The sequence below is a fragment of the Cnephaeus nilssonii genome, assembly GCF_951640355.1.
Source record: "Cnephaeus nilssonii genome assembly, chromosome: 17".
Taxonomy (NCBI): domain Eukaryota; kingdom Metazoa; phylum Chordata; class Mammalia; order Chiroptera; family Vespertilionidae; genus Cnephaeus; species Cnephaeus nilssonii.
Window position 1 is genome coordinate 15,812,498 of NC_137088.1, and position 288,358 is coordinate 16,100,855.

At 39.9% G+C, this 288,358-nt stretch overlaps 3 protein-coding genes across 8 annotated transcripts; 1 reads left to right on the plus strand and 2 right to left on the minus strand.

The window, feature by feature from the left end:
- Positions 1–47,396: 47,396 nt before the first annotated feature.
- Positions 47,397–129,102, minus strand: ZCWPW2 (zinc finger CW-type and PWWP domain containing 2). 3 transcript variants are annotated; one of them, XM_079794913.1, is made up of 11 exons: positions 129,029–129,102; positions 114,729–114,878; positions 113,857–113,914; positions 109,325–109,672; positions 100,993–101,152; positions 86,288–86,405; positions 79,127–79,173; positions 60,495–60,553; positions 59,066–59,133; positions 51,903–52,027; positions 47,397–47,877 (listed from the first exon to the last, which is right to left on the minus strand). In XM_079794913.1, exons 4-11 carry the CDS (start codon positions 109,657–109,659, stop codon positions 47,716–47,718), a joined length of 1,074 nt encoding a protein of 357 aa, XP_079651039.1. In that variant the 5' UTR covers positions 109,660–109,672; positions 113,857–113,914; positions 114,729–114,878; positions 129,029–129,102; the 3' UTR covers positions 47,397–47,715. The 3 variants fall into 3 exon arrangements, with proteins under 3 accessions (XP_079651039.1, XP_079651038.1, XP_079651040.1); XM_079794912.1 differs by lacking the exon at positions 113,857–113,914; XM_079794914.1 differs by lacking the exons at positions 113,857–113,914; positions 129,029–129,102 and adding an exon at positions 115,476–115,606.
- Positions 129,103–129,176: 74 nt separating this feature from the next.
- AZI2 (5-azacytidine induced 2) lies at positions 129,177–154,796 on the plus strand. 3 transcript variants are annotated; one of them, XM_079794908.1, is made up of 8 exons: positions 129,182–129,614; positions 134,964–135,181; positions 137,407–137,532; positions 138,785–138,884; positions 139,962–140,110; positions 144,148–144,206; positions 151,790–151,908; positions 154,114–154,789. In XM_079794908.1, exons 2-8 carry the CDS (start codon positions 134,969–134,971, stop codon positions 154,521–154,523), a joined length of 1,176 nt encoding a protein of 391 aa, XP_079651034.1. In that variant the 5' UTR covers positions 129,182–129,614; positions 134,964–134,968; the 3' UTR covers positions 154,524–154,789. The 3 variants fall into 3 exon arrangements, with proteins under 3 accessions (XP_079651036.1, XP_079651034.1, XP_079651035.1); XM_079794909.1 differs by lacking the exon at positions 129,182–129,614 and adding an exon at positions 129,622–129,957 and having other exon boundaries at positions 154,114–154,796; XM_079794910.1 differs by lacking the exon at positions 151,790–151,908 and having other exon boundaries at positions 129,177–129,614; positions 154,114–154,461.
- A 197-nt stretch (positions 154,797–154,993) lies between these two features.
- Positions 154,994–213,781, minus strand: CMC1 (C-X9-C motif containing 1). 2 transcript variants are annotated; one of them, XM_079794915.1, is made up of 5 exons: positions 213,585–213,781; positions 195,418–195,507; positions 160,884–160,974; positions 158,496–158,612; positions 154,994–155,928 (listed from the first exon to the last, which is right to left on the minus strand). In XM_079794915.1, the coding sequence occupies exons 1-5, from the start codon at positions 213,601–213,603 to the stop codon at positions 155,835–155,837; spliced, it is 411 nt and encodes a 136-aa protein (XP_079651041.1). In that variant the 5' UTR covers positions 213,604–213,781; the 3' UTR covers positions 154,994–155,834. The 2 variants fall into 2 exon arrangements, with proteins under 2 accessions (XP_079651041.1, XP_079651042.1); XM_079794916.1 differs by lacking the exon at positions 154,994–155,928 and having other exon boundaries at positions 158,363–158,612.
- Between the last annotated feature and the right edge of the window lie 74,577 nt (positions 213,782–288,358).

Here is a 288,358-nt window from a genome sequence, read left to right on the forward strand (position 1 = left end):
TCTGACTGTTAATGAAAACCTGCTTCCAAAGCTAAGGCTAACTCGTTGGGAAAGAGTGCTGTGATTAATTAGCGATGTCTGAGTTGGTGGCACATGTGTTGCGATTTCTCAATGCCAATATGGTGAGCAGAACTTCAATTCTGTAGAGAATGTAGAGGAAAGTAGAAGAGGCGATCAGGTTCAAGGCCAAGAGATAGATGGTAATTCAAGAAATAGACTGGATTATGGTTATTTATTTACTGCACTGAATTAATGCTCTCATATAAATATGGCTAGGCAGTGGTTTTAAATGTATGCCTGCAGCCAGACAACCAAGGGGCTACTGATGTCAGATTATTTACTTGGTTGTTTATTTATACGTTGCATTTATTTAGTTGTTTACTTGTTTAGTATGTTTCCCCCACAAGAATGTGAGATATATGTCATGGACCATCCTGGGCCAGAAAGTAGGTACCAGATAAAAGATTGTCAAATGAGTATATTCATACCAAAATTTATTCTCCAGAAATATATTTGAAGGTCTACTACATGTAAAGTACTATGTTAAGGTTGCAAATTAGCCAGGAAAAGGCGGACCCAGTCCCTATCCTCATGGCTTATATTAAATAGCTAATTACACAATTTAGAATGTATGATACGTAGCAGCAAAGACCTAACGTAAGGGCTAGGCAGGGAAAGGCTCAAAGAAAAGCTTCCTTGAGGTGTGGAACTGAATTTTGAAGCTAAGTAGGAATTAACAGAGTAAGATGGAAGCGAAGGGGGAAAGAGGAAGAGCAAAAGAAATGGATTGGGCAAAAGCTCTGGGCAGAGTGAGCTCCAAAAACTTAAAAAAAAAAAAAAAAGACCAGTATCACTGTCATCCAAAGAGCAAGCAAGGCAGAGGGGCTGGAGAACAGGTCATCAGGGTCAGTCAGTGATGTAATGACCACCTTTAAGTCTATTGAGATGCTTGTTTAGCTCGTTTTCTTAAAAAGGATATAGAAAACCATGGGAGAAAACTCATTTATCCAATAAAACCAAAGAAACTTATACACAAACACACACACACACTCAGCCTTTTGTAAGAGTTTACAAAAAGGCTTTGCCCATGTACTACTGAATTTGAACTTCCAGTCTAGACAGTTCTTAGAAAGGTAAAAATATTATCCCCATTTCACAGTTGACAACTCTGAGGCTCAAAGAAAATGTGACTCATCCAAGACTTCAGTTAGACAGGACACAGCCAGGATTCAAAGTCATACCACCCAAGTCCCATTACCTCCTCTACAGTAGCAGTTTCTTCTCAATTGAGGGCCCCACGGGAAATATTGAGTCTGATCAGTAGACCCTACCAACTAGGCAATTTTCAAAAAATTATTTATTGAGGCGATTTTTGTCCTGCAGGTGCAGGCATTCTCCCAAAGCACCTTCCCTTCTCCAGCGAGGGAGGCTCAGCTAGCGGTCTAGAGCACACTTACTTCATGGTTGGAGGCCTTGGGGTGCTACCTTGGAAAGTTCTACAGCCACTTCTTCAGAAAGGTAATGCTATTTGTCCAATTCAACTCCAGGGCTTTGCTCTGAACTACTTTTTAAGTCAATTCGGAGAACCTGGAATCATTCACAGAGCCTCATTAGTTCTGAAATGCTATGAGTCATTTTCAGACTCAGGGATCAAATGCCCCAGAGCACTTTCAACAGTGACAGCTCTCATATCCTGAGAGTCTGTAATGGTCCAGATACTGTCCATGTATCTTGTAATTAGGGTGACCAACTATTCCGGTTCATCTGGGACCCAGGGTTTCCCGGGACTGAAGGAGTTGGTTACCTTACTGATAAGAGAATCCAAATCAGAGTGTTCGCATGGTTTGCCCAAGCTCCTCACAGACAGTCGGAAAAAACTGGAGTTTGCACTCAGATCTTATTCCCAGGGGTTAGCCCTACCCTGGCCCTCTGGGTAACCATAGCACGGCAATTTAGCTGAGAAAGATGGACATCTTGTGTACTGAAATGTAAATGAACACCTCAAACCTTCTACTTCTCTGGAGAATTCTCCCTTTTCTACCTTATAAAGTGGATCGGATTTTTTTCAGGACTGAAATGAAACTGGGAGCACTCTTTTTTTTTTTTTTTCAATTTTTATAGGTATGCATGCTTTATTCTTTTTTTTTTTTTTTAATGGCACATGTCTTTGTTTTAAAATTGAATTTCTTGAGGTGGCATTGCTTAATAAAGCCATACAGGTTTCAAGTGTACAACACTGTAACCCATATCTGCATGCTTCATTGTGTGCTCACCACCCAAAGTCAAGGCTCTCTGCCATCATTTATCACTCTTTTGCCTTAAGCTCAATGTCCTGATTTGCATGTCAATGCCAGCAGTGTTATTTCACCTGAGGGCTGCTTTTTAAACACCCAAAGCAGTGCAAGCAGTTTGGGCTGGGAAACTAAGCAGTGAGCTGTGGAGAACAGGACTTGAGTCACGCCTGAAGAAGTGGAAATAGTAGGAGTAGGGCAGACTTAAGTGGAAATCCTTCCCCTGCCATAGACTAGCTGTGTGATCTCATGGCTAATAACAGTTATTTCGAAGGTTTACTGTGGAGCACAAAATGAGATCACTCAATGTGAACCTACCCGGCTCCATGATTGGCACATGATAAATGCCCAATAAATGTTAGTTCACCAACAGGCCCCCAAAGAAAGGAAACTCGAAATGTTCCTTGCTTCCTAATCTCCTCAAACTCCCACCAGAGTTTCTGAAACCTAAACCTATAATAGATTGCATCATAAGAATACAAACAGCCCGATTTTGTTTAAAATAAGAATGGGTCAAATATTTGAGCGGACATTTCACCAAAGAAACATACAAATGGCAACTAGGCACATGAAAAGGTCTTCAACCTTATGAGTTAATACAGATTAAAGCCACAATGAGATACCATCACACACCTACTAGAATGACGAAAATTAAAAATACTGACAATACCAAGTGTTGACAGTGATGTGGGGCAACTGGAAATTGCATGCACTGACAGTGGGAATGTACCAGTATGACAGGTACATTTTGAACAGCTGCTTTTGAAAGTAAATTGACAGCTTGTTATAAACTTATCATAAAACTCAGCAGTCCCATTCCTAGGAATTCATCTAAGAGAAATGAAATGTATGTCCACACAAAAAAAAGAAAGTTTATAGGAGCTTTATTTATAAAAGCCAAAAACTTGTATATAATCCAAACGTTCATCAACAGGCAAATGAATAGATAATGTGTGATACATCCATACAAAGAGATTCTACTCGGTAAGAAAAAGGAACTACTAAGACCCCAAAATGAGTGAATATTAAATACATGTGTTAAGCAAAAGAAGTCAGATGCAAAAGATACACTTTTTACTCCATTTATATGAAATTTTGGAGCAGGCTGCGGTGGGGTGAGGGGATGGTCTACAGAGACATAAGGAACTCTATGGAAGTGACGGAAACATTCCACTTCCTGTTTGGGGTGTAGTTACACAGGCATACACATTTGTCAAAACTCACTAAACTGTACACTGTAGAAGGATGAATTTTACTGCCAGTAAATTATATGCCTGTAGATCTTCCTTTAAAAAGAAAAATAGGCCCTGACTGCTTTGGCTCAGTGGATGGAGCGTCGGCCTGCGGACTCAAGGGTCCCGGGTTCGATTCCGGTCAAGGGCATGTGCCTTGGGTGCGGGCGCATCCCCGGTGGGGGGTGTGCAGGAGGCAGCTGATTGGTTGTTTCTCTCTCATCGATGTTTCTGACTCTCTATCCCTCTCCCTTCCCCTCTGTAAAAAAAAATCAATAAAATATATTAAAAAAAAGAAAAATAGATTATAATAAATACCATATGACTTCACTTATATGTGGAATCTAAAGAACAAAATAAGCAAACAAAATTGAAATAGACTCATAGATACAAAATCAGACTGATGTTTGCCAGAGTTCAGCGGGGTAGGGAGACTGGGGGAAAAGGTGAAGGGATTAAGAAATACAGATTGGTAGTTACAAAACAGTCAGAGATGTAAAGTACAGGTTAGAGAATACAGTCAATATTGCTTGAAATATAGGGGAAGGGACTACCTTGTAAAGTATACAATTGTCTAACCACTATGCTATACACCTGAAACGAATACAAAATAATACTGAATATAAACTGGAATTGAAAAAAAGGGTTTTTAAAAACTTTACGACATATAAAGTGATGGAATTGTGCCACTGACTTTCAAATCTATGACTGCTATGTAGCAGTTCTTCTGAATATTTTTATAAATGTTACAAACTGTGCATAACTATTGTTTAAATAACTACATGATTTAAAAAAGAAAATAGATGGTAAAATATAGGGAGTCTAGTTTGGGAAGGGGATGCAATTCTGGGAAAGAGATGGAGGTGGAAGCTTGGGAGGGTGGATGGATAGGGCAGATCCCGCCACTAGTCGTAGTGAATGGGACATGACCTGTGCCTTTGGTTATTGGGGGAGCAAACCAAGAAAAAGGGAGACACTCATTGGCCAGTGTCCCCCTGGGTCCCACAGTTATCATTTCACTTGGCTACTTCTAATGCTTGTTAAATAGGTCAACATTTTACCTTTAAAAATGTGTTAAGTGGCCCCACCTATGAATAACATGCTAGCAGAGGCACTACTCCTGCTGCTGCTCCCAGTTACATTTCCGGCTGAGCTTAAGACTGCTTTAAAAAATTTACAAATGAAGACAACAGCCTAGTCTAAGAAAACGGATCTTTCTTCCAACTGATTTCACATCTGCCAAAGCTGCATTCATGAGAACAGGAAGACAATCTCAAAGTTGATGCACAGGGGCCCGCAGCAGTTCCCAGAGCCCAATGCATAAGTACACAGAGGTCCACAGAGACTTGAGGACAACAAAACGATGGGATGGGATGGGATGGGATGGGATGGGATGGGATGGGATGGGATGGGATGGGATGGGATGGGATATACATGACAAGAGTGTGGGGTGTGGAAGGGAGTATTGGGTAAAGGCTGCAACCTATTCTTTCTCAAGAAAGGCTACTTTATTCAGAAAAAAAATATTTATTTATTTGTTTGTTTGTTTGTTTATTCTTTTCTTGTGCTTAAATGGCCACACTTAAGCAGATATCTGACCAATAAGAAGATATCTGATCCAAGCAAGGCCAATTAGATATCCTTTCCATGGACTTTGACACTTGAGCAGAGTGACATGAAGGCAAAAAAATGGTTGGAATTTATTCTTCTGTCAGAGCACTTGAGAGACCATCCATCACTTTCTACTACTTACATCTAGATTCCCTGGCTTCCTTATAACCAGTTGCATCTTTTTTCCTTTGATTCTGAAATTACCTTACTACTTTACAAAATACTTTCTTGCTCAAATTAAAGTCGGTTTCTGTTGCTTGCGATCAAAGAGGCCTGAAGGATACAATTGTCTAGCCGCTATGCTCTACACCTGAAACTAATACAAAATGATATTGAATATAAACTGTAACTGAAAACATGTAGCTCAATCATTTTTTAAGTGTTAAAAGTTGCTTCCCACTCCTCTTGAGAAGCCATAAATGTGATGTGTAAAAAAGGAAGTCAATTCACTGGCTTTAATAATGTCTTGCGTGTACTCCAGGGGCCTAGGCTGGGATCCAGGGGCCTTCCATCCTGGTCCTCTTGGTTTTCCTGATGAGAGAGGAGCAGTCTATTGACAAGTCAGAATAAAGGATAACCCTTTCCTAACCTCCTGTCCACCAGGAAACGACACGGGAACATCTCAAGGCCAGCAGGGCAAAATTGGATCCCTGAACACCAGCGTGGTTTGATTGTAGAACAATGCGTTGGTATCGTTTCCAGCCCCATGACCTACCTGAGCACTGAAAAGTCTAGGTCAGTGGTCGGCCAACTGCGGCTCGCGAGCCACATGCGGCTCTTTGGCCCCTTGAGTGTGGCTCTTCCACAAAATATCACGGCCTGGGTGAGTCTATTTTGAAGAAGTGGCGTTAGAAGAAGTTTAAGTTTAAAAAATTTGGCTCTCAAAAGAAATTTCAATCGTTGTACTGTTGATATTTGGCTCTGTTGACTAATGAGTTTGCCGACCACTGTTCTAGGTGAACTTAGAGCCCCAACTCATTCTCCTTTTCAGGACCCTGGACCACAACAGTAATAACAATGAACACAATTATTATCAACAGCTACTGAGCAGGCAATCACTGTGAAGCACTGAATCAAGAACTTTACATGTTGTATCTCATTCAAGCCATACCTACAACAACCGTAAGTGGTCGGCACCATAATTATTCTTATTTTACAGAAAAAAACAAACTGAGGTTAAAAAAGGTTAGGTCCTTATCTGAGGGTAGCAGCTGGTGAAAGAGCCAAGATCAAATGCAGGTCGTTCTGATTTCACTCTTAATCAGAAAGCCAACACGCTTAATCACAAATGGCATCCTATCTGATGTGGGCAAGTCTCTGCTGCTGTGCTGGAAATCAGAGTTGTCCTGGCTAACACAATGCAAAAACAAAAGGGCTGCCGTTATTTGTCATGCCAGGAACGAACACCCAAGGGGCTGGGCATCAAAGTGAACTGTCTTGATTTTATCAATTGCCTTTTCTCCTCTACTTGCCACATGAGACTTGGCTGTCCTCTGCGTGCTGACAAACCCTATCCTACCTGGAACAGGAAGGTTTCTCAGGATAAAATAAAAAAGAAGACTATCACTCCCCATAAGTTAACAGCACTCAAGAGCATTGCCAAAGTTGTCGCTCTCATAGGGCTCACTGCAGTGCGATGGATGAGGAGCTCCAGGGACCTTAACCTTTGTACTTTGCAAGCTGTGTCTGCCCACCAGGAAAAGTGGAGGGGGGGGGGGGAGTTAACCCAAAGTTAAATTTGGCTCTTAAATATCCTCTCATAGAGTCTTTCAGGTGTGAATAAAGTGTTAAGTCCTAAGAAGATAGAAATGGAAAGCATCAATAGGTTACACATTCACTCAACAAAAACTGACTGGACAAGTTTAGTGATATACGAACAATAATGTCTTCATTGTCATATACATACAATGATTATGTAGGATGTTAACGTTAAGGGAAGTGGGGTAAAGGACCTATGGGGAGTCTCTGTCTTTATCTTGCAACTCTTCTATAAATCTGAAGTTATTTCACAATAAAAGGCTTCTACAGATGTGCTGGACAGGCTGGGTAAGAAATGCCCTGCAGCATCCTCGGTACAACTGACAGGACAGCATCACTGAGGGAATGCAGTTGAGGCGAGAACCTGGAGTCTAGTTCATCAAGGAAGTACCATTGGTAGCAAAGGCACAGGGTCTCTCTCGTCCCAAACCACCAGAATAACACATCTTGCAAACCAAGGCTTAAAAGAGAGCTAAACAAGAAAGAGAGGTTATTCATGACACCTTACATCTGGGCCATAAACACATGCTTAATGCACATAAAAACATCATGGTAAATGGTATGGGAGGGGTGGGCAGTGTGTGTGTGTGTGTGTGTGTGTGTGTGTGTGTGTGTGTGTGCGTGTGTGTGTGAGAAACATACAGACAGACAGAGCGGAAGAAAATGAAAAAATATATGAATGAATGAAGGTAAAGCAGACAAGAAAGGATCATTTATGTCACTCATCTGAGATCCAGGGAGGAACTCACATTTGTATAAGTAACTTGGTAACATAAATGAAGTAGATACTGGGGTGCTGGTCCTCAACACAAGGAACTTTTTTTCAACTTTTCCAAACAAAGTTTCAGAACTACCCACCTAATAATTATTTCCCATAAGCAAAGTATTTCAGAAGGGTTTTAAGTGGCCCAGAAAGAATTAGATGTTTAAGGCCTACAGAAAACTCTGCAAGAAAGTTTTAAGGAAGATCAAATCCAGAGTCCAGAAGACTTCCCAGAATTTGAAGGTCTCTTATTCAGTGGCCATTCAATCTTCACCTGTAAGATTAGAATAAAAGAGTTTGTCCAGTTTAGACAACCTCTTTTCAGATGTGAGGAAGGCGTTCCTGGGGTAATGGGTGAGGAAATATCCCCTGAGGTGCCCCAAGGGGTTACACACTGTCTTTGGATGTCATTGCAAGATCAGGAGACTGCTTTCGTAAGGGTTTAATATAAACCTGCCTTAAAGTGCAGAGGACGAACAAATGATCGATTTCAGATCTTCTCCAGTTCGTGGAATCACAGCATAGTAGGTGTACCAGTTAATAATGCAGATTTTTTTTCAATAGATGGAGTTACACATATACTTATATATATGTGATTTGATATGTATGCTACTTTGTTGTATTGATAACAACCTTCAAAACTTCATATGTCAAATTTTCTGAAGGTGTGTTAACATCATAGATACTTTTACGCTTAAAAATGTCGAATTTGGTGCCAAAAAAAAGAGCAGTTGCGGGAAGTTTTAATTCATTACTTTATTTTGAAGAAAAGTGCTGCTGAAAGTTATCGTATACTTCAGGAAGCTTATGGTGAACATGCTCCATCTCAAGATACTTGTGAACGCTGGTTTAAACGCTTTAAAGGTGATGATTTCGATGTGAAAGACAAAGAACGTCTAGGTCAACCGAAAAAGTTTGAAGACCAACAATTACAAGCATAACTGAATGAAAATGGATGTCAAACTCAAAAACAACTTGCAGAAAGATTAAACGTCGCTTAGCAAACAATTTCCGATCATTGACAAGCAATGGGAAAGATTTTAAAGGAAGGAAAATGGGTGCCACATCAACTGAACGAAAGACAAATGGAAAATCGAAAAGTCATCAGTAAAATGTTGCTTCAACGGCACGAAAGAAAGTCTTTTTTGCATCGAATTGTGACTGGCAATGAAAAGTGGATTTATTTTGAGAATCCCAAGTGCACAAAATCATGGATTGATCCAGGTCAACCATCAACATCGACTGCAAGGCCAAATCGCTTCGGAAAGAAGACAATGCTCTGCGTTTGGTGGGATCAGGAAGGTGTGGTGTATTATGAGCTTCTAAAACCAGGTGAAACAATTAATAGTGATCGCTACAGACAACAAATAATCAATTTGAACCATGCTTTGATTGTGAAACGACCAGAATAGACCAGAAGACACGGCAAAGAAATTTTGCTTCATGATGACGCACCATCACACACTTCAAAACCAGTTAAAGGCACGTTAAAAGATCTTGCCTGGGAAGTACTAACCCACCCACCATATTCACCAGACCTTGCTCCTTCAGATTACCACTTGTTCTGATCCATGGCACATACACTTTCTGAGCAGCACTTCAAAACGTACGAAGAAGTGGAAAATTGAGTCTCTGAATGGTTTGCCTCAAAACAAGAAAAGTTCTATTGGGACGGTATCCACAAATTACCTGAAAGATGGGGGAAACATGTAGCTAGTGATGGACATTACTTTGAATAAAGCACTTTTGATATTTCTCTTGAAATTATCGTGTTTTCTTTGATTACAAAATCCGCATTATTAACCAGTACCGGTTAAAAATTCAGATTGACCCTATACGGGTTAAAAATGTGGATACTGGTTAATAATGCGGATTGACCCTTTACCGGGTCAATGACATATGAAGTTTTGAAGCTTGTTGTCAATACAACAAAATAGCATACATATCAAATCGCATACATATCAACACATGTGTAACCCCATCTATTGAAAAAAATCTGCATTACTACCTGGTACGCCTCGTACATAGCATGTGGCTGCTTTAATGTGTCTCTGAAGAGTACTTGCTAGAGAGGAATCGGGCATCGTCATTCTAGGAACAGAAAGTGCCAGTCACGTCACAAAACTCTGGCGTAAAAAATCCCCTGGCTGATCCAGTTTTCTAACCTTTCTTCCCATTTCAGAGACTTTCTGAAGACGTATGACCGTGAACCTGTGATTCAGGAGACAAGTGGATCGGGCACTAAGCTCTGATTTCTTTTCCAATAAGACAACCGGGATAAATTCATGAGAAAATAAATCATGGCCCCAAACCCGAGTCGGAAAAATTAAATAAATAAATGCCATCACTCCCCTGACACTTGCAGCAGGAAAGGGTATTCATATCCACTGACATCCTATTTACAGTACCCTGCGTGGGGAAGATTTAAGACAAATAATACAGTATTCAAAATTCACGTTATTTTACTCTCATGAGTGAAAAGAACATAATGGTTCAATACATCACATTCATACATTACTGTGTTGAAATCCGACGGTGATAATCTCCCAACCTCACCCCAAACAGCTTGGTAAAAACCACATTTCACTTTACCCCAATTTGTCTCCCATTTATATTTTAGTAGAATAATTTGGTTAGACACCCAAAGGCCTCTCTCGTAATGAAATCAGCAATTGCTAAAGAACATCAGTTTATAACCATCCAAGACTAAAGGAGTTATTAAAATCCGAAACACAGTAACTGCTCTCAAACTCTTAGAAGAACCAGTGGGAGCAAACCAGAGACAAGCAAAGGAAGGGTTAAGCACAGCTGATTTCTGGGTTCAGAGAGGGATGCAAGATCATTTTCTAAGGCAAACACCTGGAGGGGAAAAAGTAGTATTTTTGTTTCCACCTCAAGAAATTGCAGACAAACATAAAGCAAATCACATCAGTGGAATACTCAATTATCTGAACATGCTAATTAACGAACTGTAATCAACCGGCTTTCAGTCCTCCCTTCACCTGCTGTAATATTTGTAGTGCATTGCCTTCCTTATTCCTCACAACCGGTAGAACATTAGACAGTCTGCATGGTGCATCCAAGGGAAACAAATAAGCACAGATTTTTGCTGATGGCAGGAATTTCTCATGCTCAGGGCATATGAACCAATATTACGGAAATGGCAGCGCTGGCTGTATATTTTAATTATTCCCCACACCTACTTTGCAAAGGAGACTTATAGTCCAATTAGGTAATATGATGCTCAGTTATGGTTATTTCCGAAAACTAAGCACAGACAGTCACTTAAAGTAGTAAATATGCAGTCATGACAGAATTAAATATTCATGAAATCAAGAGCGACTGGGAAAGCTGAGGGTATCAGAATATTAAAATTCATCATAGCTTTTACAATGTAAATCTTGTATGCATTTGTAAGGCACCCGGTCAGGTCTAGAATGTGTTGGAATTCCAGTTCCTTGGTGGACTGCCATGAAAATTACAATATTGATTTTGGTAGATAAACAACAATCTCAATCCTGAGCTCAGTTTCAATTCGCAACACAATTTTGAACATTTGCAAACACCAACTTGTTAAGTGAGCCTGTCTCCAAATGCAGAACAACAACATTCGATGTGATTCCAACACGTTTCCGATCTGTGTTTAGTCCACCAGTACCTCTCTTGGAAGAACCAGTAGACCAAGGCAATCGCCTACTAGGGACATCTCCTGGCATGCGGCTCTTTCCCGGGTGGGAGAAGTGGGAGTGTGCTTGTACACTCTCCCCTAAGTGAGCAAAAGGGAGAAAGTCTATTGACCGACCCTTCTTTGGTTCCAACATTCTGATTTGTTGAACCAACTTTTCCCCAACCTGAGCAGCACGTTTCAAAATGCATCAACAAACACGTGTGTCCACTTTATACAGACACAGCTGAACACTAGCTTCCACCCACAAAACTGAACTCGGAGTTTGCATGGAGAAGCAAGACTGTACTTGGACACAAAGCTGTCATAAATACACTCTCATCATATTCCCAAGGCATTCTTTTCCCTGGCATTGCATCTACTTGACAATTTCCTCAAGCGGAGAAGCACCAGCACCAGAGAACAGCACCAGCACCATTTCTTACTGGGATCCAGTGACCCTGGAGAGCTCTCTCTCCACAGGCAGTAGTAGCTGCCCCCTGGTCTACAGTGACACAGCAGGGCTCACCTGCTGCCAGTGCACCGGGTCCCCACCCTCCGAGGTAGGAGGGTGCCGGGTGAGGAGTTTGGAGCTGGGTTCAGCAGTGATCTGCATTCTACAAAGGAGCCAAACTTTGCTCCCATTGTTGTCCCCTTTAGGTGGATGTCACCTGCTTCCGAGGAGTCTCAGAAGCCACTGGGCAACTCCTGAAGACATGTGTCTCCCCCCTGACCTAGATGGTCCACATTAGCTTGGTCTGCTGTGCGGAAGCAAAGGTCTCTGGGCACTGCTCTCCCGAGGTGTGGGCTCTGCCCTGGCACCACATCGCACGAACCAGAAGACTTTTCCCTGCACACACCGCTCAATAGGGAAACCGGGGCAGACTTCGGCTCACGCCTTCCAGTTCAGAAAGTCACTACTGCCCAGCGATTCCCTGAAATCTCACGCCTTCCCCGCCGCTGCAGCCCCCACCACCGCACACACGAGGGGAGGGGGCGGGGGAAGCGGAGGGTTTAAAGTGACAGCCACTGCTAAGAGCTCCTCGGTTTTGTTCAAAAGGTGTCACGGCGCCAGCACTGTGGACCTACCTTGCTCTCTCCTTTCTCGCCGTGGGGTCTCGCCTCGGGATCGTCGCTGTCCTCGGGTCCCGCACTCTCGCCGGGCAGTTCATCCTGAGCCAGCGGCTGCGGCTGGGGCTGGGGCTGGGGCTGGAGCTGGGGCGGCTGTGGCGGCGCCTGGCAGGCTCCGCCAGCCCCCTGGGGCCGGGGGATGGGCTCCGGGCGCGGAGAAACTCCCTCAACATCCATCTCCATCTTCCCATTCACTGGAGGGCAAGACAAAAGCGGAGCGGAGACTTGGCAGCGGCGCGCGGCGGCTCCTCAGCGGCCCGTGGCACGCATGGCTCGCCGAGGAGGGGCCGCCTCCCGCGCGCCCTCCCTCCCGCCGCCCTGCGCCCGCGCTCCCCGCAGCTCCGCTCGCCGGCTCGGCTCCGGCACTGGCGGCGCCGGGGCCGTGGAGCGCGGGCGCGGGCGGCCGCGTGTCCTTGGAGCGGTGGCCTTCAGGCGCCCCCGGCAGTCCCGCTAAGCAGAGCGCATCCGGCGGCGGCGGCGGCGGCAGAGGCGGCGACGCCTCCCAGCCGCGCGCCCAGCCCGGGGGCACTCGGGGACCTGCTCTCCAGCCCGGCCTCCCGATCCTCGTCGCTTTCCAGTCGCTCCCCGGGGGCCCCTTGGCGCTTCCCTTCCCCTCCAACCTTCTGAACAAAGTTACGGGAAGAACAAACCAGATGGCCGGGGTTCGCCAGGCGAGACGGGCAGCGATAGGGAATGTCAGGTGCAAGTGCAATCTACCGTCCCCGCCCGCTGACCACGCGCCAACCCCTCACCTTTGCCCTCTCCCCGACGCGAAGGAGCCGAGGAGAGGAGGGTTCTCCGACCCGTGCTAGGTGGCGGCGGCGAGGATTGGAAGAAGAGCATACGGAGGGCTGGTGGCTGGTGCGCCCACCCCGCGCCGCAGGCGACCCCCACCTCCACTCTGGCCCGGGTCTTCCTCCCTCCCTCCCTCCCGCGGCCGAGCGTGTCTCGGGGTCAGCCCCTCCGGTGCGCGCGTGTGGGAGCCTGAGCTCCGGCTCCTCGGTCTGCTCCGCTGCCGGCCGCGCGCCTCGCAGCCCCGCACCAGAACCGGAGTAAAGAGGGGCGAGCCGTCAGTTCCCGGCAGGAAATCGACCTACCCTCACCTCCGGCCCCGACGCGGGCTGGGGCCGGGAAGGGGTGGGGCCCCGCGTGGATGGCGTGGACGCGAGTCTCGCAGCGCGCCCGAGTTTGGCGTCAAGGTTGGCGGTGGAGGGTCGATGGGGGAGGCGGAGGGAAAAGCGAGAAGTCGGTGCCAGGCATTTACTGCAGTGTCCCCCCGGGGTGGGCGCCAGCGGGGCGCCGCGGCTCCGGAGTGGCCAGCTCCCCGGGGCTGGAAGGGCGTCCTCAGCAGGCCAGCTCTCCAGGAGGTTCCCGAGGTGACCCCAGGCCAGGCGGTGAGCCGCGTCTATAAATACAGATATATGGTGATGACAGAGGGAGACTTGGAAATTCTGAAATCGGGGCTCACCGACAGTCGGGTGACTGGGATGACTTCTAAATTTAACACCACTTGGTCCTGGGAGTCGCTTCCAACTTCACGGGAACTGTTACTGCAACTCTGCCTGTCCTGGGGAAAGCCAGCAGCCACGGAGAGCAAGAGCGAGTTATTGAGAACCTGTTCAGTATTAAATAAAGCCTATTGTTCTGGGCTTTGAGTTCCATAATGCCCCCAAATGGATCAGGAGATAAATGAACAATTCATGCATTTCTTAGCAGAGGGTGGCTGTTTTCCCCCTAGCATACAATGTATCACAGATAACACTTGCCTAATGAAATTAGAAAATTGCATTGTTCATCTCGTGACTGCTTTGCATGAACGTACAACTTTTACACATCAAGAAATACCCCCTTCCCCCCCCCCCCATAAACGCAGTCACACAAGAACACATCATTAGGTCTTGTCCTTCAATGCAATCTCTCACTCTGCCTGTATGACAGAAATTAATTGCCACTTTAATTTAATCAGCATAGACAGCCAATCTGGATAATGCAATGTGAACATGCTTTTAGAAAGAAAAAAGTTTGGGGATGGAATTACTCAGTTGCTTTTTCTTCGGATTTTCTAAAAAAAACTAGACTCCAAGCTCATTGTCAAAGTCTACACTTTTAAAATAATATTATGACCCTTTATGCAGTAAGGTACCAGCCAGAAAACAGAAAATAGAGGTAGGTGCCTTTAAAGAAGTTACTTAATCTCTAGTTCCTCCTCAGTACATTGTACTAAATCAATTCTTATAGTATTTTTATAACGGTAAATTAGATTATCTGTATAAAGGGCTTAGCAAAGTACCCTAGTGCTTAGTGAGTTCTCAACGGTCACTGCCTGCTACGCTGAAAACAGTAAGATAATACAGATTCACATGAGCACTCATCGGAGGACCTGGATTTAGGAAAAAGAAATTGCCAGCTTAATTAATCGTTTTATATAAATTATTCTAAAAGATACTTGGCATCTTCAAAGAATGAAGCTTCTGAAGGCAGAAAGAAAGTCAATAGTGTTTTGCCCAATAAAGTTTTGAATTTGACAGATTTTCTTTCTACAGTGTAGGAATAAAAATTACATGTCAGTTTCCACAGGAGCTGGAACAGCTGACTGGTAAGTTACCATTCTTCCATGCTTCTTACTTCCAAAATAAGCTTAAATGAAGATTAAATCAAAATAAAGATGCAATGCTTCAGCTATATTTGTTCTAAATTTAGGCATATGCTTGTAAAAACTCCCATTGTTAAATGAAAATATTTTTTTCCTTTCTCTGCCCTTCTATTTTTTGGGGACACTGAATTTTTTTTTTGCATCTGCCATAAGTAAATATGGGCTCAGAAAATATATTACATTTCAAAACTGTTGATTGCACCTAATTATGCATGCAAATTGCTACTTCAAGCATGCAGACAGCTTGCAACATTTTCAAAATTTTGCCCCAGTAGTCATTTGAGGTATTTGTGTTACTAGTTTGCTTTTGCCTTAAATCACTTCATTTCCCAATTAGCTTTCAATTAATGACGGGTCTGTGAGTAATTTTGACCTTTTGATGTCCATGGTTTAGGTGATTCCAATGAACAAATCAGCACTTTCAAGAAAATCATCCTTCTTAATTTTTGAGTCATTGAGATGAGTGTTTACACAAAGGTGTCCTGGAGGAGTCATCTAACTCAAAATATGGTCAATGGACCAATAGCATCACAACACTTGTACTGTAGAAATACAGCCTCAGGCCTCACCCCAGACTTCATTCCTCAGAGTCTGCATTTTAACGAGGGCTGCAAGTGCTTTCAATCACATTCGAGCTTGAGAATACTAGTTGGCCTATATTTGGGACTGTACCCCTAAAATAAATACTCAGAGAGACTTACTTGGAAAATACAGTCTAAGAAACTTTGTGTGTGTGTGCGTGTGTGTGCGCGTGTGAAGAAATTAAAGTCCCTCTCCATCACCCCCCGCCTCAGGATCTTAGTGTTGCATAATGAAAACTTACATAAATTAAGAATGCATCTGTGTTGGAATCTCTGTAATGAATGAGAAGCATACAGTTTTCAAAAAATCAAAAGGCATTAACCTAAAAATGGAATAGTGCTTTATCTTGAATAATAAGTTTTATGCTGGGATTTTTGATACCTTCTGTGACAATGCAAGCAGAAACTGCCAAATTTGTGTCTGTGCAATGACAAGTGTAATAAACCTTCAATGATTTGACATAAGTATGGTCTCAATGATATGACCTAATATTTTTAGGAACTAGCAGAACTTATTACTTTTGAAGAATTTCTGGGAAACACACATAAATCAATAAATTATTACTTTAAAGGGCTATCTATCTAGTAGCAGTTCTCACCTTAAATGTATAAGAACTCACCTGGGGAATGTTGAGGAAATGCAGATTGGGCCTGAGTCCCTGCATTTCTAACTAACACACTTCCAGGTGAAGCCAGCGCTTCTGGTCCTCAGATTTCATAAACTTGCTTTATCACCATCTGTGGTTCTCAAGTAGCAATCACTTGGGGAGCTTTTAAAAATCTTTAATGCCCAGACTGCACCTCAGGCAAATTAAATCCAAATCTCTGCAGGGGAGATCCAGGCATCAGTAGTTTTTAAACCTCTCCAGGTGATTACTATGTGGAGCCAAGATTGGGGGATAGTGCTGCACATCATTGATTCCCCAAGTGTGGTCCTCAGAACAGCATCAGCAGCTTCACCTGGGAGCCAGGTATGAATGCTGACTGTCAGGCCCAACCCAGACCTACCGAATCCATATCTGCAGTCTGAGATCTCCAGGTGATATGTATACACATTTAAAGATTGAGAAGCATAGCTCTGGGGTATCCTCATGAGATGGGGAGGTGGCACTCAATCAGCAGCAACCTGGCCCTAACCCCTGCAGCTCTTGGCTTTCTACCCATCTACACCCATTCTGAGAGGTTCTACAAACCCTTGTGGATCAAGTTCCAGTTGGTAAGAGGAATCTACATGCATCCCTAGCTCTATTTTAATACCCACATGGTTAGCAGCACTGTCTGATAGAACTTTCTCCAATGGGAATGTTCTATATCTGAACTCTTCTGTTAGTAGCCACTAGCCACATGTGGCTATTGAACACATGAATCATGGCGAATATGACTGAAAAACTTTTAATTTTCGTTCATTTTAACTGATGTAAATTTAAGTAGCTTCATGTGGTTATTGGTTCCCCTGTTGGACGGAGCAGCTCCAGAGTCATCCTCCTTCCTGTTGCTCAACCCTTGTTCATGTTTCCAGGTTGAACACCTCCCACTCGGTTTCTGTGTGTATTAATCCCCAGTGAGTGCACCGGGACGAAAAACATCTGCCATGCCACTTCATTTACATAAGAAGCAACATTGTGCTTATTATTTTGAATGAGAGGAGTTTCACTTGAATTAAGAACCACCAAGAGTTGTCAAAACCTTTTTCATAGCATTCATGACTATGTAGCTTTAATTTTACAGACTTCTCAGACATCACACACAAGGGGTATGTTTAGAACTGTCTTAAGAAGAGACAAAAGACTACAAATGAATTCTGGGTAGAAGACAAAAAGACAGCTCCTTCCCCAGCATCTTACTGATACACAATGGAAAGTTGAATAAGTTAAGTGTGTATCTATGTGGAAAATAAATATAAAAACTTGAAGATTCCTCTCAAAATGGAAGATGAGATACAAAACAAAGGAGGGATCAAGGAGCTAAGATGCCAGAAGATAGCAAATAAAATAAAAAATAAAAAATGTACTCATTAATTGCCTTGAAAGAAAATATCTGTGGAACCAATGAATGGAATGGGATAGGAAATGTTGGGATGGGATGGGATGGGATGGGATGGGATGGGATGGGATGGGATGGGATGGATGGGATGGGATGGATGAGATGAGGTGAGATGAGTGGGAAAGGAAAGGATGGGAGGGGAGGGGTGGAATGAAACAAAAATACTAATGATATAAAGACAGGCACCAGCCCCCTTGAGTCTTCCGTTCTCTGGGTTGGGAACAACAGCAACCATGATTACAATAGCAGATCCACCATACATTACCTCCTGCATTGCTCCCAACAACCTCGAGGTGTGAATGATCAGGAAAGAGATCATTTGAGGGACATTATTTAACAGATACACTTCAGAATAAAAATAAGCAAATTTCTGCTGGAGAGGGAAGAGGACAGTGTTAAAATAGAATCAGCCATTTTCTTTGATTGAAAGAGATGTGTGTCATTTCTAAGCTGAATTAACCACAACCTGTCTTAGAAAAGGAGGCTACCACCAGGGAACTATTTCTGCAGGGCCGGTGCCTTGCCCAGCTGCTGCTGATCTGCTACTGTGTGATACAAGATTGTGCCCACAAAGAAATGTGTAGCTAAGGGAAACAGCCTCACTTCTGAGGATGGTCACTTCATAGCAACAGAATCCAATAAATAGACTGCCTTTGTTGTCCTCGGGAAAGAAACTCCAAGGGACTTCAGACAATACAATTTCAGGGTTGTGAGCTCAAAGGCCATTCAGAACTCATCCTGACTCTCATGCAGGCGTCTTAAGACTCTCTTACCCATGCTCTCCTTTTCTTCAGAAAGTGAGGGCAAGTTTTTTCACAATCCACGTGAACCCATCTCAGAAGGCAGGGGGCAAAGTGACAGGAAAGAAGAAGAAAAGATTTACTCCCCTGGGGATGGACAGAAAAGGCAAAACCCAGTTCTATCCTATATAATAAAAGGCTAATATGCAAATTGTCCCCTTGGGAGTTCAACAACCAGGAGTTCGACCACTCGCTATGACATGTGCTGACCACTAGAGGGCAGTGTGAAACAAAAGAAGGTCCTGGCCAGCAGCCGGCAGCTGGGGGAAGGAAGGCCCCGATCGGCCCTGATCGCCTAGGGACCTTACTTGTGCACGATTTTCGTGCACTGGGCCTCTAGTGTTTATATAACCTTGCTGATCTCATGCCTAACAACACAGCTTATTAATTAAACCACAAGCCCTAATTGTTGTTCTAGGCAATGTTTGAAGGACCCTCCCACCCTACACTTGTTCAAATATACCCATGATTCGTAGCTAAAGTTATAGGTGTAGTTTACAGACACAGGATTCCCAGGGTTTCTGAACTTTACCTTCTGAGGCACCTGAAAATATTCCAGGACCCTGCAGTTTCACAAGCAGCCCCATTCTGCCCCGACAATATTGGAGCAATTCTACCTAGTGGCTTCCTGAATCTTGTACAGAATGCCAGATTTGCTGAGCTGTTTGTAGACTTGAACAGTGCCAAAACATCACCTTTATTACTGATAAAGTCTAGGTTGTAGGAAGTAGCTTGTATCGGTAGGCAAATGGTCTTCCTATTTTATTTTTTTATTTCAGAGAGAGAGAAAGAAATAGAAGCATCAATGATGAGAATCATTGATCAGCTGCCTCACGCACACCCCACACTGGGAATGGAGCCCACAACCTGGACATGTGCCCTGACCGGGAATCGAACCGTGACCTCCTGGTTCATAGGTAGATACTCAACCACTGAGCCATGCCAACCGGGCTGGTCTTCCTATTTTTGAACACTTGGATCAGGCACACAGATCCACTCAGTCACAGCCCCATGGGGATGCTGCAGCTTTGCCTGCATGCACCCTACAGGCAATTAGCTCCCATAGGGTACAAGCAAAGAGGCCAGGGAGCTCGGTTCATTTTCCCCAAATTCACTAGGCCGGTAAGACACCTCTCCTGGGGAGAGGGAGTGAAAGAGTAGAAAGATGCCAAAAGTGTTATGTTACTTGAACTTGCTACTCATGGAAAGAAACGTTTATCAGACGTTTTGGGGGAAAGTGTTAATCCCCCCAAATGAATTCTGCTTCAACATCAGCAGATCCCATGTCCCTTCTCTCAATGCCCCTCACTCCCTGGCTCCCCTTTGGGAGCATTCCATTTCCTGCCTCTTGTATCTGCTCATTGGTCCTGTGCTGTCACCAGGCCACCATCAACTCTACAGGCCGCACTCCCCTCAATTGTAGAACTAACTTACTGGGTCTTAGACCGGGTTGGTGAATTAACATCCCTCCTACAAAGCTGTCAAGGATTAAACTCCTGACCTGGCTCTCGTTAGCATCATACTTGTATCACCTGAGCCAACCTGAAATTGTAAGGAGGCGTGAGGCTTGCAGAGGGGAAGCCTTTTATCTTACAAATGCCTAATAAATATTGCATTTTCATAATTTGGCTTTTTAAACCAGAAATTACCTTTCATCCCCGCGTATAGTATATTTTAGAAGACCCACCGAATGCAGTGCCTCCCACATGGTGGGAACTAAATAAATGTTTGAGGATGAATATTAAAAACCTTTTATGGGGAGGCTTAGAAATGACTTTGCATCTCATCTTGGAAAGTAAAACAAGAATAGGCTATTTGGGCCATGTCTAAAAGCAGCCATCTTTCTGCAGGATTATGTGGAATTATAGTGTGAGGGGGGGAGAAGCAGAGAAAAGTAAGAAATGTTAAATGCACCTGTTTTGTCCATTCTGGATGAATAGGATTTTCTATCAGATATGAGAAATTGTAGCTCTGATATCTAGCTGCAGCCTCCTTGATCTGCTGATTACATTGTTTTGATTTGCTTTAAAAAATATATACAGACTTTTCCCTTTCTATCTAGCAGTATAGGATAGCTTTGTGCCATGCAGCGTTTGAAGACTGGGTTTTTAAAATTACTAATCTGTGGCTGACTTTATTGTGTCAATTCCTATTTCAATAGCCATTTCTCTTAATTCAGGATATAATTTCTTGTGTACATTTCCACACACCATTTTTTTTTGTGTGTGATATGGGGTGGATGGGGGAAAAACACAGCTTTTTAATTTTTTAAAATAGATCTTCTGCCTGTTCCATTTTGTGCTCTTAACCAATTAAAGAAGCCAATAGCATTTTCAGTTTCTTTTTTTAAAGAATAGACTATTTGGAAACTAGGTTTTCACCATGAATTACGGTGATCACGTTTGTATCAGTTTTACTGAACTGCTGTAAGAAGACAAATAACTGTACCTTTGCACAAGTATGTTTTCTGAGTCTCTGTCTCCTTTTTTATGAATTGAAGAACCTGTAATTCCTTTCAGCTCCAAGACTCTGAGATAACACCATTATAGCTATTTTCTGACCAGTTAAGTGCACGCTGAAAGGATTCAATAATCAAGCGAGGGTAGGAAACTCTGTAGTTTGTAATGGCATGCTTTCATTTTCATCTATTAAACAGCAAATCTCTTCTATTTCTAGATGTGGCCTTTGGTCTCCTGGTCATTGTGTCCTTTACCTGTACACTTTGCTTTCCATTTTGGAACCAGAATCTAAGCGACATGTGCAACTGCAGTAATAATTTGGCAAGACATTTTGGGAAACCAGGAATTTAAATGTAAATATGAAACATACAATCCACAGAGACAGTGATAAACATAATAAATGAGCTCATAGGGAGAACCAGAGCGTGTGGGTGATGAGTGGCAAAATTCACCTGGATATATTTCTAGAGAAAAGAGAGGGACCACTGTAGTGGGGAAAGTGACAATTCAGTGGGTAATACATACCTTTTTAATATACCTTTTCTCTCATGTCGCTTAAGAATATCGTAGATGCTTACAAATGAAGGCACATGTGAATACCAACTGTTGATGTCCCTCAGCATGCGGACTCCCAGCCCTCTGCTCTGTTGAGCCTATTGTGTTATGTGTCACTTGTCACTTCCCCACTGCTGAAGGCAATGCCTTTTTCCACTCTTGATCCCAGCGGGCCTTCCATCCTGTATTTCACTTCAAGCTCCCCAAGAAGCCACTCAGACTTGATTTCCTCCTCATCCTCTGACTAGTCCCTCACCACTGGTTTTGTTGTTTGTTTTCACTCTTCTTTTCTTATCCATCTCCAAGTGACTTGTTGTAGTCTATGTATACTCTTTATTCAAGGAACTCACAAAACTTCCACCTCCTCATCTTGGGAATGGTGCTCACTATCAATCACCAGAGAGATTAAGCATTAGGTATTTACATATAGCATCTCTTTTCATTATCACAATAATTCTCTGCAGTAGCCATTGCTAGCATCATTTTATACACAAGGAAACAAGGTTCTGATTGGCTAGGTGACGTGACTAAGGACACAGAATCAGAGATTTGAACCCAGTCCTTTCTGACTCAATTTGCATCATCCTTTCATCCACCTATGTATATCAATTACTGTGCAACAAACCACCACAGAACTCAAATCCCTAAAAAAATAATAGGCATGTATGTTACTTCAGGTACCTGTGACACAGAGCTTAGTGGATCTGACATGCCTCTGCTCCATGTGGCATCAGCCAGAGCAGCTCAGCTGGGCTGAAGGCTGCACTTGGCAGAGGCTCACCCACAGGGCTGGCGAGCAGGTATTGGCTGTTGGCTGGGAGCTTAGGGGCCTCAGTTCCTCCCTACATGGGCCTCACTAAAGGCTGCATGGGCTTCTTCACAGCATGGTGGCTGGGTTCCAAGAGCAAAGGACCCAATAGATGGAGGGAGAAGTACAAGGTGTTATGACTTAGTCACACGGTGTCATTTCTGCTATATTCTGTTGATCGGGGCAATCAACCAAAGGCCCACCCAGGTTCAAGGGGAGGTGACATAGACTCCACTTCTTCTTTTTTTTTAATATGTTTTTATTGATTTCAGAGAAGGGAGAAGGAGAGATAGAAACATCAATGATGAGAGAGAATCATTGATCTGCTGCCTCCTGCACACCCACACTGGGGATCGAGCCCGCAACCCAGGCATGTGCCCTGACCAGGAATCGTACTGTGACCTCCTGGTTCATAGGTCAGCTCTCAACCACTGAGCCACACTGGCCGGGCTGGACTCCACTTCTTGATGGGAAAGGAGCAAGGTACTAGAGAGCACGTAGGACAGCAGGAAGCACTGTTGCAGCCATCACTGGGAGAAAGAAGCTGCCACATCATTTTCCTCTATAAAGCCCATCTATAAAGATGACTTTTTTTTAAGATGACTTTTAAATCTTTACCTCCACGCCCTGACTTCCCCTCTGAAGCCAGTTCCACAGTTCTGATGGTCTATTGGAATTTTTCAAAATCCGAATTCACCGAGTTCTTTGTCAACATCAAGCCTTCCCTTACTCTTCATTATTTACATTATCAGCAACGTTCTTCCCAATCCCAACACTCGGCAGCTCACATGCAGATCGGCTCCTCTTGTTCCAATCTCTTCACATTCATAAAACCTACTACTTCTACTTCAGCTCATACACATTTAGCATTAAGTACCTACTTTGTAATTGGCCTTATATTGGTTATTGTCAGTTATTAATGATGGCAATACAATAGTATGTTCACACACACAAATATGTATGAAAAAATACATACCTTTGCTCTCAAATAGTTTACAGGCTCATGCAGAAAGAAAAGACAAATCATCTGCAGAAAGAAAAGACAAATCATCAAAAAGTTATTGTTTCAAGTATCATATCCCAAAGAAACCCAGGATGCTGAGGTTGCAAAGAAAAGAGCACTAACCTAGATTTGGGTGAGTGAAGAGAGAAGGAAGTGAACTCTGATCCAAGTTTAAAGGCACAGTAAGAGTTTTATTCCATCAGAGCTCACACATTACAAACAGCAGCCAAGCCCAAATTGAACAGAATCCCATTTAGCTCAGGACGGCTTTTGGTGGGTCGGCCAAGCGATTGTCTCTGAAGCATTGAATGTTACCCAAAGGTACACCTCTGTTCAAACACATTTCTCTATACTCTTTGAATGTGGCCAACATATAGAAGGTTAATTAATCTAATTGAGATTAACCAGTTTTGCTAAGCATGTAATGTTTAAAAATCACCTATATAATTTTATTAAACAATGTCACCCCAACACATTCAATACAATTTTTAAAAAAGAAATGAGCCAGGCACGAAAGGATGAATACATAATTTCATTTAAATGAGGTAGCTAAAATAGGCAAATTCATAAAGACAGAAAAATAGAATGGTGGTTCCCATCAGTTGAGGAGAGGGAGGAATGGGGAGTTAGTGTTCAATGGGTACAGAGTTTCTGTTAGGGAAGAGAAAAAAGTTCTAGAGATGGATGCTGGTGATGGTTATATAACATTATGAATGTACTTCATGTCAGTGAAATGGTAACATTTATGTTAAATATATTTTACCACAGTAAAAGCCAAAAAAAAAAAAGTCAATGTAGAGTACTTTTAAACATTATTTAAAGGAATTTGAGAGAGCTTTTTAACTGACAGGGAAAGAAATTTTACATGGCCCCGTGTGCTGGTGTTTTGCCAGCTTGTGGTCACACGTATGACCATATGTTTGTGGTGTCCTCTGTCCCTTGTTCTGCTCTGCGTCTCTGGACTCTATATTCCTGGGCTCCTCGCACACTTGTCTCTGGCTAGTTGAAGTCCCTGGAAGGCACTGGTGGAAAACAGGAGGGTACAAGGAAGGAAGAAGTGGGGTTACAGTTGCAGCCTTCCCTCTCTTGGCTGCAACTATAACCTACAGCAGCAGCATCCCCTCCTGTCAGGTGCGCCCAGCTGTCCTGTTGGGCAGGGATACACCAGGGATGGGACCAGCCTCCTGCTCTTGTTAACCTCTCGTGGTCTCTTCATCTTCTGGCTACCATCATAGGCATAACCAGTTTGATCACAGCCCTTTCCATTTGAAATATTAGAGTGGTGTCTGTGACTGGACCCTGAATGATACACCTAGCTAACTCATTTTTAAAATTATTTTCAACTGTGGCAAAATACACATAAAATTTATCAACATAATCATATTTAATGTGCAATTAAGAACATTCACATTGTTGTGCAATCTCCACCACCATACATCTCTGGACTGTTCTCATTTGCAAAACTGAAACTCTAAACCCACTAAACAACTCCTCCTTTGCCCCAACCCAAGCCCCTGAAAACTACCATTACATTTTCTGTCTATAAGATTGACTATTCCTCATATTAGGTGGAATCATACATTATTTATTGCTTTTTTTGTAAAAGGTTTATTTCACTTAATGTCCACAAGGTTCATCCATGTTGTAGACATGTCAAATTTCCTTCCTTTCAAATACTAAATATGATCTATTATATCTACACACCAGATTTTGTTTACCCATTAATCTGCTGATGGACCCTTAGCTATTGTGAATAATATTGCTGGGAACACGGGTATACAACCATCTCTTTGAGTTCCTGATTTTGGTTCTTTGTGGCATATACTCAGAAGTTGAATTGCTGGATCACATAGTACTTCTATTTTAAGTTTTTGGAAGAACTACCAGATTATTCTCCTTTGTGACTACACCATTTTACATTCTCACCAATAGCACAGCAGTGTTCTAAACTCTCCACATCTGTGCCAACACTTGTTATTTTCTGTGTTTTTTATGGTGGCCATTATAATGGGTAGGAGGTGATAGCTCATTGTGGTTTTTAGCTCATTTTAATACCAGAGCAGTTGACTTTGAGTGGCAAAAATCATTGACCCAACCTTGTCTTCTAGTCATAAGCAGGGTGTCTGGCATTAAGTTTACTACTTTGTTTCTATGACAAGTTTAAGAGCTTTAACAGTGCCCACCAATGGAGGCCCAAAGAGGATATCAGAGTAAGATGGCTCTTCTTCAAATCCTACCTCAGCCACTCTATGACCTTGGACACCTCAGCCCAACTCTTTCTCTGATCTGAGTTTTTTCATCATTACATTGTGAATAATAATCCATGCTTTATTCAGATAGAATTATATCTCCTCTACATATTTACTTATATTTCAGATTCTTGGTTTTAAATATTTGATGCTTTGTACCTTGCTAGCTTGTTTGCATAGTTAAAACATCAGATGCTTTTGTTGACACCGTATCAATAAAAAGAACTGAAACTGTGCACACGTTGCTTTCCCTGGTGGCGGAGCTTCGCCAAGGTGATTAATTAAGTGTACAACTCCATGTCATCTGACAGCAGGACTTCAAATCCTGACTCCACCACCAGTAAATGTGTGACTTTCAAACTTACCTAAATTATTCAATTTCTCTAAGCCTCAATTTTCCCATCTGTAAAACAGGTATAATAATAGTTCCTCCACCTTTGGGTTGTTGTGGGGACTAGATGATAAAATTACCTCAAGTGCTTGCTTATCACATTTATAAATATACATTATGCATTACTAGACTGCATTTTAATTTAAATGGATCTATTCTTAAAAGATCCTTTGAAATATTTTAATCGCATAGAGGGGACTCTAGTTTGGGTATATTAGGACACATTGAAAAAGAATACTTCTGCCTCAATTTGCAGCCCTCACCTGCCTTTCCCACACTCCAGGGTGCGATGTAACTTTGTATTAAGTTAGGTAACCTGACTGCATAGGGAGGGCAAGTTCTAGGGGCCTGGTCTTCTTTCAACATGCTTGACTAGTGGAACTCCATGGCAATGAGCTTTTTGTGTGGTACAGGAAGTCAGAAGTCTAGATTTTTATTAAAAAAATCAACAGGGCCAACTATGGTCTTCTTACAAGGGTATAATGAGCCTGTTATAATAAACCTGAGTATAATGAGCCTGTGTATAATGAGCCTGACTCATTCACATCTTCCCTAGGAGAAAATAAAGCGTAACATCTACCTCATTCATTCATCCATTCATTTCAGCAACCTTTCTGGAGGACTTGCGCAAGGCCCTAAGAAATACAGAAACATGAGACCCAGCTCTAGCCCTCCAAGATCAGGAGACTGACAACCAGCACACGATGCTGTGGGAACCCATGGGAAATCTATCTCAGTCTGAGAGATCTCGGGGTGACGGGGGGGGGGGGGCGTAATAGAGGGCTAAATCTGGAAGGATGAGGAGATGTTAACAAGGAAGACTAAGAGGGAGGGAGGGTGCTGTTCAAGGTAGAACGAACAACAGGTACAGGGCATGGAGAATGAGAGTAACGTGGCACATTGAGAGAACACGTGTACAAAGAGATGAGAGGTTGATGCAAAGGTTGGCTGGATCCAGATTAGGAAGGAGTTAGATAGTAGACCATGCACACTATGGAGGAATGATGGTGGTATTTTAAGTTGGAAATAAGAAGAGATAGGAGAGTTCTATGACAACTAAGTGGAGAAGAACCAGACTAGAGGGCAAGGAAATGAAGGAGTTCATCATAGCAGTAACCAAAGCAAGAAATAAGATCCCAAGTAAGTCAGTGGCCACAGGAAGGAAGAAAAGCACTGGATTGTAAATTATTAGAATGAGAAGGCATGATCAAGAGGACAGGGTGAGTCATTAGATGTACTTGTTAATTCTAAATTAAAAGTTCCAAGAATATTGAGCAAACTATAAGTATCCTCTGACCATGTATGAGAATACCACGCAAGATTTCAAAAGATGGACAAAATAAGAGAAAAACCTATGTGCAATGTAGTTGTCAGACTTCAACCAAAAGCTGACCTATTTTCCTATCCACTATACACTGGAATATCAAGGGCCAACAAAGTCTATGAAATTATTGTTGAGAGGAAAAAAAGAAACATACCTTCAACATGCTGCAAATGTTTGCTTCTACGTTTACAGTGTTTCTCATTCTGAAGGTCCTCATGAGTCTTTTGTCATAAAACTAAGTATGTACTTCTCTGTGTCGAGCATCAAACATCCAAAGATTATTATTTTGCACTATCTTCACTTAACGATGTCTAACCAATGAGAATCTATTGGTTCTATTTTTGAGGATATCTAAATGAGTATGTTCCCTAACCTCCAGTTCTAAAAACCCTTCCCATGATGAAAACCCTGCTCACTTACTATTGTAACTCTCTCACAGGGCCAGGTAAGTCTCTTTCCTCTCATACTATTTGGATTGCATTGAAGAAGAGCTGTTGTGCCAAAGGCAAAGATCTGCATTTCACTAGATCTTATGAATGGAATTGACTTCTCCCTCAGAGATCAATGCCAGGTGAGCTACACTAAATATAACCTGCTGAAAATTACACTTCCTATGTTCCATAGCTAATCACTCACCATGTATGAATAACTGAATTTGGGTTGCAGTGAGAGTAATAACAACCCTGAACACCACTTTCAGAACTAAGCTTACCTTCAATTTTTTCTTGGCTCAAGATTTGTATATATATTTAAAACAAGGTAACCATTTTGGAGCAAATAACTGAAAGACACTCACTATTACAGGATGTTATTATCATGTTTTGTAGTAACTGCCCATGCCTCAGAAGGTCTTAGTAAGCTGGATCACTGGCTCTTTCTATGGCCAAGTATTGGCCACATTTTGAGAAGATATTGGCAGGCTGGGCCATGGGTTTTAGATGACTAGAATCCAGAGTTGGAACCCAGTGAAACAAAAAGGGGATCAGGAGCAAAAGGGAGGGTCAATGCAAGAATGCACAAGAAAGGAAGTATGAGCTATCTGTTTCAGTGAAGATGTTTTGGGCTACAAGTAACAAAAACAACAACAACAAAACAACCCTAAAACTATTTTAACAACAAAGGGATTTATTGGTTTGTGGAAACAAAATGTCTCGTTTCAGGCACAGATTGAACTGGGCTTTGGCTTTATTTCACTACAGTTCTCTTAGATCTGTCTTTATCATATCATCTATGTCCTCAGGCTGCCTCCACACTTATTAGACTAAATTATTCTACATACCCTCCCATGAAGTAATCACCATGGCCAACAAAATACGATAATCTGATTGATATAAATCAATCCTGTCCTGTCCCTGGATCTGGGTAGGGATGGGGGTGGGGAGTCAATCCCACCAAACCACATGCCTGCTACAACAGAAGAACAGGAGTGGGAGAGATGCTACAGAGTCATAGTGCTCACTGAATCGGTGGTCAATGAGAGCAGGGGGTGAAGGCAGAGAAGAGGGCAGCAAAAGCACTTGAGAGTAGAATAGTCATGGCACCAGCGTCAGACTCAATCCATTAGGCTCAGGACAACCCTGGAGCAAAGCTAGCCTCCTATGTAGGCTGTTCTATTCTTCCTGCTCTCGTGGGTACCTAAGAATAATTCAGGGAGGACTGAAGCCAAGACCTGTATTCATGACGGTCACTTTCTGATTTTAATGATTAAGAAAAGAACAATGATGGTTATAATGCCAGATAGCTCATGGCAGTAAATCGCCACTCTAGAATAAGAAAAAAGAGGTATTCATTCTTTCAAGCAACTAATGGGCTATTTAGTAAATGTCTGCTCTTAAGGACAGAGTAGAACTCTGAAACACTAAGCATTTCATTAAATAAAACAGCTTGTTTCCTAAGAACTGTACAGTGACAGGATGTTCTAGGACTGACTGATTCCTTTGATAGGAACAAGAAGTTTACAAGCTAATATTGAAGAGGGAAGGGGGAAGGGTCACAGCCTCTGGGAAAGGATTTTATAATTAACCAAGATTTGTGTTTAAATACCCCTTGTTTTGTTTTTGTTTATGTCAAGAGAGTCTGTCCAAGGATAAATCAATTAGTAAGTGTATCTTACACATTCCTGGGTAAGTGGTAGGTACCCAACAAATGTTCTCTGAATTTAAGTATTTATTGAGCACTTCATAAGTTTTTTGACAGGCACTGATGGTCCTTTAGCAGACCCTGTACATAATCCTGTGGACTCACCATGGCCTAGTACCTGGGTGGCTTTCTTTCTTTTTTTTTTTTTTTAAATATATTTTATTGATCCTTGACAGAGAGGAAGAGAGAGGGACAGAGAGCTAGAAACATCGATGAGAGAGAAACATCGATCAGCTGCCTCTTGCACACCCCCTACTGGGGATGTGCCCGCAACCAAGGTACATGCCCTTGACTGGAATCGAACCTGCGACCCTTGAGTCCGCAGGCCGACGCTCTATCCACTGAGCCAAACCAGCCCCGGCAGGGTGGCTTTCTTATCTCAAGCACCTGAGGCTCTGCTTAAGGGAGATGCTTTGTTCATCCAGGTAGGCTGGAGGTGGTAGGCAGTTACTGTGCCTGGGAAGAGCTCCCAACTTTTTTGCCTCTCAGGTGGGATAGTTCTGAGGCACGTTCTATGCTGTTTTACAGAGGGCTTGAGTAGGACTGAGCCCCAGTTGCCTGGAGCACTAACCTGCTCATTGACAGACATTGCATTGGCTTCCTTCCATTCCTCTTCTCACTTTTCCATTCTCCTGCTAATGCTTCCTAGGATCACCTCCTAAATAAACCAGTTTGCTTACAACCTTATCTCATGATCAGCTTCTGGAGGAACAATAGCCTAGGACAACAGCCCTCTTAACATCCATTCTCCCTTTCTTCCTTGCTGTCAGATCCCTCCTACCTTGGGGAGAGGCAGTAAACTGAGCTCCAGGAGATGGATTATTATTGGGATATGCCAAACATGACAATCCCATGTTTAGCTACAGATGGTGGCATGATCACTTTAGCCAATGAGATGTAAGCAAACAGATGATGGGAATTTTCTGGAGAAGCTGTTGTTGTCTTGATAAAATGTTATAGATTCTACTTCTGTCTTCCTATTTTGAATGTGATCATGGTGCCACTTGACAGTTGCTGCAGCAAAGAGATCCATAGGAAAGATTTTGTTGGCCCCAACATCATTCACCCACTGAACCAATAAGAGCAATAGCCATCTATAAGACTCCTTGTTATGGGAGAAGATAGAGCCCTATTTGTTTAAGTCAACTTCCAATTTTCTGCAGCCAAAAGCAGTCCTAACCAATATGAACACTTAGCAGTATGTTAAGGGTTAAAAAAGTCCAAGAAGGAACAACTCAGGACTGCTTCACTGTGGAGCGAAAAACTAAGTTATAAGATAATTGGAACCATCTTTATTAACTCTAAGATAATGGGTACGATGTAATCGTTTGTTCAAGCAGAAGTTGAACAACTAGTTGGCCCAGATTTGAGTAATGTAGATTGTTTGCGGCTAGAGAATCCTTCAGGTCCCTTCTAATCTCAAGTTTCTATCACTCTCTTATGGGAGGAAAGGGAAAAGTCATAGTGGTATTTCCAGAAAGGCTCAGAGAAGAAGAGAAGAAAAAGATGAGCCTTGAAAGGTGGATAGGACATGAATAAAGTGAAATAAAGAGCATTGCAATTAAAGCAAAGGGGTGGATATACCTATTGCTGAAATACCACTTACAACTTGGAAATCTCATAGCTGAAAGCCCTAAATTTGGATCACTCCCCCCGCCCCGCCCAAAAAATAACCATAACAGTGAAAGGGGAAATGCAGCCACAGTTGGTGAATTTCAATGCAGATATAAATGTAGACACCAGCCATTTCAGAAGAGCATGTTTCAGCTGAAATATCTGCCATGACTGCATCCAGATGATCTTGCTTTTAAGTCCTCTGAAGAATCTCAAAATCAGCTCAATGGATAATGACAAAAGTGCTAACTTCTGTTACACCACTCTCTGAAGATGAGACTGCATGTCATCAGGTGTGGCATTAAATGCCAAGATGAAAAGGAAGTGGAAGAGACTGATGTGATGGAATTCAATGACACCGGACCCCTGAGAGAAGCCTGTTGTCATTGCTTGACATTTATAGCATCTGTAATTCATTAGCTATTCTTTAGCAGAATCCTGTGAACTAGAAATTTTTTAAATGAAGAAACAGAAAGAGGATCAATGGATAAGTAGCTAAAATATCTTTTCCAGTAGTAATGTAAACACACGTTACCATGAGTCTGAAAGCTAGAGAGTTCTATGTGGGAAGAAATATATGGTCTCTGCTAATTCTAACCAGGATCATTGACTGTGTATTACAATAATAATAAAAACTAATGGTGTCTAAAATTTTACAAAATGTTTCCCTGGCCAGTGTGGCTCAGTTGGTGGGAGCGTCATCCCATACATCAAAGATAATGGGTTCGATTTCGGACAGGGTACATACCTAGGTTGTGGATTCAGTCCCTGGTTGACATGTGTACAAGAGGCAACCAATTGATTTTTCTCCCTCTCTCTCTCTCCCTTCTTCTCACTAAAGTCAATGAACATGTCCTCAGGCAAGGATTAAAAAATAATAATTAAAAATAAATTAAATTAAATTAAAAAAAATAAAATTTACAAGGTGTTAACATAGACACCACAGCATTCAAACTTCATTTTTAAAAAACCCAAGATGTAGATAAGTCAAAAATTAAATCCCTGTTTTATAGAGGAGGAAACAGGCTCATAAAAGTTAAGCAATCAAGGTCACCTAGATGGTAAGGGACTAGAATTCAAGCTTTTGAATGAAAATTCCCACTCTGTTTGTTACTCCACCCTGCCATCTAGCTTTCAGCTATGTGAAACCAGCTTAATGGTCAAATCGGATTAGTCTTAGAGTGTCCAAGGTACGGGCCAACACAGAAATGTAATTTTTTGGAATCTCTATAGATAAAAGAATTGATTCACTTGCTCATTGAACAATTATTAAATGATGCCCATGTGCCAGGCACCATGCTACGTGCTGTGGCTATTTACAGAAGGAATTTCCAAGTCCTTCCAAAGGCCCTAAGCACCTTCGAATTACTCTCCTCAAACTAGAGGCAGAATGCCTTTCCCAGAGACACCCTTTCAGCTGGCTTTGGGGTTGAGGGCAAGACCTGCTATGGTTTGCTGACTAAATCATCAAAAGCAAGGAGGTGAATAGAAGTGAACAAGAGAGAATGGTGAGAGAGGTCTAGGGACCCAGAGAAAAGGATACATATCGGAAGCGATACGATACTCCTGGCTCACGGCTCCTTTGGGTCTATTTCTTACTACTGCTATCTCCCTAATGGTTTTTATTCCTGTGGTTTAAATTTAGTTAGAATCCTTTTATCAAACAACTGAAATTTTAACTGAAAAACAGATATTCACACATTTATATAAGTAGATGGTCATTAATATTTTTCATGAGCATAAAAAGATGTTTCCTATTATGAACAATTAAAACAATAGGAAATTATTACATAAGTTATAGTATAGCCATTAATCTATATTTTTAATGATATGAGGGAAAGTTTATCATGTAATATTAAATGGAAAAACATGTGTCACTGTGTGTGTGAATATACCAATGGCAAAAATTTTATAAAATTGTTCACACAAAAAAAAAATGGTTAAAAGGGGGGTATACCAAAACCCAAGTGTGTGTGTGGAGGGGGATGATTTTTATTTTCTTCTTCCTTTATTTTTTTCTGAGTTATTTCATAGTCTAACTTTAACTTGTTTAGTGTGTGCCATACATTTATATAGTCTTTTTTTGTGGTTGTTTATTTGCTGATGTGTGTATGTGTTCTGTCTTATTACATAAGACATTGACAATTAAAATTTCTGGCCCAAATCCCTATTTTTAAAAATATTAGGTTGACTAACTTATTAAAGAACTAAAGAGGAAAATTTTAAATCTTTGTTCATTGTCTCAAATGAGATGAGGGAGCTTGGAGTTTGGAGGTCACAGCTGATCCCCTGTTCATACCCTCAGTAATGCAACAAAAGGGGCCAGGACAGTTCTGCTCTTAGAGTGGTCAACCATGGTGCTGTTTTAACTTCAGGTAGGAAGCACCAATGCCTTCTATTCCTCTCTCCCCTGCCCTCCCCCCCACCCCAACCCTTGCAGGCAACAACGAGTGAACCAAGACAGTCTTGAGGTTCTGGAACATTCTCACCTTCTATTGGGTGATGTTTGAGTGTGGGTTGGCATTGCTTTTTCAGGGAACAAAGAATGACCAGTCTCTCACCTTCAACTCTGGCTCTATCCTGGTGTCCTAAAATTCCACTTCATTTCACCAAAAGGAATTCATTGGGATTTTCTAAGTCTGATGTCCATTATGTTGGTGGCCGTGATAGAGCAGTTTGATGTGCAGCAGGCAGATATTGTGGAATGACAGCCTAGTTATACAAACTGGGAAGTGCCAATGGGTGGCTCCCACATTGGTTCACTGGGGAGGTGACATGTGGAAGGTGCCTAGGAATGCAGGGAAAAAAAAGCAGAAGACTCAAGCAATCAAGCAGAGAAGTTTTATCAACATTGGTCAAAGCCCTGACTTCCCTTCTTTGCCCACTGATGCATCCATGCTACGTGTGAGGAAGCTGTGTGAAAGTGGTATGTGCTTAGAACTCTTTCCCCGTGTAGTCTGATTCCTACACATTTCATTGACCTGAAGGTTTTAGTTCTCCCTCAATAAGATCCTCATCCAATTTCAGAGTCTCTGCCCAATGCCAGCTCAGTTGCTCACTTGGGCATCTTGGAATAACACACATTTGGCGCAATCGGCTAAATCATTTTCATCTTCTTATCAGCAGGTTCCAATCATGGCAACCTAATCAATCTTCTGGCCATCTACATTAATCCCCAAAATGACCCAGATAATCTGATTGGCTGCAGTGCAGCCCAGTCACAATTTACATCAGACCATCTGGTGACTCTGTCTCCTCCAAGGGTAGCCCAGAAGGACCATCTGCTTCGATGCTCCGTATATCCTGCTGAAGAGGCAAAGGTTGAAACTGACCACACACCAGCAAGCCATTCTCCTCCTGCCTTTGACTGAACCAAAGAAAGCCTGAAATGCCCTGTAATTTAGCTGCTCACATCCTGCAGAGCCTGCTTTGCATTCTCAGTGAACACAATGTAATATTCAGAATGCAAATTAAACTTTATGGGTGCCATAACCTTGGCCATTTATTGCAGCAGATTCGGTAATTGCCTGATGCTGCTAATAAAGCCAAGACTATTTTGGCTTTAAAAAAAAAAAAACTTTTGCAGATAGAACTTCCATGTTAATTAAGCAATCCCGGTGTTTCTTTGCATTATTTCTTAGACTAATGAATTAGTTAAGGTCCTTTTGCATACAAGCACTCAGCTAGAGATGGACAGTAAAACTTAAGATTAAATATATTAGTATGTTCCAATTCTAGTGGTACTTGGAAAATGAGTAGAGTTAACATTGTGAGGAAAAGTAAGTTTGCACCAAAATACAAGGAGCATTAAAAAGAGAAAGAAAAAGGTCACCTGAAGACCAACTGGTGGCTACAAGTTATACTAGAAGGTGAAAGTTGGTTCTTTGCATAATTTTAAAGGCATCTATGGTTTGCATTAACTTGGGAGAAAATTACTCAGCATTAAGATTATCACCGAATAAAAATTAAGAAAGCCAGGGCTACTGTTGACTTATGTTGACACCTGTGTGTTAATTAGAAAACGGTTCCCATTTTTCCCGACAGGTAAATCTGATCCTGACTAGGTATATTCCATTGTTATCTTCTGCTGTGGGGAAGCCACCACCAAAGAAAATGTCTCAGGACAGCAAACGCCCCCCCCCCCCCCCCATATTTTAATGACCTGGCAATATGAGGAGGTGGATATAAAAGACTAATTTAGAAATGAAAGTAGACAGCATTTCTGGAATGTCCTGGGGTATGGGCTTCCATAGGGAAAATAACAGGCAGAAACTTGGGTAGAGTTAAAGGAAGAATTGGGAGATTTGAATAAAAACTGAACTCCAAGCATGTGTTTGGGGATGTCCTGGGTGAAGGAGACCTACTGCTTCTCCCCTGTCGCAGCGGACTGCCATTATAAATACATCGGAGTTGGGTTCATTGGCTTTTGCCTCCTCTATGCAATGTCATTGCCATGGAACTGTTTCTTTAACCAGGTTATAGTAGAGCTTGCTCCTTTGGCCATGCTTATGGGCTTAATTGGGAATGCAGCAATCTCAAATGTGCTTCCTACTGGTTACTTGTGAGGCGAGGAAAAGTAGTAATGCATGGAACAGGTATGGGGGCTAAACAATCAATATAACCCATATTCTGCCACAGCATGGCAGACTGTGAGAGGCCCCAATGCTTTACCTCTCCTGTGTCACATGAACTTGTCATTCCTCTCACTAAAAAGGCAGTCCATTTTCCCACCTTTATATCTGTGCTCAGCCGTGTAACTTGTTTTGGCCAAACAGAATGAGATGGAAACAGAAGTGTGCCTATTCAAAGCCTACACCTGCATGTTTCTGCTTGCTCTCTTGCACTGTGCCATTGCCACGACAAGAACATGCACGAGCTAGTCCTCTGTCCCATGAGTGGATAAGAAACAAGGAGTAGAGTTGTCCCAGCCAAGATCAGAGCCTCCAGCCAACCCCAAGATGCAGGAGTGAGCCTAGTAGAGGTCAAACAACTCATAAATGTGTGCATTATAGGAATAAGTGATGTTTTAAGCGACTGAGTTTACACTATTACAAATGTCCCCACCCTACCCGCCTCTTTTGTCCACCTCCACCCTGCCCTCACACTCCCTTCCCTGTGGCCAACCACACTGTATCTATGGGTTATGCATACATATTATTTGGCTAATCCCTTCACCTTCTTTCACCCAGTCTCCACCTCTCACAGTTGTCAGTCTGTTCCATGTATCCATGCTTCTGTTTCTATTTTGTTCATCAGTTTATTTTATTCATTAGATTCTACATATAAGTGAGATCTATTATAGGGTATTTTTCTCTGACTGATTTATTTCAGTGTAGTAATTTCCAGGCCCATCATGCTGCTGCAAAAGGTAAGAGTTCCTTCTTTTTTATGGCTGTGTAGTATTCCATTGTGTAAATGTACCACAGCTGTTTTACCCACTCACCTACTGATGGGCACTTGGGCTGTTCCCAGATCTTGGCTATTGTAAATAACACTGCTATGAATATAGGGGTACATACGTACTTTTAAATTTGTGTTTTGGGATTCTTAGGATATATTCCCAGAAGTGGGATCACTGGATCAAATGGCAGTTCCACTTTTAATTTTTTGAAGAAACCCCATACTGTTTTCCATAGTGGCTGCACCAGTCTGCATCCCCACCAGCAGTGTACTAGGGCTTCCTTTTCTCCACATCCTCTCCAGCACTTGTTGATTTATTGAGGGCAGCCATTCTGACTGGTATGAGGTGATTATCTCATTGGGGTTTTAATTTGCATCTCTCTGATGACTAATGCCTTTGAGCATTTTTTAGTATGCCTATTGGCCATTTGTATGTCTTCTTTGGAGAAGTGTCTTTTCAGCTCCTTTGCCTATTTTTCAATTGGATTGTTTGTTTTCCTGGTATTGAGTTGTATAAGTTCTTTAAATATGTGTTTTAAAACGTATTTGCCTCCAAATAAAAAAATTATTAAAGCACACACCAAGCAAATTCAAAAAATTCCAACTTACTCCACTTTGTGTATAATTTGAGGCCTTAGATATTTAATGATTTTAGAAATTTTTACTTCTTTTCAATATATTTGGCTCAGAAATGCTGTCACCCAGTGACTATTTCTACCCTTTATTTTAATCTCATTTGAGCAGGAAGAACGGCTTTGACTTTATTTAGGGTCACTTGAACTCTGTGAGCTCCAAACTAACGTTTTCTCCTGCACCCGAGATCCATTTAGTGCCAACAAAATATGATTCCCTAGTTCAAATCAAAATACCTTTGAAAAAGCTTATAAAAAGGTACATAAAATGTGTTGGTATTTGAAATGGCTCTGAGATACATAAGTGAATCAGGCACACAAAGATTAACTTTCCCTTGAAATACAGAATTTCCGAAAGAAAAAAGTCCTTTGGAGGAAACATTTATGAGGACTTACTGTTTTGTTTTGTTTGTTTGTTGTTTTGTTTTGTTTCAACATCAGGATTGTTGAGATTTTCTCTTCAATAAAATTACCCCCTGAATTCTCTTGAAATTAATGTTAATAGATCATTTTTCTGGGGAATGAATATTTTAAGTTCTTGCTACTTAGAGAACAAAAATGTTGAGGTTCTGTCAATTTGGAAAAAGTTGTTTTAATGTCCTTAAATAAAATATCTTTAAGGATTGTGTGATTTAACATGAATGGACTTCAGCATGTGTTTACATTTATGCCAAATTTATAAGGATACCAAGATTACAATTCTGGAAAAATGATTTGAAAATTGTCTACATTTGCAAATTCATTTGCTTGTTTTCCATCAAAGTTTAATTTTTTTTTCTTTTTGGTAAATTCTTATCATATCCAGGAGTCTGTATGTTTTAAATAGTTCATATTAATTAAATATGCACCAAAGTAAGATTTTTTTTAAATGTTTGCCTATGCATGACTAAGCTGATAAATAAAAATTCTGTTCATACTTAAAGAACTAATTGTTTTCCTAACCTATACAATATATATCAAAGGCATTTAGAGCTGAAAAACAAATTATAAATGATACTATACATGGCTGGTCCTTATATATTTTAAACTAGGGGCCCAGTGCACGAATTTATGCACCTTGAAAGGAACTGTGGGCTGCAAGGCTACAGTGGGCACAGGGGCGGGTCTCAGCCCATCCTCTGCACCCCCGCCCGGCCCCTCCTGCCACAGTCCCTAGTCCCCCATCTGCCGGCAGCCCCACTCCCGCCACTGCTGCTCCCATGCACTGATGGTGCCAGCCCCGCTTGCACCTGCTGACGGTGCGGAGCGATTGAGAGTGGCGCCAGCAGCAGGTGCGAGCAGGGACAGCGCCATCAGTGGGTGCGAGTGGCGGCTGCTGCCCCGATCACCCCTCAGGAGCAGGGAGAGGTGGAGAAGCCTGCAGGGGCGATTGGGGCTGGCAGCCACTGCTCGCACCTGCTGACGGTCTGAGTGATTGGGACCGGCGCCAGGCGCTGACAGCAGGTGCAAGCAGGGCTGTTGCCGGCAGCAGGTGCAAATGCCTGGTTGGACTGTGGAGCACAGGAGCAAAGAATTTTCAGTAACTACCAGAGGCTCGCCCTGATGACAGTGACCGGTGCCCAACCTTGGTCTGGTGCCCCCACTCACCTGCTCCACCATCTAGCCGTGGCCGATGCCCACCATGTTCTGCGCTCTACTGCCTGCTGCCAATGCCCACCATGTTCCATGTGCGCCCCTGGTGGTCAGCGCACATCATAGCGACTGGTTGTTCAGTTGTTCCGCAGTTCAGTCTATTTGCATATTAGGGTTTTATATATACATATTAACATGCTTTAATAGAAAGGTACAGTAGTAGGTTTCTAGGTGAATTATTTATTAAGTATATTTCTTTTTAGTTATTTCAAATATTTTGCCTCAATTTAAAATACCTCTTATTTTTATTTAAGAAAAATACATACAATAATTAGTTTTTTAGGACTAATCTTTTTTAAAATAATATATTCTTCTCTCCTATAAACAAATCCTAGTATTTAAATAGTTGTTCTTTTTCCTTTCTGGTTGTATTTCAGTGGTGATCTCTCCACTCTCTTTACTTACACACACACACACACACACACACACACACACACACACTATAGACTTTATCTCTCTTTGCATCTCAATGTCTGTGTCTCTCTCTGATTTTTGCTCTGATTAATTCCAGCTATCCTACTCCCCACTCCCCCCATGTCTCCCTCTTTATGAAATCTACTCCTCAGAATTAAAGCACAAAGAAAACAATTCATTAATTTGCCAAGATTATGTTCATAAAAGGGAGCAAGCAAGCAAGCAAATCACTCAGCTTTATAGAGAACACCAGCTGCTGCCATGGAGAGCCATGCAGGAACCCTTGTGCCACGATAGTTTACAATGTTAAATGTGAGCTTAGGTTCTGTGTTGTGCCTCTCAGAGGGGCTTTTACATATTAAAGTAAGCATAAACTGGTTTATCTGAGGTGAAATGCAAGATTAAAAAATTCAGATGTCTATGAAATTCAAACGCAATCTCACTTATGATCAGCAACATGCTATAATCAAGGCAGAACTCATTTTTCAGTGATCATTCAGTTCATTGTGACATGTGTTTCTTTCAGCAAGAGAGGGAAGAGGTGAAATCCACAGCACGGAATGACAGAACAGTTAGGAAACAGAATTTTATTTGTTCTTCTGTTGGGAGAGCTAATTACTCATCGATTTGAGACCTTATGTCTTGATAAACATATATTGATTGAGCCTGATTATTTCCTGCCATGTCAGAAACATTCAAACATATCTGTGTTAGTCCAAATGCTGTATAATTTATTGGTGGGCACTAATAGCTTCAATGAAGTCAGAGAGCTTCAAGTGGCAAACGTAATGAAAGGAAGATTGCAATCAGTGAATTTTCCAATTCTTCATTCTGGCTACAAATATCAGCCTATTTCGACTCATTAGTCATGTTTATATGTTTATATGATGAATCACATTAACAGGCCTGTTTAAAGTATACCAATATCTGGTGACCTTTCACATTCAGAAAACAAGGGAAAGAGGGATCCAAGTCACCAAGTGAGATTAAAATGTAGAGTTGTGAACCCACTAGTGAAATCTGTGACAAATAGTGAACGCGGCCTTAGCCATACTGACTTTATTGAATGCGCCACACTTTCCCAGTCTCGTGGCTTTGAACTTGCAATTTCCTCTGGCTGGGATGCTCTTTCCCAGATACCTGCACAGATCTCTTCTCAAATGTCTTCTCAGAGAAAGCCTTCCTGACACCCTGCATCAAATACATAAAATAGCATCTCCCATTTTTGTTTTATTTTTCTTCTTAGCCTCATGTCATCATTGACCTGGTTCATATCTGTATTAAAATTACTATGTGTCTTACCAAGTGTTATTGACTTTACTCCTTTTTGTTTACTGCTTTCTTTATCTCCTAGACCTAGAAAAGTACCTGGTGGGTATTAAAGAAATATTTGTTGACTTGAGTAGAAGGCAATTGTGAAGCATTAACAACATTTATTTTGACTAATATTATCTTAATACCATGTAAGTGACTATGAAAGACATGGTTCTTTTCTTCAAGATACTTATAATCTACTAGAGGCCTGGTGCACGAAATTCATGCATAGGTAGGGTCCCTAGGCCTGGCCGGCGATCAGGGCTGATTAGGGCCTTTCAGCTTCTGGCCGGGGGGCCCCCCTTCCTCAGCTGCCAGCTGCTGGCCAGGGACTTCCTTCGATCCGTGCTGTCCCCTGGTGGTCAGCACATATCATAGCAAGCCATCAAACTCCCGGTCTCCCAGTCGAACTCCCGAGGGGACACTTTGCATATTAGCCTTTTATATATATAGATTTGATGAGACAAGTCTGTCACACATTCTATTAGATATCTAATGCTGTGTAACAAATTATCCCAAACATCAGTAGCTTAAAACAATGAACATTTATTATTACATGTGGTTTCTATGGGTCAGGAATCTAGGAGTGGCTTATCTGAGTGGTATTGGCTCAGGGTGTCTTATGAGTTTGTAGTAAAGATACCAACCTGGGTTGTGTTCATCTGAAGGCTTGACTGGTGCTGGAGGATCACTTCCAGAGGAGCTCCCTCACACGGCTGTCAAGTTAGTGCTGGCTATTGGTAGGAGGTTTTAGGTTCTCACCACATAGACCTCTCTGTAGGGTTGTTTGAGCATCCTCATGAGATGCAGCTGATTTCTTCCAGTTGAATAATCCAAAAGAGAGCAACGTGGATGCTGCATAGTCTTTTATGACCTAGCCTTGGACGTCACACTCTGTCTTGTTTACAATACCTTAATGGTTACACAGATGAGCCCTACTTGATATGGAAAGAGACCACACAAGAGTGTGAATACCAGACGATGAGAATCATCTTAGAGATTGGCTACCACACACATGAAAAAGTAACAAAGCATACAGGCCTTTGTGTATAATTAAATATTAAATTTTGAAAACATTCAAGGTTCAATCAGTTTGAGAACTTGGACTCATATCATTAGAATGGCTAAGTTAGATGGCAAATATAATCCTTATTTAAGAAAGGGTGTTTGGTCCAGATATTTTTATAACATAAATTTCATTCATTTGTTCAGCAAATATTTATTAAATCAATATTTATAAACAATATTTATAGGCCCTTGCTTGCTGTGCTAGGTCCTGGGTTTATGAATAAAGCCCAGACTCTGGGAAGGAGGTACTTATTGTGTCTAAGGTCAAAATTTTATAGCAATAATAGTTTTGAATAAATGTAAATACTTTGTGCAAGGGGGGGGGGGGGTGCAGAGGACAAGAACCATCATCAAAGCCAGTTTTCCTCTGGGCACTCACAACAGAAATTACAATATACAAAATAATCACATGTGTGGATGGAAAATAAAATAGTCTTTATGCTCTCCTTATAAGCAACTTCAATTTAAAACAAGAAAGGTGGATTTGGGAAATAATCAGCTTAAGTATTCTAAAATCCAAAAGTTCACTGATCATGAATATAATACATGAAAGAAAGCCACGTGACCACCTTAACAGCAATCAGTAGAAACTGATCTTCTCTAAAGCACCTCTATTTCCCTGTCCAAATTGCAATGTAGCTTCCTAGATTTTTAAATCTGTCCACCAAAACATTTTCCAGCCCAATGACTCTCCACTAGTATTCATCATAACAAAGACTGACCAAAAGGACATTTATTCTATATCAAGTAACCATTGTTTTTTTTTTTAACATTTCTCTTCTCCCTGCCATTACCTGATATATTATTCTTTTAAAAAATATATTTTATTGATTTTTTACAGAGAGGAAGAGGGAAGGACAGAGAGTCAGAAACATCAATGAGAGAGAAACATCGATCAGCTGCCTCCTGCACACTTCCTACTGGGGATGTGCCTGCAACCAAGGTACATGCCCTTGACCGGAATCGAACCTGGGACCCTTCAGTCTGCAGGCCGATGCTCTATCCACTGAGCCAAACCGGTTAGGGCCTGATACATTAATCTTATCTCAGTCACTTTTGGGCCCAAGTCTATGTTAATGCTAATTTTCATCCCCTCTAAGGAATTAAGAAAAAAACTACCATCTTATAGTCGTTTAGTCAATGTTCTTTAAGACAGAGATTAACCCAATGCACTGTAATAAGTAACATGAAATTCAAGTAGAAACCAAACCACAATAGTAGAGAAATAGGTACTCTCATACAGGTCTGGTGGAAGATAATAAATGATAGACATAGAAAGCCTTACTACTGTGTAAGGCTCTTATTTATTAATTTCTAGGAATGTACACAAAGAAGGAAGGAGGAAGATATTCATGGTGAAGTGGTTTATAATTATGAAAACAATCAAGAGAGTATTTCATTGTATAAATGTAAATATAATAAAATACTAATAATTTCTTAAAAATCAGGTTGTAGAACAATATTTCATGGCTTAAAATGTGTTTACAATATATAGTTAAGAGAGAAAAGTAGCCCTAACCGGTTTGGCTCAGTGGATAGAGCGTCGGCCTTGGGACTGAAGGGTCCCGGGTTCGATTCCGGTCAAGGGCATGTACCTTGGTTGCAGGCACATCGATGTTTCTCTCTCATCGATGTTTCTAACTCTCTATCCCTCTCCCTTCCACTCTGTGAAAAAAATCAATAAAATATATTTTAAAAAAAAGAGAGAAAAGTAATGTGATTGATATTACATATGTGCTTTCAAAAGTATATATTTACTACAACCACCACCTTATGTTCAGTTAGCAGTGTTTGCATATATAACTTTTTGGAAAACATTTTTTAATAGGGTAGGTTGGCATAAAATTTAAAATCAATACAAATGCTCTAACCATCAAGTCACTATGCTGTGGTCTGGGTGGAGCACAAAGGGGAGGACATGTGGTCCTTACTTCCTGGAATTCACACTGCAGGAGCGGAAATCCCTTGACACAGATACCTAAGAGAGTTACCAATAACTGAATTAATATGCTACAGCACCTAAGAGCTTTAAATTGCTGGAGCTGGTTAAAAATGCATTAGCTCTTCCCCAACAAGATTCTGAGAGCACAGTAAAATCAAAAAGGCTGCTCTGGCTGCCCGGCGAACTTGAAGTAATGAGGTCTGTGAGTTGACTCGAACAGAAGAAAATGATATTAAGCTTTCATGGAGGACAAATGAAAGTATCTACCTGTAACTTCTCTGACAGCCAGAGATCCTTTGCCATTTAAAACTCTGTGGTTATGGTGCATTATTTCCAGGCAGCAAGAGTTTAATAAGACTTCGCGGAGACACCTAACCTTCCAGTCACTGGCTGCCTGCTGGCAACCCTAAGGCACTCGCTGTGGAAGCTGACAATCTGAGCTAACATCAGGGCATGGTTTTCTCAGACACAGGGGCACAGGTTGGCATAGTAATGTCTGCCCGCTGCCCCACCCTCTGTCTCCAATCATGCACATCGCAGAATAGTCTGATTCCAAACCAATCGCAGCACCCAGCACTCTTGGGCGTTTAAACCAGCAGATTCTGGTGATCACTGTTCTCATGACTGCATAACTTGGTTTCCCTATTGAATGAGGTGCTGCCCCTTTAGGATGATTTAGGAGGATTTCTTTGAGCAGAGCCCAACCTGCTTGGTGCAGCCTTAATCCCTACCCCCTGCACTCCCCATTCCCTGCATTCTAGTTACTGGGATTAGAGGCTGGGTGTTTGTGTTCCTGCTTTTCTCATGTGTTCCTGCTTTTCTCATGCTTTGTTCGGCGTGTGGCTTTCACCCTTTCCAGCAAGTCCACTCTTCTCCCTCCCAATTCTGGCATTACTTCAGAGGTCTCTCTCTTACTAGACTGTAAAAATAGTAATGACAGTTACATAATGTGCCAGGCATTTTGCTAGGTGCCTTGCATGTCGGAACTCATTTTATTCTGTTCAACAACTCTAGGACATTAGTATTGTTAAGACAATTATTACCATGATCATCACCAGCATCCTAATTTTTCAGATAAGGAAAGTGAGACATGGAGAGACTAAAGCAGCTTGACCAAAGTATCACTTCCATGGGGTTGAAGGCATCAAGAGTGGGTTCAGCCCTAAAGAAGTACTTAGAATTCTTTAATTGTGGTGTGCTACAGACTTTTGCAAGTACATAGTGCATTTCCTTCTTCACCTCACTGGTGGCAACAAGAGACTAACCTATCAAAAGTGCACAGGCAGCCTACAATGAAGATAGAGCTAAGCCTTTTACCAATGGAAATCCCTGCATAAATTCAACTTCCAGCAAGGACAAATGGACCAAGACTTCCTGGAATGTAGGACAACAGAGCTGGATCTGATGCTCAACTCTCCAGGATCTACAGATCTAACTGAGGACACAGCTTCTAGTGGACTCAGACCTTCCCTAAGTTCATGGAGAATGTAGACAGATAGGCTTGACCCAACTCGTTCCAAAGAATATCAGTCAGCCACTCCTCAAACCGAAATGCCTGGCCACAAGGCCCTGACATATTGCCTTATACCTCACATACCAAACTTGATATAATAAGTGTACTTAGAATTTAACCTCCCTTGGTGGGCAGATGCAATTTCCTTATGATGTTCTCCTTGGGCCTAGCAAGAGGTTCTAGCTATAAATTGTAAGGTATTGCCTACCACCAGGCCTGACCTACACGTCAGCTAATCACACACAATCCTTGGTCTCAGTCCCCCAAAAGCAGATGTGTTACTTCAGGTTCTGTCCAAAGGAGCATGTTAGTTCAATGGGCACAGAAGAGGCATGGCAGGGGTGGTCAGAAAAGAAATGCTCCGAGCCAACAATAATCATGGTCATAACTTGCATAGTTTTCCACATGTTCTCTGCTTTCTAGATGAAAAGCCAAAAACCTCGGCTCAGAGAAGTTGAGTAACTTGCCTCAAGTCTCCTACTCAGTAGATGGCAGCACCAGGATCTGAAGGCAGGCATTGTTTCCACAGCCCCACTGCTATGCCACCTCAGCATACAGCCTGCCTTGGAACATTGGACATTTACCAGCAGGGAGGGTTTGCCAGCCAGGCAGGATTCTCAGCCCTTACTATCCCTTCATCCCCTTTCCTAGGGAGATTCTATCTGGAAATTTGAAAGCCTTCATTCTCACATAGATCGAAGTTCCTCCAGCCTCTTCTTAGAAGGAGTCTGCGGTTTCCACTGAAGACAGAACCAACCCAAATAATTGTTCTCAGAACTATTTTGAGCTGCTCAAGTACACAATGTCTTCAGTGGAAATTCCAGACTTGTAACACTCAGAACGTGGCAGAAATAAATTCAATCTGGATATTTCAGTATCTGATCTGAGAAATCGGACTCTGATGAGCATTGACTGTTTCACCAGCAGGAATTAGTTGCAAGTGACCTAATTGATCTTCTAGATGGGGGTTTATATCAAACACTTGAATTGCTGGTAAAGTCTTTCAAATACAATTGTAGTCATTTTTATAGTTGATTCTAAGTAGTAACAAAAAATGGGACTAATTACTTTGAGACATCTTGTAGGCTGTGAATATAAAATCATAATGCCAAGAAAAAAAGGAAAAGTTTTTCTAAAATGCTGTGAAGCAAATTCAGCTGGAAGAAAGAAAGGAAGCCTTAATCTTCACTGTTTTATACCACATAGAATTTAAATATGACATGTTGAGACTATTCTAGTCACTCCGTTCTCAGAGTGGTATTGGGATGAAGGATTTGTCAAAGCACGAGTAGCGTAGAATCTCTGCTAAAGTCACACAGTTTGGCCCAAACTTGGTATATGTCCAACATTTCTAATCTGCATGTATTGTGAATAGTAGAAACCTGGAGTCGTCCTTGACTCCCCCGTCTCATCCTTATATCTAGTCCCTAAATCCTAATAATTCATTGGTATAAATACAGCCTGAATCTATCCAATTCTCTCCATCACAGCACCACCATGCTTCACATTTGAGTAACATCTACATTTGAATAAAGGGCTTAAATAACTATTGTAAAGCATGTATTTGTACAGTAGGTTCTCAGAATCTCACAACTGAATACCCAAAGTAGTCTTCTAACTGGTCTGCTGACTCCAGGGTCACTCTCTCTCACTCTAATCTCCACCCTGACGCTCATGAGATCTTTCTGAAGTAGAACAGGGATTTCACTGTTTAAACTCTTCCCTTGGTCCCTACAGTTATAAGCTCCTCCACCTGTCTACACAGCCCTCATCTGTTGTAGCTTACTTTCTTGCTATCACATGTCACTCCAGCTAATTCAACTAACAGCAGGTACCAGATGCTCTCTTGCTTTTCTTTGGAATGTCCTTTTCCCTACCCTTATAATCCGGAAGAGAGGGGGAGCCGGAGCTGGAACTAGAGGTGAATGTGCACAGACACACACCATGATGTGTACAAAACTCTATCTAGACCAATGCCCACTAAGGCAATCCCTAAGGAATGGGTTTCAGGGGAGATGTTGAGAGTGGTATTGCAGGATGTGCTTTGCACTTTTCTATATGGTTTAGATTTGTTTTATAGTGAATGTGTTTAACTTATCTGTCTAGATTTTTAACTACATTTGACCATCCCCATTTCCAGATTTACTGATTCAGCGGAAAAGGGTCCTGGATTCTGATCTTCCGAAGATCCCCAACAGAGTTTAGCCAAATTTGAGCACTGTGGTTGAAATAATTATTTCCAATATAATAAGGCAATTAACATTTTTGCTTTTTAAGAAAAGCTCCAACTCTATTATATAACCATTTTTACATTTTATTTTATTTTGTAGTAGCTTAATTCTACTACAAATACACATTCTCTAAACATATTAGATTTGAATTATCTGTAAGAAATATAATAACTTGTCAGCCACCTTAACATCCACATTTGAATAAAGGACTTAAATAACCATTGTAAAGCATGTATTTTTGCAGTAAGTTTCATAACCCATTTTAAACTTAGGGCAAACAAGAAAAACAAACTACAAACATTAGGGTTTCTTAAATTCTAAAATTGTAACATTAACTTTAATATCATTTGATTGGATCTCAAAACAATGTATAGCCTCAAAATATAAAGTAGAAAGTTATTACAAATATCAACTTTGGTATAATACATACCTATTTCACTAAACATTTTAAGTTTTTGAGTTTGTTTTTATAATTACCTTTTGAAAATATTGATAAGGCCCTATAATTCAGATATCAAAGCATCGATTTCTTTAAACTTGTTAGTTATGTTTTCAATACATTCCCCAGCTTTTAATTTTATCCCGTCAATTATAACATAGTCCTCTTCACAATGGTTTTCAAATGGACTGCTTGCAGGAGCGTCAGGGCCCCACTGAGGCAACTGTAAAAATAACCACACAATTCATCAGTACTACCTCAACTGTATCTGAAGACTAGGTTCAGTTATTTGAACAAAACATAAAGTAATTGATAAGTCTTGAACGACAGCAGTTACACCAGTGATGGCGAACCTATGACACGCGTGTCAGCACTGACATGCGTATCCATTTCTGATGACACGCAGCCACCTGCCGAGGATGAAACATTTGCTGCTCCTGAGGATGAAACATTTGCGACTAGAGTCTTGGAGTTAGTTTTTTCCTCAAAGTGACACACTACCTGAGTTATGCTCAGTTTTTTGGCCAAGTTTGACACACCAAGCTCAAAAGGTTGCCCATCACTGAGTTACACAAAGTTTTCTGTTATGTTGGTGGTCAAAAAATGACTCCTATATATAGTATAATGTATAGTAAATCCTATCTAATAAAGAGGGAATATGCAAATTGACCATCACACCATCACAAATATGGCGGCACCCATAGCCACAAGATGGCAGCGCCCAGTCCTCTCAGCCCCGCCAGAATCCTCCAGTCCTTTCACAGAAAATGGGTTGCCTCAAAAGTTGGTTAAGCTTCTTAGGACAAAAAGCATTCAAAATCTTTGAAAAGGGAATTCCAATATTTATAAAAGTTTAGACTAGACAATTCAAGGTTATTTCCACTATAACCTTCTAAGATTTTGTGATATTAACATTCTGAATTCACACAGTACCAGCTGTATTGTATGTAAGCAGATATTATTTAAAGGAATGGCCATTATTATTAAAACAACTCATAAAACCACACTGTTTGTATGTCAAGGACATTCTGTATGATTTTCCTAATGGTTGCAGTTAATGCCCCTAAACCGGCAGTTGGACATCCCCCAAGGGGTCCCAGATTGGAAAGGGTGCAGGCCAGGCTGAGGGACACCCCTCGTGCACTGGGCCTCTAGTGTTAATATAAAACTTAGGTCTTGTCTGTTCCCCAACACTACACTTTTAGTTTTAATTTTGAAAAAATTGGATCATTTTAATTCTGTGAGTTTTCTATATTTGTTTACTTTTAAAACTACTAATATAGGAAGTACAACTTAAAGCTATTTTAGTCACATTTTCTGTGGTCATCTTCTCACAAGCATCTGCATTCCTCACAAACAGTGATAGTTTTCTTAAGCTTGTTTAGACAGGACACTGGTAAAAACAATGCAAACATACCCACACATAGGAGATTTATAACTTCAAGGTTCATTCGAGTTAACTTCCCAGGAAAATCAAGGAAAAAATGTAAATAAGTATTTTCATATATCAAAAGTATACTATAATATAAATAATTATTAAGTAAATGGTTTTCTTTGTAAATGGATTACCTAATTTGTAAATTACTCAGATGGATTTTATAAAAATCTGAAATGAATCCCCGCCCACTGCTTGCCAAGTTAGGACATGTCGACCCGTTTTAATATCAGCTAAAGAAGAACATAATTATGAAGGTGACTCCTAAATGACAAATAGAAATAAATTCTTATTTTCCATATGTATGACAGCATGTTGCTACTCTCATCCATTAGTATAGACGCTTGCGAGAAATCAACTTGAAAACTCGTGAAGTGAATGATGAAAATATCATCAAATTTATAACTTTGAAAATAGCTCAGACAATATTTGCTTAGAGTATGAACATGCTCAGAACTTTAAAGTTATCAGGTGGTTCGTTTTGGTGGATTAGCTTATAAGAGGCCACTTTTTCCTAAAAACAAAACGCCGCTCACATTTTAAGTGGGAAAGGAAGGGAGGAAGGGAGGGAGGGAGGGAGGGAGGGAGGGAGGAAGGGAGGGAGGAAGAAAAGAAACCCCTGAGATGGTCACTTCTTTGCGTTTAAAGTGGAAATTATTCCAGCTTTGATCATTGGTTTCACTGCTATTCTTCTTGCTTAAAAGTGAACAAGGCCCTAAATATCTTGAGCCTGGTGTGAATGCCAGACGTACAAAGCTCAGTGTGGAGAGTGGCTTATAAACCAGTCGGCAGGAGGCCTTCCCCTGCCTGCCAGCGAGTTAAAATGGTTAATTTTTACAATTCCTAAATGCCTTTTGAAAGCATATAATATTACAAGAATCTAAAAAAGCAAGCTCTTGCCTGGTGATGTATTAAAACTATGTGTTGTACCTGAAGAAATAAAAATCAGAAGTAATTTTCTGTTTTATCAAGTTACTAGTTATAATGGCAAAACAGAAGCCAGTTCTGTGACTGTAAAAGCTCCAGGACATCTCTATAAAAATCAACCTGGCTGTATTTTTGAAAAGACGAACTGCAAAGACTGAAAACACATTGTACAGAACCATATGGTGCTCAAACAAAACACACATTTGCTAGAAAAGAAAAATGTACAGTAATCTATAATAAAAGGGTAATATGCTAATTAGACCGGACGTCCTTCCTGACAAAGCTGGGGCCGGAGGGAAGCCAGCCCGGTCCCTGGTACCCGCAGGCAGCCCGAGGGATGCCAGACTGGGTCCTGGATGCCGGAGGGAAGCTGGTGCCGGCAGCCGGGGGAAGGAAGGCCTACTCTTGCACGAATTTTCATGCATCAGGTCTCTAGTTAAATATAAGATACATCACCAATCTATAGATCTTGTTCTATAAAAAGTGAGATACAGAAAAGAAGATTTTTGAAAAAAAGGAACTCTAAATGGAAAAATAGCATTTTCAACTGATTAATAAAACTATCATGTTTTTCAACTCAGTAAGAGTTTTTAACATTAATTTTACATATTTTCTTTTAACACACTGATCTCCTTAATTGTAAATTCTGTACATTCTCTTGATTTCAAAGTCAATAAAGGAGGTGTTTAAGAATCTTCTTTATTCTTGTTGAAGTTCTGAGTAAAATCATGCAATTGGGCAGCCTTCCAAAGTGTGTACACAGTATTTTCACTTTGGGGGGGATGAGGAGTAGTTACTCAAAGTGAGAATGTGGGGAAAGAGATAAAGACATCTCTGCACTCCTTCTCTCTAGTGACCGCCATTGCCATTTCTCACCTGTAGTAACAACTAACCGTAGGTGTCACTACGCTGAGCACTTTTCCCAGTTTGTCTTATTTAACCCTCCAAACAATCCTCTGAGGCAAGTGATGAGCAACTTTGCCAAATTACACAAGTTGTCAGTGGCAGGACCAGGGCTGGGACGCAGGCTATAGTCTAGAGTCAGAGCTCCTAACCACTGTGCTCTGAACTCCAGACCCACTACCAATCTAAATGATTGAATGAGAGAATGAATAACGCCATAAGGATACCTGACTCCTCGCTGCCACTCTCCTTCCTAACCACTCAGGGAACAGCTATGCTGCCTGTGGAAGTGGCTGCCTTATGACTTATTTTTTTCACACCTACCACATCGCTGCTCTGTATTAATGACCTGGGAGTTAAGTAAGACAAACCATGAAAAGACACATGGAGCTCATGTGCTGAGCAGTTTCTCAACCAATTTAAATTTCTGTTGTCATATATAAGTATTAAATAAAGTTAAGGACACGTGGTCTTTCTCAGCCCAACATGCTGGCCAAAAGGAAAAAAAGGACAAGTCTAGATATGAATGGTGAAATGTATTACAATAAAAGATTCTATCTAGTATTTTAATAATGGAGCCTGTCCCTATAGAAGCTATCTCTATGCATGAAATAGACAGGGCAGATTTCCCCAGCTGCCCTAACCCCAGTGCCCCTCCTGACTGTGGAGACTGGCAGTGCGGAGGAGGCCTCTTTAGTGGCATTCCCTTCGCTACATTAAGCCCCTTCCATCTCTCTTCAATTCCAACCTCAAAGATCTGAAACAAAAAGAGCACCTCTGCTGAGACTCGGGTATTTTTTTCAAAGACTGATAGATCTATTCTGATTTCTCAACAGGCTACTAGTTTATCATTCAGCTCATGATAATCAAGGGCTCAAATTTGAGAATTGAGAAAGGTTTTCCATATACTTAAAATGCCCACCCAGGAACAATCTCTGCCATGTAAAGAATTTGAAATTGTTACTTATAACTATCAATATTACCTTTTCTCCTGTATTTATTTCCTCTCCACGTTCTTCTTCGGGCTCATCGGGTGTTGCTGTGGGTTCTAGAGCTTGCTGTAGCATTTGCTCCAGTTCTTTTAGTAAAACTTCTGTCTCAGAGACAACTAAAGAAACATAATTAATATAGTAAAATATGCTACATCTTAATTCAATCTAATTCATAATCTTAGCCACCACAAAAGAGGAAATCTTCCAAATGTTACAAGAAATAATATTTTGTATAAATTTCACATATGCCCTCTACTTGATACAAAATTATTATAGATTTCAAGGTGAATATTTTACAATTATTCCTTGAAAAATGTAGATGACATTTTTGCTATGTGTTAAGTACCCCAAAACAACAAAAGCTCACTAAAATGTGTGCTTTTTAAAAATCAGGAGCCAAGGACACTAAACTAAATTATGTTACTAATAGACCAGGGGTCAGCAAACTTTTCCTGTGAAAGGCCAGAGAGTATATTTCAGGCTTTGTGGGCCAGATGGTCTCTGCTGCTGTAGTGCAAACCATAGACATGTACACAAACAAATGAGAGGGGCTATGTTCCAATAAAGTTTTATTTATAAAAACAGGCATCCAATGGTAGGACTGAGGGCCACAGTTTACCAATCTCTGCAATAAACCATTAAAATTACTCGTTAAAAGGGAGCCATATGATGAAGTGGCTAGGCTAGACACAGGCTAGTCTATTCCTAATCCAATTATCAACACATCTTAATTGCCTAATCTGATAGTTTTTAAAAACACACTTAAAAGTTTCTTTTGTATGTGCTACTGTGACAGGAATATATTAAATTGGCAAAAAAATCTGATAATTCACTGAACTTGCTGAGATAAAACAATACCCCCCAAAGAAATAAACACCTATTATAACTAAAGACTCAACTACTGATTAACAATACGCAACTGAATTTCTGATTTAAATTAAAAAAAGCATTTTCATTTGCTATAGAGTCTTGTTGAGGTAATGATCAAGGAAAGGAGGCCATGTGGAGCCTGCTGTCCTGCACAAGAGACAGATGGAGCACCTGAGAAGTCCTTCCAAAGGCAACATGATTCAAAGAGAAAGGCCATGAATATACATCCCATCACCTTCCACTCTGGCTACAAAAATCTGACATACCACCTCCTATTATCCACCGTTCATTGGCAGAGCACCACAAATCAGACTACATAGAACAGCTGAAAGTTCATGGAACATGAAAATAGACCCAGCAAGATACACACTACAGAGCTAAAATATTATCATTGAATACAGAAGCAAGGTGTTCTCAGCAACAGCATTAATTTTTAATGTAACTGTTGAATGCATTTAATTTTTTTCTTATTAATACTGTTTAGGAAAAGTGAGATATATATCCACATGAGATTATAGCCACACATGCGCATGCGCGCACACACACACACACTTGTTTTGTTGTAAGGTAAAAAACAAAAATTATAATGTGAAAAGTTTTATGCATTGTTTCCTTTTCTCGATTTCAAAAGAAGCTATACTTTATTATCATCTTTGTTGATAATTTTCTCTTACCTATTATTTGTAAGAAAGAAATTTTAAAATTCTGCTAAAACACTGTTTATTAAATAATGGTGTTAAATAAGGTCATGGGAGATTATTAAATAGATAATATTTATCCTTCCCTGGTTGTCCCTAGAGTACTGAAAAAACAATTTTTAGTTTACATTTTTCACATTCCAATTTTCAATTATTTTATTTTATATTTTAGAGAGGAGGAACAGGAGAGAGAGAGAGAGAGAGAGAGAGAGAGAGAGAGAGAGAGAGAGAGAGAGAGAGAGAGAGAGAAAGAGAGAGAGAAACATCAATGTGAAAGAAAACATCTATCAGCTGCCTTCTCCATGCCCCCTTACCAGGGATTGAGCCCGCAACCTGGGCATATACCCTGACCAGGAATCGAACAGGCTACCTTTCATTGCTTGGGATGACGCTCAACCAACTGAGCTACACCAGCCAAGGCACATTATAATTTTGTCTACAAAAGAAATTTTTCTGTCAATATTTATTGCTTTCCCCAATTTTCTTTATATTAAATCAACAAATATTTATTCTGTGCCTACTAAGGGCCAGGGACTCAAGAGAATAGGTCTAGACCAGGCATCCTCAAACTACAGCCCACCGGCCATATGCGGGTGTTTTTGCCGTTTTGTTTTTTTACTTCAAAATAAGATATGTGCAGTGTGCATAGGAATTTGTTCATAGTTTTTTTTAAACTATAGTCCGGCCCTCCAACGGTCTGAGGGACAGTGAACTGGCCCCCTGTTTAAAAAGTTTGAGGACCCCTGGTCTAGACCAATAAGACTTCCTGGCCCTCATATCTTCACAGCCAATCTTAGGTTTTCTCAAAACAGCTTGAAAACAGCATTCTGATAAGCCATTCCACACTTTAGGACCAGTTCCTATGTTCAAAAATAAAACAAGCAAAAATTATAATTGATATGTTAGTTTCATCCACATAGATCTGTGCTCTATGGTAACTGCTAAAGCCTAAGAACATGAAGTCTGAACTATTACATTCTAGAACGACAGAATTCAAAGTTTGGTGGGCATAAGAATCACCTGGAAAGTTTATCTAAAAATATGAAAGCAACCCTATGTCCAGAATTTTCTAGAGGAATGTACATTTTTGCTGAAGCAATTTTGTTAATGAAATTGACCTCTATATATGACAAACTTTTCACTTAGTAACCTGTTACCTAACAGACCACTACTTGTGGTTACTTTACACTGATTCTCCAGCCCTACTCACAGGTGTTGTGTTTTCCTGCTTTACATTCTGAGTCTATGGCTATTGACACTGACATTTAATGCATGGTTGAGAAGATGGATTTTGAGCTATGCTGTAAAGGAAAAATGGCACAAAAACATCTTTATATTTCTAAAGCTATGCTAAAATACAATCAATTTATGATAATGAACATCAGTGCTGAATGGCATTGTAGGCTCTCTGTTTTCAAGTGATCTGGAAAAATATGTACACTGCTTTTTGAACAAGGGTAGATAAAGTAATGGATGACTTCATAAGTCAACCAGGGTTCGTAATACCAACTTGACGGATGTCAAATCCTGTTTCCAGAGCCACGGGAGCTTTGCTTTTCTAAATAGGTACTCCTATTTTGTGAACTGATAGAGTTCAAAAATAATTCTCAAGAAAGAGCAGTTACTGTAATCTACAAACTAGGTTATCAAAATTGGTCAATGATAGCTTCCAAAGATAGAGACAGAATGAATGCCTTTGCTGATTGTGTGACCAATCATCTTCTATCAATACTGATTATCCTGTAGTTTCCCTGACTTCTTTGAATTTGTTGTTCAGAGTAAAATGATAGCATTACAGCTGCTCCATCACTCAGAGAAAGTGAAAAAGAAATCTCATGCTGAAGTCCGTATCTGGCTTTTAAAAATGAAGTTTTGTAAAATAAATCAAATTGTTTTTCCATTCCCAATGAGAAATGCTGTTTGTCTCAATAAATCAGTCACTATTTTAAAAGCTTTCAAATGCATATTTATGGAGTTTTCTTTCAACTCTACTTCTCTATTAAATGTTTAAAGAAGCTGTTTCCTTCTTATATAAAGAGGCTACTGGTTGGGTCACCCCAAAGCTGGCACTAAAAAATATCATATTAAATAAATTTGCAGGGACGTTTCAATAAGGACGTTTAGAAGGCATTCTTATAGAAAACTTGGTTTTGTTTGGATTTTGAGTAACCACAAACACTCCTTTGTCTGCTTACAATGAATATAGAGATGAGTAAAATACAGGGTGAAATGTAATGGAGAAGACAGCATCATTCCTGAGGACACAAACAGAAATTGGAAGCACAAGGCTTTGTACTAGGGGCATGAAGACCAATCACATCTGACTAAGAGGTAAGATTTGTCTTGAGTAGTAAGATATCACCTCTATCCTTGTCACCCCTTCTACTTCCCAGACCCAAGCTCCAAGCTCTTCATGCTCTTGATAGGACTCACCCCACGATGCAGGCCTTTTCTATATTAACCATCCCCTTCCATGCTTACATGTCCCAAGTCGATTATGAATACATCGTTTGCTAATTTAATAATGAATGCTAATAGATTATTAGTTTGCCCTGGGTAATTATTAATATGTCAATATCTTTTTTAATCAAACTTTTATAGACTGTCTATTCACCCAAAAGAAATGAGCTATTTACCAACAGAAAATAGAGATATAATTTGAAAAATGATAAAAACTCAAAGATTAAAAGAAATAAAAATCAATTCATTAAAGGGGATACTAATGGCAATAATTACATTTTAAAATGCTTAGACCAGTAGTTGTACCAGTGGTGTACATTAAAAAAAAAATAGCTTTAACCCTTTGCACTCGCTTGCTTTTTTCTCGATTCCTTTATTCTAATGCTAACCGTGTCGAGTCACACTCAACATCCAAGTGCAAAAGGTTAAGGTTCCTGGTACTTAAAGCAACCAAAGAAATAGCTGCACACTTTGATTAATTTTAGAAAGAAAAAAATGTGACCTTAGAAAAGTCATATAACCTCTTAAGTGCCTCAGTTTTCTCATCAATAAAATGGGAGATATAATATCTACTTTATCAACCTCATACAGATCTTATAAGGGTTAAACTAATACATAAAATACTGAAAAGAGTGAGGATATATAGAAATTGTTATAAGTATTGGTTTTCATTGCTATTATTATTGCTATTTATATTTCATCATCATAGATGCACTTTCTTATCCCTAAACACTGGGGGAAATGAATTATAGGGATAATACAAATATAGGGTGGGGCAAAAATAGGTTTATAGTTGCTCATATGGAAAAATAATACAATAATTAATAAATAATAATAATACAAGAATAAACTCTGTTTCACATACTCACAATTGCAAACCTACTTTTTGCCCCACCCTGTATAATACATGATATTCCTTGTATCAATTTTCCAAAAAATACAGACATGTTCCACAAATAGTTATATCTTAGATTAAATCTTTACATAGTAGTGGGTATACAGTTTAAATTATTTAATGATTCCTCAACTTTTTCTTCACTATTCTGTCCTTTTGCCTCACAAGAATTAGTTTATTTCCAGAAACAGTCCTCTCCATGTTGGATAAGCTAGCTTTCACTGCATCTCTTGATTACAGATGAAGAAACTGATAGTTGGAGAAGTAAAGTAGCTGCACTTAATTAGTTCTCCTCCTGATCTCTAGGGTGTGTGTGATGGTGACAATTAGTAGAGAATCTATATATATAAAAAGCCAGTGACTGGAACGCTGTATTGACCAGAATGACGGGTCGCTATGACGCCCACTGTGGCTAGCGAACCTGCCCAATGGGGGGGGGGTGGGGCCGCTGCTGGCCAATCTCATGCAGCCCCAGCCAGCCTGGCCCTGATCAGGCCCTGATCAGGGTGGGCCTGCCAGCCAACCTCCCACCGTCTCCTCCTCCAGACAGGCCTGGCCCCGATCCACCCCGATTGGGGCCGGGCCAGCCAGACCCCACCCATGCACAAATTCATGCACTGGGCCTCTAGTAACTTCATAAAGGAACAGCAAATCTGGAGCAGAAGACCAATAGGAAAGCTAGTCCAAAAAGTAGGGCTTGCAGAGATTCCAGAAGAAGATGTTATAATTTTCCTATATTACTTGATCTAGGGTTGATTCTGCCTTAAGAATAAATGTGAGATATTGGAGGCTTGCATTTAGGGATCCATAGAAATATAGGTAGCAGGTAAAATATCTGAAGAGGGTTAGACTACTGTTAAATAACTACTCTCTCAATATGTAGACAGCTCTTGCAAAGAAAACTGTAGGCTAGATGTTTCAGCTCTTCAGATGTTCAAATGAGATGGAGGAGTAAAACACAGATTGGGCTATTTTAACCATTAACATTGAGACTTTTAAAGCCACACAGAATGTGAGACTCCTAAAAAGGCTTCCCTTCCCATGGATAAGTCCTGAGATGAATTCACTCGTTTACACAGAAGAGTCACTTCCTGTCAATGGGCTCCCGACTGCACTGGGTTTCTTGTGCAGCACCCCTTGCAAGTTGGAGGGTAGAAGGATCCCAGCGATGGAGCCCTCAGCTGCAGTGCCAGGGCTTCCTCGTGGGAACTCAGTCAGGGATAAGCTACAGAAATATCTGAACTGATCTTGTGAGGCAAAGGGACCAAACAGCCCAAAAGGGCACCTTAATTAAAAGGAAAGCAGCAGCTAAATAAGAAGAGACAGAAACAATAGAATTTTGTAGTAGTTTAGGAGAAGAATAAAGGATTAAAAGTAATAATAACTATCCCAACCTTTCTCTGCCTGTTTTTCTTTCTTTCAATGAGACTATAAATATGTGACTATTTAGCTAATTGAAACACAGTGCCATAGGAGCTGGGGGTGGCTACAAGTGAAAGGGAGGACGGCATGAATAACTTCTGGGGGGTTACTGCGCTTTGAAACCTCTGTAAGGCTGCCTAAGTTCCATCTTGCAAATAAGCATTTGCCTGCTTTTCAAGACACAGAAATGTACAAAGGGTAAAGCACTTTTGAAATTAAAACCTTCTCCCTGCATTCCACATTCACCTACTGTGTTCTAATACCAGCGGCTATTCAGCTGGGAGCCCCAGGCTGCCACTTTTCTTCCTTCTCTCCCTTTGGCACTCCACTCCATTTGGAATGGAGAGGTCTGGATTGAAATGTATTGTTGCTGATATTTCTTCCCACAACTGCTTGTACTTTATTTTTAAAAAATTTATTTCCAGAAACAGTCCTCTCCATGTTGGATAAGCCAGTTTTCACTGCATCTCTTGATTACAGATGAAGAAACTGATAGTTGGAGAGGTAAAGAAGCTGCACATAATTAGCTCTCCTCCTGATCTCTATGGTGTGTGTGTGTTGGGGGGGGGGGGGGGGTGACAACTGGTAGAGAATAACTTCATAAAGGAACAGCAAATCTGGAGCAGTAGACTAATAGGAATGTAAAGACAATTGAAAAGCCCTAGAATGTAAATCAATACCCAAAATAACCCACTAATGTTTCTCAGATATGTATATATGTACATTATTTTTCTTCAAAGGACTACAACTATATTTGGTAGAATTAAATAGAAGTAAAAGAGCTAAAAGCAGGACAGGCCTTCACATACCCATATTTTCCTTTGATAAGGCATCATCTGAACAAACATTTTCAAAACAGCATTTTAAAATAGCTTTCCTAGAAAAAAATGTGACATAGTTAGTTTCAAATAATCAGTCATGTATACTTAAATCATTCATGGATATTCATTGGTAATAATAAATTATATCTATATATAAAAGCCTAAGCGACCATTACGACTGGATGACCAGCAGTAGCTATGATGTGCACTGACCACCAGGGGGCAGACACTCAATGTAGGAGCTGCCCCTTGGTGGTCAGTGTGCTCCCACAGCCAACCTCCTGCGGTCAGCCAACCTCCTGCGGCCAGCCAACCTCCTGCAGTCCCTCTCCCCTGCCAGCCAGGGCCCCTCCCCCTGGCTGGCCAGCCCCGATTGGCCAGCCCCGATCGCCAGCCAGGCTGAGGGACCCCACCCGTTCACAAATTCGTGCACTGGGCCTCTAGTGAGTATATATTTACCTTAAAATACTCTTTCTTCATTGTTTTATACTGTAAGACAGTATGATACAGTGAAAAATCAAAGGGGAATAGTATTCATTTGGGCTCTCTCTAGGTGAAAAGCACTAATAATCTACCAAGCACCTTACATAGGCTTTTTCATGTAATCCTTCCCCCAGAAACCCACTAAGTAATTGTCACTCCCATTGTGTAAAGAAACTAAGGCTCTGAGAAGTTGAGCAACTTGACAACACAGGTAAGTAGTTGAGCATGACGCACTAAATTCTGTCTGACTGCAAAATCCATGCTATTCCACTACATGGTGTTGCTGATTAAGAGTCAGAAAACATTTGTCCAAACACATTTTCTCTAACCATAAGATCTTGAGAAAGCCATTTAGCTTCTCTAAGCCACAATTTCTTCACCTTTTAAATGGAGATGACTGTGGTACTCCCCCTACCTATTTTGATGGGGTTACTGGGAAATATAAATGAGATAAGACAGTTAAAGTGATTTTTAAAACTTTATTCATTTTCTGAAAAAGGACTATCAGAATTAGTCTTTGAGTAGGACTCTCTTTAACACAGTACTGATTACCATTCATTAAAAATAAACAAACAAACAATGGCTGGTTCAATGATAAACACTAAAATTTGTCATCAGTGCTTATTAGTTCATTATAAATACCTGTTTCTGGTTTCCATTACCTATTTTAAACCGAAAACCTGCTTCTCATCTAGTTGCTCACATGATATTAATCTTTGAAAGTCCTGGTTCAACATATTTGTATAAACACCAAACTTTCTCCATACTTCTAAAACTACTACTTATCATTTTATTAATTCTTTTAGAAAATTTTAAACCCAATTGTCTCCCTAGAGAAACAGAATCAAGAGCCAGGGGGAAATGCCATATAATAAGTAAACCCAATATATATTTCAATTTTATTATAATACTTTTTAATTAAAAAAAAACATACCTCTTCCTTTTTCTGAATTTGGGCTTTTTCGTTTCAGTATTATTTTTGGAAACTGGCAACTGTAAATAACAACAACAAAAAAGATGAGATAATTCATATGGGACTGGATGAGCTCAGTAAAATAGTGGATCCTATATGGGCCCAGTAATTTAGCCCAGAAGAAAAACTCTGGACCAGAGCTCTGAACAACACCCTAGGTCAACTCTAAGTCAACCACTTCACAGTCCCTGCAATTGCACTGATCTGCTCAACTTCCAGGAACAGCAGGCTGATTCAGATGAATACTATCCCCTGCATCCAGGTTTGTCACCTTCACATACACATAAAAATACTAAGTAAAACAACTTTTTAAGTCTTAATTCATATATAACCATTAAAGAAAGGAAAAGAAATATGTATGTGCCAGAAACATGAGGAATGCAACACCATATAGGTGGGAACTAGCATGGTGAAGGCCACAAGGAATTTGCACCAGGATAGGGCACAAAGAACTTGGGACTGGGGTTTTAATGATTCAGCAAAGATACAACGAAGAATGTGGGGAAATTAGAACCTTCAGACATTGCTGAGAATGTGAAATAGTGGAGCCACTTTGGAACACAGTTTGACAGTTCCTCAAATGCTAAATGTAAAGTTACCCTATGATCTAGCAATTCCACTGCGAGGTATACACCCAAGAGAAATAAAAACATATGTCCACACAGAAATTGTACATGAACATTCATAACATCATTATTGATAATAGCCAGAAAGTAGAAACAGCCCAAATGTCCATCAGTAGATAGATAGTATGTGGTATAGCCATACAACGGAATATTATTCAGTCTTTAAAAATAAGTAGTAAAGACACATTCTACAATATGGATGAATCTTGAAAACATTATGCTAAGTGAAAAGTCAGAAATGTCAGAAACAAAAGGCCACATGTCTGTTACATTTATCTGACACATCCAGAAAAGGCATATCCATAAAGACAGAAGTAGATTAGTAGTTGCCAGGGACTCTGGAGAGGAGAGAAATGGGCAGTGACTGCTAATGAGTATGTGGTTTCCTTCTGGGGTAATGAAAATATGTTCTAAAATTAGATAGTGGTATTGGTTGCCCAACTGTATCATACTAAAATTCAATGAATTGTAAGAGTGAATAAATTATATCTCAACAAAGGTATAATTATAAAAAAGTAGTGACAGAAAAATTGAAAAGAGATAGAATATACTATATCAATAACTATTAACAAAAGGAACCCAATGTAGCAATATTGCTGTTAGAAAAAAATCGGATGTTAAGTCAAAAACATAATCAGGGATAAAAGGGTTATTACTCAATGCTAAAAAAATCCACCCAGAAAGTATAATAGTCCTGAACCTGTATGTACCTAAAATCTTATCCTTAAAATATACAAAGCAAAACAAAAGTAGAAACTGATGAATCTACAGTTAAAATATTTTAATTTACTTCTCATAAAAATTATAAAGCAAACACAAATTAGTGAAGAAATAGGAGAATTCAACAAAACAAATAATAAATTTAATCTAATAAACACATATCAAACCTGGCACTGAGTAATTACAGAATACATATTGTTTTCAAGCCTAAGACATTTGCAAATTTGACCACCTATTGAGTCACAAAGGAAGTCTCAAAAATATTAAAATAATTTCTATCTCACAGACCATATTCACGGACTAAAATGCAATAAGATAAGAAAGGAAATAAGAAATCAAAACCCAAAATATAGCTGAATAAATTTGTAATCAAATAATAGCTATAGAAGAACTCACATTCTCCCATGGATCTTCCTGTGATAAAAGTTATGATCTATGTCAGGATATGCTCTCACATTTTAATTATTTGTATACAAGACTTACCTTCTCTCTGGGTAATGCACGTTGTCTCCATGTCGCACCTTGTATACTGTAGGTGCACATGAAGTGTATGTGGAATAAATTAATAATTGTTGGGAGAAAGATAGGATAAAGGCATATCAGCATAAAGAAAAAATGGAGTTGATGTTACTGTCCATTCTGTACTGCCATTGTTGGTGACTTAGGCATTTAACAAATTCATTCCATTTATCCTCAGCTTCTAAGACAGCTCAGTGCAACTTTCACCTCAGTATATTTGTTAGCGCCTTTTGTCTTCATTTCAACTTACTAAAGTGAGAATTTCTTAGCCTGCTTTGTCGAATTCTTTCACAGTTTTACTGATCTTGATTTTACTAATTTTGAATCAAGCATCTAAACTACAAAGGTAAGAATAATTTTTTTAAATTTACTATGTTTAGCAGTTAGCAGAGTGATATTCACATTACACATTCAAAAGCATTAACTATGAAATGAAGACTGAATTTAATAATTCCTCAAAGTATTATTAAACAACTTAAATAACTTAATAATCATTCAAGGGAAGTTTGTATGAAACACTCATGAGGCTGAAAACTAAGTAATTGTTCTTCTTTTTGTGATCTTCAATCTCAAGGAGTAATTCAAATTTTTTTCCAGGACTGAAAATACATACATACATACCTCTTTATCCTATATAATAAAGAGGTAATACGCTAATTTGTCCGTTATGGTATCCAAGTCACGACCAGTCAACAGGTTGCACCTGCAGGGGAGCTGGGGGGCGGGGATGGGGGCGGGGACTTCCGCCCACAGTGGAGGCACGCCCAGGCCTGCCCAGCACTAATGTCCCACCCAGTGCTGAGGTGAAGCTGCCTGCCTGCATCGCTGGCCAGGGATGTGACACTGTCTGCCTGTGTCCCTGACCTGGGACGTGGCACTGCCTGCGTGTGTCCCGCCCCAGCGCAGAGCTGCTTCCGTGTCTCGGTGAATTTTGCAACCGACCCAAGGAGGAAACCGAGAGGGGAGAGGCCGGGAGCTGTGGATTCCCAGTGCTTTAGTCACTTGAAAACAGCCCCACTTGGAATGTGAGGCAGCTGTACGTTCAGCTGAGAAGTGAGGGAGCTGAACACCACAGTCGCTGGGCTCTTGTCGGTCCAAGGCCCAAGCGTCCACCACGAGAAGGAAAAAACGGAGGGAGGGGCCCGAAGGAAGGGAGGACTTTCCCCAGCCCTCTCCCTCTTTCCGCTGCCTACAAAAGCCCCAGGCCCGGCCACAGTTCTGTCTCCTTTTAGTCCCCTGTTCTCCAACCACAGAGGAAAGAAATAAGGGAAGGAGTCTGTGCTGCCTCCAGAAAGTATCTATATACCTGATTGGCCGGTCGCCTCCTGGAGAGGGGAGCGAGCCTAAGCCATCAGTAAAACATCCGGTGAGGGCTCCCGGACTATGAGGAGGGGCATGCTGGGCTGAGGGACTCCCCTCCCTTGTGCACGAATTTTCGTGCACCAGGCCTCTACTATATATATAATGGTGTTTATATCAGATTTATGTAATCTGCATAAACTGACTTGACATTGTCTATTTTCTTAAGTCACTATTCACCAAAATGAAAATATTTTTTATTTTTAAACAAGAAGAAGTTTGTTACTTGTGTTAAATCTGAGGGTATAAAATTCTGATTCAGCATTTTATGCTCATAGAAGACAAATATATTTCGTAACCTTCTTTTGAGAGTAATTGTCAGTCAAATAATCACTACAGAGCTGCCTACTTTTATAAAATTTCTAAAAGTGTATCTGTGCCTTGAATAATGTACACAAACTCTTTGTCAAAAGTTATCATACAAAAGAACAGCCAATGCTCTCATTTTAACTGGAAAATCTGCTGGGAAAATAAGCTTAGCATAAGGATGAAAACTAGTTTCATGGAGCACTGTAAATGATGGTTATTACTTACACTGAGTATCTGGAGAGTACAACAATAAAGTCTTCAGGCCTAGATAATGATTGTTTTTAACACTTCTTTGAAAAAGGGGAAGGTTGAAATGAGCATTTTCTAGCCATATTTTCAACATGATTTCAACAGAGAGAATACAAATCTGCATAAATGTCCATCAGTTACCATATGCTCCAGTCTAGCCAATCTTTGGAAGAGTTCAGTATTCCTGTGAGATTTGAACAATATTACAGATAGTCCCTGGCAATATGACTTATAGATATCCTGCTGTCCCCTGCCCTATTTCTTCAGCCATGTGTAAGTTCACACTAAAGCGCTGTGAATTTCTCTGCTTTGAGGGGCTTACCAGAGAAAACACTGAAGTGTGTATTCAAGCTGTGAGCTGAGACACAGAAAGTATCTTTCCTAAAAATAGAAGTTGGCCACAAGACCACCTTAAACAGAAGGCATGAAAGACCTTCTATTAAACACCTCCCAATCCTGGGTGACAGTAGAAGGAACAGGACACTTCAAGAAGCTCTATGATTATGTACTTCACTTGATAATTTTTAAAGCCTTCGTCTTAATTTCTATACCAGGGCGAGAACACAGAAATTCAGGAGGTTTTTGTTTATTTGTTTTTAAACTGCTCAAATTTCACTCATATCTATAAAGAGCTTAAGGATACTAAGGGTTAATCAAAACAGGGTGTCCTGGGAGGAAAGATGCCCATGAAAAGCAGAACTTATGTCACAGTTGTTTACCTGACTGAATTGAATTAGATTATTTGACCTCTAATTAGAGATGCTCTAAAAATCCGAGTCTATTGAAAATAATTCCTATTTGTGTATAGTTTTATCTAAAGTAACTGGATATTTTAGCAAGATGAATGCTGGAAGAAGATAATGTTTCTAAGGAAGGCTTTCTAGAATATACTTATTTCAATTAAATTTTAAAATCTGAAGCACATAGAACAATGGTTATAGTACCTATATTACCCATATTTTCTGGACAAAAGAATGAATATTGAGAGCTTCGTTACCTGTTTTACCATTTTGTGCTCCATCAACTAGTAAGGATCACCAGTCTGATTCTTTAACCCATGAATTACTGTCAAGTGTTCTCAGAATTTATTGCCAGCAATGTGTAAAAGATTATCTCTCTCCTACAGAGAAATAGACAGACTGTATCTACACAATAGCAACATTTTAAAAGAAAGATTATTCTTTAAAAAAATATTGTCTGGATCCAAGTCTTTACATCAAGTTTCTGATGATTCCAGAGGTTGAAATGGAGGACAGTCTTAAACCCAGGTTCATCTATACCTCTCTTTGTCTAATCTGGATAACCATGGAGTATAGCTGTTTGGTATGTACCTAATATACATATTCCATGGTATAGCAAATAATTTTTGAAACAAAGTGGAAATACGAAATACATAAGCAAAAAGAAAGATAAATAGCACCTCAAAGTCATTATAATTTTAAATCATTAAAAAGTAATAATTTATAGGTCTTCAAAGAAAGTAAATAGGTTTATCTTCTCTAATATACATGAAAAGTTGGAAGACTGGTGGGCAGAAAGCAAATTTGAAGTTATAGGTGAGTTATAAGTTAAAAGGAAATTCTACTAATTTTCACTAACACTGTATTTTTACACTTTCCCTTTGCAAATAGGAAAACAGTAGTAATTACTATTAGGTTTAGAAAGATCATTTAATATCTAATGCAACAGCTATAACTTATAAAAATTCATTATTCAAATTCCAATGGTATGATATATCAATAACCACTCTATTGATGAGTAACATTGTTTTTAGTTTTAATGTAATGAATGAGGAAGATGATGAATGAGAACTATTCTAACCTTTAAAAGAAACCAAGATTCATTTTGTGTATAGCTTGATGTTGGAGACATGACTTAGGTGTCACTGGATCAGAGAGAAAGTATTATGCTTGTAATGAATATAATCAGCAAAATAAATTGAAGAGCCTTTAGTCCCAAATAACAAAGGGCAACACCTAGACATTTCTTTTATGTGATAACTGGGCCTGGAGTTAAAGAAGTTTTTGTTTCTTAACAAAAAAGCGATCATATTTGGTAGAATTCTCTTTATTGCCTTCTGGCTCAAAGTTAAAATATAGAATATAAAATGTGGAAAGTTATAGTTGAAAAGTTTTGAATTTCTGGAATCTGTGACAACCATGTGAAATTTTATAAACTTGAATTCCAAGTGGGTTTGAAAATAAGTATTATGTATCAAGAAACAAAATTAATACAATATTCTATTATTATAAATGGTGACATTCAAAATGGTATGTATTTGTTTTTTAGTAATTAGGATGAAAATAATTCTTAAAAGACAAAAGAAAAAATTGCTGACAACATGAATTTCCATTTACTAAGCACCAGATCAGCATATCTAAAATGAATTTTCTCAGATAAATCTCTGCACTGAGACAAATCACTGATTTAGGAAGGCAGCACTAACATCCCTTCCCTGTTCAAGTCCACTTTCTACAGCACCCCTTAGGGCTGCAACCCCACAAAAACAGGCTGCCCAGCAGCCATGTAGATGAAAAAACTGCCCTCTATCACTACTCCTAGGCAACACATCTCCCACCACAAGCCCTGTGAACTTGGAGAATAGCATGCTCCCCACACTAGGACACTGCTGTTTTATCTCCAGGGATGAAAACCAAAAGAGATTGCACCTCTGCTGCTCTCACTCTGATGCACATTTCTCCTCTATCCCCAGCTCCTCCCAATGCCCTGCCCATCTTAGGAGAACAAGAAGGTCAATCTGGCTGAAGTCAGATCCACTGACTGAAAGTCAAATCAAACAAGGGTTAAACAAGTCCCAAAGTAGACTTTTCTTTTGTTTAAAGAGCAAATACAATCATCCACACCAGAAAACAGTTACTTTGAATCAAAGGATCTTTACTTGCTCTCAGAATTGGTATATTATAAAAGGATATCAGAGATTAATCCATTTTGCCTAATTTTAATATTTTACTATTAACAGTTATCCTGTAGAATTCCTATAGATTGTAATTTAAGATAAATATAGGTAAATTTTACAACCAAATCAAGGTTGTTTAGTTATTAAGTTACTAAAGAGTATTTTGTTAAAAATTATTCTCCTGGAAGGCTATTTCATTACAGTGCTTTCTGGTAGTACAGTTTTCCTCTGAAATTAATATGAAAAGAACTTTCTATTTTAAGGTTTCCACGAATTGATTTAAAGTAATAAATGGACAATGTTCTATATTAATGTGTACATATTTATAACTATTTAAAAATGCACATCAAAAGACAACATTTATATTTTAAAATTTATAATAAGAAAATTTAGGGGGTGATAACAATGGTCTTTATTTTGATCAGGAATGGCAGTTACCTAAGTGCATAACATAGGAAAAAAAAAACCTCATCAAACTCTATGCTTAAGATCTGTGCATTTCACGTGTTTAACTTTGACCTCAATAAAAAATTAAACTAAGGCCCTAGCTGGTTTGGCTCAGTGGATAGAGCGTTGGCCTGCGGACTCAAGGGTTCCGGGTTCGATTCTGGTCAAAGGCATGTACCTTGGTTGCGGGCACATACCCAGTGGGGAGTGTGCAGGAGGCAGCTGATCGATGTTTCTAACCCTCTATCTCTCTCCCTTCCTCTCTGTAAAAAATCAATAAAATATATTTTAAAAAAATTAAACTAAGGAAAAGATAAGTCGAATGAAAGATCACTATAGTAACTATGGCAAAATGGTGATGGAATACCTGAATGATACAAATTTGGAGAATAGTGGTCCAAGGAAAAGTGAATAATGCTCACAAAGTACCAGGAAACTAAATGAGTTTGAAGCCTGTCTGAGACTCTTTCCAAGGGTTTCCTCTGCTTACTATTCTTTCTGATATTTCTCTCTGCCTGGGGCTAGAAGCCAGCAGGAGGGATCTATTATAATATTTATCTTTGTGGAAAGATGAATATAAAGCTAAGTGAATCAAGTGAATTTCAGTATATGAATTCCATATTAGTAAGCAAGCTTATTAATTAACACAAATATCCAGACATCTAGTCATAAAATGTAAGCAATTTATCCTTCCATTGGGCTAATGAAAATGTCCTGCTTATTATGAAGAATTTTTGTAATAATTTCAGGAAAAATATTTTTTCATTGGAAAAAATATAGCCTAAATTCCTCATACACAAATGTATAAATCAAAAGAGTGGTCAGGAGAAGCCAAGATGGCGGCGGAGGTGAACGGCTGATCTGCTGCCTCGCATGGCAGTTTTGGAAAAACAACTAAAAGATGGACTGGTGAGCGCGGCGACTCCTGCTCGCGTCTCCCCAGACCGGGCGGCGGCTCCTCTCAGCCAGCACCGCAGCCGGGGCCATGAGCTCGTGGGCGCCGCGGCAGCTGCTGTGGCGGCGGCCGCGGACTCGGCGCAGCGGCTCTCGGTGAAGGAAGAGACCATCTTTCTGCGAGACGGGCCCACCCGCGTCACCGACCTGGCCCAGCTCCCCACTGAGATCCTCGGGGCCCCGGAGACCGCCAACACCGACTTAGAGGATTCTTAAGACTTCCTGTCTTACACTCAAGTCCTCTAGCCATTTTGAGAGAGGAGGACTAAGAAGGCAGCAAAGTCAAACAAAGGAACTTCGCGCATAGCAATTTCAAAGTTAAACAAAGGAACTTCGCCGCACACAGAGCGTCTGCCACCCAGAACCACAGGAGAGCTGGCTGAATGGTGGATTTACAGCTAAGAGAGAAGAGGAAAGAGCGAACTCTGGAGAAGCTGAGGTGCGGAGGCGCGTGGGTCGGGGGAAGGGACTTGTGACTTTTGTTCCAACCCTAGGGGAGATTAGCTCCCCAGACGCCTGCGGGAAGAGGCTGGACTCTCGGCCTTCCTGTCGGAGAGTGGGAGTGACTTCCTTGTGGAGGTGCGCCCAGCAATCAGTGTTAGCTGCGCTGGAGTGCGGAATGAGGGGGCTTGGAAACGTGGAAAACAGAAAAAGCAGACTTGCAGCCAGTGCGGTTCGCCTCGCCATGGCCTGGTGGCGCCCTGAGGCCCCGCCCCGCCCTGAGACCCGCCCCGCTCGTTTTGCAGGTCCGCCCCGCACGTCTTGCAGGCACACCTGGGCTCCAAGCAACGGCTTTTGCATGTGGGTGGCCTGCCCGATGGCAGCTTGACCAGATAAACTGCGGTTCTAGTCGGACTGCTCTAGGGACGCTCAGACAGGAGGAGGAAACTGCAGTTTTTGCCTTAAGTCCTGCTGAGTGGTCTCAGGTAGTAGCTGACCTACACACCATTGGAGACCCAGAAACGAGGGCATCTAGTGGTCGGTGTGAGATGACACCAGATTTCAACCACTCGCATAAAGGACACATTCCAGAGGCAGAATCAATGAGCGCCAAAGCCTTGCTGCACCAAGACCCGGCCCATAAATCTGTCTCCTACACAGCAACTCTTCCTTTATAGACACAGAGGATCTGCACGGCCAATTGGCCTGGAGGACAATTCCTCACAGCGACACCAACAACAATCAAGACTTAACTATACAAAGGAAGACCAAGATGGAGGCATAGGGCGGAAGCCTGATTGCTGCCTACCACAACAATTTTGAGTATACGACGGGAGAGCGGAGCAGACACCATCCAGAACCACTGGAGGGCTGACTGAGCAGATGCTCTACAACTAGAATAAAAGAGAGGGGTACTCGGGATGATGCTGATGCCGGTGACCCAAAGATCACACTTTAAGAACTACGGCTCAGACGACACAGTGGCGGCCTGGAACGTGCTCGGCGCAGTTCCCCCGGCGGTCTCCGGCTGAGGGGAAGGCCCCACTCGCTGCCGAGCATGGACAGACGAGCCCCTGGGAGACATGGGGTGGGAGACTCCGCGCTTGCTGACCTCCGAGTCCTTCAAGAATCTCAACGCCCCGGAAGCGGCCAGGTGCGCACGCTCGGTGACTGGCCACCGCTGCAGACCCAAGGGCCGACGCAGCCACCCCGGACCAGCCCGCTGCCGCGCACCGGGCACACCGGAGCTTCGCCGAGCCCGCCGCCCAACGAGTTCTGAGGCGGCTGCCCTGGAGCTCTGAGAAAATGGCCGAAGGAATTACTGAGATGGAATTGACCAACAGGAAATGGGATCAAGAAGACGAAACCCCGCTGGGTCCCGGATCCGGGTGAAGCTGCGCGCCCCTGGGTCCGGGTGAGGCTGGGAACTGGGTCAGGGTGAGTCTGGGTCCCGGGTCCGGGTGAGGCCGTGGACCCCTGGATCCAGGTGAGCCTGGCCCCGGGTCCGGGCGAGGCCGCGGGCCCCTGGATCCGGGTGAGCCTGGGCCCCGGGTCCGGGCGAGGCCGCGGGCCCCTGGATCCGGGTGAGCCTGGGCCCCGGGTCCGGGCGAGGCCGCGGGCCCCTGGATCCGGGTGAGCCCTGGGCCCCGGGTCCGGGCGAGGCCGCGGGCCCCTGGATCCGGGTGAGCCTGGGCCCCGGGTCCGGGCAAGGCCGCGGGCCCCTGGATCCGGGTGAGCCTGGGCCCCGGGTCCGGGCGTGGCCGCGGGCCCCTGGATCCGGGTGAGCCTGGGCCCCGGGTCCGGGCGAGGCCGCGGGCCCCTGGATCCGGGTGAGCCTGGGCCCCGGGTCCGGGCGAGGCCGCGGGCCCCTGGATCCGGGTGAGCCTGGGCCCCGGGTCCGGGCGCGGCCGCGGGCCCCTGGATCCGGGTGAGCCTGGGCCCCGGGTCCGGGCGAGGCCGCGGGCCCCTGGATCCGGGTGAGCCTGGGCCCCGGGTCCGGGCGAGGCCGCGGGCCCCTGGATCCGGGTGAGCCTGGGTCCCGGGTCCGGGTGAAGCCATGCCCCCCCTGGGTCCGGCCGAGACCAAACCAGAGGGAGTAGGACCTGCATTATCACCATTTGTCCACCATCCAGAGCTGAGGGGTCAGTGCCGACATGTACTCATAAGGAACTGGTGGACATTGATATTGGGTCTCAAAAGAACTGTTGGTCCAGAAAGAAACTCACTACAGACTGATTTTTTGCCTGTCAGCATAACTATTATTGCCCGTCGCACATTCAATTCTTATAAGTACATCTCTAGTGACACATGATTTCGCTCATCTAGGGGAAATGATGAACAACATGGACTGATGAACAAGAACAGAACCAGAAACAAGGAGGCACCGGACTATCGGGCCTCAGAGGGAGGATAGGGGAGGGTGGGGGGAGAAGGGAGAGATCAACCAAAGGTCTTGTGTGCATGCATAAGAGCCTAACCAATGGTTAAGTTCAACAGGGGGTTGGGGCATCCATGGGGAGGGGTGTGGGATGGGAATGGGGGGATGAGGACAAATATGTGACACCTTAATCAATAAAGAAATTTAAAAAAAAAAAAAAAGAGTGGTCATTAATTTTGCCTTTCAAAGTGTATCTACACTGCCCTAGCTGGTTTGGCTCAGTGGGTAGAGCGTCAGCCTGCGGACTCAAGGGTCCCAGGTTCGATTCCGGTCAAGGGCATGTACCTTGGTTGCGGGCACATACCCAGTAGGGAGTGTGCAGGAGGCAGCCGATTGATGTTTCTCTCTCATGGATGTTTCTAACTTTCTATCCCTCTCCCTTCCTCTCTGTAAAAAAATCAATAAAATATATTTAAAAAAAAACAAACAAAAAAACAAAAACAAAGTGTATCTACACTAATAAAAGAAAAAGATGCAAATTGACCGTACCTTCGCGATGCACACCAGCCAAGCAGGAGTATGCAAATTAACCCAACAAAGATGGTGGGTTAATTTGCATATGCAGGCACGGAGCCGCTGGGGGTGGGATGCTTATGTCATCTCCATGGCGACAACGCAGGAGTTCCGCACTGCCCCAGCCACTCTGGGCCTCTGGGCAGCGTAGGAAGGTGGAAAGGCAGCTCCAGGCCTGAGCCAAGGCAGAAAGGCGGCTCCGGGCCGGAGCGAAGGCTGTGCTGGCAGCCAGGGGAGGAAGGCCCATTCTTGCACGAATGGGAAAATGCCCATACATACGCACATAATTTTTATATATAAGCCAAAAAATTATCAAACAGAATGAAAAAGAGATTTTTTTGCCATTAGTAACACATTCTTGGGGTAGCCTTAATTAGAAATATGTAATATTCTACACTGAAAAAAAAAAAAAAACTGAAGCAAAATGAACAGAGAGAATCCTGGCTCTATCACCTAACTTGTCTCTTTATTCATTTTGCTCTAGTTTTTTCATCGAATTGTTACCAGTAGCAATAGGAGAAAAGTTAAGTGAATTGTAATATATTTTGTTTTAATGAAAGAGCAATCTTTTAAAACATATCACAAAAGCTCTAAAGCCCCAAGAGAAAAGTTTTATTATATGGCTAAAGAATTACATAAATTTTAAAAGAAAAACTGAAAAAATGTTTGCAACATATTGACAAAGTATTAACTTTTAAGGAAAAAAAAGACTGACTGTAAAATGGCTAGAATTGGCAAGCTAAGCCACTCATTCCCTTAAGCTAGTGATGGGACTGTAACTGGTACAATAATGTTGGGGGGATTTTTGGTAAAGGATGTTAGGCAAATTTGCAAAATTTAAAATGTGCTTATTACTAGAAGCCTACTTCTAGTAATCTTTCCTGTAAACATATACAGAGATTTGTGTACAATGATGTTGTTGCTTTCTCATTTGTAATTTTGCAAATCAAAGCAACCTAAATGTCTAGGAGATTGTTCAATAAATTAAGACATTTCCATAAAATAAAATGCTCTGCAATCACTTAAGATTTGGCAGATTTGATTTGAGATGTCAATAAAATATTATTAAGGGAAACAGTAAAGTTTGAATTCATTCCATTTATGTTAAGAAAGTATATATACTTATACATGTTATATTTAGACATGTGTATAAAGAAATAACTGTAAATAAATGCGTTAAATTAATAAAACTTGGTTTAATTAAGTGATGACTCTTAGATGATTTTTAAAATTCTATCCTCTAAATATAATGTTATAACATTACTTTGAAAAAGTAAATCATGATGAAAATGTGGGACTTATTTTTTTAAAAAAAAGACTTCTACATAATCTTAACTATCTAATAGAACTATGATGCTATTACAAGTCTGAGAATTTTAAATGTCCTTAAGTCCTCACTTCCTATCTCTTTTTAAGGAGAAATTAGGGAGAAAAGTGCTAGCATTTATTATACAAGCACCTACTAAAATATATTAACTATATGCTATTATAATTGCTTTTCATATTAACCTTTATAGCAATCATACAAGGTGATTATTATTGTTCCCAATGCAGAGATTAATTCAATGAGGTGCAGAAGTGTTAACTTGCCTAACGTCACACAACTCAGTAGCAGAATTAGCTCTTGAAAGCAGATTTGGCTCATTCATAAATCTGTATTCTTTCCACCATAATTTTCTGTTTCCTAAACACACACACACACTCTCTCCTCTCTCCTCTCTCCTCTCTTCTCTCTCTCTCTCTCTCTCTCTCTCTCTCTCTCTCTCTCTCTCTCTCTCTCTTTCCATAATCTATGGTAGGCTACACCATCAGCTACTCCTGGCATACCACTGCTATTATTCATTTAAAATGATTTTTATTTCTAGGCTAATTGACTCAGATATTTACTCTGGTCTACACCAGCCTTTTGACATTCTGAAAGTACTTATTGAGCTGTTATAAATATTTTATAGTTCATGGAATATTAGAGCAGGAAGGGACTTAGAGCAATCTAGATCTTCCCCTTCTTTTTAAAAATAAAAAAACAATTAAGTGTGACTTATTCTCTTTCATTCAGACTGCTGCCATTGAGCAGAGATGTGGTCAGGTGGGTGCACCTACACAACTCACATCTATCTTAACAGTAGCCACATGGATGAAGAGCTGAAGGATGGGGACTATGAGATGAGCAGAGACTTGCAGACAGAGCTCTGAGTAACTGCATTTCTACCCTTTATGGCTAAATATATAGTTGAAATGTTACAATATGTTGAGTAGAGAATAAGTAAAGTATTCAATGATCTCAAGAACAGTATGTTTATTCCATTTCAACTTCTCTCTCCATAATAAGCCTTATAAATCCCTTGCCTTCTTGTCTAACATGTTACCATATTATTTTGTATTATGTCACTACACAGGTATATCTGAACTTTGTTGAGTCGTCCAGTGGTGTATTCAAAAGTCATGCCAACTGTTGGGCAGTTCTTATTATACAGTTTGTTCCATTCATTGCAAGATATTCAGTGTCCTTAAGATTTGCCCTAAAAATGCCTTGTATTCACCCAAATTACTATATCACAATACATACTTTTCCACAAATTCCTAAAAGAGCCCATAGAACAATGTATTTCAAACTACCTATGGAAAAGGAGCAGTTTTCCATCCAATCTGTTCAAGATCTATACCTTACAAACTTTTTTTCAAATCACCATGGGGAAAAAAGTCACTAGAAAAAAATAAAATAAAAAGTAAATACAAAACACAAGTTCCATTTTATTATTACATTCAACAGATAAAAATTACTGTCAAATTATTATACAAACTTATAAATTCTTACTCTCATCTTTTTGTTCTCATCTCATTACAGACCAAAAGTAAATAGTGCACAGAACAGCTATGGTCTCTTGACCACACTTTGAATAACACTTTACTAAGCACAGTACCACCATCATTGAGAATCACTGGTAAAGGTAAAGCAATATAGCGGGATAAACCAAGATGGCAGCATAGGTAAACACCTGAACTTGCTGCCTCGCACAACCACTTCAAAACTACAACTAAAAGACAAAACCGGTATCATCCAGAACCACGGGAAGGCTGGCTGAGTGGAAATTATACAACTAGAAGGAAAGAGAAAAGCACATTGAAACTTGGAGGAGGTGCAGAGGTGCAGAAGTGAAGTGCAGAGGTACAGAGGCGCGCGCACTTGCGGAAAGGGCTGGCAACTGAGTACGCTGTTGTCTTTTTCAATCAGGAGGGAGATTCAAGCTCCGGACTGCTCTGAACTCCAGTTCCGGGCGAGACTCTGGGGACCCAGACTCATACAGGGAGAAACTGGACTGTCTGGCATCGGGCGGAACTCGAGGGCAGCTTTCTCTCAGAGGTGCTTGCAGCGATCATTGTTCCTGCACAGTGCTGTGGGACACAGAGACCCGGGGACCTCTTCCAGGCAGGGCTGATGGTCAGCCATTGATGTTTGCTCCACCCTGGTGATTCCCTGAGACCCCGCCCCACCCAATTTACAACCCCACTCAAGCTGTGTGCAGAGGCTTTTGCATATGAATGGCTAGGCCCTTTGCAATCTGAAACATAACATACTGCAGCTGGGTCAAAGAGCCCCAGAGCCTCCAAAAGAAGACCTAAGGCCCCACAGCAGCTTGCATTGCTTCACAGCTGGGCCTCATGTGGGCACCTCCAAACCCCAAACAAAAAGAGAAGGAATCTGCAGATCTCTCTGTAGCTCCTGCTGGGTGGCCTCTCTCCTTGGAGTACCAAGAGCCAGTGTACCCAGGGGTCAGAGAGAGACCATCCAGACTACAACTCTTTAGATCCATAAGAGACACACTCAGGGGGCAGACTCAGCGAGCGCCAAAGCCCCACTGAAGCAAGTCTTGCCCCATAAGGGTGTCTCCAGCACAGAAGTTCTCCCATCATAAACACAATTGATCCTCATAGCCAATTGGCCTGGAGGTCAATTCCTCCCAGTGATACCAACAACAATCAAGGCTTAACTACAACAAGACTGTGCACACAGCCCCCAAAGGGGTACACCAAGAGTGTCTACCTCAGGTAATTAGGGAGGCTGAACCACTGGGCCATATAGGACACCTAGCACACAAAGCCACTCTATCAACTCAGGGAAGCAGCCAAAATGCAGAAACAAAGAAACAGGTCACAAATGAAAGAAATGGAGGAAAGCAAACTACTGGATATAGAGTTCAAAACCACGGTTATAAGGTTACTCAAGAATCTTCTAGAAACCGCCGGTAAATTTAGTGAGACCCTCAAGGATATGAAAAAGGACCAAATAGAAATTAAGCATACACTGACTGAAATAAAGAATAATATACAGAGATCCAACAGTAGACTAGAGGATTGCAAGAATCAAGTCAAAGATTTGAAATACAAAGAAGCAAAAAAACACCCAAATGGAAAAGCAAAAAGCAAAAAGAATCCAAAAATATGAAGATAGTGTAAGGAGCCTCTGGGACAACTTCAAGCATACCAACATCAGAATTATAGGGGTGCCAGAAAAAGAGAAAGAGCAAGATATTGAAAACCTATTTGAAGAAATAATGACAGAAAACTTTCCCCTACCTGTTGAAATAAATAGACTTACAAGTCCAGGAAGCGCAGAGAACCCCAAACAAAAAGAATACAAAGAGGACCACACCAAGACACATCATAATTAAAATGCCAAGGGCAAAAGACAAAGAGAGAATATTAAAAGAAGCAAGAGAAAAACAGTGTTACCTACAAGTTAGTTACCATACGACTGTCAGCTGATTTCTCAACAGAAACTATGCAGACCAGAAGGGAGTGGCAAGAAATATTCAAAGTGATGAATAGCAAGAACCTACAACCAAGATTACCCAGCAAAGCTATCATTTAGAATTGAAGGTCAGATAAAGAACTTCACAGATAAGAAAAAGCTAAAGGAATTCATCACCGCCAAACCAGTATTATATGAAATGCTGAAGGGTATTCTTTAAGAAGAGGAAGAAGAAAAGGTAAAGACAAAAATTATGAACAACAAAGTGACAACAAATACATATCTATTAACAAGTGAATCTAAAAATCAAGTGAATAAAAAGTCTGATGAACAGAATAAACTGGTGAATATAATAGGATCAGGGGCATAGAAAGGGAGTGGACTGACAATTCTTGGGGGGAAAGGGGTGTGGGGGGTGTGGGAAGAGACTGGACAAAAATCGTACACCAATGGATGAGGACAGTGGGGGAGTGGTAGGGGCAGGGGGGGAACTGGATGGAGGGGAGCTATAGGGGGGAAAAAGAGGAACAACGGTAATAATCTGAACAATAAATATTTATTAGTAAAAAAAAAAAAGTAAAGCAATATATAATAACTAGAGGCTCGGTGCACGACATTTGTGCACGGGGGAGGGGGCGTGTCCCTCAGCCGAGCCTGCACCCTCTCCAATCTGGGACCCCTCGAGGGATGTCCGACTGCTGGTTTAGGCCCAATCCCACCAGACATCTCTCTCACAATCCAGGACTGTTGGCTCCCAACCACTCGCCTGCCTGCCTGCCTGACTGACCCTAACCACTTCTGCCTGCCAGCCTGATCACCCCCTAACCACTGCCCTGCCAGCCTGATCGACACCTAACTGCTCCCCTGCTGGCCTGATTGCCCCTAACTGACCTCCCCTGCCATCCTGGTCACCCCTAATTGTCCTCCCCTGCAGGCCTGGTCACCCCCAACTGCCCTCCACTGCCAGCCTGGTCACCCCTAACTACCCTCCCCTGCAGGCCTGATCGCCCCCAACTGCCCTCCCCTGCTGGCCTGATCGCCCACAACTGCCCTCCCCTGCTGGCCTGATCGCCCACAACTGCCCTCCCTTGCTGGCCATCTTGTGGTGGCCATCTTTGACCACATGGGAGCGGCCATCTTGTGTGTTGGAGTGATGGTCAATTTGCATATTACCTCTTTATTATATAGGATGCTAGTTATTATTAACCTTGTCATTTTTTATTCTAAGTATCCTTTAGCAGAGACTGCAATAAACAATTCCATCCACATTAACAATCCTGTACTACCTCACATAATCCTGTCCAAATCTTCAGACAGACACACAAGTCCTATTTCTTTTCTTTTTCAAAGGGCAACATTGCCTTCTATGATATTGCATCCCTCTCTGCAAAGGCACATCAATATTACTTAACAAGTAAAAAGTCCAGATTCTTTTTACAAGCCCAAAGCAAAGGAGTAAAATAAAATCTGATTTTAAAAGGACTCATTAAATATACATATTCAGAATACACACCAAAAAATGTTCACCTCATTGCCTGTTCATCTTGGTTCATGCCCAACATCCTTTTCTGTTCCCCCAGGTTACACTCAACCTTCCCTGGATCCACTCTGCACCAACCCCATCACTCAACACAGAAAATATCACAGGTATAGGCTTTCCTTTCAATCACAATTCTTTTTCTTATGACACCAATATATTATTTGTCCAGAAGAATTTAAGCATTGACTCTGCTTTTTTTCAGTGGTATCCTATTAAGAATATTGTCTCTTGAAGACAATGTCAGGGTTAATCCTATCCCTATCATAGTTTTGACAGTAAGTACAGTTAAACATCTCTCTGCACACAATACACTGAATGACGTGTTAAATTTTTCAAATTCTTTAAGAATGCTAGTGACTTTATAAACCGCCCCCCCAAAATTCTAGGTTTAAATTAATTCAAATGGCTGCTGTTCTCACTTAACTTTAAGGTAAATATCACTTAAGCTGTGAATATGAATTGTTTATATTTTCCATGAGATTGCACACATTATAACATGGCATATAAAATATAAAATATTTTAGTATATGAGAGTATACATGTGAACAATAATGTAAATAAAATAAAATTTGTATTTAAATTAAAATTTTCTATTCTAACTTCTGATAATTCTGTAACACTGATATAACCATAAATATTAAATTTCTAGTGTCAATCTAAAAAAGAAAACAGTCATTTCTTCTAAAAATATTTAGAAGAAATATTTGATTATGTTATTTTGTTTTTAAATATTCATTTAATTTTTTAAAAAATTGTATTAATCAAATGGAATTTGAAGTCTGTACACTTTACATCATAAACCATCATCTTACCTTTTTGTTGGCCATGACAGCAACTTTGACATCTGCTTTGGATTTATCTGTAAGATAATAAAATATGGCTGCTTCAAAAAGAGTACCTATGCTCCTGTTCAAATAAATGAAAAATTACACAATCAGAATTTTCCACTTTCTAATACTGTGATGTGTTTTCAGTGGTTCTTTTGATTGGAATGCTAATACACTCAGCTTACCAGATTTGAGTAGAACACAGTAATTCAAAAGTAATAATAATAACATCAGGGATTTGTATACTAATTTAACAAACATGTTTTCTTAAGTCTGACTGGTTGATTGGATATCCTTTATTTAGCATCACATATATCTTATTTCTAGATTCTGGTCAGTTTGTGTGCTCTAGAGCAGCCGTCACCAACCTTTTGGACCTCACGGACCACCAGTGGTCCATGGACCACCCGTTGGTGACCGCTGCTCTAGAGTATATAGGATCTGGAATTAAATCTCAGCTACCTCTACTTGCATATCTACTACATACCAGACACAAGATAAAGACTTTATATAGACACTAGAGGCCCGGTGCACGAAATTCATGCACGGGGGGGTGGGGGCGGGAGAGGGTGTCTCTCAGCCCAGCCTGCACCCTCTCCAATCTGGGACATCCCTCTCACAATCTAGGACTGCTGGCTCCCAACTGCTTGCCTGCCTGCCTTCCTGATTGCCCCTAACCGCTTCTGCCTGCCAACCTGATCACCCCCTAACCACTTCCCTGCCAGCCTGATTGATGCCTAACTGCTCCCATGCCAGCCTGTTTGCCCCTAACTGCCCCCTCCTGCTGGCCTGGTCACCCCTAACTGCTGTCCCCTGCAGGCCTGGTCACCCCCAACTTCCCTCCTCTGCCGGCTTGGTCACCCCCAAATGCCCTCCCTTGCAGGCCTGGTCCCTCCCAACTGCCCTCCCCTGCTGGCCATCTTGTGGTGGCCATCTTGTGTCCACATGGGGGCAGGATCTTTGACCACATGGGGGCAGCCATCTTGTGTGTTGGAGTGATGGTCAATCTGCATATTACTCTTTTATTATATAGGATTACTTTATTTAATCCTCATGATAATCTTGCAAAGTATGTAGCCCATCCCACTTTCACAGTTGAGAACATTGAAGTTAAATACTCTGCCTGAGGTCATGAAGTGGGGCCAGACCCATCTGACTATAAGTCCCCATCTTTCCAAGATTTCTGCCAAAAGTCACACAAGAAGAAACAGCCAATGTTACTTTAAAAATTGAATCAATATAATAACCTTCCAAAATAAAAAGTATCAAGCCCATATGGGTTCACTGGTAAATTCTACCAAACATTTAAGGAGGAAATTATATCAATTCTTTACAAATTAATTTAGAAGACAGAAGCAGAGGAAATACTTGCTAGCTCATTCAATGAGGCCATTATTACTCTAATACCAAAACCAAATAAAGACAAAACAGGAAAACTACAGACTAATATCTCTCATGAACATAGATGCAAAAAATCTCAACAAAATATTAGCAAATCAAATCCAACAATGTATAAAAAGAATTATATACCACAACCAAGTGGAACTTACCCCAGGTGTACAAAGCTGGTTCAACATTCAAAATCGATTAATGTAATCTATGATGTCAACAAGCTATAGAAGGAAAGTTACCTGATCATATTAGATGCAGATAAAGCACACAAAATCCAACATGCATTCAGAATAAAAGCCCTCAGCAAACTAGGAATAGAGTAAAATTTCCTCAAATGGATAAGGAGAATCTACCAAAAAAAACCTATAATTAACATCATATTTAATGGTGAGAAACTCCAAGCTTTTCGACTAAGGTCAGGAATAAATAAAAAATGTTCCCCCTCACTACTCTTTTCAATATTGTACTGGAATTCTTAGCTAATGCAATAAGACAAGAGGAGAAAAGAAAGATTACAGATTGAGAAAAAATAAAAGCGACTTTGTTCACAAATGACATGATAATCTGTGTAGCTTATAGCAAGGTTAATACATAAAGTCCTATTTACCATCAATTTGAAATTAAAAACACATTACCATTTACATGAAATAGTTAGGCATCAATCTAACAAAACATCAACAAGATCTATATGAGAAAAATTAAAACATTCTGATAAACAAAATCAAAGAACAAAATAAATGTAGTATAGTTATAGATATTTGTTGATAGGAGGTCTCCATATTGTCAAGATGTGAGTTCTTCCCAACTTGATCTATGGATTCAATGCAATCTCAATCAAAATCCCAACAAGTTATTTTGTGGAAATCAACAAGTTGATTCTAAAGTTTATATAGAAAGGCAAAGGTCCAAAATAGCTAACACAATAACGAAAAGGACAAAGTCAAAGGACTGACTCTACCTGACTGCAAGACTTATAATCTATGTATATATATAAAAGCCTAAGGGACCGGCCGACCGGCCGACTGGCCAGTAGCTATGACACACACTGACCACCAGGGGGCAAACACTCAATGCAGGAGCGGAAACCATAGGCATGGAAACATGGAACAGATTGATGAATCTCAGAGAGAAGGAGGGAAGAGGGGAGGGTGGAAAGAGATTAACCAAAGATCTTATATGCATACTAGAGGCCCGGTGCATGGATTCATGCACCAGTGGGTCCCTCGGCCTGGCCTGCAGGGATCGGGCTGAAACCAGCTCTCTGACATCTCCTGAAGGGTCCCAGATTGTGAGAGGGCACAGGCCAGGCCAAGGGACCCCACGGGTGCATAGGGGCCTCTAGTAAAACTATAATAATCAAGACAGTGCGTATTGGGAAAGCTAATAAAAAGTTGAACAATGAAATAGATTAGATAACCCAGAAATAAACTTATATAAATACAGCCAACTGATCTTTGACAAAGAAGCAAAGGCAATATAATGGGGAAAAGACAGTATTTTCAACAAATGCTGTTGCAACAACTAGATATCTACATGCCAAAAATTTAATCTAGACACCAACCTTACATCTTTCACACAAAATAACTCAACATGGATAACACATCTAAATTTAAAATGCAAACACTAAAACTCCCAGAAGGTAACATAAAAGAAAATCTAGAAGACCTTGAGTATGCTGATGAATTTTTAGATATAACACCAAAGCAAAGTCCATAAAAAATAAATAATAATCTGGATTCATAAAAATTATGAATCTGCAAATGACATTAAGAGAATGAGATGATAATTCCCAGAGTGGAAGAAAATGTTCACAAAATACATATCTGATAAAGGACTGATAAATAAAGTATTCAAAGAACTCTTAAAATTTAATAAGAAAATTAACAACTGGATTAAATAAAAAACGGGCAAAGAAGATTTACAAATAGCAAACGCATATGAAAAAGGCTGTTCATCAAATATCATTAGAGAGTTTCAAATTAAAACAATGAGATACCACAACACACCTGTTAGAATGGCCAAAATCCAGAACAATGACAACACCAAATGCTGTTGAGGATGTGGAGCAACGGGAACTGTCATTCACTGCTTGGTGGGAATGCAAAATGGCACAGGCACTTTGAAAGATAATTTGCCAGTTTCTTATAGAACTAAACATACTCTTGCCACATGATCCAGCAGTTGTATTCCTTGTTATTTAACAAAGGAACTGAAAATATTTATATCCACCCAAATATCTATACATGGGCGTATACAGCAACTTTATTCATAACTGGCAAATCTTGGAAGCCACCAAAATGTCCTTCAGTAGGTCAATGGATAAACTTCAGTGCTAAAACAAAGAGCTATAAAGACATGGAAGAAACTTAAATGCATATTTCTAAGTGAAAGAACCCAAACTGAAAAGGCTATATCCTATTTGATTCCAACTATATGACATTATGTAAAAGGCAAACCTATGGAAACAGTAAAGAGATCAGTGACTGCCAGTTATTGGTGGAGAGATGGGGAAAGAGGAGGAATGGAACTGAGGGTACTTTTAGGCCAGTGAAATGATTCTGTATGATATAATACAATGGTGAATACATGCCATTATACATCTGCCAAAACCCATAGAATGTACAGCACAGATAACGAACCCTAATGTAAACTATGAACTTTGGGGGATAATGATGTGTCAAAGTTGGTTCATCGATTGTAACAAATCCACTACTCTAATGATGAATGTTGATAGTGATGAGGTAAGGAGTGTATGGAAACTGTACTTCCTGCCTAATTTTGCTGTGACCCTAAAACTGCTCTAAAAAATTAAGTTTATTTTTAAAAAATAATTCTGAAAAAAGGTAGAGATAGGAACATCTACTCTAAAATATAGAGCATGTAAGAAAATATTAATTCTATAATAATACAAAAGGCTCAATTATAAAGAGACCACTCGTTTTAAAAATATAATTATAATGAATGTTCCAATATAAGAAAAAGCTTCCTAATCCCAGAAGAAGAATCACTCATTGGGAGTAATAGTCAATACAACAGATACAGGACAACCAAATCATGTGGACAGAACTTTAAAATTTGTCAAAGTCTGACTGGGTCTATATTTACATGTCATTTACTGACTGTGTAGATGTCAACAAAGAAAGAGCGGCATCAAACATAATCGTGAGCCAATTTCTGCAGGGCAGGAAGAAATGAGGCCCAAAATTTAGTAGTAATTATTTCTGGGTTGGAAGAAGACATTTTGGAGTGAAGATATCCTCAAAGTTGCTGGGATTAAATAAATGGTTTGCAGGTGAGTTACTCACCTTTTGTAAAGTATCTAAATAGTAGCTAATTATCTCTCACACTACTTTTAAACAGAATAAGAAGCTAAATGCATACTAGAATTCACCCTGAAAGCAGAGCAGACATAGGACTAAATTGTCTATTATGGAGATAGTGAAGGGTGAAAGAAAGGGAGGGAGACAGTTATGGCAAAGACTGCACTCATAGTAGTCTGTCCCCGCCCCTCCATTTTTGCTACTTCAGAGAAAATGAAAGGCTTTAGACATAAGGCTCTCAATAATCAGGCTGAATCACATCAGATTCTACATGCAAAAATCATCAGACTTCCAGTAGAAAATGTTCTGTTGCTGCAGACCTGAGAGAAAATAACCTGTCTCTCTGGACAAGCCCAGAGAGGACCCATGCTCAAAGACTCAGACATAAATACCCCGCCATGTACAACAACGGCAAAGACAGTTCCGTAACTTACTTGAAGAGTGGGTCTACTGCTCATGTGAAATGGCTGTAGTATAATTTTTAAAGTAAATGACTATATTACTTCAGGCATTAATGTTTTAAAAAACTAAATTATTCAAATATTATTTTGGTTACATAATAGAAATCTATAGTCCATGCAAAGCATATAATTGTATTTGTGACAACAGAGTGAATTCAACCTTTATTGCTAATAACGGAGACATTATATTTACAGCACAAGGAATAAAATCACATTTATGATTATAAATGTCTCTTTTCCTGGTCTTAAGAGTAAGTCAGAGTAATGTCTTGTTATTCTTTTTCTACTCATTTCTAACCTACATATTTGCTTTAAAATCTAAAGTTAGGGGGCTGGATTGATATTTAAACACTAGAGGCCCGGTGCACAAAATTCATGTACAGAGGGGGGTCCCTCAGCCCTGCCTGTACCCTCTCATAATCCGGGACCTTTTGGGGATGTCCAACTGCCGGTTTAGGCCCGATCCTGCTGAGGATCGGGCCTAAACCGGCAGTTGGACATCTCTCTCTCAATCTGGGACCACTGGCTCCTAACTGCTCGCCTGCCTGCCTGATCACCCCTAACCGCCTCTGCCTGTCTGCCTGATCGCCCCTAAACTGTCGCCCGCCTGTCTGATCACCCCTAACCACTCCTGGGGGGTGGGGACAGGGCCAGCCTGGGCGAGGGGCCGTGGTGTTCTGGTCTCTGGTCATTCTGGTCATTCCACAGTTTTGGTTGCTGGGCTTTTATTATATAGGATTTTCTCAAATAAAATGTTTTTACATGTAAGTTTTAAAATGTATATATTAAACTTTTCCAAAGGAGAAAAAAATTACTGCGATAAAGTGAAAAGGGGCCTTCGTAAGACAGAAAATTATTATGATTACTAAGAAGAAACATTTAAAAACATTTAAGCTTATTGAAAATCAACATTTTATGTGATAATCATAATTTTTTAGAGTTTAAAAATGTTATACCTACTATAATCCTTATGATGAATCCATTTAAAAAGCTATGTATAAATATTTATAATTAAAAAAAATTTCTTAGAAAATATTATATTTTTTCACCTAATTAAAAAGATAATTGAGCCCTAACTGGTTTGGCTCAGTGGATAGAGCATCTGCCTGTGGACTGAAAGGTCCCAGGTTCGATTCCAGTCATGGGCATGTACCTTGGTTGCAGGCACATCCCCAGTAGGGGGTGTGCAAGAGGCAGCTGATCGGTGTTTCTTTCTCATCGATGTTTCTAACTCTCTATCCCTCTCCCTTCCTTTCTGTAAAAAATCAATAAAATATATTTTTTAAAAAAAATAAATAAAAAATAAAAAGATAATTGAGGATTACCTTTTATCTCTGTCTTGAATTTATTTAAAAATACTTTATTCTGAAATACTACAGCACATCCAATGAAAGTTTCACCCCAGGAATATATTTTAAAGCCATAGTTTCCAATTTTGAAATATATGGTTTGAAATATACAAGAGGACCTATATAGTTAATCTAAGAGCAAAGATGACAGACACACCAATTAAAATCCCTGTATTTAAATAGAGTGTATGGCCCTAGCCGGTTTCGCTAGGTGGATAGAGCATCAGCTTGCGGACTGAAGGGTCCCAAGTTCGATTCCGGTCAAGGACACATGCCTGGGTTGCGGGCTCGATCCCCAGTGGGGGGGTGTGCAGGAGGCAGCCAATCAATGATTCTCATCATTGATGTTTCTGTCTCTCTATCCCTTTTCCTTCCTCTCTGAAATCAATAAAAATATATTTAAAAAATAATAAGTAAATAAAAAATAAATAGAGTGTATGTATCGTCATTTGAAAATAGTTTCAGAGAGTAAAATATATACTATTAATCTACACAAAAGTAATTTTTCAGTGGACAAAGATGTATTAGTAAAGAAAAAGATCTTTACATGAGCATACACATTTTGGAAAGCATGGATCTGAGTAAATCTTTATTTGGGGTGGCAAAAAATTAAAAATCATATACCCTGTTTTGATAGGCAGCACATTTCCAATCTTTGCTCAGGAGAATATCCATAAAGATGGTATGCTTCTTGTAGCGCACTTATATACCACTTCTTCTTTTTATTTTCACATTTTCCTGGCTACAGAAACATAGAAAAATATGATTCATTGTAAATATATAATTGTGTTTGCATATACACTTGATTTAGCTGTTGAGCTGGACCCAAATCTAATTAAAGCATTATACAATATATTATTTAGGTTCTGATATCTGATTATTATTGTATTATTATTTTAGAATACAGCAAAGTTGTAGAAATTTTGCATGTTAATAGCCAAAAGGGTCATATTCTTGATTCAAGATATTTGAATATGATTCACATAAAACTTAGAAAGTTATAAAAATTAAGGCTACAAATATAACAAAGTAGTCAATGTTAACACATTTATTAGAATAATGTTGATTCCCTCTTAAGTAATATAGCAATGATGCTGAAGTGGCAAAAATTGAAAAGCTAAGTTTCTTATTGTAAGAAAATTAATTCAATTCACATCTAGTTTTGGTGTTATGGAAGACACTTGACATATTCATACAAGTTCCTTAAACTTTCTGTGCCTCAAATTCTTCATCTATAAAATGTGGATAGCTGTACATACATCAAAAGGTCTCATGAATATTCAATGAAATAATAGATGACAGTTTAGTAGAGTAGGAAGCACTCAATAAATGTTATTCTACTTGAATACAGAACTTTTCTCTAAATGTTTATTTAGTTTTGTCAAAAATGTATTTAGAAAAGAAAAACAACTGAAGACTCTCTAGGTAAAAAATGACTATAAGAATTACTTGGGCTCTTCTCAAATTCCACTTTATTCTTGGAGTCTCCAAATTAATATTTACTATCTAGTTCTCATTACACTTAATATTTTCATTTAATTATTTACTACATTCTGAATCATATTATAGTTAATTTGCATTCAGGACTATCTCCTCCCATAAAATGAAAGATCCTTGAAGACAGAAGCAATACATAATATTTCATTTTTGTATTCTCCACAGTACCCATTTGCCTAATCTCTCTGCATATTATAAAAGCATTCAGAAATTGGTTCTTAAATTGCATGTGGTCCTGGACATTGATTTATTTGGTCTAAAAGCAGCGAAGCAATATAATCAAATAAAAATCTACTTTGTACACAGAATCTTTAAATTTCATTCTTTAAGTTATTTCACATGAAAAATATGAAAAGTAGAGATATACAATTCAATAAACATTAGAAAATTTACACTAAATTAAAGATATCTTAGCTAGTATTTGCCTTAAGACATTTCTGCAACTCAAATGCTGTAAGAATGCTAAGAAGTTATAGAGAAAAATCACCAAAAATCTGATATAGCACTAAACAACTGAAGGTAAAGAAATTTCTTGAGAAAAATCAATGCAATATGTAGTTACAGTGAAGTTTGCTAAGTTTGGGTAACTGAAGAGCTTTTTGGAAAACCTGAGGGTCTTTAAGAATTTATCAGTAAGTATGTGCCACCTAGTGGTAAAACAATTAAACATTTAAACTCAAAAAGTTGACTCAGAATTGCGAATTCCAGAATTAGTCTCAGTTTATGGATTGCATTTTCCACGAGTTTGATTTTTAATTGAAGAAGTGATAGGTGCACATTCTAAACGTATAGAAGGTACCAATTATTTCCAGTTTCTTTCAGTCTTCCAGTGATACTGTAAGCAATGGGCATCACTGGCCAAGCTGTCCTCAGCTTTTGTAGTTTTAAAGATCTATGCCTTTCACTTAGACTTGACCATACCTAATAAATTTAGAACTTCCATCTTATCTCCCACCCCAAAACAAAACACAGACAAGTTTTTAAATACATTCGTTTAATAAGGACATTTTCAAGGTAACTAGCAAATTTTCAAGGAGCTAAAAACTTATGAAGTCAAGAATTAAGATCAATGACTTCAGATGAGACTATAGAAAGGGCTGGGCACCTTCATATTCCAGTTATCAAGTCCTTCATTCTTTTTGCAATCATCAAGGAAAGAGAAGGAAGATAAATAGTCTAAAAATTTGTGTGAATTTATGAAAGTAAATAATACTTGACAGATGTATTCTTAATAGATGAACAGCATGCAAATATTTGGAGTAAGCATGAGGTTGGAGACTAAACAAATGGTTAGACAGGGGAAGATAGTGCTCTATGTCTGAGAAAATTCCTGGCCGTGTCCAAAACTGAAAAGTTTGTAAATTACTGTCCTATATGGTCTTGTTTCAATCAAGTGTTATTGGCTGACAGAAGGCCTTAATATCATTTTTACATTTCCCAGGATTTGAGGAAGAAGCTGAATGACACTTCTCAGTAACTTTCGACTTACTGAATAAGGTTTGTGTTATCACCATACACTAATATGGAGTGTCCAGTTCAAGGAAAAGAATACATATGTGTTTGTCCACCAGTAAAGCCAGTGGAGAGAAATCTGTAATCTGGCAGAAATTCATGTCTTCTGTTGCTTTGTATTTTTTAAATAACTTTTTAATATGTTTTTTACTGATTTTAGAGAGAAGGGAAGGGAGAAATACCAATTGGCTTCATTCTACATACTCCACAATCCAGGCATGTGTCCTGACCAAAAATCGAACTGGCTACCTTTTGGTGCATGGGATGACGCTCATCCAACTGCAACTGAGCCACACTGGCCAGGGCCTGCTGCTTTGTATGTTAAGATTGCTTCTCTACATGAGAATTAATCAAGATATAATAGCCTGACATTATAGCAGGATAAATTTTACTCCGCAAACTTGAATGTGTACGCAATGTCACAATATCTTATTTTTGCTAAGTTGAATGAGAAAGCCCTAATCCAAAAAGGATGATTGATATTAGTCATTTTTGGAGCCATCCCTTACTTTCCCCAGGTTCACATAAATTGGAAAAAAAATGTGGTGAATGAAGAGTGAGGACAGATCATTACTTTGCAACCTACAGTGGTTACATGAATAACATCTTTGTTCAGGTCCCTTGAAGTCAGGCAGTCTAACAGCTTCTGGACAAAAGAATCTTTAAAGAGGCTGGGAACCATGATGGCATGGGTTCAATCTCCCTGAGTGCACCAGACTGCCATCCTTCTCTGAGGTCCTGCTACTACCCAGGGCACTGACAGACTTTTATCCTCTTCCAAGTCTGACAGAATCTCTTCTCTGCTGTGCTGCTCCTGCCTGTCCCTCTCAGAAGCACTGGCCTCTCATTCCCAGTCCACCTTTCCCATCCTCAAGGAACTCAGGTCAAGAATACAGACAAGCTCTGCTTTTGGTCCCCACAACAAAACTCCCAGGAGACATGGGAATACTAGGGGCCTGACCACTTTCTGGAATAAGTGAAAGGGATAAATACAATCAAAACAAATTATTAACCAACCACTGGTATTTGATTGGTAGGGCAGGATTTCCTAGCTAAGGGACTTTGAAGATTAGAATAATAGGCAGGTGGTAGTCTTTCCACCCCTTGGCACCCTACTCCTTTATTCTATCTATTGCTTTTTCTTAATTTTTCCTCATAACACTCAGCAACAACCAGCATACCATAACTTTATTTACTTAGCTTGTTTACTATTTCTCATCCCACCAATTTAAATTTCATAAGGGCATTTAAATTTTGTCTGTTTTGTTCACTTCTGAGCCCAGAAGAGTCACAAATAATAGGAGCTCAGTAAATATTTATTGGGTATTACAAGTAGGCTTTTTTTTCCCCCAGGGTAAAAACCCAGTCAGGAAATTGGTGATGAAAGTGAGTTGTTGCACCCTGGCCAGGTGGCTCAGTTGGTTGGAGTGTCATCCTGTACACCAAAAGGTTGTGGGTTCAGATCCTGGTCAGGGCACATACCTAGATTGAGGTTTGACTCCCAGTCAGGTGCTTATGGGAAGCAACTAATTGGTATTTCTCTCACATTGATGTTTCTCTCTCTCTCAAATCAAAAAACTATATCCTCGAGTGAGGATTAAAAAAAAGGGAAAGGTTGCTACATTTTAATCCTGAATTATGTGAATATGCCTAGGAATCTAAAAGAAAATTTTATTAACATGGTGACTACCTGGCCTTATGAATGATATGACGATACCAGAGGCCCGGTGCAGAAATTCGTGCACCAGCGGGGTCCCTTGGCCTGGCCTGCAGGATCGGACCGAAACCGGCTCTCTGACATCCTCTGAGAGGTCTCGGATTGCGAGAGGGTGCAGGCCAGGCTGAGGGACCCCACCAGTACACAATCGGGGCTGGGGAGGGACGTGGGAGGTGGGCCAGCCAGGGAGGGACCGCAAGAGGGCTCCAGGATGTGTCCGGTCCATCTTGCTCAGTCCCGATCGGCCAGACCCCAGCAGCAAGGTAACCTACCGGTCGGAGCATCTGCCCCCTGGTGGTCAGTGTATATCATAGCAACTGGTAGACCAGTCGACTGTTGCCCCCTGGTGGTCAGTGCACATCATAACGAGCAGTTGAGCAGCCTTAGCATATCATTAGCATATTACGCTTTGGTTGAATGGATGACTAGACACTTAGCATATTAGGCTTTTATTATTAAGGACTAGCGTTCCCGTTGCAGGAAAAATCCTGCAATAGGGTTTCCTGCTGCACTCTACCCCGCCCTACCTGCTCTCCTCCCTTGTCCCCCGCCCCGCGTTCTCCGCCAGCCCCCCTGCTTTTCTAACTTCTCTGCCAGCCCACTCTCCTTCCTTCTCCCCTGGCCCCGCCTCTGCTCCTCCCTTCTCCCCCGGCCCGCCTTCTCTGCCAGCCCGCCTGCTTTTCCCTTCTCCCCCGGCCCCGCCTCCGCTCCTCCCTTCTCCCCCGGCCCGCCTTCTCCGCCAGCCCGCTCTCCTTCCTTCTCCCCCGGCCCCGCCTCCGCTCCTCCCTTCTCCTCTGGCCCCGCCTCCGCCCCTCCCTTCTCCCCCGGCCCCGCCTCTGCTCCTCCCTTCTCCCCTGGCCCCGCCCCTTCTCCCCCGGCCCTGCCTGCTCAACTTCCTTCTCCCCTGGCCCCGCCTCCGCCCCTCCCTTCTCCTCCCCCCGGCTTGCTTGCTTCTCTGCAGCTTTGCTCCCTTCTGCAGCTCTTGGCTTCTTTCTACGCTGTCTTGATATGCAAATTAGCCACCATCTTTGTTGGGATAATTTGCATATTCGTCCTGATTGGCTGGTGGGCGTGGCTTGGCTGATGGGCGTGGCGAAGGTGCGGTCAATTTGCATATTTGTCTATTATTAGATAGGATTACTCCTAAAATAATATAGCCCTTCATTTTGTGTACAGAATTCAGATCTATAAAGTGTTTCATGGACCACTGATTTATTCTATTACATTGGATCATATAAAAAATGTGTATTTAACTTCAAATACTTCAAACAGTATATAAAAAATAGTACCGTATTTTAAAATAAATCAATCAAATGTTTCTTTATCTGCCCTAATTGGGGTATGGCAGAGCCTCACTACAATCCTGTTGGTACAATGATAGGGTCTACAATCCAAAATTTTAATTCGAATTTTTGTTATATCAATATTAAAGTTAACTGCAAAATCAGTACTTACAATTTAGGAAATTTTTCTTTTAGACACAATGTTGAGCATATGATAAAAATCTGGAAAACCAGAATCATAAGCACTTAGCCTGCTTTATTGGCTTCATAAATTCACTGAAATGACTTCAAATATTGACCATTACTTTAAGTTACTTCTTAGATAATATGTCTCTTAAAATATGGAGATATAAGTCACAGATTTCATAATCTAAAGAAGTATAAAATAATTTTCCTTTGGAATGCACCCCCCCTAAATGAGGATGGGCACCACTGCCTTTTATAAAGTGCTCTGCCTGGTGATTTATGTCAATTGCTGCTACTTAGACATTCAAACTTGCAGTGTAGCTCACTGACTAACCATGTATTGCCCTGATGCATCGTTCTATTTACTATCATGCCAAAGCTATCGCTCTTCTCCTCTGTTGAGCAGATCGTTTTCACTTAAAGCAACTCAGTAGAAAGTTAATCACAAGGATATCTTGTCTTCCTTAAATTGGATTTCTGCAACAGCAACTGGTAATCTAGACAGTAAGAGCACTCCTGTTCCTTTGATGCCAACTAGAAGATAGTCACATCACACCTATGTGCACCACACATTCCTTGGCTTCCTAATATCTACCTCCCTCTCATCTGTCACCTTTAACATAAATTCACATAATCTTCAATAATCAACTCTGGAATATTTACACAGCTTACTCAAATTATTGAACACCTGAAGCAAACACTGCTTTCAAAGATGCATTTTTTACCCTGTTTAAGTTTCCTTAGACATAAATAGGAATATTTGCTTACTCTGAGTCAGCAAGATTTTAAGATCAAAATAACTTTTGTGCCCCATCCCACACCACTACAAAGTATGAACAGGTTAACCTGACCCCCCCCCAAAAAAAAAAAAAAAAGAGTACTAGCTCTATTTAGTCTGATCTTTTTAATCAGTCTGAGACATATGCCAAGAATGCAATGAGTGTCAGGGGAGAAATTAGGCAAAAAAGAAAGAATAAAGAAAATTGAAAGTTAAATCTTTACAGTGTGATTCCATTACTTGGCTTAAAATACTGGGATTTTATATTCAAATTCTATACAAAAATTACCAATACAGGAACTGAGTACTCCCCGTAACACTGGATGAGAGGAGAAATAGGAAGTCAAGCCGTTTATGATAAAAATAACCTCAATGGACAAATCAAAAAAAATCACAGTATACACAAAAATAAAGTCAAAATGGATAAAGGACTTAAACGTAAGACTGGAAATCATAAAAATCTTAGAGGAATCCACAGGCAGCAAAATCTCAGACATATGCCGAAGCAATATCTTCACTGATACAGATCCTAGGGCAATGGAAACTAAAGAGAAAATAAACAAATGGGGCTACATCAAATAAAAAGCTTCTGCACAGCAAAAGAAACCATCAACAAAACAACATGAAAGCCCACAGCATAGGAGAACATATTTGCCAATGTTATCTCCGATAAGGGTTTAATCTCCAACATTTACAGGGAACTCATACAACTTAACAAAAGGAATATAAACAACCCAATCAAAAAATGGGCAACGGACCTAAATAGATACTTTTCGAAAGATGACATACAGAAGGCCAAGAGACATATGAAAACATGCTCAAAGTCACTAATCATCCAAGAGATGCAAATCAAAATGACTATGAGGTACCATCTCACCCCTGTCAGAATGACTATCATCAACAAACGACAAGTGCTGGCGAGGATGTGAAATAAAAGGAACCCTCGTGCACTGCTGGTGGGAATGCAGATTGGTGCAGTCACTGTGGAGAACAGTATGGAGTTTCCTCAAAAAACTAAAAATGGAACTCCCATTTGACCCAGTGATCCCATTTCTAGGAATATATCCCAAGAAACTAGAAACACCATCAGAAAGGATATATGCACCCCTATGTTCATAGCAGCACAATTTACCATAGCTAAGATTTGGAAACATCCTAAGTGCCCATCAGCAGATGAGCGGATTAAAAAACGGTGGTACATCTACACAATGGAATACTACGCTGCTGTAAAAAGGAAGGAACTCCTACCATTTGCAACAGCATGGATGGAACTGGAGAGCATTATGCTAAGCAAAATAAGTCACAGAAAGATAAATATCACATGATCTCACTCATTTGTGGAATATAATAAACAACATAAATTGATGAACAAAAACAGATCCAGAGACAGAGAAGCATCCATCAGACTGTCAAACCTCAGACGGAAGGTAGGGGAGAGTGGGGGTAAAGGGGTGAGATTACCCAAAGGACTTGTATGCATGCATATAAGCATAACCAATGGACATAGACACCAGGGGGGTGAGGGCATGAGCGGGGGAGTGGGGAGACATGGGGGGCATAAGGACACATATGTAATACATTAATCAATAAAGAAAAAAATGATTTTTTAAAAATCACAGGCTACATATATTTACTAAATATTTTAAATATCTAAGCTCTTTAAAAAGTCGGAATTGACCTAAAGGATGTTCTTTGATCTAAAGGATTTTAAGCAACAACAAATGAGGATATTAAGACCTGAACCTAAAAGAAAGTTAACATACTTGACTGCTATTTTCTACTCCGCATTTGCTCATTTTTCATGGAATATGAGTTCATGAGAAAACAATGGTTGTATTTATTACAGACAGATGCTCAGATAATGTTTAAAGATAGAAACATGGAGCAGGTGGAAGATCTAGAAGAAAGGGATGGTTAGATATGTGACACAAAATCAGTACATATTCTGTGAGATAAACAAAATGGTAAGTGATTCTGAAATTTAATTTGTTATTTTAATAAAATGTATTTAGGTTTTAGGGATATGGGTTTTGCCTGAGTCATGGACTGGTTTTGACCCTTGGCTAAAAGATACTTAAAAGCAAAGCAAAGCAAAAATGGTGGGGGAATTAAAGAAAATGAAATGAAAAAGAAGTTTATATATCAATTGTGCACTCATCTGATTATGAGTTTTGGACTTCACCATTCCCTAATGGAAGAATGTACCAAAAAGTTACACTACAACTCTTTACTTAAGAACCCCAATATAAAAGGCCCATTACAGACTTACTTATGAGGGGTATGACTCTGAAGGCAATTTAATAAGCCTTGTATTTTGGCTTAAAAACAATGATCTGACTCTGGTTTCTCTAACAGAAAATAAGCACTTCCAGAAAACTGAGAAAGCTACACATTGGAATTTCTTAGAAAAGATGACTGCTATTCCACTGAGGAGTCAATATGAGAAACCTAGTTGATACTTAATTGATTTTTCATGCATTTGGTGATGTGAAAGGTAGCCACCTGTTCCATCCTTTATAAATGGAATAAAGTTGGTAATTTATTTGGATTTGGACTTTTAACTTCAGTAGAAGCTCACAGCTATCTAAATTTATAAGAGATGAAGGTGGGAGATGACAGAGGTGAATTCAAAACTTTACTTGAAACACCAAAGTCAGCATATATAAATGTGAGTGAATCAAAAAGCAGAATAGAGATGGGGGAAAAGTGGTTTCATTCAGTTGCAAAGGACCTGAAAGATAATATTTTCTATTCTCCTTCCAAATTCCATCAAACAAATCCAAAGTATTCTTGGGGCATTGCTGATATTGAGGACTATTCATTCATTCACCAAGAAGTTAGATTCAGAAGGTTCTAAATTATCTCCTGCTTTCAAAAGTTCTTAGCACTTCCATTTACCTTAAACTAGAAAAGCATTACAGCAATGGACTCTTTCTTTCAGCCATGTACTGAAGAATCAAAGGATAAGACAGATGATCAGTCTATTTCGCTCAATTTCTGGGAGCATCATGTTGGTTGGTTTTAAAAATTCCCACTAAAATCATGTCATTTGGACATATGATCTTAATCAAAAGAAAAAATATTACTCTCCACCTTTTCATTCTTGTATATTTTTGGTGGTCCCTTCTACACATACTGGTTTCTAGGGGAAAAAATTAATTATTTAGCTATGTATTTCACCTATATTCCCATTGTAAAATATCAACTAATGTTTATTAAGAGCCTACTAGGTGACAAGCACTGTGCTAAATGTTTTATATATACTATCTCAGTTAACCCCTACAACTTTATGAGACAGGTACTCTTTTTTTTTTAAAATATATTTTATTGATTTTTTTTTTTTTTTTTTTTTTTTTTTTTTTACAGAGAGGAAGAGAAAGGGATAGAGAGTTAGAAACATCGATGAGAGAGAAACATCGATCAGCTGCCTCTTGCACACCCCCTACTGAGGATGTGCCCGCAACCAAGGTACATGCCCTCGACCAGAATCAAACCCGGGACCTTTCAGTCCGCAGGCCGACGCTCTATCCACTGAACCAAACCGGTTTCGGCGACAGGTACTCTTATAACCTCCATTTTAATATGAGGAGTGTGGGATTTGCCAAGTATAAGTGACCTACCTGAGTTCAAACATCTAGTAAATAGTACAGCTAATCTTCAAACCCAAAGAACCTGGCTCTAGAGACTGCCTTTTTAACCTCTTCGACAACTTCATTCTTTTCCTAATATACATTACTACAAACATTTCCTTGGCAGATTAGATTATTCACAAATAGGTCGCAGTTATAGAAACATGTTCTAATTTCCCTAACCTTTCTCCAGGCCAAAAACTAAAGGATGCTTGGAAAACAGAAAGTCTTAAACTAATAGCAAATTATAGAAAATTTTACATCAAATATAGAATTCATATGACAAAAAATTTTGAGAGTTTGGTAGCTCTACAGATTTGGCTGCAAATGTGGTTTTCCACTGAATGAGCTTAATAGATTTGTATCCAGTTTCACTCCATTACTCTAAGAGCAAAATGCTGCCTGATAATCTAGTCTACAAACTAATGGGCTAATCCTTATTACATACTACATTCTTAGTATCTGAATCTTAATGAATATTAGAAGCAAAACACTTGCTTGAATAGATGTTACTCCAGATGCACTTGTGTAATGACTAATACTGCATATATAATTTGAAAAGTCAAGAGTTCTGCTTAAGCAAGTCTACCCAAGACTGTCATTCAACATGAGTATCTACATATATAAAAGGCTAATATTCTAAGCATCTGACCGTCTGACCAGGCACTATGACACGCACTGACCACCAGGGGGCAGACACTTAATGCTGGAGCTGCCCCCTGGTGGTCAGTGTGCTCCCACAGTGGGAGCCCCGCTCAACTGACTGGGATGAGCGACAGCGGCTCCTCCCTGGCTGCCTGCCGCTTCGCACACTACTATCCCTCAGGGGATGTTGGATGCTGGTTTCAGCCCAATCCCCACAGGCCACGCCGATGGACCTCTAGTATAGAGGCCTCTAGTATAGAGATAACTCCAATAAAACTCTGATGCTTCATGATGTGAAAACTTAGTCAGTAGAGTAGTTCTCTCTGTCTCTGGACTGTACATCAGATCTGAGGAACTTAAAAATGCTGAGGCCTGACCCTACTCTAATACATTCTGATTTAATCAATCCAGTAGAGTAGAACCCTGGCATTGCTGTATTTTTGTTGTGTGGTGGCATTGTTACTGTTTTGTAAAGCTCTCTAATGCACATCCAGGCTTAAGAAATGCTAAACTCGTAGTCTATCAAGTAGTAGTCTATCACATGGTAGTCTATCAAGCTAAAAAATAAATTTGCAAATAATGAGTTCTGCAGACATGTACCTACTAAATATAGGAGAAAGATTTGTGCCAATGGGGAAAGAATTTTATTCCATGCATTGACTCTTTTTTAAAAAAAAATCTCTTTTTTTGCATTGACTCTTAAAATATATATATAGCCATCTAGCCCTAGACAGTTTTGTTCAGTGGATAGAGTGTCGGCCCGAGGACTGAAGGGTCTCAGGTTTGATTCCAGTCAAGAGCATGTACCTCAGTTACAGGCTCCAGCCTGGTCGTGGCACATGCCGGGAGGCAACCAATCGATGAGTCTCTCTCTGTCTCTCCCCTTTCCTTCCACTCTCTCTAAAAAATCAATGGAAAAATGTCCTTGGGTGAGGATTAACAACAACAAAAAATAGTCATCTATTACACATTCATGTCCATTTTATCTGAGTAATTATCAGAGTGATATATGTTTTAAATACTAACTTTCAAAAGAATCAAGGTTTCTTTAAAATGGAGGGGGAACTTCAGCTTTTTTTAGAGCTACTGATTTTATGGTAAATGAAAAAATAATGTATGAATAAACCAATATAAATTACAAATATGCAATCTAAATATTGCCTTCAACTTTCTTCTAAAGTACATTGCAGTGTATCTGTAAGTTTTATTTATTGGAGAAAACCCTACCATTTGTATAAATAGACAATAACAGAGTTCTTTTGCACTTTCAACAATAAAATTACTAATTCAGTGGTCCCATAAACATATCTACCAGGGGGAATTACCTATTTAAAAAAAGAATAGACAAACATGAAATAAAAGAGTTAAATTTTTTATAATCTAAAACTAAAAATATTCCATTTTCTTGTAAATACATGGAATGTCTTTCTAGAGGAGCTTATTTCTCTCCCTCCTTAACATACACTGCAAAATTGATATAGTCATATTTAGTGAAAAATTTGAAATATTATTTAATCACTTGTTAAACTAAGCTTATACAAATTAGGAGAAAATGATGTTGAAATAATGTATGAAGTAAGATTTAGACAGCTTAAGCCAGTAAGAGTCATATGTGCCTATCAGACACATATGTATCAGACAATGTGTATCTCTTCTCCACCACTTCTAGAAAAATCTTAAAGAAAGTCTACATTGTCTACTATATATTACTTTTTGTGTAAGTGATCTTTCTTATGGGGGAGGAGGTATGAATTTAATATCTGGATCACTGTGGTAAAGTACAGAGATAGCATCTGAGGATACAGGAGCTCCAGTTCAAAAAGGACAAAAGAAGATTAAACCCCTGGAAGTCTAGGTAATAGAACTACAGTTTGGAGTCAAGACTATCTCCAACTCCAGGGGACAGGGACATAAATCCCAGCTATCTGCAGGTAACACAGTTTGGAATGAATACTTTTCAACCAATTTCTCATACGTATCATTTTTTACCATTTTTCTTCCTTGGTTGTCTGTATTCCCTGAGTCAACCACCTTGCCTTGTGTTTCTTGAGTGGACTGGGGCAAGGAGGCTTCAGTCACGGGTTAATCTCCCCTCCCTGGCATGCTGAGATCTTAGGCAGCCAGGAGTGGGGAATCAGAGCACAGACATACAGTCTGGCATGTGCCAGCTCAACTGAAGTGAAAAGGAACTAAAATTTCAGACTTGAATGAAGAGACCCACAGAAGAAGGCACCCCAATTATACACACTGTAAGGGAACAAGTGAAAAAAAAAGGGGGGGGGCACAGATAAGAAAAAAAGAGTATAGGCCAAGAGCAGAGCCTGCAGGTAGGTACCCTGAATGACAGTAGAGGACAGAGCCTGCCCCAGAGCCTGTGCTCCACCCAGAGCACCTGGCTAGTTGGGAAAGGGGGAAGGAAGAGCAGAAACAAACACTTTACTCTGCTCTCAGCCTTTCATTCATTTAAGCAGCCTTGAATTCCTGATCTTTGCAAGACTTTCTAAGTTTGCTTTAATGCTTTCATTAGGCTAAAAAGTAATGTCTACTGATTCTTGTGTTTGGCTTTGTTTTGCATCAGATTTTTTTCCTTGTCCCAGGGATTAATGGTATGCTCACTGATACTAAACGACTCAAATTAATCATGACAGGAGTCAAATCCTACAAGTACTACTAGTTCTGACAATTTTAAAATACACTTTGATTTTTTTAAACTTATATTTACATATAATTTCTTAAGAGTGTCCCACTCGCCCTAGTCAGTTTGGCTCAATGGATAGAACGTCAGCCTGTGGACTGAAGGGTCCCAGGTTCGATTCCGGTCAGGGGCACATGCCTAGGTTGCAGGCTCAGTCTCCAGTAGGGGATAGTGCAGGAGGCAGCTGATCAATGATTCTCTCTCATCATTGATTTTTTTTAATCTCTCTATCCCTCTCCCTTCCTCTCTAAAATCAATAAAAATGTATATTTTTTAAAAAGTGTCCCACTCTTTAGCATATTATCAAATATCTAAGTTTCTAAGGTCTGCTTCATGAGAAGCGAGGCTTCCCCATCATTCAGAAAAGGGGAGAGGGCAGAGAAGGGAGAACACTCCTTCCTGTTTTCGGTGACTGTCAGTAGAAGTACCCAGGCATACATCCAAGAAGTCAGAGTCCAGAGGTGCTCACATTAAGATGACTGGTTCACAACTACTGTGACATGAATATAAGCGATGTTATTCCACACTGAAATAAAACAGCCTTTCCTTCCGGCTGTTTTCAAGCTGAAATGGGCAAATATACTGCTTATGCCAAAGACAGAGTAAAAGCCCATTTTAAAGTACTTCAAATCTCCACAGATTTACTTATAGTGTGGATTAAAGGGCACGCCTTAAATGTACATACACTCATCTGTATATTTGAATAATAAGCTTCTCATTAAAAAGTAGACACTATCCAAACTGAGGAAAAGAAATCCACATTTCTGACATCTACTATTCCATCAGATTTCTTATGAAAGCATGATTTGCAGATGAAAAGTTTTAATATTAAAATACAGATAGCTGAGCTAATTTATAATAATTACACCAAATCCATGGAAACAGGTCCAGTTTACCTATTCTCATCAACCTGAGAGTCCAGTCTATTCATTAATTGTACTGTGTGATTTAAAGTTTAAAAGGAATCAAAGATATACAGATAGAGTTAGTATAATGAAATATTCCATTTGAAATTTGAAAATCTGGCTGTATTCCATAATTAATTTTCCCTGTTAGCTAAAACTTAGTTTTCTCAAAAGAACTGAAATTTTCCAAATAATCTTAAAATTATTTCAAAACACAATTATGTGAAGTCCTCAGTTAATTTATACTATATTTCTATTAGAAAAATAAAATTTTAAAGTACCCCATAACTATTTTTATATCCATACTTCCTTTGAAAAACTGTTTTAAAAATAAAAATATGAGTTTAAAACAAAGAGTATATACTATTTGTTTATATATATATAAAAGTTAATCATTAAGTATCTTTTAAGATCTGAGACAAAAATGGCAATAATTAAAAACAAGTTCAAGAAGAATAAAGTTTTGATGTTATTCTACTTACCTTTAATGTGATACTATAATGTCCAACAAATGTTGCATTTATCCACGATGTTGAATGGGGATCACCCAGGAATTCTATGTGATACTGTTCAACATTTCCATCCAGGTCATAGGTCACATATTTACCTTTAAAAGGATCAGGGCAAAGTATCCCTGGCCAACTTTCAAAGAAAATTATTTTTAATTATTTTGATGCTTTTAAAAAGGCAGTCATCAATATATCTATCACAGTCGTATATAAAACTTTCTTCTTTGAATTTAATAAATTATTAAATAAACTTTAACATATTCACATTTTAAAAATAGGATATTCATTTCATACAAGTAATCAGTTGTGCCTTTACAGATATAGAAAGCTTTGAAATAGTGACACATTTAAGATATACATGAGATATGAGAAAGAATTATAAGACAAAGGAATGATCTCCAGGGTCTGTAAGAGACACTTAGGTATTGCTAAGAGGAAAAAAGATTAATCAGAAACATGACAGGACTGAATCAACTGTAACCAATCAGAATGACTAAGTACTAAAATGTTAACCCATTGACAGGGCTTCTGAGGGGGTAGGAGCGTTGGCATTTCCTGAGCCAGGGCTGCCAAAAGGGTACTGTTAGCTCAGGCTGTGCTAACTCTGGAGATTGTAACTTCTGTTGGACAAGCAGAAGTAAGTTCAGCAGTCAATATTGTCCCTCTCTCCCCGCCCCCATCTGCTCCATTTACAAGTGACCCCATTGCTAAAAATCCTCAGTGCAACAAATAAAATTTATCCTTTACTAAAAATAAATCTTTAGGGTGTTTTTTTTTTAAATAACATAAACCTCTAGAAATTCCTTGGTATGTTTTATTTTTTCATTTGGCAATTAAGTTGTAACTAGTTTACCAATCTCTCTAGACTCTGACCTAATACTCTTCAGAAAATAAAGCAGGAAAAAAGGTACGAAATAAGGTCAGGAAGCTGTGACTAAATAATGTACAATAGAAATCTGAAGTTTATAGCTCATGATCCAAAATATACATATCTAATATACCCAGACATTCAAAGATCTGTACAACTGTCAAGTTCTATTTCAGTTTGCAGCACTATAGAGTAAAAAGATAACAAGGTTCAAATCAGGAGACCCAGGCTCTAGTTCTGCCTTCTTCCAAACAAGAGGCCTGCAGCAGGTAATGAGGCCTCACTGTAACTCTGTTTCCTCACTGTGCAGTTACAAAATTGAAACAAACATGTGTTTTACACATTTTAGTTTTTAGGCAAATTAAAATATTTTGAAGTATCATCATTATATACTGAATTGTGTACAATTCAATTTATATGTTGAAGTCCTAACCCCCAATACCTCAGAATGAGATTGTGTTTGGAAATAACATCTTTAAGGAAGTAACTAAATTAAAAGGTGGGCCCTAATCCAATATGAGGGAGGACCATGTGAAGCCATAAACCCATCTACAAGCCAAGGAGAGAGCCTCAGAAGAAATTAACCTTGTTGACACCTTGATCTCAGACTTTTAGTCTCCAGAATTGTGAGAGAATAATTTTTTGTTATTTTTAAGCCACCCAGTCTGTAACACTTTGCTATGGGAGCCCTAGGAAACGAATACAACCATATACTGTATAGTTAAGATAACTGGTACCATTGAGAAGTAGAAGGAATAATACAAAAATATTTTTTGCCTCATTTCAATAATTATTTTAAAGCTAAATAAATCAAATAGATCAGTTTAAAATCTAAAGGATGCATACAAATCATGCTGCAAAGAATCTGAAATCACAAAAATACAAAATCCATATATTGTTTGGATTTGGGGACTGTAGATTATTAATGTCCTACTAAATTATCAATTGATATTAAAGTTATGAAGTCATAAATATAGAAATATATCTACCATAGCCAACTATAAAAAAGTTTCACAGATTATAGATTAATGAAAAGAGTTTATGCTTAGTATTATTAAGGTAAAAACACTTGATCCCAGGAAGCTGATACTAGTAAGTCCCGAGAAGAACTGCAAGGAGGTGGTGACTAGGTGGTGACTTAGGTGTACCAGTCATCAGGGATGGTGGAGTGTGAGAATGGAACAGCCAGCCACTGTTCCTGATGCTGAGCAGAGTCCTGTGGCTTTGGGCCTCTCTAAGGGTAAGGGAGGTAGAAGGCTGCCTAGGCCACCTTCCATCATGGAAGAAGCGGGGCTAGAGGATTACAGATTGAGTCACACTATCTGGAACCCAAACAAGCCTCATACTTTGGAAGAAAAGGAAACGATAATGGAAAGCAAATGGAGGTTCAGGACTTAAATGAAGACTGTCTGGTTATTATCAGGTTCACATAACAATATGTGAAAGCTCTTATTGGGCTGTGCTTAAGAGTAAAACTCGAGTTAATCTTTTAAAACTAAGTTGGAAATCCACTTTCTGAAGAAACCCACTCAAAAGAAGACTTCAATGGACAAACGACTAAGGATAAGTGGCAGCTGCAATGGAGACGCCCAACTTTCTGAACACCAAGGAACAAGTAGGTGCTTCAATCTAATTAACAGCTTTTTAAAAGAACCAAACTGATTGTTACATTATATTTGTTTAGACTTTTTGTAAAATATAAAGGGCTCATGTTTAATACTATTGATTTACACCTCACAGCAATTTTAAAAAGGATCATTGCCAAACAATAGCAAATTTATGCATAGCAACTACTCCATTCAGTGTCCGTCTCAGGATTTCTAACACTTAAGATATGAAAGAAAGAAATATTTTGCAATTATGTATAAGATGAGCTGCTATTTTTCTGACACAAATTCTGATAAAACTGTTTTTACATCAAACCTATTGGGCCCAAGAGTCTTCAATCTAAGTCACTACTCTATAAAATATAAATTAAAAAAGATGGCTAAAAATTATTGAAAGCCAACAAAAGAAAAAAAGCTTCTGTTCATTAAAAACATGTTATATTACAGAAAATATTACATGTTGATTCCGAGATGAATTATGTTAAGTACTGTCAAATGTCTAAATAACTCTGGCACTTTTGTATTTCTTCAGGCGGTGCAAAGGAATCATCTGACTCCTAGTCTGTATATCTCGGCTAACTCAGAATGTTCCTAACAGTAGGAAGAGCTGAGCAGAGGCAATAGATGTAGAAAACATGATTACTTCCCTGCAGCTGCTACATCTATCATCTTCTCTGACTTGCTGTGATTGAAAAAAAACTGATGTCCATTTTTGCCCTCACTCTGACTTCAATTTCAGTTCCAAAACTGTCAATGATGACAGCACATTGTGCACGTCTACTTCCCAATTTTTCACTTTCATATTGATGAGAAATTGTGAAGCTTAAAGGTGGAGAGGGAAAGCAAGAGTAGGCAGCCCAATGGAAGTGTATCAGAATTACAAGGGAAGTGTATGATCAATTTTAGAATCTGTGGGTGTAAAATGTACAAACAACAAGGTTAAAAAGGTATCTGGTTTTATAATCCCCTTGGGAGGGAAGGAGAACACTTTGGCAGAACAAGTGGTAAATTCAAGGGGAAGTGCAAATCCTATATAATAAAAGCCTAATATGCAAATTGTCCCCTCAACCGGGAGTTCAACCAGGAGTTTGTCCGCTCACTATGATGTGCACTGACCACCAGGGGGTGCTCGGAACATAGCGGGCGTCGGTGATGTGGTGCTGGCAGCAGGTGGCAGTGGAGGCACTGCCAACCCCAATGGGCTCCAACGAGAGCGGGATTGCGGCCGGATGGTGGAGCACGTAAGCAGGCAGCGCCAGGCTAAGGCGGTGCGAGCGGGGCCTGATCAGCCTGCCGACCACCCTGTAGATGGTGACCAGCAGCGGTGGTGGGGAGCAGGGCCGCCTCCTGGTTCCCAGGCACTGAGGGAGCCAGCGGGGCCTGATCGCCCTGCCGACTGCCCCACAGACAGTGACCAGTGGCGGCAGGGGGCAGGGCTGTGGCCGGGATCCCAGGCACTGAGGGAGCCAGGCAGGGGCCCGATGACTTGGGCGAGGGGAGCACATGAGGGCCCAGAGGTCAGCTGGGACCTGCCCTTCTATGCCAGACGCTCACACTTTGATCACCGACCAGGCCTAGGGACTGCATCCATGCACGAATTTCTGGCACCGGGCCTCTAGTATATTATGAAGAAACTGCTAGCTTACATGTTTCTTATCCAGGAAAGTGATCTTTAATATGATAGCTATTGCCCTCAATAGGAATTGAAGCTTAAGCATGTATTTATTTATTTCCAATGAGAAGAAGTACATGACTTATTTCTACTAGCAACTGTGGTTTGGATGTTTAAGAGGAGAGCAAATTTTACTTGGGCCTCATTCCTAATCCATGAGAAACAGAATAGATGAGCTGGAATCATCACTAACATTATATTTGCCAATAAATTTCTGGGCTGTGCCTAACTGCAGGGGTTGTTGGGGAGAAGAAATTTCCCATCCATACGCACACACGCACACGCGCACACACACACACACACACACTGAGTATATCAATCCATAGGCAAAAAATACAAATTAAGTAATAATTTGTTAATACTGAAAGGATCTAGTAGAAATCTCAATTTATAAATTTATATACTATATCTAAAAAGTGTCACTGGGTTGGTTTGTTAACCTAAAGACATATTTTATTACTAAACTGTTTTACTGCATTACATTAGGATGCAAATATATTTTCTATAAATTAATTTTCAGATTCATGAGAAAGCTTTGTATGTCTGTGTAAATATGCCCAAGGTAGTTATCCTAAACAGAGCCTAGCATCTGTTTGACAATGTGTCCTACTATACTAAATAAGATATGCACTATTCTCTTTTACTTTTAACTTCTATGCTCTTTTTAGCTGAATACAATGATATTTGCAATTTTTAAAAATCAAGGCTGCTTAAGCATTATGGAGATAGTTTTTCTCTTCCTAGTACATGCAGATATCTCCACCTCAAAGCAGAGAGACATAGTCCAAAGGCAAGAGGTTGCATAAGTATTTTTACAAGTACATAAATGTGTGCTAATTCACAATGTGGAGGTAAATATAACTGTTATAATTTGATTTTCCATAGAGTTTGCTGTAGGAAAGAAAGTATTATTTTATTGGCAGGTGCAAGCACCAGGCAGGACCATGGCACACGGGAGCAAAGAATTTTCAGTAACCACCAGAGGCTCGCCCGGATGACAGCAACCAGCACCCTGCCTTGGTCTGGTGCCCACGCTCACCTGTTCCACCATTCCGCTGTGCCGACGCTCACCATGTTCCACGCTCTGCCACCTGCTGCCGACACCCGCCATGTTCCACGTGCCCCCTGGTGGTCAGTGCACATGATAGCAACTGGTTGTTTGGTTGTTCTGCCATTCAGTGTATTTGCATATCAGGATTTTACATATATAGATATACAAATATATATACATATATGTATATATATATATACACACACATAGAATATTTCACATTTGATCCCTAGAAAAGCTCTCAGTAACAAAATGTACAAATCTCAGAGCGATTTCCACATTTGCAAAGATATTAAATGTATTAGTTTGTTATGGCTGCCATAGAAAAATAACACAACCTGAGTGGCTTAAACAATAGAAATTAATTTTCTCACCATTTTGGAGGCTAGAAGTCCAAGACCAATGTGTCAGCAGAGTTGGTTTCTCCTGAAACCTCGCCCTGACTTGTAGATGGCAGCTGCATATGGTATTTGTTCTGTGCATCCTTGGTGTCTCTTTGTGTATATAAATCTCCTCTTCCTATAGGATCACTCAGATTAGATTAGGGCCCACCCTAAGAGCCTATTTTAACTTAATCGCCTTTTTAAAGGCACTAATTCCAAATACAGTTACATTCTGAGGTTAGCGTTTTAACATGTGATTTTGGGGGACATAAATCAACCCAAATCTAGGTATATGACTTGAAGGTCTCTTGTGTGTGTGATAGGTGTATGTTAGAATAAGCTCACCACAGTTTATGAAAGCAAACATATTCTTCATACAAAACAGTTCAATATGAATGCAAACAAGGTAACATGAGCCAGAATATCCCAGCTTTAAGAATGTTAAGTGAGAGAATGTAATATAAAATAGCAAGGGATTCTGGGAAGAAGGCAGCAAGGTGTTATAGTTTTAGAATCTCCTGACTTTCCCATAAATACAGGCAGAACAATTATAACAGAAAGGCAAAAGCTGACACAAAACCTCTATAACAAAACTAACTGATAAGCTATACACATGAACACCAAAATGCAGGTACAAACTATCAACACTCACAAGACCCACATTATTAGCATGTCTATATATGAGAGAGAACAAAGTGGGAGGGGGCAGGCAACCAGAGTTCTGATGTGTTTGTGGCATAAGAACCTTAAAACCATAAGAAGTTCTCTTTGGAAAGTCAAACTGAGTACAGCAGCCAAAATTGTGAGACCAAGATTGAGAGAGTTAGAGCAGCCTGGGCCCTATGAACACTTAAAACTAACGGACAGAGCTCCTTTTCAGAGCAAAAGCTCATGCTGAGGAGAAACTGCTGGGAGTATAATCCAAGTTTAATAGGGCAGGACTATAAGAATAAAGAAAAGAGATGGTACAAATAAAAGTGGGAATACAACACTAAAGGTTGAGTTAATACAAATTAAGAAAATAATGTAGGTTGTGAAAAAATATAAATTAGAATTAGAAAAACTAAAAGAAGTAGGTTTTGAAGAAAAGGAAGATTTGAACAGACAGGTGACAAAACTCATAAAAACATTTTAAAATTTTTCAATAAAGACTACCCTGGAAAAAACACAAAAGACATTAAGTTCAATTGATAATACCTTCAGAAAGATAAAAGATGGAAAATAAAAAATAATTAAAATTTTAAAGATGAAAAGAGTTGAAGAAAAAATACCAACGATAAACAAAGATCTACCATAAGTAATATATATAAGCCCCAAAATAAGAAAATCAAAACAATGTAACAGGATAAATACTTATAATTTTTAAAAAGTAATTGAAAAAAAAAAGACTTGAAACTATATACTGCACGTTACATTCTTGGAAAAAATAAACCCGGAATGGGAAACATTGAAGTAGACAATAGTAAATACACAAAAATCTAAAGAAGAAGAAGACAAAAAAGGAGAAGAGGGGGAGGAGAGGGGAAAAAGGGAGAGGAAGAGGAAGAAGGAACAGGAGGGGGAGGAGGAAGAAAGAGGGGGAGGAGAAAAATCAAATCTAATAATAGAGGAATATGCAAATTTGTCTGTTACAGCATCACATCACCACTGGATCAGCAGGCTGTGTCCCCACCCTCTGCTCAGGCAGCTGCAAGGCCTGGGGCAGGATAGCATACAATAGGAGGGGCTAAGAAAGGAGAGGGAGAGAAGGCAGGACTGCATGCAGACAGGCCGAGAGGAGAAACAGAAATACAGAAAGGGAACAAGAAAAAGATGAGGGAATGGAAAAGGGAAGGAAACTGCACGCAGAAGTGGGTGGCGACTGTGGGAGGTGGGGGGAGGAAGAGGGGTTGGCAGAGCAGGTGTGCCCAGCGAGGGGCAGGGTGCAGGTGGCGCTGAGCAGGGAGCCCCGCCCAGACGCGGGAGGAGGGTGGTGGTGGCTGTTGGCGGTGCCCACGGGTCCAGGACAGAGTGGAGGACGGTCCGAGGCCTTCTGGGCAGAGGTGCTCCTGCTTCAGGGCAGCAGTGCCCGGGCTGCGTGGGCCTCGGCCATCCTTGCTGGGCCAGGTGTCCCAGGCAGGGAATGGGAGTAGGACAGCGGCAGGGAGGCTGAGGAAGCGGGGGGCGGCAAACACTTGGCCAGGGCTGAGCCCTTGGCTGGGGGTTAACGCGCCCCCACCCCAATGGTAGTTTTAGGAAGGGAAGGAGGGAGGGAAGAACTTTATAAAGGAGTCAGTAGAGAGCAGAGTTAAAGAAGGAAAGAGGATGTGTGAGTGAACTGTAGGAGCCATAATGAAAATCAAGTATAGTTGTGTACTAGGGACAGATTTTAAAAGTCGGAGTCAGAAAAGAAAAAAGATAAATGATAGTGCACTGGGGGGGCGGGGGGAGGGAGTGTCCCCTTAGCCCGGCCTGCGCCTTCTCGCAATCTGGGAGCCCTTGGGCTTCAACCGGTAGTGGGACATCCTTAGTGCTCCCGCCATCACCCTGCCTGGCTCAGGGCTTCTCTGGCTGAGCAGTGCTCCCCCTGTGGGAGCGTACTGACCACCAGTGGGCAGCTCCTGTGTTGAGCGTCTGCCCCCTAGTGGTCAGTGCGCATCACAGCGACCGGTTGTTCCGCCATTTGGTCGATTTGCATATTAGCCTTTTATTATATAGGATTATATAAGATAGCAAAAATCTTACCTTGGCCAGTTCTTCAATGTTACCAAAACCAGGCTACCAACAGGTAGCTGTGAATAGACAATCTTAAATCCACTTCGATGAAACTGAGACTCTTCAGGAAAATCTTCTTCAGAAATAGAGCACTTATTATATTTTGAATCAGTGTTCATGTAGCAATACCATGATTCATTGTGATCAACTCTGGCTGCATCCTCACTTGACAACAACCTCCATTTCAAACAACTTTCACATTGAACCCACATTTTGTTTATATATGTATTGTTTTCCACGGAGGAATCCATTGCAGTGTTAAGACAGTCTACTATTATCTTACTGTCAAGTTTTTCTTTTTCCATAAATGAATTTAATCTGGAAAATAAGAGGAAAATAAAAGAATAAAGATTCAAGAATATAAGAAAAGTTCAATCCAAAATCCGAGAAATAGCTCTTTAAATATCATCTTTGCCACCTACTCTCTATCCTATAAAGATTATACATGTTGAGCATGTTGTGTTTTCACTTACCCAGAAACAAAATAGATGCATCAATTCCTTTGGGCACAAAATGCTCCAAAATTAAAAACAAGAACAGTATGATGGAGCAGAAGACTAGAGGTTAATATCTATTAATCTACTATATCACACACATCTGGTAGATATCCAATACTTTTGCCATAAAAAATAGTTAAGCCTTATTGAATGCTATGATCCAGGAATCATTCTAAGTTACTCATGCACACAACTTATATAGTCTTCCCAACAACCTTAGTATAACCATTTTTAAAGAAATAATTTTAAAGAAAAAACTGAAGCAAAGAAAGGTAATTTATTTAAGGTTCCAGAGCTTATATATGGTAGAGTAGAATTAAGATGAAGGCAGTGTGGTTCCAAATTCAGTGATATGACCTACTAAGCAGTACTGCCTCTGGGTATATATTATAGCATGACTTGATAAGCCCATTTTTTTTCTAATTCTGAAGAAAATCAAATGCAGAAAAACATGTCATCATAGAAAATGTGAAATGCTTTAAGAAAATTAAAAAAATTTTGCATGTATAATTTTACCTTTTATTAATGTAAGTGATTTGAAAAAGAACATTTCTCAGAGCTTTCTTATTATAAAAATGTTAAACTTATAAGAAAAGTTAGCATTGTATGATTAAGGTCTCAATTTTTAGCTTCAACAATAATTGTTATGTGCATACTACTAAAATATAGTTAAACTAATAATTACTGTAATTAATAAAATACAAGTAAAATATTAGCATCTTATTTTGCAATGCAGAATCTATTTTTTAAATTAAAAAAACTTAGATATGCTATATTAATGAGTTAGTAGAACACTACTAGCCAAGAATATGCACCATTTAAAAAAGCTCTTAACTCATGATTTAATTATATGTTTTGAAACTCACTTATATGCCTTTCCAGGATAACTACAAATAGCTTTAGAAAAAAACTGCCAATATGTTACAATTGATACAATTCACAATTTTTGACCTACTAATTCTACTCATGTGGATGCATCCAAAGAAAAATTTTCCAGTTTCTCTCCTGTTATTGATTTCTAGTTTAATACCATTGTGGTGATAAAAGATGATTGATATCATTTCAATGTTCTAATATTTGTTAAGGCTGGTTTTTGGCCTAACATATGATCTATCCTGAGGACCATTGCATGTACATCTGAGAATATGTATTCTTCTACTATTGAATGTTCTCTATATGTTAGATTCTTTTCATCTAAAGTGTAGTTTAAGTCAAATGGTCCTGTATTGATTTTGTCTGAGTGATCTACCTATTGTTGATAGGGGTGTATTGAAATCCCCCATTATTATATTGCTATCTATTTCTCCCATTAATATTAGCTTCTTTATTTTGATGCTCCAATACAGGATGATTAAACATTTTCAATCCTATTGCTAAATTAACACCTTTATCATCTATCTATAAATAACATAATACACAAATAGACCGAATGGCAGAACTGAACAACCAGTCACTATGACGTGCGCTGACCACCAGGGGGGGGTGTGCAGAACATGGTGTCAGCAGCAGGCGGCAGAGCGCAGAACATGGTGGGCATTGGCCGTGGTGGGATGGTGGAGGTGAGCGGGGGTGCCAGACCAAGGTGGGGCGCTAGTCGCTGTCATTGGGGCGAGCCTCTGGTGGTTACTGAAAATTCTTTGCTCCTGTGCACCACGGTCATGCCCAGCACTTGCACCTGCTGCTGGTGCTAGCCCCACTTGCACCCATTGCCAGTGCTGGAGCCCAGTGCCGGCACCGAGTAATTGGGGCTGGTTCCAGGCACCGGTAGCAGGTGTAAGCAGTGGATGCTGGCCCCAATTGCCCTTCAGGGCTTCTCCATCTCCTCCTGCTCCCGAGGGCAATTGGGGCAGCATCCGCCGCTTGCACCCGCTACCGGTGCCGACCCTAATCGCTTTGCACCATCAGCAGGTGCGAGTGGGACCAGCATCATCAACATGTGGGAGTGGTGGCGGCGGGAGTGGGGCTGCCAGCAGACTGGGGACCGGGGGGCCATGGCGGGAGGGGCTGGGCGGGGGCGCGGAGGATGGGCCGAGACCTGTCCCTGTGCCCACTGCAGCCTCATGACCCACAGTTTCTTTCAAGGTGCACAAATTTGTGCACTGGGCCCCTAGTTATATAATAACCTTGACTTTTTTTCAAGTTTTTACTTAAATTCTATTTTTTCTGATATTTAGTATAGTAACCTCTGCTCTCTTTTGGTTTCCATTTGCATGGAATATTATTTTTCATCCTTTCACTTTCAGTGTATGATTAGAGAATTAGTCCATTTACATTTAGAGTATCTATACTAATAATAGTGGAATATGCAAATTGTCTAGGACGCCATCACTGTAACAGTAATGACTGAACAGCAGGCTGCGTGGGGCAACAAGGCCGGCATGGGGGTTAGTGAGGGACAACCAAACAACTGAACACCAGGCTGTGTGGGGTGACCAGGCCAGCAGGGGAGTTAGTGAGGGACTACCAAACGACTGAACAGTAGGCTACGTGGGGTGACCAGGCCGGCAGGTGGGCAGTTGGGGGTAACCAGGCCGGCAGGGGGGCAGTTGGGGGTGATCAGGCTGGCGGAGGGGGGGGGCAGTTGGGGGCGACCAGGCCAGCAGTGGGGGGCAGTTAGGAATGATCAGGCAGGCAGGCAGGTGAGCAGTTAGGAGCCAGTGGTCCTGGATTGTGAGAGGGATGTCCGACTGCTGTACATCCCCCAAGGGGTCCCAGATTGGAGAGGGTGCAGGCTGGGCTGAGGGGACCCCCCTCCTATGCATGAATTTCATGCACTGGGCCTCTAGGTTTTTTTAATAAAAAAGGGCTATTAACCTTTTAATTCTTTTCTGGGTGTGTAGATCCTTTGTTCCTTTTTTCTTCTGTTGCTCTCATGCTTTGTGATTTTCTGTAGTGGTATTTTTTGATTCCTTTCTCATTATCTTTTGTATATCCAGTATAAACTTTTGCATTGTAGTGACCATGAAGTTTACATAAAACATTCTATAGTCCATCCTAAGCTGATAACTTCAATGGCATACAAAAGCTCTACACATTTACTTTCCCCCACATTTTGTTTTTGATATCACAATGTACATATTTTTATGTTGTGTATGCATTAAAATGTTTTGTAGCTAGACAAAATACTTGTCTTTTAACATTTATGAGAGTAATATGTTATTTACACATCACCATTACATAATATTCTGAATTTGACCTTTACAAATGAGTTTTATACTTTCATGTTTTCATATTACTGATTAGCATTCTTTCATTTATGCTTGAAGAAAATTTTTAGCATTTCTTGTAAAGATTGTATTATATAAACTATTCCTCATAAAATGGAGCAACTCTATAATGTAGAGGTTAATAGTATGGGTTTTATGCCAGTCAGACCTACATTAAGATCTAAGAATATCTACTGAATAGCTGTGTGGCCTTGGGCAAACCATTTAAGATATTTTTACCCGGAAAGTGGGAATACTACCTCATAGAGTGTTCTGGATGTTCACTAAAATAATGCATGTATGGCATGAACCAAGAAGCAAAGCACATAGTAGGTGCTCATTAAATGGTTGCATTACTTTCTTAAGCTTTCAAACTGCATCAACTTACATTATTTGACATATCCTTAATATATCCAATGTGTTCTGTCTCTACTAGTATGTCTTTGCTCATGTTATACACCTTACTCTATCATAATCTGTAAATTTTCCACTTTTAAAATCTACCTCAAATACCATCTCTTTTAAGAAGTTTTCCTGGATATCCCCAACCAGCTGCAATTTCTCCCTGCTTGACCTTCGTGTCCTCTTAACTTCTGGTATGTATAACATTCTGCTTCATATTATAGTGATGTGTACTGACTACTTCCTATCACTGGACTGTAAGCTATCTGATAGAAGACGTATTATTTGTGTGTTGCCAGCAATGAATGAATTGATGATAGAAAAATTGCCCTTTTTATATTGACTCCAAAATGCCTAAAAAAATGCTTTACATGCAGGGATTTTTCATATCACTTACCTAATTTTGTTCAATTTCTCCTATACTTCTGTGAAGCATCTGGAACTGAATAAATATTCTAACAGATGGGGAAGGGATTAGTGAGCAATTTTTATTTGTAACAATACATTACAATGCATTACTAGTTAAATTGAATTTATTAAAGAAACCACCAAGGTCTGCAGAACTCCATTAAACAGTTCTAGACAACTTAATACAGTATAATCATTATATATAATTTGTAGTATTAAAGTGAAAATCATGAGCTAAAGAAGAAAATAAGAAAATTCCATATAGATTTTACATAAATTCTCCAAAGATTTTTGTATTTCATGAATGTTATTTTAGAATGTTATAGCAGAGCCTGAAAAAAAAATAAGATCAATTTTTCTTGAATAGAAATATTACATAGTTCCATTGTTCAACAGAACAAAGGTCTTTAAGATGGAGTACAGCCAATGTGAATTCTTGTGAAGCATCAGTTTTTATTACAATGTATATACATTTTATGACTGATGCATCCCAGATGGTAAAATTACAACATACCCAAGGAGTTCTGAACAATATCAGAATTTAATGAGACTGTGTGAATAAATACATACAGACGAGGAATGAAGATAAATGGCTACTTATAATAGAAATTGTTTTTATTGTTTGTATGTGAATGAGAAAAATGACTGTTCTTCCAAACAAACAAAATTGTCATTATTCTTTTGCTCTCCAACATTGTTGTTATAGGAAGTAATCCATTTTTAACCACAGGCTATCCCAGACAATACAACTCCTCTAGGTTTGAGAAAGTAATGGTATCTGTATTGTTGTATTCAAAGTTGGAGCATTTCAGCCTTATAATTTCAATTTCAATCACTTCTATTTTCTAGATAATATCTCACCTGTAACCAATGTGTGGCCCAGCAGTTGAGCATCAACCCAGGAATCAAGAGGTCATGAGTTCCATTCCCAGTGGGGGGCATGCAGCAGGCAGCCAATCGATGTTTCTTTCTCGTCGATGGTTCTCTCTATCCCTCTTCCTTTCTCTCTCTCTAAAAATCAATAAGATCATATTTTTAAAATTTTACTAAATTTAAAATTTAAAATTACTAAACCCGCCTACTTTCAAAGAGAACTTGAATTAATTTTAATGTTATAAATTAACATTTTATAATAGTCAAGAGACAGTAGGAAAGGATGAATACTTGGAATAAAAAAATATAGTTTCTAATCTTGGTTATGAAACTTTCCAGCTGTGTAATTTTCAGAAGGCCTCAATGTTCCCGTCTGTAAACTAAGGAGAGTAGAGCTAGATGACCTCTGAAAAGTTGTCCTGCTTTAATGGTTCATGATTGATGCATTCTGGCTATTTTTCTTCAAAAATCTCTTCTCCCTGCACTGGATTATCAGCTCCTCTATGTTCTTTTAGCCACATATCAGAGTTTAAATTTCATCAGCCCCCCTTTCATCACTGTGTTAGTCTTGTTAGCTCTGAAGACTTGCTAAACTTTATTTGCTTTGCAGTAAGTGTTGGTTTTCAGTGTTTATTCTGTCTTTGGTTCAATATGTAATCTCCCTTACGTAGGCAATCATATTAGTCTACAAGGTGTATTTCTTGCCAGTCATTAAAATGAGGCACTCTTCATCACCTTCAATCCCCATCCGGAGCCTTCAGACTGATAGATTCCAGCATCTCTCATGAAAGATGCTTTTATCACAATCTTCAAGACAATTAATGATAGCAGATATAAATTCGAGTCCATATTCTCCCAATTATTGGCTGTATAACTTTGAGAGTCATTTAAAGTCTTGTAATTTTATCTGCAAAATTATTATTTCATAGAGAGGTTGAAAGGATGATTTTTAAAAATAAATAAATATAATAGTGAACAGTAATAGTAATAAAAATGCATCTGTAGCAAGGACAGTCAAGTTTGAAAGTTTTGCTGTACTCCCAGAGGGGGGATTTTAAAAAATTATTCTTAGAAAGATTTTATGAAGGAGAAAAAATACTACAGAGAAGAAAGGTGAGGTCTATAATAGCAAAAGGAGATAGGGGTTCCACTGGGATGGATCTGAAGAAGTCGCATATCAACCTAGCAAAGTTTAAAAATAATATACTTACAATTTTAAAATGATAAAGAATTATTTGACATTCTCTTACACTATTCAACATATGAATTTAGGGGCACATAACAATCAGTAAAACCAAAACCTGGTTCCTTAAAAGAAAAAATTCAGGAATAAGTCATATTAGATATATAACTATAGGACTTTAAAATTTTTAAATTACTAGAGGATACCTTGTATATATTTAACTCAAAAGAAAATTTTAGTTTCCTTTTGAGCATAAGAAAACAAAGACTATGTTAATCTCATTTTAAAAAGTAAACTTTTAAAAACCCTAGCTAAAGCAGATCAGATCTGTGAAATGAATCAGATCTGTTAGAGAAAAATTAATCATGGCCAAATATGCAATGAGAAGTAATTAATGAGTCCAAGACTGGTCCCCTGAAAGATGGCCTCCCAAATGTGACGTCCTACAAAGGTCCATGGAAGTTAACTACGGCCAACAATGTTTGGATCTCAGTGCCACCTCCACCTCCCATTATGCCAGCATGGGGCTGGTGCTAGCCAAATCATGTATACTGATGTGGCTTACTGTGTTGCAATCGCACTACTAATGTGCAACATCTTGAAGCTAACTGTAATCACAAGGCTTAGATTTTAGTTGGGCTGGGACTGCCCATCAACCTCAAATGCCATGCTCTCAGAATTGTGCTGGGATCAAAGTTCTGCCACATTATATTACTACTAGTAGCCCGTTTGCACGAAGATTCGTGCAATAGACCTTCATTCACCTGGCTGCTTGCACCAGTTTTCTGCCGGCACCGGGGACCCAGGCCTTGGCTGTGCCCGCCTTCTGCCTTCTTTCAGGATCGGGGCTTGGCCCCGGGCGGTGGCCTTGGGCTCGGCCACACCCAACATCCCTGCTAAGGATCGCAGGAGCCGACCCCCAGTGGTTTCCTGCGATCCGTGCAGGCTCCCCGCTGGTGCCCAAGGCCGGGAAAGCCTCCGCCCGAGGCTTTCCCGGCCTTGGGCTCGGCCGCACCCAGCGTCCCTGCTACGGATCGTAGGAGCCGACCCCCTGGTCGTTGCCTGCAATCCGTGCAGGCTCCCCGCTTTCCTGGCCTTGGGCTCCGCCACACCCCAACGTCCCTGCAAAGGTTTCCTGGTGGGCATGGTTGGTGGGCGTGGCTTGGGCATAGCGAAGGTGCGGTCAATTTGCATATTTGTCTATTATAAGGTAAGACTAGAGGCCTGGTGCACGAATTCGTGCATGGGTGGGGTCCCTTAGCCTAGCCAGTGATTGGGGCTGTCTTGCCCAGTCCCAGTCCTGATCAGGGCTGGCTGAGGGGGAGGGACTGTGGGAGCTTGGCCGGGTGTGGGAGGTTGGCTGTGGGAGCGCACTGACCACTAGGAGGCAATTCCTGCACTGAGCATCTGCTCCCTGGTGGTCAGTGCACATCATAGCTACTGGCCGGTTGTCCAGCTATCTGATTATAATAGTCACTTAGGCTTTTATATATATACTAGAGGCCCGGTGCACGAAATTCGTGCACAGAGGGGGGTTGTCCCTCAGCCCAGCCTGTACCCTCTCCAATATGGGACCCCTCAAGGGCAGTCGGACATCCCTCTCACAATCCAGGACTGCTGGCTCCCAACTGCTTGCCTGCCTGCCTTCCTGATTGCCCCTAACCACTTCTGCCTGCCAGCCTGATCACCCCCTAACCACTCCGCTGCCAGCCTGTTTGCCCCCAACTTCCCTCCTCTGCCGGCCTGGTCACCCCTAACTGCCCTCTCCTGCAGGGTTGATCACCTCCAATTGCCCTCCCTTGCAGGCCTGGTCCCTCTCAACTACCCTCCCTTGCAGGCCGGGTGCCTCCCAACTGCCCTCTCCTGCTGGCCATCTTGTGGTGGCCATCTTGTGTCCACATGGGGGCAGGATCTTTACCACATAGGGGCAGTTATATTGTGTGTTGCAGTGATGATCAATCTGCATATTACTCTTTTATTAGATAGGATAGAGGCCTGGTGCACGGGTGGGGGCCAGCTGGTTTGCCCTGAAGGGCATTCCGGATCAGGTGGGGGTTCCCTTGGGGCTTGGGGCGGCCTGAGCGAGGGGCCTGTGGTGGTTTGCAGGCTGGCCACGCCCCCTGGCAACCCAAGTGGAGGCCCTGGTATCTGGAATTTATTTTCCTTCTACAATTGAAACTTTGTAGCCTGGAGCGGAGTCAAGCCTGGGGCTCCCTCTGAGGCGGACAGCCATTTGTGTTGGGGTTATAATTGAAACTTTGTTGCCTTAAGCGGGTGGGCCCGGCCAGGGTGTGCGGAAAGCTTTGCTTCCCCTGTTGCCGGCGGCAACCCTGGCCTGCTCTCTCAAGCTCCATCCTGCCACCATTTGTTTGAATTTGTTTACTTTCTATAATTGAAACTTTGTAGCTTGAGTGGAGGCTTAGGCCTGGCCAGGGCAGGCTGAAAGCTTGGCTTCCTCTGTTACCTAGGAAACCTTGCTCTCTGTGGCTGTAGCCATCTTGGTTTGGGTTAATTTGCATACTCGCTCTGATTGGATGGTGGGTGTGGCTCTTGGGTGTGTCGGAGGTATGGTCAATTTGCATATTTGTCTATTATTAGATAGGATACTACAGGCCCAGTGCACAAAATTCATGCACTCGGGGGAGGGGAGCCCTCAGCCTGGGCTGAGCCCTCTCACAGTCTGGGAGCCTCGGGGGATGTCCGAATGATGGCTTAGGCCTGCCCTCCGGGAGCAGGCCTAAGCCATCAGTCGGACATCCTTAGCACTGCCACAGAGGTGGGAGAGGCTCCCGCCACCACCACTGCGCTTGCCAGCCATGAGCCCGGCTTCTGGCTGAGCGGCGCTCCCCATGGGAGCGTACTAACCACCAGGGGGCAGCCTGCATTGAGCATCTGCCCCTGGTGGTCAGTGCATATCATAGTGACTGGTCATTCTGCTATTCAGTTGATTTGCATATTAGCCTTTTATTATATAGGATAGATTGTATTCTGGTCCCTGGTCATGCTAAGGAAGTAGCTGGTATTTCTCTAATATTCATTAAAAGCTCCATAGCTCATGGTCAAAGTCCTTTCACAATGAAGTTTGTCATAGGCCTTATTAAATCTCTATGTTTTGATTCAGGTGGAATGAGGCAAAGGAGATTCATCCACTGAGCTACTGATCCCTGTCTGTGAGCTCTAAGAAATGCTGCTCCAGCAGGGCTGAAAGGTATGCTGCTTGGCCACCTGCACTGTTTGCATGGCATGCCACTTTACAGATTAAAGAAGGAAAACCATTTAATATTAACATTTGCCACCCCAAAAGCATGTGAGAAAATCAATATTCATTCATGATTTTTACAACAAAAAATAAAATCTCAATCTCACACCATTTATATAAAGAAAAACTTCATAGGGACTAAATAATAATGGAAAAATATATAAAATAACATATGTAACACTGAAATAGAAATGTATTTGTATGTAAAACACAAAAGCCATAGAAGATTGATAAACTCGAACATGTTGAGATTCTGTGTAAATAAACTATAAAAACTCCATAAAATAAGTTGAAAGGCAAGAAATATACAAGGATGAAATATTTTCAATATACAGACATATGAATCAATATTCAGAAATACCTTAAAGTATGAAGTGAATGTACTCAGTAGAAGAGCTTCAGGAAAGCAGGGAAGCCTCAAGGTTGCTTTTGTTTACAGTCTTTAAATTTTATAATGAGACTAAATCTATTTAATATCCTAGTAAAAGTCTGATAATCAGAATCTAACAATATAAAAGCATAAAACAGACTTGTGATTTCAAATATATTAATACAAAGTATATGACTACGTAATACATTCCTTGACCAAAGAAAGGGGGGAGGCAGAAAAGACAACTATGAGTGGGTATAGTAAAAAAGAAATACAGACAGAGAGATAATCCATATTGTAGTATATTCTATCATCAATACTAGCCAAAATGTACAAAATAATACTAGATGTACCGGTTAATAAGAGCGGATTTTGTAATCAAAGAAAAATGATAATTTTAAGAAAAACATCAAGTGCTTTATTCGAAGTAGTGTCCATTGCTAGCTACACATTTCCCCATCTTTCAGGTAATTTGTGGATACCATCACAATAGAACTTTTCTTATTTTGAGGCAAACCATTCAGAGACCCAATTTTCCATTTCTTCATACGTTTTGAAGTGCTGCTCAGAAAGTGCGTGTGCCACGATCGGAACAAGTGGTAATCTGAAGGAGCAAGGTCTGGTGAATACAGCGGGTGGGTTAATACTTCCCAGGCAAGATCTTTTAGCGTGTCTTTAACTGGTTTTATAGTGTGTGATGGCGCTATATTTAAAAAATATTTATGATGTCATCATGAAGCAAAATTACTTTGCTGTGTCTTCTGGAATATTCTGGTCATTTCACGATCAAAGTGTGGTTCAAATTGATTATTTGTTGTCAGTAGCAATCAGTATTAATGGTTTCACCTGGTTTTAGTAGCTCATAATACACCACACCTTCCTGATCCCACCAAACTCAGAGTGATTTGGCCTTGCAATCGATGTTGATGGTTCACCTGGGTCAACCCATGATTTTGTGCATTTGGGATTCTCAAAATAAATCCACTTTTCATCGCCAGTCACAATTTGATGCAAAAAAGACTTTCTTTTGTGCTGTTGAAGCAACATTTTACTGATGACTTTTCGGTTTTCCATTTGTCTTTTCGGTCAGTTGATGTGGCACCCATTTTCCTTCCTTTAAAATCTTTCCCATTGCTTGTAAACGATCAAAAATTGTTTGCTGAGCAACGTTTAATCTTTCTGCAAGTTGTTTTTGAGTTTGACACACATCTTCATCCAGTAATGCTTGTAATTATTGGTCTTCAAACTTTTTCAGTTGACCTAGACATTCTTTGTCTTTCACATCAAAATCATCACTTTTAAAGTATTTAGTCCAGGATTCACAAGTATCTTGAGATGGAGCATGTTCACCACAAGCTTCCCGAAGTATTCAGCAGCACTTTTCTTCAAAATTATGAATTATAACTTCCCACAAATGCTCTTTTTTCGAGCTTGAAATTCAACATTTTTAAGGCGTAAAAATATTTATGATGTTAACACCTTCAGAAAATTTGACATATAAAGTTTTGAAGCTTGTCAATACAACAAAATAGCATACATATCAAACCCATATATATCAACATACGTGTAACTCCATCTATTAAAAAAAAATCCGCATTATTAACCTGTACACCTAGTATTCAAATAAGGCTCATGAGAGAGATAATGACTAAGACTCTTATACATATCAAAGTCTAAGGAGAGATCCCACCCAACTCACTATGTAGTTTGTGTATATGGTGGCATGTGGTAAGTAGGTTTTTCCAAAAGTATAGAATTTTAATTTTAGACTAATAAGTATAAAATTACAGGATACCCATAACAATGATTAATTGCTTACTGTTATTTAGACTATCCAATTTTTAGAAGCCAGTTTTAAAAATCAGCATCGAGTCACATTTTAATAAGGTAGGCAAAATGTTTTTTCCTTATTATAAAAACTCTGAACTGGTGATGTTTCGTTCCTGAACTTTTAGAAAAGTGACAATGACAATACATTGGTTTGGGCTCAAATGAGAGAGGCATTTATTTATTTATTAAATATATTTTATTGATTTTTACAGAGAGAAAGGGAGAGGGAGAGAGAGTTAGAAATATTGATGAGAGAGAAACATCAATCAGCTGCCTTCTGCACACCCCCTACTGGGTATGTGCCTGCAACCAAGGTACATGCCCTTGACCGGAATCGAACCTGGGACCCTTGAGTCTGCAGGCTGATGCTCTATCTACTGAGCCAAACTGGTTAGGGCTGAGGGAGGCTTTTAATAAAGGCTTTAGAACTAAAGAGCTTCACACTCAGGATTCACTAATCACTTAATATTGCAATGTTTCAAAAGCCTGACTAAAAGATCCACCCTAAAACCAACCCACTCAGCATTAATACACACCTTTTTCTTCCAGAAATTTTATTTAATATGAAATGAAAAAAAAATCCTAATAGGTTAAAACAAACCAAATGCCCACACTGTATACAGGTAAATACTTCACACAATGGTCAACTGAATCCAGAGCTAAAAGTAAATTGTGCAGGTTTTCAGTGAAATCATCAGTCATATAATATAAACAAAATCCAACTATTTACATATGTGGTAAACCCTCTAAGAAATGTACCCCAAGAAGCATTAACCTTTGTGCTGTGTCATCATGACAACCTACACAATTTATTTTTCATATAGTGTAACATTTTAATAGAGTGTATTAGCTACTGCATGGTAGTACTTTGGTATATTCCTACAAGATCTCTTACCTTGAAAGTTTTCCCAAAGAGGACCTTTGGTTCTGCTTTAGAAGACTCATATAAATTAAACACCTTATCAAATATTAACACACAGGGAGGTAACACAGGATGCAACACAGATAGTCAAGTTACTTCTTTGTATATTTAGGAATTACTTTCTCCTTCAAGGTGTTGACACTAGAAAGCTTAGTCTGTCCTGTATGTTTCAGTAGTAAAGGTTTGAGTGATTAGAACCTTGGCAAAACCGTAATTCAAAATTATTAATACTTCCAGTGACAAGGCTATGTGACCAAGTTACTACAAATTTATATTTATCAGGAAAACAAATATAGGCAATGAGGTACCCCAGTACCTCAGAATTTAACTATATTTGGAGACAGGGTATCTAAAGAGGTAATTAAATTAAAATGAAATCATCAGGGCAGGTTTTAATTCAATATCACTGGTGTCCTTATCAGAGGAGAAAATCTCGACATAGAAACCTGCAGACAGAAGATGATGTGAAGACCCAGGTGCAAGACAACCATCTATAAGCCAAGGAGAGAGGCCTGGAACACATCCTTAACTCAAGGATCTCAGAAAGAGCCAACCCTAAGGACACCTTGCTTTGACTTCTAGCCTCCAAAACTGTGAGAAAATAAATTTCTGTTTAAACCACTTAGTCTGTATTATTTTGTTACTAGAGGCCCGGTGCATGAAAATTCATGCACTGAAGGGGAGAGTCCCTCAGCCTGGCCTGCCCCCTCACAGTCCGGGAGCCCTGAGGGGAGGGAGGCGACCTGGCGATCAGGGGAAGGCAATACCCCCATCACCCATCTGCTGCTGTCACTGCCAGCAGCGCAAGCCTCGGCCGGCCCTGGTTACCTGAGCCACGGGTGGCCCTGGGCGGCTGGGCAGCCGCCATCTGAGTCTTGTCTGCGCCTCGGGCCCGCCCTGGGCAACTGGGCAGCTGCCATCTGAGACTTGCCTGTGCCTTGGGCCGGCCCTGGGCGGCTGGGGGGCTGAGCGCCGCCATCTTGTGGCTATGGGCGCCGCCATCTTTGAGGGTATGACAGTCAATTAGCACATCCCCTCCTTATTGGCTGTGGGCGCCACCACCTTTGTGAGGGTGTGATGGTCAATTAGCATATTCCCTCTTTATTAGATAGGATGGTAGCTTTGGTGAACTAATGCAACCACTTTTCCAAAATTTGGTTCCTCTTCTATATAAACCTCAGGCACTACTCCTCAGTGGAAATGGTTAGAGGCTCTCCCCGCTGTTCCTTCAGCTTCTCAGACACTGCTTTCTTATTGCTGCAGCAAGGTTTAAAAGGATTTCCCCAAATTGCCTTTTAAGATAAACCCACAACATATTTTCTGCCTTTTCCAACATGTGAGGTTAAATGATAAAGACAGGTGTTCTTATTAGAACCGGAAGCCATCTGCATGAGAGCCACCATCTGACTGGTAACTGCAATAGGAGATGGGGCTAGAGAAGTACTTGAGGTGGTACCCTGGGCATCAGAATCGTGAGGCTGAAATTCTTCTCACAGTTCACTGATCTGGTTGCTTCTTTATCCTGTTTCCAGATAAACTTTTCACTTTCTTTGGTGTCAATACAGAGAGTTCAGGCTGGGTCCTGCCCTTGTATCTACCACATGATTCCAGTTTTTGTTTTGATTTTTTTTTATCCTGCCAGCAGCTTTTTCTTTCTTTTCACAAGTAGCACTCAGCCACTGTGAAAGTCTTCTGTAGTCTCACGTAACTGCAAACAGCCCTGAAAGTCATTTCATCATTTACTGTCACTAAACTGAGAATTGGAGAACCTAGCTCTGCAAATACAGCAACCCTCTCTACTTCAGTATGTCTTTGGCTTGTAAAACTAAACATCTTTTCTTCTAGAAATAGTCTTCCAAAGCAGCCATTCCACACTCATCTTCTCTTTTTCCTCTTGTACCCTTAGTGATTATTCGAAACCTTTATAAATCTCAGGCTATCTTCTTCATTCTCAAAAGATAAACTTTCCTCCTACAAGAAAATCTCCATCCCTTTTCACCTCAATACCTAAAAGCTTATCTAAAATTGTTCTCTCATTTATTTGCTGCAGTTTCAGACCATTGTTTCTTTGTTTTGAAATACTTTTTTTTAAAAAAAAGAAAAAAAAAAGGAAGAAATATTTCTTGATTGCCCAGCTGGCATGGTTCAGTGATTGAGGTCACGGTTCCAGTCCTGGTCAGGGCACATGCCCGTAGTTGCCCGCTTGATCCCCAGTGTGGAACGTGCAGGAGGCAGCCAATCAAAGATACCCTCTCATCATTGATGTTTCTGTTTCTCTCACCCTCTTCCTTCCTCTCTGAAATCAATAAAAATATATTTAAAAAAAAAGAAATTCTTGAGGGTTTGATATGATCCAGACAATGCTCAGGCAAAGACAAGATGCCTCTCCTCAAGTAATATTAAGTACTATTATAAGACAACTACAAAATGCTGCGGAAGCACATAAAGCACACCTGAGACTTTCCGATAGGCTAGGGCAGTGGTCGGCAAACTCATTAGTCAACAGAGCCAAATATCTACAGTACAACGATTGAAATTTCTTTTGAGAGCCAAATTTTTAAAACTTAAACTTCTTCTAATGCCACTTCTTCAAAATAGACTCATCCAGGCCGTGGTATTTTGTGGTAGAGCCACACTCAAGGGGCCAAAGAGCTGCATGTGGCTCGAGAGCCACAGTTTGCCAACCACGGGTCTAAGCCAATCTGAAAAATTATTAAGTAGGAGTCAATGCCCCTACTATGTGCCTCTGCAGTCTCTACACCCTCTACATACCACTTATCACATCGTGAAAATCCATTTAGGGAAAGATTAATTTCTATATTGTTAGCATCTAAAACATACTTGCCAAAGAGAGGCATTGAATATTTATAATATTATGAAATAATATGGACCTCAGAGTTAGACGGACCTAACCAGTGTTGATATTCAAAACATGTAGCAATGAGGATGGCTGTATCAATGGAATAACTGTAGTTCTGGATTTAAATTCTGGCTCCATTTCCGATGATATTTTTAAGTGAAGACAAGTCAGTTAAATGATCTGAACATAATTTTATCATGTGTACATGAAGGTAATAATAATTTATAGGATGAAATTTTAATTTTAATGATGAAACAGCATATGAAAAAACCCATTTCAGTGCCTGGTACACTAAAGACCAATAATTTTTTTACTTCGTTGCTAAACTGCTTTAAAGTGAGTTATAGTTGTAGTTACATTAAAAAATTAAAATATGCAGAATCCAATGCAAAATGAAAGCACTCTAATTATTTTGTCTTACCTTCATGATTTTTCACCAGTGCACAACTTAATTATTTGGCTTCTAAGCTTTAAAATGCATTTATCCTTAATCTTTTCTATGATATAAATTTAACATTGACTGTTCATTCATTTATCTAATTAACAGTGCCTTTATGTCAACTGTAGACCATATTTAATGATTCAACAGAAATTTATTAAGAGTCTATTATCAGCGCAAAATCATATTTATCTTTACCATTCAGGGACTAGTTTGTACAGATACTACTGGATAGCTTATAGCTTAATAAATGTTCCAAGATGCTTAATAAATATTTTCTTTTTTTGTTTTAATAATGTATATAATTGATGGTTTTCATCTAATACCAGCAATCAAATCAGAACGAAAAGAAATAATTCATTTTCATACTAAAAGGCTGATATCTTTTGCAGCAACTATATTCTTCTGCTTTACAATTTTTCAAGGGGAATATTAATAATTAGAAACCTGATTAACTGTGCTAAATGCCAACTTCAAAGCTTAGTAATCAATCTATATATTTTAGGTCTATATTAGATGGCTGTGAGTATCCAGCTTATTCAGTATATTGAAAATAACTGATCCAACAAAGATAATTAAAATTAAGCTCTTCAGACTGTCAACCAAATGTAATAGTGCCATAAACGGACTAGAATTATACCTGTAGGTTGAACAAGGAGAGTATTAATTTCAGGCTGACTTAGTTATTTCTCCTTTACATGTGGCCATTCTCAATTGACCTTTATGTAAGCTGTATTAGCTTGGAAGTCACATAGTTCATTTGCTTAAAGATAGAATGTTGTGGAAGAACAGTCTTTACTAAGTTTACCACTTCTAATCATAAGACACAAAATTTCTAATCATAAGACACAAAAATAGAACCTCAAGCCAACCTAATTAGATAATTTCAATTCGTTATTCAAAATGATTTATCTGTTGTCATTTATTTTCCTCATTTTAAAAATGTGTCATAATTCTAATAAGTAAAAAGTGAAAACTTTCTTACTCTGGGTTCTAGTAACTACATAATTATTGTTTCAAGAATCACTACACAAATATTAAGAAAAGAAACCTTTAACTTACGAGTTTTGAAATAAGAATTTGTAAATGGAAGTAGTTTTAAATTGCATAATACAAAACTGAAAGCATGATTCAACATGTCACATCTTAATTTGCAAAGCAAATATGACATATATAGGAGTAAGCTGGAATTATTACTCTGGAAAGAAACAAACGAAAGGTTTTGACCCGTTTGTCCATTTTCTTTTTAATTTCTATAGAGTAGCCTCTCCTCTTTTGGCCTGGGAGGAAACCGTGGACTGCCTGTCTTTCTGCACGATGAGATGGGAAAGACAAGGAGGCACCTTCATTTCATAAAAGATCTCCAACAACCTCATATTCCCCCTCCACCTTCTATTTGCAGTGGTTCTCAACCTTTCTAATGCCGCGACCCTTTAATACAGTTCCTCATGTTGTGGTGACACCCAACCATAAAATTATTTTCGTTGCTACTTCATAACTGTAATTTTGCTCCTGTTAATGAATCGTAATGTAAATAATCTGTTTTCCGATGGGCTTAAGCCTGTGGTCGGCAAACTGCGGCTCGCGAGCCACACGCGGCTCTTTGGCCCCTTGAGTGTGGCTCTTCCATAAAATACCACTGCCTGGGCGAGTCTATTTTGAAGAAGTGGCGTTAGAAGAAGTTTAAAAAATTTGGCTTTCAAAAGAAATTTCAATCGTTGTACTGTTGATATTTGGCTCTGTTGACTAATGAGTTTGCCGACCACTTAGGCTCTACAGCAGCGACCCACAGGTTGAGAACCGCTAGCAGGGTCGCCTAAGACCATGGGAAAACACAGATATTTACATAACGATTCATAACAGTAGCAAAATTACAGATGTTAAGTAGCAACGAAAATAATTTTATGGTTGGGGGTCACCACAACATGAGGAACTATATTAAAGGGTCGCGGCATTAGAAAGGTTGAGAACCAATGAAGAGCCTTCAGAGCCCCCCCAGATGGCTGGGGAAGACTGAGCCTACCGCCATGGTGGACACCTGTCCAGCCTGCTCTGTGCTGAAGCTCCTGGGCTCCCTTAGACAACATGCTCACACCCAGCTCCTCTCAGAGTATTTGCCGAAATCCGTTGTTCACTCATTATTCTCCAACCCTCTCCTTTTCTGTTATGTGCATATTTTCTTTTCTTTACTTTTTAATTGTAGTTTTAATAGAAAAAGATAGAAATAAATGTCTGTCATCTTGAACAGAACTTGACAATCTGCTTTAGCAATATTATAAACATTTCCCCATGTTATTAAATGTCTACACTAAAACTGTAATTTTAGTTTTGAAGCTAAACATATCCTTTACTTACTCCGATTTAGTTTAACATTCTTCAGTATTTTACTAAAACAAACCGCTTGGTTTTTAATTTTTCTCCCCTTCCGCTGCCCTGATTGGCTATGGATGAACTTCAGGAATTAACTATTAAATTAGTACAGCGCACTATGGAAGCAAACAAACAGGATTCTTGTCCACTAAGTTAAAAACACGGGTCTCTTCCATGCCCCAGCAAAGACACACTGAAGCGTATGAACTTTCTAAATGAATACACGAATACCGATTTTTAAATATTTTAAGCACACCGTAACTAAGTAGTGGTCGTTATTCCTAACAGCTGGGAATTTTTCAGAAGCCTAGAGTTGAATCCATGCTTTGATGAGCTGACAGTTGGCCTGATGAGTTACAAGGCGATGCGAAAACATCGCCAACAGCACACACACCTGTACCAATATTTAAGCCCTCGGTGGACAAAACACTAGGTGAGGGAGTGGCGAGGAGCGTCACTGATGCCGGTTGGCGGTTAATAAGGGATATGTGCCTGTCATGACCGTTTCCTTGTTTATTCCTTTAAACCGAAACAGCCCTGGAGCTTGAGGGGCTCCGCTGGCTGCGACCCCCAAATATAACAACTTCGATTACTCCTAACGCCACAGCTCAAGAATGTCATCCAGGAAAAACCAAAGGTGGTAGCAATTCCAGGGCAGCCGGTACAATCCCGAAATCCCAAAGCTTTGTCCTAAATGCAATCAACTTCATCTTTTAAAAGACAGCAGTGTGCGGAATAACTAGGGGACGTTCAGCGATGCGCCGAGTTTGCTTCAAATGATCGCCCAAGGGTTCGAATCAGCGGGGGGGGGGGGGGGGGGGTAAACGGTTCCCCGCGCGCCCCCCGACTCCCCACCCGCCACCCGCACACTCCACGCGCGCGAGGTTACAGGTTTCCCAGCCTCCGCGAGGCGTCAGCTCGGTAAGCTCGTGAGGGCGCTGCCAAGCGGAGCGAACACGCAGCACACACGCTCGGGGACCCTCAACTGGACGCGCTCGACGACAAGGGTGAAAGGCCTCCCGAGCACCCTTCGCAGCGGAGAAAAACGCTCTTACCCAACTCCTCAGCTCCGCCTCCCCTCCTCGCGTCGCCGCGGCCCGCCCAGGCCCGCCGCGGAGGCTCACGGGACACGTAGTACGCCACGCCCACCTCCTCCTCTCCCCACCCCTCCAAGCTCCGGCTCCCTGGGGCCTGACTTCCGGTTTGCTGGCGTGGCCCCGGCGCCGAGAGCGAGGACCGCGGCAGCCCCCTTCCGGCCGGGTGCTGCTCGCCACCAGCCCCTCTCGGCCGCGTTTCCCTGCCGCGGGGCGGCCCGAGTGGGTGCTGAGGGGGCCGGCGCCAGCGGTCCTGGGCCTCGCGCGCGTGTTGCTGGGTAACGGGCCTGCTCCCGGCGGCGCCTCGGCCCCTCCTGCCCCGGCTTGCCACTCCTTCCCGATCCCCGGGCCCCAGCCCCCTGGTCGGCCCTGGTGCAGCGGAGGCCAAAGCAATGGGAACCCCTCCGCGGTGTACCCGGAGCGGCGGCCTTCGCCGGGGAAGCGGCGGTGTCTTCGAGGAAACCGGAAGCCCGTGGTGACCCCTGGCGACCCGTTTCCGAACGCTGGGGAATCGAAACTCCGCGGCCCTACGTAGCCGGCCTTAGGGGTGAGTGAGTGACCGGCTGTGGCCGGGGGAGGGTCGCGGGCAGTGCCGGGACCAACGGCCGCCGCTGTGGCCGCCCCGGAGACAGGTCCTTTTCTGTGGCTGGGGAGCGGCCCACGCCTGGGCATCCCTTCCCCCTGCCGGCCTCGCACCCTCGCTGTTCCAGGCCCATCTTGGTCCTTCGCTTTACTTCTCCTTATTTTCGTTCTGGACTCTCATTTACGGGGGCATCTTCGGTTTTATTTCATTCATTGAGACTGCTTCTATATCTAAAACGTAAGAGGGACGTACTGCCTGGGGCATCCGAGCAGTGGACTTCACCCCCTCCTCATTGTCGAGGCCAACAGTAAGTATCGTTTCGCCAGTGTCACACCTGTGCGTTGTATGGTCTTCGATCTTGTGCTGAGGTAGGCAGACCCCCGTTCCGACAGGTAGGGAACTCAAGAGACTCGCGAAAACTGCAATACGGATGAAAAAAAGATTGCTCCAGGATGTGTTGTTAGAAATATGCTAAGATGATAAAAGACAGTGACGGACGAGGTTTGGAATTGACCCGTGCCTCTTAAATGTGGAAGGCGCTGTTTTATTTTTGTAATTTTAAATTGGATTGAGCAAGATCCCGTGGCATAATTTAAATTCCAGTTCTCTAAACATGCCGTATCTAGTTTCCCAACCTGTTGTGATCACTCACTACAAGCATGTGTAAATCAGGAGTTGTGCATCCCTCACGGGGTTCTTACAAAGTTTTAATGCGCTCTTGTTTCTAAAATCGGAAGTTGTGTACAAATGTAAAGTTTTAAAGAGACAGTCTAGTGCCATGGGAAATGCACTGGAATAAGTCAGAACATTCACTCAGGATCTGAGTGTTGATTTTCCTATTTATGCATTTGACACTGGGTAAGAGGTTAAATCTCTTCGTTTTCTCTGTCTCTCCAATGGTATTAAGGATTACTCTCCAAGGTACCAAAGCAAGGTTTCTAAAAGTTTTGCTGGCTCTGGAGTCAACTGGTTGATTTTCATTTCTGGCTCCCACACTTTCTACTTTTGTCTTTCTCAGTTGCTCCACCTGTGATAAGAGGAATTTCTTGCCCTCCTCAGAGGTCTTAATGTAGATTTAATGAATCGTTAAAAATAAATGAGTTTCCCTCAAAGGCAAAGCATATTGCCTGGCATACTAGAAACACTTGGTAAATATTACCAACACAGAAGCTGTTATGATTAATAAAATGTTGTGACATTTTTCATAATTCATGAAGTAACAGAGCCAATGTGGTATTTATATTCTGGATTATAGTTGTCATATCACTATTAGAGAATACTCATTGCTAATACTAGTAACATTTAGTGTACTACATAGGTGCTCAATTACATTGAGATGTATTATTTTATGAAAGGAATGAAAAGAAGTAGAATGCTCTTTATACCGATGTTAACCCTGAAAAATTCTTATGATTCCTGGTCACACAAATTCATTTCTGGACCGACGCAGTGAGGGTTATAAAAATGAGAATGAAGTTTTTCATACTATATATCTGGTGCTAAGTACATTTGGGGGCACTAAGTTATAGGACAGTTGAGTGCTGTAGTACATGGATAGAATAGTTAGGCCATTCCTGCATTTAATTATTCATTACAATAGAGAAAGGAGCGTTCGTCTTCTATAAGACTTAATTCTTGCTCCATAGTATCTTGACTAACTTTATGAAGGGATATTCTGGCTTTTCCGAGGTAGAATCATGATGGAAATGCTAAGTGAGATAAGCCAGTCAGAGAAAGACAAATGCCATTGATCTCACTAATATGTGGAATCTAATGAACAAGAAAAACAGAACAGAATGACAAAGTGTAGAGGGTGGGAGGGGAACTGGATAAAGGAAGGTGAAGGGATTAGCTAAAGAATATGTATATACATAGCCCATGGGCACAGACAATACCGTGGTGAGGGCAGCAGGTAAAGGGAGGAGGACATCTGCAGTATTGTTAACAATAATATAAAAAAAAAAAAAAAACTTAGGAAAAAAAGAGGTAATGTAGAATAGAAAAAAGAAAGTAACAAATAGGCCTTTATTTAAACCCTGTCACATACTGTCAGTGATTTTAGGCAAATTTACCTCACCTCTGAGCCTCAGTTTTCTCATCTGTGGTAGTCATTCTAGCCAAGTTTGGTGTGGACTAGTATTACATACCTTTTACTCAGTTCCTGGCAAAAATGTGCATTCCCTTATATCTATCTATAGGTTGCCATTCCATGTTCAGATTAAAATTTTGCCTTCACAATTTAGGAAGGTGGCATCTTAATGATGTAGTTCAACCCTATCATTTTATTGGTGGGAAAATTTACATCTGGGGAAATAAAATAATACTCAGGGCATCAGATTGTATACTAGAATCTAGATTTCTGAATCTTGGGCCAGAGTTCTTTCTACCACTGAGATCTGCCTTGTCCAGATTATTTTGGGGAAAATCAGAATCCACGCTATATTGCCTCTAAGAATGTTGTATTAAGAGCATAAATTTGGCCCTAGCTGGCTTGGCTCAGTGGATAGAGTGTCAGTCTGGGGACTGAAGGGTCCCAGGTTCAATTCCAGTCAAGGGGACTGCCCAGGTTGTGGGCTTGATCCCCAGTAGGGAGCATGCGGGAGGCAGCCGATCAATGATTCTCTCTCATTGATGTTTCTATCTCTCTCTCCCTCTCCCTTCCTCTCTGAAATCAATAAAAATATATTTTTTTTTAAAAAGAAAGCATAAATTTGGCCCTGGCTGGGTAGCTTGGTTGGAATGTTGTCCCCATATGCCAGGGTTGGGGATTTGATCCCTAGTCAGAGATAAAGCAGCAGCCAGCCAATGAGTGCATGCAGTGTTCCTTTCTCTCTCTTTCTCTCTCTCAAAAAAAATAAAATAAAATAAAATAAAATAAAATTCAATAAATGAAAAAATTTTAAAAGGAAATAAATTTGGAAGCTTATTTGGGTTCACATCCCAGTTTTGCCACTGATTAGTTATGTATCTGTAACTAAAGTATTTAATGTTTCTAAGACTTTGTTTATAAATTAGAATAATAGTACTAAATAGAAAAAAATGCATGTGGAAGCACCAGTGCCTGACATACAGTAAGGGAGCAATTAATGGTAGATATTATGATGATGAAATATGAGAATATAATCATATTTATTCTAGAAAAAAGACCAGTCTGTCAGAAGGTATTTCTTTGTTTTCTAGTGTCTCGCACCCAGCTCAACTGAGGGTCCTCTCAGTGTTAACTGTAGTGAAGACTGAAATTTAAGATTTTAAAAAATAATTCTGATTATCAATATTTGAATCTATTTTTTTCTTTATGTCTCTCCCCTAGCCTCAGGAACTACTGTTTCCTATCCACCTGATCTGGCAAATTGTGTCCTTTGTTTCTCCATTATTATTGCAATATGTGATTTTATAAGAAATATATATATTTGGTCATTCAAGGTAACCAAAATAATATTTCTTATATATCACAGCTCTCAAAATTCTTGGAATTGACTGAGGGATAAGAGCTATGAGAGCATCTTTTGTCATAATACAGGAGTGGGCAAAAGTAGCTCTACAGTTGTAATACAAATGAATACTACAGTAATTAAAAATAATACAAGAATAAACTATTTCACATACTCATGAATGTAAACCTACTTTTGCCCACCCCTGTATTTGGTCTCATCCTCAATTCCTGAAATCACATCAGAGCCATAAAAGTGAAATGGGTGTCTTGTTATTTACTGGTATAACAAGCCCTTTCCACCAGGACTGGGTTTATGTTAATGAGATGACTTTTGGACAGCACCTCAGGATGGTGGCTGGTTGCCAGGAGAACCACCCATCTGATTAGAGGGTTGGAACGTATAGTCCCACAGATTTCAGGGTAGTGGAGAGGAGCTGGAGTTTGAATCAAATCAATTATGCCTATTATGTAATGAAACCGCCATAAAAACGCAGGCATAGTGAAACATTCTGCACCTGTGTTTACATCCCAGCTCTCCATTTACTATGTTACTATGGAAAATTAAGTTCCTTCTACATCAGTTTCTTCACCTATAATACTTTTAGAACAGTGACTGACACTAGTAAGCAATCAAATGTCATCTCAAGCAAGGACTGGTAAATACAAACATTTTTTCAAGCATCAATTAATTACTAATCTAAGATACATAAAACACCATTGAGAGTCTTCATTTAGAGTGCTGTATTTGGTATCTTATTTTAAAAGATTGTTTAGGTTCTCTTATGGCCTACAGTCCCTGTTACCCCGTCTTTCCCATGAGATCTTAAGAGGTTTCAGCTACTATTTTTCCTTCCATCGTGTTTTTTCAGGAACATAACTCAGGTGGGTAAGTAATGCTGAATGAATCTAACAAAAGTAGTTGTAAAGAGTGAGTATATTTTAACTAATTAAGTAATTGGCTTCTCTTAGGTTTTAGACTCAGAGTTTGATTTGAATCCTACCTCTATCATTCTTCACTCAATAATCAATATTGAGTATCTTCCACACAATGATGAGTTGGGGACACGATGAGCAAAAAACAGACATAACCTCTGCCGTCATAGAGCTAATGTCCTACTAGATTTAATTTTGAGCAAAATTGCTTTACCCTTCAAATTCCAACCAAATGTAGATGATGCCTACTTCATAGAATTGTATGGAAGAATTTAAATAATATTATAAGAATGTAGTACATGGTACTGGGACATAGTGGACACTCAAATGTTAATTCCTTTGTCTTCTACTTTGAATATATAACAAATATAATCAGTTACTGGTATGGAAAGAATATAGTGGAGTATGCATTAAAATATGTAATAATAAGGTAATGAATTATACTAAAAGAGTTTTTGAAAATTTATAATTTGGGAGGCTATAAACTTGCTATTTATATCTAAGAATGGAAATGTTGATGAGGAAGAAATATATGGGTATAAAGAGTTTAAAACTGTTTATTCTTTGACTGAAAATGGTGTTTCAAACTTCTTATAAAACTTACTAATAGCTGAAATTATGGTTTTATATGATTTATAAATATCAACTATTTTAATATTCTTAAAAACTCTATGAAGTAGTTGCTATTATTTCTTAAGGAAACTGAGGCAGAGAGGTTAAGTAACTTGCCCAAAGCTACATAGACACTAAGTAGTAGAGCTTGGATTCAAACCCTTGGCAGTCTGGTTTCGGAGTCTGTGCTGTTAACCATATACTATACTGCCTCTAAAACAAACAGGAATTTTGAAGCATCCCCTCAATATTCACATTATTCTAAATATTCCTTTTTTTTCTGTTCATTTATTCAGTGAGACATTTATATTGTACATATTTACTGTTTTAAATAGCTGTCATGGATACACTGGTAGAAGATGATATCTGCATTCTAAATCATGAAAAAGCCCATAGAAGAGAAACAGTGACTCCGGTCTCAATATATTCAGATGAGTCTGTTGCTTCACATTTTGCCCTTGTCACTGCATATGAAGACATCAAAAAACGACTCAAGGATTCAGAGAAAGAGAACTCTTTCCTAAAGAAAAGAATAAGATTTTTGGAAGAAAAGGTAATTATTTATTATCTTCATTATGTTTTGTGACCCAAAGAACAATTGAAAATATTAAAGTATTAAATATTTTTCTGTCCTGTCTTCCATGGTTGTACTAAATTTCCAAGGATAACTCACTGCTAACTTCAAAACCCTGAGTATTGTACTGATAGCTAGCACTGTTTTACATACGCTGTGCTGGGGGAATATTTATAGAATAGGATTTAACAATTTGGAGGAATATATGCCAGATATTTTTCTTAACCTCTTTTTCAGATTGCCTTACCTTCATAATTGTATGTTTTTTATTCAGGATTTTAAAATCTGTGCAAAAGTTATAGCCAATAAAGGAAATTAAGTGTCAAAGGAGAAAGCGCCTGGAACAGTGTTCTAATATGCTTAATAATATCTTCACCAGGACTTACATCTTCTTTACCTCACCATTCTCTTTTGCTTTTGAACACACATAACAAGAATACTGCTTTTTAACTGATAAATTTCATCTACTTACCTTTCTCCTGAAGAAACCTGACACTTTTAAATGTTGTAAAATATACAGCAAGGTAGATGATTCAATTATGAATCATCAGTTCTACTTGGCTTTGTGTATTAGGAAATTTTCCTCACCCATTTGTTTTTGAGTTTTAAAGTTTTAGCTTAATTTGTTTCTTCAGATCAGTATATTCATATTTCACAAGCAGCAGCTTCAGTGAAGGGGGAAGGAAATGGGTTCCTTAGCAAACAAGGAAATGAATTATCTGCTTGTGAAAACTCAAGGATGGAGCTTGATAAAGTTAAATTCTTTTGGAGGAATAAGAGAAGAGGAGTCTGTTGTAAAAATTATTCACAATTTCTTTGTATTCATATTAATTTACTTTAATGGTGATGAAATGAATTTGTGACATTCTGGGATAAAGTGAGAAAAAGTAACATTTTGGAGCTTACAGTTGTGTGTGTTTTAAAGTTCAGAATAATATTGTGATTTGGTCTAGTTAACACTGGAAATATTTCTGTACTTTGTGATCAATAATCTATTAATTCCCATTTTGGAGTAATATAGGATTTAATGAACTAATCCATCCTTTCCTTGACACCTTTTGTGATAATGGAAAGTAAATACTATGACTTGGAAAACACCTAAAGACTACAAAAAAATGATGTACTGTGTTTTAGTATGATAGATGAATATGCTATAAAACAGATACTGCAAAGTATAAAATATTTTAATAAGTACAGTCAAACCTCAGATCTCAAACATATCCCATCTTGAACAATTCGTTTCTCAATCCGACAACTCTTTCATGCTGATACCTGTATGATCAGTCACTCATCTCTCAGGTGACAAAGGAGAGAATGTGTGGTTATGAGTCAGTTTACCACTAAACCTTACGTTGTAACATCTCAAGAAATGGTACTGTGAATATTGTTTGTTTTTTTTTGCTCTTATAGCTGCTTATTATGATTAACTTTTCATTTTTAGTGTACATTTCATTTCCTTTTTGTTAAATTTTCATGTCCTTTTCCTTTTTAAAGCATTTATTTATAGTATTTATAAAGCAAATAGTACATTAGACATGTAATGTGTATAATAAAGATTAAAACAAAATAGGGAGTCATTTGGGGGTCTGGAAGAGATTCATTCAATTTACATTATTTCTAACTAGGAGCCCAGTGCATGGTTCGAAATTGTGCGGCGCCGCCCACCCTCAAGTCACCGGTCTGGCCCTGCCTTGCTCTCCAGGCCCTGCGGCCACTGCTGGTCCAGCGCTGCCTCCCTCTTTGCCCCTTGAAGCAGCCGTGGCCGCTGCTGATCAGGCCCTCCCCCAGTGCAGGCACGTGGAGGCCCCTGCCGCCCCACCCCCGATGCTGCGCATGTAACCTCCTCCTGTCTGGTCGACCCGTTATGGCATCCTGGTTAATTAGCATATTTCATATATGGAATCATTTTCCATATATATATATGGAAAATGATTCCTTTTTCAATCAGCCTTCCGGAACAAATTGAGTTTGAGAACTGAGGTTCCACTGTAAAAGCATAAAATAGAATACTTTAAAAAATATTCTGTACTTTTTTGCTTTCTTAATCAGTAAAGGTTAATTGTATGGAAGTGAAATGTTCAGATAATTACAGTCCAGGCTTTATCCCTGTATTACAATGATTAAAGTAAGATGTGATACCATGAGAAGACTAATTGTTTTATGTAGAATACCCTTTTAAACTTTCTCTTATTCTGTATCATTAGCTTACAGGAGCTTTATTAGATGAAGAAACAAGTTCTGTGGGACGAGAACAAGTAAATAAGGCCTATCATGCATATCGAGAGGTTTGCATTGATAGAGATAATTTAAAGAGCAAATTGGATAAAATGGTAAGTTGGTTTCAAAAGAATGATACTATATATTGCAAATGAGTTTTCTCATTCAAGATGTTAAAGTTAGATATACGAAATATTAAATAAAAATTAAAAATAAACATGCTCAAGGCAAAAATAAAAAGTATTAATAGCCTTAGCTGGTTTGGTTCAGTGGATAGAGCGTTGACCTGTGGACTGAAGGGGTCCCAGGTTCAATTCTGGTCAAGGGTTGATCCCCAGTGGGGAGCATGCAGGAGGCAGCCAAACAATGGTTCTCTCTCATCATTGATGTTTCTGTCTCTCCTCCCTTCCTCTCTGAAATCAATAAAATATATATTTTTAAGAAAGTATTAACAGTAATGTTTGCAACTTAATTCTATGCAAAATAAATCTCTCTATATAAAAACCCAAAGTGACCCGAATGCCTGAACGACTGCAACAACCGGTCGTTATGACGCCCACTGCAGCCAGCGAACCTGCCAATCAGGGGGTGGGCCAACCAGCCAACCTCCTGCAGCCCCTCACCCCACCCAGCCCCACCCCAGATTGGCCCCCTCACCCTGATCAGGGGCAGGGTTGGCCAACCAACTGCCTGCAGCCCTTCCCCCTGGCCATCCCTGCCCCTGATGGGCCCCCACCACCCCAACCCCCCCACTCCAATCAGGGGCAGGGCCAGCCGGCCAACCACCCATGGCCCCTCCCCCAGGCTGCTGGCCCCCAATCGGTCCCTCCATCCCATTTGGGGGCAGGGCCAGCTTGCCCACCGCCCCTCCCCATGGCCGGCCCCACCCCCGATCAGCCCCCATCACCCCGATTGGCCTGCAGCCCCTCCCCCCAGCCAGCTCCACCCCTGATTGCCCCCCCTAATCGGGGCAGGCTGACTGGCCAACCTCCCGCCGTCTCTTCACAGGCCCAGCCCCTATCTGCCCCATTGGGGCCAGGCTGGTCGGACCCCACCCGTGCACCAATTCGTGCACTGGGCCTCTAATAGTATATATAATGATGTTAGGATTTAAATACATCTAACACCACTCACTTATTTTGAAAAATCAGGACATGGTAGAATTTGTCAGTATTTTTTTTTTAAGGCCAGTGAATAATATGTCCCAAGTTAGAAAAAGAAAAAAAGAGTGAAAAACTGAGTTCATTTTCCCACCTTGCTTTTAAAAGGCTAGAATCAGTTTTTCAACATCTACCTGAAAATTAATATATAATATCACCTGCAGATTTTATTGAATGTAATTTGTCATTTTCCCTACTTAACTAGAATAAAGACAACTCTGAATCTTTGAAAGTATTGAATGAACAGCTGCAGTCTAAAGAAGTAGAACTCCTCCAGCTAAGAACAGAGGTGGAAACTCAGCAGGGTATGCCACTTACTTGTTATAAATATTTTAACGGGATTAGTACATTTTTTCCGTTCATGTGTTATATCCATGATCACTTTACTTTGTCTGTATGCTACAGCTTTAACTTATTTAATTTTTAGGCTTATATTAATTTATTCTGCTTTCAACTCCTTTAACTTTCCTTAGATATAAATTGCACTATTCCTGGGGGAACGGAGAGGGAAGTTTTTAATTCAGGGCTAGTTTGTGATAAAGTAGATGAAGAAAGGAGTAGAACCCCATCCTTGTCAAAACCTCTTGCCCACTGGTATGTTCTGGCTTTTCTTTCCACTAATCTTTTGTCCACTGTTAGACATACTGTCATGGACTGGTTACAATTACTTTTTTTTTTTAATTTCTGAAGGTTATTAAAATGTGCAGATGAGCAATGAGTTGCTAGGGTGAAAAGTTAGGTCTGTGGGATATGAGTATAGCATGTTTGCATGAACATTCTAATGAAACAAGCTGAAAAGTAGGCCTCTGAGAGACCTTTTGGTAGGAGATTGAGGGTAGTTTAGGGGGACTTTTTCTAGGTAGACTAAGGAACAAAGTCAGGATAAGTCAGTATTCAGTTGTATCAAGGGGTCTACAGTGGAAGGTTTATGAATAAAATTGTTTTGACAATGTTCTCAGTTTAAGGGTCAAACTTTATACTCTGAAAGGACTATGTGGAGTGATTAGCAGAGTGAGCCTCAGTTTACTCACTTTATTTAATTTTTGTCACTGTCTTAACCTTGACTTATATACAGATTATTGATCTGTCTATAATTTTAAGCATATGCTTGCCTAGTATATATCTTGAAGTTGCATACTGACCAATTTGTACTTTAACCTAAACAGAAAATCAGAGATAGGGGTGAACAATACATTCTAAAACAAGGCTTGCTAGATTTCTTATTCTAATTAGCACAGATTTTTAAGGTAATTACTGTTTTTAAAAAACTAACTTTCCATATTTTATATTAGTTTTTCTATTATCTGCATTTTACTAGCATAACTTTTTTGAATTATAAGTAGAAGACAGAAAAAAAATTGTGATGTCCCTCTTTTTTCTAGTGATAAGGAATTTAAATCCACCTTCATCAAACTGGGAGGTGGAAAAGTTGAGTTGTGACCTGAAGATCCATGGCTTGGAGCAAGAACTAGAACTGATGAAGAAAGAATGTAACAATCTCAGAATAGAGCTACAAAAAGCCAAACAAACGGTACTGCAGAGTTAAATTGAGAAATTCAGATTCTGTGTGCATTATATGAATGACTTAACTAGGTTTAAAATCACAGAGTTAACAAATTCTAACTACTTAGAGTTACATTCTCTGAAAAATTCACCTTTATCCTCTCGTTTGTGCTAAAATCTGATATACTGTATACTTTTAGCATAATCCCAGAATTATATAATTTTGTTGTATAAAAACTAACTTTTATAAAGCTTATTATTTATCAATTTATTAAAGCTATTCAAACTCCCTTTCCTTCAACTTCCTTAAGTCATTTATTCTCTGGTTTAAAGAGAACTCGGTTTTAAGTTTCCCTTTTATTTTCCTTAATAACTTAATAAATACAGACACCACAAGAGACAACTTGATTTTTAGAATTTTTAAAAAAGACTTTACAGAGGCCACTCATTTTCAGAAGTCTGATACTTTGGGGCAAGTTTAATTTTCAGCAAATAGCTGAGAATTCACGGATTTGGGGCGGGGGCGGGGGAGAGCAAACCCAAAACACCCTGCTTAGCTGCTTAATTGTGGTTAGCTTAAAGTCATCCAATAAAACACAGCTGCCTGTCTGTCGTCACCAAGAGTCTATTTACTAATACTTTACATTGGGTTCTAACAAGTTTGGATACATGTTTTCCAATGTCATGGCAAATAGTGCTGAAGATAAAAAGAAGAGATGATAGAGAAGCAGGGTGGTGTGAGAGCAGTGCAGCAAATGCAAATTTTAAAAGTTATTACGAGAAATTTAAAAACTTAGTAGTCTGGATTCAGATAGCCTTTATATGCATCATATATACAGTCATGTATTTCAAACTAAGGTACCCAGTTGGATAATTATTTCTCAGCTCAACCATTTTGCCCATCTGAGCATTTCAGCACTATTGAGGAGCTGTGTCACCTACCTGAGGTGCCTCTGGGATGTCACTAACTAAAAGAAGACTACTTCCAACACTTCCTGACAGACAGCCAGGATGTGCCTCTGAATCCCAACTGTCCTTATATAGAGCTCATTACTATAGTGCAGTCTTTATCGAAGGTGACCACTGGTTAAGAATGAGCCAGGAATCAAGAGTAATACAGCATCCTGCCTTGGCCTTGACCAAATGAATTCCTGTGAACTGAACAAAGAACTTGTCTTGGAGCCCCCAACCCTGATAAAGGGGAAACAGTACAAAAATTACAGTCAACTCTTGTTACAGCCAAAATGTTTTCTTTTTCCTATTTTCCATCTCAAGTTCATTTTCCCAGCTTTGAACTTGTGACTATGTTCCACAATTCCTTCAAAGGCTTTTAGCTTCCTTTCCCACAAGCCCTGGTGCCAGTAGCCCTGAGAGACTTCTCAAAAAGATGTACTTGCAACTAAAGATCTGCACCTTGAAGCTCTGAATTATAACTGTCAGAAGCTCAGTGTATTATACATTCTACTTCAAATAATTTGATAGCTTTTATACATAATAGATATTTCCTTATAGAGTAGGAAGCAGTACCATGGAATCAAAAAACTTGGCTCCTAACTGTATGTATGTGAGTTATAGTTCAGTTATTACTCTTTTCCACTAGATGGTGCTAGGGGATAAATTTTCTTTTAGTTTAATTCATCTATCATAAATCACAGAAACAGACTTGAAGATAGAAGAAACTTTATCACTTCTTACTACTGATGAAACTGAATCTGAGAGACTAAGAAACTTTAAGAGTCTAAGGTGAGATGGGGTGAATAATTCTTTTTTTAAAAAAGGTCCCTACCTTCATTGGTATTTATTTGGCAGGGAAAGGTGAGATATAAAGTTAAAAATGCTTACAACTAATATAAGAAAATAAACCAGGAAAAGGAAAAGTGGAAATGCTTAATTCATCAAGGGTTCCAGATTGAAATCTTATCTTGACATTGTGGGATGTGTACTTTTTCAAAGGTGGCGTTGGTTAGTCAGCATGAGAATCAAAAAGCAAGCCAAAGAGAAATATATGTTCACATTAATCTTGCTTATATCTACTATAGCCATATTTATAAATATTTTTAAGATAGTACTTTCTGTGAAACATACAACACCTTCTGAAAAGTGATACAGCATCCTACGTGAACATAATAGTGTTTTTTGGTTTGTGTGCTTAAATATTTAGTGAATTCATTTGATTAGTGTTTGGTATTAATGAGGTCAAGGTTCCAGGGTCAGTTCCACTATTGGCCTTTTAGACCAGTGGTACCTTTCGGACCTCACGGACCACCAGTGGTCCGCGGACCTTCGGTTGGTGATCACTGTTTTACACTTTCTGTAGCCCCCAATATTCCAGCCCTTGTTATCCAGTATAGTTGATACTTTGAGAAAAACAGCCACCATTGCCAAAGAAGTATAGGAAACACTGGATCAGTAAAAGGGAGATGGTGTAGATGTCTAAGGTACCTAATAATAGCCCATTTACAATGTACTATAGTGTACTGTAAGGTCTGAGAAGTCCCATCTAGTACAAGAAGCTGTTTAACTTGAGCAATGTTTCCCAAGCCATGGGCCTGGCCCCTTTATGGGAAACTCCCACATCATATGGCACCAGTTAGGGAACAGACCCATACTGCCTTTTAGAAAACTGGCAAACTAATGACTGGCCAGGAACTGGATTTTTTAATATTAGAGACAATTCATTTGTGCTTAATGCTAGTTTACATTAAATTTTTCTGAATTGTTAGGCAATAGCTGAAAAAATATTTTCCAACCCAAACTGTCATATTTTTAAAAATATATCATTAGCTTTAAAAATGAAGGTTTCCAGCCCTGGCCTGTTGTGGCTCACTCAGTTGATTGGGCATGCGCCAGGAGGTTGCTGGTTCGATTCCCAGTCAAGGGCACAGGCCTGGATTGTTGGCTCCATCCCCAATGGCAACCGATGTTACACTCTCACATCAATATTTCTCTTCCTTCCTCTCTCTCTTAAAAAAAAAAAAAAAGTCAAACTATTCTTTAAAAAATGAAGGTTTCAATTCTACATATATGTTTAAGTACACATTAATTTAAATGTATATTTTTAATCAGCGATACAAAGAAACTAAAAGTGACCTGATCTGATTCCTTTATCTCCTATGGAGAACAGGAAAGAAAAATGTCCAAGGTCATATGCTATGGACCTTTTGTGAGTCTTGGGCCAGTTCTCTTTTTCCCTATCATGCTTCCGAAGATAACACCTTAAAAGTATTTTTAGTTGGTATTTTCTGAATAATCAGAGATCCAAAAATGCTTTAACTCCTATAATAGAAAATATTTTAATATTTTACTCTCCCAAATTCACAGTACTCACAAAGTCCTTAATACAGCTTTTTAATGTTCCACGTTAAAACATATTTAGATTATGTAAATAAAAATACTAAAATTAAATTTTGTTCTCTCAGCTTATACTGGCCACTTCTGCCAAGTGAATTAGTACCCATGATAGTGATTTTTATTACAGATCCTTAAATGAGGATGCACTGAAAACAAGTGTGTTACAGAGTTGTCTTGAACATACCTACTTTTTAATATCTGTTATTTTTTTTCTGTCATATCTATAATCTACACCACTAAAACTTAAAATATATAAAGGATTTTATAGACTTATTTATGTAGAACGAGGAAGTTTAGGCTGATATATTTTTAAAATAACCTGTTAAATTTTGGTACTTTTAAAAAATATCAAAAAGTGAAATACAAATAAAACTTCATTTTCTCGTGGAATTCATTCACATGTACCTTGAATGAGCATTACTTTGTTGTTACCCTTTTTAGAATGTAGACTTTAGATTTCAGAAGTACATTTTGTAAGATTCCAAATTCTTTTACATAAGAGCATTTTTTTAAATTAAAGCATTAATGATTAAATAATTAGAATTGATTTTGAAATATTTTGTATAGGTTTGGAGGTATTTTCATAAAATTGAATATCAAATCCAGTTTATGTTGTAGAGTTATAGACATATTCTACCCATCTGAAAGATGTCTCTGGTATTGAGAATAAATAGAATGTAACAACTTTTAAACTTTTTTAAAACAAATTGACAGGATCCATCTCAGGAAGACGATCTGCAGAGCAGAGATCTCCAGAGACTAAGCATTTCAAGGTATGAACATTATTCAGCATTCAAATATAATACATATTTGACTATTTCCATAGACTACTTGGTATATAGGTACTTAGGTTGTTGTTGTTGTTTTTATACTTAGCCTTAAAAACGGATATTATTTGGGTACTGCATGTAATGTCTGATCACAATATATAAAACACATTTAACTGATGCTTAAATATGCTTGAACTTGAATAGTAGAAAGGTGCATAATGTAATGCCTTAAACAAAATTTTTGAACATTCAATAATATTTTAGTTAGGATATTAGAGAGTTAATTGTGTAGAAGTGTTCCGTAATAAATCCTAATTTATACATAAAGAATTATGCATTTCTTACACAGTAGTATCACTTATCTCAAGGATAAACGTGGACAGCCTTAGTGTTTGGTATAACATAAATTCTAAGAGAATTATCCTCCTGGGATAAGAACAAAAGTAGTCTGTTAGGTGTGCAATAAGCATATGTCTAAAAAAAACAAACAACTATGTACATACTTTAAAAAATACGTTATTGCTAAAAAATGCTAACCATCAGAGGTAAATGTATAGTGTCAATTAAGAAAACTGGGCTTTTACACAATTTTACTTTGTAAGCATGACATCTACCCCTTCTTGAGATGTGGATAAAAAGATTTCATTACGGGGAGAAAGATGGCGGCGGAGGTGAACGGCTGATCTGTTGCCTCGCATGGCAGTTCCGAAAAAAAAACTAAAAGATGGACTGGCAAGCGCGGCGACTCCTGCTCGCGTCTCCCCAGGCCGGGCGGCGGCTCCTCTCAGCCAGCACCGCAGCCAGGGCCATGGGCTCGTGGGCGCCGCGGCAACTGCTGTGGCGGCAGCCACGGACTCGGCGCAGCGGCTCTCGGTGAAGGAAGAGACCATCTTTCTGCGAGACGGGCCCACCCGCGTCACCGACCCGACCGAGCTCCCCACTGAGATCCTCGGGGCCCCGGAGACCGCCAACACCGACTTGGAGGATTCTTAGGACTTCCTGTCTTACACTCGGGTCCTCTGGCCATTTTGGGAGAGGAGAACCGGGAGGGCAGCAGAGTCGAGCAAGGGAACTTCGCGCACAACAATTTCAAGGTTAAACAAAGGAACTTCGCGCGCACAGAGCGTCTGCCACCCAGAACCACAGGAGAGCAGGCTGAATGGTGGATTTACAGCTAAGAGAGAAGAGGAAAGAGCGAACTCTGGAGGAGCTGAGGTGCGGAGGCGCGTGGGTCGGGGGAAGGGAATTGTGGCTTTTGTTCCAAACCTAGGGGAGATTAGCGCCCCAGACGCCTGCGGGGAGAGGCGCGACTCTCGGCCTTCGGATCGGAGAGTGGGAGTGACTTCCTTGCGGAGGCGCGCCCAGCAATCAGTGTTTGCTGCATTGGAGTGCGGAGCGAGGGGGCTTGGAAGCGTGGAGGGCAGAAGGAGCGGACTTGCAACCAGTGCGGTTCGCCACGCCATGGTCTGGTGGCGCCCTGAGGCCCCGCCCCGCCCTGAGACTCGCCCCGCCCTGGGACCCGCCCCGCTTGTTTTGCAGCTCCGCCCCGCACGTCTTGCAGGCACACCTGGGCTCCAAGCAACGGCTTTTGCATGTGGGTGGCCTGCCCTGTGGCAGCTTGACCAGATAAACTGCGGTTCTAGTCGGACTGCTCTAGGGACGCTCAGACAGGAGGAGGAAACTGCAGTTTTTGCCGTAAGTCCTGCTGAGTGGTCTCAGGTAGTAGCTGACCTACACACCATTGGAGACCCAGAAACGAGGGCATCTAGTGGTCGGTATGAGATGACACCAGATTTCAACCACTCACATAAAGGACACATTCTAGAGGCAGACTCAGTGAGCGCCAAAGCCTTGCTGCACCAAGCCCCGGCCCATAAATCTGTCTCCTACACAGCAACTCTTCCTTTATAGTCACAGAGGATCCGCACAGCCAATCGGCCTGGAGGACAATTCCTCCCAGCGACACCAACAACAATCAAGACTTAACTATACAAAGGAAGACCAAGATGGAGGCATAGGGCGGAAGCCTGATTGCTGCCTACCACAACAATTTTGAGTCTACGACGGGAGAGCGGAGCAGACACCATCCAGAACCACCGGAGGGCTGACTGAGCAGACGCTCTACAACTAGAATAAAAGAGAGGGGTACTCGGGATGATGCTGATGCCGGCGACCCAAAGATCACACTTTAAGAACTACGGCTCAGACGACACAGTGGCGGCCTGGAACGTGCTCGGCGCAGTTCCCCCAGCGGTCTCCGGCTGAGGGGAAGGCCCCACTCGCTGCCGAGCACGGACAGACGAGCCCCTGGGAGTCATGGGGTGGGAGACTCCGCGCTTGCTGACCTCCGAGTCCTTCAAGACTCTCAACGCCCCGGAAGCGGCCAGGTGCGCACGCTCGGTGACTGGCCACCGCTGCAGACCCAAGGGCTGACGCAGCCACCCCGGACCAGCCCGCTGCCGCGCACCGGGCACACCGGAGCTTCGCCGAGCCCGCCGCCCAACGAGTTCTGCGGCGGCTGCCCTGGAGCTCTAAGAAAATGGCCGAAGGAATTACTGAGATGGAATTGACCAACAGGAAATGGGATCAAGAAGACGAAACCCCGCTGGGTCCTGGATCCGGGTGAAGCCGCGTGCCCCTGGGTCTGGGTGAGGCTGGGAACTGGGTCAGGGTGAGGCTGGGCCCCGGGTCCGGGTGAGGCCACGTGCCCCTGGGTCCGGGCGAGGCCATGCGCCCCTGGGTCCGGGTGAGGCTAAATCCTGGGTCTGGGCGAGACCGTGCGCCCCTGGGTCCGGGTGAGGCCCCGGGTCTGGGCGAGGCCGTGCGCCCCTGGATCCGGGTGAGCCCTGGGCGAGGCCGCGCGCCCCTGGATCCGGGTGAGCCCTGGGCCCCGGGTCCGGGCGAGGCCGCGGGCCCCTGGAGCCGGGTGAGCCCTGGGCCCCGGGTCCGGGCGAGGCCGCGCGCCCCTGGATCCGGGTGAGCCCTGGGCCCCGGGTCCGGGCGAGGCCGCGGGCCCCTGGAGCCGGGTGAGCCCTGGGCCCCGGGTCCGGGCGAGGCCGCGGGCCCCTGGATCCGGGTGAGCCCTGGGCCCCGGGTCCGGGCGAGGCCGCGGGCCCCTGGATCCGGGTGAGAATGGCCCCGGGTCCAGGTGAGGCCGTGGGCCCCTGGATCCGGGTGAAGCAGTGCCCCTGGGTCCAGCCGAGACCAAACCAGAGGGAGTCGGACCTGCATTACCACCATTTGTCCACCATCCAGAGCTGAGGGGTCAGTGCCGACATGTACTCATAGGGAACCGGTGGACATTGATATTGGGTCTCAAAAGAACTGTTGGTCCAGAAAGAAACTCACTACAGACTGATTTATTTGCCTGTCAGCATAACTATTATTGCTCGTCGCACATTCAATTCTTATAAGTATATCTATAGTGACACATGATTTCGCTCATCTAGGGGAAATGATGAACAACATAGACTGATGAACAAGAACAGAACCAGAAACAAGGAGGCATCGATCGGACTATCGGGCCTCAGAGGGAGGATAGGGGAGGGTGGGGGGAGGGGGGAGAGATCAACCAAAGGTCTTGTGTGCATGCATATGAGCCTAACCAATGCTTAAGTTCAACAGAGGGTTGGGGCATCCAAGGGGAGGGGTGTGGGATGGGAATGGGGGGATGAGGACAAATATGTGACACCTTAATCAATAAAGAAATTAAAAAAAAAAAAAAAAGATTTCATTACACTTAAGATTTAGAAGTATGAAATATTATAGTGGGGTTAATAAGGTTGTGTTGACAGTATGCATATGTGGGTGTTTGATAAATGTATGGTGGTGATATGAAAAATATTACCCCCCTAAAGCCAGTCAGTTACTAGACTGGATAACTAAAAGATGCCTTTGAGCAGCAGCATGTTAGAGTGAAGTAAATTCTTCTTGGACCTGTTTCCTCAAGTAAAATTCGGTAACCTAGTTTGCCAAGTTGGCGTGAGAATGTAAATGAAGTGCCCAACACTCAATTTTTTTTTTTTGTTTTATCTATTGTTTTTAGGGTTCTCATTTTGGATGTTTTAGTGTTGCATCTCAGTGTTTGAGTAGTTTTATAAGTTCTTTATAGAAACCATATATTTTACTAGGATTTTGCTTGCATGGCATTTAAAGCAAAACTTAACTTCAATCCCTGTCGGGTGGGCAAAGGGGGTCAGTGTTGCAGTATAATCTCAAAGATGCCTTGATAAGTGAAGATTAGTTGGAACTCTGCTAAAGATTTGTGGGTGACAACTTTCCTTTTCCAATCTCACTTAAGTAATATTTAAACATTTTATTTAAGTAGATTTATTTAAATAGATAAAATTAAAAATAAATATGTAACACCTTGAAGACTATAGCACTTTAGTGTTAGTTGTAAAGTAACTGCCATTACTTTGTTATCCACAAGAGGGAGAGCTTGTTCTTAGTAATAATTTCAGATATTTATATCTGTAGTTTTCAATCCAGGTGACATTAAGGACAAAAGAAAAAGACTAGATAGATGTTCAACTTTGTGACCTAGCTGTTAGTTTAACATAATTTACTAGTATAAGCAGTCTTCATTAAACTGAAAAGGAAAATCTGTATCAGACATTGCTTTTAATACCTCCATGATAATTCTCTTTTATTGTATACTAGTAGCCCGTTTGCACGAAGATTCGTGCAATAGACCTTCATTCACCTGGCTGCCTGCACCAGTTTTCTGCCGGCACCAGGGACCCAGGCCTTGGCTGTGGCCACCGCCTTCTGCCTTCTTTCAGGGTCGGGGCTTGGCCCCGGGCGGTGGCCTTGGGCTCCGCAGCACCCAACATCCTTGCTAAGGATCGCAGGAGCCGACCCCCAGTGGTTTCCTGTGATCCGTGCAGGCTGCCCACTGGTGCCCAAGGCCGGGAAAGCCTCCGCCCCAGGCTTTCCCGGCCTTGGGCTCACCGCACCCAGCGTCCCTGCTACCGATCACAGGAGCCGACCCCCAGTGGTTTCCTGCGATCGGTGCAGGCTCCCTGCTGGTGCCCAAGGCCCGGAAAGCCTCGGCCCTTGGGACCCCGGGGAACGGCGGGAGGGGCCGGGCCACGCCCCCCCAGGTGGCCGATCGACCCCGGGACCCCCGGGAGGGGCGGGAGGGGCCGGACATGCCCCCCCCCGGGTGGCCGATCGCCCCCCGGGACCCCAGGGAGGGGTGGAAGGGGCGGGAGGGGCCGGCCACGCCCCCCCAGGGTGCCGATCCCCCCAGGCACCCCCGGGAGCGGCTGAATGGGCCCGGATATGCACCCCCCCCGGGGTGCCGATCGCCCCAGGCACCCTGGGGAGCGGCAGCATGGGCCCGGCCACGCCCCCCCGGGGTGCCGATCGCCCCAGGCACCCCCGGGAGCGGCGGCATGGGCCCGGCCACGTCCCCCGGGGTGCCGATCGCCCCAGGCACCCCGGGGAGTGGCGGCATGGGCCCAGCCACGCCCCCCCGGGGTGCCGATGGCCCCAGGCACCCCCGGGAGCAGCCGCATGGGCCCGGCCACTTGGCACCGCCATCTTGAACTTCTCAATGGCGGATATGCCACCCGGAGTCCCGCCCCCAGCCTCCTGCTGGCCCAATCGTGAGCATAGCGGAGGTGCGGTCAATTTGCATGTTTCTCTATTATAAGGTAAGATGCTTAGCTATTTTGAATGTTTATAAATATGTTTGATATTCCAGTATCCAAACACTATCTTGGGTATTTGCTTTTCTTTTCTACAAGTCAGGTACTGATTTACCATCTCATGCCAATAAGGACACACTATTTTTAAGCAGTATGATTCATATTGTGACTGTCTGCATGAATTATTAGCACACATACAGTGTTTATACGTACTATGTAATGAGTAACTCTGGAAAGCACACCAAATGCCCAGGATTGCACCAAGGACCAACAACTCTCTTCACAATGAAGATAGGTTCCTATGTGAAATATTCAATGTAGCACTATCTCAAATGTTTACTGGTGAAGTAGAGGTGATTGACATAATTATTCACACCTGTCAAAAACCTGCAAAAAGCCCTGTGATTTAAATATATATCGATATATATTATTGATTTCAGAGAGGTAAGGAAGCGGGTGAGGGAGAAACATCAATGATGAGAGAGAATCATTGACCAGCTGCCTCCTGCCCACCCCACGCTGGGGGCGAACCCCAACCTGAGCATATGACTTGACCAGGGATCGAACCGTGACCTCCTGGTTCATAGGTCAACGCTCAACCACTGAGCCACACCGGCTGGGCAGCCCTGTGATTTTTAATAGACTACTGGTTAACAAGTGATGTTTACAACAGACTAAAACCTGTAGATTTCTCTCAGGAGCAGTAGAAAGTATTCCACTGCTACTATTGAAAGCATTCTGAGTAGAATGGAATATTTTGAGAAAAATATATATGTAACCTTACATAATTCAAAATAATTGTTTTTTAATATATCTGTTGCTTCTGTGATTAAAATAGGACATGAGATTTAAGTATCAAGAGTAGTATTCCTTGAAATTTGTTTTATAAGGTTTTCATTTAAAGCTAGTCAGAAATTAAAGCATGAAGTGACATGTCTGTCCAATTTGATTTCATTGCTCCTAAAGTTACACTAACCTGTACAAAACAATAATGGTCATTTGAACACTATGGTAACAATTGTTCTTACTCTAATATTCTATGTATTCTAGTACAGCAAAGTAAGAATATATGTTGTAGATTTTGATTTATTTAGTTAATAAAGAACCCAAGAAGGAAAAAATCATGAATATCCAAATAACAATATTTAATTAAAGATGAAACTTATAAAAAATTAGGTTTAAAACAACTAACATAATTTGTCAGATAACTAAGGTAAAAAATACTTTTAATCATAAAAATGAGAGGCATTTGTGAAGTTTTTTTTCTGTTTCATATGATCCTCTCTCCTTAGTTTTTCCCCCCAGTACCAGGAAATCATCTGGCTTTTCATGTCTTATGCTGTCATGTCACATTGGTTTAGTAACAACAGTATGAGACAGCCCAGTCAAACAGAAAAGAATGGAATACATGAAACCCAAATTTTATTTTAATGGGGCTTGGGTATACATTCAGCAATTGATATGAGTATTTCAATTCACAGTGTCAAAACAGAATAACATAAGATAAATACAAATTTAGAACCCATACATGAATATCACTTTAGTTTTGATCAGTTATAAATGAAGAATATATTCCTTACTATTAAATGTTTTAACACAATTGCACTGTAGTCTATGATAAAAATCTCAATTCTGAGACAAGAACTATAGGGAACTGATTGGTTAGAATACTTTTTTTCATATACTCTTTTTAGTATAGTTCTGTTAATTGCTAGAAATTAGGTCAGTGTTATTATTATGAATAAAGTCTTTTCACTTGTTATAATGCCCTAATTAAATATCTTTCAATTATTTAATGAGGAAGTTTTAATTTACATCATCTCAAAACTAATTCAAGCAGAAATGCAGATATGAGCATTTCTATTTTAAAGTTATTCTCTTCTGTTCACAGAGAGAATAACCATTAACTTTTTTAAAAACTCTGTATTTCAGTGATGATGTGCAAAATGTATACTGGGAGCTGAAGAGAGAAATGTCTAATTTACATCTGGTGACTCAAGTACAAGTTGAACTACTAAGAAAACTGAAAACCCCAACTGCGATCAAGAAAGGCAAGTCAATGTTTGCCGGAAACCACTGATTCCAGCCAAAAGCTTGAAGAGCAACTAAGCTATCATATCTTATCAAAATCTCATCAAAGGAGTTTGATAAGCCAAAGTATATATAGTATGTTCACAGCCTACCCAGTCTCTGCTTTGGCTTCGGTCTCATACTGGTCAACTTCACACATAAAGGTGTTGCTGATGTGTTTTTTCTTCAGTACTGTATTCTTTCCCCTTGTGGCTTTTTTTCTCAGCCAAGTGTTGCTTATGTGTATAAGGCTGAGGTGTTAAGTTTGCTCTAGTTGACCTTTTACCACAACTACTTCATATATTTGGAAAAAAAAGACACCAAGACACCCAAAACTATTTTTCATTACAGAGTATACCAAAGACCTAGCTCTTTCAATTGTTTTGAAAAAAGTAACTTTGATTCATTATTTGGTTTTCATGTTTTGCAGTTATTTTTTTCTGTCCATAAAAGATAGGTTATTTAGAAGAGAGGCTAGATGCTTATCCCCTTCAGCCAAACAAAAATTTTCATTGCTTTGCCTTTCATATTTTACCTGTGTTGCTGACTGTAAACTTTTAAGAGTTTTGTGTTAATTAGTAGTGGTTACTTTGCCAAAGCTATTTTTATACCTCAGAGAAAAATCAGTGCATTTATACCTTTTATTACATAATAGTTGTATTTCTGAGACGTGTGATATAAATTTGAATGCCCTAAAATATGACTTTTTATAAAAAATATTATCCAGTTTTAAATTGTTTATACTTCAGATTGTCCCTAGAGTGCAAAAATAAAATAAAATTGTATTTTATCAATAGCTCTCCTCAGGAGTATACACTAGTGGGCGGAAATGTTGCATATTGTGAAGGAAAACTAAATTCAGAATTTGTTTCATTTTCTACAGTTAGTGACTTATGAATCAAAACAAAATAATAAGGTGCTTTGGCAGGCCCTCACTTAATTTATGGTTCATTTTGTCTTTGAGTGTTCTAGTGGCTAGGGTTATATATAAGGGAATATAAGTTGAGGGTAGAAATAAGACTTTTCTTAAAAGGGACTCATACAGTAATTTTGCAGTGAGTTTTCAGTGTGGCTCTTTATTTATATAATAAATATAATTTCCAAATAATAATAAAGGAGAAATGCTCTTTCCTGTTTAGAAATGGTTCATTCTTGTGTCCTGAGTTGGTGATAAATTTTTAGTGCTCCCTAGGACATTTCGTGTAACAGTGGCAGGCTTGAGGCCACCACTCCTCACTACAAAACTCAATGCTCTGAGGAGCAGACAGAGACGAGACTAGATTACCTTTTTCCTGACTACAATATCACTGTCCCAAAAGCTGAACAGTGTTACTTCCAATTCTCCCCCACTCCTGTCTCTCCTCCCAAGTAAAAAGACAGAGCTTATTTTATAATGTGGTTCAATTGCTTTGTCCTAAAACTACATAGAGTCAAACTCAGTTGCAATTGGCATCCTTTTTGGCTTAGGATAAATGATCTTTCTGCCCTGGGAATTGGAAGAGTAACAAAAGCTCATACTACCATTGTGTTGGCTGTGACTAAACAATAGCTTCAGAGCAGTCTGTTTTCTAAGCCATTACATGTTTACTGAAGACATTTTTTGTTGTTTTATTTTCTTGGCCTATATTGTAACAATAGCAGAACTTATATTATATGTATTTCATAAGATACTGGATTATTTTATAGCTGTTACTTAAACTATTAAATTCATAAAAGCCTGAACACATATTATTTAGGTCTCACTAATTCATAATATAATTCTTCCTGAAAAAACTTGCTTTTGGACCATCTATGGAAAAAAAAAAGATTTTAATAAATAAAGGAATATGATATTTAATAATAAATACTGAAACTTAAGGAAAGCCTTCTTATTCTCTACTGAAGTAAAATGTCTGCAAGCCTTCTCTAGCCCCATTAAGAGCCCAGAAGAGAATCTTTACTTGTATTTTAGCTTTATTGGTTTCCCACTTTTTAAAATTTTTAATTCTTCACCTTTAATGGTACAATGATACAGGCGGGATAGGATTACTATGCTTTGTCCATTTTGCAAGTGAGAAAAGTGACAGTGCACTGACTTCTCTAACTTGGAAATGTTCACTTCCAGTTATAAATTCAACCAATTAATGTTAATTTTATGATAAAAAATGCCATGACAACTGACATTTGGCCTATACTTTCTCTTTTAGCCTGCACTCCTGTAGGATTCATGGAAGACCTTGGGAAAGAAAGCACAAAACTGCACTTGACGAATTTCACTGCAACATACAAAAGACACCCCCCTCTCTCACCAAACGGCAAAACTCTTTGTCATACCACATCGTCCCCTTTACCAGATGTAAAGATTTTATCAGAGAAAGCAATTCTCCAATCTTGGACCGATAACGAGAGACCCATTCCTCATGACTGTTCAAACTTTCAGGAACACTACTCGTATGGCAGAAATTCTCTGGAAGACAATTCTTGGGTACTCCCAAGCCCTCCTAAATCAAGTGAAACAGCATTTGGGGAAACTAAAAATAAAACTTTGCCTTTACCCATCCTGCCACCCCCACATAACTTGGATCAACGTAATCAAAACTGCCTTTATAAGAATTAATTCTGAAGAAATCTGTGACTTGGTCATGAGGTTGCTGTACCTCCCGCAAGTATTCTTGAGAAATTATTTAATAAACTGAAAGCAGGTTTTGAATAAACTTTTGCAAAGTTCTTCAATGTACACATTTGCACATACTGTAACGTATTATGTAGTTGATTTTCCAGTATGAGAGCAACCCTCCAGCTTCACATTCTGGCTAAAAATCAGATATATACTACTAATAAATTAATAAACTTGAGGTGTTTCAAAAAGACAGTTCTGTCTTTGATAATGTTTGTACATTTCGGCCTCACATAAAGAATGGAATTGAAAGTTTTTAGATATGGTTTTACAAAGCATGTGAAATGTCTAAATAGCTGTTCATTAAAAATAGAGGAGGCCATTAATATAAGTTGCTTTAAGTTACATAAAGGAGCAAATAGCAATGTGAATAGTTGTTTCCTGTTGATAAATATATGAAAAATATAAATAGTGAAATAATAGTATGTAGGTTTTTCCATCTCTATATGCTATTGTGTTTCAAAGTTTAAGATAATTTTAATCACAATGTTTTTGATAAAGTTTAGAATTGCAATTTGAATTTTAAGATTTGAAGTAACCTGACCATAGAAGCCAACTTTATTCCAGTACATCTCAAGTCCTAATTGAAAAGTGATGAAATAGTTGAAAGCTTATGTGGTGTGTGAATAACTATTATAATCCTATACATCAACCAGTTAGAAGTAGAGCATCAGAAAGGTTTCAGTCTAATCTGTCCCTTCAGGGTCCATAATGAAAATCTAAAGGTATAACTGTATAAATTAATTTTCTTCAAAGGGTCTACAGTACACTCACTTGTTATGTAGAGCAGATTATAAATTATTAGATTTTGGTTTGAAATGTAATGTGTTACTTATTGAGTGATTTCTAATTAATTGATTTAAAGATTTTAATTATAGAAACCAAATTCTGTGCCATATCGATACGGTATAATTATAAAAGGTCCTCAAACTTTATTATTCTAAGTGGCCTATCATTTATAAACAAGGAAATAACAAGGATTGCTTCACATGGAAACTTATTTAAATTCTTTCAGGGCTGCAGTATTAAGAATATTAGTAATAAAATGTATTACTTGATTTCATACATCCTTTGCCTGAGATAAAGTGTTTCATGTGGGAAACCTTTAGCCTTTTTAATAGACAGTTTCAAACATCCATCTTAAACTCAAAAGAATATCTCAGATCTCGTCTATATTATCTGAATAGCATACATACATAAACAATGTTCACTGTTCACCATATATTTTTGTCTTTCTATTATCTTACTCACTTATTCAGGCTTGTCTGTGATTAATGGAATTGGTGTCAGATGCTGGAATTTATTCTGACCAATGAACACAGCTGACTCAAGGGAGTAGAATCTCCTGCCAAGTAACAGAACAAAACACAATATGCATAAAACAAATACAAGACTCCAGGCTTTAGCTGAAGGAAGCAACTACCTATGTAATATGAAAGCAGCAGAAACTATTTCTCATGTTGCTGCATAGGCTGTATATTACATCTAATCTCTAATGTAGCTGACTGGTTTGCCTTTTTTAAAACCAAGATTCAAAATTTTACTATGTAAAGAAAATAAGTCGTATGAGATAATGGCTTGATTAATGTTTTGAACAATGCAAAGAAATTATTTTTATTTGAAGTGGAGGTGAAATTTGTCAGTTATATATTCCAAGGTCTGGTACTAAATGTTTATTGTTAATTTTAATTCATATAACAGACATTTGTCTTGTTAAACTAACTTCTTTTGAGTGGAGAAAATGCGTTTCCATCTAAACAAAAGGGTAGCTATCAAAACAGAAAGTCAGTGGTTGATGTTCTTGGCAGTTTAAAGTGCTAAATAAATGTTGTATAAGATTACTTAAGAAAGATTAACCAAAAATTATCTGTACCCAGCCTTAAGTTTTTTTAATGTATACTTAAATTTTTAAATGTATACTTTATCATCTCTGTTTTAGGTAAGATTCAAAAAGAAATGAGAGAATGGCCCATCTTAGCTTATAAACTTGCTCCAAAGGGCTTCTCCCCCTGAAAATTTCTTAATCTTCAGATTTTTATAACAATATCCCAATTCTGTATATACATACCAATGAAGAGAACACAGCTAACAATAGCCACTCATCCCTTCCTCTTGATCCCCTATTAGCTAAAACAAAATTTACAACTTCTCTAAAAGAAAACTGAGGTTCTGTCAAAATGGAACCTAATTCATATGCAGAGCAGGGACACCTATGTGAAACATTAGAAAACCAAAATAGGGGGAAATTCAGACCTTAGAAAGAACTGAAGGACTGAATCATGTGAAAACAAAGGAATGATCATATCCAGACAGCCTACTTGGGGAAGGTAGATCTTACAGGGCGGAAAATCTGGATTGTCACAACAAAATAACACCAAGAGGCACGAATGAGCAAGCAAGACAAGAACTGAGGCAGATGTCTAGTTGTAGATGTAGACTTGAGTGTGCATAAGCATGGATAATCTAAAAGCTATGATGAATAGTTTAGTTTTTGACATAATAAAGAAGGATGAATTTCTATATCTAGCACGTAGGGGGAAAGTAGCACCTATAAGTGTATTTTCCATATAAAATTGAAGTTGGCCCCTCTGATTCTAATCAAAATTATAAAATAGCCACAAATTCTATATTTCACTAGCTTTTTAAAGTAAATGTTCTGCCTTTTCTTTTTCTAATTAAAAACAAAAACTAGTCCTGTGCTTTAGGAAATGCACCAATACAAAAGGCCAACCCTATGCTATGCGACTTCTAGGTTTCTATATTTGTTTTGCTTTTTTCTGCTCTAGTAATCTCCCTCCTTTTGATCTGTGGCCTGGGAAAATGTGGTTTCAAATAAGAGTAAAATAGTTCTTTGAGTGACTCAAGAAAAGTGTGGAACTTGAACTATTGGTTCTTTAGAGTCCTCTTTGCTATTTGCTTTAAGTTCTTTAAAAATGTCAGATCTATTTCAGTGGGGTTGGGGACAAAGTTAAATCTTGTCCTTGTAGGTAGTCATTTCTATTTGGGATTTTAATGAGAACTGTAAATATATATAAAATGTACTTACCTGGAAAGTGGTTGCAATGGCTGTAGTAAAGTTAATAGTTCATGGGGGTAGGGGGGAAGGGCAACTTTTAATATAAAAGCTCAACCTGAGACCATATTATTGCATTGGGACAGAAAAATTTTACATTAACACCTGAAACCATTACTATGTTATAAAATGGTCATTTAGGTTTATAAAGACCTTTTTAAAAAGATTAAAGTATTTTCAGTAGCCAAATTAACAGGTCAAGGAGTACAGTGATACATTTAGAAAAATTTCCATCAAAGATGTTAAAAATTAATTTTTACATACTTATCTACCATCTATATTTCCAAATAAGCCTTTAGTAATCATAACAATAACTAGCCATTAAAGAGCATTTACCATGTCCAAGGCTCTATGTACTTACTTACACTACACAATCCTCACAGTAACTATATGAGACTTATTTCCAGTTGTATAGCTAATAAGTGGAGAACAAGGAAGGATCCTGTTTCATAATCACTCTGCTGTACTTCCTAGTTACTAACACCTTTGACGGTTGTCCATTCCTGTTTTCCTTTAGTTATGTCAGGCCCCATGATTGGCCTTCACTCTACACTGATAGAGAGTAAGAAAAGATCTATATGGAACCCTAAAAATTAGAACTACAGTTGTAGAAAATTTTTTTGAAAAATCCATAATGACCAGGCAAACTATATCCCATTTCACTATTTAATTCAATCTCATTTAATAAACCTAACTTTATATTTAAAAAAAAAACTTTATTTCAGATAAAATTAATATTTCCATAATTTAGGATAAGCAGACACACTTCCTTGAGTCCATTATTTTAGGTAATTGTGATTTCCATGAATAGAGTTAGTATCATTTGAGTATTTGCCTACATGCTTGTTGGAAGCTTCTGTAGCCTTTTCTTGGTAGGAATTCCAGTTTTTCTGAATTCTTCCCTTTCCTTCAGGTATTCCATTTTACATTCTTCATAAAAGGCAGGATCAGTATAGCTATAAGAAAGAAATGATTATCTTTTAAAGTGAATCACTCTGCAAGTATTTAGTATAGGCTTCCTTTAATAACATTCAGATATCCAGTTCATCAGGCATGAACATTAGAAGTAGATTTTAACAGCTGAAACTAAAATAATATTGAATGTCAATTGCAACTGAAATTTAAAAAAAATTTTCAAAAGAAGATTTTTAGTAATGGTCATAAATTCACTGTAAACATTACTCCACCAAACTAATTAAAGACCAGAAAAATAAAAAGACCTAATGGTAACGACACTATCCCAGGATATAATGAGAAGCACACTGCTTAACCTCAAGGAGCCCATGGTGTTACAGAACAGATAGGTAAAGAGTGAATTATAATTAAGTACACAAAGTGCTGTGGGAGAGGTATGGCCCAGTGCACCATGGAAAGATGGGGAAGAAATGGGGGAGGGGGAGATGTCAAAGGGAAATGCTTGAGCTGCAGTTTGAACGACCACCAGAAATCCCTATAGAAGGCACATGTGCAAAGGCACAGAGATGAGGAAAAACTAGGATGCATAAAGAACTGTAGGTAACTTGGAACCACTATGGCAGATTATGCACATAGGAGAAAGGGCCGGAGATGTAGCTAGAAAGGGCAAGAACCAAATCATGATGGTCCACTTATGCCATAGTAAGAAGTTAAAAATCTATCCTGAAGACGATGGGACACTATTAGGAGAGCAACTGTAAGGTCAGCTTTGTGTCTTAGATGAATCTGACAGCATGCAGCACATAGGCTAAAAGGGGGCAGCAAAGTTAGAAGCAGGATATCCAATAAACTATTATAATGACCCAGACAAGAAATGATGAGGGCCTAGGCCAAAGGAGAAGCAGCAGTGATGAAAAGGATGAAATGGATCTGGGGGAGATTTGGGAAATGAATCCACAGGAAATAACCGATTAGAGTTGGGAGACAAGAAAGATACTAGACAACTGTACTAGTATAATTCACAAAGACACATAATGCAGAGTAACAGCAGCTGAGTTCAGTTTTGTGCCTGAAGAAAGAAGCATAGAAATGTCACAGTCAATAGGAAGTAACTGAATCTATGAGTGCAAACAGCTTTCTCAGATTTAAGAATGAGGAGAGAAATAGGGAAGCAAATTTAAGGAATAGGTTAAGGGGGGGGGGGGGAGGCAAAGAAATAGCTAGAGACGTTAGGAAACAGGAAGCCAGATAGAAGGGCATTTTATGATATTTCCAAAGAGGTCAAGTAAAAGAAAGGACTGAAAACAGATTCAATTTGGCTACCATGAACCCACTAGAACCTTTAGGAAGAGCAGCTTCAATAGAGTGAGGACAGAAGTCGGATGACAGTTTATTGAATTCATGAAGATGAGACAGGCAGAAACAAGAGCACAAACAATGCTTCAAGATGTCACTACGAAAAGATGAGAGAGCAGAGTGGTTACATCCATTGTAGGGAATGTCAATAGTAACTAAGGCAGAGCACTTTCTTACTCAAAGATGAAAAATACTATTTCTTAACTATAAACCCATCTATAATATATTCTATAGATCAACCTCTTCGTGAAAAGAAATTGGTTAAATCACATGAAAAACATGCTTTTCACAATGGAATACTACGCTGCTATAAAAAAGAAGGAACTTTTACCATTTGCCACAGCATGGATGAAACTGGAGAGCATTATGCTAAGCGAAATAAGCCAGTCTGAGAAAGATATGTATCACATGATCTCACTCATATGTGGGATAGAATGATCAACATAAATGGATGAATAAAAATGGACCCAGAGACAAGGCGGCACTGAGCAGACCGTCCAACCTTGGGGAGAAGGCAGGGGAGGGGGGGGCTAGAGATCAACCAAAGGACTTGTATGCATGCATATTAGCATGACCAATGGACAGAGACACTGGGACAGTGGGGGCTTGCCCTCGGGGGTGGGAGTGGCAGGGGGGAGGGGGTTAATTGGGGGAAAAAGGAGATATATAATACTTAAAACAATAAAAAAAAAGAAAAACATGCTTTTGTTTACTGACCTTATATATTTAATCAGATACAATGCTGACCCACATAACTTAGACACTTTATAAATATGTTGCTTTATTTTCAGAATAATGTTTAACAAATTGAAATTTTAGACTTAGCTAAAAATATGATGGACTGGGGGGGGGTACAGAATATATTACATTGAATGAGTTAAATAATATACTCTTACCTACTACATATACTCCATACACATACACACAGAGGCACAAACACTGAGATAACTACTTACTAAGTGGTTAGACATTCTTTTAATGCAGAATTTTCTTTCCGGCATTTTACTACCATAAGGATTCCAGATTCCTTGCAACATTTGGTAAAATCTGAAATAAAACATTTGAAAAGAAAAAAAATAATTTGTAATTATATCCACACAATTTCTGACAGATATAATTTAACATCTATTACCTAGTCTGTGTTTGGCACACAGCACATGCTCTGCCAAAGACATGTACAAGAATGAAAGGCAGAATGAAATAAGTGTCACTTACTTTGTGGAAATAAAGAGATTTGAAAGGAGGGAGAGAGGACAACCTCTAAGATAGAGTGAGGAGACAGATGGGATGTAGAGAAATATGATTTCTAACAGAGAAAAAGCTTTTTCTAGAAGAAATGAGTAAGAAGAACAAAAGAGGAGCTATTTCCACCCAGCCGTCATGGCTCAGTGGTTGAGCTTCAACCTATGAATGGTCATGGTTCAATTCCCAGTCAGGGCTAGATCCTCAGTGTGGGAGGTGCAGGAGGCAGCTGATCAACGATTCTCGCTCATTATTGATGTTTCTATATCTCTCTCTCCCTTTCCTTTCCTCTCTGAAATCAATAAAAATATATTTAAAAATAAATGTTAAATAAATAAAAGAGGAGCTGTTTCTAGACATGGGCATCTGGTGTCCAGCCTCTGCATGTCTTCTCTTGATGGCATAAAGGCACGCCCTTTCTTGTTTTTTTAATCCTCACCCAAGGATGTGGTTTATTGATTTTTAGAGAGCAAAGGGGAGAGAGGGAGAGAAACCTTAAATTATATCATCCTCCCAAAGAATTAACTAGGTAAAAATTAACTTTTTCTGACTATCTTTTATAACTCATAATACACAGTTATCAAGATTTCCTTCTTTTCTTGAGCTGTGTATTACCCATTTAGTTACTAAGGAATATAATTTATAATTATTTTAAAGCAAGCAGGTAATTTCAGGAGACTCCATGAAAACACATAATATGTCACAAAAATATTTTTTAAACCACAAGCAAACTGGAAATGATTGAGATTTGTTAAATGCATAAAAACTCATTAGAGGGACTTTGCTGGGACAAGAGCCTTACAACAGAGATATCAGTATGTACCTGCAGCATCACAGAATCCTTTGAAGGATATGTGGTAGAATAGGAACAAAGGCAATAGATGCAGGTAATGACTTTAATGCAAAAATTTAGTGCGTCTAATCACATTAAATTATTGGTGACATGTAATACTCCACTTCAAATACAGGATTAGCTTCTTTTAGTTCCTTGTTCACTAGTCTCAGCAGTCCCAACAACTGCTCTCTGATTCCTGAACCTACTCAGCTACCTTTTTTATTCCAACTACGAAATGTTCTCCATCCTCTCTGTGCAAATGAGCTAGATACCAGGCCAAATCAGACCGAGGGATCATTTTTTGTGTGCTTTGACTAAGGACTTCCTACAACTCAAAAATGCAAAGCAAACTTGTAATCAGCTCATTATCAGTAGAAACCATGGCTATCAGAAACTTTCACTCTGGAATGTCATTAGCATGCCTACACAAGTTAATTTTTCTACCTATAGTATAATAAAATCTACCTTCCTAGAAGCAAGAATTATCCCAAATAAAAATTAAGACATGAGCAATACTCAAAGGGAATATGTGCATCAAGTTAACCCAGAAGTGACTAAATCTTGCCAAGGGCTTCTTGAAGGGAACTGCCATGATGACAGTGGTGATGAACCATGGGCTCATCTCCCTGCACCACCTCCCTTCCTGGAACCTCAGAGACATACTCCGGACCAGTTCACTCAGTTGATGTCTATAAGAAAGACTCTGCCTAATGAAATTTTATAGTTGACCAATCCTAGTCCTTTTCTGGAAAACACAAACACAACGGCTATTATCAAAAGTCCACTTTCTGAATTTAACAAACACAATATTTTTACACTGAGAAATTCACAACAGAATGCTTAGGCATTCATTATTTTAAGACTTCTTTCCCTAATATAAATAGAAATGCCCTTAGTAGGGAATTAATGCGAGATAGCATTTATGTGTTCTGATCACAAAAAAGGCACATTTCTATGTATTTTCACACTTGTCCAAATCTCTTCAGGAATAACTGTGACTGGCCTAAAGCCTCAAGCTGTTTGTAGGGTTTTTGTCACTTGTTTAACAACAAGATTTTAATGAGGGTCTTTCTTTCATACCACATTAGCATACATTCATATAATAATGATGTTGCTAATACTGCCAACTGATTTCTAAAATGGTATTCTGAAACAAATCCAATTAAAATTGCTTCTTTCAATATTATGTTAAATGTTAAAGAGCTCTAACACCTCTATATAATTTAATTACCATTAAACACTATACTAGTAAAAATAAAATTTCATTCACTTAAGTAAACCTTAAGGTAATGCAAATTAATATCAATAAATAGTGAGGGTAGAGAGATTATTAAAAGTTATTCTAAACTTTAAAGAAAAGTAGTTAAATATAGAATTCAAGACTTTCTTCCTTAAAAAAATCAAGAACATGAGAGAGTATCTTTCTTTTGTAAACCCTCATTTCTCTGAAAACAAAACAAAACACAATACCATATAAGAAACTATTTGGTAAAAATATGTTTTAGGTATAATAAAATTTAGGTCAAGTATATCTATGAAAAACAGAAAGAAAGTCTTCTCCTAACTTTAGTCTAAGGTAATGGGCAAAATAATCACACCGTAATTATGTACAAATAGCCTATATAATTTCCAGTTTCTGTAGGAAAAAACCTTTGGGGGAACCTCTGTATAAAAGCAATAAGAGAAATAAGTCATTTAGAATTGTTTTTAACTCATTTACTTTATGGAACTTTTATTATATTTTAATATTTCAATAAACCCCAAACATTATTTGCAAAATAATTGAGTCATCCAGTTACAGCTAAAGCATTCAATGAGAGATGACACTTTGAAAACATACCAAAGTAAAAGAAATAATCCCCAATGTCTCGTCTATGACTAGAAACCACTCCATTTATATCTCCACTAACCTACAATTTTTTAGAAATCCTAAGCTTATAAATTTTTACAGAACCCCTTTAGACACAGCATTACTTGTAACTTTCTATTTCATTAGTACTTTTATTTCATTAATGAGTAAAATAGTTATAAAGTACCTATTTTTCCAGCTGTATTATAAAAAAATATATAATTTAGAATTTTAACATACAAGCTATGTGTAATATTTCTGTAACTATACCATCATCTTAATAGTTTCACCTTAAAATCTAGAACTTCAATTTTATCTAAATGAAAAAGATTTATGGAGGTCTTGCTTATTAATTACATGTAGTAAGACAGATTTTAAAATCGCCTTACGTTCATAATGTATTGTTAACTTTACAACTGGAAATCTTAAGCATAAAACCATTTGCTTTTACAGAAATGGATAAGAACAAAAACAGATATGCTTTAAACATGGTAAGATCTTTTGACCAGTTATTAAATCAGAAGAGGTTTTAAAAATGTGGAGCTGAAAATGATACAATTTGGGGAGGGATTATGTAGGTGGCAACTTTATAAGATTTTCTTTCAGACAAAGGTGTCTGGAGTGTTAAATCTGTAATATGAATTTAAGTCTAAAACTAATTTTTCGCAGGAAAAGCTATCTTTTAAGTAAAGACTTCTGTTGTGAGCAGTCTAATGCCAGGTCCCTGTAGACCATGCCTAAGTGCTGTGCTGATCTCAGTAATCATCCTCCCTTCTGGAAGCTGTGAAGTAAAAAGTGCCTGCAGACAACAGGAGGTCACCCTTGGTTCTGAGCACACCAACCCCGAGTGCAGTAATGAAGGCCTGAGCCAAGGCAGAAAGAGACCATGAAGACAGTAGTTTGTCTTCCAAGGCGCCAAGGCCACCAAGCACATTACTCTGTATAACTGACAGCATGAACAATGTCATGAAGTTCTTGTGAAAGATTTTGTAAACAGTTCTGACTCTACTGTACTTCCATTTATACAGTCTCTATATATAAAAGGATAATATGCTAAGTGTCCGTCTGGGTAATGACGTCACGTAGCAGCGCCCAGCTTCCTCTCCCTAGCGACTAGCCTCCTTGCAATTTCTTCAGCCCAGGAACATGACTTGCTTTATAGCCAGGTGGAAACATTTTACACTTTAACCAAATGTCTGTGAAGCGTTTTCCTGTGCCTCATCTCATTTGATCCTCACAGAAGTCCTGGAGTATGTAGATAGGAGACTTGGTGGAATCCTATTTTCTTTTCATTAGCCGGAAAACGGAGATTTAGAAAGCTTAGAAACTTGACCCGACTGAAAAGAAGAAATGGTGGACCTTGAAAATGACTTCATGTTTTCTCACTGTGCAGAATATAGTCAAACACTGCTGCAGTTAAATATTTTACCCTTCATTCTCCCTGCGTGATCTACAATAATAATCTGCTTCGTACTGATATTCACTGCTGTGTTGCTGACAATTATCTGAAAGAAAAGTTGGGGTGCTTCACTGGGCTGGAAAAAGTTTAGCTAAATCAGAAAGCAGGTCTAATTAAGCAAATTTATTCTATATATATTAAAGGTTAAGTTGACTCATGCAGGCGCGATACATATAAAGCTCTCGCTGGCGCCAATCGCACATGTGTTTTGATCTGTCATTGTCGATCATGAATTTGGTTGACACTTCTATTATAGAGAAAGGGCAAATAGTGACATTAGAATATTTCTTCTAATTAATTTCCTTTCAATGTGCACAAATTAGTGCACTGGGCCAGTAGTTTAATAATGAAACTGTAGATCTCTTTGCAAGCTTTGAGTCAATGATTGCAGTCATTTGCCTTTTGAAAAAAATTCAATGCAATTTGACTCCAGACAAAGCCAAGTATTACAAATAATTCCAGACTGAATGAGAAGCTAATTAGTACAAGCTAGATTTTGTTGAAAAGTGTATCAGTGAATATTTGCCAGCAAACATTATAACACAATAAAATTCCATAGACACAGTATGTTCCAAAAATAACTGATGCAGGAAAAGCAACACCCAAAATATATCTTAGTAAGTTACCAAACTCAAGGATAAAGAAAGACTTTTTCTAATACCCAAGCAGAAAAATGAAATCACATATGGCAGAATGGTTGCAAGGTGGGACAGGAATGAAAATCAGGCTGGTCTCAGACTTCCCAGAGCAACAGTCAATGTCCATTGATCCTTTTTAAGCCTATAAAAATACCTAATGAAAATGAAAACTAAGTATAAATAATCATTTCATAAACTTGACCTGCTTAGCTGGTATTCAACAAATAGCTAAATAATTAATTTATAATTCTGACTTCCTACTAGGCTTATGTTGATTTGACTCACCCTTCTATATACACTGAGTGGCCAGATTATTATGACCACCTGACATTTGTAGGCAAATTAGCCGTACACTGCATCGTATGGGATATGGAAGCCGAAGGCCTGTTTGAACACCTTTGCTGTCTGCAGTTACCAAGATAAAACGTCTCCAATTCGCACAGGAACACAAGGATTGGACAAGTTGAGCACTGGAAAAAAGTCATGTGGTCCAATGAATCACATTTCCAGTTGCATCATGCAGATGGCAGAGTGAGAATTTCACGGAAATAGCATGAAAGCATGCACCCCACATGCATGAGTACAACCCTTCAAGCTGATGAGGGCAGTGTTATGGTTTGGGGCATATTTTCCTAGAATGATTTGGGCCCTTCAATTCCTGTGGAACAAAGTCTGAATAGCACAACATACCTAAGTATCGTTGCTGATCAAGTTCATTCTATCATGTTGATGACGCATCACAATGGAGATGGCTTCTTCCAACAAGACAATGCGCCATGCCATGGTGCTCATATTGTGCAGGAGTGGTTTCAAGAACATGAGGGAGACTTTACCTTGCTTAGGTGGCCCCCACAATCACCAGATCTCAATCCAATTGAGCATTTGTGGGACGAAGTTAAAAGAGCCATCAGGCAGCTGTTCCACAACCATCAAATCGCACAGAACTGGACAGTGCTATTCATCAGGCATGGTGTCAGATTCCTTGCATCACCTTTCAATATCTCGTGGAGTCAATGCCAAGAAGAATCGCCACAGTACTGAAGGCAAAAGGTGGACCAAAGAAGTACTGATGGGGTGGTCATAATAATCTGGCCACTCAGTGTATGTAAAAGGCTAAGTGACCAGCCATACATATGTATGTCCAACCGACTGACTGACCAGTACATATGACACGCACTGGCAATTTAAAAATAAACGTTGAGTCGCGCACACGTAGTACATATAAAGCTCTCGCTCGCGCCAACTGCATACGTGTTTCCATCTGTCATTGTCAATAGTGAATTTGGTTGACACTTTTATTATAGAGAAAGGGCGAATAGCGATATTAAGATTTTTTTCTAATTAATTTCCTTTCAATGTGCACGAATTCGTGCACCAGGCCACTAGTATATTTATGAATATGGTGTTGTTAATCTCTCCAATGGCATACACTGTTATCTAATTTCTTTGACACAGATATAAATTTTTACACTGCTCTTTATCATCATAATTTCTTGAGTTTAGTCAGAGTTGTAGACAGAATTTACCCAAAATGTTTAAAAAATACATAAAATTTGGGGTTTTAATATAAATTAAGAGGTTTGAGGGGAATACTCAGATTCCTTATCTCTGTTTATTAGAATATTAAATTTAATGGGAATAAAATGTGATTCTGACAAGGAGCACTCAGTAGGCAGCACTTGAAACAAAGATGACTTGTCTTTATGGAAAACCGAAGGGCAATACCACATTTATGTTGAGCAAGGTCTAAAATAGTTCTTCACTCATTTCTCCAGTAGAAGAAACTGTCATTTCCAGGTGGTTTTTTTTTTTTTTCCAGTCTGCCATATAACTTTATGAATTTTTTTGCAAGGTGTTATAATAGCAATAAGAACAAAGTGATAATGGCAACTAAAATATACTGAGTATTTATTATATACCAAGAACTATACTGAGTACTTTATTGGTATTATAGCTCATGTGAATTCTATAAAAAACACTATCAGATAAGCACTATTATTATCTTTATTTGCGACATGAGGAAACTGAGCTTTAAGTAAGGTATGTCCAAGATCACACACACTGTGCACAGACTGGCCTAGAACCAGGCCTTTTTAATTCTGGAAAAATACTTCTAACTACTTTCAAATCCCACTTACTCCTTTCCACAACAAGAACACAAGAAAACCTCCCCACCTAGCAAAATGTCTATGCCCACAGAATAGACTCAACCCAGGCCAGCTATCTCACAAGAGACCTGGGAAGTGAGTGGGGATGACTCCACACATCCTATCACTACCATAGGAAAAAAGAAGCTACAGCTCATTGCCTCCTAGCAATCATCTTACCTAATAATAGACAAATATGTAAGTTGACCGTACCTCCACTACGCCACCAACCAATCAGGAGTGATATGCAAATCAACCCAACAAAGATGGTGGTTAATTTGCATACACAGGTGCCGATGACGGGGGCAGGACGCAGGCATTCTGCCCCACCCCCGGTCTCTCAGGGCCTCTGGGCAGCATGGGAAGGCGGGTCCGAAGTGGAAAGAGGCAGCTCCAGGGCCTCAGTGGAAAGGGGCTGGGCCGGAGTGGAAAGGCAGTGCCAGCAGCCAGGGAAAGGAAAGCCCATTCTAGCATGAATCTTCGTGCATCAGGCTTCTAGTCTAAAATAAAATAATATCATCAGATACCTCCCTCTCTGCTTCCACACCCATTTTCCAGAATTCCTATCAAATATATTTAAACTAGAGGCCCGGTGCACGGATGGCCTGCGGACATCCCCCAAGGGGTCCCAGATTTCGAGAGGGTGCAGGCCAGTCCGAGGGACCCCACAGGTGCATGATCGGGGCTGGGGAGGGACCACAGGAGGGCTCCAGGGCATGTTCGGCCTGTGTCACCCAGTCCCTATTTGGGCCAATCAGGGCTGGCTGGCCAGGGAGGGATTGTGGGAGGTTGACTGGCTAGGGAGGGACCACAGAGGGCTCCAGGGCATGTCCCTCCCATCTCGCCCAGTCCCGATCGGCCAGACCCCAGCAGCAAGCTAACCCACGAATCGGAGCATCTTCCCCCTGGTGGTCAATGCGCATCATAGCTATCGGTTGAACGATCGCTTAGGCTTTTATATAGAGAGATATTTAAAATAAAGATTTTATACATTCGGAACTGGCTTCTCCAAGCAGTATATAATGAAATGCTAAATTTTGTATATCAGATTCTAACTGCTAACAGAATTTGAAAGTTGGATATTAGCACAGGCTAGTATAGCTACGAAAGCACCAAATCAATCATGTTTTAGAAAGATGTAAAAGGTGTTTTGAGTCTCCCCGAAAAGAACCCATGAGTATTATTAATATTGACAAAGGAGGAGGATTTAGAAGTGACAAAACAAGAAAAATATAAGTGAATGAGTCTGATTTATGCAAAGTTAAGAGACCTATTCATTAGTAGGTACTGATCAAAGCAGCCAACAAAGGACTGGCCCATTTCTGATCATACAGCCTTCTGGGCTTCCTTGCTATCTCCTATTGGTTATCCGCCCTCTCTCATCCCCTAACAACAAGTAGGATTACACAAATTTCGAATCAATGCTTTTAATAATGCAAGCAATAAACTAATCTGCTATACTTTTTCATTTTGAAAGTGGTTTTACAGCCTATCTGGGGATGAGTATAGGCCAACAGTGACCATTAACCACCACTCATGGAGAATCCAGGAAAGGACCTTCTTCTGGACTTCTGGGGTTGAAATGGTTAGAGGGGAAAGGACCTCAGAGGTCACTTAATCTAAACTCTTAATTCCGAAAGTCCTTCCTAAATCCATCTCACTGTTTAAACACTTGTGGTGACAGAAAAGTCCCTATCTCACAAGGTATCCAGTTGCAAAAAACTAGAGTAAGTCTAATGCTACCTCCTCATCAAATACTATCTATATATATATAAAAAGCCAGCGACCAGACCACCGTAACAACCAGAATGACCGGTCACTATGATGACCACTGCGGCCAGCAAACCAGCCCAATAGAGGATGGGACTGTCTGACCAACCTCCCACAGTCCCTCCCCCCGGCCGACCTCACCCCCCATCAGCCTCTCCCACACCAATCAAGTGCAGAGTGGCCGGCCAACTCCCCTGCGGCCCCTCCCACAGTGTGGCCCCTCCTCCAATCGGCCCCCCTATGCCAATAGGGGACAGGTCTGGCCGGCCAACTGCCTGTAACCCCTCCACCCAGCCGACCCCACCCTCGATGGGGTCCCACCACCCCGACTGGCCCGCAGCCCCTCCCCCTGACTGGCCCCTCCCTGACCACTCACCACCACCCTAATCAGGGGCAGGGCCAGCCAGCCAACCACTTGTGGACCCTCCCCTGGCCGGCCCCGCCTCTGATCGGTCCCCCCACTCCATTGGCTTGCGGCCCCTCCCCCCGGCCGGCTCTGTCCCTGATTAGCGCCCCATCCTGATCAGGGGCAGGGCCAGCCAGCCAACCGCCCACAGCCCCTTCCCATGGCCAGCCCCACCCCTGATCAGCCCCTTCCCCCAGCCATCTCTGCCCCTGATCGGCCCCCACCCCACTCTGATAGGGGCAAGGCCGGCAGCTACCACCCACGGCCCCCTCCACCTGGCTGGCCCCACTCCCGATCAGCCCCCCCACACCATTCGGGGGCAGGGCTGGCTGGCCAACCTCCTACGGCCCTTCCTCCTGACAGGCCTGGCCCTGATCCGCCCCAATTGGGGCCAGGCCAGTCGAACCCCACCTATGCACAAACTTGTGCACTGGGCCTCTAGTCTATATATGTAAAAGCCTAAGCGACTGAACAACCAGTAGCTATGACGTGCACTGACCACCAAGGGGCAGACGCTGAATGCAGGAGCTGACCCCTGGTGGTCAGTGCGCTACCACAGCAGGAGCACCGCTCAGCTGACCAGTGGGCACAAGATGCAGGGCTCACGGCTGGCTGCCACAGCCCGGAGACCGCAGTGGAGTGGCAGCAAGCCTACCAAGCGGCAGCAGCGGCAGGTGCAGCGGGGCTGGGATGAGCAGAAGTGGCAGGCAGGAGCAGCAGGTGGCACTGGGACTGCCGGTTTTGGCCTGATCCCCGAAGGCTATACCGAGGGACCCCACTGGTGCACGAATCCGTGCACTGGGCCTCTAGTCTATATATATATATATATATATATATATATATATATATATATATATATATATATATATATATATATATATAAAAGGCTAATATGCTAAGTGTCCTTCCCTCCGTTCAGATAATGACATCATGTAGCAACACCCGGCTTCCTCTCCCTAATGACTAGCCTCCTTGCAATTTCTTCAGCCCAGGAACATGACTTGCTTTATAGCCAGGTGGAAACATTTTACACTTTAACCAAATGTCTGTGAAGCGTTTTCCTATGCCTCATCTCATTTGATCTTCACAAAAGTCCTGGAGTAGGTAGATAGGAGACTCGGTGGAATCCTATTTTCTTTTCATTAGCCGGAAAACGGAGATTTAGAAAGCTTAGAAACTTGACCCAACTGAAAATAAGTAAGAAATGGTAGACAGTGAAAATGACTTCAGGTTTTCTCACTGGGCAGAATATAGTCAAACACTGCTGCAGTTAAATATTTTACCCTTCGTTCTCCCTGTGTGATCTACAATAATAATGTGCTTCATGCTGATATTCACTGCTGTGTTGCTGACAATTACCTGAAAGAGAAGTTGGGGTGCTTCACTGGGCTGGAAAAAGTTTAGCTAAATCAGAAAGCAGGTCCAATTAAGCAAGTTTATTTTACACTGAGTGGCCAGATTATTATGATCTCTGAATTCATAATAATCTGGCCACTCAGTGTATATCCTATATAATAAAAGGCTAATATGCAAATTGTCCCCTCAACCAGGAGTTCGACAAGCAGGCAGGCCGGCTAACCGCCCATGTCCCCTCCCCCTGGACAGGTTGGCCGGACCCCACCCATGCACGAATTCATGCAGTGAGCCTCTAATACACACACACACACACACACACACACATACACACACACACACACACTGAGTGGCCAGATTATTATGCATTCAGAGATCATCATAATCTGGCCACTCAGTGTGTGTGTGTGTGTGTGTGTGTGTGTGTGTGTGTGTGTGTGTGTATATGTATATATATATATATATATAAAAGGCTAAGTTGACTCGTGCAGGTGCGATACATATAAAGCTCTCACTGGCGCCAATTACACATGTGTGTTTCGATCTGTCATTGTCAATCGTGAATTTGGTTGACACTTCTATTATAGAGAAAGGGCAAATATCGATATTAAAATATTTCTTCTAATTAATTTCATTTCAATGTGCATGAATTCATATACCAACCCACTAGTAGGAAATAACATTCCTACCTTTTTCCTTCTCCTGGTTCAGAGCCAGTGTGAACACTGTTCCCTTCCTTCACTAAATGTAGTTTCCAGAGTACTGATAAAATCTGGGTTACCCTCCCCATAATCTGCTGGTTTGCCAATTTATATATTTAGCACCTTGCTTTGCTCCATACAAAATTTGAAGTAGCTTGGTAACTCCCCTAAAAAACAGCATTCATAAAGGTTTGATAAGTTCTTGAAATCCAAATACAGTAGGCAGCAAGCCAAATATAAAAATAACAATGGTGCCCTAGCTGGTTTGGCTCAGTGGATAGAACATCAACCTAAGTGGTCCCGGGTTTGATTCTGGCCAAGGGCACATGCCCGGGTTGGGGGCTCCATCCCCAGTTGGGGGCGTGAAGGAGGCAGCCGGTCAATGATTCTCATCATTGATGTTTCAATCTCTCCTTCTCCCTTCATCTCTGAAATCAATAAAAATATATTTAAAAATAATAACAATGGCTACGTCTTTCCGAAACAAAATATATAAGTGTGTGTGTGTGTGTGTGTGTATGTATGTGTGTGTGTGTATATATATATATATATATATATATATATATATATATATACACATACACATTACAAATCACTTGTAGGGAATCATTAAGAGAATAACATGTCACCAGCCATTCCCTATCCTGTCTTCTCTTAGCTGAAGCAAAACAATATTTTTACATTAGTAAAAAATAGCCTTTGACACCATTAAAACCCACTTCCCAGCTTTCTTTTAATCTAACACAATCACCCCACAACCAAAGTACAAACAGTATACCACAGAATACTACACAGCCACTAAAAAAAAGTATACAGATAAGGACGATTTCCAAAGTCTTAAACAGGAAAAGCAAAATGCAAAATAGTCTATTAATAATATGTTGTCATTTCAGTTTAGAAAATACACATGTAAGTATGTTTATGTGTGTATGCATGTATCTAGAAAGATAGATTGATGTTTGTATAAGCAGAAAATGGCTGCAGAAGATGTAAGAAACTGGTTGTCTCGGTGGAGGAAAAGAATTGAAGAGAACAAGAATTGAAGAAGCACATTTGCACTGTGTTTTGGTATGTGTGTTAAACTTACAAAATGTATATTTTTTAAAAAGTAGTAACTTTGGTGGAGGAGGTTTGGGGGAGTGGAGTCCAGATGAGAGGAGCTTTGGCTTTATGAATAAAGAAGTCATCTCCTTCCATTTTTTCCCTAAACAAGTTCTTTCCCCTAAGTTGCTGATAAGCAACAAAACGGAGGCAGGGAGATACAGGAATAGAGAGGGAGAAAGGGGGAGAGAGAGGGAGGGAGGGAGGGAGGGAGGGAGCGATTGAGAGAGAGAGAGAGAGAGGCAGAGAGAGAGAGAGACAGAGAGAGAGAAGGAAATCCCTCTACATCTCACTAAGAACACCCCACCCTCCTCATCACACTCTAGGGGTATTTCTGCATATATGGCTTAATTTCATTAAATGCTGATTGCTATAAAATACAAATCTGGACATTTCTTTTCACAAAATATACAACTACAGAGATCCTACTCTCTCCATTACACCCAGGCCAAGTGAAAAACACTCTTCCAAGATGAAATGATACCATAAAAGTCACACTATTGGCTTTCTTTTCATTTAACATGGTCACACCAACTGCCAAAACGAAAGAAATCTGACAATGATAACATGGACTACCTTGCTAATAAGTCCAAATTCTCAGCTTTTAAGAGCAAAAAAAAGAATAAAAGGCATGTTACGCTAAATTTAATTAGACATTTAATAAGTGTAGTATCCCTAGTTAACAAGGCAAATCGATCCTTTCAGTTCTGGCTGCAGTTTATTTAAAGACTTTACAATTTTACTACTTAGAAGCAAGTCCTATGGAGGTGTCATCTCACCATTTATATTTTCACAACACTTATGATATTGCTATCACACTCTTAAAATAAATGAAAAGCCCATGCCACATTTCAGACCAATATAATGCTACAGACTCTATTTTTATTTCTGGAAATAAACACTAAAATAGTTCTGTATTGCTCACTTTATTCTTACAATGTTGAACATTAAAAAAATAAAACTAACTTTTTTTCAAGTACCAGGTACACTTGGAAAACAGAAGTTTTAATCACTTGGTTTTAAAATTAAGCACCAGAAAATATATCATTGTAAAATTCTGACAACAACAGCATTATTATGCTTTTAATTTTGTATTAAATTGTGATTTATTAGCTTGCTACTTTAGAGATTAGTCTATGTATAGAATGAATTTAGTGGTGCAAATAATGAGACAGAGAAGGTAGAAGGATGAACATGAAAAGATTATTTTACATTGCAGTGCATGAGCTATTTGATAATTCCAACATAGTACAAAAGAAAGCCTCTCTCTAGATTGATCATGGTTCAGTTAACATCACTGAATATCTAATACCTCCAACTCAATTAATTCTCACTTGATTAAGATCAGACTGATATTCAAACTAAATCATCTCTCCAGTCAAGTAGAAATCAATATTTCTGATTTTACTTTTAAATTACAATAGAAAATAAAATGCACACATCTTCAATATGCCAAGAGTAGCAATCCCATTCTAGTCTACCATGGCATGGATAACACAGTTGATTAAAGAATTATTCTAATTTGAGCACCAATATGTAGCAGAATCTGATTAATTTGAACACAGAGATGGAATAAAGTAATTAAATATATCTTATACAGGGCAAATAGAATATTGACATAAAATAAACTTGACTTCTTTAAAACAAACCTCACTATTTATCGGCTCAACTAGTTAGGAATGTGGTTTTATCAAAGATTGATTACTCTCAGAGAAGAGTATTATTTCAGGCACAAATATTTATAAGGTGGGCAAAGAACGGTTCTTTTTAACTCATACTCTTTCCACCACTGCCCCCTCCAAAAAGCAGGAACATACCTAAAACAACCAAATTATTTCTATAGACTTTTTCAGAAAAAGGAGGTCATACTGACCCACCCTTGCTAATCAGGGTAAAACGTGGTGAATCCTAAAATAACAAAATGCTTTCATATTTGTAACTCTTACTACTAAAGAGAACATGAAATAGACTTTCCTCCTTTCCTTCCTTAATTCCCTTCTAATTAAAGATGGAGAAGAGTAAAGCTAAATTATTTGTAGTATTAGTTGAGTAGCAAGTATTATTTTACTTGTTAGTAAACTCAATAATTCAGTGAAAATAACAAAATGTTTAAATATTATATAAAATTTTCAAATATATTTAAGAAAGCAAAATCACAGCTAAATGTACTATTAAAACTGAAAATAACACAACTTAGAGTACTTAGTGTGTGTCCAACAGTGAGCACTATATATATTATGTATATTATATGTAAAATACTTTATATATAAAGGTATAACTTATATATAAAATATATGAAATATATATTTATCATATATGACTTTTAAACCTCACAAAGTAGGTTACTATTATGCACTAAATAATTCATAGTATTACTCAGATGTGTCTTTCCTGGTGTCTTAGATATACCACTTTACAGAAAAGAATATGAGGAAACAAGAATTACACAACTTAACTTGGAAATACAGATTTCCAAAATTTCTATCTGATGAGAAACTGCCTAGAAGTTAGTTATAAACCATAAGTAAGGCATGAAAAACAAAACTTGCTAAAGTATGTAACTGTCCAAGGATTTGTAACCTCTGAGGCTGGGGCCACCTATGCAACTTGGAAGGTGGGCCATTTACATGTGAGACATACAAGGATATTCTTTACTTGCATGAAAGACTCCATCCTATTTTTCTTTGAACCATGCAGAAATCTTGGTTTTATTTTCTCTTATGACTGAAGCATATCTTTGGAAAAATATTTCTCTTATACATTATAAAGGGTGGGGCAAGAGTCGGTTATAGTTGTGAGTATGCAAATAGGTTTATTCTTGTATTATTATTTATTAATTATTGTATTATTTTCCATACAACTTTAAAACTACTTTTGCCCCACCTTGTATATATATTTCTCTAATATGTACATTATAAATTTATACATGCATATTATGACAGTGAAAGCCAAGACTAACAACCAATGTGCATGCCCCATGTTTGAAGGTGCAGCTGTTACTTTATTCCAGATCATTGTTTGCCTTGCAGAAATGGATTTATATATTTTTAAAGCTGGAATTTCTGTTTTATGTAAAATCTCACAATTTTAAATAGTTTAGCTAACTTTGTTTACTAAGACACTGCACAGAGGAAAACCAAAATATGTCTGCACAATGGCTCTGAGCTGAAGGCTGATTCTGGTGTCATTAGCTTGAAAGGCTTTCTTGAACACTTCAACTCTGAGATAATTATGCACATGTGGTTATCCCATCAAAAATGTCTATCACTAAACTTGTCAACTACTCAAGCAGAAGTCTCCTAATAATAATTCTAAACAGTATCTTAGCCTAGAAGCAGAGGAATTAAATGGAGATGTTCCCATCTCTAACTCCCCAAACTCTAATTCCATAGGCCTCATAACTTTCCAGGGCCCTGTGAGGCAGTCAGTCATGATGGATGTTGACATCCTTCAGGAACCTTAAACAGGGAATCAAATGGATCCTCGCCCTAACTGGTTTGGCTCAGTGGATAGAGCGTCGGCCTGCGGACTGAAAGATCCCAGGTTCGATTCCAGTCAAGGGCATGTACACATCCCCAGTAGGAGGTGTGCAGGAGGCAGCTGATCGATGATTCTCTCTCATTGATGTTTCTAACTCTCTATCCCTCTCCCTTCCTCTCTGTAAAAAAATCAATAAAACATATATTTTTTAAAATGGATCCTTAACTAAAAGTTTAGATTTCCTTCGAGCCCACACTGAATTACTATTTATCAGTTGCTAAATCTCTCTTACCTCAAGAAGCACATCAGCCCTCACCTCCCTGTTGTCTGTGTCCATTGGTTAGGCTTATATGCATGCATACAAGTCCTTTGGTTGATCTCTCCCCCTTAGTGGGGGCGGAGGGACAATGGGGCGAGATAAGGACACATGTAATACCTTAATCAATAAAGAAAAAAAAAGAAAAAAAGAAGAAGCACATCAGATAAGAAGAATGTTTTGTATGAATGGATGCTACTTGATAAAATAAAGAGGTTTCTTTTTCTCCTCTATTAAATTATCAGACATTTAGTAAGCTAACAGTTTGCTGCTCTCAGAGGTCTCCAATGGAGCAGCAAAGCAATGACACACTTAACATTAAATAATACAAAATAAAACAGCAATTATGGGATCCCTTGCGTTGATTGGAGCATCGTTCTGTACACTAAAATGTGGGTTTCATCCCAATCCAGGCGAGTAGGAGAGGCAACCCATCAATGTCTCTCTCACATTGATGTTTCTCTCTCCTCTCTCTCTCTCTCTCTCTCTCTCTCTCTCTCTCTCTCTCTCTCTCTCTCTCTCAAAACAATGAAAATATATCCTTGGGTGAGGGTTAAATAAAAAAAACACAGCAATTATGGGAAAATGATAACAAGTATCACATGGACATGGCAAAAAAAGACTGACTGCCTAAGGAGGTCACATGCAATGACTAAAATAAGAGACTGAAGGAGGAAGAGCTCACTACAGGCTACTAGAAAGGCAGCACAACTGCTTACATAAGACTCTTCCTACATTTGCAAAGATGAATGGAAGAAATCCAAGAAGTGTCCAACGACAATCTTTGCCTTTACCTCCTTCTACACAGTCTATTAATCAACCTGTGAGTACAAATGGTGAAATGAATAATTATTTTAAATATTTCTAATAATTCTACATGGTCAGAATGCAGTCTAGTAGCTGTTAATTATATACATTCACAAAGCATCATGGCAAAGTCTAACAGGTCAGTATCATGGGGCTTGGTCTTAAGAAGCTACTTATAAGACACTGCCAAATAAGAATTTCACTTTTATTGTATGTTTTATTGCTGACTTTCATTAAAATAACAAAAATTAATTGAAATATATTTAAAACATAAAAATTTTTTGAAAGGTTTTTTAATTTTCTATCATGACTGAAGAAAGTAGAAAAAGTGACTGTCACAGTCTTATTTGTTAGATTCCACAAAGATATTTTTAATTTTAAAACAGAATGTCAACAGGGTTGATTGAAATAAAGAGAAATAAATTAATGCTAAATAATTACTAAGGAAGTTTTGTTTATAGAAATGAATAATTCAGTGTTTTACAAAGTAAATTCAAACAGCAGCTGCTTTGCTGACTTTAAGCTAAAAAGAGCTTTCTCCAAATGTACAAACTTTAAAACTAGAGCATCATCATATTTTTTGTGGAACAGAATTTATTTCCCAGGTCTCATGTTATTAGTATAAAATATTACAAAGTTACAATAATAATCAACAGCCAGTAAGGAGTCTCATCACTGATTTTTCATGGGAGGTATCTGTCACTTTCTAGTTAATTGAATATATGCATAATTCCTGCCCCGTTAAGTCATAACAGCTGGGGGGAGAAATGAATTAAGATTTCTAACAATCTGTTCCCAACCCACTTGATCCTGGGTATTATTCAGATCTCAGAATGGATCTGATGGCTGCCTTTTAACTCCACTGCAGTTCCATTTCTGCCTCCTTAATTACTTGCCCCCATATATCAGGAAGGAGCCCTTCCTCCATCAGTAAGAAATGAGCCCAAACTTAAGAAAAACAAACAAACACACTTGAGAGAAATTGCACATGTTACAAATTAAGTTCATTTTCACTAAACAACTGATCCACAGTTTTTGAAAGAATCGGTTTCTCATCAGAGCAGCTAATAGATAAACTTGAAAAACAAACGTTGTAAGTACTTGCAAATTAAATCTGAAATAAAACACTTCCAAACAGCCACATAAGACAAAGGGAAAATGGGTTCTATTTAAAATTTTACATTTTAAAATTTTCTGGTTTATCTATTGCCCAATGTAAACTGGGGTCTGCAACTCTTTCGTGGATCACCTACTAATAGCACCTACTCCACCCAGCCTTAGCACCTATAGGAATCACCATTTTCATACCTCAGATCACCAGAGACATTGAAGGGTAAAACAGAACTGGATGAGATGAACAGGATGCAAAAATAACGAAACTACTGCATTTACCTTCTCACAAAATTCCTATTTCTATTAGAGACTTATAGGAAACCACTAAAGGCATAATTAGCATATACAGGTATAAAAGAAGATTGAGATTCAAAACAATCTCAACAATATGGACAACCAAGGCAAAAAAAATTTAAAGGATAAATTTCTCAGGGATAAATGCAAATTTTTGCTATTAGGTTTTAAATTTTTTTTTTCAAATTTTAGAACAGAATGACAGATGAAATCATGTGATCCAACTATGTGAAACATGACAGAACACCTAAACTAATCTCAATCACATGGCAAGAAGATCACAGCATATCTGTGTTCTCCTCTGAGGGCCACTTGTATGTTATAGATGGATCTAGACAAATGAGCAAGTTCCTACAGAAAGGTGATGAGGAGATTGAGAGGTCTAAAAACCACAATGAATATATACCATATTATGTATTAACCATATCTTGGAAATCTACCCAGTGTAGCCCTGGAACACATTAAATGTAAGAATTTAGATTTAGGCAGTGGGGAAAGGAATGAACTAAACTGCACACTGCAGAAAGCTTTACCTAGCAACAACTTAAGGTAAAGTTAAGGAAGAAGAAGGAAAATAAATTTCTAGTTTAGGGAAAGTAGTCTATATGCTAATAAAACAATTCAGGCAACAGATATTCTCGGTAAAAACTGAAGGGCATTGCAGGCTCATACACCTTTCCTCAATAAGCTAAACAAAAGGAGTCTAACAAGAAAAAAAACTAGCCAACTACAACATATAGTTTCATATCATAAACTTCAAACAGTAATAGTCAGGAAAGAAAAAAGGATTCTAGTAAGGTTCAGCATGGCAAGGCTCCTAGTCTCAATTCCTTCCCATGGAGCACTCTGGGGAAAGAAAATGAGTTTAAAACCCTGAGAATTCCCACTAATGGCACTTTTCATTCTTGAGAGAAGCAGACTGAGGGCATAAATAAGAATTCTAGAGAAAAATAAAAACAAAACCCCTTCGAATAAAAGCCTCTACCCAACTTCAAAGGATAGATACCTCAGCAGGGGCAGTAAAGCCACTAGGGTATGCATTTTTTAGGGTTCCATACTCAATACAGAGGATTAGCCAAAAGTAACATCACAGGAAAAGAGGAAACATCCTAGAGGCCATTTAACAAAAACAGTGCATTGGTCAGTGTGCTCCATCTCCCCCAACTTCCAGGCTTCAGAAAAATACATAGAATAACACACTTCAGCCTCCAAACTACAGCCCACCAAGGAGGACAATCATATCAGAAAGGGGTGGCAGGAGTGTTAAAGAGAATTCACCCACAATTTTTCAGAGATATAGCAGGACAACTCTGAAAACACATTCTAATTGAAAAGAAAATTCACCTCAAATGTCACATTATATAAGAATTTAATAAAAACATAAATATAAGAAAGCTCGACTTCAATAAATAGTTGATAAAAATTGAGTGAGAAGAGAAAAATGGAAGTTGAAGACCAAAACAAATCCATTCAGTGCTAAGTAAATACATTAGAAATATATAAGAAATAGAATAGACACAGCTATATGAGAGACTTTACAAGAATGACTTAACGATAATCATAGTAAATATAGAGAAAATTAAAAAAAAAAAAGGGGGTTAATGCAAACCAAGGCAACTATTATGGTAGGCAGCTTCTAGGATAGCCTCAAATGATCCCAGCCTCCTGGTATCCACACGCTTGGGTAAACCATTCCCTTTGAGTGTAAGCTAAACCTAGAGATTTCCTTCTAGTTCAAGAATATGAAAATGTGGATGGCATCTCACTGCCATGATTAGGTTACAAAAGACCGTAACTTACGTCTGGTTAGCAGATGCTCTCTATTGCCTTCCCATTTTTCATGATTTGATGAAGAAAACTGCCACATGTGGGAGAGACTCATCTGGTAAGAAATGGAGGGTGGCCTCTGGCTAACAGTCAGCAAGGAACTGAGACTGTCAGTACCACATCCCATGGGAAACTGAATGCTGCCAACAAGCACTGAGTGATCTTGGAAGCAGATCCTTCCCCAGTCGAGAGTTCAGATGAGACTGCAGACCCTGAGCCAACACCTTAACTCAGTGGTCGGCAAACTGCAGCTCGAGAGCCACGGTTTGCCGCTCTGTTGACTAATGAGTTTGCCGACCACTGCCTTAGGGAAAAATACTTAAAAAACACTTTAATAATGTACTAATGTCTTTAACCTGAATTCAAAACTTCTGGGTAAGGGTAATGCCTTACATAGTGGTCGGCAAACTCATTAGTCAACAGAGCTGCAGTTTGCTGACTACTGCCTTAACTGAAGTCTTGTGAGAGACTAAAGAAGTGGACTCAGCTTCGTCATATTGGATTTCTGACCCACTGAAATAGTAAGATAATAAATGTGTTCTGTTTATAGCCACTAAATTTTGGAGTAATTTGTTATGTAGCAAATAACATCAAGTGTTAATCCCATTTCAAAGTTCCAAAGATGACTGGTACCTCTAAGAGAATTCAAAAAAGAAAAAGAAAAAAATATTTTAAATGACAATTTAAGAAAAGTTTTGACATAAAGAACTGAATCTGCAAAGCAAAAGTATACAGTATGTTCCAGAAAGAACTGATGAAGAACAAGCAACACCCAAAATATATGCTAGTTAAGTTCCCAAACTGGAGGATAAAGTCTTTTTCTAATATCCAAGCAGGAAAATCAAGTCACATATGGCAGAGTGGTTGCAAGGTAGGACAGGCTTGTCTCAGAATTCCCAGATCAACATTCAGTGTCATAAAAATACTAATGCAATATGTACAAAGTTCTGAAGAAAGGAAAATATGACCTGACAATTTTATACCCACCCTATATGACATACATGTACAAGGCAACAAGCAGTCTTTTCCAAACATAATAGATTATCTAGGATTCTAGAACTCAAAGACTCTTCTTAAATAAACTATTTATTTGACAATAAATCTAGCCAATCAAGGAATGGATCAAAACAAATAGAGAAGATGTAGTAAAAAATGAATTATGGTTATAGAAAGAATACGTATTAAAAATCTTAACAATGGAAAAATACAACTTACAAAAACTGGGACCTTAAAGACAGGATGTAGAGAAAAAATAATAATATTATCAAGGAGGGAATCAATCAATACTGTTCAAAATTAGAATCTGAAGAATATGTTCCTTACAGTTTATAAATTAAGTGTTTATGATTTTTATTAAAAGAATGATGTTTTCTAAAAACCTAACAATAAAATTCAGGGGCAAGTAAATGAAGAAAGCCTGAAATGCAGTAGCGGTCTCACATATTGGAAAAGATTACTGAACTGAAACTACTTAACCACAACAGGTCCATTTAATATTAAGTTTCTAAGATCACTTACTTTCCCCTAAATAAAAGTATTTCCTATAAGGAAATCCCTGTTTTCTATTGTATCAAGTACAGACTTCTTTGCGTGGCCTTCAAGGAGCACCAAAATATGACCCTAAACAGCAACTAGTCTTACACAATTAGACTAATCTGCTCACTATTCTGTCCCACAAATATCTTACACTATATTCAGCTTTCATGTTTAAACTCCTACTTGAGATATCTTCTAAATAAATAGGTAATTTAGATGCTACAAATTTAAAGGCTCTTTTTTCACTAAAACTTATTACTAAGATAAATAAACTGGTAATCAAATTACAAAATAAACAAATTTTTTAAAGGCTATATAAATCTAATCTAGCTGGAAAGTCTATTTGCTGCATAAAATTCTTCCTAAAATCTTAGAATTTAATTAAAATATTATTTTAGATTCCCAGAGCAATCACAGAACTTTCTATATTAAAAATGAACTCTAAATTAATATTGCTTTGTAAACAGTATTAGTGTTAACTTAAAAAACTAAAATAGCCCTAACCGGTTTGGCTCAGTGGATAGAGCATTGGCCTGTGGACTCAAGGGTCCCAGGTTCGATTCCGGTCAAGGGCATGTACCTTGGTTGTGGGCACATCCCCAGTGGGGAGGGTGCAGGATGCAGCTGATCAATGTTTCTCTCAATGTTTCTAACTCTCTATCCCTCACCCTTCCTCTCTGTAAAAAGCCAATAAAATATGTTTTTAAAAAACTAAAATAACAATTAAAAAATATTAGGTCATATATATTTCATCATAAAAAATTAAAAATGTTTAATTACAAAGAAAATGAAAGAGACATATCTGATTTGAAATATGTTCTTAAACCTTTGATACATCATATTTTAAAAGGTAATTTTATGTATACAGAATGCTATAGTTTACTAAGTATTTTAATGCTAATTTTTTTTTATTTCAAAAATTAATTTTATAAATAGAATCATCCACAAAAGAGTTGTGAGCACATTAAAAAAAACTAGAAACTATAAAAATGAAAATTATTGCCCAGCCAGTGTGGCTGGGTGGTTGAGTGTCAACCCAATAACAACAAGTTGCCCGGGGACTCTTCCCCCTTCCCACCTGGGAGTCTGTGCTTATTTCTCAATCAACTTCCACTTTTGCTATACCAAAAAAAAAGAAAGAGAGAAGAGAAGAGAAGAGAAGAGAAGAGAAGAGAAGAGAAGAGAAGAGAAGAGAAGAGAAGAGAAGAGAAGAGAAGAGAAGAGAAGAGAAGAGAAGAGAGAAAGTAAGTTAGATGCTGGTTCCATTCCCAGTCAGGGCACATACCCAGGTTGTGGGCTTGTTCTCTAGTACAGGGCGTGTAGGAGGCAGCCGATCGATGATTGATGTTTCTCTCTCATCAATATTTCTATCTCCCCCTCTCCCTTCCTCTCTCTCTAACATCAATAAAAACATAAAAAAAGAAAATTACTTTAAAAAACTATTTATGTCTGTAAGAAACAATTTATGAAACTTCATTGATGTATGATAGAAACCATAAAAGTCCTCTTTAACACATAATTACATTTGCAAGTAAGCAGCTTTCTTATTTGTTTTTCTTCTCAACCATTATTAAAATGTTTACATTCTTTATTTGGATATTCTGACATATTCAGAATGCCAGATGCAGGTCTGGATTTCCCCCTTAATAATGATTACAAAGTTTAAAATTATTTTTAATTGGATCCTTGAGTAAGACCTAAAACTTTGTTAATAAACAACATCTAATGTTACATTTACAGTAATGAGAAAGAATAGGATTTCCATATATTTCTACCACAAGATGGAGATAAAGTAAATGTTTTTATATGTTTCAAAAATATATAATTTTTATTAAAACAATTGATAACATTAGCTCATAATCCAAAATATATGCTGGTCTTTAAGATAAACAGGTAAAACTACTTCATATGTGATCAGTTTCAATTACAGTTGTTTGCAAAAATATTCTTTTGATAAAATAGAAGAAAAGAGAAAGACATGTTTTCATGTTTCAGTTCATTTTGCAGAGAGAACTACGAGTATTAAAATCTTTTTAAATATACACTTAAAAAGATGTCTCATGTCTCTGTACCAGTGCTATCCAACAGTACTTTTTGCAGTGATGGAAATGGTCAATATCTGCATTATCCGATATTGCAGCCAGAGACCACATGTGGCTATCAAGCATTTAAAAAGTGGCTAGTGCTACTAAGAAATATTAAATGGCTAATATGAATAGTGCCTACTGTACAAGACAGCACAAATTTATATAATAGTCAACTTAATATTTTAATATATATCAAAATCTAATAGAAATTTTTGGATATTAAAATAATTAACAGATAAAACCTAAACTATAAAAATAAAATAATTATAAATTAATGATAAAAAAGAGGTTCTGAGAATTTTAATAGACATTTTTCCATAACCATGAGAAAATAAATTGGAAAGCTCAATATAACTATGGGGGAGATAAACATATATTAAAAGAAATAAAGCTTTATAGCATCCTTCAGAGGTAATAAAAGAGCATTATTAAAATATATACACAAATCTTTAAAAAACATATCAATAAATGTGAATTTTCATAGTTGATATTAAAATGTGCTCAAATAGTCAAGACATTTAAATATCTGCACACAAAATAAACTCCATATTTACCATTTACTCAAGTCCAAGTTAAACTTTTCGATAACAAAAAAGAAAAAATTCCCTCTTTCCAAACAGAAAGAGCCTAATGCTCTTACAAAGTATAGGACTTTGCATCACACACAGATTCCAACAGGAATCACCTAGACCTCAAGTGATGCAAAGCTGGGCACCATTTAGGCTAGAGAGCCAACAGTCAATATGTTTCAAATTAGGAGAAACATTCTCACCAATCCAGACAAAAAAAACCAATCAAATATGCTAAACGTAAAAGAAAAAAATTTCAAGATCACATCCTGAAAGCATAAAGATTTTTATTGTAGAACCTCTTCTCTGTCATTATAATTGGAGTGCATTTGATGTTCATCTCTCACACATAGGCTTGATCAGCGGTCCTCAATCCTTGCTATACATCAGAATTATCTGAGGTATAATTCAGGCTCAGGCTCCTTTCCACAAAGAAAGGTACCAGAAAATGAAAAATAGAGTTTCTCTATTCAGATCCACCCCTCCCAGAAAAGATCTCATTAAATTTCTTTGACATGTGCTGTGTTAAAATGGAACCCCTAGAGGGCAACTGAGCTTCAATTTTTACTTCATACTATACTTCAGTTCCTCAGTTCATAGACACCATGACCTATTTCCTTATATCTTGGAACTTTTGCTTCAAAACAAAAGGGAATAAATGAAAAGAAGAAAACTGATATATGCCACCCACTAATAAAAAATACTAAGGAGTGTGTTCTTTAACAATGTAATTCAAAGATCAAGAATATGGCATATTCTTATAGGCATATTCCTGAATAACACACATAATAAATGAATAATTGAAAATTAACACTCTCAGTGGGAACCATGTAGAAGATAGGAAAGACATACTTAACCAGTCTATTTAATATAAATGCTTTGCATAACTTTACATTTATTAAATGGCATGTTAAAATGGGTAAAAAGGTGAAGAATCCAATCTCAATAACAATTAACCCTATATAAACTACCCAATATAACCCACTATAGCAGTGGTTCTCAACCTTTCTAATGCCGCGACCCTTTAATACAGTTCCTCATGTTGTGGTGACCCCCAACCATAAAATTATTTTCGTTGCTACTTCATAACTGTAATTTTCCTACTGTTATGAATCGTAATGTAAATATCTGTGTTTTCCGATGGTCTTAGGCGACCCTGCTAGCAGTTCTCAACCTGTGGGTCGCGAATTGACCCTATATAAACTACCCAATATAACCCACTATAGCAGTGGTTCTCAACCTTTCTAATGCCCCAACCCTTTAATACAGTTCCTCATGTTGTGGTGACCCCCAACCATAAAATTATTTTCATTGCTACTTCATAACTGTAATTTTGCTACTGTTATGAATCGTAATGTAAATATCTGTGTTTTCCGATGGTCTTAGGCGACCTTGCTAAGGTATATACATATTAGACTTGTATATGCTCAGTTTTTGAGTGTCACTAAGGAAATGCTGATTTAAATATGATGTTGTTGAGTTGTATAAGTTAGTAGTCTAGCTAACATTGATATAACAACTCTATAAATAGACTGGTTAAGTATGTCTTTCCTATCTTCTACATGGTTCCCACAGGTCGCGACCCACAGGTTGAGAACCGCTGCTGTAGAGCCTAAGAACATCGGAAAACACAGATATTTACATTACGATTCATTAACAGTAGCAATATTACAGTTATGAAGTAGCAACGAAAATAATTTTATGGTTAGGGGTCACCACAACATGAGGAACTGTATTATAGGGTCGCGGCATTAGAAAGGTTGAGAATCACTGCACTATAGGAAAACCAATGTTCCTTCAAGGTCAAAAATATGAAGAGGCATCTAAGTTAACTCTAAATCATGATGTACAAATGTTGATATTCATTTAGGCCCACTCAAAATACTTATACAGCAAAAAAAACGAGTTGTTACATCAATGTTAGCTAGACCACTAACCTATACAACTCAACAACATCATATTTAAATCAGCATTTCCTTAGTGACACTCAAAAACTGAGCATATACAAGTCTAATATGTATATACCTCCAGAGTAACACAACAGAATGAGCTGAGAATTTACCTGGGTGATATACAGGATTATTCTAATGAATTGATAATGTGATAAATCATGAGGTTTTCTTTTCACCCAAATTTAAGATTTCTAAAAGATCCACTCTCATATTTGTATACATACACTGTAATGTGTACTTGCTAACTGGAACAAAATTTTAACTGAACCCATAAACAGTTTTTGAATGTGTCACCACAGGAGGCCCTCCTTCCCAATAGGGCATGCCACCTGAGGCTCTTTATCTACTGTGCTCAGCACCAGAACCACCACCTTGGGGAGGGCAAAGAATACACTAATGTGCTGGTCAAGACTTTTTCTCTGTCATAACTTTCTTCGCTAATCTTGTAAACTAAGTATTCACATTACATCCTGTGGACTCAGGGATCGAAAACGATCACAAACTAATCTCTGCTGATGATTAGAATCTATATATGAAATTTGACAACCCAAACCATGTAATGATAGAACACAAAAGAGAAGGACTACTGAAAAGAATGAAGTTTGTGTGCCATGCACGAGGTTACTAATTTTCAGAACAGGAAAAGGGGAAAGGAAGTAGACATATAATTTACAGGGGAACAAAGGGGTCAAGGTTTAAGACTACAAGAGCATACTTAAGTTCATTATTTCCTTAGAGTTTGCTAAGAATCTCTGGCTCACTGGGAAAAAAACTTGAAGGCTGGCATAGATAATTTGGGGCTCAACTTCCAAGTTGAAAGTAAGGCAAATAAAGTTTTAGAAAATAGAAAACACATAAAAACTAAAAATAGCACCAACAAAACAACCAAAACCTTAGAGTTTATATGAAAAAGAGCACTCTAAGTAATGAAGTATATAACTTTAACATATACAAACCTCAGGTTATAAAATAAATAAGTCCTGGGAATGTAATGTTCAGGACAGAGAATATAGTCAATAATATAATTTTGTATAGTGACAGATGGTTTCTAGATTTATCATGGTGATCACTTCATAAACTGTATAAATGTCAAATCACTATGTTGTACACCTGAAACTAATATAAAAAAATATTGTCAACTCTACCTCAATTAAAAACATGTATATATATATAAAATGTGCTGGGAACAGGAGTAAAATCCATGTGGCCTGTTACTGTGAGCTGCTTTAAGGGATAATTTTGTGCCTTTGGCTAATCCCTTGTTTCTCAAACCCTGGTCGTATATTCAACTCACCTTGGGAGCTTACGGAAAAAACAAACAAACATACCTTTCTTTGTGAAAAGGAGCCTGAATTATGCATCAGATAATTCTGATGTATAGCAAGGATTGAGGACCGCTGATCTAGCCTATGTATGAGAGATGAACATCAAATGCGCTCTAATTATGATGACAGAAAAGAGGTTCTACAATAAAAATATGATTTGAATTTCATCATCTGAATAAATCTGACCAGGGGCAATGTGGAAGAAGGTAATACAGAAGAAATTGCATGAATCCTTTATCACTGAACATTGAGTAATTATGTCCACTCTAAAAATCATGGGGACTAACAAAACTAAAGAGTTCCTTAATAAATCAACCATATGTATGTTGAACATATGGTCTTCTGAGGCCAAAATAAGAGAAAAACAGTTGCAATTTTTCACACTAGCACATAAAAAAGTATCGTTAGTCAAACCTTCTATATGATCAGAAATTCAACTTTTCAAAAGTTTAAAGTTTATGAGCTAGGTATAAAATAAATCTATAGGAGATATGCCAGGCATAGAATAGGATGCAATGTATCTTAAAATTGAATTTGTACCCTGTACTGACATAATTTAGGGTTCAATGACTGTCTGGCTCCCTTGAAAATGAGTATGAAATTTCCAAATATGGTCTTGACTCTTCCAGGATGGTCTAGAGTTCAGTCTGTATATCTGAGTGATGAGAAAAGTAATCAAAGGTTGCAGCTGCATAAATCTGTACTGAGTTGGAACAGAATTGCTACTACTAATCATTAAGGCACCCTCCAGCACAATAAAGGGCTACTGTCAGAATGGAAATATCACCTGAGCTCAAGGATCCAATAGGCTTAGAAAGACAACTAAAAGTGAGACAATATGTTTTTCAAAGAGAACTGCATTCTAGTCATGTGTTTGATATTAATCCATGATTTGACTGGAGGCTAATCAAGAACTTTGGGAAAGAAGACAGACTTTGGCAGGTTCTTTGGCAACCTCACTGATTGTCCCTCCACCCCAATCGAGGGCAGGGCTGGCTGGCCAACTGCCTGTGGCTCCTCCCCACAGCCGGCCCCACCACTGATCGGCCCCCTCACCCCAACTGGGATTGGGCCGGCTAGCCCAGCACGATTGGGGCGGGCAGGCCGTGCATGAATTCGTGCACTGGGCCTCTAGTGAATAATATATGCCTAAGGACACCTGTAAGAATGAAAGAAAGACTGTCTCAGTTAACTATGTAGAAACACTACACTGCAGTTAATGCTCTTCCTCACACAGCAGCATGACACTTCATAAATGCCAGAGGTTATGCCACTGCAGTCTGAGAAGAGTGTCCCTTCATCTCTGGCAAACAAACATCATTGCCTGTCAAGTTCATGAACAACAGCTTCTAGTTTTAAAAGAATGACAACATTTAGAAATGAAAATAGTCCATTTGTTTCTTAGAGTACATAACATACTCTTTATATTTTTTAGAATACATACATAATATGTACTGTAACAGATATCATATTTGGTAATTTTATGTATTATCAAACCAGTATAAAGATATTTTACATCTCCACTACAGTGTTGGTTAACATTGGTGAACTGGCAGGCGCGTGGAGCGGCCGAGCCCACCTGGGGGCGAGCCCGGCCTTGCCGCGCGCCTGCAGCCCCAGCGGGGCTGAGGGGACTAGGCGCCACCATCTTGTGGCTGTGGGCGCCGCCATCCTTGAGGGCATGGCAGTCAATTAGCTTATTCCCTCCTTATTGGCTGTGGGCGCTGTCATCTTTAAGGGTGGGGCAGTCAATTAGCATATTCCCCCCTTATTGGCTGTGGGCACCACCATCTTTGTGATGGCGTGAGGGTCAATTAGCATATTCCCTCTTTATTAGATAGGAAGGATAGCTCTTTGATGTTTCATAAAAAAACAAATAATCCTTGCTTTCTTATATTATATATAATTCCTTTAGAACCAAGCCCCACCTATTGGTCAGAAGATTAAAAACATGGCAACAGAAGAAAATGATATAAAAGAAACATTAAAACAATGTAAAAGGCCCAAAGGATGAAAGGAGTTGGTAAGTAGGAGAATATAGCTAGGTTAAAGAAAGTTCTAGGCCATCCCTGATGACAATGTACTTTTTTGGTCTTGATCTGTCATTGCAAAAGGGAAAAAAAAAGGTTATTATTTTTAAAGCAAACTTCATTCTTCAGCATAGAGACAATATCAGATGTCAACTATGCAATCCAAAAAAGCAAATATAATGAGGATTTTTCACAAAATACAGCAATTCAGTGACTTTCTTAATGGAGGCTCTATTTCCAGAAGTGAAATTTATAATTACTAGAATGCATAATTTACCAAAATACATGACAAAAATTATTTTTAAAATATTACTAACATAGAAAATATAAATCATTAAGTTAGCAAAATGTCAAAACACATGGGATCCATGACTGGTTTGGCTTAGTGGATAGAGTGTCAGCCTGAGGACTGGGGGGGGGGTCCCAGGTTCAATTCAGGTCAGGGGCACATGCCCGGGTTTCGGGCTCGATCCCGATGTGGGCCGTGCAGGAGGCAGCCGATTGATGATTCTCTCTCCTCATTGATGTTTTGATCTCTCTCTCTCTCTCTCTCTCTGTGAAAACAATAAAAATATTTAAACATGGAAAAAGTCACAGAGTGGAAAGTAACCTCCAAAGGTCATCAACCACATCCCTAAAGCCACAAGTTGTTAACTCCCAGTCCCAAGAAAAAAAATGATTCCACCATCATGTTTGGTGGAAGGGGACTTCTGTTTTGGCTTTCAGGAGGGCAAGACTATAAAAATTCAATGTAGAATTAGAATCATGTCATTGTAGATAAAAATTAAATTTTACTGTACTGGTGAGATATTCTAAATATTATCTGCTACTAAAGATAAATTTTATGTTTAAAACATAAGGTGAAATGTGCAACTCAGACTAAATCAGTGTATAATGAAAAACAATAGTGTATGTATAGATAATGAAGGTATCATGGAAGCTGGTTAAACTTTATAATGAAGAGAAAACTAGTAAGTATATAGCAACCTGGCTGAAATTGATATTCATTAGGGTACTCTTCACATCAATAGGGAGCATTTGGACTCTGTGGTCTTTATCAGTGTCCCAGCTGGTAATGGTTGAAGGTTAATGCCTTACCCCATTCTGTTCAATTTTCTATCCTAATTAGCCCTCCAAATCTATAGCTGTGAGCACCAAGTGTCTGTGCTCAAAAGAAACTAATTAATGCTAGCAAATTAGATCAAGTCCAAAGATCCAACAGCCAAACTCTTAGTTAAATGCTCCTTGTTAATAGGAAGTGTAGCTGTCAATAACTGCTGTTGGTGACTATAATGAGGCATCTTGCTTTCATTGAAAGTGATTTCATTTCTCTTTGTCCCTCAAAAAGCTGTTCCATTCCCTTCACAAACCTAAGTTGCTGGCAGCCTGACCCAATTCTTATGATCAACTGGGTTGCAATGACATGAGAAAAAAAAAAAAAATCAAACAGAAAAGCTTTCCTACATAATCATGTTTCAGGCATTTAGCAGAAAGTCAGATCACTTATTAAAATTCCTATATCTTTATGTAAGAACTATACAATGCGTAATGCTTTTATATAAAACCCTGTAATTATTTAATAAAGCAAAGGTGATAAATAGTAAATAAATTATAACGGAAGTATTCTGATTCTAATTTGCATCTTGTTGTTCAGTTTAAATGTAGCTGTTGCTCGGCCGCTTAAGTAATACCAATGTATGTTCTTTCTTAATTCACAAGGTTAAACAGGAAGAATACTAAGGATTATTCCTTTAGAAAATAATCAATTTTAGATTCTAAAACACTGTTCTGGACCATATGGCCTAAAAAAAAATCAATATATGATTATCTATAAAATTTCAATTGTTAAAAAATCAATTGTTATAACATGTTCTAATAATTACAAATGCATTTAAATAACCCAAATTTTAAGATGCTTTCAATCTTCAGAAGATTTTAAGTATGTTAATAAGAGAAACTGAACCATGTAAACAGCCTAAACAAAGTAAATTTTTATGAAGAAGCAAAAATTAAACATTTTTTTCTGTACCCATTACAAAGTGGTAGTTGTGGAACACAAACAAATAAATACTTTAAACTTATACTCTCCTACATTTCAAAAACAAAGTTTCATCATCTATGAGTAAGAAAAGACAGTTCTAAAACCCAAAGCCACACAATCATTCTGCATTTTCATCTGAATCATGGGAGTAAAAAGTCAATCTATCACTCTAGATACCAAATTAATGTGTTACAAGACTGCATAAATACAACTCATATTTATAACTTTAGACCAGTTACTTATTAAAGTAAATTTTCCTGGTAGTGAAAAGTTAACCCTAACACTATAATTTTATTATCCATTTTTAAGTTGTAACCGCCCCACCTGAATCAGGATATATATATGTTAAAGTTCTATGAGGCAAGTGAAGGATTATCTCTTGAGACTATCAGCATACCTGCCAATGCCAGATGTGCACTGAACCCTGCCTGAGACTATCAGCATACCTGCCAATGCCAGATGTGCACTGAACCCAGGTGCCAATGGGTTAATTTTCCCTGACACATGGGGGAGTGGGGGGGGTGTAAAAGGAAAGTGCTCTGATTGAGCAACTAATTCATAATGAAAGCAAGAGCAATACCATAGAATGACACTAATAAATTATTGGTAATTTATAAACAAATTTATTTATAAACTAGAGGCCTGGTGCACAAAATTCGTGCACGGGTAGGGTCCCTAGGCCTAGCCGGTGATCAGGACCAATCGGGGCCTTTTGGCTGCCAGCTTGGGCCTCCCTTCCCTGGCTGCTGGATGGGGCCTTCCTTTGTACTGTGCCGCCCCCTGGTGGTCAGGCACATCAAAATGAGCGATAGAACTCCCGGTCTCCTGGTCTAACTCCTGTGGGGACACTCTGCATATTAGCCTTTTATATATATAGATTATATATAGAGAGAGATGGATTTAATTTAAATCTAATTTATAAATGGAGTTAAACTGGAATATGTCCAAATAAGTCATATAAGAAACAGAAATGACCATCATACAATGTCAGTTCTGAGGAACTATTCTTCTTTTTTACTGCCTCCATCCATTTATCACAAAGGTCATTCTCTAAGGAGAGACATCAGAGGAACAGAAATATTCCCAGCATCCAAAGTCCCAAAACTACAGTTGACACAGCCTGACTTCCCTAGAGAAACCTGTAGTGAAGTGGCAGCACATCACTCCCACTAAGAATTACTGTGGTCCATCAATGAAGATGGGGAAAGTAAGGAAGGGGATCCAGGAAAATAGCCTACCTTAGCAAAATTTTACACTATTTCTTTTAGCTGCCCATTCCAAGAGGTAGATTATTTTTAAAAGACATTTCTACAGTAATACTGCCAACTGACTTTTTAATAATTATAGCCTCATTTTTCACCTCCCACTGGTTTGCTTACATTTTTCACCATGTTACATATTAATCAACAATACATCTCTAGGTTTACAGAATATAGCAAGGTTGTATTAAAAATATTTTAAAACATTCTCTAAGAAAGCATACATCCATTTTCAGGGGTGGGGAATGTCTGGCCTGAGGGCCATATAAGGCCAGCAAAGTCATTTGGTCTGGCCCTGCCAAGGCATTAGGGGAGAGGTAAATAAATGTTTGACCAAATATAGCAGGCTAATTTTTAAGTCGATAATTTTGTATGGCCTGAGAATCTATAATAATAAAGGCATAATATGCTAATTAGACCAGACAGCTGAATGTCCTTCTGGAAGACCTTCTGGACGAAGCCGGGGCTGCAAGGGAAGCCCGGGTTCCGGGTGCCTGAGGGAAGCCGGTGCCGGCAGCCTGGGGAAGGAAGGCCTACTCTTTCTTTTTCCTTTTTCTAAACATATTTTTATTGATTTCAGAGAGGAAGGAAGAGGGACAGAGATAGAAACATCAATGATGAGAATCACTGGCTGCCTTCTGCACACCCCCTATTGGGGATCAAGCCCGCAATCCAGGCATGTGTCCTTGACCAGAATTGAACCCTGGACCCTTCAGTCCGCAGGCTGGCTCTCTATCCACTGAGCAAAATTGGCTAGGGCAGGAAGGCCTACTCTTGCATGAATTTTGTGCATCGGGCCTCTAGTAAAGTTATAAATATCCAAATGGCCCTATGCAGAAAGGGTTCCCTACCCCTGATTTACATAAATAGCTTCTACTCATCAAGATAAAACATTAAAAAAACAACAGACTCATAATAAGTACTATGGAATTCCATTAACAATTTAGCAATAGACAATGACACCAGAGAAAATCATCTTGAAATATATTCCTGTATGAATATGTTGACAGATTAAAACAGGTACATGTTTTATTTTATGTTTCTTCTTGCTCTATCAAAACCACCAGAGTAACTTGTTTCTCCAAAATACTCATACTAAGTCTCTATACGTAACTATACTTCTGGGGGAAAAAATTGTTTTTTACTAATAATTTGAGAGAATATTTTTAAGTTGTAAATGAATTCAATATTATCTGGAAGTTCTGAAAGCTGAAACCCTGGTATCTCAGTGAAAGGGTGAGAAACAATTCATACATATTAATTCATTGACTACTTGACTCTAAGGCTCAGGATTAAATTCAGATCATATTATAAAAAATGTATTTGATCTTTATATGAATATTTGAATATTACCTTGAACTTGTTCAGAACATCTCTCTCGGGCCTTTTCTCTCATTATTTTAGGGATCAAAACATCTTTTTCAACATGTCTGAGATGCTCCTCTGAAAACAAAAGGAGATATTTCTTTAATATAGGTAAGTCTCAAGTAAATCACCTGTATGGGGGGGAAATAAGCACTGTGGTTTACTTAAATAAAAGCCTATGCAAATATGTTAAAAACTGTTTTATAACTTCATAAAATTGTGATTATTTCAGTCACTAAAAATCATTCCAAATAATTTTTATATACAGCAGAAAAAAATGTAAGACATAGGCAACAACTTTCTAAAATTTCTGCAAACTATAACATATTTCATGTAATCTTGTCAAAATTAAGTCATAGACTAAAAGATTATATTTTTTAAAATTAATATAATCCACAAGAGGAGTTTTTATCAATACTAAGATCCAAGGATAGATGATGATGATGTTTATCGATAGTGAGATCCAAGATTAAGAGACACACGAATAATGTATTTAGTAATAAGAGTGGTTTAAGAAAGCCAGAACTGGCAGAAGAAAAAGTAGAACTATTATGTGCATAAAAAAAAAAAAAAAGCCTGTGAGATTTCTGTGCATTTTAAACACAACTTCCACAATTAGATTAAAGTAGTAGACTGAGAACCTGCTACAGAGTCCCCACCTGCTCCTTAAATTCCTAGAGTCCTGAAAAACAAATGGAAAGTGTCCTGGCCAGGTGTTGCAGTTGGTTGGAGCGTTGTTCATACACTGAAAGGTTGCCGGTTTGATTCCTGGTCAGGGCACATGCCTGGGTTGCAGGTTTGATCCTGGGTTGGGGCTTGTGGGGGAGGAAACTGATAGATATTTCTTTCACTTCCATGTTTATCTCTCTGTCCCCATTCCTCGCTTTCTAAAATTCAATAAAATCATGTCTTCGGGTAAGGATTAAGAAAAGAAGAAAATAAATAAATAAAAACAAATGGAAAGTGTCCTCAGAAAATTAAAATGATCAAGAATCTCTAAAAGTAAGGTGACCAGATCGTCCCGCTTTTGGCGGGACAGTCCCGATTTTTAACAATTTGTCCCGCGTCCCACGGCGTTTAAAACCTTACTAACAGACAAAGGGCAAATGAGATCAGATTCCAGGAAGTAGTTTTTCCCCAGGACAAGTAGGTGTTGCTCCATGCTCAGAAGCAGCAAAAATAAGGAGCAAAAGACGTCCATTGAGGAAACTAAAGCTTTATTGGTTGAAATACTTGAGTAGGAGCCAAGTGAGTCACATCTGCTGCTGCTTTCAGACTATGGATAAAAGAGGTAAATAACAGGTAATTATCCCCAAAAGTTTATCAGGAAGTTTCCCAGTATCTCATAACACCTAGGACGACCAGAAACCCCTAAACTCTTCCTGGTAATATGTGGTGACCAACAATCTCTAAATGCAGGTAGCTTAGAGAGGGTAACAGGGCATATCAAAAAGCAAACAAAACCAAAACAGCCAAGAATCACCTTAATTTGATGAAGGACAACACACGGTAATTAATCAAGAAGTAACCAACTCATAAGAGAGTTCAAAGAATAAAAAAAAATCCTATTTTAAAATTCCTATGATAAATATACTGAAGCAAATAAAAAGACACGAGTCCTCGGACAGAAATGGACTATAAATTACTTACACGCACTTAGATGAAATCTCTGAAACGCAAAAATCCTAAAAGCTTCAAAAGGGAAAAAACATTTCCCACCCAAAGGAATGAGAATCAGATTACATCATGTTTCCCTGGCAAGACCTGGATGCAATAATGGAGAAGTAACTTCAAAGTTCTAAGAGAGATTACTTTATATCCAAGAATTATAGAACCAATTAAGAGTGAAGTTAAACATATTTTCAGATATGTTGAGTCTGAAGTTCACCTCCTTCAAACTCTACTGAAAAAGAATGTATCCCTACAGATGTGTGACAAGCCACGAATGGATCTCAGTGATGTAAAACACTGTATTGGATCCAAAAGGTCAGGAATTCAGAAAGGTGAAGCGGAATACTCTTCTCTGCTTCACAGTGTCTGAGGCCTCATCTCAGTAGACTCACATGACAGGTGTTGATTTCAATAGCTGCAGAAGCTGGGGCTAGAGGATTTATTCCAAGATGCCTTCTTTCTTCACCTATGTATGTGACAACTGGGCTGGCATGGCTGAAAGACGGGCTCGTTGAGGACTGTAAGCCAGAACACCTATGCATGGCCACTCCATTTGGTTTGGCTTCTCACACAGGGCAGGTAGGTTATGTATAAGAGGGGCAATCTGAGAAAAAATGGCTAGAGTAAGTCTTCCAAGATAACCCAGTGAAAGCAGTATGGCCTTTTCTGGTCCTGTCATGGAAGCCATGCAGCATCTTTCTAGCTACATTATATTGATTTCAAATCACTACGGGGGGCAACTTATATACTCAAGTGGGGGGAACTAAGGCTCCATTCTTTGTGGCAAGACCGTGTCACAGAGAGTACTGGGGATGGAAGATAATGTCATGACTTTCTTTGTAACATAAAATCTGCCACAAGGAGTAACAGAGAATATACTCTGATAAAATAAAAATGAATCCACGATGTGCGAATGCAAAATATATAAAGCAGATTAGAAAAACAGACATTTAACTTACATATTGAAAGTGTAAAGTACTTGAACAACATCATCAACTAACGACCTAACATTTATAAATACTCCACTAAATGAGCTGGACTATGAAACAAATCTCAATAAATGTGAAAGAATTTACCATACACCTTACGATATGACCCAGCAAACATACTCCTCAGGATTTATCCTAAAGAAATAAAAACTTAGGTTCACGCTAAAACCTGTATATAAATGTTCATTGCAGTTTATTTTTAACAGCCAAAACATGAAAATAATCCAAAAGTCCCTCAACTGCTGAATGGATCAACAATGGTTCACCCAGAAAATGGAATATCCTATCTAATAAAAGAGTAATATGCAAATTGACCATACCTCCACTACAACCACAAGCCACGCCCACCAGCCAATCAGGAGAGTGTGTGCAAATTAACCCAACCAAGATGGCTGCAGCCATGGAGCGAGCAGGAGGCTTGGGTTTCCCCAGCAATGGAGGAAGCCAAGCTTTCTGCACACCCTGGACAGCCCTGGACTCCACTCAAGGCTACAAAGTTTCAATTATAGAAGATAAATAAATCCCAACAAAAAGGGCGGCAGCCACAGAGCTGGAGAGAGCAGGAGGCTTGAGTTGCCCCTGGAGATGAAGGAAGCCAAGCTTTCCGCAGCCCTGGCCTGCCTTGGCCTCCATTCAAGGCTACAAAGTTTCAATTATAGAAGATAAATAAATCCCAACAAAAATGGCTGCGGCCATGGAGCAAGCAAGAGGCTTGGCTCTACTCAAGACTACAAAGTTTCAATTTTAGAAGATAAATAAATCCCAGATACCAGGGCCTCTGCTTGGGTCGCCGGGGGGCATGGCCGGCCTGCAGACCACCACAGGCCCCTCGCCCAGGCTGCCCCACACCCCAAGGGAACCCCCACCCTGATCCTGGACACCCTTCAGGGCAAACCAGCTGGCCCCCACCCGTGCACCAGGCCTCTAGCCTATCTAATAAAATAGTAATATGCAAATTGACCGTAACTCCAACACACAAGATGGCTGCCCCCATGTGGACACAAGATGGCTGCCACAAGATGGCCAGCAGGGGAGGGCAGTTGGGAGGGACCAGGTCTGCAAGAAAGGGCAGTTGTGGACAATCAGGCCAGCAGGGAAGGGCAGTTGGGAGGGACCAGGCCTGCAAGGAAGGGCAGTTGTGGACTATCAGGCCAGCAGGGAAGGGCAGTTGGGAGGGACCAGGCCTGCAAGGGAGGGCAGTTGGGGGCGATCAAGCCTGCAGGGGAGGGAAGTTAGGGGTGGCCAGGCCGGCAGAGGAGGAAAGTTGGGGGAGACCGGGCCTGCAGGGAAGAGCAGTTGGGGGGAGGGGGGTCCAGGCCTGCAGGGGAGAGTAGTTGAGGGGGACCAGGCCTGCAGGGGAGGGCAGTTAGGGGTGACCAGGCCTGCAGGGGAGGGCAGTTAGGGGAAAACAGGCTGGCAGGGGAGCAGTTAGGCATCAATCAGGCTGGCAGGGGAGTGGTTAGGGGGGGATCAGCTGGCAGGCAGAAGTGGTTAGGGGCAATCAGGAAGGCAGGCAGGCGAGCAGTTGGGAGCCAGCAGTCCTGGACTGTGAGAGGGATCCCAGATTGGAGAGGGTGCAGGCTGGGCTGAGGAACACACCCCCCGTGCACTAATTCCGTGCACTGGGCCTCTAGTTACACTTAATAAAACAGAATGAAACTACTGATATATAACAGCAGCAACTTGGATGGACCTCAAGGGCGTATTGCTGAATGAAAAGATCATCTCAAAAAGTTATTTATTCTATGATTCCACTTACATAAGATTCTTTTTTTTTTTTGGTAGTAATTCTTTTTTTAAAAAAATATATCTTTATTGATTTTACAGAAGAAGAGATATAGAAACATCAATGATGAGAGAGAATCATTGATTGGCTGCCTCCTGCACAGCCCCCATTGGGGATCGAGCCCACAACCTGGGCATGTGCTCTTGACCAGAATCGAACCTGGGACCCTTTAGTCCACAGGCCGATGCTCTATCCACTAAGCCAAACCGGCTAGGGCAAAGATTCTTAAAGTGACAAAATTAGTGATGGAAACAAGTCCCTGGTTACCAGTAGTTAAGAGTTGAGTAAGTAGTATAACTTATGACTTATTAAGGGGTAACATGAAGGATTTCCTTTGTAATAATATAACAGTTCTGTATGCTGACTGTGATCATGGTTACTTGAATCTTCACATATAATAAAATGTCATATAACTACACACACACACACACACACACACACACACACACACAAGTACATGTAAAGAGTGGTAAAATTTGATGGTTGAGGATCAACCCATGAATCAAGAGGTCACCAGTTCGATTCTGGTCAGGGCACATTCCCAGGTTACAGGCTCTATTCCCAGTAGGGAGCCTGCAGGAAGCAGCCTATCAATGTTTCTCTCTCATTGATGTTTCTATCACTCTATCCCTCTCCCTTCCCTTTTCTCTAAAATCAATGAAAACATTTATTTTTAAAAAATTGGTAAAATTCAACTCAGATATGTACCTGAGTAAATAGTATATTAATGTCAGTTCCTGGTTTCCTTAGTTACACTGAATTATAGCAGTATGTCCCAACTGTTTCACTATTTCCCCCCCTCCTGAAATGTTACTATCACAGACACTGTATATCTGTTCATGTACTGTATGTATAACAGTGCTTTATACATTAAAATAGTATGATTTTTCTCCCCCAACATCAATCTTTGCCCCTTTAAAGGCAGTATCATGCTCACTGAAGACATGTAGTATGATTATTTAAGATAGTATCATTAAGGAAAGCTGGATAATACATTGAAATTTTACTAATTTGCAGCATGATTTGTTTAAACTATGTCAAAATTAAGTTATAAAAAAAGCTTTAAAATATATAAGGAAAAGCAAAGGACCTAGGATAACCAAAACAACATTAAAATAAAAGAACACATTTGGATGACTTCCACTACCTAATGAGAAAGTTGTATTAAAAGCTACAGCAATCACAGTAGTGGAATAGTGACATAATTAGGATAAGCAAATAGATTAACAAAATAGAGTCCAAAAATACTTCTACGTATACACAGCCAATTTAATTTGACCAATGCACCAAGACTAGTCAATGAAAAAATGAAAGTATTGTCAACAAAGACCTGGATAAACATGAAAATAATGGATCTGAACCCTCTGACCCACAACTTCACAGAACTCACAAAAATTAATTTGCCATAGTTCATAAATTAAAACTATTAAACAGCAAGCCACGGATCAGAAGAAAGTGTTCACTAGCCATATATATGTGACAAATTGAATCAAATATACAGGGTGTCCGCTCAAAAATATATAACACTACGTCTGTAGATTCTATTGCATTTTGAAAATGAAATGTATTTTAATAAACACTGCCTTTATAATTATTCAAAGTATGTATACTTTTTTTGGGACACACTGTATAGAGAACACCTGCATATTAATAATAAAAATACAAACAACCCAATAAAAAATAGGGGCAAAGGCTTTAATGGACACTTCAAAAAGAAGGTATCCAAACTGTAAATACATACATGAAAAGATGTTTAAAATCATTAGTCATTAAGAAAATGCAAATGAAACCCATGATATCATTTACACCCACCAGAATGACTAAAATTAAAAACACTGAGAACACCAAATGTTAGGGAAAATGTGGAGAAACTGGAACTTTCGTAAACTATTGCTGGTGGGAGTGTGAAATGATAAACTTCTTTGGAAAACTGCTTGTTAAGCTATGATGTTAAATATACACCCAACCTATTTTCCACTGCTAGGTATTCATTTACCAAAGACAAATGAAAATATATGTCCAGAAAACAATCTGTACAAGTCTGTTTAAAAATCAGAAACAACCTAAATGCCCAATTGAATACTACTTAGCAATACCAAAAAAATTAAGTACTGATACACTCAACACGAGTGAATCTTTAAAATTTTGTTAAGAAAAAGAAGCCAGACTCAAGACTACATTACTACAGGATATAAAAACATGCAGAATTAATCTCTGGTGATAAAAATTAGAACACTGGTTATCTATGCCAGTTGAGAAAGGTACACTTCAAAGGATGTCTTAATTTGGGCATTAAATAAGAAATAACACACTTTAAAAGATATAAATAAATTCTGCAAAGAATTTGGTAGCATATCAACCATTAATTATGATTTTATACATATTTCAGAGCTATCTTCCATACTACAAATATTATAGATATAGCACTTTTACTCATAAAATTACAGTGATTCCCTCAATGTCAATGTGATGCATATATATTATCCATTTGTACAAGAGCCTGCAAAAAAGAAAAATCAAATATTGAGTTTGCTACTATATAGTCACATGAATTTATACTGAGATAAAGAATCAGAATAATGCCACCAGGAAAAATTTCCAAAGCTCTAACTTCTCAACATTCTATCATCACCTGAAAGTCAATTTTCACCTTTTCCACTGGCTGAACTTGTTAGCTCAGATTTTGCTTTGGGGCTCACATGTTCCTGCAAATATGGCAGCACTAGATTACAAGGCTACTGACAACAGTACTTGCTTATGAATCCACAAAGATAACAGTGAGGCAAATCAGAATATTACAGGTGTGCCTTTTCAATAATAAAAATGTTTTCATGTAGCTAATTTGATTATTTAGATACTGCCACTAATTAAAATTTTAACTTCCTAGTTCCATTTACTTGCTCCTGAAGACATTTCTATACTACTATTTACTCTAGAGGAATGAAAAAAAAGTGTAGCAAATTTACAAGTCTTCTCAGTAGCATCGGTTTTGATCGTTTGGTCCTCTTCTTTATTTCATACCAACAGTCTCAAAATGAAGAGCCCCAGGCAGATGATATCATGTATAGTACAAGGCCAGACTCTCAATCACTACCTTCACACCAGGAAGCTAGGCAGATTCCAATTCTCCTGAAAAGGACAAAGACACGTATGCTCCTGAGCAGATTTTCATGTTCTTGCCAGCTCCTTCATACCTTCTTGCTATAATGACAGTAATAAAATGAGGAAGGGGGTGGGGGTGGGCAGAGATCCTTAGGGAAAATTAAGACAGTGATAAGTGTTCCATTTACCTTCTTTCCTTTAAATCATACTTGAACTCACACACACACACACACACAACCACACACACAACCCCAGAAAATCAGTAGTAAGAGATCACACCCCCATCCTCAATATTCCAGCCTGCCTGTCTATGAAATCTCAAGATGAGGGCAATGAATGGCCCATAGTCTTCATAACAGCCCTTTCAGGTAAGTATTTTGATTCCATTTTGCAGATGAAGTGGATGCTCACAGAGGTGAAATAACCCAAGCCTCTGATAAAAGGGCAATGTCAAGATCATGGAAGACAGGTTCCACATCTTCTTCAACAGCACTATTACATACCTGAGATGGTGGCCAGTTTAAGGGATTTTAGCAAACAAGGTTATGAGAGCTTCCAGTTATGTTGAAGCATGGAAACCCTTGCTGTTTGTTTCAGAAGCATAATTTTGAACAAGCAAAATTCACAACTGCATACTTCTCAATTTTTTATCAGAAAATCAAGTTAAATGGAAATCTGATTATCTGATACATACCATGAAGAAAATCATTCTTTTTTTAAAAAAGCAAGTGGAATGATTTATCAGTTGAAAAACATCTTCAAAGAATTAATGAGTAAGAATCTATTTTTTTATAAGTTCAAACTCTTACAAAATATGAAAAGCAGATCAATGAAGTAGATGTGCTTATTTCTGCTCAGCGTTTGGCTTAGATACCACCTGTGTCCCACAATCGTAAGCTTCATTTGAACTTCTTTGTCCTACCAGCTTTCACTGCTAATAAACACATAGTTTACACTAGATGTGCCCATTTCCCAAAAGCATCTATTTCTTGGACCTCAGATTCTGCAGGTTGCTAGGTATGAAAACTTCCTCTTCCACCCACATTACCTTAACCAAAATGAGGCCAGAAAGAGACAACAAATCTAAAATTATACCAAAGCAGGAAATCAACTTATGCAATAAGTCATGCCAATTTTAGAAACATGCTGCAATCCCCATTGAGGCCGTAATTTCTTAAGTAAAAGGGTTTCACATTTATTTATTTGGTAAAACTTCAAAACTATCTTTTCCGACAAGCAGAGTTTCCCATTGATATCTAATAGAAATTCAGCAGTGTTATGGGAGACAGAAGTAAATATCTGAGAAAGCAGCAAAGGACAGCATGCCTATGCTTTCTCAGCAATAATAGCCTGCTTATTTTTCCTCTAATGTACATTAGTACATGGTAGGCTAGTCTCAAAACTATGAATGTTCCTCAATGCCTCTGGCTACCCTATCTCTACTGGTTCTTCTTCTACATCTTACAATATTTCACTAAATTTTGTACTACTTTTATAACGGAATGGGGAGATTATTTTTTTATTAAGTTATTCACTTACTTCAAAGACTCAACCTTTGTTTAAGTAACACAATATCTTTCCTGGCATGGCCTTCAGAGCCAGTCTGAGTTAACATGAAAACCAGTTCCATAATATAACTTTATAGGGGAGTAGCATTTCCCAGGATGAACCTCTACATCTTCTCCAGACTGATTTTGGCTAACCTTGGTTCAAATTCAAGTTCACCTTCTGAACAAAAATTTGACAAAAGGAGGACATTAAGGTGAGTGTACGATAGTTGCTAAAAGCAAATCTTAAAGGAGTTTCAAAAATATTCTGAGTAATGGCAGTAATACCAGAAAAAGTGTAAACACTTCCAAGATAAAGATCTGCTCCTCTTCCTTTTGTGGCAATCCCACAAGGTTCTATCTTTAAAGATTGGGTTTATTATGCTGAGTTCTCAGTGCTTGTCTCTAGCTCAAATCTAGTCTACCCACATTTTCGAGCATATATTGGTAATTTCCATGTCCCACTAGCATTGCGATTCCAACTTAATATTTCTACAATTTAAATCTTCATTCTGCCATCCCAGTGGTTATGTTATCCTCCTCACCTAAAAAAAAATCAGCTTACATTTACACAGTACACAGAAGAAGCACAACAAATATTTGCAGAATAAAGGAAGGAGGGGATATAGAAGAAACTGTTTTTACAAACATCATCACATGCATGAGCAGGTATTATGAAGAAGGTGAGGTTCATAAAGCTCAAAGCAATCTTGCAACATGATCTAGCAAATAACTGGTGAAGTTCAACTCCAGCTCTACCATCTGTCTTTATTTTCTATCTTCTACCTCTTATTTTCTTATCAAAGTTTACTTACCTAAAATCAAAGCCAATAATTACTTTTCCATCCCAAAGTTCTCCCTCCACCCATCACCTGAAAGTGACTTCTCCTTCCTTTAAACCTGAGATTTTGTTGTCACCAATACTATTGGTTCTAGTCACATCTGGACTGACAAATGTATCACACATCACATTATCTCCAAACTCTTCTCCTGAATGCTATGGATTGAATTGTGTGCCCCACTCCCAACCCCCCAAATTCATGTTGAAGCCCTAAACTTCAATATGACTGTATTTGGACACAGGGTTTTTAGGAGGTTAAGATTAAATGAGGTCATATAGGTAGGGCCCTAATTTGATATGAGGCCTTACAAGAAGGGGAAGACCCAGCAACAAAATTGGTCAGCACCTTAATCTTGGACTTTCCAGCCTCCCAAACTATGAAAAAGAAATTTCTGTTGTTTAAGGTAACCAGTCTATGGTATATTGTTATGGCAGCCCAAGCAGACTAAAAGAGGTTCTGGTACCAGAGTTCTCAATTCTGGCTGCATCTAACAACCACTGAGGGGCTTTATAAAATTCTGATGCCTATACCCTACCACAGACAAATTAAATCAGAAATGCTGGGGTAAAACGCAGGCACTGGTATTTTTTAAATGTCCCCCAAATAATTCTAATATGAGGCTAGATTTATAACCACTGCATGAAACTTAAGTTTAATGAGTTAAGAGGCCATGTCTAATTCATCTCTATGACTCCCTCTAACTTCTAGCCTATGGTAACTATGCACTAAAACTGTTTAATAAATGACATATTTAAAAGAGTTTCAATACTTGATAATTACAGATATTCATTCTGTTATCAAGTATTTATTACTTACTTACTATGTACCAATCATCATCCTAAGGTTTGTATATACAATGATGAGTAAGATAAGCAAGGTTTCTTATTCTGCAGCATAACATTAAAAATGATATATTTCAATTAATCATGCTTAGTTAATGTTTAGTTAACATATCTTTTGAGCTCTAAAAACCTCCCAGTAACAGTTCTTTAGAAAAATACAATGAGGGGTAGTAAATACCCCATTCTTAAATCTTCTTTTCCTTCAACCTCTTTATTTAAAAATGTAAAAATTTAATTGGGGATGGTGGAGAATGTTAATTTGAGAATCAACATTCTTATTTGGGCACAGTTTTGTTTGATCCACTTATATCAGGTATAAGGTAATATTTCTTGCATATCTGACATCTATAAACATAGAGATTTCTACAAATATGCATGCTACTAACACCCCTGTACAAAAATAGCAATAGTAATTCAGTAAATGAAACATAAACTTGAAGCTACTTTTTCCTGTGGTGAAATTTCTGTGCTGAGTCAAGAATCCCCTGAGACCAATTCTAAGTATTTACAATCATAAAAGATTAAGGGATGAAGTAGCCTGAGCAGTTATCTGATATATCTCACTCTCCCTACCCCTCATCTTCAAACCTGAGATTACACCATTTAGAATACTCTAAGGGCCTGAGGTTAATGGCAAAGTCTGAAACAAGCAGTCAGTCCTACTACCTCCCAAATTCAACTGGGTGCTGTTTCCGTGAGAGTGCAGTGATTCCTTGGGGTTGGAGGGGAGAGGGATCTCTTACTGTGTAGGTGTAATTAACTGGCCTTTGCTTTCTAATCACCTAGTCTTAATAGATTTAGTTAAAGTGAAATCATCTGAAAAATATTTACAGGTAGACAATTCCCATTTTCCCATCATCATTTTCTTTATCTCAAAATCATTTGATATAGACACATCCCATCTATACGTTTCATTTTCTTTCTCAAGAAAAACAAACAAACAAAATCTCTAGATCTAGAATGAAAGAAACTCTATACCCAGGTTATTTGATATCTTGGTGTGTTTTTTCTAAATTCCAAGTATTTTTTTTTTTTTGAAAGATTGGGGGTGGTGACAATCAGAAGAAGAGAAGGAAAATTCCACAAAGTAAAAACAGCATTTCAAATTGCCTAGAGCAGGCGTCCTCAAACTACGGCCCGCGGGCCACATGCGGGTGTCCGGCCCTCCAACGGTCTGAGGGACAGTGAACTGGCCCCGTTTAAAAAGTTCGAGGACCCCTGGCCTAGAGGCAAAATAACAAAGCACAATTTGGTATGGTAAGTTTACTTAAGCCAGTGTTAATGATATTCAAACTTTTTTGGACAGAGAGAAACATAAATATGAGCGAGAAATATCCATTGGTTGCCTTCTGTCTGTGCTCTGACCTGGGATAGAACCTGCAACCTGGGTATATGCCCCAACCAGGGATAGAACCAGCCACCTTTTGGTGCACAGGACAAAGCTCCAACCAACTGAGCCACACCAGCCAGAGCCATCTTTAAACTGTTTTACCACACCCCCACCATACTTTACACCTGGATGCTATACACCCACTTGTGTGAATGTATGGATTTGTGCAAGTACCCCTTTCTACCTGACTTAGCACTATCCGAACTCTGACTACCCAAAGCACGGTACAGTTCCTAATAGATTCAGATAAATTAGTTTTAGGGTAGAGCTGGTATCCCTCCTGTAGGAGAGAATGCAGAAGCATTCTGCACCCTTCTCAGGACTGCCCTTGCACATGGTATCACTGTGTAGTTTATCCTGATGCTGCCCCTCTCCCACTTCCTGCCGTGGACAAGGACTGACAGATGGCACAAAACCATTCTCCCTTGCCTCCAAAGCAGGACAAACCTTGACCTTTGTTGTGCACCAAAGCTATTTAGGCTGAGACAGGTTTTCCCTAAAATCACATCTTGCTCAGCTTCCTTCCTTCTTCCCTCTCCTGTTCCCCTCACATGATTTTTCCTAAGAGCACTCCACTAATAAATCACCTGCATGTGATATCCAAGTGGTACCCAGACCTGGCACCCTGATCTTGTTCTCTAATATCATCTATCTATATAAATAAAAGCTTAATATGCTAAGTGTCCAACTGATCACTATGGCGTGTACTGACCACCAGCGGGAAGATGCTCTGACCGGTAGGTTAGCTTGCTGCTGGGGTCTGGCCAATTGGGACTGGCTGAGAAGGGCTGGACACACCCTGGAGCTCTCCCGCAGTCCCTCCCCGGCTAGCCAACCTCCTGCAGTCCCAAGGGGACTGGGCAAGAAGGTCTCGACACACCCTGGAGCCCTCCCGTGGTCCCTCTCCAGCCTCGAAAATATTTCTTCTAATTAATTTCCTTTCAATGTATACGAATTTGTGCCCAAATAAAATGAACCAGAGGTTGTCAGAGAAATGACTAGCCCTGGATGGGCTAAGCCAGGTAGGTGCAAGCTGAGCCAGGGACATCTTGTATGAGAAAAAAAGATGCTCAAAAATGCTCAAATAATCCTATAAAAGCGTAGGTGGCATTGTGCAATGTCATCACAAGATGGCCGCCACAATGTTGTCACAAGATGGCCACCATAAGATGGCCGCCACAAGATGGACAACAGGGGATGGCAGTTGTTGGCAATAAGGCCAGCAGGGGAAGGCAGTTGGGGGCGAGATCAGGCGGGCAGGGGAGGGCAGTTGGTGGAGACCAGGCCAGCAGGGGAGTGGTTATGGGGCAATCAGGCTGGCAGGCAGAAGCTGTTAGGGGCAATCAGGGGCAGGCAGGTGAGCGGTTAGGAGCTAGCAGTCCCAGATTGTGAGAAGGATGTCCAACTGCCGGTTTAGGCCTGATCCCACAAGTGGACAAGACCTTGACTATGTGATCAAAATTCATACCACCTTTGAGAGGCAGAGACACATCATGTGCCTCCAGATATGATACCCTGAGAAAAACACACCACTTATGCAGTATTTGCTGAGAATGCATAACCTCTATCTAATCAAAAGTCAATCAATACAAAATGAAGTTCTACATGTCACCCCTTACCTAAAAACTTGCAATGTCTTCCCACTGTTCTTAGAATATAATTCAAACTCCTTAAAATGTTTACAGGAGATTTCATAACTGACAACCCCTCCAATGCCACAGCACACTTCTCTTTGATGTCAACTCTTTCTTGTGCTTTTTACGTAAGCTAATGTTTTTCAGCTTTCAGTGAACAACCCATTAGAGGGTTGTTAAATTAATCTAGTGAGAAAAACAATGTATTTTCTAGTACAAACATACTTTGAGTTTAGAAATTTACAAAATGTAGAAGTTAACCAGATTTTTAGTTTTATGAATATAATGTATGTCTAAGAAAATCCTGTGGAGAGATAGCAGCAATAATAAAATCAAAAATTTTCTAATCAACGACATAACATATCAACCACATAATGCTCAAAAAAAAATTTTTCAAATCTGTTGAGATATCTAACTCAAAATTTTAAAATTTCCAGTAAATATAAGTGCTGTACCCCTAATGCTAATCTACCCACATCCCCACTGGAACCACTGAAAGAACTCCTGCAACCCAGACTCCAAAAGCTACCAGAATGAAATCTTCTCAAGATACATATACCTTAAACATCTACTAATACAATGTCATAAAATCTCTGATCCCATGTCTACCCCCTGAGCGCTATCACTGTCCCATCCTTCTCCCCTAATTAGATTTCTGGGCTAAAATACGAATGGAGGGACAGGGACAGACACACAGATGAGGACACGTTGATTTAAGGAAACTTCTCATGCTGCCACTGCCCTACTGTACAAAGGTAGAAAATAAATCCCCATTAATTGAAGCGGGAAGGAAAACTTCTTACCCTAAAGGAGAGGTGGGGAAAAAAGGGAGGAAGGAGTCTCTTCTAGTTATTAGAGAAAATCAGAAATCAAAATGACCAGGCCCATTCCTGTGAGTTGTCATCTGGGTATATAATCATGTTAGAATATTTATTGGGAATCTGAAAATAGCAAAGGCCTAACAGGATGTTCTTTCAGGACTAGCACTGGGCTTGACTTTCCATTACTGGGCTTTTTTACAACTTGTTAAGGGGCAGTTTAATTTCTAGATGTCAAACAGAGATAGAAATAATTTTTGACCAGTGGAAGAGAAAGGCCCAAAAGGTTATAGTTTATGATCCTGTTTTAAATAAACCAGCTTTCAGCTAAGCCAGCAATCTACGAAATTGCCTATGTATCTAACTTCTCAAATACTTTCTGAACTGTTTTTTACATTTTATTGGTTCCCTCACTAATTAACAAGTTGAAGAAAATCTTCAACACGTATTCGTTTTAAATTTGCATGAGTAATAATTTTATCATTTTTAAAATTCTACTTTAACAAGCACCACTTTTAACATTGTTTCTAGAGATGATCATGGGCTATACATTCAAAATAAACCACCTTTTAAATTTTCAATCACCTACATTTGACTCGATTTTTAAAAATATACAATATTTGTAGAAAGGGTTATAAATTGGTAAAAAAGCTATAACTTGGAATAAGATTTACTATGTTTAAGTCTTAGTACAGAATAAGTTATACTGTATATTTCTCGATTATTACTATGTAATCGGAGGTCCAATTTATGGCTAAAGATGCAGAGAATTTCTTCTGGGAATCAGAAGATTAGACTTATAACAAAACAAAACCAAAAGACTAGTCAATAAAACGGGGAGAGTTCAAAACAGTGGTTCTCCTCTACTCTGCATCTTGTCTATGGAGTATTTTTATATGCCAGAGGCTTGGGCAAATTAAAATCTGAGTATCTGGGACAACCCAGGCACTAGTATTTTTCTCAAATGTCAAGTCTTTCTACAGCCACTTTTCCTGGGTGTTTTGGACTCTCTCCAGCTTTTCCTCTCAGCAATCAGATAGTAAGGGGAAATAATGAACACAATTATGGATGATAAACTTACAAAGAGTGCTATTATTACCTCTACGCTAACATAAAGGAAAACAGTTTAAATAAAACTATGTATAAAAATAAATATGCCACCTGCATTTATTTCATTATTGGGTTCAGAGTTTTTTGAGAAAAGTGGGCCCTACTGTTACTTAAAAGCTACAGATAAATGAATATCAAACTTATGATCTCAAAAAATGTAATATAAGCCAACGGGAAAACAAATTCGTTATATAAACCTCATTTAGCATAACTATCTACTCAGTATGGGCACATACCATTGTGGACTGTAAAAAAACAAGAGAAATATCAAAATGTGAGCCTATACTTCAACTTCTGAACCAAATAAAAATAAAGTTAAAAAAAAAAAAGCAGCTGACTTCAACACATTTGTATTCTGGAATTTAAACAGATAAAGAATTTTTTTCTCTAAGATCTTTCTTCTTGCTGGCTCCACTTTCTTACTTCCCATTCCAATCTTGCTTCCATCCTCACTTTTGTCTAAGTTTCCAGTGATCATGTCATTAGATTGACCATTACCATCCACCCAGTTGTTAAAGTAAAAAGCCTGAGGAATTATCCTTAATACCTTCCTTTCCCTCACCAACCTCACTCATGCAACAAACAGCAGGTCCTATCAATCTCTAACATCTCTTAGTTGGTCTCCCTGCCTCTACTCAGCGTGTCCCCCCAGCCAGGGTAGTAAAGACAACTGACACTTCCTCATAGAGTTCTTGATTGACCACTATCTAAAATAGTCCTCTCTTCACCATCTGCCACAGGACACTGCTTATCTTCTTCATAATGTTTATCACAGTCCGTACAAGTATGTGTCTAAGGTGGGGAAGTGGTGGTTGTCTTATTTCTTCTACCACCAGAATACAAGCTCTATTTGAAGCGGGGATCTTGTTTGTTCTATATACCAGTTTTCTAGGGCCTAGAACAATACATGACATATAATGGGCACTCAACAAGTAGTTGTTTAATCAATAAATACTCAAATGGCTGGGGCGGGGGGAGGGTCTGCATCTACAACACTGGGCCGGAAAGGAAATTATTTGAGTTCTATCTAGACTTGGCTCTACCAGCAATTAGCTGTGTGGCCTTGAACACGGCACAAGATGGGAGTGGGCTAAGAGTCTCTGGACAGTAAGAAAGTAGAGACAGCAGGTATGAAGATTTTTTTCTAAATTTCCCTGCCTGTCTAAATTCAAAAATAAAGGCAAACGAAAGCCTTTAACCTCTGAGTCTCTCTCATCTGTATGAGATTACTATGAATGTCACTTCCAGCTCAGAAATACTAGAATCGAATAGGCCTCCATCTACTTTCCAATCTGAACTTCCCATACTCATTCCTCACTGACACTCCTCCTACCTGCACCAGCCAAATCAAAGTATTCACCCTGCAACCAAACATCCAAGGTGCATTTTCCTGACTCACATTTGCTTATTCTGCCACATCTTCACCAACCCCAATCCCTAGAAATTCTATCCTTCAAAACCCAGATCAATTGTTAACTGCTTCATAAAGTCTGACCCAATCACCTGGCCCGGTATTGGTATGATCAGTATGTGTTCTTTTATGCTTCAAATTCTTTTATCCTCTCAACCTCAGTTTCCAAATCTGTAAAACAGAGATCATAATACCACGCTACTGCTGGATAATTGAGAATAGTTTGATAATAAAGTGTTCAATAAATCTATTGTCAGCAACACGTCTTTTTCTTTCTCCTTGAGGTCCATCAAAGTGACTTTTTTTCATTTCTGACTCTCCAAAGGTTTGAATCCATTTCTCCTCCCAATGCCTTGTGTTTTCATGCCCTTAAAATGAAGGTAATGAACTATACCAATCACTATTTCCTCCAAAAATCACGTTGTCTGTACTATGTTCTTACATAACGAGCCTAAAGCAAAGATACCACAGGTCAGCTTCCGTAAGGGCGGGAATTCGAGGGAAACTGAAATTACTGTTGCAAATGGGAGTGAGGTGGAAGCATTCACGTTAAAATAACATTGATGACGACTTTGGTGATCCTTTCCAAAGAAACTGCCTCTTCCCACCGGGATCGATCCTGTGTATTGATGTTTTTAAGTTAGGCTACAGATATTTAAAGGAGACTGTGTCTCAAAGGGGCGAAAAAAGAGAATGAGGATGAAGAAACCAGTCGCGTTGAGGAGGGAAATGTCTGTAAGCCACAAATGGACTAGAGCCTAGACAAGAAACCCAACGCCGTTGCCTAACCCTAACCACGAGGAGCGGGGGGAGGACCGGGAGCCCAAGGGAAGAAACGAAGAAACGGGGGCTGACCAAAAACTCCAAGCAGCCGGCTGGGCGGGAGGGGACGTCTGCGGAAGCGGTGCAACCTCAGAGCCAGCACCTTTCCTGGGCGGCCCCCTGCCCGCAGGCCTGCGGTTACAGACCCAGGCCGAGACTTCAGCAACAACCCCCGCTTCCCGCCCGCGTACCTGCCGGGTCGAGCGCCATCTCGGCGACGGAGAACGCAGCCGCGAGGCCACACCCGGGCAGGGGGCGGGGAGGGGAGGAGCCTGGGCCAGGCCGCACGTGCAGCCGCCCCGAGCTTCCCCGAGGCGGAGGACGGGAGTTTGTGCGCGTTGCCCTTGGCGAAGCGCAGCAGGTTCCTTTCCCTCTTCCCGAGTCGCTACTTCCGCCTCCCATTGCGCCTGCGCCCTCCTGGCCCCGCCCCTAACTGGTACAGAGTGGAGCGCAGGTCGCAGTGGGAGTGACCGGGAAGGGGGCGTGGCCGCGCGCGCCTTGGGGGCGGAGCCGTCTCAGACCCACTCGGCCAGGCTTTGGGCGGAGCTGGAGCACTAGCCGGCGGACTTGGGTCTGCGGTGCCGCGAGCAGAAGCTGTGGACCTTTGGGACTGCGCCTCCCTTAGTGACACGGTCTAAATCCAGGCCCCAGTCTCCATAGCCGCTTTGAGAGAACCAAATGAATTATCCTCTTCCTTTAGTTTTTCTTAGTTAACGTTTATTCATTTATAAATGTCTATTTCATGCTTGTCAGGTTATACAACCAGGGTTTTGAACACGAGGGGAAAATAATTGAATAATAATAAGGTCCCCATTCTCGAGGAGCACCGTGTTGAAAGGGGAGTGAGATGCAAGCAACACGCTGTTAATTGTGATAAAAGCCACACGTGCGAGATATGCAGTGTAGTATACCATAAAGGTGGTACAACGTGTGCAGTATCATTCTTTCTTTCCCAAATCAGTAGCCTGTGGCTCCCCTGGAGGTTAAAATTTTAAATTGGGCGGTAGGGGTACCTCTGTTTAATGAAATAATATCCTCAGGCCGTATAAATCCCGACTCTTGATCATTAAAGCTGTATGTTTTGTGAGGAAAATGAAGTAAGGTGGTAACCATCCTCCTTAAGAACTCCAATTGCCCTCTTCCCAACAGAAGAAACTTCCTGGTGACAATTATGCTAATTTCCACTCACCAACCTGCCTTCAGAAGCGCTTGCTTGTCATCCCCACGTTTAGCTAGCTCAAGCCTCCAAAGGGTGATGTGCAGCCAGGGACAGAGGGGACAGATGTTAGAGAAAGAAGGAGCAGCTGCTTCTTCCCTGCAAGGGATTTGGGGCTTTCAAAATGATCCCCTCCCCACCTACCTGCAGGCCCTCCTCCCCTGCTGCCGCTTCCGCCTGGTCAGTTGGCAGAAAAGCTGACGGCCTTGGAGCAGGGCTGGGAAAGTGGGTCTCTGCTCAGCAGGTCTTCCGTTTAAGGGCCTATTTGGGCATAACGGGCCTTATTACAGCTGTAGGTTGAGGTGCCAAGGTGAAGAATTAATGTTTCACTCGGCCAGGCAGGAAATCGGCTCCTTTTCCTTGTATGTGTTATAAATGTGCTTAGAAACACACCACTTTCAATCTGGTTCCCCTTTTATATCTCTGGAGGTGAAGGACTTAATTTAGAAAGTAAACCTTTCTGAGGAGATGATGTGGGGTGTAAAAGCACAAGTCAGACACACAGTTAAGTACTTACACGAAATCTTCCTATATGCAAAAGAGCATCACGGTAAAGGGGAAACTTGGAGAGCCTTTGTCAGAGACCTAGGTACCAACACCTGAACCTACATCACCACCCATTAGCTTTCTGACTTAAATAAGTTCCAATGTTTCTCTGGAGTTTAGTTTCTAATTTGCAAGGTTGTTCTGAGAAATAAAAGTGATATCATATAACACTGTTTTAGTAATTGAAGGATCACTTCCATAGGATTTGCCATAATTTTGTTGTAACCATTATTAATATCCTATATAATAAAAGCCTACCCATCTGCCTACCTATCTTTTAAGGCCTAAGTGTCCGACCATTCATTTGACTGTTCGACCAGTCACTATGATGTGAACTGACCACCAGGGTGCAGACACTCCAACCAGTAGGTCAGCTTGCTGCTGGGGTCCGGCTGATAGGGACTGGGCAAGATGGGCCAGACATGCCCTGGAGCCCTGGAGGCCTCCCATGATCCTTCCCCAGCTGGCCAAACTCCCGTGGTCCCTCCCCAGCCCGGATTGTGCACCGGTGGGGTCCCTCGGCCTGGCCTGTGCCCTCTTGCAATCTGGGTCCCCTCAGGGGATGTCGGAGAGCTGCAGGCCAGGCCTAGGGACTTGTGCACCGGGCCTCTAGCTTTTTATTAAAATCAACTCACTTTTAAAAATATTTAAATGGAGACTATCCACTTTAGTCTTATCCTAAGTAACATTATTTGTAAAACCATGAATTTTGTGTGTCCCAGAAAATGGACTGCTAGCCATGTCACACTATGAAGAACCATTAGCAAAAGTAGCACCTCATTGCCTGGTATGTAATGGTGTACCCCTCTCTCAAACTAGATCATTTGGGGGAAAAGTCTTTACTATCTAAATGGGAAACATAAATCATTTCTTAAAAAGTTAAATCATAGAAATTTAATTGGCAATTCAAAACAGAATTAATTTCCTAATATATCACATTGTTAATAGACAATTCTTTGGGCATTAACTGCAATAGGCACATAAAGAAGAAGGAGAACACCTTGTCCTGGAAATGGGGAGCTATGTATGTTTTATCAACTATGATCCCTAGGGCTCAGACAGCATCTATCACCTAAATGCCCCACAGTAGCCTTTCACAAAGGATTAACTGCCAGGATGGTTAGGAGAGATTTCAAGATGTGGTAGAAATTCTGGTAGGCCTTGAAAGATGGGTAGGCAGAGAAGAGGATGTCACACTAGGAGAAAAACAAGATCAAAAGCATCTGGGATTTGAGATGGATAGGAAGGGCACAGAAAAGGGGGTAGGTAAGAGGTGGGACCATATGAACAGTAGTGTGGGGGTGGAAAGCACAGGGCTGCATGGAGGCATGTGGAGGGCAATGACCGAAAACACTTTAATGCATTTGAAGATTTGGACAGCTAGGGTAGATGAAAATGAGATAGAAATATGTTAGAGGGGGCCAGATTCCCAAAGCCTTGAACATTAGACCTGAAGAGTGTTGACATTTGTCGCTATACACAATCAGGAGCTGTTGGAGGTTAACAAATAGAAAAATGGCATTGTGGTCAAAGTGATGTTCTCTAAAGATTTTCTGCAGGATAGATTTAGGCAGTGAGGAGAGACCCAGGAGATAAGCAGGACAGTAAAGAAGCTATTGCAGTAGTTCAGGCAGGATTGGAAAACAGCCTAAACTAGGATATGTAGAAATGTAAAAAGAAAGGTTGGATGTAAAAGTAATTGCAAAGGAAGAATCTAAACTTTATCATTGAATTTAGGAGACTAGAACAAGGAGTTTAGAATAATTTCTAGGTGATTCCATTCCTAGACAAATGTATACAGACAATTGAGAATATCATGGCAATGCATCTATTCATGCCTCATGGTCTACCTTGATTCTTATTACTGGGGAGCAATACTGAGACAGAAGCTGCAATAATAGAAGCAAGCAAGGATAATGGCTGATCCACTGAAGAGGATATGAAATGAAGTATGTTGACTAAACATTAGTACACATATATTTATATGGATTTCTTCGTCTAATATCCAAGGAATGTGCAAGTACAAATATCTAAATTTTTTATCAAGTATATCTTGACCATACCTATCATTTATTTTTGCTCTATGTTGACATCCAGTTGGTTATTTTAAAATATTGAGATGATCAGTCAACCCCTGCTTGCTTCTAACTCTGCCCAGCATCAGAACTAAAGACTTTCCACCTATAGCTCTGCTCTGCCTTATCTTTGAGCCAATGAGAATTAAATTTGGGAAAATATAAGGAGCTCCCATCCCTACAGTAGATGGAGTTTGGAATTAATTCCTGGCTAGAAGATCACTATCCAAAGGGCCCCATTGGCCCTGCTTTCTGAGCTATATAATTTAGCCCCCCCCCCACCCATATGGCCTGTACCCTCTCTGATTTGAATGGGCTTAAGTTCAAGTGGACACATATTAGTTTGCTAGGACTGCCATAGTGAAGTACCACAGACTTTGTTGCTTAAACAACAGAAATTTATCTTCTCACAATCGGAGGCTAGAAGTCCAAGATCAAGGTGTCTGTAGGTTTAGTTTCTTCTGAGGTTCTCTCTCCTTGGCATGTAGATAGCCATCTTCTCCCTATCTCTTAACACGGTCTTCTTTCTGTCTGTGTCTATGTCCAAATTTCCTTTTTTATTAAAATAAGGAAACAACTCATATGGATTAGTGGCCTACCCTCATGACCTCATTTGAACTTAATTACCTCTTTAAAGACACTATCTCCAATAGTCACAATCTCAGGCACTAAGCTCAGAACTTTAACATATGAATTTTCTGGGACACAATTCAGCCTATAATAACATTCTAACTTTTTTTTTTACAAGGACTAGAAACCTTCCCTGAATCCCAAATCACTTGGCTAGAATCCTGACACCCTGCCTAACATTAGTCTCTCCCCAGAGCAATATACTTTGTCCCTGTTTTCCTGGTGTTTGAATAGGACCTGCTTCAATATAGATGAGTTCACCTGGCCACTTCAGTCAGCTCCTATCTGTCCCTCGTCACCCACATCCAATTGATCACAAAGACTTACTCAGTTCTCCCTTAATATATCTTTATTCTCCTACCAACCACACTGTCATAATCAATCCAACACCTATCAGCAACAGCCTCCTAACTTTCTCTTTGTTCCTCCCTTTATTCTTTCTAATCCATTTTATCCACAACAGCTAATATGGTTATAAAATTTTTAATATAAAATCTTCAAATATTCCCCATATAAATAAAATCCATACCCGTCACTTTTAAGAGATTCATAAAACTTTTTATAACTTAGTCCCAGTTTACTACTTCATCATTTCATGACCAGCCTCCTATACTCTGCAATTTCAACTATATGAATTTACTTGCAATAGTTTATTATGAACTTTTTTGTGCAAAAATGGGTAAAATTGTGTGTTTAAAAAAACTGGAGAAATTGCAGAAAGACTGTGTAGTGCAGTGGTTGGCAAACTCATCAGTCAACAGAGCCAAATATCAACAATACAATGATTGAAATTTCTTTTGAGAGCCAAATTTTTTAAACTTAAACTTCTTCTAACGCCACTTCTTCAAAATAGACTCACCCAGGCCATGGTATTTTGTGGAAGAGCCACATTCAAGGGGCCAAAGAGCCGCATGTGGCTCGCGAGCCGCAGTTTGCCGACCACAGGTGTAGTGGAATGAAAAGACCTTTGGAACTAAACAGCTAAATTCAAAATTTCCTTCCCCTTATCTACCTTTTAATTGTTTTATTGAGACATAACTTATATACAGAAAAGGGCACAAATTTTTGTGCAGCTGAATGAGTTTTTACATATGTATGCATTTTTTAACTACCATGCAGTCAAGATATAGAACATTTCTAGTCATACATAGAATGTTCCTTGATACACCCTCTTAATCAAACCGCAGCCAACAAAAGTAACTAGTCTCTTGACATCTATGAGAATTGATTAGTTTTGCTTGCATTGGAACTTTATATAAATGTAATCATACATGTTTGGCTTCTTTGGTTCAACTTAATAGCTATGAGACTCACTCACTCATGTATCTACGTAGCTATGAGACTCATTCATGTATCTACATATCTGCTCTCTACTTCTAACTTACATTTGGTAAATCATTTCTCCTCCTCAGCCTAGTTTCCTCAATAACACCACCCTGCATGATTGACTGAGATAGATAAACACTGAGAGTGGTTTCTGGTAAATGGTAGGCTGTTCATAAATTCTACCTATTGTTATTATGATAAATATCTTTTGCTTTTAGAGAACTGTCCTTTTGAACTGTTATTGCCCTATGTTCAGTTTTTGGTTTTTTTGATGTGATGGTTCAGAGCTATTCTGCCTTCAAGACTGAAATGTATGTTTAAATCAGGATTATGTGAAACACCCTTCAAATGAACAAAGGAGATTTAACAGTGTGCCCTATCACTTATCAGGTGAGAAAAAAAAGTGTGAAAAAATCACCTCTCACCTCTGCAGAAGGTTTTCTATATTTCATGTTTTGTTTTTACTGTGTATTGTTTTTTGGGTGGCCTCCTTTGAGACAGACCACAATTTTCTCTGGGGTCAGAGACTTACTTCTAAAAACATGCAATAATAATAAAGATAATGATAATACTATGACATGGCTTTCATAGAGTTCTATTACCTTGGTCTTAGGCAGATGCTGTGACCCTTTATGGAATTTCTCACAGGAGCTGAAAAACTTGACAAACAGAAACAGCAGCATTTTCTATTGTGTGCTGAGTCTGAAATATCAGTGATATTCCAGCTAGATGACCAGCTGCACTGAAAGAATCTCCAGGAGCTTTTGATTATTTAGAGGAAATAAAGTGAGTGAAAAGATTTAGTGCCCAAGTGTCTCTGCACTGTTCATCTGACAGAGAGAAAACTTCTTGAATTCATGATCCACATGGAAAACCTACTAGATGCCATGCATTGTGCTGAGTCCTGGGGAAACAAAGATAAGATTAAAACTCTATCCCTAAGAAACTCAGAACCTAAAGAAAGAGAGACAATATGTGAACAAATAATTACAGTCCAACATGATAGAAAACGATGTGGGACCCTAGAGGGAGGAAAAATTCATTCAAATTACATAAGACTTCATATAAATGCTTGTGTTTGAAGTAAGTCCTACTGGATGATTAGGTATTCGACAAGAGAAAGACAAATGGAGTCCTAACTGACAGCATTATATGCATAGAATAGGTGTAGGACAATGGCCAAGAACCACAAATATGGTTAAAATAGCTAGATTGGCTACTATTATTTGCAGCCATATAGAAAAGACCCCGGGAGCGGGGGGTCGGAATGTCAAATGTTGCGAATTGCTACCAAGTTTCAGTGCTTTCTCACTAGTGCTATGCCCAGACAAAATGACCCCATGTCATTGATTGTGGTACCTTTACCACAGATATGAAGCAATAAGTCCAAATGAAGAGTTACTACAAGCTCAGGCCTTGACCTTCTGTAAAGAAGAGAGCTTACACTAATATATTCCATTAATCAGATTCTATGTCATGGATTCAGTGATCCCAAGGTGTGGATAAAAGGTTTCCTACACAAATGAGGTATTTATGTTGCCAAGTCACAGGACTCTGCTCATGAGGGGAGATGGTTTGTCTTATGCACTTTTGCACCTTCAGCATCTGTCACAGGACTTGGCATCTGACCATGTAAATGTTTGTTGCCTAAGTTCCTGTTAACGTAGAATGCAAGGGCACCATGGGAAACTAATATGTGTCACATGGTCCATTGATTATTTTTTCCTTCGAATCACTTCTATCTTCCTCCTTGTCTCTAGCTCTGCCTTACTTCAGGCTCTATTTTGTCCTTTCTGGTTTGGCTAAAGATACATGCAGACTCTACATACTTTAAGAGATGTTTTCTGGTCCAGGCACTGTCTTATATAGAACACGAGACACACATTTCTGGCATTATCTGCTTGGCATCTGGCTCTTCTTTTGGAAACTGCTCCTCTCCTACTTTATTATATAGTTTCTACCAGTGTCCTCATGTCTGTACATGACTCCCCTCTTTAACCACATTCATTTGCCCAAGAATGGATGCCTGACCTAAAATTGGCCAATAAAGCTTTGCCCTGGGAAATATTAGATGTGGGTCTAAGTATACCAGCAAGTTTGTCTTCTGAGGCAGAAATTATAAAATACAAAATGTAAAAACTATTAAGAGACAAGTTTTGTGCCATGTAGAGAAAGCTATCTCTAAGGAGAAAGAAAGGGTGATATTCGCAACCAAAGAGAAACAGAAGTTCAAGACTGGGGGGCGGGGGTGGTGATGGCATGTGCCAGGGGGTAGGAGAGGCTGGGGGGAGGTCAATGGGAGGAAAAGGAGACATATGTAATACTATTTGAAATACTTTAAACAATTAAAAAAAAAAAGAAAGAAAATCCAGATGGAGTTTGCACCTCTGGCCGTAGTTGCTCTCAGGCTCAGCTTCATTCCTCCCTTTCTGGTTTTTTGCTCTTCTTTGGGTCACGAAAGACTTGTATGTAGGTCATGTCTTGTAAACTAGTCCTGTATGTGGCCACGAGTTCTTTGAAGACTTCAATCATCATCATGTAGGTGCATGTGGCGGCACCTTGTACCTCTTACCTGCTTCTCTGACACTGCTGCGTGGACCACCCTCAGGGACACTCTCAGCTGTCACACATACACAACCCAGAAGTGCAGGGAAATTAAATAATGCCTGTGGGGCCACCCTGATCAACACTAAATGGAATCCAATGGATAAATGAGTCCCGCTTTTTATTTCCTGGGAAGGCAGTTCTGAAGCACATTTTGTAAAATACCTCCAAAGGTCCCAGGGTATTCAGCACCAGTCATCTGCGAAGAGGAAAACTCAATAAAACAGCTATGTATTTATCTTTCCCTCCTCTCCTGTTCACTCTTCCTGATCCCTCACTCTCGCTTCCTGGGATTATATTCCAAGACAATCCACTTGCACATAATCTTGCCTAAAAGTACTTGCTCACTGATTCTCATTTTTTTGTTTAAACTGATTCAAGTTGGTTCCTGCTCCTTGCTACTCAAAGACATTGTCCTAATTAATATGAAGACCTACAATGGTTCCCTCATTGCCCGCAGAATAAAATCATACAAGCAACAGAACTGAATGGGAACACATGGAAATCTGATCCAAAGTTTATGTTCTTAGCTTCTCCAGTGCTATGTAAATGTCTGTCACCTTCTCCCTATCAAGTTCTCTCTATGCACCATGCCTTTGGGAATACATAAAAAGCCAGGCAAACACACACACACACACACACACACACACACACACACACACACAAAATCAGCCTACAGTCTCCAGTATCATATGCCAGTCTATTTGCCTGTTCTTGTCCTATTGTGAGCTGTGTCTAGATACCACATTTTACTTGTTTATCGTTCAATTTTGAGGTTGTTTCTAATATTTTTCTTTTAAAATTAACACTGAGATAAGTATTTTAAAAATAAAACTTTTATCTCTAGCTGTTTCATTCTGAAGGATGATTCGTTAAAGTGGAATTATTGTGCTAATTACTATGGATTAATTGTCAATTTGGGTAAAGTTGTTTTAAATACAATTGCTAAACCGATATAAACAGGCACATGGATACAACTTAATTTTTATTAGTAGTGATAAATATTTTGCATGCTCGACACACTGTTTATTGTCCCTCTATAAACTAACTTATTCTTTCCCATTTTGAATTAGACTATTTTTTATTACTTTATATATTGTTCTATATAAAACATTTTTCTATTCTGTTTGTGACATTTATTATATTTATTTTTTCTTTTACTTTTATTAATAATTTGACAGTCTTATAGACATATGGGTTATTTATCTTTATTATTTATTCCATCATTTAATTCTTAGTAAGTGATGATACATCCTATCCTCTATATTTCTTCTCTTTTCTAACTTTTTTAAAAAATTGATTGCTATTTTACATCTATTTTCTTTTCTTCCTCTTCATTTTATTATGGTGGGAATTGAATATCTAACTTTATTTTTTCCAAACAACTAACCAATTTTTCTAACACTTTATTCCCAGAAGGATTTACTGAATAACCTACCTTTTCCTTTTCAGTTTTTTGTTTTAATCTTGGATCTATTTCCACTGTCCTTTTCCCTGCCCATTTCTGTGACTGTATCATAGTCTTGTCATTTCCAACTAACTCTTAAGCTTTGGATAGGTAAAGTGAAGGTACAAATGATATTTTCATCTCCTCCAATTTCAGATCACATCTCAATACATTCATCATTGGACTTACTGACAGCTCAAGACACTGTGTTTGGTCAGTGTCAGAACAATAAGCAATGTCAACTGTTCTGTCCTTCCTGGTTCTGTGCCTGCGGGCTCCTAATCTGTGAGCAGACAGATGAGAGATGAGTTGTGGGAACCCATGTTCCACTCTTCAGGTTCAGCTAAGGAATACTGACTTCCCACCCTTGGTTGCTGAACAAGTTTATATTTACTCTATAAAACCTGCTGCATTTCTGGGAAGCAGACTTTGAGGTGGAGATTAGCACACAGGAAGTTTATTAGGGAGTACTCCTGTGGTAGTCAATGCTCTTTCCACTATGATAGTATCTTAGTCAATTCAGGCCATCAAAACAAAATACCATAGATTGGATGGCTTAGACAAAATAAATTTACATTCTCACAGTTCAGGAAGCTGGAAGTCTAAGGTCAAGATGCCATCAGGGTCACTCTAGCCAGTTTGGCTCAGTGGATAGAGCATCCGCCTGTGGACCAAAGGGTCCTGGGTCTGATTACGGTCAAGGGCACCTACCTCGGTTGCAGGCTCCTCCCTGGCCTGGGCCCTGGTCAGGGCACATGCAGGAAGGCAACCAAATGATGTGCTATATCTATATTTCTCTCTTTCTCTCTCTCTTCCACTCTCTCTAAAAATCCATGGAAAAATCGAGTGAGGATTTAAAAAAAAAAAAAAAGATGCCATCAGGATTGATTTCTGGTGAAACCTCTCTTCCTTCATTGTAGAGATGTTTTCTTATGGTAATTTGTCCTCACAGGGCCTCTTTCTGGAGAGAGAGAGAGAGAGAGAGAGAGAGAGAGAGAGAGAGAGAGAGAGAGAGACTGAGAGAGAGAGATCTGGTGTCTCTTCCTCTTCTTATAAGGACACCAGTTCTATCAGACTAAGGTCTCACCTTTGTGATCTCATTTATCCTTTATTACCCCCTTATAGGCCCTAACTCCACCAGATGCAGTCACATTGGGGGCTAGGGCTTCAACATATGAATTTTGGGGGACACAATTCAGTCTGCAACAGAAAGATTTCCAGGGTTTATTATAAAGACACAAAGATTTAGGGGAATCTACCCTAGACAGTATTGTGGGGCCCTCCAAGGGGCACTCCTGCTATTAAATGCTTCCATTCTTGCCCATTATAAGAAACTAGAGGCTCAGTGCATGGATTCGTGCACCAGTGGGGTCCCTCGGCCTGTCCTGCACCCTCTCACAATCTGGGACCCCTCGGGGGATGTCAGAGAACCAGTTTCGACCCCATGTCCATAGGCCAGGCCGAGGGACCCTACCAGTGCATGAATCCATGCAACGGGCCTCTAGTATGCATATAAGATCTTAGGTTAATCTCTTCCCGCCCTCCCCCCTCCCCCTTCCCTCTGAGATTCATCAGTCTGTTCCATGTTTCCATGCCTGTGGTTTCCGCTCCTGTGTTGAGCGACTGCCCCTTGGTGGCCAGTGCTCATCGTAGCTACCGGATGGTCAGCTGGTTGCTTAGGCTTTTATATATATAGATAAGAGAAGAATAGAAAGATGTTGAAATGAAAGGTATGAGAAACTTTAAAAATAGACAGTAGTACTTCAATATTAGGGTTTTGTCCTCTCCTAATTAGTGACTCCAAATTGCTGCCAGACCATGAAACATTTTCTTAAACACTTTTAAAAAATCAAATTCTGACCCATGTTTCCTCATTAAAGATATCTGGCTTTCAGCCTCTCTTTCTTATACTTTGAAATAGCCGTGGTCTTTAGCCATTAGTCTATCCATCCTCCATACTTGGGCTAGTTTTTATTCTAAGAGGAAAATAGGACCTTGTCACTTCCTTGATAAACAATTCCCTATAATCTCACTTTTTCCTGAAGCAGTGGTTCTAAAACTTCATTGTGCATCAGAATAAAAGCACAGCTTGCTGAGCCCAGTGCATCACCTCCCCCTTCAATTCCCCTCCCCCCCCCCCCCCCCCCCCCCCAGTTTCTGATTCTAGGTGAGGCCTGAAAATTTGCATTTCTAACTCATTCCCATGTGATGCTAATGCAACTGATCCTGGGACCACACCTTGAGAATCACCACCCTACAGGTAAGGCTAATCATAGCTCTTGTCTCTATCTACCTCCAGTTTGCTTATTCCTCTAACTGTCATCTTTCTGTACCCCTCCGTCTAACCCCAGTATATCTTATGATCTACTCATATATTTTCACCATACCTGGAACACTTTAGGCACTGTCATAATTCATGCCCCTATATCCTGGCAAAGTTGATGTCCTACCCAGGTCACATCTCTCCTCTCTCCAGCCTTTCTTTACTCTCTCAGTATTGTAATGATGATTCCACACACTGTGTTCATATCTTTTTTATATTAGTGCTTTCTTTTTATTGTTTTCAAGCCTTTCTCCTTTAGTAGACTACATGGTTTGGCTTTACTTCCTTTTATATTTCGGATGATTCACACCATGTCTGGGAAGTATAACTGCTTGGTATATGTTGAATTTGTGCTTAATTTTTAAAGTTAAGCCCATTTAGTTATTCATAAAAGGTTTAAATCCTTTGTGGGACCTAACTCTAACATTTCATAAGATTCCTTTTATTCTATTAGGATCTGAGACCCTTCCAGGAAGCATTTCAATTTCTTTCAGCAACTGCCCATAGCTTATTCATTAGTTCTTACATTCAACATGTATGGCATGTAGCTGACCTCTATTCCAAGTTTGATGACTGTGCTCTTGTCTGGCATCCTACATAATTCTCTTTAGCTTACACATTTTCTTCTTAAAGTTCAGACTAGGTTCTCTCTCAGCTCACTGGTCTCCCTGGCCTCTACTTCCTACCACAATAGCATAACCACTTGGCTTAATCCAATTTGGCTCACTGAAACTGGCTATAACCACTAGATTAATGGCCCATTCAACTGCACTAACTATGACATGGAAAGAGGATCCTAATTGAACCTCCCGCCTTACTTTCCCTAGTGCCCACTCATCAACACTTTCCACTGACCTGATTCATTATTTAACTATAATTTAATGCATTCTTCTAATAATTCTTCGACTCAGGGCTTGCATGAGACAAGGGGTTTGACATCATCTACTATACTTCTGCTTCAAACTATTTATTATTACACTCTGAAATTGTAAAGGAGGAAAAAACTCTGGGCTGAAAAAGAAAAAAATTCAATCTCAACCCACCTGTGAAATATTGTTAATGACAGCTTCTTCAATTTACCATTAAGAGGGCAACCTAAGCTGGATTTTCAGAACATATGAATAACCCAACTCTTCATTAATTATACTAGAAGTATATAGTATCCCAATTATAAGAATCATTAGCCATGAAAAATTGCAAACCTTATTTACTTTCAGGGTGAAATAAGCCTTCTCAAATTTGTAGATTATTTTTACTTTGTAGGTTGGGTTTAAGTATAAATGATAGTATATTTCTCCCACCCTTGGTAATAATTTATACTTATAGTGAAATAATTTTATGTCAACTTAACAATGTATAATAGTATAAATATATATATTTAAATTTCTGAAGGGGGATTGTAAGCACACAAAAATGTAATGACTACTGTTGGGTACAGTATGAGAAGGAACAGGAGGAGATAAGACCGGATGCAAGAAGACTAGCTGGTAGGGTATTGCAATATATGAGGTAGGATAATGGTTGTTGCCCAGAATGGGGTAGTGCAGTGATGATAGGTAGAAGTAGATGAACCCGAGAAATATTTGGGAGATAGAATTAATAGGATATGGTGAGAGGTTAGATGGCGAGGGGGGGGGGGGAAGGGTGTCAGAGGGAAGTGTGAAGGATGGCACCACTTAGATAACTAAATGAAAAGCTCCTCAGTCACTGGGAGAGGGAAACAGAGTGAAGGAGCAGGCTTGGGGGACAAAGAGTGGTGCCCAAGAGTGTGAGTGTATGTGTGCACATGCATACATTCATATATGTATAGGAAACTAAAGGTGAGAAGAGAGGTTTGGTCTAGAGGTTTAAACCTGGCAGGCATAAGAATATATACATAGTAACTGAATCCAAGGAGTAAATGAGATCATCCAAGAAAAGATGTAGGAGGAAAATTATGTGTGGTGGCATGGAAACCTAAAGAAGGTAAGGTTTCAAAAAGAAAGGAGTATGCAGTGGTAGCAAATGTTATTGAGAAGTCAAGGTAAAGAAAGATGGGAAAGACCTTGACCAGAGTGGTTTTAAAGCCATGGCATATTTTTAAAGCCATGAAGACGGAAGTCAGTGTTTGTGTGTGGAGGGGTGAATAGGTGTGTATATACACCTACACTCACATAAACATTCAAGGTGGGGCAATAGCAACTACAGTGTTGAATATTTGACAGCATGCTCACTTGGTGCTAATAAACTATTGCTAATTAATAGAATTTTTTTCTATAGAAATATGTAACTAATTTATAAATTGAAAAATCAAGGTTTTTATAATTTAAAGAATAAGGATTTTCCATGAAAATACAACTTTATAACAACTTGTTTCATCATTTAGTATTTAGCATTGATTTAATAGACAAGGATGTCTAGTATAAAGCATTGGGCTAGTTTGGGGTTTGGTAATGAGTCAGATATGTAGCCAGATTTTAAGGTGTTATGGGGAAGTTAATATGTCTTTAAAACACTACACTATAAAGCAATAAGTAATAAGTACCACAAATATACCCTATTTATCTTAAAATATACAGATAAATATTTTTATCTAAAGGCTTTTAATAAAATGTACCGTATTTTCCGGCGTATAAGACGACTGGGCGTATAAGACGACTCCCGACTTTTGAGAAGATTCTCCTGGGTTAAAAAGTCGTCTTATACGCCAGAAAATACGGTATATGGAATACTGCTTTTAAAGCTTCAGTTATTGGATTTGTGGTTTTCCAACAATATCATTACCTTTTCCCAATTATCATTGCTTTAAGAGAACATACCAGTAAACTTAGAAAATTAACTAAATAATGAAGACGGGGCCTATCTCCCAATTTGGACTTTTAAACATCAGACTACCAAAAGAGAACTTGTGGTGACAGACTGGATATTCAGTTATGCAGTTGGATTAGTCTGCATTCTAAATGGAAATGACCAAGTCCGAGGAAAGAAATGATCATTTCACTCAAATACAATTCTCCTTTCCTGGCTCCTCCCTGCCAATGGTCTTGAACTATACTTTTCCTTCTTAACCTCTTGCCTTTAAAAATGCTTAATTTGGGGATAATCTGAAATTGCTTCATTCCTTTCTAAAAAGTCAATGCAATTAAAAAGTTGAGAATCCGCTTAGATAGTTGAGGAGCACAGATTACATTGAACAATCTATCCTTAAAAATTAAACAGAATGCTATAATCATAAATAGCTCTGCCTTGCAGTCATTTCTGTAATTCTGTCTAACATTCATATTGTCATTTGATTAGTTAATCATCCATTTTCAAAGGTGTGAATGTGTTTTCACACTTCTGCTAAGACAGTGTTAACTATGAAACTATAGATAGCAATAGAGATTAATTATCTATTGCACAAGTTTCCACACCTTGTGCTTACCAGATAGAGGAAGAGAGTACATGTCTTAACACAGGTGTGATTTTAAAAAATGGGGAAAAGATACTTGGTCAAATGAGTTCAAGGAGTACTTTCAATTGACATATTTTTAAAATGTTAACTGCATTTACACTTCTAATTTTATTTCACAAAACAATATTTGAATAACGTGAATAACAAGATTTGTTTCCTGAGTAAATTGGTGCATATCTTAGTTATAAACAAATGAATAAAGTGGAGGCATTTTACAAATGAATTAGTCTTTCATGGAATTGGAAAAGGGAGCAGACACTATAAGATTTTAACAGTAGCTATAACTTCAGAAGGACAAAGCCAGAATTTTTTTTTTATGTTTTGAAACTTTATTTGCTTTTTTAAAATATACTTTATTGATTTTTTACAGAGAGGAAGGGAGAAGGATAGAGAGTAAGAAACATGGATGAGAAAGAAACATCGATCAGCTGCCCCCTGCACACTCCCCACTGGGTATGTGCCTGCAACCAGGGCACATGCCCCTGACTGGAACTGAACCTGGGACCTTTGAGTCCGCAGGCCGACGCCCTATCCACTGAGCCAAACCGCAAAGCCGGAAATTTCAGATTTGTCCTCTGAATAGTTAGCTCAATACACTGAGTTGCCTGAGGACTGTAGTAACTCAAAATACTAATTGTAACTATTATTATAACTATAATAGTAATAAGCTCTCCAGCTGGCTTTTGGTTTTGCTGCTGCTCTCTGACCCTAATGATGAAATCTGTTAATTTATAACCTGGCTTAACATCTTTTTGGGCACTTGATTTTTCAATATCAATAAGTTACTTTGATGTATACGGTATCATGATCGAAAAGAGGGACTAAAGGATAGAAGTCTATCTGTGACCCCCATTCTTTGTTGAAATAAAGATAGGCTAAAATGTTAACCCATTGTGATATGTAATAATTCCTCAGCCCTACATCAGTATTAGCTTTGGTCCTATACTAAAGTGGTACAATTGATCATTAATGTCCTAATAGTCTTCTTTAGGATGTAAACCAAGTACTGAAAATGAACAAAAATTCACTTCTCTCATTCAGAAAATATCTCTTCTACCTCATATGCTTTCTTTCTTTAGACATGTGGGTGAAAGCATTCTCCCAGACATGGTTGTGTGTAGACACACAAGCTAGCAGACCTCTGAGCAACAACCTTGTTCTTTAAGTGTTTCCCATTATAAAAACATAGCCCCAAATTGCTTCTCCTTTCTTGGTTTGGATATGACATCAGGCAAGCAAATGGCAAGCCATTAGAGTATTTGATAGCAGAAAAATGAGACAAAAACCAAAATAACATTGGGTTGTTGTACAAAATAGCATAACATTCCTATATTCGTAGCCAGTTTACTAGTAGCATACTATTTTGCATCACTGCAAATGGGCTGGCTGACTTATATTTAGTTTTGCTTCCCTACCTAAATTCCCAGCTTCATGGTAGTGCACTCTCCATTCAGTGAATCAGAATGACCATCATTTATCACTAGGGTCCCCCTAGATTTAGGATACTTTAGTTCTCAGGCATATATTGACGGGGAATCAAACTGCGACCTACTGGTTCATAGGTCGATGCTCAATTACTGAGCCATGCCAGCCAGGCTCATTTTGACCTTCTTGGAAGATCCAAGTTAACAGACACTTCCTGAGAAAGCTTAGCCCAAGCAGCATCACTGACCAATTTGCAATATTACAACAGCAACATCTGGGAGAAATTGGTTGAAGAGAGTGAAATATGATTAAGGTCAAATATTTGACTTAGAGAATTCAGAAAAGTAACTTTCATATTAAAGAGTGTCAGGCCTCCATGGACTTATTCCAACCCTCCTACTTGCCCTCCTGCAGACCTAAGAGAGGGAAAACACAAATGGGTTGAAAGAGAGGGAGTGTTTGGGATTTGGGAAACTAAGAAGTCTTTCCCTGGAAACCTCAGATCTTAAGGTTTAAGATTTTGAATGCTTTGACTGGTCCCCAAAGTAGAGCATGCTTCCTTATCAGCACCACACACATTTTAAAAAGTGTTCATAGAACCATATATTGACTGGCCTTATTGTCTACAGGTACTCTAATTTGAGGCAAAAAAAAATACAGTAATGCTGAAGTTTCCCTTAAATTCAGAGTTGGTTCTGAAACAGGGCATGAAGCAGATGACCTCTCCATTCTTTGGAGAATTCTAAGCCAGAGAAGTTCCTATAGATGATATTAATCTCCTCTTCATCTTCAGGGACAATTTAAGGTATACAAAGTTTTAGGAGTATAAGTCAGTATAGACCTGTGTCAATGCCCTTTCAGTTTTCTGCTCACCATTTATAAATACCATTAGATAGTGGGGTGAAGGCCTGGTGGGTGCTGGGTGGATGGGGGTCAATGGGAAAAAAGGGGACCTCTGTAATACTTTCAACAATAAAGATAAATTTTAAAAAATACCATTAGATTCTGGCTTAGCATCTTTATATTTGTATTCATAAAATACCATTTATAAATATCTAAGGCTCAAAAATAAAATTATTTCAGTTAATAGATCATAAAACTTTCTGGTGTGAGTCTGCTTTTTGTTTATTCTATGTTACAAATAATTCCTTTGCAGTAGGGTTTTTATCAGAAAAGACACTAATAATATTAAATATTTATATTGTTATGCCTAATATTTACTATGTGATAGACATTCAACTAAGCACTTTATCATCTCAATTAAATAGTCACAACAAATGTATGAAGTGTAACAAATAAGAAAAATAAAGCATAGAATCTATATATATAAAAGCCTAAGTGACCGTTATGACCAAATGACTAGTCAACCAGTCGCTATGACACACACTGACCACCAGGAGGCAGACAATCAATGCAGGAGCTGCCCCCTGGTGGTCAGTGCACTCCCACAGCAGGAGCGCTGCTCAGCCAGAAACCGGCTCACAGCTGGCAAGTGCAGCTGCGGTGGCGCCAGCCTCTCCCGCCTCTGCGGCAGCGCTACCCAGTGGCAGCAGCAGCAGGCACAGTGGGGTGGGGATGAGCAGGTGCCTAGCCCCGGCTTGGGCTCCTCCCTGGCCACCTGCTGTTTCGCACACTGCTACATCCCCCAAGGGGTCCCGGATTGTGAGAGGGTGCAGGCCACGCTGAGGGCCCCCACCGGTGCACGAATCCGTGCACCAGGCCTCTAGTTATTAAATAATTTACCCAAGATTATATAACACAGAAAAGGTTGGACATGGAATAGTTACATTGCAGTGTTTCTCATTAGTCTTCAAATGACATACTACACTTTTGTACCATATATGCTGTCAAGTGTCCAACGATGATCCCTCAGTGAACCATACCTCTTGACTCTTTTTCAGGTCTTGTGACTTTCTCATAGCTATTAGAATGTGGCAGAAGTGACACATTGTGTGTCTTCCAAGACCAGGTCAGAAAAAGCTTAGTAGCTTCTGCTTGGATCCCTTGGAATACACTCTCTGGGAACGCTGATGTGCTGATGTTAGAAGTCTGATACCCTGAGACCATCGTGCTGGAGAGGCCATGGGTAGGCACTCCAGTTAATCCCAGACTTTCAGCCATTCCCACCAAAGTACTTCGGACATATGTGAAGGCTATCTTGGACTGTCTAAATCGAGCAATTTGTCACAGTTGAACACCATGGAGTGACCTCAGTCAATGGCACATGGAGCAGAGAACACTCTGATAAATCCTGCCCAAATTCCTGACCCAGGAAATAATCAGATATAATTCAATGGCTATTGTTTGAAGCCATTACATTTTGATGTAATTTCTTGTCCAGCAAATGGTATCTGAAATGGTGGTGCTTCCTAAGGAACATTTTAAATATGTGACATTGGCTTTGCGACTGGGCAGTGGGTGGATACTGGTAGTGCTTCAAGAATATTGTAAATGTAAGTTCAAACGGCCTCAAGAGGCCTTGGCTGAGGGCTCTTATGATAATGAAGAAAGTGTTATTTGAAGGTGGGGGAGAAAGGGATCCTTGCTATGTAGTGGCATATAGTTACCTATGGCAACAGGGACAAGAGAAAGGGTACTTAAAGTACTCATGGGCTTGGTTGTGGAGATTTCAGGCAAAAAGAACAAGAAAGTGCCAACTGCCTAATTCTCCTGATTATGATAAATTATAAGAAAGATGAAATAAAGAAGAAACTTAAGTTTTTAAATCAAATTTATGGGGAATTACATTCAGAACTTGCTAGGCTTGAAAATAAAACTGTTTTCTATCCCCAGTGTCTCCCAGTAAAAGATTTTTCAAAGTCATAAATGGCAAGATCAAATCCAGAGCCAAGAGTAGAACATGAATTCAGGGTAAATATCTCAAGTATGTAGCTGTAAGACCCACTGTTAGGATCTGAGAAAGACTGAAGGAGACTTTTATAGACCCTCTCTATTAAACATTAAGGTGCTTAAGAATTTTAAGGGTATTATCCCATAGCAGCCTTACACATGACCCAGATATAAAAGAACTTCTCTCAGAAAGAAATGTGGGTGTGGCTTTATTTGTTGGAGTTTATTGTAAATTGATTTAAGAAACCCACAAAGTTGTTAAAGGAATGAAAACAGCTTGGAATGAAAGAGACAGGACAGTATATAATTATTTCTATGGCCAGGAAGCAGGAAGAAACCTACCTTGCTGCAAGCAAACATTTTTTATTTTTATTTTTATTTTACAGAGAGGAACGGAGAGGGTTAGAGAGTTAGAAACATCGATGAGAGAGAAACATCGATCAGCTGCCTCCTGCACAGCCCCCACTGGGGATGTGCCCGCAACCAAGGTACATGCCCTCGACCGGAATCGAACCTGGGACCCTTGAGTCCGCAGGCCGACGCTCTATCCACTGAGCCAAACCAGTCAGGGCCAAACATTTTTTTAATGGAAAAAAACAATGATTCAGAGGGAAGAGCCAACAGCTGATAAGTCAAAGCCAAGCGTCAAGAATAATCCATTCACAGGGTGAAGAATTGGGCCTAATGAAGGGATTGGTGACATGTGCCTGAATGGATTTCAGTGGACCTATGATTGCTATGTACCTTCTGCTCCTTCCCTTTAATTCACAGGCCTTAAAATCAATATGAACTATATTCAATGACCTATGCTCAGATGAAAACATATCCACCCAAAGACTTTTAAAGAATACTCATAGTAGTTTCATTCATTATGATTTAAAGATGGAACCAATGTCATTCAGCAATGAAAGAAGCCAGACACAAAAAGAGTACATACTGTATGATTTCATTTACATTTAGTTGAAGAACATGCAAATTAAGCTAGTGTGAAAGGGGTTGAAAGAAGTGTCTGGCTCTATTTAGGAGAAGAGGAATTGACTGGAATGGGTCATAACAAAAACTTCTAAGGTGATGGAATATATTAAATCTTGATCTGGGTTATGGTTACAAGGGTGAATGCATATGTAAAAATTAATTGTGCTATACAATTAAGGTTTGTGAATTTTTGCTGTTATCTATTATATCACAATTGAAAATAAACAAATAGGCATTGTACTAAGTTGCAGTCTAAACAATCAGGGTATGGCTATCCTCCCACTGGTAGGTAGGCATACACATGCACTGAGAGAATTCTCTTAGTGTTTATTGTCTCCCAGTCAGTCATTAGGAGGGTCTAATAGGGCTACCATCTTTTCCATATATTAGCTATTAAAAAACTTTATTTTAGTACCAGTGAATCCTTATACCAATCAGTGCTATTGTATTTTTTTTTTCAGATAGAGTATCTTTTCATTTCTTATCATTCTATTTGGAGATTTCGCATTAATTTTGCTCTTGACATTTCACTTTTGACTTATCCTTTTTTGTAATCTATCACTTTTCATCATCACTTTTATAATCTTTCAAGGTCAGCATTTCCCAAGTCAAACTTCAAATCACAGTCTAACAATTCACAAACAATTAGAGCTATGTTTATTTATGGCAATCATTGGCATAATGCAAATTAACTCCATTTATAGCACAATAGCTTTTATAACTAGAAAAATAACAATATATATTAAATTACTTTGTTTTCAGTTGGGTAATATGAACTTTTGTTTCTTCCCCTTTTTCTCTTCCTTTGCCTGAGATAAAGTCACTGCATATTGCATGTTCCAAATTTAAACCTGACACCTAGATAGAAAACTGACAAACAGGAAACTACTAAAGGAAGAGGCTCTTCCTACCATGTTTGATACCATCAAAACAGACACTTTGTGTAAAATCTTTTTCTTTTCTTTTTTGGGGGGCACAAAGGGGTGGGACAGTAACAATGTCAGTTTGCATACTTATCCCTTTGTGCCTATTAATAGAAAAAAGTGATGGTACAATTCTTGTATTTGCTTTATAATTTGATCTGGGTCAAATTCTGATCCAAAATTTGGTTCAGATTATTTAGCACTTTCACCCTTTGCCTGAAGAGTTATAAACCAGAAATGATCAATTTGTTTTCTGGGGAGACCAGGTTTCTCCTTTTAGGTGCACCAATCCCATCATGAGGTTCCCACCCTCATAATCTTACTTCCCAAAGGCTCCCACCCCCAAAATACCATCACATTAGCTGTTAGGGCTTCAACATATTAATTTTCAGGTGGGGATAGAATGTAATTATGTTTAGAACATCTGTAAACTCTTTCAAAAGTTTGTGTCTTTAATTACGCTGGGAGCACTTGAAAGCATCTCTATTTATCAAGAAAAGATCACCTACATGAACTTTCAAGGTTGTTTCTAGCCCTGAGGTTCTGTGAAATTCAAAATGTACCAATTAAAATCCATAATAATTCAATCTTGTAAAATAGAGATAATAATAGTACCTGCAACACAGAGTTGATGTGAAGAATAAATAACTCAGGTAAAGTACTTATAACAGTGAAGCACTATGAAGCATTGCATAAATATTAGCTATTATTCCCTAATTTTACAAAATGATATATTATGGTATTAAGAAAAGAGAAAGATCTGTATTCTAGACACTCATCTCTGTGGGATTTGAAGTGGAAGATGAGAGAGGCAAGGTGGATGGGGATGAGAAAGCAACACAACATTCAGACTAAAAAAAAAAAAGAAATGGCAAGCTAGAGAGTGTAAAAAGAAGGAAAAAAACAAAAGAAATGAAGTGGCTATCCAACTGCATTCCCTGGTGAATCCAGTTCAAATGGATAAGACATATTGAGTGCATAATAGAACAAATGAAGCACAGTTTGAAAATCCCTGGGAATTCTGAGATATCTTAGGCTGCTCTGATGGAGCTGAAAATGTAGTGAGCAGAATGCTGGACCCATGGTGTATTATCAAAAGACAGGGAACCACTTATTCAAGCTAAACATTTAATGCTATCACAATGATGTGACAGAGAATGACATTCAAGCATAGATATGGGGCTATGTAAGTCAAGATAAATACTCTACTGTGTTATAGTCTGCAAATCTGCTAAGGCCTACAGACCTTGTTTGTAGTCTGGAATGACAACTTTTCTATGCAACTTGAAAGAAGTACTGTACTACTAACTAGTAGGTAGGGTTTAATCAAAATTATTCTAATTTAAACTGCCTTGTGTTGGGTTTCCTCAGAATAGACATTGGGACAAGGATTTGCGTGTAAGTAGCTCACTTGGGTGGTGATCCCAGGAAATCCTAGCACTGTAGGGAAGGAGAAAATAAGACAGGGAAGGGAAATCAGCCAGGATAGGGAGAGCTAATGAGCAGCTTACTGCTGTGGGCAACTGAGGTCCAATTCCACCAAAGACTTCTAGGAGTTGGCACAGAAACTTTCACCCAGGGTGAAGAAGCCATGGTACTTATATCTGTGATTGGCTGAAGACTTCTTGGGGGAGGAGAGGCAACATTTTTGGACCAAGCCCACTCTTCCACTCTTTCAGTCAGAGAAAGCTCTCATGCTGTGCTTGAGGTAAAAAGCTGTAAGCATGTACAAAACAGAAAGTGACAAGATGACATGGGCATCTGCTATATCTGTTTCAAATTTAACATTCTTGGCATCTACAAAACATATTGAAATGTACATAACATGACTCCAATGTCATGATCAATTCTCTCTTGCCTACCCAAGCAAAGATACTGCTTCAACAATTTTCTCTTCTCTCTGTGGCATCATCAAAATTTTCCTCTGAGTTGGATTTGTTTTGCATCATTATAAACACACTAGTAGCCCCGTGCACGAATCTGTGTGCCAGTAGCTCTCTGTGGAGCCTGGCTGCTCCGCGCCTACTGCCCAGAGGCTCTCCGCGGCCCAGAGGCCCATCAGCACCCTGGCCTGGCCAGAGGCCCATCCGCGGCCGGGCTCAGAACGCTTGCCTCGTCACTGCGGCAACAGAGCAAGCATTCTGCCAGGCTGCTCATGCTGCCCGCTCTCCGTGGCCACACACCCCCGGGACTGGGGGACTCCAGCGGAACTGAGAGGACTGGGCACCGCCATCTTGTGGCTATGGGTGCTGCCATCTTTGTGATGGAGTGATGGTTAATTTGCATATTACCCTTTTATTAGATAGGATACTCTGCCATTTTTTTCCATTGTGATTTCACTTCTCCATCTAGTTGATGCCTATTTTTTTTTCTCTTTCTCTTTATAGGAAGCTCATGGAAAATATTTTTTGTACTCCATGTCTATATTATTTTCCTTCTTTTATTTTTGAAATCAATTAGAAACATATTTTGCCCCCTCTATAAATAGATAATGTCAAAGTCATCAATAACTTTCATAATAATAAACCAAATGATCCAATGTGAGCCATTTTAATTGACTTATTGACAGTGACACAGTTGTATACACCCTCTTTTATTATAAACTTTTTTTTTTTCACTTGGACATCACATTCTCTTGGTTTTCCTCCCACCTGACTATTCCTTGCATGTTTTTGTTGTTGTTCAAACTTTACTGGTTCCTTCTTGTCAAGTAACAAGAACAGGGAACTAAAGATGAATCCAGCTGGAGAATGTTGGGAATCAGTGTAGACATTTCTCTGGATTATCCCAATCAAGTTGTGAGGCAGCTGAAGCACTCAGCTACCAGCTCCTATCTGCCATTGGCCGAGGGTTCCTCCAGTGGTGTTAACTAGCCCCTGGCACTTCCAGATTACACTTCCTGCAGGCTAAACAAAGCCCTCTGGCAGACACAGGTTCTTTTGGTAGGACAAGTCCTATAGGATATGGCGGAGCACTGGCAGCATCTGCCACAGCAAACAGCAGGCTTTGCTACTCATGTGAACTGTTTAAATTTGTAATTTCATCTTCAGACTTTTAGAACAACAATGGCAGCCCCCAGACTAATCTAAAATAAATGTAATCTGCATCATACCGTGTGCCTTATAAACACAAACAGTTGTTCCAACTGAGCAGTGGAGATTTTCAGAACGAATTCCATGTTCTTGATTACCCTTAAGACTCAAATGTCAACTTTGAGAACAAGTGGTGGCAGGGGTGGGCCTGTGGGGATGTCTGCATGAAATTCTCCATTTTAATTCCTTGTCATAATGCTGTATATGTTTTTAACAAGGCATAATATTTTCAAAGAAATACCTTTTTTAGAAAGAATGACAAATAGCTCCAAGATCTTTTTATAAGAGTCACATTTTTTAAAATTAAGACTCTTTTAGAGCAGTTTAAGGTTCACAGCAAAAATTAGGGGAAGGTATAGAGATTTCCCATATACTTCTGCCCCACACATGCATAGACCCCTCATCCCCATTATCAACCTCCTCATTCCAGAGTGATACATGTGTTATAATTGATGACACACATTGACACATCATAATCATACAAAGTTCATAATTTACATAATTGTACACTGTTAGAGTTGTACATTCTATGAGTTTGGACAAATGTATAATGAGGATTCATATCCATTATTATGGTATCATACAGAGTACTTTTATTGCCCTAAAAATAATTCTGTTCATCCCCCTCCCCACAACCTTGCCACCCCTTGGCAAACACTAATCTTTTACTCTTTCCATAGTTTTGCCTTTTCTACCAAGTCATAGTTTGGATACACACACTAGAGGTCCGATGCACGGATTCATGCACCAGTGGGGTCCCTCAGCATAGCCTGCGGGGATCAGGCCAAAACTGGTAGTCCAACACCACCTGCCACTCCTGCCTGCTGCTCCTGCTCATCCAGGCCCCATTGCGCCTGCCGTCGCTGCCGTTCAGTAGGCTTGCTGCTGCTCCACTGTGTCTCTGGGAGCACACTGACCACCAGGGGGAGCTCCTGCGTTGAGCATCTGCCCCCTGGTGGTCAGTGCGCATCATAGTGACCGGTCAACCAGTCATTTGGTTGTGCAGTCGCTTAGGCTTTTATATATATAGATATATATTTTTTTCAGATTGGCTTCTTTCACTTATGGTTTTATGCATTTACGGTTTCTCTATGTCTTTTCATGGTGTAATAGCTCATTTCTTTTTATTGTATAGGCATGTGACCTATACCCTTTCACAGCCTTCAGAAGGAACAACTTTGCCAGTACCTTGATCTAAGACTTCTGTCCACTGGCACTGTGAGACAAAGTCCTGTTGTTTATGCAGCTCAGTTTGTGGTACTTGTTTGTGGTAGCTCTCAAATTCTAATGAAAGTGTCTGTGATAGATTTACTATGACTCCTTCTAGAGCTACTCTAATTACATACTACTTAAGATTTCTGAGAAAGGCTGTTCCTTTAGGTGTTGATATGTGTTTGTGGTCCTTAGCACCAGTGATAAATCACAAAGATTTGGGTCACCTTATACTAGTTACAGGAGTGAAAGAGACAATGAGAGTGTATATTTCAGGAATAGTCAGACTTGTCCTGATGTTTTAGGATAAAATCAATAAAAGAAAACATTGCTTAGTGATTACTGGAGACCTTTAATAGTTTTCTTCTTTCTTTATTATTATACTGCTTTCCTTTCGTGTGTCTGATAGTCCCTTGTAACCTACCCATTTGCTTAGTGAGGTCAGATAGACTAAGGTAGAGAGAAATATAAGTAACATGGGGGGAAAGATTTAAGTCACCTTCCTAAGAAAGTTGGAATATGGAGGATAGGGCTTACATAGAATTACAGTTCTGTGACTGCCAGCTCAGTTTCTGTTTTAAAAGGCCCACCAACAGTTTTGCAAAAATTGTCTCAGAGCTTGCAGCTAATAAATGTTTGCAAAATTTCATGTGCATATCAGTGTCCATTAGTTTAAGGAGAGAATGGATTGCTTTAAACAAAGGTTCAAAGTGAACTAGGAAAAGTGATGTCTTCAATAATTTGAAAATCACTTTGTCAGGTAGAGCTGGCATTTTGAAATATCATTGAAGAATCTTTATTATTTAATTTCTTTTTATAATATTAAATTACTATTCACCAGGCAGTGCTTTACATACCTTATTTTTAATACTTAATGGCAGCCATGTGGTTATTATTATTTCTATTTTTCAGATGGCAAATCAAAGGCTCAGAGAGGTTAATTTGTCCAAGGTCACAAACCTTGTAAAGGGTCAGGACTCATATCTGGCTCTGTATTGCTCCAAAAACTGTTTTTACTCTGTGTCCCAGCTCTTTATTTGATGACAGTTTTCTTTTTAAAACCTGATGTTTGTTTCCATTTCATTAAGGCTAGTTGTAATGTATTGTAGAAGGCATTCTTCCATGATAAAGGAATAGAGACAAAGTCAACTTCAAGATTCTTTGCACAATCCAAGATTCTGGAACACCGTGAAAAAAACAGGAAGTTCTTAGGGTATCAGGGCCATTAGCTGAATAAATGGAAGTGTGAGGCCTCCTATTTTCCCCTCACAGAACTTCTTTAAATTGCAGCCAGAGCAACTTTCTAAAGCATGAATCAGATTGTGTCCTTCTCTTGCTTAAAAGTTCCCAAAGGCTTTTATCTGAACTGCAAAATCTTAGCTCTGTATTAAATTCTACTAGAGGCCTGGTGCACGAAATTTGTGCACTGGGGGGGGGGTGTCCCTCAGCCCAGCCTGCACCCTCTCCAATCTGGGACCCCTTGACAGATATCTGACTTCCCGTTTATTGATCTTTAATCCAGTTTAATCTATACGAATAAAAGAGTAATATGCTAATTAACCAGATAATTAGCATAACCGGGATCGGGCCTAAAAGGGCAGTCGGATATCCCTCTCACAGTCCAGGACTGCTGGCTCCCAACTGCTCGCCTGCCTGCCTTCCTGATTGCCCCTAACCGCTTCTGCCTGCCAGCCTGATCACCCCCTAACCACTCCCCTGCCAGCCTGATTGATGCCTAACTGCTCCCCTGCCAGCCTGATTGCCCTTAACTGCCCTCCCCTGCAGGTGTGGTTACCCCTAACTGCCCTCCCCTGCAGGCCTGGTCCCCCACAACTGCTCTCCCCTGCAGGGCTGGGTCCCCCCCAAGTGCACTTCCCTGCAGGCCCGGTCACCCCCAACTTCCCTCCTCTGCCAGCCTGGTCACCCCAACTGCCCTCCCTTGCAGGCCTGGTCCCTCCCAACTGCCCTCCCCTGCTGGCCATCTTGTGTCCACATGGGGGCAGCCATCTTTGACCACATGGGGCCAGCCATCTTGTGTGTTGGAGTGATGGTCAATCTGCATATTACTCTTTTATTAGATAGGATAGAGGCCTGGTGTACAGGTGGGGGCCAGCTGGTTTTCCCTGAAAGGTGTCCCGGATCAGGGTGGGGGTTCCCTTGGGGCATGGGGCAGCCTGGGCGAGGGGCCTGTGGTGGTTTGAAGGCTGGCCATGCCCCCTGGTGACCCAAGAAGAGGCCCTGGTATCTGGGATTTATTTTCCTTCTACAATTGAAACTTTGTAGCCTTGAGTGGAGCCAAGCCTTCTGCTTGCTCCGTGGCCACAGCCATTTTTGTTGGGATTTATTTATCTTCTATAATTGAAACTTGTAGCCTTGAGTGGAGGCCAAGGCAGGCCAGGGCTGCAGAAAGCTTGGCTTCCTCCATTGCCAGGGGCAACTCAAGCCTCCTGCTCTCTCCAGCTCTGTGGCTGCCGCCATTTTTGTTGGGATTTATTTATCTTCTATCATTGAAACTTTGTAGCATTGAGTGGAGTCCAGGGATGGCCAGGGTGTGGGGGAAGATTGGCTAACCGGGGAAACCCAAGCCTGCCTCCTGCTCTCTCCAAGGCCGCAGCCATCTTGGTTGGGTTAATTTGCATATTCACTCCTGATTGGGTGGTGGGCGTGGCTTGTTGGTGTAGCAGAGGTATGGTCAATTTGCATATTACTCTTTTATTAGATAGGACTAGAGGCCCGTTGCATGAAATTCGGGCACTCAGGGGGTCCCTTAGCTTGGCCTTCACCCTCTCATATTCCAGAAGCCCTCGGTGGGTGTCCAACTGATGGCTTAGGCCTGCTCCCCATCAGTCAGACATCCTTAGTGCTGCCATGGAGGCTGGAGAAGCTCCTGCCACTGCTGTTGTGCTCACCAGCCGTGAGACCGCACTGATCACCAGAGGGCAGTTCTTGCATTGAGCATCTGCCCCCAGTAGTCAGTGTGCATCATAGTGACCAGTCATTCCACCATTGGTCAATTTGCATATTAGACTTTTATTATATAGGACTAGAGGCCCAGCCCACGAAATTCGTGTGTGGGTACGGTCCCTAGGCCTGGCCTGCAATCAGGACCATCTTCCCCAGCTATCTGCAGCTGGCCCTGCCCCCCATAGCCACCCAACCCTGGTTCCCCTTTTGCCATCGGGTGATCAGTGCCTGACGGCCAGGGGAAGGGACCGAGAAGTGGTCAATGAGCCTCATAGTGATTGGTCCAGTGGTCATTCTGGTTGTTCTGTGGTTAGGGTTAATTGCATATTATATAGGATAGAGGCCCGGTGCACGGGTGGGGGGTGGCTGGCCTGCCCTGAAGGGGGCCCTGGATTGGGGTGGGGGTCTTCGCTGGGGGTGTGGCCGGCCTGGGCAAGCGGCTGCCAGAGATTTGTGGGCCGGCCATGCCCCCAATCGGGGTTGGGTTGGAGTCCCTGCTGGGGGTTGGGGCCGGCCTGGGTGAGGGGCAGTGGGCAGCTTGCAGGCTGGCCATACCCCTGATCAGGGTGGGGGGTCCCCGCTGGGGGACGGGGCTGGCCTGGGTGAGGGGCTTTGGACAGTTTGCAGGTTGGATATGCCCCCAGCTTTGTCAGGAAGGACATATAGAATAACATCCAGTTTATCTGGTTAATTAGCATATTACTCTTTTATTAGTATAGATTAAACTATATTAAAGAGCAATAACTGGGGTTATCTTGGGTCAAACTCAACATTCGATCACTTTTCCTTTAAGACTGTACCTAATCTGTCCACTACTCACCTCTCTGATATCATCTCCCTTAAACCTCCCTTTATTCCTTCTTTTTGGCCAAATTGGACTAATTTCTGGGCCTTGACACACACCTGTTTGCTTCCAGTGCAAGGTATTTGCTGATCCTTCTGCTTGGCATGCTGTCCTCAGACTTTCACATGCCTCCTCTTTTCTCGATGTTCAGACCTCAATTCAAATATTTCCTCCCCAACAGAGGTCATTCTTGACCACGAGAGTTAAAGTGTCCCCTGCCCCTTTGCTCCTGCTCTCCCCTAGCTCCTTACTTCATCTTTTTCCTTAGCAACAGTAGGTATTTATTTGTATTTATTCTTCTATGGGTTTCTTATCTGAATCCCTCCACTAACAGATAAGCTCCTTGATGGCAGGGACTTTATCTTATTCAGGGCCTAACATACAGCTGTTTCTCAAAATATAAATGTTTCTTAGCTGGCTGCTTTTAAAAAAGGGTGGCTATTAAAATAACTTTTCTGTCTGTAAGAATAGAGATGTTTTTGTATAGAGTATAAACATTGACCCCTGCCCACCTCTCCATCCTCGCTGGTTACCCCCAGCACCTGCCATCTCTGACCTTCTTACATACAGTGCCCCTGTTTATGAGACTTCCCTCCCTATTCACATTACTCCTTCTTGTCCTGGGCCTGTACCTCCACTGAAATTTCTTCACATCTATAGACCATGGCCCTCTAGTATCCTACCTATATTTCTAGTAACCCAACACTCATCACACTTTATAATCTTTATCTGGTTCATTGTTCCTTTTCTGTAAGATTATAAACTCCATCAGGAAAAAGCCACCTCTTTCTTGTTAACTTCTGTATTCTGAAATCTGGGACGCTACCTATCACTTCGTACTTGCATAGTGAATGAGGAAATATACAAACACGCAGATCTCTCAGCACATTTGCTTCACTCTGGCACGCTCTTGGATTTTTACATCTTTGCCTTTATCCTAAAAATATAACAGTTCCACACCCCAGGCATCAACACAGGATTTATCACCACCTCCTGATTCATTCTCAATTTCTAGATGTTAGGATATCCTGCTGTCCACAGCATCGGTGCTAAGCTAAAAATCTTCACCTCTTATTAGCTCTCAACATCTAATGAGTCACCACATGTGGTACTTGTTTAAAATTGTCTTGCCTTTTTTCCAGTGCCTGATGCCAGATATCTGCTCTCTTGTCCCCTTTAACAGAAAGTCTCCTTATTGCCGTCATTATGGTCAAAATTGGTGAGTACACCTGCTGTCAGATTTTAGTGGATCTCATGGTGTGCAATCAGCTGTTGTTTGAGCTCTCTAATTTCAGCATTAGAATATTGGTGGATCTGATTCTGCCTGGCACAGAGAGTTCTTATGGCACAGAAAGACTGATAGGTAGTTCTAGGCACAAGCTAGATGCCCTGACTATCTCTGAAATAGTGTGATGCCAAAATCAAGATCATGGGCATAAATGTATGCTTAACCTCAGGTAGTTGTACCTCACATGATAATGGAAAATGGGTTTTAAATAGTAAAAACTTTTAGTTATCACTCTTTCTTATTTTAATTAGGATAGGGCTTCTAATTCTTTAAGGGTGTTTATACACTGAGCCCATCTATCATTAATCCTATGGAAAAGCAGTATAATAAGGACCTCTGGACTTGGACTGCATGAGGACAAATCTCAGTTCCCACAATATGTGACCTAGTGTGTCAGTTTCCTCTATTGCAAATGCAGATGATAGAAGTAGACAACTTATAGGATTGTTGTACAGGTGATGTGCTTATACACAGCCCTTGACATATACTATGCATTATATCTTCATCATCATCACCATTCCATACTGGTTACTACCCAATCAACAAAAAAGAAAAGAAAAATTTATCTGGCAGACCTTTTGTGTGTGTGGCAAAACAGATGTAATTACCACTTGAAATCATACTTGCATTTTGCCTAGGACAAGTCACATTCAGAGGAGAAAGAAATTATGAAAGTACCTTTTCATGCTTTAAAGCTATTTAAAAAGTCATTACAATAGATTGTCCTGCCACACTTCATGTCCTCATATTATTTACCTTACTTGTCATCCTTCCTCAACATAGTGTTTTGGCAAACCACACTCAGCATTTGCTTAATTGAAACTGTTTATAGGTATGTACAATGAACTTAAGGAGATTTCTGAATATTTTTTCTTTTTAAAAAAACCACAGAGGTAACACATGCTAGTTTTAACAAATTTAAAGACTATGAGAGAGAAAATAAAAATGACGGTTCAAACTAAACAAAACAACTTAAAAAGACATGTTCCATTCCAATCCTATTCACAGTAATTACAACTGATAACAGTTTAGAGTATATTGGAGTATATCATTTTAAATAGCCATCTTTGTCTCTCTCCTAATATGTGGGTGCATGTGTATACATACACACATAAACACACACATATATGTATCATATGTAAAATGTATACGTGTAATTTTTAAAATTTTTATTAAAACAAATATGACCAGACTGAGAATACTGTTTTTAACTTGCCTTTTCTCTTCAAAATCCTGGACAGTTTCTATCAAGAAATATGAAAGTGATTGATTTCTTTTTTTTCCCCAGTGGGTGTGTCATTTTCTGTTTCCTGTTCAGGAGACTGTTGCATTGGTGGTCCCTTGTTGGGGAGCACACGAGACTTGGATGGAAAGCTTGTAAGGAGGATATTCCGATAAACAGGGCAGGCGGCCTTCCACACACTTCCCTTTTCTCGGAATATCTTCCTTACAAGCTTTCCAACCAAGTCTCCTGTGCTCCCCAACAGTCCCTGAAGGACCACATCTTCTTGTACACTTGCCTTTGTGCAGTTCCTTCCCACACTGACACTGAGCTTGGCCATGTGACTTGCTTTGACCAATGGGACAGCAGAAGCTTGATAGGTGTTTCCAAAATGGGGCTTGTCCTCTTGGAATGTTGTCTCTTAAAAACCATCTACCATGTAAGAAGTCTGACTCCTGTGTGACCACCGTGCTGTGGGGAGGTCCCGGTTGGCCATGGGAAAAGAGAGGCCACGTGAGGAGCACTGAGGCACTAAACAGGAGTGAAGCCTTTTGAAATGTCCAGCCTGGGCCAGCGACCAGCTGTTGTAGCATGGGATTGGCTACAGTGAAAACTACATAGATCAGAAGAACTGCCTATATTCCCACCCCACACCATTGTGAGAAATAATAAATTGCTGTGTTAAGCAGTAAGGTTTGGGGTGGTTTCTTACATAGTAACAGATGACTTAAACACATAGATACACTATAATTGATTTTTTTCTAGTGTGCTTTTAATAATTATGGATTAGTACTGATTTTCTTGTTATTTTAAACAAAGTTAAATAATCCTTCTTTTATAGACATGTTTGCACACTCATGCCAGTATTTCCAGATGATAATCTCTTGCTGGGTCAAAGAATATGTGGATTTAACATATTTATATAAAGGCTATATAAATTTATACTTTCACCGACAGTGAATTACATAGCCTATTTCTCTACATCCTTGCTAATACTGTTATTAAGCTTCTAAATGTTTGCCACTATATGTCATTGTGATTTTACTGAGCACTTCTTTATTACTGTGATTAACTTCTTTATGTGAGTTTAACACCTATATTTATCCCTTCTGGGACCATTTTTAATTGGATTGTTCGCTATCCTCATTATTGATTTATAAAAACTATTTATATATTAAAGATATTAGTCCTTTTTCTTAGCTAAGTGTTCAAAATATTTTTTCTAATCTATTAATTCAAATTACATACCTTTGTGTTTGAAATCTTTCAGTTTACAAAGGCAATGAAGTTGTAGGTCTTACAAATTTTCCTTCAGAGTTTCTACATTTCTTAGTAAACATTTTAATGATCTACTTCATAGTAAGATTACAAAACTATCTTACTATATTTCCTTCTATAACATTTACAGTTAAAAATAGATTTCAGTATTTATTTATTTACCAGGAATTTCATGGTGTGATGTAAGGATATAATTTTTTTCCAAGTAGATAGCCAATTGCCTCCAAACTAGTTATTGAATAGCTTTCCCCTTGCCTGCTGACTTAAAATTCTATTAATTTCTTCATGGTAACCTGGGTTTGTTTTTGGACACTATTTTTCCATTGATTTTTTTTTTCTATTCATACAATAGCATAGTTCTTAAAATTGTCCTGAGGTGTGTTTTTTTTAATAGCATAGCGAAGTAAACTCTTCAGTCCACTCAAAATTGAAATGAGTAAACTCTATTCATTAAAGATTAGAATCGTCGTAATAGATAAAGGCATAGCTTAAGAAAAACAAAGTAATTCATTGTCTCAGAACACTGACAAGTCTAATGGGCTTCAGGTATGGCTGGGTCCAGAAGTTCAGCTCTGTTTATCTCACTTGGCTTTATCCTTCTCATAGGCTTTTTTTTTTTTACATCCTTTTCACTGAACAATTTCTTCTGAAACAGTACCTCTTTCTTGATAAATATGGCAGAGAAGTCCCCAATAAGGCTCTTATGAGTCTATCTTATTTATCTGTCCTGAACCTATCACACAAGCCAGATGAAAAAAACATGTTGATGGGCAGGGCTGGGTCACGTGTCCCATCTTATAATTGAATATGAGCAATAGAAGAAAGCAGAGAGGAATGCAGGAAATCCAGAGATGTATGCTAGTTATGGGATCCTTATTTGATTGGCCTTGGGGCACTTTATGGTTCTTAGTTGGTGCCTTGCATATAGTAAGTACTCAATAAATACTTGGTGAATGAAATAACCATATCTATTAATCACTTTCCACCCAGTAGGAAGTGAAGGGAGGGGCATTAACATTTATTCAGGTATTTTGAGTTTTTGAGATCTGTTAACATAATTAAGAGGACCAAGCTTGTTGTTTATAATTGTTTCCTAAGAGTTCCATTAAATTGATTTTATATAAAAGGAAAAGACAGTTTAAGGAGAATAGATGTCTGTCTTTGCAGTAAAAAGTGGGGAGAGAAAGAGGTACTTATGTAGGATTTTAAAAAAATAGACAGCTTCCATTTGCCTCGTCTGATTTCCTGTCCACCTGCTCTGTGCCTGGGGAGGCTGAGCTGGAGGATGGCATCAACAGCTCCCCTCTCCTTTGGTTTTCAGCTGAATGTAGTTAATGGGGCATCTGCAGAAAGCGAGAAGAGTGTTTGTTTCTCTAACTTCTACTTTACCTGGTCATTGTGGGTTGGCTATAAATCTCTTCATAAAGCCACAGTTCAGCCCAGCCAGTACGGCTCAATGGTTGAGCATTGACCTATGAACCAGAAGGTCACGGTTCAATGCCCAGTCAGGGCACATGCCTGGCTTGTGGGCTCGATCCCCAGTTTGGGGCATTCAAGAGACAGCTGATCAATGATTCTCTCTCATCGTTGATGTTTCTACCTCTCTCTCCCTCTCCCTTCCTCTCTGGAATAAATTTTTTTAAAAAACACACACCACCACAGTTTATGTCACACAACTACCTCTCTAGATTTTGATAATGGTTCATTCTTTTTGCCACTTCATGCCTAGGGATGGTAGTGGCTACTAAGATTACATACACCTTGTTGCCTTTTCTAAACCCCTTTCATACCTTCTTTATAAACAGTCCATTTACTGAACTCTCCTTAAATTACCTAGTAAGAGTATGCTCTGCGTTTCCTGTTGGGTCGTTGATACTTGGCCAATCAAAATGGAAGACAAAATAAATAAATAACGCCCAGATTCTGATAAACTTAAAATGTTTACTTTATGGGGTGGAGTGGGGAGGAAGACTGAGGTTGGTTTCTTGAAAACCATGTCTTTGGAACCCTCAGCCTTCCCATTTTGTAACATTTGCCAATATCAAAGCTGCCCTTGATGGTCAATCTCATGGAATTTCACTGATACAAAGCACTTTTTTTAAAGAGTAACCCTATTCTAGGCACAATAGCCAGGTGGTATTTACTAGTATGAATCTTCATATTTTGAACACTAGAGTTCTGCTTCTAGGGACAAGGATAGCATAAATTCTTTGGCCCTTTACTTAGACAGAGGCTTTAATTAATGAACTAAGAAAAGAGAAGGCAGAAAAAATAGTACATTCATCATCACGGCATCAGAACATTTCTAATGAACCCATTTTAAAGAAAATAGTTGAGATATTTCACTTGGCGGGTGGCTCAGAACTTGAAAAAAGTGTTTCATTCCAATTAAAGCCAATTATGTAAGGCTCTTAATATTAAGCTATTTCAAGTGGCTATCTGCCAGCATTGTTAGCATGTGTGTACTTTCATGATGTTCTTTGGTTTTCAAGAGAATTACTTTTGCAATGAAGGGAAAATGTATTATTCTCCTTTCATTGTGACATTTACTGCCTGTGTGTTTATACCAATGCAGCTGCCGTGTAAGTCAGAGCTTTCTCTTTTTCTTTTCATTTGAAGGCATATATGAGAGTCATCTGACCCAGGTTCTGCATGAGCTATACAGCATATGGTTGGGGTAAAGAACATCATATCTTTTGTTCAACAGTTTTTGTATTTCTTTCCAGTCTTTTTCTTTTCTGGTCCTCAAATAAGGCTAATTACAAAGTAGGGAGAAAAGGTGGGACTGGTGGAGAGAGAGCCTTTAAAACCACTCCTTTTGCAGCATGGAACAAAAGAGAGTACCAAGGGCATGGCGAGGCCTCCACAAAAAAGAAAAGAGAAAAATCACCTAATGAGGATGTCAAGATAAGTGCTTGTGAAGAAAACTGGCAAAAAAAGAGCTTTTAATCTAAAATCCATAAATAAGTGTGCATCAGATGGGTACTGGAACATTTTTAACAAGACAGGCCATGAAAACTATGTCCTTCTATGCAAGAGCTGCACACCTGAAAAAAAAAATCTTTCTTTACAAGATATTTTTCTTTCAAAATTAATTTAAAAAGAAATACTTGAAAATTAAGATGTTTTATTCATGTGTCTGAATCCATTATAGAGTGGATACCATATAAAGAGTTGTTTTTGAGACATAATTATCAGTGCTGCTGGCTTCTTGCAGGTCAAAGGTTTTTCATGAGTATATGAAGAAGTTGTTCATTGAGAAGAGCTGAACAGAGGAAGTCTTGACCTTGTAGACGTCTGTTGCATTTTTACTTTTAAAATGGGAAAAGCAGCAGATATATTTGAAGTCTGTTAATTCTACACAGCTCTTCTTTCTGTCTTTCCTGATATGTTTGAGCATGGGCGCCGAAGAAATAGAGGTCAGAGATTTGAGCTTAAATTAATTATAAAAATAACAAAGAATCATAGTTTTTTGTGTTTTTTTTTTTAGAGTTAGAAGAAACCTTAAAGTACCCATGTCTATAAAATATAAGGGTTAATAAAAAGGAGTTCAAAGAAAAAGAAACTCTTATGACCTTAAGAAAAATTTAATTTTGTTGTGTATCTGCTCTGAATGTGTCTACCTTTAGTTTACATGAAGAAGAATATAGAAATCTGGCATCGTAACCTTAATATAATGCTGCCATATGTATAGTGCTGTCTGTACTAATTTGAGGACTTAATTAGTTGATCTAAAGATTTTCTTTCTCTCTTTTTTTTTTATGTTGCCACTTGGTCAGGTAAAGCTACATATGCTATTATGTTTGTGAAAGTTTACTTTCTCCATTTTTCTCACTAATCATCTCTCAAATATGGTGATAATTGAAGATCATAATCAATCCTATTTTATCTTTTTCATGCCCCATGATTTTAATAGAGAAATTATGTTTTTATCTTTTATTTTATAGATTACTAGGGGCCCAGTGCACGAATTCATGCACCTTGAAAGGAACTGTGGGCTGCGAGGCTGCGATGGGTACAGGGATGGGTCTCGGTCATCCTCCGCACCCCTGCCCGGCTCCTCCCGCTGTGGCTCCTGGTCCGTGTGTGCCAGCAGCACGCTCCTGCCACCACCGTTCCCATTTGCTGATGGCACCGGCCCTACTCGCACCCGCTGATGGTGTGGAGCGATTGGGGCCGGCTCCAGCAATGGGTGGAAGCAGGGCTGGTGCTGGCTGTGGTTGTGAGCAGGGCCGTTGCTGGCAGCGGGTGCGAGAGGCGGCTGCTGGTCCCGATCGCCCCTCAGGAGCAGAGGGAAGTGAAGAAGCCCTGAAGGGTGATCGAGGTCGGCAGGCGCCGCTTGCACCCGCTGACGGTGCCAAACGATCAGGGTTGGCGCTGGGCATCAGTAGCGGGTGCGAGTGGCGGCTCTGGAACCAGTAGCGGGTGTGAGTGGGACTGGCGCTGGCAGCAGGTGCGAGTGCCGGGTGGGACCGCGATGCATGGGAGCAAAGAATTTTCAGTAACCACCAGAGGCTCACTCCGATGACAGTGACTGGTGCCCCGCCTTGGTCTGGCTCCCCTACTCACCAGCTCCACCATCCCACCGTGGCCGATACCCACCATGTTCCACACTCTGCCGCCTGCTGCCAACACCCGCCATGTTCTGTGCGCACCCCCTGGTGGTTAGCGCACGTCATAGTGACCGGTTGTTCGGTTGTTCCACCGTTCCGTCTGTTTGCATACTAGGGTTTTATATAGAGATATTATAAAGACTTTACACTTTTCCATGAAGTTTATTAACTTCCAAGTCTTACTGCTGTTGTTCAATGTTATAGGTTGTTTTTATTTTCTCAGTATTGCAACTATTCTTGCTGCTCCTCTGCTCAGGACCCTACAATGGCTCCACTTGACACCCAGAGTGAAAACCAAGATGGTCCCTGCCTACCCCCTCACCCTAATGCTGACCCACCTTGTCCTTCCCTGCTTATTTTTTCTACAGCACCAATCACATTCTAACATACTATCAAATGTTCTTATTGCATTTCTTTTTCATTGACTGATTCCCTTGCAGAGAAGGGCAGAGATCTTCATCTTTTTCATTCCCTGATGTGCCCAGGCGCCTACAATGATGCCTCATGCATAGACCACAGAAGACATTCCATAAACATTTGTTAAACTTAATTAAGCCCTAGATAAGAAAACCTTTGTGTGTGTGTGAATTGTATTCTCAAGGTAAATCCTTTGGTACTATAAACAGCCTAGCATAAGAGGGATTTTTGATCATAGAATATGAACATTTCATAATTTTAATAAAAATTATCATGTTATCTGACATAATAATCACATTTTTTAATAATGTAACCATAAATCTATATACATAAAAGCCTAAGCGACCTTCCAACTGTTCGACCATCTGACTGGTAGCTATGATGCACACTGACCACCAGGGGGCAGATGCTCAATGTAGGAGCTGCCGAGCTATGGTGACTTGGCAGTTGTGGTTCTCAGATGATGCACCCGAACCAGAGAGGAGGGAGCCTGATCCCGGAGTGTGTCACCCGAGAACCACCCTCTAGCAATTTGGGACCCCTCGGGGGATGTCAGAGAGCTGATTTCAGCCCAATCCCACAGGCCAGGCCAAGGGACCCCACCTGTGCATGAATCTGTGCACCGGGCCTCTAATCCTACCTAATAATAGACAAATATGCAAATTGACCACACCTTCGCTATGCCCAAGCCACGCCCACTGGTCAAGCCACGCCCACCAACCAATCAGGATGTGTATGCAAATTACCCCAACCAAGATGGCGGTTAATTTGCATATCAAGACAGCATAGAAAGAAGCGAAGAGCTGTAGAAGGGAGCAAAGCTGCAAAGAAGCAAGCAAGCTGGGGGGAGGAGAAGGGAGGAGCGGAGGCGGGGTTGGGGGAGAAGGAAGGAGAGCGGGTGGGCTGGTGGAGAAGGGAGAAAAGCAGGTAGGCTGGCGGAGAAGGCGGGGCGGGGGAGAAGGGAGGAGAGCAGGCGGGGAGGGGTAGAGTGCAGCAGGAAACCCTATTGCAGGATTCTTCCTGCAATGGGAATGCTAGTATATCTATATTTCCCCCACAATCTAACTAGCTTTATATTAAAACTAGAGGCCTGGTGCATGAAATTCATGCACTTGGGGGGTGGGTCCCTCAGCCAGGATTGCAAGAAGATGTAGGCCAGGCTGAGGGACCCCATTGGTGCATGACTGGGGCCAGGGAGGGATGCAGGAGGTTAGCCAGCCAGAGAGGGACCGCAGGAGGGCTCCAGAGCATGTCTGGCCCATCTTTCTCAGTCCCGACTGGCCAGACCCCAGCAGCAAGCTAACCTACCAATTGGAGTGTCTGCCCCCTGGTGGTCAGTGCATGTCACAGTGAGCAGTTGAGCATCCTTAGCATATCATTAGCATATTACGCTTTGATTGGTTGAATGGCCAACCGGACGACCAGACACTTAGCATAGTAGGCTTTTATCATATAGGATATTGGGAGCAAAATTATGGCTAATTACTTGTTTTTAAATCTTTTTTGCTCTAGCTGGTTTGGCTCAGTGGCTAGAGCGTTGGCCTGTGGACTGAAGGGTCCCAGGTTCTATTCCAGTCAAGGGCACATGCCTGGGTTTCAGGCTCCATCCCCAGAAGGGGGTGTGCAGGAGGCAACCTATCAATGATTCTCTCTCATCATTGATGTTTCTATCTCTCTCTCCCTCTCCCTTTCTCTCTGAAATCAATAAAAATATATTTTTTAAAAAGTTTTTTCAATAAATAATCTATCTATATAAAACCCTAATATGCAAATCGACCAAACAGTGGAACTACTGGCAGAACAACTGGTCACTATGATGCGCACTGACCACCAGGGAGCAGACGCTCCATGTAGGAGCTGCCTCCAGCCCACATGCCCCGACCAGTGGCGGTGTCAGGGGGCGGGGCCGGCAAGCAGGCAGTGCCAGGCCAGCCAAGGTGGGTGCGAGTGGGGGGGCCCTGATCACCCTCCCAGTAGCCCTACAAATTGGCCCTGATTGCTGGCCAGGCCTAGGGACCCTACCCATGTACGATTTTCATGCACCGGACCTCTAGTGTTTAATATATTTACAGTTAATCAGTTATATATTTTATAATTTCACTATATATGTGATAGTATATTGGCTAAGTTTAATATCTTATTATTTACATTTTTCAATGTAAAATATCCATATATTTCCAGAGCTTATTATAGTTTTTGGAATTTTGGTGAGGCTCCTAGTTGTGCATACCAGTTCTATGTTATATTTACTAACCTCTCTTATTTTTTCTAGTATTTTCTCATGTTTTTCCTTTACATCATAATAATGCAGATTTTAATTTATGGAAAAATTGAAAATGTTGCTTTTTTTGCATTTTCTCCTAATGCTTCAATTGTATGAAAATTAGCAATTTTCTATACTCAGGATTCATTAATATTTGAAACTTATTTTTAGGTCTTTGCTTCCTAAAAAGTGGTCTCTAAACAAAGAGCAACCTACAAATCAGAGTCTGCATTTTAATAAGATCCCCAGGTGAGTATGTACATTAAAGTTTGAGAAGCACTATTTTAGGTAGCCTCCCTTCTATCCTGAAAGTAAGAAACTGGTTTTGCTGTATTGGAAGCAAGGATGGTTGAGGCATAGAGCTATCACCTACTTTTGGTAGTTTTCTCAGCCAATGCAGCAATCTTTTCTGGGTAGTAGGCACCCTGGCTTTGTGCTCCGGTAGACTTGGGTTCAAATGATATTCTGTTATTTATTAACTGCATTGGCCAATTCAATTAACCTCTCTATGCTTACTTATAAAATAGAGATAAAAATAGCACCTATCTGAAAGTTGTGCTGTGAGAACCAACTGAGAATATATTTTTAAAGTGATTAGCACACTGCATGGTGCATGGTAAGCAATCGATAAATGGTAGCTATCATTATAATTAGGATCTCATCGTAATCCTGGAACCCTCTGCTGTGCTAAACAATGGTTCTCAATCCTCTCAGACTCAATGACACAAAGGTTTTGTGAGTCTCCTGATATTCACAGATTTTATATATTTTAAAGCACATTCATTAATATATATGTACCGGTATGTATATACAAACTCTTACCTATAAATAAGAGAGAAAAGGAATGTAGTTTATAATAAAACAATTATGAAAGTTCTGGCATGACTATGCAAGCGAACATAAAAAGTGGCCACATGTTCACCAAAAATTAGAATGCACACAAATGGGCAAGCTACCATGCCGACTGGTATTGGTGGTTCAAATACCATAACCAGCACTGCATTTAGGAACACTATTTTTTGAAATGGTGAATATGTCTTTGTAAAATTCTGAACAAAACAGAGGACACACTTCCATGAATTTACATGGTGGTAACCTTTCTGGAAATGTCAGTGAATCTAAAAATTATACAGAATATACTTTGTGGTAGTACATAAAACAGAGTTAGATAACAAAGATATTTCCTCTTCATGAATGTCAGCATGATGCTGAAGCTGTGTTCACTGCTGAACAATTCTTCATTCCATGAATCTGTTCTAGAATCCATGGACACTGCCCACTAAGTGATAGTAATGCCATCCAATAATTAGGACAACCAAATATGCCCCCACAAGTTTTCAAAGGACCCTTAAGGAACATAATTGCTACTGTTGAGCACACTGTCCTCCAATAAATGGAATGTTCTTTTCTATATATAGTATCTTTTTGTCTTTCAGCATTGTCGCTGACAAGTAACACAACTTGGTGTAACATGACATGTGAGGGTACATCAAAGAAATAGTTATACACTTGTAATTTTAGGTAAAAACAGACAGAACTATTACACAATTAAGTTATGCCTGGACCTAAATGCCTTTCAGACTGAGTGACCCACAGTGGAAAGATGAAAACTTTCTCAATTTAACTCTGGAGACACTGTGACATGACAAATTCTAATTGATTTTCAGAGAAGAGTCTTCAGCTTTTCAATGCCCCCAAGGTATGTGATCTTACATTAATACACACTTTGTCGAATCTGATTGCTTAATTAGGATCCAGAGTTCCTGTGATAGTTGGAAACTTCTGGGTTTTTTTATCCCTGGCAAAAAATTTCATAATACAACATGATCCACACAATTTTGTGATGAACAGTTCAAGACTGCAAAAGCCATTAATGCATTTTTATGGTTGCTGTTAACATATAATTAAACACCATGACAGATGTTCATCAAGCAAGTTTCCAACAGCATGTTTGTTTGTTTATTTATTTATTTATTTATTTATCTATCTATCTATCTTCCTCTGAGATTATAGTAACAAATTCAGGGAGGGAAAGTTTTGAGAAAACAATGAAATGATCTAATAAAAGTGGTAAAGTTACACTAAAAAAAAAAAAAAGAAAAACTATATTAAACTTCATTTTGTGCATCTGTGCACTTTTCTACTTTTGCTTTGAAAGCACCTATGGCTTATATTCAGAGGGTTCTATACAGCTTAATAAAATTTACCAGTGACCCTTTTTGTGACAGAAAATGTGAACATCTATGTACTCTTTGACCTGCTTACTTTTTCAGAACTTGCTCAAATATTTATGCATGCAATTGTTAATGGGGTCTCACCTTTATACGGAAGTGTTACCGAATGGGCAATTGTTTGGCATGAGTTTATGCTCCCCTTTAGCACAGAATTGTTACAGAAACAATAGCACAGAATTGTTACAGAAACAGGTTTCTAGCCATAGGCACTATTGCTCAGCATTCCTGCACCTAGGTGGGCCACAGGACTGAGTTCTGGCCAATGGAATGTGGATGTAAGTGAGGAATAGCTCTTCTAGCCCTGGCCCCTAACAACCCTGGGCCATCCTCCATGCTCTCTTATCCCTCATCTGCTAACTCAGGATCTTTTGGAAAGCCATGTATAGCAGCCTCTATCATCCTAGTCCCTGAATCACTACATGGAGCAGAGTGCCCCTCCCTGTTCCCATATATTGTACTTTACATAAACCTAAGACACATTTATTGGTTAAACCAATGAGATTTAGATGTCTGGCCAGTATGACTCAATGGCTGGAGCATCATCTTATGCACTGAGGTGTCACAGGTTCAATTTCCAGTCAGGACACATACTCAGGTTGCAGGTTTGATCCCCAGTTGTGGTGTGTATGGGAGATAACTGCCATGTTTCTCTCTCATATCTCTCCCTCCCTCTTCTTTCCCCTCTCTCTAAGATCAATGAAAACATCCACAGGTGAGGATTTTAGAAATTAATTTATTAGTTAATTGAACCAATTAGATTTGGAATTGTATTAGTTATATCAGTTAGTATTACCTTAAGAAGTACTAATGTTCACTACTGTGCATTCAAATCCTAGAAGAATGTCTGGCACATAGTAAGCCCTTAATAAACAAATAAACAAATAAACACATGCTCCCCATAGAAGGGAAAAATTCCTTGGCCTTTTAGGGTAGTCACTGTCAAACAGACCAGATCAGAAATTATCTTAAAAGAAGAGTAGGAAAAGACTATGGAGGTGGTAATGCTACCTTCTCATCTAATTCCAGAGGGCCAGTATTTTCTTATGTGACTTTGGAGATTAGGAGAGACTCTGATAGTAATTCCAGGTTATTGAGAGCCATAAAAATAATGGTTAATTCAGAAATACTAGTACAGTTTCACAGAAAGGCTATCATGGAAATTAGTACTAATTTAAAAAAAAAAGTCAAGTTGTTATGTCTGTGAGATAACTCTGGATTATCTCACCTGTTACATATAAGAAAAAATGCAATATTTTACTGTAAGAATAATCACTACTATTTATGGAGAGCTTACTTTGCCAATATCCATGATTATGATAGAATCCTTTATGATAGATTATAGTATTCTGTTCAGCCTAGTCAAAGATATGTTTATTGATTATGCCAAACACTTTCAGATATATTTTCTTATTTAAGTTTTTACATATTACTATTCCCCATCTCACAGGTAGAGGTAATAGAGGCCCAAACTTGTTTGTGAACTAAATTGCCCAAAGGCACCCAGCTGTGTACTCTCCACACTTTTCATTCTCTGCTCATCACTTCCTAATATCTCTGGGTCTCACACTTCAATAAAGGCCCAGAGCATCAACCACCCTGTCACCAAAAAATGACTAGTTTAACATGAGAAACAAACTCTAAGATAATTCTTTCAGGGGTAGCAAGCCTGGCTATGATCTAGGATTGCAATAATATCCTTTGGATACTTGCCTCATGAGTTCACTCAAACTGAACATTGCTGTTGTTACTAGTAACAGACTGTTTCCCTTCAGGCATGCATGTTTACCTTGTGACACTACACCTTAATTTCTTTCCTTCTTATCTGGAGGTTCACCTGACATTGCAAAGTATTCACTAGAGATGTCTTTCTGACCCGGGGCAGGGGTGGCAGTGGGGGGATCACAAATCTTTCCCGCATCCTCCTGTAAAGTCATTCTTTTTTTACCAGGCACCAGCGAACTTTTTCTGTAAAGGAATGGACAGTAAATATTTTAGGCTTTGTCGACCCCATGGTCTCTGTCACTTTGTCCTTGTGTGAAAGCAGCCAAAAACAATATGTAAATGAATGAGAATGGCTGTGTTTCAATAAAACTTTACAAAAATAGTCTGCAGGCTAGATTTGGTCCATGGCTGCAGTTTGCCAATACCTGTTTTATACATACATCATTTTCATTATCCCCATTTATTTATTGTACAATGTTCCTATTTTGGAGATTTGATATGGGTATGTAAGGGAAAGCAGATACTCTATTGGTATATTTTAGGATTGTGAGAGTTTGGTTTTTAATTTTTTTTTTTTTTTTTTTTTTTTTTTACTGAGGAAAGAAAAGAAAAGGATAATTCCTAACCTGGAACGAAGGATGCACCACAGAAGGAGAAAACAAAATTACTATTGGCTAACTGATATTAAATAATTAACATTGCATATACATGAAGGTCTGAGAGATTTGCTGCACGTATTCATTCGCTGAAAAGTGTTTGTCTCTTTGCTCTTGGTCCTGGGATAACAATGTGAAAAAGGTAAGTGTGGTCCCTGCCATACAGAATTTATGGTTTACATTTAACAAGTAATTATTACAAAGGGTCAATAATATATGGACCCAGCAAATACAGGTCGAAAAGGGAATTTGCCTAGAAAGAAGGATCTGGCAGGTGTAGAGGGTATAAGGAAAGTGATTGTGTAAGTGGGAGGAAACTGGCAGATGGCTTTGGAATTTGAAGAAGAATGCTGAATGTGTATCTATATGACTTTGAAAGGTTAATGGCAGACATTGAGATAGGAAGTTAAGGGGTTGGGAGATTTAAAAACATTTTTTTTTTAATGATCTTTCAGATTAACTAGGGGTGGGGTCGGGGGAAGTAAGGGCTGGAAGCATAGGAGAAACTAGGTGGCAATTCTAAATGAGGAGTTTAGGTGTGTTCAGGAAACAATAAGTAGCCAATTTGCCTGGAACATGGAATGCAGGAAAGAGTAGCTGGAGCTAGGGCCAGAAACAAAGGTTAGAGCCAGATGGTGGAAGGCTTTGAATGCCAGGATAAGGACTGGGATTGACTTGAGCAGACTGCAGGGGACCTGAGTAGCCAGGAGCAGGGTCTGAGCTGGGCAAGTTTTGGAAAATATGCATTAGAGAGGGAAAGACTACAGCCAAGGAAAACAGGTAAGGGACACTCTATGAATAGTCCAAGTAATAAAGGGCCAGGAGATGAAATGGAGGGGGTTATATTGTATTGCGGAATTGCTTCCCTCCTCTATTAACTCCTTTGAGTCAAACGCAGCATCTGTTCAGCTGCCTGTGGCACAGTTTTTACTGGATGAAGAACAGCACTGTATTCACTGGCTGCTGACAATGTCTTTCCTTGTGCTTGGCTATGTTTTAATTATGTTTGACATTCACAGCACACTATTATCCAGTGGCAATGAACTGAAGAAATACAGCTTCATTTGAAGTCAAACAAAAGTGAGGACACGTCATCCTATATAATAAAAGCCTAATATGCAAATCGACCAAACGGCAAAACAACTGGTCTCTGTGACTCACACTGACCACCAAGGGGCAGACACTCAATGCAGGAGCTGCCCCCTGATGGTCAGTGCACTCCCATAGGGGGAATGCCACTCAGCCAGAAGCCAGGCTCACAGCTGGCGAGCACAGCAGCGGTGGCGGGAGCCTCCACTGCAGGCGGGCAGTAAGGAGCAAGGGGTCCCAGACTGTGAGAGCCCTGGACTGCAAGAGGGATGTCTGACTGCCGGCTTAGGCCCGATCCCCCCCAGGGAGTCCTGGACTGCAAGAGGGTGCAGGCTGGGCTGAGGGACCCTCCCGCCCCCAGTGCACGAATCTCATGCACTGGGTCTCTAGTTATGTACTTGGAAGCTAGGAGATTTTTAGGTTTGATACACCTGTGGCTTCCTACCTATCACTCCACTTTCATATCTTGCTTTGATTCCATTGTAAGAAGCCTTATCCCAGGATTTAATTATAAATATCCACCCTAACTTCAAAAAGAACAAAGAATCAAAAAAACAACAACACACAAACAAACCAAACCCCCAATCCCCCACCCCCCAAAAAACGAGATTAGGAATCAAGAGAAGGTGGTACCTTTTCCTATGGAGATTTTTAAACATATGCATAAGTAGAGACTAATATAATAAACTCCATGAACACACTGCTCAGCTTCTATAATTATCATCACATAACCTAACTTATTTCATTTATAACCCTACCACTTTTTGCCCTTGATCCTAACTTCAATTATTTCAAAGTAAATCTCAGCATCCTATTATTTCACCTGTAGGTATTTCAAATAGTATCCATAAAAGAGAACTTTTTAAAACACAGACAGGTAATCATTATAATGCCTAAAATAAAAATAACAATAATTTGTCAATGCCATTAACTATCTAGTCATGGTTTACATTTCTCCAGCTGTCTTATTTTCTTACTTGATAGTAGTTTTGCTTTGTTGTTGGTCAACTGAATATACAACAAGATTACATGTGGCGTAGTGTGTCTAAGTCCCATTTCATTTAATTCTACCATTTTTTAATTTTTTGCTTGCTATTTATTTATTAAAGAAATCGGGTCATTTATCATGTGGAATTCCCTACTTTCTGATTTTACTGATTAGCTGTGTGTAACAATTTAATCTCTGGGTTTCATATAAACTGATAATTACACTAGAGGCTTGACCAAATTTGGTTTTTTAATTTATTTTCTTGCAAGAATTTTCATAGGTGATCCTGAGTTTTATTGTCTGGAATTAGCCATGTCCCCAGAAAGCCCTGTTTCTTGTTTTTGTTTCTAAAGTGGGAAATGATATTTAGAAACCACAATCTGAGGATGCTTATTGCCACAGTGTTGCTTTTTTTTTTCCCCCCAGGACTTTTCAAAAGACAGAAATGGGAACATTTTTCCAGAAGAAACATATCATAAATTTATGTAGGAGATAGGCATGAAAACTATATAAATTAACTAAAGCCAAACAAAGTTGTCAGGGGGCCTGCTACATGCTGCCTGACAGGGAACTCAGTTGGCTAGAGATGCAAGCTCACCAGGAGGAGACACCAGAACAAAGAAAATTCTTGTAAGGACTACTATCTATAAAGACTACTATCTATAGCTTGCTCATTCCACAAGTGGTTACCCAACCCATAAAAGAAAAACAAACCACAAAATATACCTTGAAAAGGTTAAAGTTAATCCCAACGTTTCCTTCTACTCTCTAATTCCCCATATCAGCAATTTTTCCATAGAAACTACAAACAGCGAAAAGCGCAACCTCGACAGTTGGTTGGGGTCTCTCTTCCTTCTCTTGTGAGGAGAATCCGCCATTCTGTGGAGTGGCTTTCCTTGCTTATCTTCTCTGCTCAATAAACTTGCTTCAATTTTAACCTCTTGTCTGGCTCAGGTCTTGAAATCTTTCCTACACAGACATAAGAACCCTCTTGTGGCTTGGGACTCTAGTCTCCCCTAGGGACTCATCCCTCCGGCATCAAGTTCATACTAATATCTCTAACATAAATGTATAATTTTTAAAAATATATGTATTTTATTGATTTATTACAGAGGAAGAGAGAGGGATAGAGAGTTAGAAACATCGATGAGAGAGAAACATCGACGAGCTGCCTCTTGCACACCCCCTACTGGGGATGTGCCCGCAACCAAGGTACATGCCCTTGACCGGAATCGAACCTGGGACCTTTCAGTCCGCAGGCCGACGCTCTATCCACTGAGCCAAACCGGTTTCGGCTAAATGTATAATTTTTATTTAACTTATTTTATAGTTGTATCTCCTTTACTGTATGCTGCAAATCTTGATTTCTAATGACAATTAATATAATTCTTTGCTTGATCCTAACAATACTAGTATATGATTTCAAAATAGTCATATCAGTATTATTACTAACAATAAGATTATTAAGCATAGTTTGATATCTTTGTAGTTCTTTTGTCTTTAGGATATATTCCACAAATGCTATATAATTAACACATATAATAAATTCATATGTACATATAATTAAAATCATGGAAATAATTTCTGTGTGGGTGGTTAAGCCCACAACTATGTTCTTTTCTTTCATTTTGTTTTTATTTTGTAGGGATTTTCAAATTTTTAGTATACTAATCAGGTTTCTCCAGAGAAACAGAATCATGCAGATATATATCTTTTTTTTTTTTAATATATTTTATTGATTTTTTACAGAGAGGAAAGGAGAGGGACAGAGAGCTAGAAACATCGATGAGAGAGAAACATTGACCAGCTGCCTCCTGCACACCCCCTACCGGGGATGTGCCCGCAACCAATGTACATGCCTTTGACCGGAATCGAACCTGGGACCCTTCAGTCCGCAGACCGACGCTCTATCCACTGAGCCAAACCGGTTTCGGCGAGATATATATCTTACATAATAAAAAGGTAATATTTAAATTACCATCACTCCGCTACGCCCATGATTGGGCCAGCGGGAGACACAGGGGGCGGGACTCGGGGTGGCTGGGGTGGTGATTGGGCCAGCAGGACGCTGAGCTCACGTTGCCAGCGGCGACGCGAGCTCAGCGTCTGCGCCATGGCTGTGCTGCGGCACAGACAGGCCTCTGGGGCAGCGAGCCGAGCTGGCGTTTTGGAGGTTTGGAGGCGGCGGGCGGTGGGCGGGCGGCGCAGCTCCCCAGGGAGGAGTCTGGCGGCAGTTGGGCCGCAGGAGCACGTGGCGGCGGCCCCAGACTTCCTGGGCGGGAGGCAAAGGCAAGACACTGGCCTGGGCTCCGGCCGCAGGAGGGCCACGCCCCCGCCCCGCCTCGCCCTAGGGGCCCAGGGACTTCGGAGCTGCCAACCAGCGGACAGACAGCTTACACGTGCATGATTAAATCATGCACTGGGCTTCTAGTACATTTATAAAAATACTAGTGGCCCGGTGTGTGAAATTTGTGCACATTAAAAGGGAATTAATTAGAGGAAATATTTTAATACTAGAGGCCCGATGCATGAAGATTCGTGCAAGAATGGGCTTTCCTTCCTCTGGCAGCCAGTACCGCCTTCTCTCCGGCTGAAGCCACCTTTTCACTCCAGCCCGGAGCCACCTTTCTGCCTTCCCACGCTGCCCAGAGGCCTGGAGCAGCTGGGGCGGTGCAGAATGCCTGTGTCCCACCCTGCCCCCAGCCGCTCGACACCTGCGTATGCAAATTAACCTGCCATTTTTGTTGGGTTAATTTGCATACTCACTCCTGACTGGCTGGTGGGCGTCACAAAGGTACGGTCAATTTGCATCTTACTCTTTTATTAGTGTAGATTGCTATTTGCCCTTTATAATAGAAGTGTCAGAGGTGAAAGAAAATTAGTAAAATGTATATGAAAATATCCCTCCTGTCAGAGTCTGGGGCGCACTGTGGGACCCAGAATCAAGTCCCTGCCCACCCACATGTGCCTCGAAATCATGCCAGACCCAGACCTGGCTGGCCCCACCCCCGTCAAGCCCCACCTGGCAGGGGCTGCATGCGGGGGGTAGCAGCCTCAGGTCCCCTGTCAAGCCCTGCCAGGCGGGGGTGCGGCCTCAGGTCCCCCGGTCTGGCCAGGCACCATGCAGCCTCAGATCTCTGCTGATTAGTCATTATGGTGTCATGGCATAATGACCATTTGCATATTAGCCTTTTATTATTATTATATACATTTTGAGGGGACACCCTGTATATATGGAGATGTATTATAGGAATTGGCTCACATAGTTTGAATAAAGGCAGTGTTTATTAAAATACATTTCATTTTCAAAATTGAATTATCAGTTGTTAAAGTGTGTATGGATTTTTTTGGGACACCCTGTATATATAGATATTTATTATAGGAATCAGCTCACATAGTTATGGAGGCCGAGAAGTTCCATAATCAACTAGTTGAAAGCTGGAGCTCTGGGAAAGCCTGTGGTATAATTCAGGCTGATTCCAAAGGCCTGAGAATAGAGTGGCTAGTGGTGAAAGGCATGACCTGAGTCTGAAGGCCTGTGCACCAGGCGCACCCATGTCTGAGGGCAGGAGAAGATGGATGTCTCACCTCCAGCCAGGTTGGCAAATTCACCCTTCCTCCACCTTTTTGTCTTATTCAGGCTCTCAAGGGATTGGATAATGCCTGCATTGGGGAAGACCATCTGCTTTACTCAGGTTCACCAATTCAAATGCTAATCTCTTCCACAAACACCTTCACAGACACACCCAGAAATGATATTTTACCAGCTATCTGGGCATCCCTTCGCCCATCAAGTTGAGACACAAAATTAACCATCACATTTAGGTTAATTTGTTTTTCTGTTACCTAGAGCACTTACATGAACCAAAGACACAACTATAAAACTAATTGCATTCAGACAAGTGTAGCTTTCATCTCTTTCATCTTCATCTGTTCCCTCCTTCCCTTTATAGCCATTTATATTTATTTGTGGTATATTGTTTCATTTTTAAAAAATCAAATGTACTTTTATATTCCTTTCTTTAAAAAGAAAGCATAGTTTTCATATTATTTTGAGGAGGACAGTGCTTAGAAGGCTATAAAACAAAGTTCTACAAATCTTAAGTTACTATTCTTATAAAAGCAATTAGTTATTTTTATTATTAAATTCAGGTCTATTTAGACCATGTATAAAATTACTATGTTAACATAGACCTAAGAGAGAAAAACTCATTAAAATGAACTTTTGTTAAGCTAGAACTTTGGTAAAAGATGAAGGAAAACACTCTGCTCACTTAATGATTCAGCATTTACTATGTGCCAGGCATTGTTTTCTTTTTCTTTTTTTTATCATTATTGTTGAGAGTATTACAGATAACCTCCTTAATCCCCCCATTGCCCTCTGCCACCTGGTTCTCACCCACCCTTGTCCTTCACCACCCTATTATCTGTGTCCATGGGCAATGCATATAAGTTTGCCAGGCACTGTTTTCAAGAACTTTCCAAACACTAAGTTATTTAATTTTCATGACAACCCCATGAGGTTAAGTTTTATTATTAACCTCGTTTTAGAAATGGAGAAACTAAAGCAAGAGAGGTGAAGAAACTTGTCTGAGAGCTCCAGCTATTAAGCAACAGAGCTAGGATTTGAACTGAACATCCAGACTCAGAATCCAGGCTTTTAATTGGTTCACCATTCGACCATCCCCCAAGGCCAAACATTTACCTTATATCCTTTTGTTTGCTATTATAAGCAGGATTTCAGTGAGCAGCCTTGAAGATAAATTTTAGTTTTCATCAATTTCATCAATACAATGATAATTTTTCGATTTCTGAGTTGAAAGGTAAGTATATGTTAAATTAAGCGTTTTGGAATTTATTATTATCTTTGGCTCAAAAAAGTGAGAAGGAATCCTTTTGAGTATACTGATAATGTGTCTCCATGAGTTGTTCTTAACTCAACTTTATTGAAGTATAATTTGCATATAAAAATGTATCCAATTTAATGATATGGTTCAACGTTTTTTTGTTTTGTTTTGTTTTGTTTTTAGATATATTTTATTGATTTTTTACAGAGAGGAAGAGAAGGGATAGAGAGTTAGAAACATCGATGAGAGAGAAACATCGATCAGCTGCCTCTTGCACACCCCCTACTGGGGATGTGCACGCAACCAAGGTACATGCCCTTGACCGGAATCGAATCTGGGACCCTTGAGTCCGCAGGCTGACGCTCTATCCACTGAGCCAAACCGGTTTCGGCTGGTTCAACGTTTTGACAAATGTACAGACACATGTAACCACTACCGCAATGAAGAAACTGAACATTTCTAACACCCCCACAAATTCCCTTGTGCCCATTTGCACTTCCCCTAAGTTTTGAAAACTGATTCCTTTTACTTATAATGTTCTGTTGAGAGGGATAAACAAACTTTAAAAAATATAGGCCATCTTATTCTCAGATGAACTATCTTCAGGCAGAAATTAATTTTTATCCTTGTCTGGGTTTTTTTTTCTGCTAGAATCCCTGTCAGAAATCATTGACTTGCAGCTATCAATAGTAAATGGTGCTTTCACTGTGTAAGCTGAAAGCTGACGTCCATTTGTTCTGTTGATACCAAGCCTAAAACTCTCATCTCATGAGTTACTCCCACCAGACAGCCCTGCCTTTTTGAATGTGTATATTTGACATTCTTTGGATAAGGGAACACATTTAAATAGCTACAGCAACCTATTACCCTAAGGGAGTGTTATACACCTGTCCAAAAGATGGAAAATTTCAGTTTTTGATTGCTGAGGGTATTTCACTTTTAATCAAAAGTATAAAAGTGAATTCTATAGACATGACCAACTCTATGAGCATGTAATCATGAAATATTCTAACTTTAACACTGGCATCTATTTATAAGAAAACTAAAGGTCAAAGAGGTTAATTAAATGGTTTGCACAAGGTGGCATCATTTAAGGCACAGTTGGAATAAAAAAGCCTTTTCTAATGGGGTAAACTATCTTTTCCACATCACAGCCTGCTATCCCAATCTCATGTTCCTTTCTACCATTCCCCAAGGGCGAATGTTTACCTTGTATCCTTTTTTGATAGTATCATGCTTCTATTTCATATTGGTCTTCATTAGCATGACTGTTCCCAGACAGAAATTAAAGATATTGTACTCACTGTATCATGAGAAAATTCTCATAGCCCACACTTTGTAGTATCATTCTGATATCAGTTGCATATCAACTTTATTACACCCATTCTCATATTTATTTGGTATAACATACACCTTTTCAAATAGCATTCAGTGCTGGAGTGGTAGATTTTTGCAACATCTCAGCAAAAATCTAACTGTTGTTGCCCATCATCATGGAAAAGAGCCACTCAATTACCAATTGGAAAGGAAGCTGCTACATGCTTTCCATAATGTTCCCTCGTGATATTGTGAAGAATCCCACGATATCGTGTGAACTATGTAATCTCAAAAACTAGTGACATTTTTTATTGCAAAAGGAAAGCATGTCATTTGGAAAAATTAATAACAATAACAAAGTAATAAATAAATAAAATAAAAATTATCTCTAATACTTAAAATTGATTTTTGCTGTTAATATTGGGTATCTACCTTTCCAAATTTATTTTTAAAAGTTTTAAGTCTTTATTACCTTAGTTTTAATAACACAATCAATACATGAGTGCCATTTTCTTCCTATTAGTCACAGTAAGGTATGTTGGTTAAGATGACAGATCTAAGATTACTTAATTAGCATCTAGGATCTGCCAGTTATTAGTCGCCTGACACTGAGTAAATTAATTGACCCATGCCTCAGTTTCCTCATTTATAAAATAGGAATAATTTTATTGCTTACCTTCTAGGATTGTTGCCAGATTTAAATGAATTAATATATGTAAAGTATTTGAAGAAAACTTGATACTCATTATCCTATCTAATAAAGAGGGAATATGCTAATTGACCCACACGCTGTCACAAAGATGGCGGCACTTACAGCCAATAAGGAGGGAATATGCTAATTGACTGCCATGCCCCCAAAGATGGTGGCGCCCACAGCCAATAATGAGGAATATGCTAATTGACTGTCCCAACCTCAAAGATGGCGGTGCCCACAGCCACAAGATGGTGGTGCCCAGTCCCCTCAGCCCCGCTGCGCACCTGACTCCGGAGTCCCCCAGTCCTCTCCACTCCCAGCCGCCAAAGGGCCGGCCCAAGGTGCAGGCAAGCCTCAGATGTCAGCTGCCCAGCCACTCAGGGCTGCCCAAGGCTCAGGTAACCAGGGCCGGCCGAGGCTTGTGCTGCCAGCAGTGGCAGCAGCAGAGGTGTGATGGGGCATCACTTTCTCCTGATCACCAGGTCGCCTCCCACCCCTGAGGGTTCCCAGACTGTGAGAGGGGGCAGGCCAGGCTGAGGGACCCCCCTGCTCCAGTGCATGAATTTTCTTTTTTTTTCTTTTTTTTTAATATATTTTTTATTGATTTCAGAGAGAAAGGGAGAGGGAGAGATAGAAACATCAATAATGAGAGAGAATCATTGATCGGCTGTCTCCTGAAAGCCCCTCACTGGGGATCAAGCCCGCAACACAGGCATGTGCCCTTGACCGGAATCGAACCCAGGACCCTTTAGTCCACAGGCCGACACTCTATCCACTAAGTCAAACCAGCCAGGGCCAGTGCATGAATTTTCATGTACCAGGCCTCTAGTCATTATTATAATAGCATCATCACTATAAACTAATTTAATCAATATACATTCCTTGAATATTTCTTTTGCCTATTTCCTCTCCCCCAATTATAATTCCCTCTACAGAAATCACTCACCTACATTATGTATGCAACAAAAAACGCAACTGTCCCAGTGGCATGAATAAATTTATGGCAGTGTTTTGGCTTCTGCTAGATTTAAGAGGATTAAGAGCAGGAAACACTTCAGGTATCTTGAATAAGCTTTCTGAATGGAGTGAAATTGGGACAGGAATTCGTGGGCGCATGCTAAAAGATTTCCCTTATTATGGAAAAAAGTAGCTAACTATAAAACAACCCATTTTCTTTCACAGGTTTAGCTAGAGGGAAGCAAATGATCTAGGTGATGCTCTGGCCAGTTTTGACTGTTTCTGCCAAGATTGAATAGTACAGTTTACACCTTTACCTGCCTAAGTGGGGAGTGATAGAAACAGTTATGTCTGAGTTCCATTTCTCTTTCATTTCAGAGATTTTTTTAATCCTCTAAAATTCAACCTCAGATATCGTCCGTCTGCTTCTCACTTCGTGTTGGTGTTATTTGTTTTCCTCTCTAACTATAGACTAGTTTTCTCCTCCTGGCTGGAAACATCACTACTGACAGCTCACAGGTTTTCATCTGGTATTTCTCACCACTACTGGAGAAGGACTCTCTCTTTTGACTTAGTTCAAATTCTGGGCAAAATGGGTTCAGTCTGTGTCAGGTGCTGACCTCCTAAAACAATCAACTATGGCCAGGGAGATTAGAATTCTGCAAAAACATGACAGCCCCTGCTTAGAAGCACTTGCTGGGAATGGTAGGAGAACATTTCCCATAAGAAGGAGGTAGGAATGGGTGGGATGTGCTGCTCTTGTAATGATGGTGGGAACTAAGCAGTCCAAAGCACCACCATGACCCTCTCTTAATTTCCTTCTGCTCTCTGCCTGTGTATCACCTCACTTTCATTACTCAGCAGCATGCTGTGGGTGTGACTTTTGCTCTTGTATGCCATTGGTGCCATCTGCTCCTGCCTTGTCTCCTTTGATGTCATTATACAGATGGCAAGGGCACAATGGGAAGTGGCACTTAGTTCAATATGGTAGCTCTGTATACATCAAACCTGCCCTTGAATAAATGCTGCTACTCAGTAATCCAGCTCAGGTGTAAATCTAATAGTGGAATCATTATTACATTTTGATTTGGCCTCTAAAATCTCATTATAAATTACTGGAACTACTTGCATCTCTTCCAAAATACCCATCTTCTTCAGTATGGGAGTTTATACACATGGTGGTTTTAAATGTAATCTGGTAGATTTCTAAGAAATGATGACAACTCGCTATTAACAACCTACCAAAGTTCAGAAATATTTCTGAGATTATAAACAATGAAAACAGTCCTACAAATGTGTTTGTTAATTTGACCATGTAGGTGTCAGAGCTAATCAGTCAACAGCTACAGCTAATGCAGAAAAAAAGAAAAATTAATATTCATTAGACTCTTGTTTACACTTTTGTTGTCAAGGTTAATCCGTTTGCTTTAAGCACAACGTTTCACTCTTATTAAAGTCATTAGTATTCTTCAATACACGGAGAACACTTGGGTTTCACAAATTTGTTTGATGTACACATTGCACAGGGACCAGGCTTAGGCCATATTTTGCTGAGATTTAGACATAAATCTTTATACCAACCAGTTATTACTCTTCACAATAGAATGATAGTTTAAAAATTCAGATATTATATAATATTTCTCAGTAGCAGGAACTAACATGTTTTCAGCCTTTCAGCTTTAACACACACATACAGACTAATCAAAATACCAAGGCTCTAATGATACCAAAGGATTTGGGGAATTTTTGTTTACTTTTGTACCGAAAATGATAATTGTGAACGGAACTGTGATTAGAAATTTTTACTGAAGAACAGTGTTTGCACCTAGTATTCCATGGATATGATCTATCAGAGGATCAGTTTTTCCTATTACAAATAGAAGACTAACTTTCCATGCCTCTCTGATGAAAATCCTAGCTCAACACTATTCCAATTCACTCCTCAACAAACTGCAAGTCTGTGTTTCTCGGGCCACTGGTTCATGTAGGGAAAGCAGCCTCTGAAATGGCTCTCTTACCGCTGATCACTCTCCTACCCTTGACTATTCCATGGAGAAATCTGATAGGAATAATAGAATGTGATTTTCAACATCTACCTGTGTTTCCCTGGAATTTAGTTCCAGAGACAAGAACAAAACTGAGTTACAGTAGACTGGATACAGACTCTACTCTGAAGCTATTCAGTAACTGGAGAGTTAGAGTCCACAAAAATAGTCTGCTCTGTTGAGCTTAAAAAGGAGCTGTGTTGATTTTTCCTTAAAAATTTTGTGTTTCAATTACAGTGGATACACAATATTACATTACTTTCAAGTGTACAATACAGTGATTAGACATTACAAAGTGATCACTCCGATTGTTTTCCCTTTTCTAAAAATATATTTTTATTGATTTCAGAGAGGAAGAAGGAGAGATAGAAACATTGATGTTGAGAGAGAATCATTGACTGGCTGCCTCCTGCAGGCCCCCCACTGGGAATCTAGCCCGTAACCTGGGCATGTGCCCTTGACCAGAATTGAAACAGGGACCCTTCAGTCCACAGTCCAATGCTCAATCCACTGAGCAAAACCAGCTGGGCTTCTTTTTTAAAAATATATTTTTATTGATTTCAGAAGGGAAGGGAGAGGGAGAAAGAGATTTCAGAGGGGAAGGAAAAGGGAGAGAGAAACATCATGATGAGAGAGAATCATTGCTCGGCTGCCTCCTGCACAACCCGGGAATGTGCCCTTGACAGGAATTGAACCTAGGACCTTCAATCTGCAGGCCAGCACTCTATCCACTGAGCCAAACTGGGTAGAGCTGTTTTCTCTTAATCCTATGTCCCAATAATTTAGCATTTTAATGGCTAGATGCTTAGATACATGACTCTTGGCTATTACAAATACAACAAACAATAACCTTCTGTATGCAAATTAAGTGTTCTTATAATAATGAATGAGGACAAAGGATTCTTGATAATTGCTGTGAGAGGACTTAGTTATTCTCAAACTAAAAACTTACTTTTATTACATTTCATCTGAAATTTAATTAATACATTCATAAGTAGGAGAGTTCATTTATACTTTGATGGGGTGAGGAAACCTCCCAAAAAATGAACAAAAATAAAAAGAAATGACAATTGAAGAAAAAAAGTTGAGGCTAAATATTTGATGACTAGAAATTCCAGGGGGTTGGGAGAGGAGAGGGGTGTTAGAAAAAATGGTGAAGAAGAATATTTCTCCAAACTGAAAAGTATGAGTGCCAACACAATGTATGAAAAAGAACCTACAGTATGACACATGAGTGTAAAACATCAGAACATGAGGGACAAAAAAGATCTGAAGAAAGATGGGTCACATTAAAAAAGAATAAGAATTAGCCCTCGCTGGTTTGGCTCAGTGAATAGAGCATCAACCTGCAGGCTCAAGGGTCCTGGGTTCAATTCCGATCAAGGGTACATGCCCGAGTTGTTGTGGGCTCGATCCCCAGTGGAGGGCATGCAAGAAGCAGCTGATCAATGATTCTCTCATCATTAATGTTTCTATCTCTCTCTCTCTCTCTCTCACTTCCTCTCTGAAATCAATAAAAATATATTTTTTAAAAAGAACAAGAATTAGAATGACATTGATCTGTTCAACGGCGACTCTGTTTCTAGACAGAATGGGGAGAAAAAGATTATATATTTTATTTTAAAATATTGATGTAAATGCCAGAGGAGAAAACAAAAATGATGCAAATGATTTACTCTCAGCACAGGAGTAAGGAATGGGGAGAGAGGCATCAAGAGACTGCTGCATTTTTATTAGAAGCCTTTAAGCATTCTTTGATCTCTGAAATTATTTGTATGTAATATATGATAAAAGTAAATTAAAAACAAAACTAGTTTCAAAAAATAATTCAAATTTTATTAACCTCCCAAATTAGAGAATAAATAAAATATACCCAAATCTGGGAAATATCAAATTATAAGGTGTGTCTAAAGATTATGGTATGAAGTGAATTAAGTATATAATGAATAAGTATATGGGCCATTTTTCATAAGAGGATTTGGAGAAATAACATAGACAGCTATTATTCATACAACACAACTGAGTCTTTTAAAAAGCAACTGTAACCACACTTCTAATCTTTCCCTCAGAATTCATAATAAGGGCTTCTGAAATCATTTCAGCAAGTAGAGAAAATATCTTAATTGACTGACAAAGAATAATTTTTCATGTTCAGTTTGTCAAAAAATGGCATTAATACAAGCCTAATATCTTGACGATGACATTTTAGTATATTAATGGTTATATAATAATTCTAACAATACTCTTTTTGAGAATGACTTTTCTGGAAACTGAGATTTGCAAAGTAGGATAACAAATATCCAAATATATTATCACTAGAAGCCCGGTGCACGAAATTCGTGCACGGCAGGGGGTTGTCCCTCAGCCCAGCCTGTACCCTCTCCAATCTGGGACTCCTGGAGAGATGTCCGACTGCTCGTTTAGGCCCGATCCTGGTGGGATCGGGCCTAAACGGGCAGTCAGACATCCATCTCACAATCCAGGACTGCTGGCTCCCAACTGCTTGCCTGCCTGCCTTCCTGATTGCCCCTAACCGCTTCTGCCTGCCAGCCTGATCACCCCCTAACCACTCCGCTGCCAGCCTGGTTGATGCTTAACTGCTCCCCTGCCAGCCTGTTTGCCCCCAACTTCCCTCCTCTGCCAGCCTGGTCACCCCTAACTGCCCTCTCCTGCAGGGTTGATCACCTCCAACTGCCCTCCTCTGCCGGCCTGGTCACCCCTAACTGCCCTCTCCTGCAGGGTTGATCACCTCCAACTGCCCTCCCTTGAAAGCGTGGTCCCTCTCAACTGCCCTCCCTTGCAGGCCGGGTGCCTCCCAACTGCCCTCCCCTGCTGGCCATCTTGTGGTGGCCATCTTGTGTCCACATGGGGCAGGATCTTTGACCACATGGGGGCAGCTATATAGTGTGTTGCAGTGATGGTCAATCTGCATAGTACTCTTTTATTAGATAAGATAGAGGCCTGGTGCACGGGTGGGGGCCAGCTGGTTTGCCCTGAAGGGTGTTCCGGATCAGATGGGGGTTCCCTTGGGGCGTGGGGCAGCCTGAGCGAGGGGCCTGTGGTGGTTTGCAGGCCGGCCAAGCCCCCTGGCAACCCAAGCAGAGGCCCTGGTATCTGGGATTTATTTTCCTTCTACAATTGAAACTTTGTAGCCTGGAGCAGAGCCAAGCCTGCTGCTCCCTCCGGGGTGGGGCGGCAGCCATTTCTATGGCAGTTAATTCACCTTCTACAATTGAAACTTTGTAGCCTTAAGCGGGTGAGCCCGGCCAGGGTGTGCAGAAAGCTTTGCTTCCCCTGTTGCCGCCAGCAACCCTGGCCTGCTCTCTCAAGCTCCATTCTGCCGCCATTTGTTTGAATTTGTTTACCTTCTATAATTGAAACTTTGTAGCTTGAGTGGAGGCTTAGGCCTGCAACGGCTATGGAAAGCTTGGCTTGCTCTGTTACCTGGGAAACCTTGCTCTCTGTGGTTGTAGCCATCTTGGATTGGGGTTAATTTGCATACTCGCCCTGATTGGCTGGTGGGCGTGGCTTATGTAGCGGAGTGATGGTTAATTTGCATATTACCATTTTATTAGAGAGGATGGAAATCTTCAAACGCCTGTGTTTCCTACCAATGGTACTACTTTAAGAGTTTAATAGTGCAGATGTTATTAAAAAGGGCAGACTTAAAAAGAAAGTCTGCCCTATCTTCTATAGATCAAAGTAGTAATATGGAAATCTGTCAATCACCTGCAAAAGAATCTCTCTCTGGTGGCTTCCGTTTGCCTAGTATGCAAAATTTCAACTATGTATTCTTTTATTGAATAATCTACATAAATTTTCTTTTCCTTCCTCACTCTGCTTAATATTTTGTGTCAGTTCAAGCCTTATGACACTAGCTTTTTCCAAGTCTGGGTTTTTGGTGTTTTTTTTTAAAATCCCATCTTTGTGCATTCATCCATATTGTCTGTCTGCCTTAGATATTTTAATTTTTGTCCATCTTAAAGCTTTGGTTCAAAGTTCTACTCCAAGAGGTTCTACATGATTAATGCTAACTGTGGCTGTTTTGTTGTCATTGTTTGCTTGTTTGATTGGGTTTCTTTTTACTATTATTATTCTGGGCCCTTGTAAGAACTATTAGAAACTTTATTAATATTTTTATTTTCATCATGGACTGACTTAAAGCAAATTACTCAACTCTCTTTTTTTAATCCGAGGATATGCTTTGTTTTTATATACAAAATTTTTCTCTTAGCAGAAAATGGACTTAATTTGTAGTTGGGCTAAATTGCAATATTCTGGCTAGATACAGAATTTCTAAAATGAGGATATCAAAAGTCTAACCATTACAACTCCACAATGGCAATGAGAGGCAATTCATTCATTATTATCAGAGAAGAGAAGAGTTGCTTAGATACTGAAAGATGCAAAATAATAGCATATTTTTCCTGTTTAGAAGTACAGAATTTTTTTTATTTTTTGGTGTTGAAATTCTAAATACTGATATCTCTTCAAGTTAAAAATGATTATGGGCCAGTAGCTCTCCACCAACTTCTTGATTGAATTATATATAGCCTTAAAAGGACTGCATAGTTCTCATTTTATGAACGTCTGTATTGCATGAGCATTCTCTTTCCCTTCATTAGGATTTGGTAAGAGTGCTATGAATGTGTTAGAATGGTGTAAATGATATTTGCTGTGTATGATTTGTTTCCCCTCCCCAAGCCTGCCAGGGGAGGGAGGTGTTATATCTCAGGAGACTCTTTTACCAGGTCCAAGTTTTAAATAAATGAAACTTGTACAGATTCCAACACACCATCTTGAGATAACCTCAGGCCCTGAAGTGCACTGACAGGCAGAATGATCACGGCCAAGTTGTAAAACTGCTTTTTGAGAGAATAGCTGGATGAAAAACATCGGTAGTGACTGAACCAAGGGAAAGGTTGACATCTTCAAATTGAAAGGGATCCTAAAGGTAAGGTAAACAGTGTAACCATATTCCCCGAATTCATATTTTTAGGATGCTGTAAGCAGTCCAAGGAGCTCGAAGCAGGTATGTAAAGCTGCTTATTGAGAAGCTCAGTGAATCCTTGCACAGACCATCGCCATTTTTTCTCCTCATATTTTCTCTTCAAACTCTTTCCATTTGGCTTCCATTGCAGCATTCACCAAAACCATTCTGTTCAGGTTACCAGTGACCTACAGTGTGCAAAACTGTAGGGCTATTTTTCTAGCCTCACCTCATCTTCTCTGCAACATTTAACAAAGTTAAATGTTCTTTTACTTAGATGGCTTCTTCTACACATTCTCCTTGTGTTCTTTCTCTTTCTTTCCAGCTGCTGGCTCCTTCTGGGAAATTTTATTTTATTTTTGCTGGTTTTTCCTGCTTTATTCCAACTCTTATTGTTAGAGTATCATTGATTTTGGATTGGGGTCCTCCTTCTCTTTTCTGTCTACATTCCCTAACTAAGGCTTGAAATCCCACCTTTAGCCAATGCTAATCTATGTCTCCAGTCTAAAATTCTCTACTGAATCCCATTTTTGTGAGTGGCTAATAGATTTCAAACTGAACATGCCCAGAATGAATCATGGCATTCTATTCTCCAGCTAATCACCACACAACCTCAGTCCTCCCAGGCTCCCCATGGTAAACGGTACCATCATGCACTCAGTTAATAACCCGAAACCTGGGAGTCATCCTTGAGTACTCCTTTTATCCACCACTCCTTCACATTCAGCAATCAGCAATTCCTGTTCATTTACTAGTACTCTCCAAAACATATGCCAAATTCACCCACTTTTTCTACCTCCACTATCACCTCTCATCTTTTACGCTACAAGAGCCTCCTAGCAGTTCTCCCAACTTCCTTTATTCATTTCCCTTCAATTCATTCTTTGTACAGCAGCCAAAACTGGAATCAGATAGATCACTTTCCTTCTCAAAACTCTTCAAGGGATCTTACTGAAAGGTAAATGAAATCCAGATTCTTTGGCATGGTCCATAGGATGCTTCATGTTCCAAATGATGGCCATGTTTTCAAGAACACAACAGTTCTTAATCCTTTTCACTAAGCCTCAGTCACACTGACCTAACACTCCACGCTCTTCCCTGCCCTAGGCCCTTTGCACTTGCTATTACTTCTCTTAGGAGATGCTTTAATATATATATATAGATATAGATATAGATATAGATATAGATTTCAAAGAGGAAGGGAGACAGAGAGAGAGAGAGAGAGAAACATCAATGATGAGAGAGAATCATTGATCGGCTGCCTTCTGCGTGCCCCCTACTGGGGATCAGGCCCACAACCTGCCCTTGACCAGAATTGAAGCTGAGACCCTTCAGTCTGCAGGCTGACACTCTATCCACTGAGCCAAACCACCTAGGGCTCTTAGGAGATTGTTTTATGGCTCTTTGCATAGGTGCCTCCTCCTCTTCCTCCTTTAAGCTTCGTTTACTAGTAAATGCCACCTAACCAGAGATGTTGTTCTCAATACTTTCCCGTAGGACTATTTTTTAATTATTTATTTATTTACACTGGTAGGAAGATAGTTCTTATCTTACTTTTAGAATCAAACCTGGAAAGGGTATGAAAAGCAGAAGCAAAACTAGTATTTGAGACAAAATCAATTATAAGATCCCCATTTGATCACCTTTCCTAGACCTTTTAACTTTCTAACATGAATTGTAAATTCTAAAGCCATTAGGGGTCTTGCAGGTAACTGAAAGGGATGTAATGGGCTATGTGTATGAGAGTGGGGAGAAGTGCACCAGTCTGCACTTACCTATATAAAGGTACTCAAGGCAGAAATTTAAGAAAGCTGTCCTTACAAAGCGAGGCCTGGTGGAGGGCCAGTTTAAGATCTACATCTAGATGTTTATGTTTTGTAAATAATAGAATTCTTAGATATATAAGCATCATGCTTTTGTGCTTCTATATGTGCAAACTAAAAAAAATAATCATACAACAGTTATGGAGAAGCAGGAAATAAAAGCTGTGATTCCATAATAATTATCTAGTAAAATACTGTATACTAGTTAGGAAAAAATTTTTCTTAAACTCCAAGAGGACCTTGTAAAAATCACTGCCCTACAAAGGATACTCCGCATGCATGTGGCCATATCTCATCTCAGACTCTGATGAAAGGCCGGGGTAAAATCTTAATTCATAAGTCAATAAAGCATGTCTTTAAGAAGCTAAAAGAATATTCTATAGACATGCTATTTTCTTATGACTTAACTGGAATGGGGAGAGAACTTTAAAAATCGAGGAGATAATTCAACAGCATATCTCGTAAATCCACGTTTTTCAAATTGCATATTATAACTTTTTAAGGGTTGTAAAATGCATATAGTAAGTCATGAATAGCACTTTAAAAAATGAAACAATAGCTTTAAATAGAAGATAGAATCTTTGTATTTAGTAAGGGCAAGTGCTGTACCACAGAACTTGTGTGTGTGACTTTGCATGTACATATGGCGTGATACATTTCTTACTGAAGGTCTCGGTAAAAATAAGTTTGAAATGTTCTTTTTCAGACAACCTTTCAATGAGATCACTGTAGAGTATTGATGGGTGAAGGATCTCTGGACTCTTGTTTAAAAGCAGAATTTGCAATCAATTTATCCTTAGGTATGTGACAAGAAAACCGATGCTCTCCTGGTTCTACCTAAAGATATCCCCAGATAGAACCAGCTCCTTTCAAAATCTACACAGGACATCAGGCAGGCCAACTCCCTGGATCTGTCCAAATGCTGAAACAAGCCCTTGGTTGAAAATACTAAGTTCTGTTGCTTAAGACTTAACATAGCTAACAGAAAGTATACTTTTGAGTAGTAGCACACCTCAAGTGGCATGTCAGAATGTGATAGTTATGAGATATATGGTGTTTTAAGGAAACAATTCTCTGTTTTTTCCTTCTCCATACACTAAGAACATGATACTCACAGAATACTTCACTTCTTGTCAACAAATGTATGGGTTTTCGCTCCACACCAAGTAATTTTCAGATTCCAGTGTGTGTCCTACAATTCAACAGAATTTATCTACTAGAGATAGTGTCATAACCCACAGATTAAGGGATCAGTTCCACAAGACTAACTGAATTTCACAAGTCCAGACTGTCATCTGTGCTTCTGACTGATTGGCCACAAACTGGAGGTTCCCACAACCTCCTCCTCAGGTTCAATCATTTACTAGAGTACCTTAGAGAACTCATGAAAACAGTTTACTTATGAGATCATTGGTTTATTATAAAATAATACAGCTTCGGAACAGCCAGATGGAAGAGACGCATAGGGCAAGTTGTGGGGGGAGCAGCATGGAGCTTCCATGCCTTCTGCGGGTACGCCACCCTCCCAGCACCTCCAGGTGTTTGCGCTCTCAAAACTCTCTGAACACTATCCTTTGGGGTTTTCTTATGAAGGCTTCATTACATAGGCATGATTGATTAAATCCCTGGCCATTGGTGATTAACTCAACTTTCAGCCCCTCCCACTTCCCAGGAGGTAAGGGGAAGGGAGAGCTGAAAGTTATTACCCTGTAATCACAATGTCATTTTTCCTAGCAACCAGCCCCCAACATGTGGTTATCTGGGCGCTTTCCAAAAAAATTGATCCACTAACATAAACTCAGGTGTATGGAAAGAGCTTTTCATTGAATAAGACACCTATTTCACATTTATTGATCTGGAGCTGTTTCAGGAACTGGGAACAAAAACTGATTACAAGGAAAGAAGCCCCTAGGACTTGTATCTCATTGGAAATTACAAGGATTATAGAGACTAAGTGCCAGAAAATGTGGGGCTGGAATCTAGTCTTTTATATCCTAAGGTTCTGCTTTAGTTTTTCTATATATCTCTATCCAAATAACACAGGATTAAAAAACTATTCATTAAAAATCTCACAGACATTTGATTCAAGATAGCTTTGACCAAAGCCATAATGACACTAGATATTTTGCTACTGAACAGATTTTGGTTTAAACAGATTTTAGATATAACTTTTGTATAAGATCAGTTGACAGCCACTGAGGGAGGCAGACCAGCCTGCTGAATATAGTTGTAGTGAAGAAAGCATTCTAAAATGTGGGTTATTTGCTTAATACATTTCAAATTCTTGATACAAATTTCATAGCTTCTCTGGCCTTCCTAACATGTTTGCCATCCACTCAATAAGGTGGTCAGAGTGGAAATCAACATACAAAGAAATATTATTTACGTCTATCCTTCAACAATATATTCCACACAATTATTCCAGAACTATCTTTTACCTGCTTTCCTGAGCACGAACGCTCTCAAAAAGAATGCAGCTTTGGAACAGAGATAATCTACCAAAATTTTCTCTTTCTTTCCTTGCCTCCTGTCCACAAGTCTCTTTTTGCTAACTTCTATTGAACTTTTGACCTTGGGTAAAGATGCAGCTTTGCATGAATATCTGAAAGTGACTTTTGGTGATTTAGCTGCTAAATATGTATGATAGAAGTCCAGCTTACCTTGGAGGCTCTCAGGGTTTTTAACTTACCTAAGTGCCAGAAAGCAGCCAATGTGGGGAATCCAGCAAAGGTCTCCCAGCTATGCAGGGAAGGTGTGAACAGCTCTGTCAGAAGCGCTGCCTCTTCCTCTTCTTTTCCAGACAGGGCCGTACACTCAAACCATCACTTCTCATTTGCCATTTGGATGACGGTAATGGAACTGCTGCTTTATTGCCCCCGGAGAGGCCACATGAGGAGTCTGGGGCTGGCCTTGCAGTTTCCCTGGACAAGAGGAGTTTCGGGCACAGGCCCGCTCCTAAGTCCATGCACAGAAGGCTGACAGAAAATATATATTCACAGCTTTGGCCTAAAGGTTGTCGGTGGACCAATTGGTAATACAAGGAGAAATGGTCTCTCCTGGAGTTGTAGTTCTTTCCAGGTGAGAAAATTAAATGCCATCACTTCACCCTGAAAGCAATCCAGCATTTCTTGGTCAATTTCCAAAGCATGTTTGTTACAATGTCAGAGCCATTGTAGGATCAAGGCTGTCAGAAGAAGTGACAGAAACATAAGGAACAAAAACCTTAAAGATCAATATTAAATTTTGGCGGGGGGGGGGGGGGCGCGACAATCATTCTCAACCTTAATGCTTTATTAAAAAGCAGATACTGAATGACTACATATGCTCAGCACTATTTGTGGCAAACGCTCGATGCCTCTCCAGCAGCCACCTCCCACTTCTCCTTCCCTAGAGCAAACCCCTCTTGTCATGATAGAGGTTGCACAACAGGAATGCATTCCCTCACAGTTCCGCGCTCCCCTGGACCACTGTACTTTATTTTTAACAAAGACAGCACTGTGGCTTTTATTCAGAATTTTCTAACGTTCGAACGTAATGCATTCCCTCCCAGTTCTGGAGGCCAGAAGTCTAAAATCCGTGTCCCTGGGCAGGAATCAAGGTGTCGGCAGGGCATTACTCCCTCCTGAGTCTCTAGGGGAAATTGTTTCTTGCCTCTTCCAGCTTCTCTGGCTACCCGCACCCCTTGACTTGTGCCTGCATCACTCCAGTCTCTGCCTCCATGGTCACATTGCTTCCTTCTATTCTGTATCAAAACTCTATCAGCCTCTATGGTTTTGATACCAATTTCAATGTGTGGCTTCTTTTCTTTCTCCATAGCAATTCTCTGAAACTAGGGTGTCCTACAACTCAAGTCAATTCTGACATTATCTACCTGGAGATAGCATCATATCCTGTAGGTTAAGGGCTTAGTCCTACAAGACTACCCTGCCAGCCTCCTCCCCCCACTTCAGATGCTAACTACACATCCAGGTTGTCCTCTGTGCTTCTGACTGGGCCCAGCTTGGGTTTGATTAACTTGCTAGAGTGGCTCACAGAACTCAGAATCACGTATTACTTACTAGATCACCCATTTACTATAAAAGGATATGACTCAGGAACAGCCAGATGGAAAAGACACATAGGGCAAGATATATGGGAAGGGGTGCTGAGCTTCCACTTCCTCTCCCAGCACCTCCATATGTTCACCAACCCAGAAGCTCTCTAAACTCTGTCCCTTTGGGTTTTTACGGAAGCTTTATTACATAGTCATGATTGATATAACTCATTGGTTATGGGTGATCGAACTTAATCTACAGCCCCTCTCCTGTCCTGGGAAGTGGAAACATCCCCTCCCTTTGTGAAGTATATGATTGCCTAACTCAGTGGTTCTCAACCTTTTTAATGCCTCGATCCTTTAATATAGTTCCTCATGTTGTGGTGACCCCCAAACATAAAATTATTTTCGTTGCTACTTCATAACTGTAATTTTGCTACTGTTATGAATCGTAATGTAAATATCTGTGTTTTCCGATGGTCTTAGACGAACCCACAGGTTGAGAACCGCTGCTGTAAAGCCTAAGTCCACCGGAAAACACAGATATTTACATTACAATTCATTAACAGTAGCAAAATTACAGTTATGAAGTAGCAACGAAAATAATTTTATGGTTGGGGGTCACCACAACATGAGGAGCTGTATTAAAGGGTCGTGGCGTTAAAAAGGTTGAGAACCACTGGTAACTACACCTGAAACTAATGCAAAATAATATGGAATGTAAACGGTAATTAAAACAAAAGAAAAGCTTCATGGTATAGAATAAAGCTCAAGCACCAGGTTGGCTCCTGCAAGCAGCCCCTATCCCTAGGTAAATAGGAGATTTCCAAAAGTCACCTCATTACTGTTACAAAAGACACATTTATTGCTCTTCTCACAGGAAATTCCAAGGGTTTTAGGAGCTCTCTGCCAGGAACAAGGACAAGTACCAAATAAATATTTATCATAAGTCTCAGTTACCACAGTCTCTGTCACCCAGATTCACTCTGTGTCATTTCAGGCCTACCTGGATATTACAGGATCATCTCCCCAGCTCCAGATACTTAACTTAATCACATTGGCAAAGGCTCTCTTCCAATAAGGTAACATTCACAGGTTCAGGGATTAGGATCTGATCATCTCTGGGGACCAATGTTCAGTCACCACAGAAGTCTTTGGTGCGATTCACCAAACATTTTCAACCTGTGACCTTCAGGACAGTGGTACCTTTGCATTCCCTGACTTCCTCTGGTGGGGCAGGGGATGTTAAACGTACAGTAAGTTGTTCCTCTTCACCCACAGCTTCACTTTCTATGGCTTCGGTTACCCGAGGTCAACCGAGGCCCGAAAATGTTAAATGCAAAAATTCCAGAAATAAACAACTCACGTCTCAAATGGCGCAGCGTTCTGAGCAGCGTGACAAGAATCTCGCGTTGTTTGTTCTACGTAGCGTGATAAAACCTCGCGCTGCTCGAAGTAGCGAAGTGGCGCGATGAAATCTCGCGCCGAAACTCGCGAGAGGTGACTCGGCCCAGTGTCTCCAGGCTGTGTTCCAGCTTGCGGGTTAGTTACTTGGGAGCTGGCTCTGTTATCGGCTCCTGGGCTGTAATATCGTAGTGCTTGCGTTCAGGTCACCCTGATTTTACTTAATAATGACCGCAAAGCGCAAGAGTAGGGATGTTGGCAATTCAGATGCACCGAAGAGAACCTGTAAAGGGCTTCCTTTAAATGACAAGGTGAGTGCAAGAAGGTATTTTGAGAGACCACATTCACATAACTTTTATTGCAGTGTATTGTTATAATTCTTCTAGTTTTTTGTTGTTGTTTGTTTTAATCCTCACCTGAGGATATTTTTCCATTGATTTTTAGAGAGTGGAAGGGAGAGGGAAAGACAGAGAGAAACATCGATGTCAGAGAAACACATCAATTGGTTGTCTCCTGCATGAGTTCCAACCAGGACCAGGGCCTGGGCTGGGGAGAAGCCTGCAACTGAGGTACGTGACCTTGACCAGAATTGAACCCGGGACTCTTTGGTCTACAGGCTGATGCTCTATCCCAGTGGTCGGCAAACCGCGGCTCGCGAGCCACATGCAGCTCTTTGGCCCCTTGAGTGTGGCTCTTCCACAAAATACCACGGCCTGGGCGAGTCTATTTTGAAGAAGTGGCATTAGAAGAAGTTTAAGTTTAAAAAATTTGGCTCTCAAAAGAAATTTCAGTCGTTGGTACTGTTGATATTTGGCTCTGTTGACTAATGAGTTTGCCAACCACTGCTCTAATCCACTGAGCCAAACCAGCTGGGGCTAATTCTTCTAGTTTATTATTAGTCATTGTTAATCTCTGTGCCTAATTTATAAATTAAACTTTACCATAGGGGTATGTATAGGAAATAACAGTATATTTAGGGTTTGGTACTCTACAGTTTCAGACATCCACAGGGGGTCTTAGAACATATTACTGGGGGAGTACTGTACCTGTGTCACTTCCGGGCTAGAGCATTTAACTGCTAGTGTAAGACCTGAGAGCTCAATTCCTTCTGCTATAAGCCCAGCAAGTTTTGGTGTGGTGAGTTCCAGAGGAAGGTGACATGAAACAGTGCCCCTGGCTGGCCTGCAAGGGCGTAAAGCAGCGATTTTCAACCCATGTGCCACAAGAATGTTTAAAACACATGCAAAATCTAACTATTTGGTCAGGGACACTGACCTCTTTTCTCTTAAATAGTAAAAAAAGGAAAGAAAGGTGGGAACAGCCAACACAGTAGCCTTACAGTACGAATGAATCAAAATTTATACCTTTTTATTTTTTGTCAGATTGGCAAAAAATAGAATAGATTTTTGGGTGTGCCACAGAATTGTGGTGATTAGTGAGGGTGCAATCTGTGCAGGCACCTGGAAGAACAGTGTTCTAAGCAGATGCAACAGCAGGTGTAATGACCCTTGAGGAAGGAGTTGGCTTAGTGTGCTCCATAGAAAGTAGATCCATGTCCCTTGAGAGCAGTGAAACACAGGAAGAATTTTAGGAAATGATGTGCATGATGGTTGTGGAAAATAAGAAAGGACCGAGTTCTATGTAGTGAAATGAGTGGAACCGAAGAAACTTCTAGAACACAGAGGCCGGAAGGTAGTGCCAGCTCTGAAAATATAAGCCATCCTCTCCTTACCTCAACCCAGAAGCCCTAGGTAGTTACTTTGTCCTGAAAATAAAAGAATCGGTGGTGGTGTGGTGTGGGTGTATATGAAGTGGGGATGAGGAGGAGGTTTAAAGACATTCTTGTGTCATTTTGGAGGGGCGAGGAGGTGCTAACTGATATTGTTTTCTCTGATATAACTCTCTAGAAATACTTGAACCTTTATCACAATTTTTATTTTAGGTCATATAGTTTTTCAAGAAGTTATTGTGTCACTATAGTGTTCAAGTCATTCTCTAATAAGGCTCATTAAATGCTGATAAAAAAAACACACCACTTAAATGTAAACTACATGGGAGTGGCATCTTGGTCTCTCTTGTTCTATATTTTCCAACCCCTACAAGAATACCTGACACATAATAGGAACTCAATAAATATTGGCTAAAGGAGCAGAGTAAAAGTAACAATAAATCAATCATTCAATTTTGAAATTCAAACAGTACACATACCATTCCTTAAAGGAATAAATTCACTTAGTTATTTAACATTTTATTATCGTGGATAAGTGTGTTAGCAATTATTTTTTAGCCAGGAGGTAAATAGTATTATTTACCATTATTTCATTGTGGCTTCCTAAGTAAAACATTTTTATGAGAAAAAATAATTCGATCATGGAACATCTGTAATAGACTCCATTATTTTCAAGTAATAAAAGTTTAAATTAGATAGTCAGTGTTCTCATCCAGATTTTGTTACATGTTTTATTACTGAGGAGAAGTATCAGTTTGAATGGTGTCAATCTAAATTGAAAATATGCCAGGTTTATTAACACCAGTAGTAACAGGCTTTGCAATTAAGTTTCTGGTTCTGTCAATAATACAGTTTACTGTTGTCTCTGAAAAAGAGTTGCATCAGCACTTTATTTTTTTTTTTATAACTTATTCCATAGCTTTTATTTCTTGCAGGTGTGGAGTGGGGCAAAGTTTCAACAGATGTGCAAGAATTGAAGCAAACTTAATGATGTGTTGTTTTATTGCTGTAAATATAAACATGTTTTAATTTGTTCCTCAGACCATAAGTCTTGGTTATCAGAAGGTTTAAATGTATTATTGGATTTTTTAAAAATGTACAGGCTGATCCTCTGGAATCCTGGTTCTTGGACAGATGGTGGTTGATGGCATCTTCAAGATTTGTTTATAATATAGCTTTCAGTGTGCTAGAAGTAACATTACATTTCTCATGCTTTTTTACCCTTGTAAGGATTTCTACCTCTACTCTCTCATACTGTAATAAATGCTCTCTGTTTTTGTGCTAAACATACAATACATAAAAGGGCTTACATTCATAAAGACTGGATGAGATGTATTGTAATATTCCAGCCTTTTTATACCATTCAGATTCCCCATCAAAAAGTAGAACCTTCATTTTTTTGTGTGTGCTGGAAGGAATGGTACTTAAAAGGCACCTATTATTAAATGTTGTGGTCATGGACTTTGATTAATTTGTCAATATTTTGTTGTATACCAAACCAAAACAAGTTGAGTATTAGACATGTCATCTTCCTATGCTGAATAATTTGATTCAAATGTTCTGATCTAAAATTAGATTTGTTCTAAAATATAAAAAAGAAAAAGATTTGTTCTAGCTCATATAACCTCAGCAATTGTTTTTATGTTTCCTCTTCAATTATTTCCTATATAAATTGGTCTTTTGTACCCCATCCTTGTTGGAAGGTATGGATTCCTTTAAAGAGAAAAACACACGCTGCTTTTAAAGGAAATATTGTCTCTTCTAACAAGACACACTTCCGTTTTAATTCTAATCCATCCCAGGCATAGCTTCTGCCAAAGAATCCATTGAGCCTCCTGTAGATGGATTGCAAAATTGTTTCCAAATTTTCCACCCCTTCCTCTTTCTTTGTTCTTTGCTGTGTGCCTTTGGGCTCCTTTCATCAAGAGGTAGATTTTATTTCCCCTACCCATGGAGGCTGGGCCGAACTTGTGACTTGCTTTGGCCAATAGAACACAGAAAAAGGGACAATATGCAAGTTCTGACACTGAGCTTTGTGGACTTCTGTTTTCCCTCAGACCCCTCACCCTGCCAACAGCGGCCTGCTGGCCAAGTGGAGCAAGCTGAGTCCTCCCACTCAAGAACCTCCTAGACCTGCGCACCTGCCAGCTAAGTGCAGATGCATGAACAAGCCCATTTGAGATCAGCTGAACCTGGGGCAGAGAACCAGAATCCAGCCAGCCAACTCATAGATTGGTGAGCAAAACAAATGCCTATTCTTGGATGCCACGGAGGTTTGGTGGTTGCTTGTTACACAGTATTATTGTGGCAATGGGTAACTAATATAGCCCTTAATGTTACTTGTTATTTTTGTCTGATTGGCTGCAAAGATTTTTTGGAGGGTGATGCTAATTGAGCAATAGTATTGGGTTCTATGCGCCTAACATCATTCCTAGCCCATAGTAGGGGCTCCAGAAATAGTTGTGAACCGAATTTACAAATAAGCCAATTAATACACGGAGCATACTGTATGTGGTATTATGTGAGAGAGATTTCTTTGCTAAAGAAGTTTGCATTTTCACAAATATTAAAAATGAGGAATAATTATCTCTCTAAATCCCACAGGAAGGCTTCATGTTAAATTTTCCTGGAGGGCCAGAATGTAGATTGCCCCCACCATTCCCAGGGCTGGTGTTGGTGCTGGTGCTGGTGCTACTGCTACCAGACTAGCGGCTGCGCTATTCCGTCCTGTTGTTGGATCCTCATGGTTCCCAGGAGTGACGTGGTGCATGCTCCATTCCAGTTTATGGCTATCTGCCTTGCCTTGCCTTGGTCCACTTCACTCCAGGAGCTCCTCGTGGCTTCTGCTCTGAATTCTCTGCCCCACCACACCTCTCATTTGAACTTGGGTTTAAAACTTGGCTCTGTCTGGATCACTGGCAGCTGTTAGTAGATGGTGGAGGAGAAGAAACCTGACCCCATAGCCTGTGCCCTCAGTCTTTGTACTCTCAACAACACTCTGCTGCTCCCTTATCTACTATCAACATGCATTGCAACCGTAAGCAAGTTACTTGACTGTGGGTCTTAGTCTCCTCATTTTTAATATGAAGGCATTGGTTTTAATGGTCCATAATGGCTTGTCTGATTTTCACCATGGTTTCTTCTTTGACTCATGAGTTAAGCAGAAATGCATTTTTAATTGTGTAAATACGTTGGCTTTTTAGGTTAAAAAAAGATTTCTTACTTTTAACCTCTTTTGCCTTGTGGTTAGAGACAATGATCTCTCTGGAACCTGGCATCAAAAAATTTTGAGACTTGCTTTATGGATTAGATTATGATGAATTTTCATGAATGTTTTCTGTGTGACGTGTGCTTTTTTTTATCATTTAGTTTAGGATTCTATATATGCTTATGAGCACAATTAAGTACTAGCCCTGATTGCCATCATGCTGCATGAGGGATCTTTGCTCTTGCAAATGTCATAGGGTTTCA

Coding starts and splice junctions, on each gene's coding strand:
- AZI2 (XM_079794908.1), top strand. CDS start 134,969: ATGGATACACTGGTAGAAGATGATATCTGCATTCTAAATCATGAAAAA. Junction 137,533..138,784: donor AGAGCAAATTGGATAAAATG/GTAAGTTGGTTT, acceptor CTACTTAACTAG/AATAAAGACAACTCTGAATC. Junction 144,207..151,789: donor CAGAGACTAAGCATTTCAAG/GTATGAACATTA, acceptor TCTGTATTTCAG/TGATGATGTGCAAAATGTAT.
- ZCWPW2 (XM_079794912.1), bottom strand. CDS start 109,659: ATGGAAAAAGAAAAACTTGACAGTAAGATAATAGTAGACTGTCTTAAC. Junction 60,554..79,126: donor CTGTCATGGCCAACAAAAAG/GTAAGATGATGG, acceptor TGTTATTTACAG/TTGCCAGTTTCCAAAAATAA. Junction 59,134..60,494: donor AAATTCAGAAAAAGGAAGAG/GTATGTTTTTTT, acceptor ATTTTTTTCTAG/GAAAGCTATTTTAAAATGCT.
- CMC1 (XM_079794915.1), bottom strand. Junction 158,613..160,883: donor AAAGAATGTCTAACCACTTA/GTAAGTAGTTAT, acceptor TCTTTCTTATAG/CTATACTGATCCTGCCTTTT. Junction 155,929..158,495: donor CAGAAGCTTCCAACAAGCAT/GTAGGCAAATAC, acceptor GTTACTTGGCAG/GAGATTCTACTCCCTTGAGT.